This window comes from Xiphophorus couchianus, chromosome 4, assembly GCF_001444195.1.
Source record: "Xiphophorus couchianus chromosome 4, X_couchianus-1.0, whole genome shotgun sequence".
Lineage (NCBI taxonomy): Eukaryota > Metazoa > Chordata > Actinopteri > Cyprinodontiformes > Poeciliidae > Xiphophorus > Xiphophorus couchianus.
Genome location: NC_040231.1, coordinates 34,403,700 through 34,613,965, shown reverse-complemented (window position 1 = coordinate 34,613,965; position 210,266 = coordinate 34,403,700). Strand labels below are relative to the sequence as shown.

Below are 210,266 nucleotides of genomic sequence, written 5' to 3'. Positions count from 1 at the left end.
CATTTTTTTGAATCTTTGCAAGGACTGCTATAAGTTGATTTTTATATTGACAGCATGTTATATTTTATTTTTATTTTGTCTACAATTGCTACTCAGTGGTGGTTGTTGTGTGTCTTGTCTCTATGCTGTAACTGCGAAGTAATTTCCCTGCTGGGATGAATAAAGTAATTCTATTCTATTCTATTCTATACTTCTTTTACTCTTACTTGAGTAATTTCTTGGATGGCTACTTTTTACTTTTATTTGAGTAAAAAATACGATGCAGTAGCAGTGCCACTCTTACTGGAGTACCATTTTTGGGTACTCTGTCCACCTCTGCTTGTGAGAGGATGATGAAGAAAACGTTGCGTAAATAACCTTATTTTTCTGCCACTCACAATATGGCGGACGTCTGTAATTGACGAAAAAAGGTGGTCACGTGCATCTGAACAGCTGATCGTGACGTCAGGAAGCAACATGGCGGACTGGAACAGAGGTACAGTTTGTTTTTAGACACGTATTCACTTTCTGAGATTAAGCTGTTCGTTATGTTTATCAATCATATAACTCTCTTATTGCCTAAATGCAACGTCGTGGTGGTGGCTTAGTTCGAACTCCACCGTACGGGATGACAACTGCGATTAATTCATCTAAACTAGCCTTAAACTTGCGAAGCTAGTAACTTTACAAGTTTCTAACAAAGAGTAGACTGAACGTGTCTATACTGAGCTATATATATATATATATATATATATATATATATATCAATAACGTGACGCCCATTTTTTTGTCCGGTGTTATAGATTAACTGGTTGCCAAATTAACTGGTTGCAGATGTTTCTAAATTGTAGGTGGCTGTGTTGATGCCTGTTGAAAAATGCTACTTGTGTGACAAAGCCGTTAGCAAAACTATACTATAAATCCCATTTGAAGCAAATATGTTTAATGTTGCATGTGAAAATTATATTTCAAAACAAGTTTCTACAGAGCAGCGTTGAGTTCGCTTCGAAAACACTGCAATTGAGCAAAACCAGATCAATGAGTAACACGACAATCCCATTCACATTCAGGTTCACCAGAATAAATTAATTTCATCTCATGAAATCAACATGAGACAGCCACAATGTAAACCTAAGTGGAAGATTTCTGCTTTTTGTAACCAGCACTGATCAGAAAAACATGGTAATTAACTCTCTACTACCTGTAATGTGAGTTGCTTAACACTTCTAGCCTAGTGTGTGTTTTTGGCTCAGATCCTGCAATGCAGCCGCACTGTTTCTGAACTTTCTTCATTTTGTTAGCGACATTACCAACAGCAAGTGTCGCTAAACAATGAGGTTGGTGTCATCATATTTAATAAAATTTAAGTCACATCTGCGTCTCCCAGATGCCTCCACCAGTTAATTCAGCCACCAGTTAATCTATAACACCAGCTCTACTTTTTATAGTTAAAAAAATGGTTCAAGCTAATAAAAAGAAACCACAAATATGCAATATATCTTCCACATACACACCTTCTTTTATCTTTCAAAAGCTGTTTTTCTTGGCCATTTTTTTGGTCTTTAAAAGGTCAAAATGTCATGCTGTGCGACTGTCCGAACTCAATTACTGCTTTAAAATTTCTTAAAAATTACATTAAATCTGTTCAAATTTTTTTTTTTCCTGTTTGGCATGATTTTCAAAGTCTTTTCTTCATCCTGTGCAAACTTTGAAAGCATTTTTAGTTATAATTCCATTGTAACATTTAAACAAACTTTTCCGAAAATGTCCATTTAACAAAATATCGTGGTGCGACCATCAAGAAATTCCCATTTTTGAACTTATATTTTGAAATCCAGTTAAAAACAAGATGTTACATCATCCAACAGTCTGCAAACAGTCCTTGGATACATCAAAGAGGTTTGTTAATTTTTCTGAAATTTCATAAAAAGTGCCACTTTTAGCAGTAGGTATGTACTGTAGTTGCTATATTTGGGTATCAGGTGGTATGAACTAAAAAAAACTATTAATATTTAAATATTCCTACAATTTTCTGTTTTGATTATGAATTTCATATTTGCCTTGTGTGGGAAGTTAGCTTGTTTTTTTAAGGAGGTAAATTATTTACGTGTTACTAATTACTGAACATGAAAATATCATTTGGTGGGACCATTGTAATGATACATTTATGTTCTTGAAGGATAGTATATGTGCTTTTAGTGCTTTTATTTTTGAATTCAAGACTCAAATGCAAAAACAGTACTTAGTATTATTATTTCCAGAATAGATTTTTGTACAATTTTTGTATTTTTTTGAACAATATTATGATAAAAATACAATTGAACATGTAACATTAGGGGAGTAGGTACGGCATGTATTTTGTCATTTATTGTTTTGATCTATCTAGCTAGATGCCACTGTCATCAAGCTGTGAGCTATGATGAAGTACCATGTGTGGGCCAGGTACTTCAGGATGTGGGAGAAAAAGTCCAAGTCAGCACCATGCGACAGTCTGACAAGAACTTGTTCACATGATCACATGCTCATCAGATCCGGAACCAGCAGCAACCTCATTCAGTTCCAGGTTGAACAGCCAAGACTGGGCAAAGTTCACAAATACCTGGTTCTAAAAACTGCTTGAAAATAAGCATTTCCCTTTGTTCACATGGACATGTAGTTGTGTGCCGATCGATCGGCCACCGATCATAATTAGCTGATTTATTTATTTATTATTACATTTTTGTTAATTTATTTACATTTGGGAGATTGAAAATGTCTGTCTTTATTCATTTTCTAAAATAAAATTAGAAAATTAAAGTAATCTCCTGTACTTTCAGATTTTATTAAGGATATGATTGAAATACCTATTACGAAGTTGATTACTGCATTAATTTTTATGCAAATTAAATGGTGTTTTATTTGTGGTGTTTTTAGTAATGTACTGTTCCTACTTGTAATTTTATTTTTATGTTTTAAAAGGATTATGACCTGTTTCCTGGCCTACATATTTGTATAAATAATTTGGTGCGACCATAAATCATGTGGTGCGACCTATTAAAAAAGTAAATGTATTGAATTCAAAATAGAATATACAGTATCTGGAGCATAAATATTAATCACTAATACAGTATCTTCAAGTGATTGAAGATTTATTTATTTTTTATCACAGTTTGATGAAATGGTGAAGAAAAACAGTGATCAAGTCAATTATAAATGGAATTTCACAGTTCTTTGGGAGAAAAAAGTGTCATAATTGCCAGAAAAATACAAAGAAATGTAAAAACTCTGTTTTTAAACACCTTAAATAAATGGAAATTTATAAAACAAATGTTTAATACATCATGGAAAATACCTTATTTTACGACAAATTATTTTACGGTCGCACCACATGACATTTTTTAATACCACAGTCAAATTATATTGATAATAAACCTCTGAAAGGGTCTAATTTTAATGTTAAATTATGATTTCTGTGTGCACAACATTTCACATGTTCTAGTAATTACAATGGATATACATATTTTAAAATTTTTTAATTTAGCCTGGTGGAAATGCTTATATGTCAATGACCCATATATACTGTATATATAGTATATATAAAGTATAGACCAAAAGTTTGGACACACCTTTTAATTCAATGAGTTTCCTTTATTTTCATGACTATTGACATTGTAGATTCACACTGAAGGCATCAAAACTATGAATAACACATGTGGAAATATGCACTAAACAAAAAAATGTAAAACAACTGAAAATAGCCCTTATATTCTAGTTTCTTCAAAGTAGCAACCTTTTGCTGTGATTACTGCTTTGCACACACTCTGCATTTTCTTAATGAGCTTCAAGAGGTCGTCACCTGAAATGGTTTTCACTTCATAGGTCAACCTGTCCTGTCAGGTTAATAAGTGGGATTTCTTGCCTTATAAATAGTCATGAAAATAAAGAAAACCAATTGAATTAGAAGGTGTGTCCAAACTTTTGTTCTTTACTGTATGTATATATATATATATATATATATGTATAAGCTGGGTTATGTAAAAAGTAAAATTCTTAGATTTAATAATGTCAGTTTTAGGCCTTAGCAAGACTTAGATGAGCCCAGATTTCAGATCCAAAGTCTTAGTCCTTCAGTTAGACCGTAAGTTTGTACATTTGTTCTTTTATCATTTTCTCAATGCGCTTTTTTGTCATTTTTTCATTCCTCGTGTCGTAGTTCTTGTAGGCATTTCTACAAAGGCTTTGATGTTTTGCAGTAAACAACCCTGTAGAAATGAATTTAAAGCCAAAAATTGTCCCGTTATAGTTTTGCGATGGATCTAAAATAAAAACGTTCATTCTAGTTTTTATGCTACCTCCTTTGTCAAGAAAGGAAGTGTATCTTTAACAGGAATTTCAGTAGTTGACTGAAATCAGTCAAGATTAGCTGTAAGGAAGCTTTCTGTATAGTGTGTTTGAAGTGAAACTGGGTAACCTGGACAGTGGGTGTAAAAGCACCAGAGGCACAAGAGAGACCTTAAAAAAATAAATCACTGGATAAAGTTTTATTTCACTTGCTTAAAAGAAGTTCTGTTAAGTCCTACCATTTTCTTCATATAATGAGAATGAAATATAAAGTCTTAAATTAATGTTTGTTTCTTTAAAAAAAAATCATTCACTCTTTTCAAAATAAAAACTGCCATGTTTAACAATAACATGAATGTAATTTGACTGTAATTTGAATCTACTAGAGAACTGATTTACAGGAGAAATGCAATGTTAGTTACTCAGTAGACATAATGGATCGTCAGTCCATTATGTCTCCAAACTTACAGGTATAGGATTTTTTTAAAAGTCTTTAAACTGTCAAAAATAAAAACATACTGTGGGTGGGGAGGCGCTTAACAAAAATCTTGATTTTAAATTCCAACTTGTAAACATTTAACACTGGCCTGGTCGTTTGTGTCTGTGTGTCTTCAGGTCATGGCTCTGTCGACAGCATGCTGGATGCTGAAAACAAACGACTGACTGATAACTTGGCCAGCAAAGTCTCCCGACTGAAATCGGTATGTAACCTTACATACCGATTTGTATGTAAGAAGCTTATTTCTACCGGTCTGATTATCAGTGATGGTAGTCAGTTGTCTACCTACCTGCTTGTTATTTTGAGATTCTAGCCACAGGTGCTACTTCCTTCTTCCATTTGTATTAAAGGGGCAGTATTATGTAAAGTTGACTTTTTTGAGCTTTACATCATGTTATAATGTTTACCCTCATCAAAAACATATTTGGAATGTTGCCTTGATTCTTTCATGCATGTTTGAGAAATCCTTTAATCCTTAAATTTTTTATAGCATCTGAAGGGTAACATGGTTACTTGATCATGTTATAAAATAATACTATGTGCCTGGAAAATACATAACGCTATCCTTTTAAGTAAATTTTTTCTCCAAACTTAGAGGTTTAGAATTTTTTTTCCAATTAAGAAAGCTTTGTGACTTTTATGGACATACAGTTTGATATAAGGAGCAGTTCCAAACTTTGTCATACTAATTGAATCTTTCTCTGACAGCTGGCTTATGACATCGACAGAGAGGTGGACGATCAGAATGACTACTTAGACAACATGGTGAGTCTGTCTTGCCTCTGATGTAAGCGGTTCTTGCGGACCTCTAGGTCTTATTGCAGGTGTGTGTTGAAAGAAACTAAATCTGTAATTGTCTTCTCCCTCTTTGTCTTTCAGGACTCAAACTTCATGAGTGCAACGGGCCTGTTGAGCGGCAGTGTAAAGCGGTTTTCCACGATGGTCCGATCTGGCAAAGACAATCGACGTCTCCTCTGCTACGTCTCCGGAGGGCTGGTTCTGGCCTTCTTTCTTCTCTATTACCTGGTTTCCAGGATCCAGACCTGATTTCAGGAGAACATCGTCAACCTGTGTTGATGTGAAACTCAGACTGACAAACCTTAGCTGATAGGCTTGAGTAGCCTCTAAGGTCCTCATGCTAAGAAAACACCTTTTTGATAAAAAGAAATCGGATGTATATATGTGTATGTTTAGCTGAACTGATGTACAGCAGCTGGTATTTGCTATCTCATTTGGGGAAACTATAGTGAGTGTTGTTATGCTAAAGAGCAGGGAACATGTCAACATGCCGATGCTTCCAGGAGGTGAGTGATTCCAAAGTGGAGCAGAAGGAAAGTTTCATTCAAACACATCAAGGAGGAACAACTAACTGTTACCTCCAGCCCTGCTAGGTCATGCTTTCAGTCCAGGTTCTATATGATGTTTACGCCTTGTGATTGTTTGAGAAGCTTCTAAACAGAATGGTTGACCCAATGCCATCATGCTTCTGGTTTACCTCAGATTTAAGTAAGCAGACTGAATTTACAAAGTGCTAGTCATGGAGCCAAAACAGCCAGTAGGGTGGGTGTAACAATAAGGTTGGGTTACTGAACATGTGATCACAGCTACAACACACTAGGATGGGATGCAACCAGAGCAGTAAAACCTTTATGATCATACGGTCAGGTGTCTGTTAGTTTGCTGATTCACTTTTTTTTAATCCCAAGTTATAGAAATAATAATCAGGGATGTTTTTGGTCTTTATATTGCTTTGAAAAAATGAACAGATGAATTGATTGAATAACTTCCTGGCAATATGAAAACTTGATTCCTTTCCTAACAAATTTATCTTCAGTAAACACCATTTAATGCTGGTCACAAAAATTCTTGTTTTCTCGTGAAAAGGTCATTTCTTTTTTGGGGAAAAAAAAGGTTTGTGAGCTCATAAAGTAATAGCGGCTTAAAAAACAGTATTTTGTTTGATTTGATTTATGTATTTCAAACTGGGTTTTTAAAAACAAGGAAAAAAGCAATGCATTCTGTTCAGTTTAATCCTTTTATGATTGTGTCAGGCTGATTAGTACTTGTTAGTGGAGTCACAAGAGAACTAGGCTGGTGTGTTTAAGAGCCATTGATAAACTAAATAGCTCTACAAATTAATTTATCATTCCTATCAGAAAAAATACTCACAAGATACTAAGTGTTACCATATTGTAATTTCCATGTTCTTGTTTTTATGTTTTACTGTGTTTACTTCACCAATTATTAATATCACCCATCGTTAAATTTCCAGTTGGTTTTTAGCTTAATTTTTTTCTAAGCATCCATAATAGAAAGTTTAGAGAACTGGATTTTTTTTGTATTTTCCAACTCTCCCCCAAGTTTCCAGGTTCTTTGGGCATGTGTTAGTTTTAACAGCAGACTTTTATTTACTGATTGAGCAATATTCATCATTAGCAAATTACAACACAGTCTTCTTTTTTAGACCCTAAGTGTTGAGGAAAAAAAGCTGAAAGGGTTAGATTTGAAACTTTTTCTGATAAATTGATACAGTCTAATAGGAAACTCTTGATGTGTAATGCTTAATTTAATATGGATGAAATTCAAACGGATTTTTCTCAATATGTTTAATGCACTGTGTAACATACTGTCTGCTTTCAATTCCTTCCTGCTATCAGATTACCTAAATGAATTACTCTACCAGTAAATAAATGTTTCTCACTAATAACTTGATTGTTTCTTCAGGGATATAATGTTAACTTTTCAGATGTTTTACAATGCTCAAATGCATTATAGCAAAATTAATTACTGTGGTTCATTTAGATATTGAGCATAAAATGTTCAAGATGTTCTAAGTTGTTTTCAGGGAAAGTGCTTTGATATTTTGTTTCATTGGTTGTTTTGGTGGCATAACTGAAGCACATAGAACACATTAAGGAGAACAGTGAGCACTTTGTTACCGTTCAGTAACTTGTCTGAATAATATAAAGAGCACAACCACAGACATATAAGTAAGTAGAAAATATTGAAACTGATCAAAAGCCTCCACTTTTTTCTTTTTACTGTTTTTAACTCACTATACCAGAAAGTTCTGCTGCACTACAAAAAAGTCCTTCATGGCAAAAACTCTTAATGTCTTAATCACAGATTTAAAAGAATTTGTTGTAAATATTACCTGCAAGTGATTTATTTTGCAGTTATTTTTATGTTGTCTCCTGTTAAAGGAAAATGCTTACATGGTTTTCCATGGAGTTTAAATAGAGCTGGTTTGTTTTAAGTGTATTATAAGCGGATGTGAATGGATAATGTCATGTACAGAGCAAATTCAAAAGTGTTAAATGTTTTGGTGGTAGTAGACTTAATTTTACTCTAATAGAGTCACATTCTGTTTATGTAACTCTGGGGTGTATATTATTAGTAGTTAAAATCCAGTGTTAAAACAAAGTATTTCCATATCAAATCTAGAGGTGTTAAAATGGAATCAGTAACTCTTGACTTCTTAACTCGGTGCACTTGGTAAGTAATTTTTTCTGAGTTGGTTTATAACTATTATTTTGAGTAGAGATCAAGCTGTATAATATACATCACGTCGCCACACGGCTCGGTGTTAGTTAGTGATGGGTAAATGAGGAGTCATGTATCGTTTCGACCCAAAGCAAAACTGTATTGATACTGTGTCCATACTGTGTCACTGAATACTGACACCTGCTGCACGTTAAAAATCCCAGCATTTAACGTAGTTGACAGACTGATTTGATGACCTAGTCTATACAATAAGATTTAAGTCATTGTATTTTATTGTATATTGTATTATGTTATATCTTCAGTTAAATTCTAAATATATTTGATATTCTTCGATACAGTCAATAAATAATGTGAACATGTACCAAGTGATGAAAATGAAAGTGAACGTGTTTGAAATGAGGATGCTTGTGGACTGTTCCCCCCGACCCCCACACAAATTTTCATAAAAAAAAAAAAAAAGTTTTTCCAACAATTTGAAATTTAGCCTGTTCCGTTTTTTGGCACAACTTCTCCTGATGTAGAAAAGATGAAGTAAACAATACATTCTCATGAAATAGTTTATAAAAAGCAACAGTAATTTGTAGAATGGCTGTATACCTGAGTGTATCTGCGACTTGATTCTGATGCCTGGCACTATAAAGGCTCAGCATCGAGGAGGTGAAATTATTTAAATAAAACAGAGTTTAGTGACACTGTATATTGTCCATATAAATTTAATTTTTTCTTTTATATTTATTTTGTACGCATATCTTTATGGATGTGTTTTGATGGAAATGTCTTTTTTTATTTATTTACAGCGGGTTTGTCTTTATTTTCCTTTTTTCTGTCTAAAGATTTTTATTTATGGAGGGTAATTTAAGAATACAATTATGAAATGCATGATTTAAAAGGAGAAACATATACAACACTTAACCTGCAGAACATAACATGAAAGTAAACTAAGAGTCAATTTCAGCTGAATTTGGATTCAGATAGAGTAGAAACTGAAAAGAACCGGATGAAACAACAACGAAGTGATAACCAATGCCTTATTTTCTGACGTAAGATCAAAATGGTCCCAAATTACGAAACCTTTCGTATGCCTTTCGTTTGTACCGTAAAAGATCAAGAAATCCTTTGGCAAATGCATTCCGCTGACAGATTCGCTTCCTTATAAACACAGTTTTGCGCGCCAGTGATATTTCCAAACACTTCCTGTATCGGTCACGTGACTTGCTGAAAGCAAGACACGCACAGACACAGACGGGGTTTTGGTTATGGGCTTGACACATGCGCCGACGCATCGGTGTAACACCTGCCCTTGAGGAACGACTTTGGGCACCCCTGATATATTAGGATCAGTATGGTTGCGGATGAATCGCCAGTCGTCAGGGTCAACCTCCCCCTCCCGAGTTCTCCATGGATTCTTCGAAGATTCAAGCTCCAAAAATGATTATGTAAGTGTTAATATCTCTGAAACTCCACATTTCTGTAATTGAGGCTAGTTGTTAGAGTTGTAGTAAAAATATATTCCTTCGTTCCATTTTTATTGTTATGTTGTTTGTTTGTTATGGTCCAGAGACCAACACTGGCTATCGTACTGGGAGACTGAAGACTGTCCAATGCAGTGGAGGAGTACGGTGATGTCCCCGGCCAAACAGCCCAACAACCCGAAGACAATCTGTGTTAGTGAGTGGACAGCTCTTTGGGGGAGTGCAGAGAGGCCCAAACTCTTATCAACAGAAACATAAACTGGGTAAGAAGTGATGGATCTGAATATCAGGTTGGTCTGTTATGTACTGTAATATCCGGCAATGTATCTGTTTAAAGAACATTTACTCTCATATTACATGAACTGCTTGCTTTACTTTCTCCACCTTGTACATTGAACAATTTCATGCATATTGTATTGAAGAAAAATGTATTAAGCATACTCCATTTTGTATTGCACAGCTGATATGTCAGACCTTTTGATAAGCAATATGTGAATGAAAGCGACATGTGAAACATGCACATTATTCCATGTTGTTATATGTTTTGTAATTATGGTGCACGTTTTGAAATAAATGCATTTGAGAAAATCATTGCCTCTTTATTAAATGTTTATTTTCCAAAGATTTTTTAGAAGTTCAAAGCAATAAAATACCTATTTAATATTAATTACAAATAACTCTTATGAAGTTAAAAATACTCTGTGAGAGTTCATATTAAGATCTAACACTGAATTTGTGTTAGTAAGTATTAAATGATTAACTCCAGCAGATTTGATATTTGACACTTAATTAGAGTTAAGGTATCAACTCTCCAAAAATAATTAAATGAACACTTCCTGGTGTGGACCCATATAGACACTTTAAAATTGTTGAAATCATATCTGACAGTTAATTTGGGTCTGCTGGATTTGCTGTGTATTCAGTGAAAGGGCTCAGGGTTAGGGCTGACAAAGTTCATATTGTGTTCTATTCTGGTAAATTTGTTGCAGCCAACATAGTTTTTTTTATTTTATGAATGATTTTGTAATTCAGTATGAATAGTGTTCCACCACAGGCAGCCCTGTGGAAGTGCAAACAAGGAGTCTGCTCTGAAACACCATGAAACTGAAACATAAAAATTAATAGAAGTAAAAAACACAGATTTTTTGACAATTATCAATGAGTTGGAGAACAAAGCATGGGTATTTTCAACATCGCTTAAGTATGAAATACGCGTGCAAAATTGCTATTTTTGGCCGGATTCTCATCGGGTCAATTCGTACCCGTTCGGCATTTTCCGGTTTATCGCTTGCCGTAGGTTTGAAATAAAAAGAAATTACGATTGCCCTTTAATTTTCCGGGTCAGCTCGAATTTTGTAAGAGTTTTCCTGAGTTTCTGGTAAATACAGTTATAGTTTATTTCAGAAAATTTAACTTACGAGTTCCGTTATTTGTGCGTCGCTTTGTTCGAGGCTCCGGGAACCTCGGATCTGTTTCTTTGTTCCGCGGCCGCTCGGCCCTATTCGGTTCTTGTCGTTCCGCGGAAGAATGGACGAGGCAGCCTCGGCCACGAAGGCACTCGGGCTGGATGAACCGCCCATCGGTGGGTCGGTGGAGGGAGTGGGCTCGGATACGGAGTCGGAGGCCGAAGTCGCTCCGATGTCTGTGATAGCGGAACCGCGAAACATTGACATGAGAGCCGAGCACCTCCCGAACTCAGACGAGGCCGAAGCGGCATTCGCAGGTAGGCAGCGGCAGGAGGCCATGGCTGTTCAGGAGGGTTAACAGAGGGTTAGAGATAGTTAGCATAACAAGCCCAACGAATGTATTACTTTTTATTGGCATATCTCACATAAAATCACAGGAGTATTCTGCATTTTTAAACAACCACCGAAACTTTGTGGTTGATATTTGGACCCAATTTCATTCAAGTATGTTCCTGAAGTAATTTTAAGAGTCTCAGTGATTTATCCAATGTTCTTTCATTTTCCTGTAAGAAATATTTATTAATATAAATAATGATACAAAATACAGATATTACTCAAAAATGTAACCCCGAAGCTATAAGTAAAAAATGTCAATATTGAAAATATATTGTGGAGGCTGCCTCAGTTGTAGTGTGGCCCCCACCCACCAAAAATATTGCATTTAATCTACAATGACTTACAAAAGAAGACGTCAGACTAATTTAATTTATTTCTATCTTGCAATACACAATGAAATAATCAAAGAACTTGAAATAAATGGATACTGACTTATTAGTTTTAGTAACTTTGGTTGCTAAAAATGTTCATTTTAATTGTTTAAAAAATCATGGAAGTTTTTAATTGTGTCATCAATTCACTCAAAAAAGAGTGTACCCATTGTGAGGTCACGATAAACCTTCAGTGTTCCCATCTTACTTTATTGAAAAACATTGAACAATACCCAACGATACAAACTTATTTTAGGTGCACATGAGATAGTGCTCTCACATATAAATATAAAGTTTAGCAAACAGAAGGCCAATTGTGTCTAACTTTCCGGAGGCAGATAAGATCGGTGGATATGGTCGGTTTCCCAAGCAAGTATTGGCTGATCGTCCAAAATTAAGGAAATTGGTTGGTTCACTCCAAGTTTGCAATCTTAAGTTCATCAACATAGAGGAATTTAAATACAAGCTTTTATTGTGTGCCATACTTTCAGCTGTGAAACTGGTCTGACTTCATTTCACAGTCCTGTCTTATTCACAGAAATAATTTGTTGTAGTTTTTCTTGGACCTCAGTGATTTTTATCTTTTGGGGCTGATCAGAGGTGGCTGCAGTGACCGTGGCGGATGTTCAGGCTGCAGAAGACAATGTTTTCACCACCACAGTAGCTACGTCAGCAAGCCTTCCTGAGCACGTTCTGGTAAATAACACCTCACTGCTCAAATTTCTCCATGGACTCATGTCTGATTTGTAAGGTGACTTTATGGAGGAATAAAAGTGAAAGTTCACTTTCACATAATTTATTTTGACATCATATATATTGTTGTAGGACTTGTGAAAAATAATTTGTCTAGGAATTCAAAAATGCACCAATCCAACATTATCTGTATTGAAAGAAATTCTATATCGGTGACAATGTGCCCGACCTATAAGGGTGGATCTATTCATTCTAATTCTATGCTTTGTGCTCTGCTTTATTATTTATTCTACACTATATTTATAATTCCTAATTGCACTTTCTGAACCATTTGAAAGATTTGTTGCAGTTTATTTTTTACGTGTTTGACCAAAGTAGTCAACCTATTGTTTTTGTCACTTTCAGTTTCTTTATTTATTTTACATTGGCTCTTCTACTCCTAATTGATTGACAGAACAAATGAAAGTTGTGTTGTTTTTTCATGTTTGACCAAGCTTGTGAATCCTTTGGTGCATTTAAGAGTACTGTACTAGTGCAGAGTTATCAAATATGTTTGTAGTCCAGTACATTTATATCTGTTAAAAAAACAACAAACATTTTAAATCAGTTCAGTACTTTTTTTTCTGTATCGGTTCACCATCGGCCGATGCTAAACCTCAGATATCTGTATTGTATGGGAAATTAATATCATTTACAGCATGTTATTGTTTCCGTATTTGACTGTTTGTGTGTGCTTACAGAGTGGCAGGACCACTTTGCAGCTGGGCGAAGGGCTCAGTACCCAGAAGGCCACCCTGATTGTTGTTCACACTGATGGCAGCATCGTGGAAGCAACGGGCCTCAAATCTGCCGCCACCATCACATCCGGTGTGCTGTACTGTCCTGGCAGGACGATGCTTTTTATCAGCAAGTGAAAAATGATCACAAATGATTTATATCCCTCTGTGTGCGTCTGTCAGGCCCTCAGACTCCACCCACTCCTCTGACTCCGCTGCAGGACAAAGACTCTTGCTCCAAATACAACTGGGACCCATCGGTGTACAACAATGAGCTGCCGGTCCGCTGCAGGAATACGAGTGGAGTCTTGTACAAGAACCGGCTGGGATCAGGTGACATCTTGTGAAAATTCTGTCTTCTGTCTTGTGGTATCAGCACAAATCTATTGCGTCTACCTGCCTCTATGTATAACTAGGGCTCAACTTTCTGAATTTAATATTAAAAACAAGTAACTTTTTTAATAAAATACTGGCATCTTTTTCATTTTCCAATATCTGATTCCATATTCTGTCAGTATTAATATCGGATATTGATATTGGCCCAAATCTTCATATCAGTGCATCCCTACCAAGTTCAATATGTTTTAGTCCTGGGTTTGCAGAGCACAATGGTTAGGTATTGGTGATTAAAAGCTGCTGAAGCCTGTGGCACCAACTGTAATTCTCTATTGAAATAACAATCTGAGTCTGTTTCCATGTTCCATGTTTCTCTGTGTTTATTCACTATTTATTCATATAATTCATTGCTAAATTTCCAATTGGTTTTAACTTGCCTATTTTCCTCAAAGGATCTATAATATAAAGTTTAGGCAACTGAATATTTTTTTGTATTTTTGTTTTTTTTCCCCACGCTCTTTGGTCATGTTAGTTTAAACAGCAGACTTTTATATATCGATAGTTTGCTCAATATTCATTAACAGCAAACAGTCTTGTTTGCGTTATTCCTGACATTTTCTATGCTAAAATAGTTGTGCATCGTTTAGGGGGCAAAGGTCGTTGTATCAAACACAACCAGCAGTGGTTTGCTCCGACTGAGTTTGAAGCTTTGGCGGGAAGAGCGAGCAGCAAAGACTGGAAGAGGAGCATCAGATACGCTGGCCGACCTCTGCTTTGCCTCATACAGGTACTGAACTGTGCAACAGCTACACTGTAGGACTGCAACTGTACTGAACACTTTCATGGTTTCATGGTGTGTTTTACTATTTCATACAGATTCTAAACAGAAAGCTGGAGTACATCTTTCCCTCCTCTGTTTCTTTGTGTGTGTGTGTGTGTGTGGGGTGTGTGTGTGTGTGTGTTTTAGGAGCATATTCTGAACCCTCATGCTGCTTCCTGTACCTGTGCCGCCTGCTGTGATGACCTGACACATGTGAGTGTCTGTAGGATTCAACACATGCCAGTTCACCAACAACAAAAAATCTGCACCCCTGTATCTTTGTTTGAGGCTTTTATTGTGAAGTAAACCATCTTAAAAAGGACCATATAACCGTTCCACAGACATTAGCAGTGAAACTGTGCAATACAGAATCTCTTGGTTGTGGTTTTGATGGACTAAAATAAACCCAAAGATTTTATTTTGTCTTTGAGCCCCCCCCCCCCCCCCCCCCCCCCAAAGTGTTAAGTAGTTCAGATTAAAACCTAAACTTAAATCTAATTACACCTGACTGACTCAAATAAACCCATGTTTTTCATTTTGTCTTATAGAAGTGTATTTTTGACCCAAACACAATGAAAAACAATTCAGATTAGCTGATTAGTTTAATCAATTAATCATATGATAAATAAACTTGGTAGTTCTTTGAAAGTCAATTTTGTTTACAAACTTCACAATTAATTTTTTATGGTTTCAGTTGTAAGTAGATTTTATTTCATTTTTTATTTATTGTTTTAGGTTAATGTGTTTTATTTGGATAATATTTAACATATCTTCCAGTGAGAAGTGTTCGTTCGTTATTAAAGTTTACTCATCCTTGAGAGGGTGTACTTGCATTGTTATGCAATTCTCTATATATTTCTTCAAAATGGTCTCAAGATAGCAATATTATAATTTATCACAATAATTTCTGGGGCAATTTATCATCAAGTAAAGTTTGTTATCGTGACAGGCCAATGCACATAAAGTTTATTGAAAAAAAAAAAAAAAAACCCAAACAAAGAATGAAATGTTTGACAATGTAGCATCTAGAGGGCAGATTGTACCTCTCAACATGACCCCACTCTTCTAACGTATTGATTAACATAGGAATTAAATTATGAACTCATTATTTATCCAAAGATCCAGCATAACGTTGGGTGAGCTGAACTATTGTATCACATGTTCAAGTGGCAGAATTAAGATTTTCTCATATTTATGCATTTATTGATATGCATTGCTTCTTTTCCAGTCACCAAAGGATGGGGACTCTGTTACACCAGAAAATATCACCATGGTAAGTGTTTATTGTTTATTTTTTGCATGTTTAGCATGTGTATTTAACCTGTTGTCCATTTCTGGGTGAATTCCTTTCAGTAGCTCTTAAAAGAGCTCACATCAGTATTAAAATCTTACGTTTTCTGACATAGAAATGATTTCATTTGCAGGGATATTAATAATGAATAAATTAATAATAATAATTTTAATTTGAAACAGCTTTACATCTCATTTATCCTGTAAATGAGAACCAATATCCTGTACAGCTCAGCTAAAAAACAAATATCCCTCCACATTCCCTCTGTGATTATCAGGGAAAAGAACTTTCTACAAATACAGAATCTACTTTTTTGTCACTATTTATTATACGTTTGAAAGTAATTCATTTTAAAATGCCCTGCAGGTCATACCTAATCATAATTGTAAAAAAATCTTCACCATATGTGAAGATTTACAGACTTACAGAAAATAATACTTGAATTGCTAGAAAACTCAGTTTTGATCCTAATTGGAGGTAACCCCTCCTCTGACCTCAGAAGGAATAAAACATGGAAGGATGTGTCTGAAAAATCACTTGAAGTTTGTTCCAGCTGAATGTTTCTGTGGAGTTTATGATTATAAGTTTCAACATGTGATTGCTGTGACAGAGTCCTGATTTACAGATTTATCCCCTGCTGCCAAGCCTTGTAATTCTACTCTGGAAGCCCCTTCCTTCTAATGCTTTTACTTTTCTATATTTTCCACTTACTTATTTGTGTGTGTTTTTGTTAGTTTAGGGCTCAAATCTACCACAAGTCACAGTTTAACAGTACAGTATTGCAAGAAGTAAGATAATCTAAAGTGGTAGTTGTCTCAAAAATCTCATCAGCACTCATTTAATCCACAGCTGCTTGTTTTTTTCCATTTTTTTTTCCAGACCGGCCCTGTCCGTCTCTTTGTTCCTTACAAAAGACGGAAGAAGGACAACGAGCTCCCAGTTGTTCCAGTAAAGAAGGATCTCAGCCCCCTGAAGAATATCCAGCTGACTCCAGGAACCACGTGTATGTCACAGAAATCAGCTTCCTTGTGACTCAGAAAAAATGAACTTTGAACTGGTTCATGCTAATGTTTAGGCACTGCTATAATGGCAGCTCATTAGGATTATCATATTTATGTCTAGCTTTAGACCAGTTTTAGGTCAGACCACATACCTCTGATGTCTTAAGCTTCTGGTTGTGCTCAAAATGTATTTAGTCAGACCATTCCACAATGTTAGCCTGCTTTTCCACTCCAAAACCAGGCTATGTGTAGGATCAATATCCTGTTCAAGTTTTAACTATCTGACCCAAACTGTCACTGTCAGAGGAAAAACAATCGGTTCCAATATTCAGGAATAATTCAGCATCCATCATAACCTGAAAGATGCTTGATCAGCAGTTCCACTGTCCACCATGAAGCGAGTTTCACAACAACATGGCATCATACTACGGAAAGTCTAAACATACTCCACCAGAACAGAAAAATAATGTTCTCTCTACCAGCGCTACAAGAAAAAAAAAAGATTGTGTTCCTGAGGCCTCAGTCTGGTCTTCACATTCAGGATAGACCTTTTATTTTTTTACATGGTTACCAAAAACTATCGTATGATTGGCCAATCCTGCTATTTTCTCTCTCTGACAGTCACGGTGTCCCCGTCGGGGCAGTTTGCTACCTCCAACACGTTGACCTTTGACCGTACGCCAACAAGCGACGCTGCCTCGGCCGCCATCATCTCAGATGGGTCAGCACAGAGCGACGTGTTTGCCAGCACCACAGGTACGCTCTGTCAGTGAGACACTAACTTCACCTGGTTTGTTCTTTTCCAAATGAAGGCAATAAGCATCAGGTGTTTTTTAATCAAAATGGGACCATGTTATTTTCAGAGTACTATGAGAATAACTAGTTGTCACTTTTTTGCTGTTTGAGAATTTATACAATACAAGAAATCACCTAATGTGATGAGCATGCTAATACAGAGTATAATCCTGTTTTTTAAACAAGCTGGTCTAGTTAAAGTACAGCTTTCCCTGAGATGTCAGTCTGCCTGCGTCTTTCTTCCAGTGCTAACAGCACTGCCAGCTCTGGCTGTTGCTCCTCAGCCCATCCAAGCCAAAGTAGCAGTGGGCTCCGCGGCATCATCACCGTCGGCAACGCTGGTGGCGGGGCTGGAAGTGGCGCCTGTAGGGGACGCATGTTCGGCCGTGAATGAAGGAGAGAAGAACACCTGGGTATACCTGGAGGAACTGGCGAACACGCTGATGAGCAACGTGCAGCAGCTGAAGGCCCTGATAGAACAGGCCAAAAACGGTGCTGGGGAGCCAGCAGGGGTCAAAGGTCAGGGGAGCAGGAAGGAGGTGAGGCCAACTCAACCAGAAACTCTAAGAATCAGATAGAAAAGCTCAAACTACTTAGACCGGATCACATAACTGTGAAGGAGAAGGAAAATGATTCATTGTTTTAATTTAAATAAATATAGTCATATAGTCCCTTTGATTTGGCTTAGTAACCCAATAGCCTTCAGAAATCACCTGGTAAGTAAACAGAGACTTCCTAAATAAGAACAGATTGTACATGAGTTAGAAAGTAATCAATGTTCAGACCTACTTCTAATTTAAGAATTTTTGCTTTTTATTTATTAAAAGTCATAAGCCATTGATTATTTTCAACTCACTTTACAAACACTTGTAGAGCTGAAACAATTAATAAGATTAATCATGATTAATCACTTATTGAAATAACTGAGTACTTAATTGTGCAATCAATTTATAGTTAAATGAAGTATACAAACTCCAAAGCATCCAGCTTGCTGAAAGAACGGCAGTAATTAAGCCAAAAATGGACAAAATATATATACATTTTGCATTTAAGATAAAAAAGAATCCTCTTTGTCTGTAAATATAATCTATTCACAACTCCTCAAGTAGCAGTTTTAGCTTCACCTGATCAATTTATTCATTTTCTAACACTCTTGTGGGGTCAGGAGCGATGCTGGTGCCTATCTCCAGCTAACGTTCCGGGCGAGAGGCAGAGTACACCCTGGACAGGTCGCCAGTCTGTCGCAGTTCACCTGGTTCAAATTCTGTAAAAAAAATCTTTTATTAGGAACCTTGTTTATGCAGTTATTAACTGCTTATCCTAAAAAATAAACACTAGAGCAGCCCTTCACCGTATTGACGTGAAGTCAATGAACAGAAAGGTCATGTAGATGTGTTTTTTAGCAGCAGATGCTTCCTTTAGTATGCAGTAAAGGAATGATGTGTTATTTCATTTTAAAATGTTTATTTTATTGCCTACATTTTTTTTTACTTTATTTGTTTATTTACATTTTCATATGTATTCCTAATACTGCAGAAAAATAATCTGAAGTGGTTAAATGACAAAATCTGCAGAATATGCCAATTTCTTACTTTTACTTTAGCTATTATTTACTAAAATAATCGGTAGCTGCAGCCCTAGAAATTTGCACTACTTTGTGTTATTACAGAAAATCACAATTAAAAAATTTTAATTTTGTGGTTTTAATGTGACAAAAGATTCAATTTTTTCGATTTCATAATCGGAAGAACTTTGTGGCGGAAAACACTAACATGGTTTGTGTTCGGTTTGCAGTAAGTTTGAATGCTTGTACACCAAAATAAAACTTGGGCAAAAGTTGTAGGCTTATTAAAGTGATCGCAACACTCTCGGTTACACTCTCGGATACACGTAAGGCACCGGATAGCATGGATAATGAAGCCTGAACGTGTGTGTTTTGGTGTGCAGTGTGGGTTGGGTCAGCCATTCCAGAACCAGATCTCGTTTCAACAACCAGATGACTCTGAGGCCAAAAGGAGCTCTGACATCACAGAGATCATCATCAACGTATGACAAACCAGCTTCCGCAATTTCAGTGGCGCTCGCTCGGCGGTTCCCTCAGTAGCCTAAAGTGATGTGTTCTGCTTCTGCAGGAGATGTGTGTGAACTGTGGCCGGATGGCGATGAGTGAGTGTACTGGATGTCACAAAGTCAATTACTGCTCCACATTCTGCCAGAGGAAGGTGGGTCTCCACACTTCCTACAGAGCCGCAAAGACGGATACTCCCTTTCGTAGATTAGATGTTTTTTGCTTTTTTCACAAAAATATTTCAGATCATCATGCTAATTTTAGCTTTAGACAAAGATAATCAAATAATTTCATTTATCAAAGGCAGAACAATTTAAAGCAACCTGGCTAATGGGAAAAAGTACAGTTATGTCCAAATTATTCATATCCCTGGCAACAGAGTTGGGAGTTAGGAGTATTTTTACTTTTACTTAAGTAATTTTATTATGAAGTATCACTACTCTTACTTGAGTAAAATTACTGTATTATCTACCCATATCTCACACACACACATGCAGTTTTTGTTAAAGTTTCGATAAGTTTTATATTGGAAGAAACTGATTTGGAAAAATGTGGGTTTTTTTGGCCTGATTTTGTTATTTTGTAATTATGTTATTTGTATGAATAACTTTGATCTTTAAAATACAAATATTCCCACATAACTTTATTTTTTAAATATTAAATGATTCATAATTTGATGAGTTATTCAGTACTAGAGCCACCTTTTTACCAAATACTTTTTTACTTTTACTTGAGTAATTTTTGGACGGCTACTTTTTACTTGAGTAAAAATATGTTGAAGTAGTAGTCAAGGAGTCAAACCGAAGACTAAAATGGTGGCCGTGTTGGTTACTGTGGTGTGGCACTAATAACTATTATAAGCACTGTGTTCTATAGAAACCTTCTGTTTCTTGGTCTATGCAGGACTGGAAGGATCACCAGCATTTATGCTGTCAGTCATCAGGGGGCGTCGCTGTTCCGGAGGAGGAGCCAATCACAGCCATCGACATGGACAAAGTGAAATAAAGGTGGAGCTAGCTGCACTGCTGCTCCTCCTCTCCTCTTCAGCTGCTCCGGTTTAACAATAACAACAGTTAACCCTACTCCGATCACTTTATCACATTATCACAGCGGCAACTAGTGCTTATGAGAGGAACTGCATCTGAGCAAACTGAACAATAGTTAAAGTTCAGTAGATAACTGTAATATTGGAGCTCAGTACTTGGTATACCATGCTGTGTGGTAAAATTGTCAAATCAAACTCTGAATATTACTAGATGTCTATTTTTTTATGATCTAGTTTGTTGGACTTTTATTCAATATCACAATGCTTTTATTTAGGGCCTTTCCTGAGACAGTGTTCACTCTGCTAACTTGTTGCCATTTTGACTCTTCATGAAGATATTTGCCTCTCTACCACCAGGCCTGGTAAAATGAGAATGAGACACATCAAAGATAAACGTTCTCTCACATATGTTACAGTGGCCATGTGCTGAAAACTGAAAATAGAATAATCTTAAATGAGGACAAAAAAGTCTTTGTCACAGGTGTGCTTTTTTCTCTGTTCTTTCTCCTAAAATATTTTTATATCATTAAGTCAAGTTTGTTTGCAAAGCACATTTCAGTAACGAGGCGGTTCAAAATGCTTTTACATGAAAGTGATAAAGAAAAAACACAAAGAATCAACACATAATACATTGCAGCGGCAAAATGAAGAGAATGAGTAAAAAGTTGCAATCTAGACAAGAATTGATCTATGTTCATGGTTTTATTATCCATACTGTATTTTAATTGGGTTTTGATATATATAGCTTTGATTTGTAATCATCTGTGTATGCTGCCAGCCTTGGTCAGGTCGCCCTTGAAAAAGAGATTTTTAATCCTAATAAGACATACCAGGTTAAATACATACTTATTATTAATCAAACGCAAATCACTCACTGTTTCAGCAGGTGTGCAGTTTTCTAGAAGACCAATTTTGTAAATGTATTTATGTGGCTCTGGAGGTCCAAGTCAGAGTTCATCTTTACACCAAGTTTTCAACTTATCTCTGGTTTCCAGCTGTAATAACTGAAGTTGTGCGTTAACTCTAGATCGTTCCTCTTTAGATCCAAAGATAATAACTTCAGTTTTGTTTCTGTTCAGCTGAAATAAGTTATGGCACATCTATGCATTGATTTGTTCTAAGAATCTGCTAAACTTTGAATTGTTTCATAGTCTTTGAATTGGTTACATTGTAACGTAGAGAAGTGTGTCATCTGCTTACTTAAGGTAAGTAATCTTACTACATAATATAATCTGAGCCAGTGGAGGGCATGTAGATTTTAAATATGAGGGGCCCTAGAATAGAACCTTGGGGCACCCCACTTGTGATTTTTGCCTGCTCTGATGAAAAGTCATGTCAGCGGTAAGTCATTGTTAAGAATTATTTTGGTTCTATTTTCTGTCATTATTCCCACAAACCCTTATAAATTTAAAGTGAACCATTGATGGAGAATAATAAACAAGCAGTAAGAGTTTTATCTAGAGTTTATTCAATGTCCTAACAAGAAACATCTTCATTTTAAACAATGGAAAACAGACAAAATACAACAACAATAATTATGTAATAAGCCCAAAATCGTTACACAGTGTTGGTAGATTTTGATTTAAAATGACAGAGAATCTGTTAAAGGTCATTTTTCAAAGACAAAATTGATGAAATACGAGTAAAAATACGAAAGGTTGGTCAGCGGTTGTAAGAATTGTTTGATGCTGTAATGCTAATGAAGAACAAAATTCTACTGATTATGGGGAGGAGGCAAATATTTTTGACATTCAATTTTAATTACATGTAAATAAAAACTTAATTTTTTAAAAGTTTTTTTTTTTTTTTACATGGTTTTATTGTCTTTTGAGAGAAGCCTGTTTCACTTGCTATCAGAAGTCCACTTCTTGGTTAAGTGGAAATCTACATCTGCAAGGGGCATGAATAAATTTGGGTTCAACTGTATCTGACTGAAATAATTCATATATAATCAGACCATTTACTTTAAAGTACTTCAAATCAAAAAATATCTTGTCAAACAGCCAACAGGAAAAAGTTACATTTAGCCATAATCTTTAGCCACTGAGATTTTGTACAAAGAACATTTTACTGCTTTAGTAGAATGTTTTGTTTAGGCTTTGATTAGTTCATCTTTTCCACAATAAACTCTTATAGTCTAGTTTACAGTTTTCTTTTTCCTTGCTTTGGCTAAGAGCAGTATTCATTTTAATATCCCAAAGAAAGGTTAGTGTTTACACTGGTTTCCAGTGCAAATATTTTAGTATACTTGAAGTAAGACAAAACTAACTTACAAATAACATTTACAGCAAGATAGCAAGATTATTGCTTTATGTCAAGATTTCATTAAAAATGATGAAAAAGTACTAGTTACATTAGCAGATTATTTCACTTACAACAAGACATTTTCCCATATTATAAGTAAAATAATCTGCAAATGGAACCAATACTTCTCCACAAATGTTAGTTATTGACTTAAAAGAAGCTCCTATTTCTTTCAGAAAAGTTACTTTAAGTTAGTTTTGTCTTATTTCAAGATATTTTTACAATATCTTGAATTTATGTCTGATTTTTGCAGACATTTACATACAATAAAACTTTGCTAGTCTATTTTTTCATTTTGTTCTGTCGGTCGAGAAACTTTTGCCGTCTCTCAACAGGAATCTCATCGAGGCTTATGCCGTGATTACTGGCCCTGGAAAGAACAAAGAAACAGGACAGATGGTCAACCACAATTATTTGGATTTTTACATTTGTTTTCATTAAAATTGTTATAATTACCAGTAGCATTCTTAATAATAGTGCCTAGTAACTAATTATAATAAGTATAAGTCAGAAAGAGTCAATGTGATTTAAAAGATTATGTTCATGACTAAGATTAGAAATGGATCTATCAGTTTTTTTTTTATTTGTTTTATTTTCAATTCAGCAGATATACTTCAAGTTATGGTTCGTATGTGGTGTTCTTACCCTCCAGCAAGATCAGGGGGAAGAGGAAGAGGTTTGTTGAAACCCTCTCGACCCATCAGCCAGTATGTGTCCTCTGTCCCCTTTACCTTAAAAAACACAGGAGCGTACAAGGAAATCACTGCATTGCTGGGCAAACAGCAGACTCCTTCAAAAGAATTCATTAAATCCAACTTTTGTCAAAGCAAATATCTAAGCAGGCCGGTATACCTGTGCCTTTCTGGTGTCGATGAGATATCCCACTTTCAGACTGGTCAGAACCTTGACAGTACTAAGGCTGATGTGGATCCTGTAAGCTGAAAAAAACCCCACAAGTATTAAGCAAGTTGTGTTAAGCGTTGTTTCAGATAAAATTAAGTGATAGAGCTTGGTATGCTGGATTTTGCCACAAATGGCAGGCTTAGTATTCAGAAACTGCCTCTGGCAGCAAAACAGGACAGGCAATCCAACAGAAACATTATGACCTCGACAATTATAGCCAAGACTAAACTGTTCCATATCATTAAGAAGGATAACAAGTGGTGGAGGTTTTCACAGAGTGGTGTAGCAACAAAAATCTGCTTCTGAATATGGACCAGTCTAAGCAACTGGTGATCGCCTTCATTAGGAAACAATCACGTTCAACACACTCTACGTCAGCAAGTAGAGGGGCATCCAGCACAGGATATTCCTGGTAATTCATGTGATGAAGAGATCCTTCATCACATGAATTACCAGGAATATCCTGGTCTACAAAAAATCTACAAAAATGGAACTAGGTAAATATTACACAACAACCTTTTTTCCTCTTTTTTTTTATTCCAGCTTTCAGTCAAACCTCTACACAAAACCAAAATTCTTGGTTTTAATTGCTAGCAGGAGTTTTTGTTTAAGGATCTGTTTAGAAGAATATAGTGGCACGTAGAGACGTGAGATGCAGGTGTTGGTTGTGGGGAGGTGCTGGTTGTCTGGAGGCCAGATGGTAATGGAGGGCATTGGCTGGAAGCCTTCCTCGCTGGCTGGCAGAGAGGGGCTGGACATCCAGATATTACCAGGAATATCCTGTGCTAGACAAGATATAAGAGGAGACTGAGAAGGTTCCATCTGAAGCTGCGTTTTCATTACAATGTGAGCAAATCTTTGTCCATGTTCTGCTAATGTCGAAAAAACACAATTTTGCAATGGTGGCATTTCCATTAAACAAGAAATGAAATTAAAATCACATATGAATGAGCCAGTTCAAGCAATAAATCATTAAGAAACAGCAGCGATGGATGGAAACAGTTATATTCATAATTCAAAAGAGCTATGGATTTAGTACTTTTGAATGACACACAACCTTTTCTGAACTGTGTGAAGCAGTGAGAGCTCTGGTGGAGCCAGCTGCTTGAAAAAACAAAAACAAACCATCGTCCTCCTAACACTTCCTGTCGTCTTCTTCATCATTTCTGTCAGTAGTAACGTCTAGCTGTTGATCATGTAACTTGTGTGATGTGAGAAAGTGTTTCCATTGCAGTTCTGCAAAATACATCTATTCTGATACAGCCAAAAAAACACCTTAATCTAGTGCAAAAACATTTTAGCACAAAATGGGAGTTTTTTTGTTTTGTTTTTTTAAATTGGTGTTTCCATTAAGCAGATTTATTTTCGTAATTTCAATTTGCTCAGTTTTACGGCTAATGGAAACGCAGCTTGAGAGCAGACTGAAATGCAGGTCAAAGAGGTTTTCTGGAAGTTTCTTTCCAACCACCACAATATAGAAATAGATTTATTAATTAAACTGCACTGACATTACTTTAAATATTTTTTTTGTGAGCTGAGCGACTGAATTTTAGGTCTGCATTGTGATTTTGAGGTAGTGCTAAATCTCAAATCTGAATTAGGACAACCTGTAGGAATTTTGGTTAGAAATTAATATTTCTGTCTGTGAAGAAACGCATGTAGGAGAGACTGTAGCATCCACAACGTCATTAATGAGTGAGTGGAGAACTGATCATATATAATGTTTCATCTTGCTGTAATGTAAAAACTATATAAAAAAATATAGTCTACTGAGAATAGATCAATAAGATACAGTTAATAATTGATGCGTGTGCAGGAATTCATTCAGTTTGTCATATTGAAGAAATCTGTAAATCAACCAAAACAAAATCTGTATCTTTATTTCCTTGTTTGGGAAATATTAACAACAAAGTTTTATTGTATTCTAAATGATCAGGAAAGGAAAGATAATATAATTATAAAATCTTTTCGATTGTTGTTGTTCCATGTTTTTGTTCATACTTACGCAGGCCGCTGGCCTCCATGTGGGAGGCTGTGGTCACCGTGTCTCCAAACAGACAGTACCTGGGCATGGTCAGTCCCACCACACCTGCAACCACCGGTCCTGAACACATCCAACATGAGAGAGGCTGCTTGACAAATACTTCATTCTTGTTTTTCATTATGGTCTCTCACATAAAGTACGTTATAGCATGAAGGTAAAGTTTGAGAATTTAAAGCTTACTTATACAGGGTGGCTTTAAAGGGACAGTATAATGTCCTTTTCAGGCACTTGGTGCCATTTTATAGCACAGTCAAATAACCATGTAAATTTCAGTTGTTAATAAAAATGTGTATATATCAAGTACGACTTAAAATAAATTTGACTTTGAAATTTAATGCCTTGAAATTGGGCTTTCTGTCTCTTTAAAAACTCCTGCTCTTTTCGAAAGATCGCCTTCAGGAAATGATCACAACATGGCTCCTCTGTTAACCCTCGTAACAATGTTTTTACCAGGGTTACTTTGAGAAGTAGCTAATATAATGAACTCAGCTGATGACCAGGTGTTTGCTAATTGCTGCTGCTAGTCTGAAGGAGCTGAGTGGGGAGTAGTGAGGGAAGGCCTGCTCTGTGAGGGGGAGTTTGGAAACTGCAGCTTAGGGGAAGAGCTTTGTCCTCAAAGGCGGCGTTAGGCTAAATGGTTGCCATGGAGATTAAAGGATTTCTCAAACATGCATCAAAGAATCAAAGTAACACTCCAGGTATGTTTTTGAGGAGGCAATAACTTTATAATATGATGTAAAGCTCAAAAAAGTCAACTTTAAATAACACTGCCCCTTTAAATAAAAGCGGTTGGAACAGATTAATAAGTTTAAAAGGTGATACTGTACCTGAGTGCAGTCCAATGCGTATTTTCACTTTGATTTCAGGCATATGTTTGATCTTAAATGCTCCTATTGAATGAAGGATGTCAAGCGACATGTTTGACACTTCAGCTGCGTGCCGATTCCCATTTCTATTAGGAACGCCTGAAGCCACCATGTAAGCGTCCCCAATAGTCTCCACCTGAACATAAACACATCATCACATTTAGTTAGTTATTTAGGTTAACAATGCTCTTGGTCTTTTCAAAGGGAGATTTACTCTGCCAAATCCTGTCTGGTGTGATGAGTGAATAGAATTAGATGCTTACTTTGTAGACATCATGAGTAGCAATGATGGCATCAAACATGGTGTAAAGGTCATTAAGCAAGTCGACCACCTACAAAAACACAATTTCAGTATTAAACAGTCAAAATTGTCAAAACTAGCTGTTACTTCAGCCGTTTTCACCTCAATGGGTTCACTTAGAGCTGAGATGGTTGTAAATCCGACGATGTCGCTGAAGTAAAGTGTGCAGTCTGAGTAGTGTTCAGGCTGGACAGGCTTCCCCTTCTTCAAGGCCTGAGCCACAGATCTGAAAAATCCAGTGATACACGGGTTAACATGTCAACATATGCTTACGACAGGAACAGACTCTACAAAGAAATCTACTTTCATTGGAGTGGCATATGGAAAGAGTAATATGAATGAAATATTGTAATTTCATTTCACAAGCGTAAAGGATAAAGAGTATAAATCCAGATGACATCTGACTAAAAAAAAAAGGTTTAGCTCATTTGCTAAACATCCTACTGATGTTTAGCTGGTTGACCTATTGACCTTTCAACTTTCCTTAATATCTTCAAAGCAAAAGCAGCACAAATGAAAAGACTTGCAGGACAAACATAGTCAAGTTTTGTCTTATCTGAAGATGAGGGAGTCGGGGGGCGGCTGGTTGACCTTTTATGACCTCTGGAAACATTTATTAATTTTTAAAAAAATTATTTTTAATCATCCAGCAAAAACAGATTATTGATTACAGGAATAACAGCAAATGTGGTCTGTTTCACCCCCTCTCCATTCATCCCCACATTGCTGAAAAAAAAAAGTAATAATAAAATATAATACAATAAAAACAATAATAATAATACAGCTGAAATATTATAAGCATGAATTTATTAATATCTTTAAAATGATATCGGCACCATTTGACATCAGTTTTGGTGGGAAGGCAAACGTCACTCAGGCCTGTCATATTCATTGTTCCAAAAGTCAGCATGTTCTACATGAGTGTGTGTTAATATTTCTCATGAACCCAGTCTTACTTTGGTAAAAGCTGTCCAATTAACTTATCCGTTTTGGTCCTCTCAACCTCCAGCTCATCTGTTCGCTCCCTGATCAGATCCTCCAGGTTGGAGCTGTACTGCTCCAGCATCCGCAGCATGGAGTCAATGATATTAGCCTTCTTCCCTCTGCTGATGCCCCGGAACTAAAAACAAACAACCATTGACACATAGAAGGTTGCATACTGTCCCAGCTGTACATTTTTAAGGAGCCTTTTTAATTGGGATTTGGGGTTATTTAAAGATGTATCTTGTCCATAAAATTTTTCTAAATGCTATTTATATAAGTATTTTAAGAAATTATTTAATGGTTACTTCAGCTACAAAGGTTTTAAGAAACAAATAAGTGAAGACAAACGTTGAACATTGTTAAAGGGTTAAAAGAGGAGCCATGTTGGGATGACTTCCTGAAGGCGGAGTTACAGAAAGAGCAGTAGTTTTTAAAGAGACAGAGGCCCAATTTCAAGGCATTAAGCAAAGTACAAAGTAAAATTTATTTTAAGTCATATCTGGTATGTATAGCACTTTTATAACATCTGAAGTTAACATAGTTACTTGACTGAGCTATAAAATGGCACTATGTGGTTGTGAAAACACATAACACTGCCCCTTTAAAATAAATCTAGAGACTATGAGGATTTTAGATACAATAAATTGAACTGAATGAAGGTGAAGATGTACTGAGATCGTAAGCTCCCCAAACAAGGATCATCTCACCTGCTTAAAAATTTCGTCAAAGTTGGGTCGCTTGCTCGGATCTTCGTTCCAACATTCATTCATCAGATTGAGACACTCAGCAGGAGCTTCATCCACTGAAACAAGAGGCCTACAAAGAGGAGGGGGCATCTTCAGACGCTCCACAATCTCTGACAGTTCCACAGGCAGAGAGAGAGAAGATGGGATGATTAGACACACAAACATTTGCTGGGACTGGGGTTTGTCAGATCAACAGGTGTGTAGACAGGAAGAGCATTCTTACCCTGAGCAGGCATGTCCATCATGGCGTAGGGAAGTGTCCGTGAGATCACTTCCTGTATGATGATGGAAAAACTAAAGACATCTCCGGCAAAAGAACCGGCTTGTTCTGAATTCCTCAGAAGTTCAGGAGCTGTCCACAGAAGATCTAAGAAGAAATGTACTATATATATACACTGCTCAAAAAAATAAAGGGAACACTTAAACAGGTGTTTAACACTTAAAGTGTTCCCTTTATTTTTTTGAGCAGTATATATATATAAAATAAAAAGCTTGGCTAATGTCATATTTACACACTTTGCTGTGAACAGCAGTAAGAGTTTAGACTGGCAATCAGCTTCTTAAACCACTTCTCAAAAACTGAGAAGAAAATTATGAATATATAAACAAAGGGGCAACTACATGATGAGGAAACCAGATGTTCTCATCCTCTCTTCCTGTCAGTCAATCCAGTGGCTTTGTCAGCGACTGACCAATGAGCGGACGCAACTTGCCATGAAGTAAACGACCCTTACTTGGAGGAACTGAACTTCCAACAGAAATTAAAGAAGAAAAGTCAGTGAACTCTGTGCTAATCTGCTAACTAATCCACTTCTGGCCCCAGCTGAAAGTCTGAAGGTAGTCTTAAAACTCTTCTATTTTCTTGACTACAACATGTTTTACTGGTCTGGTTTGATTACCAGACTATAGATGACCCTAAAATTAATTCAAACTTTTTTCAGAATTATTTTTCTATTATTCATTTTTCCACCATTGTGTGTAATTTAGTTTAATCTTAGTACGAGTCAGCTAATTTGTATTAGTTTGTATTAAAGAGCTGTTAATCAAAATAAAAAAAACAAATGATTTCTTTAGTTCAGTTTCTTCTCTTCAACTCACTGTAATCCAAATGAACTCATTACAGCAGCATGATTGCTAGATTATATTCCACTTTCTGAGCTGTGAGTGTGTGTGCAAGGTTTGTAAACTGACCTTTGTGTGTATCTCAACCACTTATAAGAACCATATTAAAAAAATCCTCCAAATGGAAGTACTGTTTCATGATAATTTATATATATATAAATGATCGTATATACGATCATTTATATGCAGGTCATTCACTATCATTTATATATGTATAAATGATCGTGAAAAACAAGTACATTACTCCCATTTCATTTATGCATAGTTAAGTAACTGGTCCAATTGTCAAATATTTAGGAGGTAAAGTGTAATTCTGGTAATTCTATTTTACCTTGTGGATCGTCAGACAGACTGACACCTTGAGACTGAAGGATCATGGGTAGACCATAGTCTGTGATTTTCAACACAAATCGGCCGTCCACTAAGCAATTTGTGGACTTGAGGCGACCGTGAGTCAACCCTCGCAGATGAAGATACTTCATTCCCTGGAACATGAAGACAGCAGCCTGGTCACACAGAGCAAGATAATCTGTCGGTTTCAGAGTATGAATGAAAAATAGTTGACTTGCTTAAAAAGTGATTGAAATCAATAACTAAACAAACAAGAAGTTTGTTTCTTAGTTTGGGTAGGGAGAGCGAGAGATACAAATTCTATTTATTCTATTCTATTTATTTATTTATGCACAGTTAAGAAGTTTACATACACTGAATAAAAAGGAATTATTTATATTTGCTAAATGCCACAATAATGAGAGAAACAATATGTCAAACATTTATTTATTGATGTCTTCAGAATCCTTATTTTCTCAGGATTTGGCAGCATTACCAATGAACTGAAGGGATGAAGCAGGAGACTGATGTTATGGACTTTGGTTGTCACTTTCCCAGATTTTACCTTACAAGATTCTTGCTTGTTTGGTTTCTTTATTTTTAGCTTTCATTTGCGCCTTTTGACTTAGGTTCCTTAGATTACTGTTTTTTTTTCTTCCTGTATACTCTTGGTTAATTTCAGGAATTGCATTGGAAAACATTTCCAGAATTAAATATATTGAAAACACGTTCAAGCCATTTACCTATTCTGTTCACTAATGAAATGTCGGACTGTCCTTGTCTGTGTTTCCATTGACCATTAAATTGCGCAATTTGACATGTTGACAATAAATTTGCTTAATGTAAACAGCATTAAGCTAAGAGTTTGTTGACTAAAAAGTTTTGATGCTGGGATGATGTTAAAATTGGTTGATCTCGCGAAACTGCAATGGAAACACTTTGAACACAGCAGGTCACATGAATACTTGCTTTTGAGGAGCAGGACAATTATTTTGAGCAAGTGACTCCAAGACCAGGTTTAACAGTTTGCCCTCATTGTTTTGAGAAAATCATTGCCTGTTGTGCAAATACAACAGGCAATGATATGAGAAATGAATCAAAGCGCCTGAACAACTTCTAATTCGACTCAGTGGGAAGTTGTGTCAGAACATTCAAGGTGTATTGAAGTGATCTAAGGAGAACCTTAATGAGGTCCATGAGCAGCGATGACTTGAACATCCAGTCCAGCCTGACGTCGCTGTCAGCCAGCAGGTCTGCCAGGCTGCCGCGGGGACAGTGCTCCACCACCAGGGCTAGGATCCCTGAATCCACAAACAAACCCAGGTACAGATTCAGGTTCTCATGGCGCATCTCCCGTAGCTGGAAACAAACGCAGAAAAATTCATGCTGAAACAGCTATCATACTTTTAATAACTGAAATACAATTAAATGAAATAAGTTGATGAGTACTTCGCTGAGAACAACAACTATTTTTGACTTGTCTGCTTATCGGAGAGTCCAGCTGCCTCATATCAGTTACTCTCTGTTGAGACTCTCAGCTCCATTAGCTGACAAAGTTGGTCCTCTGATTGTGTTTAAACTGCTTATACCTGACTGATACATTTCAATTAGGCACTTACAGTATATGTTAAGCTTTTTATTTTCTCTGTGTTAAAGTAGACAGGTCATGTCAGTAGGAACTCAGCTGTGGATGATCTTTAGCCATTTGGATTGTGTATATGTGCATGCGTGTGTGCGCGAGTGCGGGTGTGTATGTGTGTAGGTTTGTTTATTAGCTGTTTGTCAGTCTTATCCATCTACTGTGTGATCAGTGTGATGTTTTATGTGATGTTACCTGACTGAACAGATTCTGGGTACTCTGGTTGACAGGTGTTGCTGTCTTTCCAACAGGAATCTTCTTCAGCCAAACCCAGTCTCCCTGGAAACAAACCAACCATTTAAAGGAAAATTAGTATGACAGCTAATACAAACACCCACTCCATATATAAGTGCAGCTTTTTAAAGTCATATTTTGAGTGAGGATTTACCCTTATTTAGTTATTTATTTCTATACAAAGCCTATAGGTAAAGGTAATAATTTGTAATAAATGCAAATAACTAAAGTATTCTTTTCAATTTATATATATATATATATATATATATATATATACACAGTATATATACAGTATATTTGACTGCCAGCACCTCGTCGCCTGAGTGTTTGCCAGTAATGGTACTCTGAGCCCTCTGAGTTAGCTCTCTGTGGTTTCCTTAGAAGACCTTCTAGTAGTCAATTCTTGTTGCCTCCCTCTCTCTCTCTCTCTCTCTCTCTCTCTCTGGTGATTCCTCGTGAAGCCTCGGAAGTTTTCCTGTGAAAACCCTTGACCTAGCTTTTGGATTTTCCCTCCTCGTGACGCCTTGGATAGATACCCACTGGTTGCCCGAGTCCCTTCTTCATCTCTGCAGATTAACCATAAACCGTTCCTGGATTTCCCAGCTGGCAGTTGGCTCGCTCCTCTGTTCTCCTCCACGCCTGAACTTACCTGTCCGACCTCCACCGCAGCCTCCACATCATCGACCCAGAACTTACTCAGTCAAGACCTCACTCTGGAACCTGAATCACCTTAAGGACACTCACAAAGATACTGAAACCACGAACCAACACTTCCCCCTCTTCTGGGTGGAAGTAACCTGCAAATCAAGTAAGACCAGTCTAATTTCTCTTGAAGTTCCAGTTTTCTGATTACCTCAAACTAACTATCTTCCTTGCTGCTCTTCAGTGTGCTAGGACCTTGTGTGCCTTACCCAAGGACCAGACCCTTTCACCAACATTTTCATATTGTTCAAATAAACTTTATTTATCTGATTACCTATTCTCCTGGTGGTGTTCTGCATGTGGGTTAAGAAACTGGAACACATCATGACGTATATATAAACTGTCATTATCATGACAGTAGAATACGAGACAGATGTGATACTGCAGCTTTCAGGGTTTTTACACACCGACACCATTGAGCATACACATGCAAACGGGTACCTCCAATATCCCAATGTTAGAACTCTCCGGTGACGTCAGGATGTAACTTCTGGCTATTGAGCGGAGAGGAGTTTTTATTTCCAAAAGACTCCTCATGATGGATTCATCATTTAATTTCTGGAAGGGAGAAAAAAAAAGTAAATTTGCTTGTAAAGATCAAACCAAGAAAGTTTATTAATCAGTCCATTCTGGAACACAATCAAAAAGGTGCACTGGTCGTTTTAACATGCTGTCTCGACTGAAGATTCTGGAATATGTAATGCTTCTTTCATGTGTTCCTGAAAAGAACAGGCGGCTAACCCTAAGCTATTCCCATTTTATCTTTACAGAACACAGCACTCCGGTAATAGACAATTCTTGTAATAAACATATTGACAGACAATTTGGGAACATAAAGTTATAGGAAAGTTTGTAATATTTAGGCAATTTCATTCAAACTTTTAGTAAAAAAAAAGCAAAGATATGCAGTCAACGACTTTCCAACAATGTTCCAACCAGAACAGATTAAACGTTTCTCACCTTCTTACTAACTTGAGTGTCAATAAACACAATGTCGTCCAGGGTCAGGATTAATTTGGTGACGTTTGGTGTTCTCCTGTACTTCCTGTTTCACACAAAGAATTAAAAGCATTATTGTTTTTGATCAGATTTGCTATTTTTTATATTCTCTTTAAAGAGCTAATTCATAATACACTGCCTGGCCAAAAAAAAAGTCGCCACCTGGATTTAACTAAGCAAATAGGTATAAGCCTCCTATTGGATAAGTACTGCATAGGAGATTATCTTTCAGCTGGCAACAAGTTATTTAACCCCAGCTGATGCAATGAGTAACTCCTCATTTCTTAAACAACCATGGCAAAAGACACATCCTGTGGTGGTGGAAAAGACCTTAGTCTGTTTAAGAAGGGTCAAATCATTGGCATGCATCAAGCAGAGAAAACATCTAAGGAGATTGCAGAAACTACTAGAATTGGGTTAAGAACTGTCCAACGCATCATTAAAAACTGGAAGGATGGTGGGGAACCATCGTCTTCCAGGAAGAAATGTGGTCGGAAAAAAATCCTGAATGATTGTGATCGGCGATTACTTAAACGTTTGGTCAAATCAAATCGAAGAAAAACAACAGCAGAACTCAGGAGTATGTTTAATTGTGAACGCAAAAGCATTTCCACACGCACAATGCGAAGGGAACTCAAGGGGTTGGGATTGAACAGCTGTGTAGCCGTAAGAAAACCTCTAATCAGTAAAGCTACCCAGAAAAAAAGGCTTCAGTTTGCTAGGGAGCATAAAGATTGGACTCTGGAGGAATGGAAGAGGGTCATGTGGTCTGATGAGTCCAGATTTACCCTGTTCCAGAGTGATGGGCGCATCAGGGTAAGAAGAGAGGCAGGTGAAGTGATGCACCCATCATGCCTAGTGCCTACTGTACAAGCCTGTGGGGGCAGTGCTATGATCTGGGGTTGCTGCAGTTGGTCAGGTCTAGGTTCAGCAACATTGTGTGCCCAAAGAATGAGCTCAGCTGACTACCTGTATATACTGAATGATCAGGTTATTCCATCAATGGATTTTGTCTTCCCAAATGGAACGGGCATATTCCAAGATGACAATGCCAGGATTCATCAGGCTCACATTGTGAAAGAGTGGTTCAGGGAGCATGAGACATCTTTTTCACACATGGATTGGCCACCACAGAGTCCAGACCTTAACCCCATTGAGAATCTTTGGGATGTGCTGGAGAAGGCTTTGCGCAGTGGTCAGACTCTCCCATCATCAATACAAGATCTTGGTGAAAGATTAATGCAACACTGGATGGAAATAAATCTTGTGACACTGCATAAGCTTATTGAAACAATGCCACAGCGAATGCGGGCTGTAATCAAAGCTAAAGGCGGTCCAACAAAATATTAGAGAGTGTGACCATTTTTTGGTGGCGACTTTTTTTTGGCCAGGCAGAGTATGTTTTCTAATGACAATATGGGAAAGAAAAGATTTTGAGATTTTTGTAGATTAGTGTCGATTTTTCCCTTTCATTTCATGTTTAATGTTTGCGTCCTTAGCTGCACTGCCAGCAGTGGGACCATGTACAGACCGGAATGTGCTTTTCCATAACCAACTCCAATGAACTCAGTTTACCACAGGCAGACTCTAGTTTAGCTGGAGAAGCATTATGGTCAGTGGACACAGCTCAGTTTTGAGCTTCAATGGCAAAGGCTGTGAATACTTCTGAAAATATGTTTCTTGGTTTTCTATTTTTAATAAATTTGCAAAAAACATATACGTATATTAATGTAGTGGGGTAAATGTGTGTGGAATTTCGAAGAAGGATATTTAGATAGGTAGTAGGTAGGTAGGTACCTCAACCAAAAGAAAGCAGCTGAAGTGAGACCACAAAGCAGCAGGAAGAGGAAGAACATTGTCACTGCATCCACACCTGAAATGTAGGAAACATCTTCTGATCAACAAAAGACACCAAAGTCTGACATTTGCTTACATCCCAGATAGTAGAGAGGGCGCTTTACAACTAATACCTCACAGTGACTCAATGTTCTGTTTCCCTCCCTTTGTCATTAGCCCTACCTCCGTTGCAAGTTTCCTCTGGACTGAACCAACAAAAACTGGCTTTGGGAGGTTTTCCTCCTGGGAAGTAGAAGGACCGGCTCAGAGGTCTCAGACCACCGACTGTTCCGTCGATGTGTGTCGGTCCAAGTGAATGTGTGGGCACAAGGCGGTCGCCATCGCTGTCCAGCACCACATACTTGGCCCGAAGACCAGACCCTCCTCTACCACCGTATAACACCTGTTAAAGAAGAAGACGTCAGTGGTAAAGACAACAGAACATGGGGTTACAGAGGTTTGTCAAAGACAAATAAACAGATGATTCTTTAACAGAATAATTTGTCTATTTAAGAAACAAAACATGAACATGGTTAAACAGAACTGAAGTAGATTTATGTTCTTAGTGAAGACTCTGAACAGTTTGAAGACATAAATTCAAATTCGCATATTCAAAATGAAAGTCCATCCATCCATTTTCTTACACCCTTGACTCTAAGTGGGGTCGGGAGGGGTGCTGGTGCCCATCTCCAGCTAACGTTCCGGGCAAGAGGCGGGGTCACCCTGGACAGGTCGCCAGTCTGTCGCAGGGCAGCACAGAAACAGACAGGACAAACAACCACACACGCACACCTATGGATAATTTAGAGAGACCAATTAACCTGACAGTCATGTTTTTGGACAGTGGGAGGAAGCCGGAGTACCCGGAGAGAACCCATGCATGCACAGGGAGAACATGCAAACTCCGTGAAGAAAGACCCCGGGCTGGGAATCGAATCCAGGACCTTCTTGCCAAAACCTTAATAATGTTAAGTTTTTATTCATTCTCCAATCCTCTCATAATTCTGTTTAAGTAGTTACATTTCCGTTTTGCTTATTTTTACTAACATTTCATTCAATGTGAGTGAGTAGTAACAGAGTAAGTATTTATCTTTTACCAAAATCAAATCCAATATAATTATTCTGCTTCTAATTAAAGTGTTAATATTGGAATTCTGAGAATAAAATGTTCATATGTTGTTCTTCTCACTGCTTTCATGAAGTGAAGAATTTACGCTCCCTAGGACAGAAAGTTCTTCCTTCAGCCATCAATATAAAAAATGATGTATTATATTTAATGAGACATGATATAGTTTATATTGATGCACTGTGTCCAAGCTTCAGTGAAAACATTCACTACAACAAGTCACTTCTTTGTGTTTCTGACCTGGTTGAAGCCCTGGAAATCAAACCCTCCATCTGAGCTAAAGAGCTGATTTCCTGTCACCCAGTGTCCACCACCCGCCTGGCGACGCTCTTCCACGGCTTTAGCAACAAAGTAGACCATATTAAAGATGGTCCCAAACAGTGGAGACACCTTTGAAGAAAATCAGGAAAAAAGGGATTAAAATGTCAAAAAAAGACATGATTACATACACACTTCTATGGAGAGTGATTATAAAGGGTTCTACTGAAACAGTGTCACAACAAGTATGCAACTGTTAAATGGAGTAGCACTTATACCAGGGGTGTCCAAACTTTTAGTGTCCCTAAGATAAATGTCCCCAAAACTGAAGTTAAAAAAACATCCACAGCATCTTTGTGATGAACCATGTCTTGCTTACTCCCATGTCTTTTTGAAATGATTGTGCTCATCATCACTTCATCTTCTTTCTAATATTTTTGTTGCACTTTATTATTCCTTCACCTCTGTGGCAGAGATAGCGGAGCGGATCTCTCTGGAGATCTGAGCCTGGCGAAAGGTTTCATAGAAACTCTCATCAGAAGCCATGGTAACGGTCAGCACGGCGCTGTAGGCATGCTGCAGCTTGGTGTTGTTGGTCAGCAGAGGGAATGTTGTGTCCTGATGGAATAAGTAAGAGATATTATTTATCAAAACTTTGAATCAAAAAGATTTTCACAAATTATCTAAAGGTTAAACAGGTTTATTTTAAAGTTGCGATAGTCTTTTTTTTTAATTTAGTAGCTTAATTCAACAGCAGTTTATTTTGAAAATCAACATTAACATTTATTGTGACTGTTTTTATGGCATTTTATTTGTGTAACTACTTGTAACCATTATAACCTCTGCTGCTTGTTGGCCAGGACTACTTTGAAGAATAGATTTTGAATCTCAATTGGACTTTCGTGGTTAAATAATAATAATAATAATAATAATAATAATAACTAGAAAATCCCTGAAGAAATTTAACCGGGGCCTGCCAAAGTGTGCCCGTCGGTTTGGACCCAGCGTTCAGATGCTAGAAATGAGCATCAATGCTTTAGAAAGCTGCAACGTAATCAATAGCATGTGGAGATTGACAAGAATGTTTACTAACATGGACTTGCACCATTCAGTAGGATAAAGTAAGTGTATCAGCTAAAATTAGCAGAAATGCTAATGTTAGCGTGATTGCTGTCACTAGCATGTGGGACATCACTAGGATGTTTTCTATAATGGTATTACTCCATTCAGTAGAAAAAACATGGCTAATAAGTCAAATAAATAGCTAATAGCTTATATAAGCTAAAATGCTAATGCTAATGAACTGCCTTGCTGCGCAAGGCAGTTCCCTAACCTGAGAGAAAAAGATAATGCAGAATAATATTATTGCACCGCCTGCGGCGGTGCACTAACCTCAGGGGCATGTTGAGGCTTTTATTTTGAAATTTTTGTTAAGCTTAATTTCAAAGGGCCAAACTAATCCCATGTTTAATAGTCATTGGGTTAAATCAGTTATTTATTGCTCAAAAGAGCAATTACCTAATGTAAGATTTCTCAAGGCTTTTATTTTGAAATTTTTGTTAAGCTTCATTTCAAAGTGCCAAACTAATCCCATGTGTAACAATTGCTGGGTTAAATCAGTTATATAATGCTCAAAAGAGCAATTATCTGATGTAAAAATTGTCAAGGCTTTTATTTTGAAATTTTTGTTAAGCTTAATTTTAAATTCCCACACTAATCCCATGTGTAACAGTGCTTTGGATAAAAAAGTCACATAAAGCCAAAAAGAACAATTATCTGATGTAAAAATATTCAAGGCTTTTATTTTGAAATTTTCAGTAAGCTTCATTTCAAAGAGCTAAACTAATATCATGTGTAACAGTGCTTTGGATGAAAAAGTCAAATAAAGCCAAAAAGAGCAACTACATGATGTAAAAATATTCAAGGCTTTTATTTTGAAATTTTCAGTAAGCTTCATTTTAAATTGCCACACTAATCCCATGTGTAACAATGGTTGGGTAAAATCAGTTATATAATGCCCAAAACACAAGTAGTTCTAAAGGCCAGCTCAGTCCTCCTCTGTAGTAACTGACAGTTCCACCATGTTGTAGTTCTGACATTCAGCTCAGACCTCTTTTGTAGGCACTCAGTGTCCGCCATGTTGTAGTTCTAACCTTCAGTCATTGTAGTTCTAAAGAGCAGTTCAGAGAGGCAGACTAAATTCTATGTCTATTTTGAGTCTAACTGACACTGTTTTGTGTCAGTTAGACTTTTGTTTTGAGTTAAATTTGGCTCGTTTTTTGTTAATTATGTCGCCACAGTTACTCGAAATGCCAACAAAAGTAATAGCTCCCCTCACGGGATTGAGCCTCACGTTTTGATATATATATTGTGAGGGGGCATGCAGCGGTACGAGCCGCATTAACGGTAGTAGGAAGCGGCAGTTATTTTGAGGTGTAGAACAATAGGTGCCTGCCATGCAATGCATAGGGATTACATCCCTATGCATTGCTATGGGCAGGCCCCAATAAATAAAGAGACATTCTATTGGGTGTAGAATAAAAGAGACATTCTATTGGGTGTAGAATAATAGGTGCCTGCCATGCAATGCATAAGAGCAGTACTGACTTGCGAAGCAAGTCAGTACTGCTCTCCTTATGCATTGCTATGGGCAGGCCCCAATAAATAAAGAGACATTCTATTGGGTGTAGAATAAAAGAGACATTCTATTGGGTGTAGAATAATAGGTGCCTGCCATGCAATGCATGGAGGCAGTACTGACTTGCGAAGCAAGTCAGTACTGCTCTCCTTATGCATTGCTATGGGCAGGCCCCAATAATAATAATAATCATTATCATCATCATCATCATCATAAATCATCTAGGTTTATTAGTGTTGGATTAAACAGATGTTTCTGTTATGATTCTGGCCTGTCTGTCTGCTCTGTTTCCATCCTCAGCTCTCACTGGTGCAATCAGGCTCATGCCATCCACCTGTTCACTAGCAGTTACTGTATATGCAGCACACAGGCATGCAGACGGTGCCAGATTTTTGAAAACCTTGTGTGAGTAAATATCCAGTATTCTTCTCTCTGCCTGACCACGATCTCGACCACGTTTTGCCTCTTGGATACCCCTGCCTTGCCTAACCCACATCAGACACTCTACTGGTTTCTGTTTCCTGGACACGGCCCTGCTTCTGCCTTTCGACTTCTGCCTCGTCCTTGGATTTGTCTAAGATTGCCTTCACGTGCCTCACCTAGTTCTGTGCCCGGTCCTCGGATTCCAGCCTGACCCCCAGATCAATTTATGTGTCTCTCTGGTTCTGACCCTGCCCTGGCCTGTCGACATCAGAGTTTTGTTTTTCACCTGAGTTTTTCTCCTGCTACCAATGCCCCTGGAGACAGTTTCCCTGAAGAACCAAGGCCTTACCTCGGCTTCATATGACTTTCTGAGAAGGTTGGTGACTTTCCCTTTTTGAGCATCTGACACCGCGCTTAGTAGCCACTAACCTGTTTCTCATCCTCAGTGGTTCCCGGTCCTGTTGCTGGCCGTCCCCTGTTCCAGACCCCCATTCTCAATAAGCCATTTATTGCTTTTTTTTTTTTTTGTCTGGCTGAAATTTTGGGTCCTCTTTTGTTCTGAGCATTACAGTTTCACCTGGTAAGGCATGGCGTACAGCAAGGTGTCGTATGGAATGAAGACGTAACCATCAGCGATCATCCCCATTTCTAGAGCCTCCAGCAGGAGTTCCCTCTGGTGCTCTCCACCAATCAGGATGGAACTCATACACATGATGATCACTTAAGAGGAAATAAACTTCATTAGATGACTGGACTCCACATCAAGGCAAATGCATCTATTGACAGCTGAAAAACTATTTGTTGGTCAAATCTTTTCATGAAAATCTTGCTTTTTAAAATCTGGGAGACAAAATCTTGTCTCACTCAGAAGAGGAGATTACTTGAATTGGATTGGAATTCAACAGTTGAGCAAAGTTATATTTTTAAATAAGATCTGAAGTTAATTTACCAATACTAGGATCAGATTTGAGTCTTGGAGCTGACCTTTGACTTTGTCGGACTGCCTGATTTCGTTCAGCGCCTCCCGAGCCCCGCCTTTGTTTGTTTCCATAGAAACCACAGGAGCAATTGGCAAGCCCACAGCCCGGAGTGCAGAGGCTACTTCTTCTCCAGTGCTTTCCCAGAGATCAGTTGGGGCTGAGAATGGGGGGAGAAAGCTCTTAATTTTAATGTTCAGTGTCCTCATTTTCAAGTAAGAGGGTGTTAAAATATATATACGTATATATATATATATATATATATATATATAGTCCACCAAAAAATGTAAAAGAATTAAACATATAACAATTATCTGAATAACAATTCCAGCCCAGTTAGAGGCCAGATAATGTGAACTTTTGAGGGGTAAATACAGAATTGTATGAAGGTAGTAAAGATATAGTTGAACTTGTGAATTCTGGGAGTTGTAAGCCACACCCCTTTTGACCTGAAATCTCTGCTGCATGCTGTGAAAACACATAGGGCGCATAATAGGCACAGATCAATCCAAAGGTAATAATTTGATCCATAAGGGGAATATGATATGTTTGTGTGCTTTTTGGGGCACTGTGAACTACAGTATACTTCAATTTGCAAAGTCCATTTTAATGACTTCAGACCTATGTGGTATCAAATGACTTCCTCACCTGAAATGACTGCAACGTGAGCCCAGCGGAAGAATCTTAGGACAGTTTTGAGGACCTTAATAGGAGGCGTTACGGGGGGCAGGTTCAGCCAGTCATCATCCAGACAACCTGGAGAAGCAAGCCCTGCCTCCCAGTGCTGGGTGAACAAGGACGCTGCGTGGCAGAGGGTCGGGTTGAAAGGTCCGATGTAAGCGTGACCATAACCCTCCATTTCCCCCAACTCAGCCAACGCTGAAAGGAGGCAAGTTTCACAGGTTTTGTTAAAATATGATGGAGTTAAAAACATCACAAGATTAACTGAATTATAAAAACAAAGCAACACTAAGTCATTCTTTTTTTGTATAACTTGCCATTTTCACATTGGTTAGAAAAGTCAAGTCATTTTCAGTTTTGCACTGTTCTTAATTTCATCCTTAAAAAGTTACTTTTACAGTGTGCGGCACCGTTCATTCGGTATCTCACCGTAGGAACGGTGTGTGATACCAGCTATACGGTATAGATGGTATCACACACTGAATGTATTAAGACAAGAAAAAAAAAAGTAAATTTCCGCCAAATAACTCAGAAATTTGTAGATTAATCTCAGAAATGTTCTTAAACAAACACATGGAAATTTCTGAGTTTGAAAAGTTGAAATTAACTATAAAAAATCTGAACTTTTTTTTCTCGAAAATTTCACAGCTTAATCTATTTTTTTCTAGCAAATTTTTGACTTTGAAGACTTTTTAAAAAAAAACATTTCTGAGATATTTTGGTGGAAATTTACTCCACTTTTTATTATGTCCTTAATACGCCATTGCACATTTCCATGTAGTTGCAAATAAAACATTTATGCGGTATTTGGTTGCCACACCTTTGGACACAGAGCAGTCCTCGTTGAGCAGCTTCACATCGTACCAGTATCCTCTGCTCATGTAGCTGTCACTTCTTAGCCGTGATAATGCTAGGTTAGCCGCAGCTACTGGCATTGCTCTGGAGAACAGGGGGTCACAGGACCAAGGGCCAACCAGGGCCAGTTTAAAAGTCGCTGCCCCCACATCGCTGATATAAAACAACCAGAGAAACAGTCCAAGCAAGGAGACAAGCTGCATCTTGGTGACCTGCAAAACATACATGCAAATATGTTGGTTTTACTTTAATTAAACTGATAAGAGATTGATTAATATGTCAGCTGGCTTAGTCTTAAGGCTAGACTTTTTTTTTTAACTGAGTGTAATCTTTTCCTCTTTAACTGATTTTATTTCCACTTTTAAATGCCATAATTTTAAAACAGATAACTCGTCACGTCATTATACAGGTTTTTCCTCTTTCAAATTCAGAGCTTTAGTTACATTTCTTGCCATTTAAATTGTATATTATATCTCAGGGAATTTTTCCACAGTTTTGTACCCTTTGTCCTGATAGAACCGCAGACGTTTTGCTGAAATATCGGTAGAAAATCCCTTTGCTAGAAACAGAAATTAAGTAGTGGAATAAGTCAAACAAGCAGTAAAGTCCGTTAAATGTTGAATGATTCACTTTGAAGAAAGGTTTTTCTGTTTTTAATGCATGCTTTTGGGAAAATTTGGCCCCTTGGTTCAGGACTGGATATGTATTCTCTGTAATATTAACCCCTTTTGAGTATATTATTAAACTAGAAGCAGCATTTGGATAACTGTGTCAAATTAGGACGGGGGTAAACCAAATATGGCAGTCCAAGCTAACGAAGTTTAAAGGAGTTTCCAGGACTAGGAAGGGCTCACTGTCTTTTTCAACCCTGGAATATTCTGGCGTTTGGTTTTTTTTTTTTACATTAAGTGGGAAGGAAGTGAACTTTCATGTGTGATACATTAATTTTATTAATGGGAATTGACTGTGCAGTTAAAGACATTAAAGCAGAGGTCTCAAACTCCAGTCCTCGAGGGCCGCAGTCCTGCAACTTTTAGATGTGCCTCTGCTGCACCACACCTGAATAGAATAATTAGGTCATTAGCAAGGTTGGGAGAACTGATCTACAAAAGGAGGAGGTAATTAAGTCATTTCATTCCAGCGTTTTTTGTACCTGTGGCACATCTAAAAACTGCAGGACAGCGGCCCTTGAGGACTGGAGTTTGAGACCCCTGCACTAAAGTTATCTGAAATCAAAGCCAAATATTTTGCAAAAGGCAGTCTGTTGAATCGCTACTTATATACTTATTAGTTAATATCAAGGAAATATTAACTTATATTAACGATATTTGTGGCTGATTTTTGCGTAAACAAGTTGAATGTAGTTTTTATGACTACATTGACCCAATTCCAACTACTTAATTATAAAACCCTACAGGAAATTATAAGTCAACTAAGCTCCAGTTCCTGCTGTCTGGATGTTTTACCCTCACATTTCTTTAACAAAGTCCTGCCTGTTATTGCTACTGATCTGATCCAAATAGTAAACTCATCGCTCTCATCAGGTGTTTTGCCCCAGGCTTTGAAAACAGCAGTAATCAAACCACTTATAAAAAAGAACAATCTGGACAAATCACTAATGCAGAATTACAGGCCGATCTCCAACCTCCCATTCATCAGCAAAGTTATTGAAAAAGCTGTGTGTAAACAATTAAATAGCTTCCTAACGATAACCAACCGCTTTGACTCTGTCCAGTCTGGTTTTCGTGCTCACCACAGCACAGAGACCGCCCTCGTAAAAGTGTTCTATGACATCCATATAAATACGGACTGTGGGAGAACCACAGTGCTGGTTCTGTTGGACCTCAGTGCAGCTTTTGACACTGTTGACCATGACATATTACTGAATCGACTGGAGAGTTGGGTCGGACTCTCCGGTCCAGAACTCAACTGGTTTGAATCTTACATAAAGAACAGGGATTTCTTTGTTTCAATTGAAAACTTTTCATCAAAGATGTCAAAGGTCACATGTTGGATACCCCAAGGTTCAATCCTAGGACCCCTCTTATTCAATATTTATATGCTCCCACTAGCTCAGGTTATAACAGGAAATAATATTAGCAGATCTATGCAGATGACACACAGCTCTACATTACGATGTCACCAGGGGACTCTGAACCCATCCAATCACTGAACAGATGCTTAGAACAGATAAATGTGTGGATGTGCCAAAACTTTCTCCAGCTGAACAGAAACAAAACTGAAGTTATTATTTTTGGACCTAAAGAGGAACGATCTAGAGTTATAGATCTAGAGTCAATGCACAGTTTCAGTTATTACAACTGGGGGCACTAGTGAGCAATGGAGAAGTAGGCAGCGTTTCCCTAGAGCTCCTGCAAATTTAGAAATATTTTTGGTACCAAGTTGACATTTGGACAATTCTACAATAGGTTGGGAAAGAGGAAAGTCTAGACTTCATTTAACTGCACCAGGACATGATGAAAGCAAATTTGAGAATGCATAACTCCAACAAGGACAAGAAAGCGAAAGAACCGGGCCCAGCCGCCTCGGACTCGCCTGAAGGTAGCTATCCGATGGCTAATGCTACCATCCTAGATGCTATAAACTCTCTCCGCACAGAACTACAACCCACCAAGTTCGAAATTTGTCAGACCATAGACACTCGAAGAGGTGTCCGCCACGATCAGAGAACTCCTCACCCTCAAAACCGAGACTCAAAATGCTATTCATGTCCTGAAAACGTCCAACGACCAACATGGCGCATCCATTGCTGAACTAGAACGAGCGGCCACACAGTCAGCAGACGCCATAACCGCGCTAGAGTCGGAGATAAAACGTCTACGCACAGAAACGAATCAGCTAACAGAAAAATACATGGATCTTGAAGGAAGGTCCAGACGACAAAATATACGGATTGCAATGTTAAGAGAAGGGGCAGAGAAAGGCGCAGGATTGAACGGATTCGTCTTGCAGCTCCTGAAAGACGTGCTGACTCTGGGTGACTTACCGCTGGTGGACCGCGCTCACTGAGCTATACGAAGGCGTCCAGAAGACACAGGACCTCCTCGGGCGTTGGTGGCGAGACTCCATTATTACCGCGACGTTACAATGATCCTGCGGAAGGCCATGACTCAGAGGGACCTCGCCTACCGCGGTCAGAAGATCCACATCTTTCCCGACTTCACCCCCGAGATCGCGAAACGCAGAGCTGCATTCAACGGTGTCAGAGCACTTCTTCGGGACAAGCCGGGAGTTCGGTATGGACTTTTATATCCTGCAAAGCTGAAAGTGACTTTCAGAGGAACAGAAACAATGTTTACAGACGCGAAGGAAGCCCAGAAGTTCGCGGAGCTCCATTTTGGTATGGGTGGAGGCGACGCAGGCGACCCTGTGGCGGACACCTGATGTGGAGTGGCTGGATTCTGGTAGTACTCAATGTTGGACTGTCCTGTGATGTTTATATAATGTTTAGAATCTTCATCTTGGTTACATAATTAGCTGCCTTAAGTTTCGTTGACAATTTGAAGTGGGCTGATATTTATAAATAGGCAGCTTACATAACCTGACATGTTTTTCAGATCTTTTCTTTTCAGCCGCTCAGATGTTAGTTTGGTGCTTGAATTTTATATTTTTGCAGAGCTTTTTTCAACTTCTAATTAGAAGTTAGTAGTAAGGGAAGCTATTAGTTGAGTAGGTTAATGTGTCTTTGTTGTGTGAGTGTTACTCTTAATTCATTTTTTCTGTTTATCCTTTTCTTTATAACTTCCTTAGAGGGGTCGCGCCTTACTTTGCAGGTTCTTCTTAGTATAGGCAAGACAGTAAGTATTTTGTTTGGGTTGGGCTGGGACTTATATATGATGTATAATCATCTCTTTCACACTTATGAGGACTTCTATTTTCTTTTTTATTCTAATCTGAGTTATGCAGGTTAATACAACACAAACAAAGAAGGGCAGACAAGTTACCTTGGTCACATGGAATGTTAAAGGTTTGAATAATCCTGTTAAGAGGGGTAAGATATTAGCACACCTAAAAACATTGTCCAGTGATGTAATTTTCCTTCAGGAAACCCACCTTAATAAGAATGAGCACATAAAACTGAGATGCAGGTGGACAGAACAAGCTTATCATTCTACTTGTGCAGTGAGAGCTAGAGGCTTGGCAATATTATTCAAAAAAGGTACACCTTTTACCCATAAATCAACCATATTCAACAGGGAAGGCACATATTTAATATTAGTTGGAGAATTGTACTCTGTTCCTGTAACTCTGGTTAATATATATGGCCCCAACATAAACTCTCCACTTTTTTACAAACATGTTTTAGCCCAAATACCTGACATTTCGCAGACTAATCTAATCATTGGTGGGAGCCTAAATCTTGTTTTAGATCCATACTTAGACTGCTCGTCAACACGTACAGCACCGACCTCTAATTTTTTCCTTAAGGAATACCTAAATAACTCTAATTTATTTGATAGCTGGAGGATTTTTAACCCACAGAGGAGAGCCTATTCATTTCACTCAAATGTTCACACACAGATTGATTATTTAATGATGGATGCAAAATTATTGCCCTATACTAGTGAAGTAAAATATCATAATATAGCAATTTCAGATCACGCCCCCCTTTCTCTAGATTTACATTTAGATCATTTGAACCAAACTGAAAGAACATGGAAATTAGACCCACATCTGTTGAGGGAGCCAGAATTCTGTAAGATTATCAGAGAGCAAATTACTTTTTTTTTTTTAAATGAATGACCTTCCGGGAACGTCTCCTTCAATACTGTGGGAAACTATGAAAGCCTGGGGAGGTATTATATCTTTTCAAGCAGCAAGGAGGAAAAGGAATTGTGGAGAGTTGGTGGATTTAAAGCAACAAATTAGGCGTCTGGACAAGGATAACGCTACACACCCCTCTACAGAAACTCATAAAAATATTCTTTCACTGAGGTACAAATATAATCAATTATTGTCAGATCACATTACTAGAGCTTTCATTTTTACTCAACAGAAATATTTTGAATTTGGGGAAAAACCTAATAAATTATTGGCTAGACAATTAAGGAAAATGGAAAGTGACCGTACAATTAACAAAATTAAATCAGAAAATGGGGAAATTTTAACCTCATACAAAGACATTAATCACAGATTTAAACAGTTTTATGAATCATTGTATTCATCCAATGCTGTAAAAGATGATTTAATTATACAGAAGTTTTTAGATAGTTGTAATCTCCAAACTTTCACTTAGGAAAACAAGAGCTCTCTTAATGCAAATATCTCATGCATAGATATTCAGGTTGCTATTAAATCACTAAAAAGTGGGAAAACGGCTGGTTCTGATGGATATCCGAATTTTATAAAGAATTTAGTGACCTTTTATCACCTTATTTGCTAAAAATGTACACCCAAGCAAACTCAGATAATATCCTACCGCCTACTATGAGAGAAGCCACTATAATACTAATACCAAAAAAGGATAAGGATCCTGAGAAAGTAGGTAATTACAGGCCAATATCACTGTTAACCTATGATCAAAAGATACTAGCCAAAATTCTAGCTAATAGATTGACTTTATTAATGGATAAATTAATTCATCCCGATCAGACGGGTTTTATACCAAACAGACACTCTTTCTTTAATTTGCGACGTCTTTATAATGTGATCTACTCTCGGAGGGAGGAAACTTCTGATTTGGCTGTTCTTTCCCTCGACGCGGAAAAGGCCTTTGACCAAATAGAATGGCCCTACCTTTTTGCAACCCTGAGAAGATATGATATTGGTGAACACTTTGAAAAATGGTTAAAAATCCTTTATCATAAACCTTGTGCTAGAATTGTCACTAATAAGGCACTATCTCCTGCATTTCAATTACATAGGGGCACCAGACAGGGCTGCTCGCTCTCACCCTTACTTTTTGCCTTAGCCCTAGAACCCATTGCACAATCAATTTGTGCCAACCCCCTTATACAGGGATAGATTACCAAAGGGATTATAAATAAAATTTCCTTATATGCGGATGATATCCTATTGTTCATAACCAACCTTCAGTGTACTATACCAAAGCTCCTAGATACAATCTCAGTTTGGCAGGTTTTCGGGTTATAGGATCAAATGGTCTAAGAGTGAACTGATGCCAATTAAGCTCAAAAACTCTTCAATCTTGGAAAGTATGCCATTTAGAATTGCTAATAATAAGTTCACCTTGGAATAGAGATTACTAGGGACTTTAATTCACTTTATGGAGCTAATTTCTACCCCCCTTGTGGTGAAGCTGCAAAATAACATTCAGTTTTGAAGATCTCTCCCCATTTCCCTGCCTGGTAGGAAGAATTAATGCAATAAAAATGGTTTTTCTCCCTCAGATCCTTTATCTGTTTCAAAATATTCCCATCTTTTTACCTAAGAATTTTTTTAAGAAACTTGATTCTATAATCGTTCCATTTCTATGGGACTATAAAACGCACCGAATTAGTAATGCTCACCTTTGCAAGGCTAAATTGGAGGGTGGACTGGCCCACCCAAATTTTTCATTTTACTATTACTCTTGTACTCTTCGCATTATTACAATTCGGCTAGATCGCAATTTTACACAATCCAATTGGATCACAATGGAAAAGGAAGACTGCAGTCCTCATGAAATTGGTGCTCTTATTCTGTCACCAACAAGTACAGATACCTTGGCATACAACATAGTGTTGATGTTCTGGAAAAAATCAGAGGTTCCATCGGTTAAATTGTGGCTGGAGGAACTGTTAAGGCTCTCTCACCTGGAAATAATGCGTTTTTAATAGGATTAAAGTAAAAACTTAAAGCGATTCAACAGAACTTGGCGACCCCTTCAGCAATATATTGATAACTCTATTTGAAGAGAATTTGATTTGATTCTCAGTGTGATAAGATGCAAGTCCCAGGGAAAGGGGAGGAGGGTGGGACAGGGGAGGTGGGTGGGTCTTGAGATTGTCCTTGTTTATTTATATCACTTTTGTTTTGTTTTTGTATTGTTTTTATGTTTTATGTTCACATCAAAAAGAGGACAATTGTGTATTGTTGATGTTTCAATTCTCGTGTCTGATTCCTCAATAAAACTGTTTGACAACAGTTATTACAACTGAAAACCAGCGATCAGCCCGAAACCTGGGAGTAGTGATGGACTCTGACCTGAACCTTCATAGCCACATAAAGACAGTTACAAAGTCGGCCTTCTATCACCTGAAGAACATTTCCAGGATTAAAGGACTAATGTCTCAGCCAGATCTAGAGAAACTCATCCATGCGTTTATCTTCAGTCGCATTGATTATTGCAACAGCGTCTTCACAGGTCTGTCCAACAAATCAAACAGCTGCAGCTGGTCCAGAATGTTGCTGCTGGCGTTCTCACTAAAACCAGGAAGATAGAGCACATAACACCAGTTTTAAAGACCTACACTGGCTCCCTGTAGCTCAAAGAATAGACTTTAAAATACTGCTGTTAGTTTACAAATCACTGAACGGCTTAGCACCACAATACATTAAAGATCTGCTGTTGTTGTATCAACCCTCCAGATCTCTCAGGTCTTCCGCTCTGCATCCCCAGAACCAGAACCAAACGAGGAGAAGCAGCTTTCAGCATCTATGCACCACAAATTTGGAACAAACTTCCAGAAAACTGTAAAACAGCTGAAACACTGACTTTCTTTAAATCTAGATTAAAAACCCACCTGTTTAGAATTGTATTTGAAATGTAATCAATTACAAATTTATTGATGGAACTTGACTTAATGCTGTGTTTTGATTATTGATTCTATATTGCATTGTGTTTCTGTGTTTGTAATGATGTAAAGCACTTTGAAATACCTTGCTGCTGAAATGTGCTATACAAATAAAATTTGATTGATTGATTTATTGATGTTTCCAGGAGTGGTTAAAATTAGGTAATTATCAGAAAAAAATTCTTTACTGTTTATTTTTCCAAGATTATGTCAAGTATTGGTGTTGCTAACTTAATAAAATTGCATTGTGGAAGCAGAATATCACAAAGAATGCAGTGAGTCTTCACGGTGTAGAAATATGGTTGGGGTTGATACATTTCACACCAAAACACCCAGTGTTGTATAAAGTACTGAAATCTCAGAGTCAAGTAAAAGTACAAGTACCTCTCCAAAATATGACTTTGGTAAAAGTCGAAGTCACTGACTGAAATGTTACTTGAGTTAAAGTCTTAAAGTATCTGAAACTTCTTGTACTTAAGTATGGAAATTACTGTAAAAATGGATGTACTCAAGTAATGTAATGAAAAGTACAAGTAAAAAGTAAAACAAAGCAAATGCAGTTTGAATGACATTTTTTATATTTTGGTAAACTTGTCAAATACACTTAAAATAATGTACCCAACCAAGTGCAGGCAAAATTAAACCTGCTAATAGATATACCTGCAGGCATCATTTAGTTAAGAAAATTAGGTGCTTTACCTATAGCACAAGGTTAACTTAACCTGCTTTACAACTGAACCAGCTTCTTAGTAAACCCTCCAGGACAGAAAATACAAAGTTTTTGTAAGCCTCAAGTTTTCCCTTCAAGTAAGGTCAGTGCTGAAAATGAGAAAAATAAATAGTACAGAAAATGCGGCCAACATGAAGAAAAAGAGCTGTTACGATTACTCTACTTCACAAATCAGTGAATCAGTCAATGCTACAGTCAGTAGGTGGTGCACACAACTGGTCATTATGCAAAAGAAAAAAAGAATTGGGAGGGAAATGCAGCTTATTGGCATCTGTAAACCTGGTTTTGAACTTGCATGCCTTTCCTATATTCGTTACATTTAGTCTAAATTGCTATCGCTATGGCTTCTGTCCCCCCTTGAACAGAGGAGTCTAGGTAGCCTGATACAGTCAACATTAGGCCTAAGCTAAATACACTACGTATGGAACTGAAACAATGCCAAACAAAGTTCATTTATGGTCAACGTTTCACAATACAGTAGTGTCTAGTGACCAAGCTATAGTTACTGATACAGGAGGATTATAACCATTTCATAAGACGTTACCTCGATGTGTTTCTTCAAGTTGGACGGGGAGTTTTTGTAAGATAGAATTTCCACATCTTTGGGCAGGAATAACATAAACTGCGGTACGACGAATCTTTAACACCCACGAAAGAGTATATTGTGTTTAAATAAAGCCATGGGCTCTCGTCACCAGCTGGTGGTTCCCCTGGAGCCGTGTCCGACGTAGTTGCAGTCGTTGTGGTCTCCGTCTCCTCCTCCATGTGGCTGCTGCTGATTGCGAGACTTGCTTTGTGTTTAATGGGAGGAGCTAAACAGGTGTATCCTATTGGTGGTGATGAACAAGCCCAGGCAAGTAGGCTACGGACTTTGTTCGGTAGCCTGCTTGCTACTTGCTAATCAGTAGGTGGGGTCAAAACACTTTGTTTCTCTCTCTCGCTTTTTTGTAACGAGTAACTAAACCACACATTGAAAATGTATCGGAGTAAAAGTACGCAATTAAGTTCGGAAATATAGTGAAGTAAAAGTGAAAGTCATCAAAAATTTTCATACTCCAGGAAAGTATGAAGTACTCCAAAATATACTTAAGTAAAGTAGTGAAGTATTTTTACTTCGTTACTATACAACACTGAAAACACCTTTGTCTCTAACACAGAACCCGTCTCCTTCCTGAGCAGAATGATGGTCCATTGTGTTCCTACCTGAAGAAAACCAGAATTGTGGAGGTTGATGTTTTTCTGTTTCTGATATGTTGGTTGATTTCTTTAGATTTTCACATATCTCATTTCTATAAAACATCTCCTCCATTTACCTGAACTGTAAATCAGAAGTGCAGAAACGCATTGCATTGTCATCAGGCTTTTCTAAATGCTTACCAAATTTAATAAACATGTCTACAAACATTTTTTAACGTTTTTAATTCAATCCTAAGTGTGCTGAAGTGCATGGAGAAAAGTTTTACCTTTGTCTTAGAGTTTCATTTGTCCAGAGAAATGTTCGGCTTCACTCAACAGTCTGTGAAAGATGAAGAAGAACATGGCAGAGGGCTGCAGCTGAAATCCTGAGAAGATTTACTTTAATCCTATTAAAAGCTCAAAAACATTCAAGACGGTTAGTGTGAAATCAGAGGTTGTGTTGTGTGCTTTTGTGTGTCTTTGCATATGCCACTGTCCCTTATTAGTATAAAAGAGCAGTAATTACATTCAATATCCATTATTACAGATGGAATTTGTGTAACATAGGCCAGAATAATCTATTAAACTCTGACGGAAAACCATTTGGTCCTTCCCCTTATGCATTTGTTGAAGAACATCATGAAACTACAATGTCTCGTTAAACAGGTGACTCCAGGTTTCTTTTTTCTCTTTTTTAGCTTAAGGAAAGTGACAGATTTTAAAAAGTCTTTTGTCAGAATCAGATGGATAAAAACCAACTTAAAACGTATTTTAATTAATAACTTTTTCTGTGTGTGTTTTTTTTCTTGGTATTTATCTTGAAGAAAGGATATACATTTGAGTTTACTTCTGTGATTGTGAGCAGATCGGAGTTCGCACTCCGATACACAGGGTGGCAGTAATTCGACCTGGTAGTCGTTTGCCAGCGTCCTTAGAAAGAAGAAGAATTCCATAAGTCCTTACTTGCTCGGCTAACCTTCTTGTAGGTTACTTCCTCTCTGTCAGGGACACAGACAAAATGCAGAGCTGTACACAGCTATACCGTTCTCTCGCCACGGTAAGGATAAGCATGGTTTCTGTTAGAATGTACACCAAGCGGCTGCCGCAGCACTCGGACTTATACAGGAGGCATTTGTTTGGACTAGCGGCCTGAGGGTGGCTAGCTGCTCTGCTAACAGACTTTCTCCGGTAAAGTGGTGTGTACAAGTCATATTTCTGGCTTCCACTGGAAAGATTTAATATTCTGGAAGTTTGGTAATGAGTTATTTACTATCGCCATTCTTGCAGACTATGGCTTGTTTTCATGCAAGATTGAAATGTAAAATAACAACAGGCTATTATTTTTGTTTACGAGTCACCCCCACCCCTGCAACTGTGTTGAAATGTACACAGTACCAGCATGAATGCTTACTATGTCATTGTTGCTCACCTCCCATTCAGTACTATTCACATCAATCTAGCATGATAAATGCTAAATGAACTATTAAGACAGACTTAATAGTTATGTACCAATTATCCCTGGTTCTAAAGCATAAACTTTGAGGACAGCCTTCCTCCACCCCCCCAGTAACAGATGCCATGATAAAGATATAATTAGTTTTTGTATACTTTGGCAAATGTTATTAACGTACCCCATTTGTGGTTCGCTGTCTTGGCATATGTGAAATACCTACGATCCTATAATTCTGGTCTATTCATCAGTTTATTTGACTAATTAAGCATTTTATGTTATTTTATCTTTTTATTTTTACAATTGTGGTGTAATCATACCTTAAACTTACAAGATGAGACAATGTTTCAACATTTTGGCCATGCTGGTTCTGTCTTCTCTTTACAGCTGTTAGTTCTAAGTTTGCTATGTTGAGTTTTGAATGTTGTCATAATGTCTTTATTGTAATTTAGATAAACTCTGTCAATAAACAGTCATCTTAGAACTAAACAGTTTAACGGTGATAACAGCTGCTGATTGACAGTGAAGTTTGAGGTTGACTGATGCTAATCACAAGGTGGTGTTATGGAGAAAATACCAAGTAACAGAAATGGACACAGAAACAAAGTTTACAGGAAGTACATGAAAAGAGACTAATTTAAAACCAACACTGTTAGTGCTGAGTATCTCCTGGTATACATAAATACCTTGATTCCACAGAGACATATTTTGACAGATTCAGTTCTACATACACAGTTACACAGATTCAGTTACACAGTCTGGTTCTTTGGTCTCAACTAGCCCTTTATTTTGAAGGACAGTTTAGTTCACCGAGGCTTCAGTGTACATTTTATTTGTTTTATTTACTTATTGTGGATATTTAAAATTTCTTAAGGTTCTAGTGTTAAATGTTCATAAAATAAAATTAAAGTTTATTGGTCCTTGAGGGGGTATATTTGCATCACTATGCCATTACCATTGTATTGCTTGAAAATTGTTTGAAAACAACAGTATTCTCATTTATTGTGTTTTTAACCTTTAGTTTGATTTGCTCAACAGCGAAGTCAACACATACCTTTCAAGCTCCATGGAGCCACGGCTTTGTTTGTCAGAACATATGCAGATAAAGCAGAAAGTAAGTTCTTTTTGCCATTTTTAGTAAACAAAAGATCTTTGAGACGCATGATTGTTGGAGATGCACTAAGCAGGGGCCTGTGGTAAGGTCCAGCCAGCGGTTTTAGAAAGCTTTCATCTGCTGGTTTTTTAGCAAATTCCAAATTTATTTTGGATCTATAATGTGCTTCATTACAAATATTTTTCCTAGCCTTGGGCCACGGGGCATCACTAACTAAGATGCCTCATGATAGAATTTTATAGAAGGTATGTGAAGCTTTCTATAAAACTGGATTTTGCTGTCATGCTAATGCAAAGATAAGATGATCGAGGAACTGGCTGTTTAATAGATCTTTATCACCTTATTAGACAGTGGTGCAAGCAGAATAAAAGTCTTGGTCAAATATAAATAAATCTACTTTTGTGTCCAAATTTAAGTGACACAAACCACTTAAAGGCCTAATTAGGCCTGCCTCAATAAATCAATTAATTGCATAATAAAAACAAAATCCAACAATTTCCTGTTGAATGATTTATCATTTTTTTCTCCTTCTCCCAAAAACTGGATGATAAAAGTCTTTAATCTGGGGCTTCGGTCTCAATCAGCTCCTTTTATGAAGGACAATTTAGATTACAGACACTTCATAATTCATATTGTTTTATTTATTTTGGATATTCAAAATGTCTTCCATTTCCACTGTTAAATGATCATTAGAATTGAAAGTTTATTGATCTTTGAGAATGTGTTCATACATTATTATGCCATTATCATTAAATTACTTGAAAATTGTCTCAAAACATTATTATTGTTTAGTCACAATAACTTCCAGGACAATTTACTGTCCAGAAAAATGTGTTGTCATGACAAGCCTAGATCCGACAGAGATATCCTATTTTAATGTACTAAAGAAACAACATGTTCTATATTCTTTCTGTTCTGCTGGGAGTAATTGTTCCTTCGTTTGCTGTGTGCAGTCGATGCAGACGTCACTGTGGTCGGCTCCGGTCCAGGTGGTTACGTCGCAGCCATCAAAGCAGCACAGCTTGGCTTCAAGGTGAGCAGGTTCCTGGACAAGTTAGTGGTTAATCAAATCTCTTACCACCTAGAGTAAGTAAATGTTTTTGTTGAAGATGTGGGTTTTAAGTGAATAAATGCATTTTTTTTGTTCTAAAAACTTTTTGATTCCTTTGACAGACGGTGTGCGTGGAGAAGAATTCCACATTGGGTGGCACCTGTCTCAATGTGGGCTGCATCCCCTCAAAGGTAACGACAAGTCTCTTCAAGATCGATCACTTCACCTTAAAAATGTCAATATAATTCCCAATATTCTGAATGCAAATATAATATAGAACTGGAAAGAAACAGAAGAAAGGGCTCGTTCATTTTAACTCAAACAAAAATGACATTTTAATCAATGTCATTTTTTTAATGGACAAAAACTTGACTACTATGAAATTAAATAGAAAGTAAATTAGGAAGATGAACTCCTATGATTATGAGAGATTGTCATAATCATGTACCAATAGAAAATTGAAACAAAAATATTGTAGGGAAAATAAAATTGAATCAGATCTAATCTATGTAAAAATTTTTTTAAAGCACTTCATGAAATATATTGCAAGACACGAACTATATTTCACTTCCTGTATTTCAGGAAGTGAAATATAGTTTGTGTCTTGCTTCAGGTTGCAGTTCCATTCCTCCAGTGAAATGAAAAAAGTGTAGATTACATACAGAGCAGAATATTTTGTTCCAACGCGGGTCATCCTGGGACTACAGCAGAGCTGGAGAGACGTTTTAAAAAGGACATGATATGAAACATTTTTACTGTTATCATGGTGATGTGATCATTCTCTGTTTTGTTGTTTACAGAAAACCTCAGAACATTTCTGTAAAATAGTAGTCGAATGAAGCTGAGTACAGCAAACTGACAGACTGTTTATAGAACGCTATTGAATTGGTCATCTGCTCTGGAATGCAAATAAAACAGATGATTGTACATTTTAAGAAAACAAGAATAATTATACACATCATTTACATCATGGAGAAGAAGCTAAAGTGAAGGAGGACTGTGGATATTTTTGTTTTCATATAGACAACAGACGGGACTGGAGATGCAGCAGTGAAGCTCTATGCGAAAAGCGAAACAGCAGGCTGTAGAATTGTTAGGTCCTTCAGTTGTGTGTTTCTTCTTTTTTTACATCTATTTGGAAGTATTACATCAGAACAGGTTTACAGAAATGGCAAAATTTTACATAACTTATTCAATAAAAAAAAAAATTGCACTTGCTTGAGGTACGTAGTTTTTGGCTTTTCCGAATGCTTCCATCTACTGGTGGGTCTATTGGTAGTGTATATATATAATTTCTTCACATTGAGAACAAAGTGGAATTGAATACAAATTTCTTGCTGAGTGCACAAACTAATTAGACTGGCTTGTGTGATTAGATAAATTAAGATGCATTTTGTAATTTTATGCCACATAAATTAGCTAAGCTGTATTAAATCAATAGTTTTTTTTCTAATTCTGTGTTCCTGTTTTTGATTCTTTAGGCTCTGTTAAACAACTCCCACTTGTACAAGATGGCACACGGCAAAGACTTTGAAAGCAGAGGCATTGAAAGTAAGCTGAATGTAAAGAATAGAGATTAAAATAATATGCACTTATGAATCTGAATGTGTCCATGCAGAAGCTAGTTCTAAACAGTAGTCAATGCTTTTTGTTTTATTTCTTTCATCTTCATTTTGTGGTGCGTTGTTGTGATCGTGTGCTGAAGACAGCATGTCGGAAAGATTAGGAGCTTCTTAAAAGAGACAGAGGCCAATTTCAAGGTGTCAAATTGCAAAGTCCAATTTCTTTGAAGTCATTTGTATATACATAATTTTCATAACAACTGAAGGTGACATAGTTAGTTGATTGTGGTATAAAATGGCAATATGTGTCTGGAAAATGCATGATATCACCCCCTTCAAAATGTACTGTTATTCTGATAAGTCAGCCTCGGTAGAATCCATTTTAAAAAATTTTGGGTGTGACTGTAACGGTCTCATAAACACAGACGGTTGTTTCTCATCGTCTCTGTCAGTCTCTGGAATCTCGTTAAACCTGGAGAGGATGATGGCTCAGAAGAGTGGCGCAGTCAAAGCCCTGACTGAAGGAATTGCACATCTGTTCAAACAGAACAAAGTCAGTCTGACTTCATGTTGCTTTACTTATCATTTTAAAAGCTCAGATATTTTTTTAAAACTTCATCTTTTTCTTTACTCTGTTTTTTTTTTTTTTACTTTGCTCAGGTAACCCATGTTAACGGTTTTGGTAAAATAACCGGTAAAAATCAGGTGACTGCCACGGCAGCAGACGGCTCCCAGCAGGTTATTAACACTAAGAACACCCTAATCGCTACAGGGTCAGAGGTCACCCCCTTCCCTGGCATCCAGGTACCATCTTAACTCTAATCCACTTTCACTTATTTATAACTGCAAAGAGCTTCTCATTCTTAAGAGCATTTATTGTGTTTTATTAGATAGATGAGGAGTCCATCGTGTCATCGACTGGAGCTCTGTCCCTAAACAAAGTGCCAGAGGAACTGATTGTCATCGGAGCCGGAGTTATAGGAGTGGAGCTGGTTAGCAATACTTCAGCCTGATGTGCATTCCCTGGCTCAAGTTCAGCTGTTTTCTTATTTTGTTTGTTTTTATCACCAACATGTCTGTCCTGTTGCAGGGCTCGGTGTGGCAGCGTCTGGGTTCCACGGTGACTGCAGTGGAGTTCCTGGGCCACGTGGGCGGCATGGGCATCGACATGGAAATCTCCAAGAACTTCCAGCGCATCCTGCAGAAGCAGGGCCTTAAGTTCAAGCTGAGCACCAAAGTCCTGGGGGCCACCAAGAGGCCCGACGGCAAGATAGACGTGGCGTGAGTTGGCGAGGAGAAGAAGAACACGCTTCGAGAGTTGGACAGTTTGTAAATGTGAGGGTTTGACGTTGCAGAGTGGAGGCGGCGGCTGGCGGGAAGAACGAGACGTTGACATGTGACGTTCTGCTGGTCTGCATCGGCAGAAGGCCATTCACCCAGAACCTGGGTCTGGAGAGCGTCGGCATTGAGTTGGACAACAGAGGTCGCATACCGGTCAACAACCGCTTCCAGACCAAAGTACACGGGTATGACCCTTCTCCTGCTGACGTACTGAACCTCACCAGTCCATGCTCTGCAGCTGCCTTTATCCAGGAATCAGAAAATGAGAGCTGGGGTGGACCAGTATCCAGTCCATGACAGGACCAACACGCACAACCAAGGAAGGAACATTTCACTCACTTATTCATATTAGAGTTTAGAATTAATAGAAAGTATTTTGAGCTTCTAAGATCAGTGGATTGGTCAGCAGTTTCTTTAATTTCAGTCTAAAATAATATTTGAACAATTCATGAGATTTTACAGATAATCTATATTCTGGTGAACATCTGGTTCAGACTAACAGCATTTATTTTGCACCAATATAAAAATTTGGGCCAATATTAAAACTGCTTTTATGGCTGATAATTACAGACATTTTATATATTATATATATTTGTGGTGGGACTTGATCAAAATGTTTGAGTTGATTTGAGTGTCTGTAATTAATTAACTGCATTTTAATTATGCAGTTATTAAAATGCATAATTAAAATGCAGTTAATTATAAGCAACATTTTCAATTCAAAAGCTCTTATTAGCTAAATTACTGAATGCATAGACATATTAACTCAATGACAAAAATATTTGTTGTTTTTAATCTGTTATTTAGGTTATTCAGCCATCAGAGTGGTGAAAGGTCCTGCTCTATCCATTCAGCGTTCAAGTGTTTCAGGGACTCTTGATCAGTCATTGGATGTTTATTGAAATGTGAACTGTGGGCATTAGCATAAGCATTTGGGACGTCTGTGCTACTGCTACATGTTTAGCTTTGAGATGCTATTTTAGGCTTGAATAGCTTCACTGACAGGCTAACTCCGTGTAGCACAACTTGAACATAACATTCTTTTACTGCGTCCATTCAGATAATTTTTTGAAAAACTTAAACTGCAGTGAGTCAAGAGTACTCTGTCACTGTTGGCTTCGTTTGTATTCAGTGTTGTAAATAAGTCTGCTAAAAGAATGCATGCAGTTATGAAACCCTAAACGGTTATGAATATTTTTGTTTGCCCCTACCAACCCCAACCTGTTTCTCCCATCAGCATTTATGCAATTGGCGACGTGATTGCCGGGCCGATGTTGGCCCACAAGGCTGAGGACGAGGGCATCATCTGCATCGAAGGCATGGCTGGTGGAGCAGTGCACATAGACTACAACTGTGTTCCCTCTGTCATCTACACCCACCCTGAGGTGGCCTGGGTGGGGAAGACAGAAGAGCAGATTAAACAGGAGGTCAGAATCCCATTATGCTCCAGCTTCACGTTTGATTCATTTACATTTTCAGCAGAGAAAATGTTCTGAGCCACACAGGAGGTTTTGGGCTAAACAATCTATACATTTTAAAAAACATACAGATGATGGATGAGTTAGTAATGAATGAATGTGTTTGGTGTCAGAGATCCCAGCAAAGGACACAACTGGCTAAATAGTTCATCAGACAAAAATGCTAATTAGCACTAGCATGTTTTCAGTTTGTCAAACGATTGATATTCAATTATAAATCTGTCACTTTTTTCCCCAGGGTGTCCCATACAAAGTTGGCAAGTTTCCTTTTGCCGCCAACAGCCGAGCCAAGACTAATGCAGACACCGACGGCATGGTGAAGATTCTAAGTCACAAGGAGACGGATCGGATGCTTGGAGCTCACATCCTGGGAACGGTGAGAGCTGAGAACAGTTCACACTGAGCGGAAACGCTGTAGAAAGGGACAATAAAAAAACCCCAGAAGTCAGACATTCAAGATCAGTATCACTTTATCGTATCACTGTAATCTGACCTAGGGATGGATGGACATTTATAATGTCATCATTTAGCTTGATTAATTTCTTATCATAATAATAATTTTGATTTATTGTCACAATAAATTCCAGTTAATGATGTTTAAAAAAAAAGAAAAAAAACTCTTTGTGTTGCCGAGATACTGTAGTTAAACTATTTTCTCCACCATTTGTTCAAAGAAAGCATCAATACATTAATATATACTGTATATATATACAGTACAGACCAAAGGTTTGGACACACCTTTTAATTCAATGAGTTTCCTTTATTTTCATGACTATTGACATTGTAGATTCACACTGAAGGCATCAAAACTATGAATAACACATGTGGAAATATGCACTAAACAAAAAAGTGTAAAACAACTGAAAATATCCCTTATATTCTAGTTTCTTCAAAGTAGCAACCTTTTGCTGTGATTACTGCTTTGCACACACTCTGCATTTTCTTGATGAGCTTCAAGAGGTCGTCACCTGAAATGGTTTTCACTTCATAGGTCAACCTGTCCTGTCAGGTTAATAAGTGGGATTTCTTGCCTTATAAATAGTCATGAAAATAAAGAAAACCCATTGAATTAGAAGGTGTGTCCAAACTTTTGGTCTGTACTGTATATATACAGATATATATATATTAGGGCTGAAAAGATTGCTCGAATGATTAGAGTACCTCAATTCTTAAAATTCCTCGAGGAAAATTTACCTGCCTCTAAGCTTCGAAGATTTATGTTTTATTATTTAGCGCACCGTGTTCCGGCCGGAAGATTATTTGGTTGCGCGGAGGTCTGACTTCCGCCTCTGAGTTGTTGACGATAGCTAAGTGTTAGTGGCATAATGTTCGATTTTCATGGTCGGCTTGCGGGGATTTTATTGATTGATGATAATGCCCGGGTTTTCATTGTTTTTGGGGGACCAATAAGCATCCTTAGAATGACTGGCGCGATGCCTGGAGTACGGCAGTGAGCGGATAGATGGAACACGGCGGGCGGCTGATGCTTACAGTGTAAGTGCAACTTTGCGGACGAACAGCACAATAAATTTCATATCATCCCGATCTGAACGAACGGGTTGCGGAGCGCATCGTGGTGGCGGTACATGACTGGTAGATGAGTTTTTGGGTGTGACGAACGAAGGTGCTGTAAAAATCCCGTACTGCTCCCCCCAGTTCTTGCGTTCGTCCCGTGGTCTGCCGGTCGTCTTTCCACCCCCACGTTTGTTCGTTCGCCTGCCCCCAAGCCCCCCACTCCAGGCGACATTTCCCGTATTCTCAAACCCAAAGCGTGACAGGCAGGGGGCAAGGTGAGAGTTCATCTATTAAACTCACTGAAGATGAATACATTAACTAAAAGCTGGATCATAGACATTTTTTATAAGCGTATTTGTGAGCCTGCCTCTTTATTATTAAATTGAATATAATTTCAGATCTTTGTATCTTTTCTTCTGGTTGACTTAGAAAGTGAGCTATTATTGTTACAGGTTAGTTTTCTAAACTACAAAAAAGTAACTGTTAGGGATGCTCAAAATTGAAAAATTGGACTGATATTGATATCTGATGGTAACACAGGTATTATGCCAGATTTACCAATATTTCTATAACATTTTTCTATCCGATTATTCCATTAATCATAAGAATAATTGATAGATTACTCGATTACTAAAATATTAGTTTATAACAACCTTAATATGATTAAATGCAGTTACTAGTTGCAGTTTAATGACACAAATTACACTCCTTTGTGTGACTGATGTCCTAAAGACTTGTATTACAAAATGAGAATGGTTTTCAAGAGCAGTAATTGTTTGTGTGGGACTACAATTGCTGTGGCACAGAGCTGGAGAGGTACAGTTACCTAACAAAGGAGTGATAAATGGTTCTTATTGTTACTTCTATCGTTATCGCAATAGTACTGCAAAATATCATGATAAAACTGTAACTGTCCTCTCCTGGTCTGATGACATGGTTGTCTTTTGATGCAGGGAGCTGGAGAGATGGTCAATGAAGCTGCTCTGGCCATGGAGTACGGAGCTTCCTGTGAGGACGTCGCTCGGGTCTGCCACGCACATCCAGTATGTTCTCTTCTCCTCGCTCACTTTAACTCCAGGGCTTGGTTTCATCCCAGTAGCAGGAAACCTGCAGGCATACAGACCAATAAGAATAATGGTTTACACATTCGTTTTAATCTATTTTAAATTTTCAAAATCCATGGAAAATTATTTTGTATCATTTTAAGCCGTAGAGTTTTTTACCCATTTCCCTCATCGAAGACGTACCTCCTAAGACTGGTTGCTAACGGCATCATGAGGAGCGTTGTCGTGATGACATGCTGAAAGCGGAGTATCGGAAAGAGCGTTTTAAAGAGACAGAGGCCCAATTTCAAGGCATCAAATTACAAAGTCACAAGTTTTATGTATGCAGCATTTTTACAACAACTGAAGATAACTTATTTGATTTAGCCTTACTTTAAAATGGCACTATGTGGCTGGAAAAATATACGATACCACCCCTTTAAGGATAGAACAGTTACCAGCTTTAATGTGAAAATTGACCAAATTTCTTATGCCAACTTTCACTGGTTTAAAGTTATTTTTCAAAATGTAGTTGATAAGGCGCTAGGAAGTTTTGGTTTGTTCTGTTACCCATTAGAACATCCAACAAGATTCAGCAAAAGATGTGAGTATATATAGAGAGAAATATCATGAGGTAAATATTGATAGTTAATTTGCCTAGCATAATTTGGTGCATTAAGTAAGAAAGTGAAAATGTTTTTTAATGCTAGAGGGTTAGCATAAGAAACTGAGGAAAGCTGGTGAGGCCTAAGTTTTGGCAAAGTGGTGATCCCTGGCTACCACTGGTTAGTGATGCTATGCTATCAGCCTGGCTTCCTTCCAAACTGGTTACTAATGATTAGAAGCTAAATTTCATCAGACTTGCTACACAAGTTGATATCTGAATAATTCAACAATTCATAGGTATTTATTACTAAACTAAAACATGTATTCCTTCACTCATGTTCGTTATTCTTGCCCTCTGTAGCAGTGTTGTATAAAGTACTGAAATCTCAGAGTCAAGTAAAAGTACAAGTACCTCTCCAAAATATGACTTTGGTAAAAGTCGAAGTCACTGACTGAAATGTTACTTGAGTTAAAGTCTTAAAGTATCTGAAACTTCTTGTACTTAAGTATGGAAATTACTGTAAAAATGGATGTACTCAAGTAATGTAATGAAAAGTACAAGTAAAAAGTAAAACAAAGCAAATGCAGTTTGAATGACATTTTTTATATTTTGGTAAACTTGTCAAATACACTTAAAATAATGTACCCAACCAAGTGCAGGCAAAATTAAACCTGCTAATAGATATACCTGCAGGCATCATTTAGTTAAGAAAATTAGGTGCTTTACCTATAGCACAAGGTTAACTTAACCTGCTTTACAACTGAACCAGCTTCTTAGTATACCCTCCAGGACAGAAAATACAAAGTTTTTGTAAGCCTCAAGTTTTCCCTTCAAGTAAGGTCAGTGCTGAAAATGAGAAAAATAAATAGTACAGAAAATGCGGCCAACATGAAGAAAAAGAGCTGTTACGATTACTCTACTTCACAAATCAGTGAATCAGTCAATGCTACAGTCAGTAGGTGGTGCACACAACTGGTCATTATGCAAAAGAAAAAAAGAATTGGGAGGGAAATGCAGCTTATTGGCATCTGTAAACCTGGTTTTGAACTTGCATGCCTTTCCTATATTTGTTACATTTAGTCTAAATTGCTATCGCTATGGCTTCTGTCCCCCCTTGAACAGAGGAGTCTAGGTAGCCTGATACAGTCAACATTAGGCCTAAGCTAAATACACTACGTATGGAACTGAAACAATGCCAAACAAAGTTCATTTATGGTCAACGTTTCACAATACAGTAGTGTCTAGTGACCAAGCTATAGTTACTGATACAGGAGGATTATAACCATTTCATAAGACGTTACCTCGATGTGTTTCTTCAAGTTGGACGGGGAGTTTTTGTAAGATAGAATTTCCACATCTTTGGGCAGGAATAACATAAACTGCATGCGGTACGACGAATCTTTAACACCCACGAAAGAGTATATTGTGTTTAAATAAGGCCATGGGCTCTCATCACCAGCTGGTGGTTCCCCTGGAGCTGTGCCCGACGTAGTTGCAGTCGTTGTGGTCTCCGTCTCCTCCTCCATGTGGCTGCTGCTGATTGCGAGACTTGCTTTGTGTTTAATGGGAGAAGCTAAACAGGTGTATCCTATTGGTGGTGATGAACAAGCCCAGGCAAGTAGGCTACGGACTTTGTTCGGTAGCCTGCTTGCTACTTGCTAATCAGTAGGTGGGGTCAAAACACTTTGTTTCTCTCTCTCGCTTTTTTGTAACGAGTAACTAAACCACACATTGAAAATGTATCGGAGTAAAAGTACGCAATTAAGTTCGGAAATATAGTGAAGTAAAAGTGAAAGTCATCAAAAATTTTCATACTCCAGGAAAGTATGAAGTACTCCAAAATATACTTAAGTAAAGTAGTGAAGTATTTTTACTTCATTACTATACAACACTGCTCTGTAGTGTCTGTAGCTGGGTCTCCATTACAAATATGTGCCAGTCTTTGCCTATGTTTTGCTAATGTTGAAAAAACACAATTTTACAATTGAAGTGTTTCCATTAGATGAGAAATGAAATTAAAGTCACAGATGCATAAGCTTGAGTTGGAGCAACAAGCCTACTTATGAGGCGTTTGGGGAAATTGTAGTCGGCGATTTTACAGAAGAGTTATGGATTCAACAGGTTGGAATGAAACAACTATTTCTGAACTGTGTGATGCTGTGAGGAAAAAAAACAAAATCCATCGTCCTTCAACAGCATCCTGTTTTCTTTGGCTTTTTCTCCAGTAGTAACATCCTGCTGTTGACCACATGACTTGTGCGATGTGACAAAAGTGTTTTGCTATGGCTGAAAAACCACCTCATCCTAACCCAGTTTTCTTTTTCAAAATTGGTGTGTTTCCATTAAGCAAATATATTTTTGTAATTTCAATGTGCACATTTTTATAGTTAATGGAAATGTACAGTAGCTGTAGTTGTTGTAAGGTCACCATTTTTACCTCCTGCTCATCGTTCTGCCTGTTCTGCCCTTGTCCTGCAGACGGTGTCGGAGGCTTTCAGAGAAGCCAACCTGGCGGCGTCCTTCGGAAAAGCCATCAACTTTTGAGGTTGCGGTGGCCATGGCGCTGTTGCTGGAGAAACGGGACGCGTACCACTGCATCGAGACTTTCACTGACTAAAGCCACCTGTGATCCTGTGTCCATCACGACGGAATAATTACAATTAGTTTCATGTTATTTAAGTGTTTCAAAAAGTATATTAAAATGGGTTTTACGGTGAACAAAAGCTGACTTGTGTGAGACTGCTTTGTTTTCAGCACGTACTTTAAAGTTGCCATGGGGATATTTTCTTCACCCATTTGTGGAACAGAGAGATGAATGGTTTTCTGAGACAACTGTGTTGTCTTCTAACTGAAGGAAAGGATGCTTGGCGGGTTTTCCTTTCTTTCTTTTTATTGTGTGAAAGGTTTAGTCGGGAGCTGAAGTTAGGATTATTGTAAAAGTCTTTCTGCTCTGTTTGCACCCATTCTCTACATGTAAACGGCACCTTTTTTAATAAATGTTGACTTCTCTGCAACTCTGATGTTGATTTCCTCCTTTTAGGTCATTATCGACTCCTTTTAAAAGGTGAACTATTGAAGAGGCCTTTCCTGATTCAGTTAGTCGACTGTGATTGCTCCATTCATTCAAGCAAATAAATCCAGTTCCATAACTATTTATGTGGTGGTGTCTTCATTCAGGTCTGTAAAAGTTTGAAATTTACAGGATCCACTTTCTTCCAGCAGCATCTCAACAGATTGCACTATACAGGAAAAGGTTGTTTTTGTTCCTCCTGCTCGCATCATGATATATGGATGTTTTCTGATCCAGGGTAACTACAGTGTGTAGCGTTGGTCCCCAACTATTGATCTTGAAACATGGCTCTTTTAGCGCTGACACAGAGAAAGAACAGTTTGTATTTTATTAGCAGATGTTAAATGATTTTAATAAAAATATTTTATTAGAAGATGATAAAAGATTATCTTTTCTTTCATTCATATATTTGAATGAATTTGGGTTGAATTAGCTGAAATCGTTTTTTTTTTTGTTTGCTTGTTTCTTTGAGAGCTTTCTTTGCTAAAGGGAGTAGAGCTTGAATGTGCAGTATTGTGTCGACTACCTCTAAAAATTCCTGGTTCCGGAGCAGACTGAAATCTCATTATGCAAAAATGAATTTGTGCAAAAAAAAGTAGTAAACATGTTTCGCATAGCCACTAAAAAGATTAATTCTTACAACTAGGAACTTGTAAAAACCTGCGTAGCCCCAATATAGAGTAACTGAGTTTAGCTGTTTGTTTTGTCAGTTAGCTGTAGCTGTTCTGGTGCCCTCATTAAATAAGAAGAAACTCCACCTGTGTTTGAACACTGACGGTGCAGGGTCAGGGTGTGGTGGCTGCTGTTGGCTGAAGTAAACACTCACCCAGCTGAAGATGAAGGACCTCAGCAGAGCATTGATACTTTTATTAACAGTCTGAATTCATAAAGTAATCCAACAAAATCCCACCATTTGGAGCGACTGCCTCAGGTATTGTGCTGGTTTTATGTTTTGAGTATTGATACTGTTGGTGCTCCAGTTCAGACATTTCATTTTACTCTCCCTATTCTGCTGACTTTTTTTCTTGCTTGTCTTTCTTTTTTTAAAGTGTAAGTGCAGACATGTTTCTAGTTAAAAAGACATTGAGGATAGTGTTGCATTAACAAAGTAATCAGTCAATTTAAACATAGCAGTCCCTGAAATCTCTAATATTAGTTATTTTGCAATTCTACAAAACCCCCAAAAATTTCATCAGCTACACTTGTTTTCATATTCAACTAAAATCATTTAGTTTGACCTAAATGGCATAGTTTACCATTATAATCTCTAGGTAATCCAAATATTGATTATTCTTTATGTTTAGAATAGAATACAGCATAATTTATTGTACCATAGTAAGACAATTCAATTGGACAGATAGATGAGCAAAAGCATACTTTCTGATTTCAATGGAATTAAAATAAACATTTAAAATAAGCTAAATGCAACTTTATTAGGGAGATCATAAACTGACTTTAAAATGTTTTATCCTCCTCACTCACAGCCTTTAATTTTAGACTACCAAGTCAACAACAGTCCACCATGTCACAGGTTCAAAATATAACACCAGTTAAAAGTTTACTTTTTACTTGCTTCATTTCTGAGTAACAGGTACACAATCTTTATCACCTCAGAGCTGGGAAACACTGTTGACTTTCCATGCATGGTTTGTAGGGCTGTGGCTACTGAACACAGAACCAACAGGAACATTTGAAATGACGGATGAGTGAAACCTCAGCACAAACCCGGCTTTTTGTCCAGAGTTCAGTGGGTTGAATGGATTTTTAGTTTCATGACAGATCATGCCTGAAATAAAACAAGTTAAATCGATGTGGCATAAATAAAGAACAGAAATGATTTTAAACAACATTTCACACACCAGTAAGAAAAATATGGAGCTGCATATTTATTTTGATTAGCTGACAGTGAAGGTATTTTGGCAGCTAGTGTTTACTTACAAATTATTTTTAAGCAAGCCACACTCTCTCGAAACAGGAAAACGGGAAATGAGCTTGTAGTTTAGTTTACTATTTGAGCTTTTTAAATTTTTAACTAGTTGCTCCTCATGTTTAAAAAATGGCTTGTTGGTATAGTTACGCTTCACAGCAAATGACCAACAGTAAAAACAAAAAAACAGTCGGAGAGAGACCTGACTGGTAACCCTAAAGAAATAACCTGCACATTTTTTGTTTCTTTTTACATTAAACCACTGAATTATTCAATATCATAGCAAAAAAATCATGAAGGACCTCAGAGTGGATGCTTAGTGAAGGCTTTGTGAGAGATCTAGTCACTGTGCTTAATCAAAGTGAGAAAGTAAGATGTGTCAAACAGAGTTTTGTCATTTAATTTTTAGGTTTATGAGCATAATTGACCTTTTTAAAAGCCAGAGTTTCTTTAGCAGCTAAGAATTGCACAAAGAAAACGTCTTTACTGGGATGTTTTGTAATGTATTTTCCTGATTACACTTAACGCATGACTGGGTGTAAATGCAGGAAGGAGACATTTCCTCCCTTTGATTAAAGTGCTTAGACTCTTACCGTTCAGCCATTAAATGTCCCTTCCTTCCTCTTCACTCTCACACAACTTTTCTTTTACTCAGGGTTAGAGACCTCAGAAGCAGTCGTCAGGAAAAATGAAGATGTGGACTTATTTATGAAACTCAGAAGTGAGTATGACATTGAAATTACTCCCTTGAGTTTTTATGCATTTTTTTTTTGTATTGAAAAAAGTTTGTAAAAAAGAATTTTGTAGGTTGTGTTTGTTAATTTAGAAAATTCTACTTGTTATGTTACTTATGTTTTGTTCTCCCTTGTGAGACATCATTCAAGGACACTGTCAAGAACTGGAGAGAGGAATAAAAATTGTTTTGTAAAACCACCAACAGACGCACCTGTTAACCGGGAGCAGAAGGTTTGAATGTTCCTCTGGTTTTTTTTTAACAAAAAATAATGGCTAATTAAGATTGTAAATTGTGTTAATATAATCTGTAACATGTTAAACATCATCATATTTCATTTTTTTCAAAGAATCACATTGTAAGTATTACTTTAATATAGTACATAATTTACTATTTAAAAAAGATAACTAGAATTTTAAAAAATGGTTAGCATAAAATAAAAGGTTTATGTACATTAACAGATTAAAACAGGATTTACATAATAAAAGTGAAGACTAAATAATAAATAAAAATGATTTTTATTTATTATTTTTATTATGCTCTCTCTCTTTTTTTTTTTTTAGAAGAAACTAGTTAAGCTGTCTATATTGCACTGTAATATGTTGTATTTTTATTTATCTTACCTGGAGGGACTACAGATGAAGCCTTTATGGCTAACTCTGGCATATGATGTGATGTGCAGCGTCCCTTAAAAAACAACAACTAGTTCAAAATCTTTTGATTAATTATATAAAGAGTTTAGTTCTATGAAAACATGTTGGACATTTATCAATGAATGGATCAGACTACAGGCTAACGGTCTGCTTGTAGTTGCATGTTAGCCTGTATGTTGCTAATCATAAGTGGTGGTTTCAGCAAAGCTTTCACTTGTACAAATGGCCATATGATTGCCACAATACTGAGAATAAATAAATAATTAATTAATAATTAATAAACAACCAGGAATCTTTTGTCATTTTTGCATACTTGAATTTAGTTGCAAACAATTGTAAAATCAGGTAAAAATGTGTGATTTCTAGTATGTCTCAGAGAGTGAAATCCTAGATTTAAAGGGACATGCTTTGTTTTCTACCACTTTTTAAACTCTTTTTAGTAGTGATGGTTAGACTGCCCTCATTTGAAGACACACATGAATGAAATTATAAATTATTAAGGAAAATAACTGCCATTATCTGTTTTTAATGTGTGAAGCAGAGTCTTGTGTTTTTCACATCTCTTGCTTTTAGACCTCTTCAAAATGCCTCCAGTCCATCACCCATCAAGATCTTCAATTCGGGGACATAGAGCATCAAAATCATGGACTCAAATGAAAGCTGGATCGTCAAAGCTAAAAGTCACCAATCAACCCATCCACATGATCTCCACCATGTCTACCCACAATGCCTCAGTTCATCCAGCTCCTGGTTCCTTTGAAGACCTGCTGGACCACATTCCCTGTAAGCCACCAACCAGCAGCTGATCCTTATTCTTGTGCTGTTACTTTCTCCTTTCAGGTATGATCTATGCACCTGATGTACGCACAACAATAGCATATGTTAGAGTTGGATGAACTTTGAATTTGCAAACAGGTTTATTCTGTTTGCTGTGCAGATTAGATCAACCGGGACTTGACAACCTTAAGTTGGTAATGATAAGGCAACTGGACTTCTTCTTGTTGAAATGCACAGATTATGTGATCCCAAATGCGTAGGAGACAACCGAACATGTTTCTTAAACACATTTGAACACTCAACATAAAGGCTTCCTCATGCCTGAACATTGAAGTAACAGGCTTATAAACTGTTGTAAGAACACCCATACTAACAGGGTCATTAAAGTCACTGACAGGGCATTAGGACACCAGAGTCATTGGTCCTATCTTCAATTCAGGTCAGTGTCTGTGTCCCAAACAATGTAGTTGCATGTCCCACTGTGTGAATTGTAAAACCGTCTGTGAGAACGACTCAGGGCTGTATAATAGGTGTTAGAAAGATGAAATCTGAGTCCACCTCTTCTGTTTGGTGTTGGCTTCTATCTGTGTCTTTTTAACATAGTTAGCTTCTTTCATTCATCTTTCAAATCGGCAGTCTTTCCATGTCCAAAACATTAATGTCTTCAAACAAGTGTCCCTTGTTCTTGAGATGAACATTCCTTACTGCGTTGGACTGAATATGCTGCTGAGCTTTTGTTTGTGTATTTCAAAACAGAAGAGAAAACTCATCGGCTCAAGAAGTTGTGTTTCATGTATATCTGAAGGACAAGAGACGAGTTTAAAGACAGCAATAAGCACATTTAGGTAGACTTGTGCTGGAATCAAACTTAATGTCTCTATTAGTGCGGCTGTTCTGATTATGATTTATAAGCCTGTTAGTTCCAACCATGTTCAGAACCAAAGAAGCCTTTTCACCACAAACAACCCAACTTGACTATTTTTCCATTTTACATTCTGCAGTGCCGCGATGGGCAATCTATGCAATCTTTGGAATGGGTGGCCTCATTATTCTGCTTTGTTGCCTCTGCATCTGCATTAAATGTTGCTGCAAAAGGAAGAAGAGACAGGAAAAGGATCAGCAGATTCTTTTGAAGGGGTTAGATGGAAAAACAGCCACAGCTCTGGTAAGACGAGTTTCATGTAATACTACAGTCAATACAGTTCATGTCACAGTGACAGTCAATACAGTTCATGTCACACTTTAACATAATCACGTGCGATGAGTGACATATTGAATTTGAAGTTTAATAAGTTTGTTGCCTCTTTTGTAGTCTAAGACCATTTAAGCACCCAGCCTCTTGTTTATAAGACTCATTGAAGTTAAGTAATTAAAGTACTGATAAAATTGTGTTAATGTCCATGATAAGTTTAAGTCAACTTCTCACAAGCCATTCTCTTAACATCAAGACTTTAACTTAATTTAGTGATTAGTGGATGTCAAAGAAAACATTCTATTTGTAAAAATAAATGGCACAGTTTTTTAGTTTTATGATGTAATTTAATCAACATGCTATAGAGAGAGCACAGCTGAATGTAAGTCTGACAGAGCTGAGGGAAAAGTGAAAATCTGGAGAGAAAAGTTATCTGAGTGGAAGCAGCTGGCAGGAATCAAAAGGGGAGATTACAGTTACTGAGGAAACTAGCTGAAGGAAGTGGCTAAGCAAACAACAGGAAGCGCAGAAACCAATGAAAATAAAGCAATACAAATATCAATCACTATAACAGCTGAGCTAGCAAGAGAAGAGCTAGCTGCTTCAAAAAACACAAAATCAGGAACACACAAAACACCTGTCATACACAACACTCAACCCGACCCAAAGGACGGCTTCCAAACAAACATAACAAACTGCACAGACACTGAAAGCTTCATTTATCATCATACAAATTCTTTGATGTAAAAAAAAGATAATATTGTGAGGGTGTGCTTTATTTAAATAAAAATATGTGTTGTATATTGAACCTTAATAACTCTTAGTTGCTTAAATTTTTTCTCAAAACACTATAATATATGAGTTATAATCTCTGGTCACTTTATCCACCATTCATCAGTCTGTCCATCTAGCACCACCTAATGGTGAAATTTAATCTCTGCTATCACAAAGCTCATCAGGACTAAACGTCATCAATCAATCAATCAATCAATCAATCAATCAATCAAGACAGAATTCTGCCGACAGAATCAATCTGTCGGCATAGCAAATTTATAAAAACCATAGGATTTCATATCTGTGGGTGTTTGAATGTTTTAATCATTGAAGTCCTGTTCTTTGGCTACGTGACTGCTTACAACACTTTAAATGATTCTGTCCATTTCTCTCCAAATTTGAATTCCTTCATGACTTTTCAGGCCAGACACACATTCTTATCACACAGACACACACACACACACACACACACACACACACACACACACACACACACACACACACACACACACACACACACACACACACACACACACACACACACACGCACACACACACACATTCTTTCAGGTCAGGTCATTTCCTGACTAGAATTACACAAACAATAGAATTATTCCCCTACATAACCTCCCTCTCTCTCCTCCCATTCCACTTTCTAGTGGAACTCAAACCAACTGAGCAGAGGTTTTATCATCTTCATTTCCACGCCCTTGCTAGCAGATATTCTTACTTTGCTCCTTTGACAGGTTCAACCAGACATGGAGGATGTTGACTACGGTTCAGTCAAACAATATAGAGGAAAGCTGCTCTACTCTTTGGAGTACAACGTCACTTTATCCGAGGTACTTCAGTTCATGGATGTTTACAATGAAGAGTCTGTTGAAAATATACACTCATGATTATGCAATGTCTAATCTGCTTCTAAAACTGTCTTTTACAGCCAGCTTAACAAATCATTTATTTTATTTTCTATTTTGTTGTTTCACAGCTTACGGTGGGGATCAAACAAGCTGGCAGCCTGAAGGCGATGGACTTAGGCAGGAGTTCTGATCCTTATGTCAAAGTTTACATCCTCCCTGATAAGGCCAAGATCTTTGAGACGAAAGTGTTCAAAAACACATTAAACCCCTTCTTCAACGAGCAGTTCACCTTCCAGGTAGAAGGTTCTTATTGAATGTTTGTTTGGTGTCATGGCAACAAGCCAGGGCCACGCAGAGACCTATGGAGGGTCAGGGGCTCAAATTCAAAAAAGGGGCACATTGAACAAAAACTCCATACAACAACATAGCAACAACCCATATTAATCAAGAATTTAATTGGATCCTACTATATCATTGCCATCATGCGGGGAAATGCAAAGCAAATCTAGTCTATATTTTCGCCAACAGGTATAAAGTTTCTGTTTCTGCTGCTGACAGTCCTGGAGGGCTGAGCTGATCTGAGACTGTAGCTGTTAAACAGACCAGAGGAGAGAAAGTCTCTGGTTATAAAGTTATGAAATAAGCTAATTTGCTGCCATTTTACTAATTAAGCCCTAATAATATCTATTTAACCTCTACAACAACCTGGCAGCAGACTGATTTATAGATCAAAAAGCTCAAAGGGGTTTTTAACTCTATATAATAGTTTGATGTTAGCACCTCTAAGACCTAGAATTATAAGACTGGGATATCAAGGCAAAGAAAACTCAATAGCTGCTGGTAGGGGCCATTCAGGGGCCTCCAGACATTCAGGGGCTTTCAGCCATTGAAGGGCCTCCAGACATTCAGGGGCCTCCAGACACTCAGGGGCCCCTAGAAATGGTTTAATTGTAACACAGCCCATAGATCTAAACCTGTAGCATCATTTATAGAGAATAACAATGTTATTACATTTTATTAATGCATTCAGCTGAGAAAAATAAATAGTACATTTAGGATTTAATTAGGAAGTTTACTTTGTAAAAGTTTAAAGAATCATCTTGATAGTTTGATTGTTGTGTTACCATGGCTACAATATGGTGTAATCTTTGTGTTTGAATTGGGTTTGTTCACAAATGCATCACAGCAAATAACCAATAATCAGTGATTGATTTTAAACTCGGCCAATAAACCTGATCTCCCTCTCACAGATTCACCTTATCTATATTTAAACATGTTAGTGATGCTGAGGTTCTTAGTAGGACGGGTTCCGGAGGGAGGCGGGTTCTGTCAGCCCCCATATTACCTTGGGCCAGTCCTGCATGAACAGCTGCTGCGATGCGCATCTCTGGAATCTACCTGGAATCTACCTGGAATCTACCTGGAATCCCCCGGTGGCCCCCGTCAGTCCGCCGATGCTTTGGAGATATTTTGATTCATTTCATTATGGCATGTTTGGCTTTTTGCTGCGGTTCTAATTATTGCTACAATATTTTCTCTGATGTTTATTTTGTGAACTCTAATTGCTCTGGGTCGAATCTTCCTTTAACACTTGAGGTTCTGCAATAACTTCTATTTACAGCTGCGAACCTCCAGCCCAGATCCCGTCAGCAGCGGCTTTAACCCGCCTGGTAGAAACGTTAAGGAGAAGCAGGGCGAACAGAGAGCAGGTGGTACCAGGTGCTACTGGGGCTTTGATCTGCGTTGCGACTCGCGGTACCGTGTCTTATATCAGGACATCTGATAACGACAGACATTCTTTATATCTGTCAGTGGACCGACTCAAGCTGCCTGTAGTGAACCGGGCCTTTAGCAGAATGATGAAGTTAAAGTCAGAAGTTTTCTCTGCAGCTGAAGCATTTCTGTGTTTAGGGACGAGGCGCGTTTTGTCTCGCTATTGCAAGGACAATTATGAAAGTATAAATAGAAACAGTTTTTCTAACGTCAACATCAGACCTATGTTTTTATTCACAAACCAGTGTATGAAAAAATATTCTTGCCCATAATTAGATAGAAGACACAGATCTGCCCCCTCCTAATCACCATGGACCCGGAGTCTGAACAACATGGAGGCTCTGAAAGTCATTATTAGACTGAGGGCAGCCAGACTAGTTTATTTTTTACTAAATTATTGTATTTAGCTAAATATTATTGCTGAGGGGCACAAACAGGCCTTCTGACATACCAACCCATTCCATCCCAACTCGTCAATGTATGACGAGTTGGAAGTGAGAATGTGTTGGACATATAGATTAAAAAAAAAAAAAAAAGTACAAAAGAAAACAACAACAAAAAAAAAAACAACCCAAAAAGGGCACTAGGGGCATCAAGGATAAAAAGGGCAGGGGCTCAAGCCCCCCCCCCCCCCCCCCCCCCACCGCACGTGCCTGCAACAAGCTTTACGTTACAACAGAAAAAACCTGATTTTTAATAATTGATCCCAAGCAAAATCTCCTGCTCCTGAGCAGAATCTGAGAAGTGAAAAGTATCTCCACTGAGAGATGTGGATCAATCAGAAGAATTTGTCAATGGATCCATCAAAAACATCTGTACTTATTGATGTCAGAAAATCAGTTAGGTATAAATAATAAAGAAAGCTTCATCAAATTCACCTCGGCCTAGAGAATTTGATACAGACACATTCCCTCATCTTATTTTGATATCCTAAAGAATGAAACTCAGTTCCACTAGACTGGTCAGAAAGAAAAGCAAACTACTGTGAGAACCTTTTGACTTTGAAGAAAGACTCAATTGTTTCTCTCTTTATCTCATTCATTAAACATGAATAAATTTGGCAAATCTAAATGGACAAAAACAGGAAAAATTTTATTTTATTTTAAGCAGGTGGGGAAAAAAAGGTTATGCCTTTGTAAATATCTTTATCCAACACATTTTCCTTGTTTGGAAACAACATGAACATTTCTACAAAGTACACAGGTAAAGGTAAAGGTAATTTTATTTACATAACACACTTTCAGCAACAGTGCAATACAAAGTGCTTTACAGGAATTAAAAAGAAATACAAACAAAATAACAAACCAAACGAAAGAGCAAAAGAAGAGGAAGCTAATAATGTTGATCCAAAGTAAATAAACTAGATACTCTTATTCGGGGTTGGTTTTTCTGGATTCCAAGTTCAAATCCCTGTTCTGGGTTTGCTAAATACGTATAAGTACGTAAGTATCCTCTGTGTACAAAGGAGATGAATCTGGGGAGGTGATTAGGGTAAAGGCAAGGAGACCTTCCAAAGTTAGAGCTTATGAGTAAATACATTTAACTCTGGATCTGAATCATTTGTGCCCGTATGTTATTGGCAATAAATGTCCATGGTGTAATTCAATAGGATAGTGTCCTATTGGAAAAGACAGATTTTAGGAAATTAAAAAAAATAGGGCTAAAGTGTATAAAAGTAGTAGCTATTATATAAGGTCATGTGCACATTTCTTGAAATTTGTCAAAAAGAAACAGAAGTCTTTCCTCTTTTAATCTGATTCATATTTCTGCAGCTATCTAAGTCCACTCTTCAGAAGTCCACAGCCGTGATGAAGGTGTTCGACTTCAACCGCTTCACCAAACATGAGATCATCGGTGAACTCAGGGTGCAGCTCTGCAACATTGACCAGAATCACGTCATTGAGGAGTGGCAGGACCTGGCGAAGCCCGCCAAGTTTGAGGTTTCATTTTCTGAAGCTCTTTTTCTCAAAAGAGAAAAGTAGGAAATTAAAAAAATAGGGCCGAAGAAGAGCCCTATTTTTTGTCAGCTATGTAGAATGAGTCATTAAACATATAATCACTACACATAGTTAAACCTAGTGAAATATGTTTAGCCTTTACTCCATGCATGTTAAATATGGTTTCAGCACTCAGTTTGTGGGAAAAAACAACTGAGTGTAACTAAAACTAATGAAAACACTTTCGGCGCTTCGTTGTGACTTTTTTGTGTTGCAGGAAGAAAACTTAGGGGAGATCTGCTTCTCTCTGTGTTATGTTCCAACAAGCAGCAAGCTCACTGTGGCGATCCTGGAGGCCAAAGACCTAAAGAGCATGGACCTGGGAGGAAGCTCAGGTAAAACTAAAAATATTCACCCCTTAATAATTTACAAAAGTAAGCTCTGCTATTGTTGACAACAACCTTTTAAAACACTTTGTGGAACATGTTAGACTTTAACAAATCAATATCAAAGCTATCTTTCAGTCTGAGCAATCTGCCCGTGTTTTATACATTCATGCTAAGGGTTAGTGAGTAATTCGTAGCTAATTAATCCAATTTTTGTGTAAGACAAGCTTGCTAACTTGTTTCTCTTTGAGCACCGTGTATTGCTCAGGGGCATGAACAATTTGCCAGCCACAACATGTGGAGAGGTTTGCTGGTACCAGAAATTCTCTGATCTTTTTCCACTTGTTTGTTTCGTGTAGATCCATATGTGAAAGTACAGCTGACTTTGGACAAAAGGAAGTGGAAGAAAAGAACAACATCTATTAAAAAGAAAAGTCTGAACCCCTATTTCAACGAGTCCTTTACTTTTGATGTGTCACTGGATCAAATACAGGTGAGAATAATTAGATAGGTTCAGTAATTTCAAATATCATTGAAAGGTTAATTGATTCCAGTTCAATTCACCAAGTGCTGTACATGACATGGATTAATTACACATGGACTGATGTTTTCTAGTCTTTATTTTTGTTGATTATGATGACTTACTGCTTACAGTTAACTAAAACACATTTAAGCTTAGAATATTGAATCAGATCAATAAGATAACATTCTTAATGCAGAAATGTTAGGTTAATGAGAAATGTCTAATGCCTGCTTAAAGGTTATGTTTAATCTGACAAACCAGCCTCACTATAAAACATACCCTAATTTAATGAATACCACTGTATTGGAAGACAGTCAGAAACACTGAGTTTCTTTAGCCTAAGACCCACCTGTTTAGAGTTGCTTTTGAAACATCATGAATGAAACATTAATCAACATTCAGATGTGTAACAATGGCACTTGACAATTGTTGACTGTGTGTTCTACAACTTCATATGTTTTTGTGTGTGTTTTTTGCTATCCGCACTATTTTTGATTAGTCCCATCTTGATTCCATAATAGTTTGAAATATTGATATTTTGAGATGCGTACAAAGCACAATCAGACATGTGAATTTGTCAATATTGCCCAAAGAGTCAATATGGAAAATAAAGGCCCCATTTATTTGCTGTTTCACTGCTGGTCTTGTTTTTGTCTTCAGAGAGTGAACCTGGTGATCTCAGTTTGGGACCACGATGCCATGAGCAGGAATGACAGCATGGGAAAACTGTTTCTGGGCTGCGACTCCACAGGAAATCAGCTGAGGCACTGGGCCGACATGTTGTCCAACCCGCGGCGACCGGTCGCTCAGTGGCACAGCCTGCTGTTGGCTGAGCAGGTCAACGCCAGCCTGGGGCTGAAAAAGAAAATCCCCGTTCCCAGCAAATTTAAAGAAAATAAGCTGCTAAAAAAACATTTTAAATAGACACGAAAGTATTTTGAAAAAAATATTTTCTGGTGTATCAGTAATGTTGATCACACTGTAGAATATGTATGTAGGACTCACATTTGGGCAACAAAATTTGATCACATTAAGAATACCTCAGCAATTTTGTAATATTGTATTTTATCCATGTAAAAATATCCCTGGTTACATTCTCATGCAAAATCTGTGCAAACCAGAGTTTGGATTTTGATTTACTCAAAGAAAATCTCCTTTAATAGTTCATCAGGCCAAATAATGTGTCTGAGTTACGAAGCATGGATTTTTGGGAAATTCACCCAGAGTTACGATTGAATTCACATTTTTAGCACTCATGTCTCCTGAATGTTTTCACATTTTATGAAGGTACAGCCACAAACCTAAATCTATTTCATTATGGTTGTATATAACAGCATGATTGTAAAGAGAAAGCAGAATGCATTGTTTTCAATTTTATATTTTTAGTTTTTATAAATAAATAAATGTAAAAAGTGTGTCATAAATGTGTATAATTTGTTGTTGAATCATCTCTCATGTCTTTAGAGTATGGCCACCATTAGTGTTTTGAAAAGAATATGGAGAAACGTCTGATGCAGATGTTATGCATAGTGCTGATGCCAAACTGTTAGCTTTATATTTGTAAACGGCAGGATATCGCTCTCTAATTGTGACTCGATGGACAAATGGAACTCAGAGGAAGCTTACTGTTGCTGATTTATGACTGAAATATTCTGTTGCTTTTCAGCAATACTTCGGGAACTTCAAGCTTGCCTTGCTTACTTGGAAAAAAACTTCCAGACAATATCATCAACATTTCTCCCTTTTCCCTTTTCCAACTCATCCTTATTGTTTTCTATAGCCTGCATTTGTAGAATACAATTTAAATGTGTATTTTTCATAACACTGAGAAATACCTCCTATACCACTTGATATTTCTGGCTGCCGCTATAGTAAATCAGGGTATAACTCTTGATTATGATCAGATACATCACCATTAAGAGAAGTAAACTCCAAGTTTATTCATGTATTCAATCTGTTGGCCCTCCTTTCTAAAATTGTAACTAAAATTTTTAATATTTTTGATAAATAAAGTATTAGGAATATTGTCACCTTCCTAAAATAATGGCCTAAGTCATTTTTTGCCAAAAGTTTTTTTTTTTTTTTACCTAACTCTTTGACAATGAAGAGGTGGTAATTTTATTATTATTCCCAGAACCAGAACCAAACGAGGAGAAGCAGCATTCAGCATCTATGCACCACAAATTTGGAACAAACTTCCGGAATTCTGTAAAACAGCTGAAACACTGACTTCTTTTAAATCTCAACTAAAAATCCACCTGTTTAGGATTGTATTTGAAATGTAATCAATTACAAATTTACTGGAACTTGACTTAATGTCATGTTTTGATTGTTGATTCTATGTCAAAATTGCACAAAAATCCGTGAGGGACGGCGAAGTCCCTGCTCAAAATTCCGTGAAAGAGGTGTACGGAGCCTTGTGCCAGAAGCCCATTGAAATGCTGTCTACATCGTTTTAAACTGTGTGATTGTGAGCATGAGTGGGAATAAAAATAGCAGCAGGTATTTTGTTCCATACAGTAGGAGTGTAACAGGTAAACCTTTTATGGATGCAAACTCGACTAAAGACCCAGCTGTTTAGGATTGTATTTGAAACGTAATCAATTACAAATTTATGGAACTTGACTTAATGTCGTGTTTTAATTATTGATTCTATGTTGCATTGTGTTTCTGTGTTTGATATGATGTAAAGCACTTTGAAATGCCTTGCTGCTGAAATGTGCTATACAAATAAAATTTGATTGATTGATTGATTATTGTTAGTATTATTATTACTACAATAATAATAATAATAATAATTGCTATTTATTATTATTGTTATGATTATTATTATTATGATTAATACTAATAGCCAAAAGTGATTTTTATTCATTTATTTTTTGTCAAAATCACTTTGGGCAAAAACATTACTTAGGCCATTATTTCAGTAAGGTAACAATATGAGAAATATTGTTTATTGCAGAGTTGGTTTTATCTAGAATAAAACTAACTTTAAAAAATCCAAATACAAGCAACTAATAAATTAAGTCGTTTCCAAGTCGTTTATCAGGTCTTCTATATCTTCATCGTTTTCTACGTTTTTTTTTTTCCTGGCGCGCAAACATAACTTACTCAACATCCCCAAGGACGCGTGAAAAGTCAAATGTTTTTTGGTCCTGTTGACTTTCCATATTCACCAACCAGCAGCAGTTAGCTGGTGCGCATTCTGCCCTCGTTCCTCAGCTGGACCGATATAACCGTTTTATTCCTCATGTCAGCCAGGGCTGCTGGTGAGCATGTCTTCGCTCATTTTAACCCGAATTTCTCAACCGCACTAGCAGACTGACATAACTCCCAGAGACTTAGCTGTGTGTTTGGCTAGCAGCGAACCGAGCTGCTAACGGCTGAAGCGATGTTTGTGAGATGCAGCTGAAGTGCTGTTCGGCCTGGCAAAGATGACGTTCCGACCGAGCCTCGGTAATGCTCCTCTGGCTGCGGTAGGTGGAAGATGGACACCGAGGACGGGTGGACAACAGAACTGACTGCTGACGAACTTCGAAAAACGAAAGTGCTTTGCAGACACGATGGGAGAATCGGTAAGAGGACTGTTCTGTGTTTTCTGAGTCGGTTCCCAGCAGCAAGGTGACCTGTCACCGACAGATGTTGGAGCTCATAGGCTGATGCAGAGCTGCAAGTTCATCACGATTTCCTCGGCCTGAATACACACTGAACGAGTTTCTGAACGAGTTCCAGCGCATGTTTTAATATCTCCTAATATTGCCAAGCAAATGAAAACGGAATTTATTTTAAATCATCATATCAACTAATGGTCAGTGATTACTGTGATGCTGTTCAGACCTGGAGTTATTGTTCTCCTTGGACTTGTAATAAACCTGATTATCATTTTACATCTGGTCAGTGAAGAGAGGCCAGCTGCAGCTCAGCTGACGTTTCTGTAAAATCCATCTTTTATTCTGCTTCTGCCCTTCACAGTGGAACAGTTGGTATACACACTGTTACCTTGCAGCAAGAAGGTTCTGGGTTCGATTCCTGGTCCGGAGTCTTTCTGCACGGAGTTTGCATGTTCTCCCTGTGCATGCGTGGGTTCTCTCTGGGTACTCTGGCTTCCTGTCAGGTTAATTGGTCTCTCTAAATTCTCCCTAGGTGTGCGTGTATGATTGTTCGTCCTGTCTGTCTCTGTGTTGCCCTGCAACAGACTGGCGACCTGTCCAGGGTGTTCCCCGCCTCTTGCCCGGAACGTTAGCTGGAGATATGCACCAGCAGCCCTCCCGACCCCACTAAGGGACAAGGGTGTTAGAAAGTGGATGGATGGATATTTTGCTTCTCCTGTTGTTTCATTGCAACACGATGCATTTTGTTTTGAGGTTTTATTAACAGCGTGTCTGGAGGGGAAAAATGTCTGCTGACATCTTTACCTTAACATTTGGAGCCACAATACTCAATAACTGTCAGGTCTGTTATTATTCTGACTGAGAGAAAAAAAATAATAAAAAACCCCAAAAACATAGATAGAAGTGAAAATCCTTCCTGAACAAATTATTCCATTCTCAAATTGCTAAAAAATGTTTTCTCCATTAATACCTATTATTATCATCAGAACAGTTTAAAGGTTTTCATTTTATGCTTTCAAAACTCCAGTATTAAGTTGCATGTTGTCACTAACCATAGCTGGCAGATGACTGCATGTACGGTTCTGAGGATTATGATTAGCTTGCAACAAGCAGCTGTGGAAGACAGTTTGTAACGTCATTTGAAACCTCGCTGGATGTATTTAACTCTATAATACTCTACACTGCTAAATTCTTTTAATATGTGGATCAGTCACTTTTGTGTTGCACTTATGTGTTTTGGGGATGCACCGATTGCATTTTTCTTTCCAATCACCAATAACTGATCTTTCGAAAGCCTGACTTGCCGATTCCAATTTTGGCCAATACCAATTCCTTTTTGTCTGAAAAGTTGCTAAATATAACAACTTAGTTACAACAGCGAAGTGACTATTGTGAGGAAATGAACTGTTTCTCATTGGTTTAATATTAGTCTCTTTAGTTTCTAAGCTTTCTGACTAGCACAGCATTTTCATTTTAATGAGTAAGGGTTAGGGGTAGCTTGTCCTCACTGGCTGACATGTATGTTGTGTGTATTGTAGGTTCTTGTCCTGATCTAGCCATGAGTAGGAGTGAGCACACTAATGCCAGGCATGTTCCTGTGGCCCTCACTCCCCAGCTCCCTCTCAGAGCCCATCGGCCCCTGTGCGCGTCGGTCTCCTCCGACAGCAGCGGCCGCTTCAAGGCTTTGGAGACTCAGGAGTGGAAGAACAACCTCAAAGCTCAGGTACAGACAAAAAAACAATGCTGGTTTGGTTTAAACTTGGACAAAACAAAACAAACAAACAAATTGTAAACAGTAAAATTGTAATTCTCATTAGAATTTTACTAATATGTCAGTCTGTTTTTTTATATATTTTTTTATTTTACGGGAATTTCTAAAAAAATAGACTATTGTGAAAAGTTCAATATTTTTTGTCACTCATTTTAGAAAGTAAAACTAGATATAGGTTCATCACACATAGAGTGAAATATTTCAGTCCTTTATGTCTTGCGCTTAGTTGATCATCGACCTTACCAAGCTCCGCCCACAACCGACCTAGTAGCCGCAAGTCTCACAAATAAAGCCTTGCGGCGCTTTGTTTCTATGTAAACATGGCGTCTTCCACTTCGACTGATTCTCTGCAGTGTATTTCTGACTCGATTAGTGCATCATTTCTACCGGATTTTCACAATATATCAGCTACTACAATGGACAGAGGAACTAAGAAGTTCATGTCATCTTTTTTGGATGAGATCAAGGTGTTTGAGCCACACGATGCCTCCAACATTGTGCACGTCACAGCAAAATGCTTTCGCTCGATGAGGAAAACAGCAGATCCACACACCCTCTACATCAATATAGCTGTGGACAAGATCACTGATGCCTTTTGTTCTTGCAAGGCTGGGTAAGTCGGGCATTCATCGTTTTGTAGGTTACTTTTGAAATCAGTGGGTGATTCCTGTGGTTTGTTGGCAAATGTTTGAGTGTGCCTAGGCCTGATACGCTGTACTTGGTGCTAGAGTGGCTAACATGAGTAACAATTTAGTCCAAAGCCTTTTCTGCTAAAATAAAATCTTAAGTGTATTTCAGATACAGTGCATATTGCATATTGATCTGTTTAGCTAACGTAAGACTGTGTAGCAGACAGGCTTCAAGGTGTAGAAGTTGTATCAGTACTGCCATTACGCTATACTTAGCTAACGGGAAGCGTGTGTTTGTGAGAGGGCTACGCAGGTGGTAGCCACACTACCACGTAGAATGGGCATCAGCCAATGAAAAGCGGCCCCTGTGGTAAGGTCCATGGCTCACAGATTACAGAGGAGGAACTTTGTGTAAATGGGTGGAGCTTTGTATGAGCGAGTGTTTAGGATTGCCCAATGGTTGCCACGGGAGATTCAAGGATTTCCCAAACATGCGTGAAAGAACTAAAACAAAACTCCAGGTACGTTTTTGATGAAGGAATAATATTGTAACATAATGTAATGCTCAAAAATGGCCACACAGGACCGCGGGCAGCAGAATGAAAGTTTTTGACTGGAGATTCATGTTTGCTGTGTGTGTGTGTTCTTCCAGATGGAGCTGGCCCACAGTGCAGGAGCGGCCAGCAGCACAGGTTCCCTGGAGCGAGCCTCCATGTTCTGCGCGTTGGCATCGGCCTCTCTGTCCAGTCCTGGCCTGCCCAGCCCCCCCGTGGAGACCCTCAGCAAGAGCAAATCCTCCAGCCGCTTCTCTCTCTTCTCCCCTCCATGGAACAGCAGCTCTGAGTCTGACTCCAACCCGCCATCTCGCTCGGGCTCCAAGAAGCTGCGCAACTACAGCCGGAGAGCAGCCACGGGGCCGGCAGGGGCCCGTGCCCCCGATGTGCTCGAGCCCAAACGGAGCGGCCCTGAACACTTCCAGTACTCTGAGCCGGTCATTTCCAAAGTGACGGACTACATCTACGTGGGCAACCTGAACGCGGCGTACAATGGCCGCACCCTGTGTCGCAACAACATCGACAGCATCATCGACATGAGCAGCGCGCCTGGAGAGCCGGCCCCCTCCCTCAGCCTCATCCCCTGTACCTGCTCCCGCGGGTCCCGGCACAGCTGGTCACGCCTCAAGGTGGACCTGGGGCACATGCCGGACACGCTGGACGAGTGGCCAGCTCTAAAGCACTGCCGCTTTGAGGACATCAACGAGTGCATAAACGCATCCACGGAGAAGAGGAAGCGCGTGCTGGTCCACTGCCGGGACGGGTTCTCTCTAGCGCCCATGTGCATCATCCAGTACCTGATGGTGAAGCAGAACATGAGGCTAATTGCTGCTTATGAGCTGCTGAGAGCCAAGTACCCAGTCAACATTAAGGAGTGTCACCAGAACGTTCTAGTGAGTCTGGAGCGAGCCCTGTGGCCCGGCGGGGAGGTGGACCCTGAGTGCTTCAGACAGGCTCTGTCCCGCAAGCTGGCCTGGACATGATGGCCTCCTTCACTCCCCACTGTCTGCCTGGCTGCTCCTTCTGTTGCTTTTTTTCTTGGGTTGGCACATTTTCCACTGAAACCACCACGGGCAGCTCTACTTTCCTTCTAGATATTACTGCACTTCCTTTTAATTTTTTGGTGAAGAGAAATCATTTCCATGTGTTTCTTTATCAAATATGTAAATGGATCTGGTAATAACAACTTTGTATGCAAATGCTGAACATTTTGCTCTACACCTAGTGTTTCGCCAATTCGTTCGCATCTGGCTTGCATTCGAAGTCTATGTGGAGGGGCACCAGACCCATCAAAATCGCTCTAGCCGTTGTTTTCCATTGCCGGCTTATTTTGCCTGACGCATCAGACGCGCTTCATGCGTCACACGGTTCAAATCGTGCTGTGCTAGACGCTTGAAACGTGTCACGACGGGTCACCGACGGTCGTCCACATAGACTTTGAATGTAAACCAGACACGCCTGATGCTCAAAACACGTTTGGTGTGAACGCACCATTACAGTCAATATAAAATAATTAATAAAGAAACTGAAAGTGACAAAAACAATATGTTGACTACCTTGGTCAAACATGTAAAAACAATCCTTCTTTCAGATGGGTCAGAAAGTGCAGTTAGGAATTATAAATTCAGGGTTTCCACCAAGGGTACCTTTCCAATTTGCTAAGTCTGGTGGCAGGAGTGCTAGGGCACTACTGTGTTTTTTAGTTAAAATTGTTTAAAGTTGACAGAAAATTTTAAAATATCACAAAGTCACATTGTGTTATTGGAATCCATTATTAATACCTAAACAGCAACTACAAAATCTTAAAAAGGCAAACATGAAAAAACCCTACCATAAATAAACAAACAACATGTAGCCTGTTGGCGGGTCAGTAAAGCCTGGTGGCCCGCCAGGCTGATAATACATTGAGGAAAACCCTGAAATATAACATAAAATAAGCAACAGAGCAAGACGATTCTCAGGGCGATTCTCAGTATAGAACTATACTGAGTAGATCTGCCCTCATGGTTCGAGCACATTGTGACTTCTAGAGTCTTTTTTTAAACATCGTAATCGATACAGACATTGACATCGGACCGGTGTATCTCTAATTATGACTTTGCTCTCCACCCTTTCTGTTCAGGACTAGCATCCACAGCTGCTTGGCTCCACAGTGTTTTATCTGTAGTCGTACAGTGGATTTATGTTTCTGTTTCTGTTCTACATCATGCTAATGTTCTGTTTTTCTACATCAGGGTAAAATCTTTCAGTGAGCTAACTCAGGAGACTGTTGATGTCAAAGCAATGTGGCATTTATGTTGTTCTGTAGCGACATAGACGCCTCAGAATATTGGGAGTATTCCGTGGTGAAAACCAAGGCCAGGTTCGGACACTGATCTTGGCTGAATTGTGCTGATAATCTGAAGTGGAGTCATACGTTCACAGAGCAAAACTAAGGTTATGCAGATGCGGAATTCATTTCAGACATTAAGAGGAGATATTTCAGATGTATTCTTCATGCCAATGGTTGACCCTTTAGTTATTTACTGTCTGGTTCTGACAATGTGGATCAGTGGTTCCCAACTGTTTTTGCGTCAGTCTTGTTAAAACCTTTAGCTTGAAGTGGCTAGACTTGATAACTTTAGTTAGAAACTTAAAGCTGGGATCACTATGAATGATTCTCAACAGAAAGAAATATGACAGTTCCATATTTTTTTTGGACTCTTCTTATTTCCTACATAAATTACATCTTTCATGCTCTAATCACAGACAAATGTATCTTTTTTTTCATTTGAATTATTCTCCCTAATAAAAATTGTATTAAAGATTTAGTTCATTGAAATATATACTTTAAAAAATCCCCCATTTTCTTTTTAAAAGCATGAAACAGGAGATAACCTATGCTGGTGATGGAGTCAGCTAATATTACAGAACATTACATGCTGCATGTAATCATAATGTTTCTAATCCACTTTTTAACATGTTGGTCTTTGTTTTCACACGAGGATACAAAATATTTACCCCATTTCATCCCTTTTACTGAGTTGCTAAAAAGTGTCAAGAAAGTCTTGCCATTGGTTCCTCTTTGTGCATCAATTTTGATAAATTATTTTTTATTAAAGCCAAAACAAGAGGGCATTTAGAGAATAAAAAAGCCTTCTAGCTTCTTCTTTGTAGCTCTTCTAGCTTTCTATTTTGTTGACTTCCTGCTTACCTCTTCGGGTAATTCAAGGAACTGAGTGATGCAATGCTGTTGTTGTTTATAGCAACAAATCTTAAACCTCTTGTGATTTTTGTGTTTGTGAAAATCTAATTGAAACTTTAAACCTTGCATACATGTGCGATCGTACACGACTTCCTACCGGCCGCCAGGTTGGGAACCACTGACTGTAACAACACTTCCTACAAAGTTCACCTGATTAGTTTGAACAGAAGAAGTAAAATCAACAAATGATGAGCAGCTTTTTATAACACAGCATCAGCCTGCAAAGATTTCAACTGGGAACGGTACTGAAGTAAAATAGCTGTTTTCACAATTTTATCAGTATGGGAGAATAACGGTGTGTAGAGATGACTGGTCATTCCACATTTAGAGATTTTGCACTTTGCAGGAGTAATTTTAAAATGTCATAACATCAACTAGTGCCAAAAACACCCAAAACAAAAACTAAAAATGGCGTTTACAGCATTCCTGATAGCCATGTAATTGTGTTAGACTTTGATTTGTCCAGGGACAGCTTGCGTTCAGACTGCCTAACTCAGGGGTGCCCAAAGTGGGTCTTCCAGGGCCGGCATCCTGCATGTTTTAGTTCTCTCCCTGTTTTAACTCACCTGGATCAAATAATGGCCTAAGAAGAATATTGACATGCTGAAAAGATTGTTGGTACTACCAGGGAGAAAACTAAAATGTGCAGGATGCCGGCCCTCGAGGACCGACTTTGGGCACCGCTGGCCTAACTGATTCAGGTGTTCAAGGCCACTTTTCGATAATAAATAATGGAATCACGGCAATTTTGAAAATGCTCTCAATTTTAGCTAAAAGGTTTTGGTGCTAGGATTCTGTGTTTTTTCTTTTTTTGGCTCTATCAAAATTGGTTTATTTCACAAAACTGCAACAGAAGCATGTTCTTTGCATCACGAGTCATGAGCAACAACCACTGGTGCAAACCACAAAGACAATGACAGGAAGTAGTTGGAGGATGAAGGAAGAGCATGGTTTTTAATAACTTATCATGTGAATAAACTTATTCACATGTGATTCTAATTGTGCTTCTTGTGTAATGGAAACAACATAATTACAAAATTGTGATTTTCTGACATTAACGAAGCATTGAGAAAGTTTTGCACACATTTGTAAATGAAACGCAGCTAGTTTGAATCTCACATTAGCTCACAAACTCAAATCTCACTCCAAGTTACTTCAGGTTCAGTGTGTGAAGAGTCGGACAGAATTTATGACCCAGTCAGTCACATTTCACCAACTGGTCGACCACCGTGAGGCCACATGAGTGATGATCTTGTTTGGAAGTCAGCTGTTCTTTCTGATATTTATGGGTTTGGATCTCATTGGACTTTGAGTTGCTTCCAAACCTAGCTTTAAATATTCCACATGTTGCATCTCATTGGACATGTTTTCTTTGCTGGGCCTGTCTTTGTCTCCTGATGGAAGATGTGTGGTCTGACCCGTTCTCTGTGTGTCACGGTACCAGTTCATGTGCTGCCACTTCCTTTCTCCATGTTCCATGGCGTTGTTTGGGTTTTGCTCTGTCTGTGCTGATAGCTATTTTCTATTGTTTAATTTTTACTTTTCAGCTGCATTTAAATCTATACCAATATTCCTAACTGCTGTATTAATATGCACTAACCAGGTTAAGGCAATGAATCAGCAATCTAGACTTGCTACTGTTTGGTCACTTCCTTTAATGGTAAAAATAAGTTCTGCCCATTTAAATGCTCTAGTTTTTTAAAAATGTTTTTCCTGTATTTATTTTTATTGGGATGTACCTTTCCACAAATGTTTTTCAGTTTATCTTTAACAGAGGGTGAGATGATGATCATATAAACTTTGGTTTATGGTTTTGACCTCTTACGATTAAAATAAGATAGTTTTAGAACCTGTTCAACACAGTGCCACCTGTACTTTAAACCTTACAACTTGAAAGCAGATGCACTAGCTAAATCACGGACAGAGTGGTTCTTATTTCTGTCTGCAATGTAGGTTTGAAAATTGTTTTTTTTAAATCATATTTTGGCACCAGTAGATCTACTAAACTTGACAGTCGAAACACAAATCAAAATCTGCATTTCCACTGCTGTGAAAATCTAGTCTAGTCTTTGTAAAATGAAATTTACTCTCCAATATATGAAGTAATTGTGTTTAAAAAGAGACCAATCAACAGGAATATCAAACACAAAATAACAGCAAATCAACTAAAGAACACAAAGTTCCATTTCAGACCAGAGCATCTTCTTTCACATGTTAGCGTCCCCTACAGGCCTTATGCCAAACTGCAAACTGGACTCAACATTTGCAGACAATGTATTGAACAATGTTTTCAAAGTTTAAAATTCAGAATCGATGCTTTGAACTAGGAGTGGACCATATGGACTTAGAAAATTATCGCAATATTTTGTGGGACTATTGTGATAACAAAAATTAATTTGAAATATATTAATTTCTTCTTTTTATGGCCGTGAATGCATGGAACAGCCTTCAAAGCAGCACAAACATGGTTCTTGGAAAACATTCCCCTTTGAAATGGGCTGCTTCTTAATCACACTTATTTACATATGTGTGATTAAGATTAAACTGCATGTAGTTAACTGCATCAAATCAATTTTCTGATATTTATTAGAAAGTATCAGTTTGTGCCCTCCTGGAACAAACAGTGGGGAAAATAATAAAAATAACTTTTCTGATAATTTTTTTTTACAATAAACAATACAATAAAAACCCACCCCTTCTTTAAACTTCATAACTGCATCTCTGCCCTCTACTGCATTTCTTTGTCTTCACAATAATGTTTGTGCTCTAAAATTCTCTTAACATTGGAGAATTTGGACAGTCCTGCACCTCCTGCAGCTTTTATATCAGCTTAACCTTTTTAAGACACACTTTTTTAATCACTCAGATGCCATTATTCTCACATTTCAGCTATGGAGTTTTTTTATGTACAGTTTTTAATATTTGTTAACCACATGAAAAGCTATTTGTAGCAGCAAAATGCTGCTGGGTCCCATGAAAATCAATACTTGTCATTATTTGATGTTTCATAGCAATAAGTGGCTACACATCATCTATTTGGCATCTTCTAGTTTAGATCTTTTTTTAAATCAAAAATAGTTTACACCACATGCACAGAAATCGGGTTTCAGGTGCTTTGGACCCAGATGATGTCACTGTTCATATATGAAACTATCTCTGTTTAACAGAGAGCCTTGGCTGCAGCAGCTGTTCTTTGTTGAAAAAAAGTGCTTTTATAATCGCTCCAAAAATAGTGGAAAGGCTGGTAGCTTATATGTTTTTCATACTTTCAATATTTATTGGTGTTCTGGCTCAAAACATGGTTTTCTGTCATTTTAAGGTAGGCATGTATAACACTGGGTTACAAAAAAGTATCTTTTGAAAGTTGTTCATGTTTTTTCAACAGGAATTTTTTGCACCACTGAATCTAAAAATTCCATCCATTTTTCTCAATCAGGTTTTTATTCTAATTTTATTTAGAGAAATCTGATTTTCTGACTAGGCTGATGACATTTAATATTTCTGATCCAAAGAAGATTTTAGGAGAAAAATTTGTTTTCTAACAGAGCGTATTAATTAAGTGTTACAAACTTGGATTTCTGTAAATTGTATAATAAACACTAATAAGGGTAAGTACTTGTGAATTGAACATTACGTCTTCATTGTGTAAAATTCTCCGTCTCTTTCCTGTCCTGATGGAATCTCTCCTCCTGCTCATCATTCATTGATCAGATTCTCAGGAAACCGATCCAGATGAGAGAACAAGTCATGCATCAGAAAGTTGACCTGATTGAGCAAAACCAATGTGATTTTTTAATTCAGCCAGTGTAATAGACACTGGTGAGCCGCTGTATCACCAGTGTGAAATTCTAGCTGATGTTACTTTTAAGACCCTTATCTTTAAAATATACCAATAATTAAAGTAATTATTTGCTAAGGCCATAAGTTAAATGCAATTTAGTAATTGCCAAGGAAAACTTTAATTTGTTCAGAATAACAAAACATCAATGGAGCTGCAGCAGAGTTCACCCAAGCTTTTTCTTTTTTTTTAATATGACTTTTTGTGTCCAGATTGGACAGAAAACAATGTATCTTTTCATATTTAGATATCTGGAGCTGATTTATTTTACTTTTTTTTTATCAGTGTTTAAATGTCAGACGTACACCATAACAGGAAACCGGATCATAACGGCTACATGAAGGTATGATATTTTGTACATTGATTTTACTTGAATCCTAATACTTTGTATTTGCTATATTTGGTCCCAATCAGACGGCGTCTCTCTTTAAGCACATCGTTATGTGAAGGGTGCGGTTGTAGTGGAAGTATGGTGCCTTCGTTCAGCATCGTTTTGTATGCCCTGTGGTGACATTTTGCACAATTTGTATGAATTTAACCTCTTGACATCTTGTACAGAAACAATGTCTATTTTTGGATGTTTTATTTGGATGGAAGGTGTGCATGTGACATTTGAGTGACGTGGTTTTTGCTGTTCTCTTTGGTGGTTGTGAAAGCCTGGTAAACGAGCAGATGTTGAAGTGCTCCTGCAAAGCTCTCTAAAAAAACAGTGTTTTGGTGTCTTCTTGTTGTAAATGCTGCACATCAGTCCAATTCTCTCAGGTGATTTCTTATTGGTCCACAATGTTTTTAATGAATTTGATGTTTTAAAATGTGAAGCAATGCATTTCTCATCATTCTTTAGTTGATGTTAATTTCTGTTGTTAAAACATTAAAATGCTGTTGTACACCTTGGTGGACTTTTTTGTTGTTGTTGAAGTCAGGCAATTTAAAAGTCCAATATAAAATTGAGCTTAGAGTTTTAACATGCTAAAAGATTTTGTTTTTTATTGTTACTGTGAAAATCCTGAGTGGGTATGGAAAACATTTGGTCTCTCAATTGTTTTCCAGTGGCCTGGTCGTTAACGTCTCCTCAGTGTCCTCCCAGCTGCTGAAGCCTCACTTTTCTTGGCCTGTGCTCCTGGACATCCCCAGCCATTAACATGAACCATTGTTCATTTTCTTCCTGCATGCGTTGCTGATAAACCTCTGCGTAACCTTTGTAGTTGGACAAATGAACCTTCAAGACATGAGCAGTCATTTTTTAGAAGGTTTTTTTTGAGGTGGGAGGATGGGAGGGTCAGACATAAATTTCCAGTGGGAAGTTTACTAGAAAATTAATTTCCAAAAATGATTATTTAATGATTCCAATATGCTTGACATCATGAAGCCACAAATTGGATTACCAGCCATTATTTTTGCTCTATTTTGAGAAAGGTGAGTAATCTTTGTTTGCATTTTGGTCACATCTTGAAAACGTGCAGGTGGGGTCAGTGTGACCCCCGTTGGACCTCATGGGGTCTGAATGATCCCATCTGTTTAGACACGGGAGGGTCAAACAATAAAGGAGACTTTTATTGGATGTAAACATGTTTCAGTCAAGCTAATGTGTTGTAAGGGTAGATGTCATGATCTAGATGTAGATAACATGGTTTCAGATGTAAAACATTCAGTGCTGCATGATGACGGAAGAGGATTCTGGGAAGCTTGAGTTCCGGTGCCTCTGTCTGTCCTTGAAGACTCAAAGAGCTGCTGTCATTTAAATTTGTTGTTACGCCCACACAGCGTATATCCTGACTGCTGTAACATCTGAAAAACTGGTCATTTAAAAATGAAAATGAAATGAATAAACTAAAGCATCTGCATGTAAAGTCAACATAAGTAGTATTGAGATAAAGCCCTGTAGTTTTTTGTAATCAACACACATCTCAACTTTAGAGAACTTGATGTGTCAGTTTGTGACGTTCTTTCTGTCTGGACTCTCTGATTGTTTTTAGACATGCCTCCCTGTCAGAGCCGTTTCCATCAGCAGAGAATGTGTCAGCTGTTTGCTGTTGATCTCTCAATGGTGGTGGGTGGGCTTGTTTGAGGGGCTTTCATGTGATAGGGATTCTTGAATTCTTTGTTTATTTGTTTATCATGAGAACATACATACATTGATATTACATACATTTTGCAAAGCTTACATGACTTCTCCAATTTTTTCTTTTTTTTTTAACACACAACGAACACAAATCCCCGTACTGACATAACAAAAACGAGACCAAATAAGTAAAATTACATAAAAAAAATAAATAAATAAAATAAAATAAAAAATAAAAAGGGGGGGGGGGGTTGGACGGCATTGAGAGCCTAAAAGGCAACAACACTTTACTCAATTGTTCTGTAAATTTTAGTCCCATGACATGATGGGTCAGTCACATCAAGATATGCATTATAAAGGCAGAGATTTTAAGTATGTCACAAAAGGTGCCCACTTGTGAGTAAATTTTGCTGAACTACCTTTCACTGTTAATAAAATCTTTTCTATCCTTAAGCATGATCTTACAGTATTAAGCCATTGTGAAGTAGATGGAGATATAGGAGATTTCCAGCAGAGTAAAATGCAGCGTCTGGCAAGGAGAGAACAGAAAGCCAAGACCTCCCCCTGCAGGGGCGACAGATTAAGTGAGGTCCCTGGAACTCCAAAAATGGCAATTAGTGGATCGCTTCGGATCTGGATTCCAAAAACCCCTGAGAGTATGGAAAAGACATAGTTCCAAAATTTTTGTAAGTTCGGGCAAAAGAAAAACATATGACTTAAGTTGCAGGGAGAGGTCTGGCATCTGTCACACTGGTCCAAAATTGAAGGAAAAATTGTAGATAGACGGGATTTTGAGAAGTGGACTCTGTTTATCACTTTAAACTGTACAAGCTGTAATCTGGCACATGGTGTGCTTTGACGTATACTGAGAATAATTTTATCCCACCATGAATCACACAGTTCAACACCCAATTCACGTTCCCAAAGAGTTCTGGTTTTACCCGATGAATCGGGCTCAATTCCCATAAGCTTTCCATATATATTGGAAAGGGGTGATTTCAGATTGGGTGTCAAAACTAGAAGGTCGACCCATGGTGGATCAACAGGAAGAGTTGGAAAATTAGGGAACAACGAAGAAACACAATGTCTAATTTGGAAATAGAGAAACAGATGAGAAGTAGGTAGGTTAAATTTCGAGGACAACTCCGAAAAACTAAGAAATAGACCATCTTTGTAGAGATCTCTCATTGTACAAATGCCTCTCTCATGCCAAACTCTGTAGCCAACATTAGTGGTCGCAGGAGAAAATAAAGGATTTTTTAATAACGGCATTTTAATAGAGGGAGACATAAATTTAAAATGGGACCTAAATTGTGACCAGATCTTAAGTGTAGAGAGCACTATAGGATTTGTAATAACAGAGGATAGTTTAATTGGTAGTGATGAATAGATAATTGAGGCAGGTGAAAAAGATGTAGAAATCGATTGAATTTCAAGTTTACACCAGATCAGATTAGGTGAATTTAGCCAATAAATCAATTTATGAATATGTGAAGACCAGTAATACATTGCAAAATTGGGTAAGGAAAGACCACCACTCGTGGTGAACTGCTGCAATAGAGAAAGCCTCAATCTGGGGGCCTTATTGTTCCACACAAATGAAGAAACCATCTGATCGAGGGACTTGAAGAACTGTCTAGGCAAGAATAGAGGGATACATTGAAATAAAAAAAGAAGTCTAGGTAGAACATTCATTTTAATAACATTAATCCTGCCAATTAGTGAAAGAGGGAGAGAGTTCCATCTCTGAAAATCTGATGCAATTTGAGAGACTAGGGGGGCAAAATTCTGAGAAAACATTGAGGGCAGAGTACGTGCAATATTAATTCCCAAGTACCTAAACCCTGAGGGGCTGAGTCTAAAAGGAATGTCAGGAAGCCCAAGTTCCAATGCCAATGAGTTTACTGGGTAGCATTCACTTTTAAGCAAGTTAATTTTGTAGCCGGAGAAAGATCCAAATTTTTCAAGAATATCCAAAATTGGAGGAAGACTATGTAAAGGATCCGAAACATACAAGAGAAGGTCGTCTGCATATAAGGACAGTTTAAGTTCAACACCAGAGCGGATAATTCCATGAAAAGAAGAGAGGGATCTTGGCACAGCAGAAAGAGGTTCAATGGCTAACGCAAACAAGAGAGGAGTAAGAGGACAACCCTGTCTCGTACCGCGTCCCAATGGAAAATAATCAGATTGGACGGAGTTGGTGACAATACAAGCCTGAGGAGATGAATAAAGTAGCTTGATCCAGGCCAAAAACCTCCCCCCAAAACCAAACCTATTGAGAACGGCAAAGAGGTACTCCCATTCTACTCGATCAAAGGCTTTCTCGGCGTCAAGAGAAATGATCACCTCCGGAGACGTGGGGGAATGAGCTGAAAAAATTGCATTCAATAATGTACGAATATTAAAGAACAAATGACGACCTTTGATGAATCCATTCTGTTCATGCGAAATAATCTGAGGAAGCACCATCTCAAGCCGAGTTGCGAGTATTTTAGCTAAAATTTTAAAATCCACATTCAAGAGCGACAGGGGCCTATAAGACTCGCAAGCAGTAGGATCTTTACCCCTCTTCAACAGGAGAGAAATTGAAGCCTGAGCCAACGTGGGGGGCAACAGGCCACGCCCCAGGGACTCATTATAGACCTCGAGAAGAAGAGGGGCCATCTTGTCTTTAAATTTCTTAAAAAATTCGGCAGGAAAACCGTCCGAGCCGGGGGCCTTACCACTCTGCATATTATTGATTGATGTAAAAATTTCTTCCAATTTAATGGGAGCATCAAATTGATCAGAAACCAATTTATTTAACCTAGGGACGTCAATATTCTGAAGAAAGGCAAATAACTCATCTAAGCCCGATTGCAGTTCAGATTTATATAGATTACAATAAAATTTCTTAAAAATGTCACTGATGGAAACAGGATCGGAAACGAGATTGCCTAACTGATCCTTGACTTGTGATAGGATTCTTGAATTCTTATTCCAAATCAGATGGACAAATTCTGCCTGAGTCCTGCTTTGGTCATGTTTCCTCTTCCTAAGGAAGCATTACTTCCTGGGAACCGATGCTTTCCTGAAATGGTCTCACACTCAGAAGGATTTCCACAGTTATCTGTTTTGGTAAACATTAAAATGTCTGTGGTGACTGATTTCTATAAACACAATGTGTACTTATTAAAATTAATTTCATGATTGTTTTATCATTCAGGGGTTTAAAGCAAATCAATACCAAGATATCAGAGTGAATAACTCAGACCTGCTGCACCTGCAGTAACCTCTGTTATGCTATTGGTCAAACTACAACATGTAAACTGAATGGGATTTTTGATCTTCACAGCTGATATGTTTTTGTATTATCAGCTGGCTGATAAAGAAGGCTGGTTTTGTTCTGGTTTGGTTCTGGTTAGGTTCTGGTTATGTTATGGTTTTGTTCTGGTTATGATCTGGATCTGTTCTGGGGACTACTTTGAAACTTCTGGGAATAACGGTGCAAAGAAAGATTTTACATAAAATCAAGAAAACTATGAACCATCTGACCATCCTCTTGATAAGATTATTTTTTTTAAAAAGCAGACTTCCTTTAGTCAGCTGCTTTTTCGAATTTGTTGTAATACAGACTGCTACAGGAAATCTTTCCAACCCGCAGCCATCACCATCTACAATAAATCTATCATCAAATGAGCTACAAAATTTCATTTCCATATGCGATTGATAACGTATTTTTGAATTTGAATTGAATTAAATTTTGTTTCCATGTTGGTTTCACATAGATTGCATAGATTGTGATAAGTAATTTGTTCCTCTTTGTACTTATATTGTGTTTTTGGTCATTTTTAGCTCCCTCCTGTGTATTCCTGCTGTTTATTTGCCATTAATCCCCATGATTTCTCTCAGTCCTTTAAATCTCGCCCCTCCACCATCTTCACAGCTCTTTATTATCAGTAGATGTTTCCTATAATCAGTGTCCATCCCATGCTCTCTCTTTTTTAACCCACTCCTTGTATTGTCTAGTGCTTCATGTTTCGTTGCTAATCAGATCCACTGTGAGTAAATTCCTCTGTTGTTAATTTATTTAATTCTTATGAAAACCTCACTTTGACTAGGACCTTGCCAGCACTTCAGTCTTCCTCTTCCAGATATAAAAATTATGTACTTTCCTTTTGTTTTTCTCCTCATTGCTAAAGAAATGCTCTGCAGAAACAACCACATTTTTAATTTCATTAAATCATTGTTACAAGGAAGTAATAAGACGAGAACAAAGCAAAGATCCAAACCTTTGCTTTGCTCTTTTGCTTAAAATAAAATGAGTAACGAGCATGTCAGCAAGTACGCAAAAATCAACTAAATGAGCTGAAATGAAATGAGTTTTGATGGTACCAGTCAAAAAGAACAACAGTCTTAAAGGGCGGGTTATTTATAATGCAGGCAGCCTAGGAAGGGGCAACTGACAGTGTACTGTATTTCATGACCTTGCCATCTGATTGGCTTGTCCAGTAATCCACAACCATATAGAGAAAGTGGAGGATTTAGAGAGCTTTCTGAGATTGCAATATAAACCTTCTTTACACTTTATCAGCTTGGGACTCCATCTGTATCTGACTGCAGCAGCTCTGCCTCGGTAAAGGAAAAACTTTTCTTTATTCTCTTCATCTTGATGTTGCTTTGTTCTCTCTGTTGGCTACCTGACAGCGGCTTTTCTTTTCTTTTCTTTATTTAAGGCAGCAAATCTTTACAATGTAGAGATTTGCTGTTAACAGGTGAAGTTTTACGTGATATTACTTGTGAATGCCTTTGGTGTAGTGTGAAATTTTGTGTCTGACTTGGAAAGGATTTTGCTTTTTGAGGTAAGAAAGGGCGATCTTCTCTGTTGGCATTAAATGCTGCTGGGCCGCTCCGTGATGCGTCGTCTGTTAATGTGGAACACTGAAAGCCAACGCCAAGGTGAGGCTCTGAGTTGAAAATCAATCCAACAGTTTTTATCCTCCTGTCAACACCATGGAGGTTAGTATTTGGAGGAACACCTGGTTTGATACAGTGTTGACAGAAGTTGTGTCTCTTTAAATGAAGCCATGTCTACCAAACCCGGTCTGTAAAAATGAAGTTAAATGGTTGTGAATCCCTCAGTTTTCCTTCCACAGTTAAGCTTCCTCTTTTAGAAAACACTTAGGACACAAATGCAGAACCATATATATATATATATATATTGTTTGTTATTAGGTATTGCTGTGTCCCGATTTTCCTTAAATAAACTTGTAGCCAAGACATAGCCTCTTTTCTTCCTGTTACTACTTCAAGGAGCTCTGACATTTGCCACATCCTTCTTTACAGGGGATCTGTTTTTTTTTTCTTCATACTTGATGAAAGCTTTGGGAACAGCTGTAGACCCAGGAATAGATGTTACTCTGCTGCTCTGCTGCAGCTTCTAGGGATTACAATCAGCTCAGGCAACAGCTATGCAGCCTTAAGAGATCTGAAACTGTCTTAGTTTCTTTTTAACCCACTGACGTTACACATAAGGTTTTATATTTTGAGTGAAATACAATGTCTTGATAAAGTGTTTGAAACAGAGTTGGGAAAAAGTATTACAATATAAATCCAATATCACACAGTGTGAGAAAGATAATTGATCCAGTCACAGGACGGACAGCAGCGTAAATTACACCGGGTTACAAAAAATGATTTATTGGAAGTTGTTCATGTTTTTTCAACAGGATTCATTTGCATCGCTGAATCCAAAAATGACATTCATTCATCTCAATCAGGTTTTTATTCTGATTTTATTCACAGAAATCTGATTTTATGACTAAACTGATTACATTTTTTGACATTTTCAGTTAATTTATGTTAATGTTTCTAATCCAAAAAAGATTTTAAGAGAAAAAAATGGTTTTCTATTAATTAAATGTATTAATTGTATTAAGTGTATTAATTAAATGTTACAAACCTGGACTTCTGTAAATTGTATAATAAACACTAATAAGAGTAAGTACATGTGAATTGAACATGATGTCTTCATTGTGTAAAATTTTCCGTCACTTTCCTGTCCTGATGGAATTTCTCCTCCTGCTCATCATTCATTGATCAGATTCTCAGGAAACCGATCCAGATGAGAGAACAAGTCATGCATTTGATGTTCATGTTGCTCCATAGCTCAGAAAATTGACCTGATTGAGCAAAACCAATGTGATTTTTTGGATTCGTCTCATCAAAACGACCCTAAAACAGTGGAAAACCCCAGGCAGTATTTGGGCTGCAGACCAGTGAAATCTTTCAGACATATCAATGAATCAATAAAAACAAGTCACAATGTTGTGATCTTCCCCTCCTGATGCATACTGATTAATGTTGCCTACATATAGCTAATGTTGCCACATAGCTCCTGTCGTCAGTCTAGATGGGGCGCTCCAGTCCTCCAGAGCTCCTACCCTGTTACTTTTCTCTAACACACTTGAATAAAATGAATGGCTGCAGAGGTCAGTTGCTGCTGGTGAGGAAAGCCAGCCTTTTTACTCAGGCGTGTTGGAGCAGGGATCCATCTAAAAGTTGCAGCGTGGCAGCTCTCAAGGACTGGACATAGTCACAACTGGTCCATCTCCAGGTGGCAAAACCTAACCATAATTTTTGAAAAGCCACATGTCTAAATAATATTTTGGTGTGGTAGCCCTTCCAAAGTGGTAGCTTAGTCATAGTCGTCAGATCATAGAGTTAACAACCCTTTTGGACAGATTCTGTTTTTTGAGAATGATGTATGTCCAGGTTGGCTCGTGGTATAGACATTTGTCAAAGGACTGTAATATAATGTTTGGTAATGTCTTAAAGGGGACACTCTGGACTTGACCAACACAGAGGTCAGTAGAGCTTGATAATCCAAAATTAATACACATTTTTCCACACTTTTCGCCTCAGCTAGGCAGTATCTGGGACACAAGGATTAATAACTGAAATACTCAACAGACTCTAAGGATTCACAACATGTATACCATACCCATACTGTCTGTTTATGGGAGATTATGAGCTGTGATTTGACATCACAGGCCAACCCTGTCAACAGCCTTCAAGTATTCCATATCTGAGATCTTGACCCTGGATCTGACTTGGTTTCTGATCACTGCCTGTGATGCTTCCTGTTCCCTGATTGCTCTGATGATGTCTTTGCCTCTGTGCCTTCAACTCCCGCTTCCAGTCTCTGGATTCTGAGCACTACCTAATGGATATTGAATCTCTTTTTGTTCATTGCCCATCACTTTTGCCAATCTGGACCTAAGGACTACAGTCAAAATGACCAGTCACTTTCTCATGGTTAAATCAGACCATTGTAATGCTGCGTAAACAGGTTTACCTGGCTGGCAGAGTTTCTGGCCTGAAGTCTTTATCACTCTCAGCTTCCATCATATAGAATCCTGTTCTCTGTATGATCCTGCAGGTGAAACAATCTCTGGTAAACAGACCCTTTCCTCTCTCTCTGTCATAATATTAAGTCTCTGAAGAGGAGAGCCTGGGAAACCACCTCTTCTGGGTAAACCTTTTCTTCCTGTTCAACCATTACTTCCTGGTTGCCTATCCATCACTCGTCCTCCTATCTCTTCTGCAGGTCTGACCTGAAAACATGAAACACAAAATTGTTCCATTCCTGCTTGAACATTCTGATAAATAATATTATCGTTAAAGACTGTTTAGTCTTTTCTGGGTTATGGTTTTCATTTTTGATCCTATGTGTACTAGCATTGTTTCATATGTGTGACTTTGGGGTACAGTTTCTGTTATGTGCGGAGAACCTTAAATCCTCTTTTTACCAGATCACACAGATACGTCTGTAAGAATTATCAGAGGCACTGTTGCAAATTAAATACAGTTTATTGGTTTCACAAGTTCCTTTGGACAAAGATAGTCAGTTTATTTTATTATACAAAAACGACCACATTAAAAGTAAAAGTCTATAATGTCCCTGGAAACCTCAAAGCTGACAGACTGTTAAAACCCAATTAGATAACGTTAGACTGTTTGGGGGAGGAATAATAATAAAGAAAACACAAATACAACTAAATGCACCTAAGTGTTCCCCAACAAAAACACACTCACACAAAAAGCCCTGGTGATACAGCAAAGGAAAGAAAAACTCCCCTTCCACTAGTCTCCTCAATCTGAATAAAATAGCTTGGGACCCAGAGACAGCATAGGTCCTTTTTTATTATTTAAAACAAGCCAGAAAGCTAGACAATAAAAACTATATAAATACAGGTGAATAAAAATGTCAGGAGCGTGAGTTTGCAGCACTAGTCCTCCACATCAAACCCCATGAAAACAGTTTCAGAATAAATTACAGCAAAATGCTCGTTTTGTTCCGTTTCCTTCCTTCAACAAAACTAGCAAAAAGAAAATGCTTTTAATCAATAATAACTATCCCAAAAAAAGAAAGAAATTCTAAACTAAAACAAGAAACTGCAAGAAACAAAAAAACTACAGTCCAGTGGGTTCTATCTGTGGGTTTTGTGTTTAATGCTTATAAGTTGTCTTTGTTGCCAAAAGTTGTTAAAATATGACTGACTGGTTATTTTTTATTTAGCTGTTTTTCCTTTAACCATCCCACAGAGGGGAAACGGTATCATACATAATGATAATGTTTCCCCCATAAACCCACACAGAGGGACTTATGGGGTCTACTGGACCCTATAAGCTTTTTACTGTGTGTGCGGTCCCGGCGGGGTTGCACTGACCCCACGTGTGGTTTTACAAGGTTTTTGTGTGTGTTTGGTTTCAGGAACTCATAGGCTCCCAAAACAGAACATACAGGAGCTCGATTTTTTTCACAGATCTTGTCCCATATCTTACGGTCACCACAAAGCGAATATTTTAATAAATATGTTAAAAAATATTTTTATGTAACTTACATACCGCAACTTTAACTCTTGTTACAATGCAGGAAAGTTTCTGGTAAAGTTGCAGCATTGAGCAAAGAAAGATAAACAGCGCCACCTGGGATTATTATCCCCCAGAAAATTTAAATGAAAAAAGACACAGGTTCATTCTGCTGGAAAAAGAGACACAATTCAAATAAGATCAACAGCATTTATTTAAGAATGGCACAATAAGCACATAGAAAAGTAGAAAATGTATGATATAACAAATTAATTTGCAATCCAATCTAATACAAAAAAATAAAAAATAAAAAATTAAGGGCAATTTAAAGTTTTAAATTCTCAACATTTAGGACCTTGGCCATGTTAAAATTAAAGGTGAGATAAAGTAAGACTGTTATTAAAATAAAAACATTGTGCTTTAAAATAACAGGTAGTTCTTCCTTTTAAATCACAGGAATAACATGATTTAAAACATGTTTGCCTATCCGCTCTCCAGAGTGAAGTTATTTCAAATTTTGCTGTGACAGAAAAACAACCTCAATCTGAAAGATTAAAGCTGCTACAAAAAGCTGCTTTGTAATAATGTGAACAACAAAAACATGAACAAAATGTGTAATTATTGAGTCAAGACGACCCTTTAGTTTAACTCAGGATACAACTTCAAGAAAAGTTGACTTTTGATTTTGTTGCGCTTTAGATTCTGACCAGTAGGTGGTTGCAAGAGAAGTCAAAGTGAAGCAGGAGTGAAATTTAAAGGGAGGAAAAATAAATAGCACCTAAACTGATAGCAGTTAGAAAGGTTGAACAAAAAACCTGAAACAGATCAGTCATCCTTTACCAACCTAAAGGTTAAAAACTATGACCGAATGTGCTGTTTTTTTTAAATCAAAGAAACAACATGAGGAAATCAAGTGAGACTAGCAAGTGGCGATTGCAGAAAAAGATGGAATGTAGCTTCAACTTTCAGTAACTCCGATTGTTCTGAGGGTTTCTGTGTATTAGCTCACCTCCTGCTACTCCCCTACCACCACCAGCCCCCCACACATCCACACTGCCCCAAGTTGTTCAATCCACCTACCGGCATTCTCCTGCACACCACCTCTCCTCCAGCCCCTCTCCTTTCCCTCCCCCATCTCCACTGCAGACAACAACACCTACCCCCAGCTAACGGTGACTACAGGCCAGGTTAAGAGACAGTTGGAGCGATTACACCAGGGGAAGGCTGCAGGACCTGATGGCATTACACCACGGATCCTGAAGACCTGCTCCATCCAGCTGGCCCCTGTACTGGCACACATGTACAACTTGAGCTTGAGGCTAGAGAGAGTCTCACTGCGGTGGAAGACATCACATGTGGTTCCTGTTCCCAAGAAGCCAAGGCCATCCGACCCAGAGGACTACAGACCAGTCGCTCTCACATCTCATGTGATGAAGGTCATGGAGAGACTGGTTCTGGCCAAGTTGAGGCCTCGGTTGAGGACGTTTCTAGACCCCCTGCAATTTGCCTACCAGCCCCACTTAGGAGTTGACGATGCCGTCATCTTCCTGCTGCAACGAGCACTGTCGCACCTGGATGGTGGAGGAGACACTGTGAGAATCACATTCTTTGATTTCTCCAGTGCCTTCAACACCATCCAGCCTCTGCTGCTGGGTGAGAAGCTGCGGAGGATGGGTGTCAACGGCTCAGTGATCTCCTGGGTGACTGACTACTTGACAGGCAGGCCACAGTTTGTCAGTCTGGGCAGTGTCCTGTCTGATGTGGTGGTCAGTGACGTAGGAGCTCCACAGGGAACTGTGCTTTCTCCCTTTCTCTTCACCTTGTACACCACTGATTTCCAGTACAACTCTGAGTCATGTCACCTACAGAAGTTTTCTGATGACTCAGCGGTTGTCGGGTGTATAGGGGATGGAGGGGAGGGGGAGTACAGGACACTGGTGGACAGCTTTGTGGAGTGGTCTGACCAGAATCACCTGAGGCTCAACATTAGTAAGACCAGAGAGATGGTGATTGACTTCAGAAGGAAGAAGACACCTTCACGGCCACTGAAGATCAAAGGGTGGAGTCACTTTCTGGTGGAGGAGGTGGAGGATTACAAATACCTGGGAGTTGTAATCGGCAACATACTGGACTGGGCATCTAACACTGACGCTGTGTGCAAGAAGGGGATGAGCAGACTCTATTTTTTAAGGAAGCTGAGATCCTTCAATGTGTGCAGCAAGATGTTGGAGACCTTTTATCACAGTGTTGTTGCCGGTGCCATCTTCTTTGCTGCTGTGTGTTGGGGAAGCAGCATCAGTGCCAGCGACTCTAATAGACTAGACAAAATCATCAGGAAAGCTGGCTCTGTACTGGGACTAAGGCTGGAGTCCCTGGAAACTGTGGTGGAGAGGAGGACACTGAAGAAGGTTCTGTCTATTATGGACAATAAACAGCACCCTCTCCACCACATAGTGGACAGACAGCGGAGCACCTTCTCACATAGGCTGCTCCAGCTCCGCTGTCGTAGGGACAGATACAGGAAATCCTTCCTGCCACATGCCATCTCACTGTACAATAAAAGCTAAATCATTGTTCTGCACTAATCAGTCCAATTTTGCACAACTGCACTGTGGCACACTTGCTGTATATATATTTACATATACATACTGTATTTGCATTTTTTGAATCTTTGCAAGGACTGCTCTAAGTTGCTTTTTATATTGACAGCATGTTATATTTTATTTTTATTTTGTCTACAATTGCTACTCAGTGGTGGTTGTTGTGTGTCTTGTCTCTATGCTGTAACTGCGAAGTAATTTCCCTGCTGGGATGAATGAAGTAATTCTATTCTATTCTATTTAACATGTACTGTTTTGATTTCAAACTATCGTTGTTACACAGTCCTGAAATAGACCTGAATTCAGCTTTCTTTTATTTGTTTTAACAGATAGAGTCCAAATCCTACAGCCAACATGGCCACTGAGTGAGTAAAATGTGATTTTTTTTGTGCTTTGTATTTTTAGACCAGCAGAACATGTAACGTATAGCTTCTATTATGTTCAGAAAAAAAATTGTGTTGCCAAAGTTTCAAAACATTTTAGATAATTTTCCAGAACATTCTAAGCATTATAACAACTTAAAATCAAATCTAACTTTATACTTACTTCTACTATTTGCCCAGTAAAATGAATTTGTTTCTGCGTGCAGAAAAAGACTGTCTGCTAGACGCAAGCATACTCTGAAGGTAAGCCCACATAATTCAGGATTATATGTGTGTGACCATGAGCTATGTAATTTTACTTGGTAAATATTAACACTTTAGCACAACATTCAATCCAAGAACACATATATTTATACTTGTGCCTGAAATCATTCGTGTTTTTTCTGAAGGGTCTTTTTCTTTTTGCAGAGCTGCATGCTTGTGGTCGCAAACAATTTGCTGGAGGCTGAATCTCAGGTGAAGGCCAAAGAGAGGGAGACGTTTCTGGCGGAGAAATGTCCTCCTTTGGATGTGCCGTATTCCAGGGAAGAACTAGTGGTGAGAAGAAAACCGTCAGAATATTCTCCTGGCATTATAACGAGATACCTTCACAAAGAAGGCAAACCTTTTTCCTGACATGGATATAGATATGTTTTGTGACTTATTTGTGGGCCTTCAGATTGCAAAATTCTTAATAAAAATCTTTTACATCTTTTCTAATTTTCTTTTGTTTTCAGGAACTTTGCAAGAAACTTCATCAGCAGATCAACATCAGTGAAGAGGAGAGATACTGCACAGAATTCAAACTGAACATGGTCCTCAATGAGGTGAGAACACCTCAGTCTGCTGGTTCTGTCTGGAGGGAAACCGGCCGTGATGTCACATGTTGAACTCACTCACAAAAATGTGCTCACAGTGATCATATTCAAAAACTACCTGAAACACATAAATAACATTTTAAAATCATGAACATACCAACATTCATGTGCCTAAAATTACCAAAGGAATGAATGGTGAACTTAACACATTTACATTAAATTGAATATTAAGTTGAATCTATGATTATTGAAAAATAAATAGAATGAGTAATTGTGATTTATGAATTAGTTTACCTGGATTTAAAACCAAATGAAAGATAATGTAAGCAGAACCCTAACACTAAATTGATACCTGACCATGGCGTAATTAAAACATTCTGAACTAGTTAAACTTTTTTTATTTTCACATTAACTTGAATCATCTTGTTTTTCATAATTTCAGAGAACTGTACAGGTGAAATTGTTTATACATTAGAAGAGATTGTTGGACATGAAAAAATATTCTTTCTAGGGATGCACGACATAGTAAGGCTTATTTGGCTGATAACTGATGTCAATACAGATATTTTTTTGTATACCTACACTGTAAAAAAGTCACTGTACATAGACTTTTCAGTAACTTACTGGCAGCAGGGTTGCCAGCCAGTTACTGTAATTTTTATGATAAAGTAATTACAGTAACCTTACTATAACCTTACTGTAATTCTATTAGTTTTACTGTAATTTTATTTCAGTTTTACTGTAATTTTATTTCAGTTTTACTGTAATTTTATTGCAGGCTTACTGTAAACAAAAAGTTGTCATTTTGCAGTAGTTTACGAAACTGCAGACTTTGCTAGCTTTTAAAAGTTTAAATGTGAACTTGCACTTAATTTAACAAACTCAATTTTGTTGTAATGAAAAAAATATACATGTATATTTTGTTGTTGTCAAACAGTTTTATTGAGGAATCAGACATGAAAATTGAAACAACAATACAAATTTGTCCTCTTTTTGATGTGAACATAGAACATAAAGACAATACAAAATGAAAACAAAACAAAAGTGACATAAATAAACGGGGACATTCTCAAGACCCACCCACCTCCCCTTTCCCTAGAACTTACATCTTATCACACCGTGAATCAAATAAAATTTTCTTCAAATAGAGTTATCAATATATTGCCAAAGGGGTTGCCAAGTACTATTGAATCGCTTTAAGTTATTTGCTAATGCGAAACGCATTATTTCCAGATGAGAGAGCCTTAACAGTTCCTCCAGCCACAATTTAACCGATGGAACCTCTGATTTTTTCCAGAACATCAATACTAGCTTATTTCCTACGATAAAGGCATAACACAATAATTGTCGTTGGAATTTATTAAATTGAGAAAGCTGAACAGAAACTCCGAGTACAATCAGAAGTGGGTCCAGCCTCAACTCTGTGCGGAATATATCTGATAAAGTTTTGAATATGCCAGACCAAAATGGGGTTAATTTTATACACAAAGAGTAAGAATGGAGAAGTGTTGCTTCTGCAATATGGCATTTGTCACACAGTGGGGATGTGTTAGGGAAAATTTTATGTAACTTCACCTTACAGTAATGAAGCCTGTGAATGATTTTAAATTGAATAAGACAGTTTCTAGAATTGGCAGAACACTTATGAATATCCTCTAGTGCAGCCTTCCAGAGTTCGTCACTTATCTCCGTTCCTAATTCCTGCTCCCAGCCTGTTCTAAGGCCCTGCATGGACGGCGAGGATCTGGATAATAACAGATTGTAAATCTGGGAGATTAGATGTCCTTCCCCACCACCCAGCTTAAAGAGTTCATCAAATTCATTAGGTATTATATTCTCTAAAGTGCGCATGTGTTTTTTGACATATGCTCTGACCAGTAAGTATCTAAAATGACTGTTTATGGAGACCAACTTTGGCCTGAAGTTGAGAGAAAGAGGCAAAATTACCACCCACCAACAGGTCACCAATAGTCCTGATGCCTAAATCTTTCCATTGTGTATAACCTGAATCTAAAGTGGAAGGGACAAGTGGGGGATTCTTTGCTATTGGTAATAAGGTAGATATAGATTCAATACCAAACTGGGATTTTAATGTTTCCAAATACGTATAGTACTGTGGATGATGCGGTTATTGTTGTATGCCAAGGTATCTGTACTTGTTGGTGACAGAATAAGAGCACCAATTTCATGAGGACTGCAGTCTTCCTTTTCCATTGTGATCCAATTGGATTGTGTAAAATTGCGATCTAGCCGAATTGTAATAATGCGAAGAGTACAAGAGTAATAGTAAAATGAAAAATTTGGGTGGGCCAGTCCACCCTCCAATTTAGCCTTGCAAAGGTGAGCATTACTAATTCGGTGCGTTTTATAGTCCCATAGAAATGGAACGATTATAGAATCAAGTTTCTTAAAAAAATTCTTAGGTAAAAAGATGGGAATATTTTGAAACAGATAAAGGATCTGAGGGAGAAAAACCATTTTTATTGCATTAATTCTTCCTACCAGGCAGGGAAATGGGGAGAGATCTTCAAAACTGAATGTTATTTTGCAGCTTCACCACAAGGGGGGTAGAAATTAGCTCCATAAAGTGAATTAAAGTCCCTAGTAATCTCTATTCCAAGGTGAACTTATTATTAGCAATTCTAAATGGCATACTTTCCAAGATTGAAGAGTTTTTGAGCTTAATTGGCATCAGTTCACTCTTAGACCATTTGATCCTATAACCCGAAAACCTGCCAAACTGAGATTGTATCTAGGAGCTTTGGTATAGTACACTGAAGGTTGGTTATGAACAATAGGATATCATCCGCATATAAGGAAATTTTATTTATAATCCCTTTGGTAATCTATCCCTGTATAAGGGGGTTGGCACAAATTGATTGTGCAATGGGTTCTAGGGCTAAGGCAAAAAGTAAGGGTGAGAGCGAGCAGCCCTGTCTGGTGCCCCTATGTAATTGAAATGCAGGAGATAGTGCCTTATTAGTGACAATTCTAGCACAAGGTTTATGATAAAGGATTTTTAACCATTTTTCAAAGTGTTCACCAATATCATATCTTCTCAGGGTTGCAAAAAGGTAGGGCCATTCTATTTGGTCAAAGGCCTTTTCCGCGTCGAGGGAAAGAACAGCCAAATCAGAAGTTTCCTCCCTCCGAGAGTAGATCACATTATAAAGACGTCGCAAATTAAAGAAAGAGTGTCTGTTTGGTATAAAACCCGTCTGATCGGGATGAATTAATTTATCCATTAATAAAGTCAATCTATTAGCTAGAATTTTGGCTAGTATCTTTTGATCATAGGTTAACAGTGATATTGGCCTGTAATTACCTACTTTCTCAGGATCCTTATCCTTTTTTGGTATTAGTATTATAGTGGCTTCTCTCATAGTAGGCGGTAGGATATTATCTGAGTTTGCTTGGGTGTACATTTTTAGCAAATAAGGTGATAAAAGGTCACTAAATTCTTTATAAAATTCGGATATCCATCAGAACCAGCCGTTTTCCCACTTTTTAGTGATTTAATAGCAACCTGAATATCTATGCATGAGATATTTGCATTAAGAGAGCTCTTGTTTTCCTAAGTGAAAGTTTGGAGATTACAACTATCTAAAAACTTCTGTATAATTAAATCATCTTTTACAGCATTGGATGAATACAATGATTCATAAAACTGTTTAAATCTGTGATTAATGTCTTTGTATGAGGTTAAAATTTCCCCATTTTCTGATTTAATTTTGTTAATTGTACGGTCACTTTCCATTTTCCTTAATTGTCTAGCCAATAATTTATTAGGTTTTTCCCCAAATTCAAAATATTTCTGTTGAGTAAAAATGAAAGCTCTAGTAATGTGATCTGACAATAATTGATTATATTTGTACCTCAGTGAAAGAATATTTTTATGAGTTTCTGTAGAGGGGTGTGTAGCGTTATCCTTGTCCAGACGCCTAATTTGTTGCTTTAAATCCACCAACTCTCCACAATTCCTTTTCCTCCTTGCTGCTTGAAAAGATATAATACCTCCCCAGGCTTTCATAGTTTCCCACAGTATTGAAGGAGACGTTCCCGGAAGGTCATTCATTTAAAAAAAAAAAGTAATTTGCTCTCTGATAATCTTACAGAATTCTGGCTCCCTCAACAGATGTGGGTCTAATTTCCATGTTCTTTCAGTTTGGTTCAAATGATCTAAATGTAAATCTAGAGAAAGGGGGGCGTGATCTGAAATTGCTATATTATGATATTTTACTTCACTAGTATAGGGCAATAATTTTGCATCCATCATTAAATAATCAATCTGTGTGTGAACATTTGAGTGAAATGAATAGGCTCTCCTCTGTGGGTTAAAAATCCTCCAGCTATCAAATAAATTAGAGTTATTTAGGTATTCCTTAAGGAAAAAATTAGAGGTCGGTGCTGTACGTGTTGACGAGCAGTCTAAGTATGGATCTAAAACAAGATTTAGGCTCCCACCAATGATTAGATTAGTCTGCGAAATGTCAGGTATTTGGGCTAAAACATGTTTGTAAAAAAGTGGAGAGTTTATGTTGGGGCCATATATATTAACCAGAGTTACAGGAACAGAGTACAATTCTCCAACTAATATTAAATATGTGCCTTCCCTGTTGAATATGGTTGATTTATGGGTAAAAGGTGTACCTTTTTTGAATAATATTGCCAAGCCTCTAGCTCTCACTGCACAAGTAGAATGATAAGCTTGTTCTGTCCACCTGCATCTCAGTTTTATGTGCTCATTCTTATTAAGGTGGGTTTCCTGAAGGAAAATTACATCACTGGACAATGTTTTTAGGTGTGCTAATATCTTACCCCTCTTAACAGGATTATTCAAACTTTTAACATTCCATGTGACCAAGGTAACTTGTCTGCCCTTCTTTGTTTGTGTTGTATTAACCTGCATAACTCAGATTAGAATAAAAAAGAAAATAGAAGTCCTCATAAGTGTGAAAGAGATGATTATACATCATATATAAAAGTCCCAGCCCAACCCAAACAAAATGCTTACTGTCTTGCCTATAGAGCTTTTGAACTGAAGTCACTGTGTATGACGTTTACGTCTCGCGCAGTCGCTCGGCGCCATTTTTAAAGGCCACAGACCAAAACAAACTTTATTCCGGTATTGTCATTGTGCTACCGACCGCATTGAAGTTGTTTTCAAGTTGGATATTGAATTTTCACGCTCCGCGGAGTAAGGGATGTTTAGCTCAATATTGATCCGATTTATGAACGCTAATTCCAGCCAGCTGTTCTCTACCGCTCCCTCCTCAAGCTCTGGGAGGTTCACTTGGGGACCGTCAATTTCCGAACCAAACACTCCTGTAAATAAATGCCTTACCTTGTGACTAACTGATACAAAAAGTGGTAATTCATGCTATTATACGAGGCACACTATCTTCTATTAAAATTTTAAGTAATATTCAATATTTTAAATAATTTTAATATTAAATAATGTTTTCTTCAATAGCTTCCAAATTGTGTGCTTCATTAACTCAAAATCAATGTGAAATGATTCTACTACTAATGCTGATGAGGCCCTTTTTAAAAATTTTTTAAACAATTTTCTATTTAAAAAATATTTTAAAACAAATATCCATAAAGTGTATTACCTCAGATGATCATCACATTTGTTACCTGTAATGTTCAATTACATAAAATTCTAGGACAGGATCTATTTCATTACATGTTCACTTCTTACCTGAAATATGTTAAATACAATAAATATTTCTTAAAGTGTGATCTTTTCATAACATTTACTTGTCACCTTTATCGTTTACTCTGAACTGTTTAATTACACATTAAACATTTAAAGATGGGCTCTTTCATCTGGTTTGATTGTTACATTAAATGTTTATTGCAAAATGTCTGATTATATAATTGTTTACTTTAATCACATAAAATGTTTGTTTAAAAATATAATCTTTCATTACATGTATGTTTATTACCTGAAATATTTTAAATATCAAATTTTCACTTAAAATGTGATTCATTTCATCATTGAATCAAACGTTTCAAGAATTTTTACCACATTAAATTATTAAATGAGAGAAAACAGCCACATCCAACTGAACACATATTTCAACACAAATGGTTCATGTTCCTCTTCAGAGTGTGCAGCCTTGCTGAGCTTCTCTCCTGGGGTTTCCTCCTCAGCCTCTACAACTTGCTCCTCTTCAATGGACCTTCATTGCCGCTTTTCACTGGCTGATGCCCATTCTACGTAGTAGCGCGGCTACAACGTGCGTGGCCGTCTCACAAACACAAGCTTCCCGTTAGCTATAAGTACAGCATAATGGCAGAACTGATACAACTTCTACACCAGGGGTCACCAACACGGTGCCCGTGGGGACCTTGTCAGTCGCCCGCAGAGCAAGTTCTAAAAATAGCCATTGTCATTCACTGTCAACAAAATTAATTTAATATTTTTACATTGAATTAATAACATTTGTTTATATTTAGATTTTTTTTAAAGTAAATTGCAAAAAATGTTTAAAATAAATTGTTTATGCATAAAACTCTTTTCTATGGTTAAAGTTCGGAACTATGCGCACTCGTGACAGATCTCAAAAGACAACATAACCATTTTCTCATCTTCAGAAGACAAATTTCTGATTGATGACTTTAATTCAACCTTTCCTGTCCATTCTACAGGTCAGGGACCTAAACATCAAGATCGTGGATCTCAGAGGAAAGTTCAAAAGACCACGACTGAAGAAGGTGCGTATGTCCGCCGACGCCATGCTGAAGGCTCTGCTGGGCTCCAAACACACGGTCAACATGGACCTGAGGGCCAACCTGAAGCAGGTCAAGAAAGAGGTCAAAGAGGAGGTAAGCTGTTCAGCATGAACAAACTTTGAAAACTAACTAAACTCTAAACTTAGAATGACAAACAAAACAATGTTCCACTTAATGTTTTGGTTAGACCTGTCAAATGTTTCGATTTAGAGATTGTTTCGATTTAGTTTTGGCCTCTAGCTGACAGGATTTGAAATAGAAATAATTAGAGATGTCAATGTTAACACCAATTTCCTCACAGATGATTTGTACGTTTGATTTTTCAACTGCAAAAACTAAGAATTTCTTCCTTGTGTTTTCAGGACAAGCAGCTGCGTGATGTGGGAGACTGGCGCAAGAACATTGAAGACAAGTCTGACAGGAAGAAGATGTTTGACAGTTAAATATTGTATCTATCAATGTCTAACAGCCCTAACAGAAGGATGTTTTTTTTAGGTGGTGCTTAGAGGTCATGAGCTGTCAATATCACACTTACAGAAGAAAATGTTCTTATGGTCTTACTAACTTTCTAAAAACAGCTACTGACTAGACAGTTTGTTCAGGTATAAAACAAACATTCATATTGTGTATGCCTTGGTTATAACCTGAACGCATCAACATGGAATGAGAAGCTGAACTTGTCTTGCTACTTTTCTGGTTCTGATCACTTCAGCAGGTTGTGATAAAGCTGAAGCAACTTTAATTTGAAATGATAAGATGAGAGTGACACAACAGAGCTTTCCTCATATTTGAAGGATTGTTGTTTTTTGAAGCAGAGTCCATTTCCACCATTTTAAAGGTGTAATTTCAGGCAGATGTGTTGCACACAACCACTTAATTATTTTCTGAAACAAGTTTTGTTTCATCATTTTGAAGACATTCAGTGAATTATCTGCTGTGAGTAAAGCATTGACAACTCATAGCCCCTCAGCAGAATCCCACTAAAAATCTCAGAACTGTCCCTTTGATCACGGTTTTTAGGGCTAAGTCGAAGGTGATGTCATCGTCTGCACACGTAGGAAACTTTACAGGTTTAAACTGTAGCAAAATGCTTTTCCAACAAAAAAGCCAATAAAATTTACAAATACTCCTGATCGTCCGATGTAGATCAGAAGTATGACCTCTGGCTGGCCATACTAAAGTTTTAATAAGTTTAAAAACTGCATCTATGTAATGCATTACAAGAAAGTAATACTTGTCATCCTTCTTAAAAGACAATTAACAATGAGATTAGAACTGAGTGTAAGTACAGCCCTTCACATTACATTTTATTCAAAATTACTGCAAGGAAGAACTGGAGCCTGGATTTTAGATGCCACTTTTCACAGCAAAATCTCTTATGAACTTATGAAAAGACAAGAATTACTAATATTAATGCCAAATTTCCCCCATTTATGTCTGACGATAATGGCTTTTTTTTCTGTTTTTTTTCTTTGCTTTGATTCTTGACCTGAGATATGATTTTCTTTCCTATTATAGAAGAGACAGAAATTCATTCAAGCTTCCTTTGGAGTCCTTATTTGAAAAGCTTTAAAACAGCAGTTTAATGTAAAAATTAACTAAACATCAAAATGTTCATTCTGTTTCATGTAGCATGTTGTCATCTTGTCTAAGAAAATCTCAAATTAAATGCAGAAGCCTCATCTCATTTGTTGTTGGACCTAAAGTGTTTTCTTCATTAGAGGGATTTCTTGTTTTACATGGGGAGTTGTGAGCTGAGTCAAGTTGCTGTTGTGAGACTATGAAGTAATTAAAACAGCTGCTTTCCTAACATTTTAGTTTTACTGTTTTCATTTCATAGATATTTTTAGCTGACTCAAATCATGAGTACTGCAATTTAATTTAATATTAATTTACTAAAACTAAACAAAATCATAGATAAGGAAAACACACCAGAGGTTTTAATCAGATTTGTTGCTGATAGTAATAATTGGAAAAGTAAAAAGAAAGTGTTGCTCATATACAGGATTTCTTTACATGGTTTGACTGAAATCTTTACTTTTGAAACTGTATTATGTAGTTTTAGGTAATAAAACCCAAAAATCTTAACTTGGCAGAAAAGGGAAGCTAATTAGTAAAAAAAAAAAAAATTAAATTCTTTACCAAATTAGCCTTAAATTTCGGAATCACTGTATTTAGATATTTTTTTGCATACCTGTACTGATAGGACCACATTTATTTGCAGCTGATGGATATTCACAGATAAATAAGGCCTATTATTCCTGCACCTCAAATATCACTTTTTACTGATGCACAAAAGATAATCTAAATATTGCAAAATTTAAATGATATAAATCAGGATCAGAAGGTTTTCAACATTCAACATTAAAACTATTTAATTACAAAAACTTGCAGTCTGAACACTTTGATGACACACATGATATCATGTTCAAAGCATAAGTGATGTATGAACAAAGGTGACAGTGACACAAAGTTTGCTGTGGATACAGAGGGAGGATAAATATAGTCAGAGAGATGTCAGACAGGCCTCCATTCCAACACTTGATAGCCTAAACAGGGTCTTGTGTTTTTTGTTACCCACTTGACGAGGTGATATTTGATATTAAAAGACTGAACTGAAGCCGAACACTTTTGTGAGAAAGTGTGGTTCCTGGGAATCGAAAGAGACCCAGAGCAGACACAGTTTTAGTGAGGATGGTAAAGGAGGGAGGGAGACAGGAGTTCCACCAGAGGACAGGATGGGAGAGGGGGGTCGGATTCTGGAACCAGTCCAATAACAGCGGAGTCATTTCTGAACTTCAGGAGAGAGGCCCACTGAGGAGCAGACAGTTATGTACTGAGAGAAGATGTGTGGGGAGGGAACACACCCCTGGGGGACACCTGTGCTGATCTGTGACAGAAGGTGGTCCCCCGGTGCCGGTCAGTCAGGAAGCTGGTGATCCACCGACAGGTGAATGTCTGAGCTGATGGTGTTCAACTCAGACATTCCCTGGTTGGTCAATATGGCACAGGATGAAGTGTAGCCCAGGTTGACTGAATCATCTGCCGACGTTTTTGCTTTGTGAGCAAAACGCCGTTCTTGGGGAAGTGCTGTTGAGCGACAACAAACCTAGTCAGAGCATTATATAACTTTCAGGCCAGAGACCTTTCTATCTCTGTATTGTCCTATGATAATCTGGTGAGGTGTGCTATTATAGCACAACAAGTAAAGGAGGAGATTTGTGCAGTGGTGTTCTGAAACCGCATGTAGAGCTGGTGTCTCCAACTCCAGTGTTTGAGAGCTTCTGTCCTCCAGCTTTTAGCCACATTCCCTCTCCAACACAGCTGAGGCCATACATACACAGCAACTCCAGGTTTGGCAGAGGCCTGATAACAAACCTTTCTTTTGATTGATTTAGGTGTGATGGAGCACCTAACGCTTGGTTGACACGTTAGAAGCTCCTGACATAGAACATTAATCCTCAATGCAGTTCAGCATGTGTCAGAACCAAGCAGTGTTAACTGAAAGACTCGACGAGAATGAAGATTTGATAGGACTAAGGCAAAACAAAGAATAACAATTTGGTGTGGGTTTACAGGTATGTGTGTGTGTGTGTCTGCTAGCAAGCAAGATGACGGACAAAGCAAGAGGAGGATACACAAGATGGCAGATGGCGCTGTGTGGTGATGTCGCACTCTAAACTACCATCAAGTTTACGAAGTGCTTGTGAGGAATACTTGTACAGATGTGTGATTGTGCTGCAATGCTCGGTTGATCAGTGAGCTGCATTACAAACAGCGTGCTGTTTCCAAGGTGACAGAGCAAAGGAGACTTAATCTATCAAGACTCTGGAAACTGTGCCACCATTCTGCCAGTTTTATTTGTGTCTTTGCTCCACTACCACTGATTCAAATGTCCCAACTACCTCCTCCCCATGTCCACGTTCTGCAGAGGCCCCCTGGTGCACCATCAATTGGTCCAGGTGTGTTAAACCGGAGAAAGAGTCAAAACTTGCTGTCTTCTTAAGAAGTTACTTTTTTCTAAAGGAACAAGAATGGAAAATGGAGAAAGATCATATTTTGTACATTAAACTGTCACATTTTGTAGATAGTTTAATGTAAATTACAATCGCACCCAGGCAGGGGTCAAAGCGAATGCTTCTGGAAAACCTGCCCACCTGAAATTACCCCCCCTTATTTTTATAACTTGTGTTAATATGAGAGGTCTCCTGGCAGCCAGAGAAAAATCTGGAAGCCTTTCTGTGGACAGATTCACATCTCCAACCATTAAGCCAAAGTGAAATGCTTACCAGGCAGTAAATGAGTTGGTGATATTTATAGAGTGAAGGGTAGGGGAGCATAAGACTTTATTTGGAGTAATAGTGTTATTGGTTCTTGAGCACCTCTATGCCCTGCTTCTGTTTCTGCACTCACAGGTGACTTGAACAACAGCGTAATCATGTCTGTGTTAAGAAAGGTAAAGAAATTTGAGTCAAAATGCTTTTTTTTTTTTTTTTTTTACAGCTTGGAGACAGGTGTACATCACACAGCAGGTCAAGCGCAAAGTGTGATAGCAGATGTTAGATTATTTGGATCAGCTGAGAGTAAAACTGCATCTCACTGAGACCTTTAACTCTTTGTCTCCTCTCATAGCTTGAAAGTCAAATGTAAAGTGTGACAGACTGTTTCCAAAGCACTTCTCCAGCAGAAACATGGGGTGACTGGTTCTCAAGAGTAATGTCCTTCTGCTGGATACGTGACACGCTAACACTAACAGAGTGGGCTCTGGGATGCAACACATTCCTTCTGCAACAGGGGAAATCTTCTTCATGATGGTAGGAACTACAGAAGATATTTATTTAATGATGAAACAACTTTTCTTTCCCAGTTTGGTGACGGATAAGGTGATGCTGCAGTGAAGATATTTTTTTTGTGTGTGTGTGATTTCATTTTCTTCATAACTTTAGCTAAAACTCCTGGGGAATTATTATCATCAGACCTGAAACTTGAATACGTTTCTGACTTTTTCAGCCCATTTACTCCCCTGTACAAGATTCAAATAGAAAACAAATAGATGCTCCTCCTTGATGAGATGAAGTTGGGGGATGGTGATATTTCAGGCGCTTGATGGCTGATTGGACTGACGATCTTGTATTTCCATAAAAAGCCACTCCACATCCAGAACTGAAGCCTCATATATAAAAACGCCCTGATGGTGATTTGTTCTCACTGCCTCTACTGACCTCCTTCTTGGCTTTCTGTTTCATTGTAGGTGAGACCTGGCTGCTTTTCTACCTCCTTTTTTTATTCATGGTGTCTCTGTACAGCTGGTACATGCATATGGACTTTATTATTAGCATGTTAAAGTGCTAAGGTGATGAAATCCTGCAATGCAGAAGGCAAAAAATTCAACAAGGAGGCAAAGAAATTTCAACTAAGGAGCTATTATTTGCTTTTTTCTCTTTTTTCTGACATGACTTTTTAGGATTTGTGGCATGTATTTGGTTTTCAATATTGGTTTGTATATTTTATACAGTAAAATACTGTTGTTATGCTTAGAACAACGTGAGGGGTGATTTATAAATAGTTTTTAAAAAAATATTTATTTGAAATTTCTAATTATTGCTTGAGGAACTTATTCTTTTGTTCTCATGTTTATGACATCAGGTTTATTTTTTCTTCACAAATGTGCATAGCTAAGTGTCGGCTGTTAAGGTTCCTGGAGATGCATGTGGTTCACAAAGAACAGAGGCTCCCTGAACACAATAGAGATTTCTCACCACAAGTAGAACAGTTTAATGTGGAGGATGAAAAAAAAAAAAGATTTACAACAATGTTTTAATGTATCAGGATTTAAAAAATGAATATCTCCTTTTAGTTTATTGAAACACATTTGGTGTGATGTTACATATTAAATGTTTAACTGAGTTGAAAAATGTCTTTGAAAAAAAAAATCATGCTTTTACAAAATAAAGGTCACATTTGTGTTTTCCTATAAAGTTTATTAACAAACCTATTTTTCTGTTTGTTGACATTGTGTCAAAAGCAGCTAAGCTGCCTGAAATTGATTATACTATAATAGAATTTGACTGGGGATCGGAAACCTTGATCCGGTACACTCTGAGTCTACTGGACTTACAGTCCAAAGACTTAGAGTGACTTAAGTCCAGTGTGTGTGGGTGTGTGTGTACGTAGGTGTGCTTGTGTTTAGTGGCTGCTATTAAAGATGCTGTTGCAGCACATTCACATACAAAGTTATTTTCTGCAATAAGAATTAAGTGCTAATTCCCACAGGATGTTTGGCTTATCCCACTCTCTGTGCCAGCTGTGACATCTGACCCTACCCCTAAACTTAGCTCTATCACCCCTGAGCTGCTCATTAAAAGTTTTAATAGGCAACATTGGGACACTGCGGGGCCTCTCATGTCATAAGATGCTTATTTTTCTTCTGCTGTTTCTCTTTTCCAAACAGGCTGTGAAAGAAAGAAACTGCCAACATGTCTGAGTAAGTTCTCTTTTTCCTTTCCGCTGAAGAGACAGTGTGTGTGTTTTCAGATCTTTGGCTTAACTTGACTGAGAACATATTCATAATGTGCAAACTTTAGCTCAAAAGCATCAACTCTTATAGACACTGACACATAAAAGAGGAAACAGATGTATGAAATTGATTAGAGTCCATTTTAATATTCAGTATGTTTCATTTTGTTTGTGTCTCTCACAGGAAGAAGATGACTTCCAGCCGCAAGCACCACCTGAAGGTAAAGCAGTCTGCTTACTGGGCTGGGCCTTCATCATGTGTTATACTGATTCAGAACACACTCTGCTAAGCAAAACCTTCACTGCAATAGTCATTACATTACACAACACAGTTGTTGCTAATCTAATTCTGGTAAAACAGTCTGGAAAAAAGTATCTTAGAATGTTATCAATATATTTTTGTTTCTTAAAAAATGTCTTTAAAAAAGTTTTAATGGGTCCTTTAAGTTACTGACAGTCAAGTTAATGATTGAGTTCATGGTGTTTGACTCAATCATTTGACTCTCAACTAGTTTAGTTTGTTTTAATTACTTACTGCGTACCATTTCTCTGTTCACTAAACATTCCTATACACTTCCTCTCATGTCCCCTGTTTGCAAAATTCACTTGCATCCAATCACACAGCAATGCACTAAGCAACTAGCCCAAGTACAAAAGTGTGTTTGGGATGTAGTTCATGTTATGGATGTATTTACATTAATCTCATTTCATTCTTTTGGTTTAGTGATGACAACTTACTTTTTTGTGTTTTATTAACTTAAAAGTAAAAAAATGTTAACTTAAAGGAACTTTTTATTTTGACTTTACCTGAAGCAATTAAGTTTAATGCCTTTTTCGTATCCTGACGTCTGACGCCGTGACACAAGCTTCACCAGAGACAGATCCTGTACCAACCAGGGTGCTGCGGTGATGCAGGAACGCAACACCAGATCATGTACCACATAAGGAGGCCTTAGTCCTTGATGTGGCCGTCGCAGGTTCAATTCCAGGCCTGTCGGCCTTCCCAGCATGTCTTCCCCCTCTTTTATTACCCACTTTCCTGTCTAACTACTCTCAAATAAAGGCTGTTTGAGCCAAAAAACTTTTAAAAAATATATCCTTTATTAGTTTATTTCTTTATTTAAAGAAAAATAAATAATTAACTTTACTTTGCTCAGGTGTAAAAGCCCATCTGAACTCTGGTGCTGCAAACAAACCACCTCTGTTCTGCCTGAAAACTTGGAGCTTTATTTTCAAGTGAACCTTGTTGTGATCCGGTTACGGTTGAAATGGAACTGGACCATCAAGAGAAGAAGTGATGATGTGTCCTAAATGTAGTAATTTCCAGACATATATGATACCTAAAAATGTTTAAGTTCTCTCTCTACATTTGTCTCATGAGCACTGAAGAACTTGCTGTCTGGCTCGCTGCCTCATGAGGAGCTCTTAGCCTTGTGACATCGCTGTAGCACAACCAGCTCATCATGTTGTCCTGGCAATTCTTCTGAAAGTAAAGCAAACCAAATGAAATTATGAATTTTTCTTTATTGACCACCCAATCAAAATATGTCCTCCACTCTATTCTAGAGTGAAAATCTCTTTGACTGCCTGTTCATTCATGCTCTTTGTTGAGAATTGTTGATCTTTGTCCCGCCACAGGGTCTTATTTTATTTTTAAGGGAACATTTCATAATTCATTGCTGTCATGGATGTTCTTTAAACAGAACATATTGCTGGAATATTTGGTGAAGTTCAACACTTTCTTTTGGCTGCCAATGAATTTCTGTGTCAGTTTAGGCAGAATGATGCAAGATTTACAGTTTTCTCTTAAATATGTTTTCTTGGAAGCCAGGATTGTGGTGTGTTGTGAAACACCTTTTCTCTTATTTTGTGAACATGGAGCATGATTGGGTGCCTACTAGCTTGACTGCCTCCCTGTGCAATTCCACTTTAATCAAATCAAGTGGAGTCATGGTCTGACAGTTCTCTGTCAATAACAAACTATCTCCAAAGTTAGGCTACACTCAGCCAACACACTACTCATTTAAAGAGCCCCAAGTGCAGATCAAATCCAAAGTTGAAGAATTTCTGCAAAAATAAAACAAAAAAACATTTCGTAATTTATTTTACAGTGTATATATCTTGTTAGCTTTTTTCAGCATTATTATGGCTGTAGGTTTAATCTGCCTTTATAATATTAGTCAAATAATCTATATAATGATAGGAAAAATGAATGTTTACCATGATATTTATCTTTGTGTTTTCATTATGTTTCTTACTGCACTATACAATTTCACTAACTTACACAATGTTTATCCTCAGTACATATTTGAATATAGTAAGTTTTCCCCCCGTGGGAATGTTGGCGTGGGAATCCCTTTTGATCTCCAGCCATGATACTTTTTCTCCTACTTTTTCTAGATTACTTTCAATTTTAAATATTTTTGCGCCTATTCTGAGATTTTTTTTAAATACAATATTAACATGTGAGAACAGTGTTTTCTGACTTGTGGCGACAGAAACACGTTGTGATAATGCATCACTTTAAGAATTTTAGAACTTGATGAAGGCTTATTTGCATTTAGAAACTAGAATGTAATCATAAACATGAATATGGCTAGATTACTGGTCCCCATCTGATGTCAGTCAGTGTTTCCCAATTTCAGCAAACCCGATTACAGGACATCAGGAGATGAAGAGCCTTGCTGTAGAATGTTGTTTAATTTGCTAAGGCTCTTGATAAATTTGTTTTGTCACTATCAGAACTATTATTCAGTTTCCACTGACTGGAGTTTCAGGGTTAAGAATAGGGTTAGGATCAGCCAACACACTGACCCTAACCCTACTGACTGACTTTCACTCCAGTCAGTGGAGAACAATATCAATGGTCCTGAATGGAAATAGAAAAATTGAGGCGAGTGTAACAGATGTGGAAAGGAATAGTACTCTGCGTTGGGTTTTTTTTTATTTCCTATAAGACAGTGGAACACACTCAGCACCAGGTATGATAGACGATCACTGTCACAGTCCAGCAGCTCCGTTAGGCAGCCTCTGCCTTTTTTATAGATTAACAACAAATGGACTAAAGAAAAGTAAAATCTTGCACAAATCAACATCAAACCACAAAATAAATCTGTGTATCCATTACATACCTATAAGACAGTGGAACACACTCAGCACCAGGTATGATAGACGATCACTGTCACAGTCCTGCGGCCCAACAAACACATTTTGGAGGGAAACTTTATACAAACTTAATAAAGGTAACAAATTAACTTTAACCAACACCAAAGTTTGTTTTAAAAACACTTGCACAGTTAACCTTATATTTTTGCAGAACAAAAGCTGTGAAAACTATTTTTAACAACATAAACATTATTAAAAGTGAGAGGTAGCTTTAGCACGCGTCTTACCAGCAGCTCCGTTAGGCAGCCTCTGCCTGGCTGCTGCAGCTACGTCACTGAACATTGCTTTGTGCAACACTAATAACGTTTCCCCCAAAACAATATTTACATTAGGAACCAAAAATAAAAGCAGTCAAAACAGAAATAGCCATGTCAGCAGACATGTTAATTCGACAAAATAGAAATAAAAATGTTTTGGGAAGGTTCATAAAATAATAAATAAATAAAATTAACTCAGCTACACGAGGAAAGTTAGACAATTTAAGAAAGTTTTTAGTACTCCATTTCTAAACCAATCCTGATTCCAATCTCACCAAATAACGGAGTTTTTGATTCTTTAAATGTCTCATGAATAGAAACAGAAATAGTTTTACTGTTCTGTATATGAGCAGCAAGTTAAAGGTAAACAAAGGCACACATGTTCAAGATTAGGTAAAAAGTATAAGGAAAAAAAAGCAAGACTGAACTGTAAGGGTAAATATACTATCTAAGAAAATAATACCCCCAACTATCTATCTATCTATCTATCTATCTATCTATCTATCTATCTATCTATCTATCTCTCCGTCCGTCCGTCCGTCTTTCTATAATCCAATATATGCAGTAATATGCATACTCTGATGTGCTTTTGCTCAACTTTGTTATCAAATTCATGTCAAAATTGGAAACATTTACTTTTTTAAGTTTGTAAATCTTTCTAAGAAAAACTCAACAAATAATAAATCTGAGCGACATTTTCTTTCTCATAAAAAGCAGCATTTGCATCAACAAAGCCTGAAAGTCTATTGAATAATAAAAACGATTCTTTCATGAAGGCCTATCCTCTGTCCTTCCCCTCAGAGTTTGGTTCTGTCGGTGGCTGCAACCTGGCTTGAGAAGGAGAAGAAGGATCTGGTTGTAGCCAAGGAGACCTACATGGCTGAGAACTGTCCTGCACCAAACCTCAGTGGAGACCAGGCCACCCTCATGGTGAGAGACCCTCAGCTTCACAACACAACGCTCTGATAGAGACCCTCTATCAGTATCTCTGTGTGTTCCATCAGTTCATTAATGAGACTAGCAAAGACTGGTGTCCATTAGTCTTGGTCAAGAAAGGTTTCATTTAGTTTTGCTCAGTTACGTATTTACATTTCATTTGGTCATCTTTTAAAACGTAACTTAAAACTAATCACTATCTGCTTTCTAATATCAATAAGTAACCATCACTTCTCAATTAAAACAAGGAAACCTGCAAAAAGTTACACGCTGTCATCGACAAAGTGGATGAAGAGAGATATGACTTGGAGGCCAAAGTTGGCAAGGCTGATAAAGAGGTAGATCTTCTGAAGATTTTATCGTACACTTTCATTGATCTCATCATGATGTTGGAATGAAAACCATCAAGCACATCTGTTTGGAAGCATGCTGTTAGAAGACAACAGGACACTGGTCTTTAGTTTCAGTTCGATACTGCTCCGTTGCTCCCAGATTGAGGACCTGAAGATCAAAGTGGTGGATCTGGCTGGAGTGAAGAAGCCCGCCCTGAAGAAGGTGCGTATGTCCGCCGACGCCATGCTGAAGGCTCTGCTGGGCTCCAAACACACGGTCAACCTGGACCTGAGGGCCAACCTGAAGCAGGTCAAGAAGGAGACCAAAGAGGAGGTGAGAATTTTGTCGAAGGAAGCTTGGACCAGCTGTTGTTGCGTTTTGCTAACAGTTGACTGCGTGTGTTGGTGTGTGTGTGTGTGTGTGCTTCAGCCCACAGAGGCAGTGGGTGACTGGCGTAAGAACATTGAGGACAAAGCTGACAGGAAGAAGATGTTTGAGAGCGCTTAAAGAACTGACCTCTACACCTTCAGTTGCTCTGGGCTGTTTACACGCTTCTGAAATGTCTTACATTCTTTATCAAATCATCTTTTGTTTCATAAACGAGTGTGTTTCAGCCTGCTTTTGTTATTGTACATCTGTATAGTGCATTAAGCAGCATTAGCTAGAATGGTTGACCGTCCTCTGGATGGTGGGTTATTCAAGCCACAACATTTTTAGGCAACAAGCATCCTCGTCTAAGACACCAAACCCAATACTGTCCCTCATGTGTTCCTTACTTATCAATGTGAGATTTTAAAAAATAAATTGAATGCAATAGTTTAGATGAGTAAAGATGCCTTTGTTTTACAATTCCAACTAGCTTTTTTATGTCAACATGTTCTGTTTCATACATAATAACTTATCTTTAAACTCAGTGAGAGACAACACTGTAAAACAGATGCATTGGCTACATTAGGACCCGTGGCAAGGTTTACCAAACTTACCTAATTTTTCTGTAACACCAGTCTAGTGCATTAAATGTGTGCCTTTGTATTTACGGTTCAGTGAAAGCCAACATTTTATTGTTGCAGAATGTTAGGCATGTTTATTTGGTAGAACACTCAATTATCAATTTTCTACAACTTTCAACAAAAATCCAGCACTTTCTGTTTGCTCATAGCTAACCACAATACAAAACGAGACCCTAACCCTCAACCTGGTAAAATTGTGTAGCGGCTACAGCTTTATTAGTCTAGTTCACTGTAATGTTTAAATACCAGAATCAAACTGCTGTCAAAGTGCAGATGTGGGTCATAATTACCTTTTATCCTCAGTATTTTACCATGATATCAAATATAGAAAAGAATAAAAAAGAGAACGTCCACAACAGTACAAGATTCCATGTCCTCTATCATTATTTCTTTCTTACTGTTCCAGCATTGAAAAGCAAGCATTTAACTGTGAAAGAAATGTAAGCTAACTCTAGTCATGCTACAAATCTTTTATTGATTTAGCGTTTATTAGGAGATAAAAGTTGCTTCCTGACTTTCTGCCATAACTTAAAATGTTTCTCAGTGTAGAGTTACTTCAGTGACCCTGTCAGCCACACAGGGTCAGCAGAGGGCTACCCACTGCAGGACGCTGTCCAGTCCTCCATCAGAACTCTGCAAATCTGTGAAACTGGAAAAGTATCAAGGTCATGTCATCATTCTTTAAGTAAAATGCACTAACACTACATCATGTCATCTCCAGCCATGTAATGAAAAAGTAAATTCAGTGCAGTCATACACACATTCCAGCTGGTCCTGATCTGTACTTACTTCATTCAACAAAAGGTAAGAAGTGTCGACTGTTTTGTTTTGTTCAACATTCTTTTTCCTGCTTGACACTTCTTTTCTTATTTACTGTTTTTCTGTTTGTTTTCAGGTGCAGTGAAGCCAACATGAAAGCAGCCTCTAGACATCAAGTAAGCTATTTTCTTTTTATATTAAGTTCTATTGCATAAATCTCAAGACCCTGTTTATATAATCTTTATGGAAATTCCAAACTTGCAATTTTCACTGGCCTTCTCTGTCTGGGAGGAAGAATGAGTGGCGACTCTTCTGGTTCCAGAATAAAACTTTTAATTTGACATAATATATAAATCAGTAATATATTAGAGGGGGACGCTATGAGCCAGTCAAGTCCAAATCACCAAGTAAAAGTGAGGAATCACATTTATTATTGATTATTGATAGCCAGTGAAACTGGAAACATTTTCTCTGGTAATGTAACAAAATCAGACTAATTTGGGAATGCAACAGTTGAAACAAATGTTTCAGATATTTTCAGATATTTTGCAGTCTATATTCAACATTGTGGAGATTGGTCTTTCAAACAAGTAATGTGATGTAAAACAATGATTTTGACCTTACACAACATTTTACAGGACTTGTTATTAAGGTTAAAGTCAAAGACAGGCCTCTGTGTTCATAGCTTAACTTTTGCTTTGTGCAATGTAATGACTGTTTAAAGGGTTTGATGTGAAAAAAAGTGTTGGCATGGACTGCTGTGAAAACTGTGAGATTGGAATTTTAACACATGGTGGTGGAAAATTACTACAAGTTAACATCTGCTGATCATGTTATATGAAATGCCTGTGAACTCTCACCAAAAGAACTATTTGGGTTAGATGTACAAGGCTGGGAGTTGTTTTCTACAGCTGCATCAGAACCAGACAGTCTCGCACCTTGCTTTGAATTCCTTATCCTTGGTATAAAACTCATGTGTTGTCTCTGCCTGGCAGAGCTTTTCATCCACACCTTCTTCATTATTGATTGTCCTACAAGCTCTGTATTGTGCACAATATATGAATAAACCTGATTGAGTGACTTCACCTGACAGTGCTTGGTAAAATAGTTTTTTCCACAACAATTTGGTGCCGTGACCCGGATCCCTTGACTGGACATCTGAGGACGTCGACAAACAGCGTTTGGCCAACCTGGACTAGACTCCAGCCTCAAACCTCGTTTAGGATTTGAGAGAGAAGGGGGCTGTTGGTCGGCTCCATGGCTCCAGTGCTAGGATCAACGAACTCAAAACCACTGTTATCAGGTGGGATACTCAACTCATGCTAACAAACTAACTTTGCAAATTCTAAATGATAAAATCTGAAATAGTAAAGGATCTTTTCACCCTGGGGTATAGAGATTGACGGTATTAAAAGAAAAAGTCGGGTTAAAGTCCCAGGAAAATAAATAAATAAATAAATAAAAATTTAATAAAAAAAAAAAAATTAATAAAATACATATATATACCATCCATCCATCCATCCATTTTCTGTTCACCCTTGTCCCTAATGGGGTCGGGAGGGTTGCTGGTGCCCATCTCCAGCTACGTTCCGGGCGAGAGGCGGGGTTCACCCTGGACAGGTCGCCAGTCTGTCGCAGGGCAACACAGAGACATACAGGACAAACAACCATGCACACACACACTCACACCTAGGGAGAATTTAGAGAAACCAATTGACCTGACAGTCATGTTTTTGGACTGTGGGAGGAAGCCGGAGTACCCGGAGAGAACCCACGCATGCACAGGGAGAACATGCAAACTCCATGCAGAAAGACCCCGGCCGGGAATCGAACCCAGGACCTTCTTGCTGCAAGGCAACAGTGCTACCAACTGCGCCACTGTGCAGCCCACACATATATATACACTGCTCAAAAAAATAAAGGGAACACTTAAACAACACAATTTAACTCCAAGTAAATCAAACCTCTGTGAAATCAAACTGTCCTCTTAGGAAGCAACACTGATTGACAATCAATTTCACCTGCTGTTGTGCAAATGGAATAGACAACAGGTGGAAATTATTGGCAATTAGCAAGACACACTCAATAAAGGAGTGGTTCTGCAGTTGGGACCACAGACCACTTCTCAGTACCTATGCTGTCTGGCTGATGTTTTGGTCAGTTTTGAATGTTGGTGGTGCTTTCACACTCGTGGTAGCATGAGACGGACTCCACAACCCACACAAGTGGCTCAGGTAGTGCAGCTCATCCAGGATGGCACATCAATGCAAGCTGTGGAAAGAAGGTCTGCTGTGTCTGTCAGCATAGTGTCCAGAGGCTGGAGGCGCTACCAGGAGACAGGCCAGTACACCAGGAGACGTGGAGGAGGCCGTAGGAGGGCAACAACCCAGCAGCGGTCTGCTGCCTGCAACATCCTTCAGCATGACCGGTTTGGCGGTGGGTCAGTAGTGGTGTGGGGTGGCATTTCTTTGGAGGGCCGCACAGCCCTCCATGTGCTCACCAGAGGTAGCCTGACTGCCATTAGGTACCAAGATGAGATCCTCAGAGCCCTTGTGAGACCATATGCTGGTGCGGTTGGCCCTGGGTTCCTCCTAATGCAGGACAATGCTAGACCTCATGTGGCTGGAGTGTGTCAGCAGTTCCTGCAAAATGAAGGCATTGAAGCTATGGACTGGCCAGCCTGTTCCCCAGACCTGAATCCCATTGAGCACATCTGGGACATCATGTCTCGCTCCATCCACCAACATCACGTTGCACCACAGACTGTCCAGGAGTTGGCGGATGCTTTAGTCCAGGTCTGGGAGGAGATCCTTCAGGAGACCATCAGCCACCTCATCAGGAGCATGCCCAGGTGTTGCAGGGAGGTCATACAGGCATGTGGAGGCCACACACAATACTGAGCCTCATTTTGACTTGTTTTAAGGACATTATGTAACACAGATGAGAAGGGTATTTTATATATTAGATGAATGGGCCAATAGGTTCGACTATCGGAGCATAGTGGGGTGTTTAAATGACACACAAAGGCAGTTAAATGAATTTAAAAAAACTGGCTTTAGTGACATAAACCATGAAATTAACAAACAGTTATACAAGACACACAATTATGAAAATAAAATTACACACAATAAAATACAAAAAAATAATACAAATACTTGGCCAAGTGCTAGTTCTCAGTTTTGAACCTTTTGGGTGCACCCTGGTAATCTGAATTCTAAATCGTAATAGGCAACAGATCAATCAATTCCAGTTCCAATTAGGTTCAGCTCAACACCATTCACATGAGGAGAATTTCCTACATAGCAGTTTGTTACAAAGTACCAAATAAAAACCAGTCCAAAAGGTGAGATCAGAAATTCCAGGATTAAACAATAAAAAGAAAAATGTCAGTCAGTGGTCTCACTCCTAACCAACTGTGTGTGAAGATGTGAGTGGTACCAGCCTACCACACCGCGGGGTGCAGCAGGACTCCAAACGGAAAAGAAGGAATCCAGGAATCCAGTTCTTTCTAAGTCCAGGTGGGAAGGCTCACCATCAAAGTCACAGGAGGAATCCACCTCAGGAACAATCCAGCATAAACAAAAAACCTGACCTGTCAACAGACAGGACCAGCAGAATCATAGGATTTTATTAAGCTGTTCTAGCTTTAATCCTTAAATCATGTTTCTGTATATTTGACATCAATTACTGTAAATTACAAAAGCATTTCTTCAAACAATATTAAACATTACATTTTATCCAAAATCAGTAAAAGTTTACATTTTAATAATCAAATAGTTCAGATAAACAATATTATTCAACAAAAATGTGATAAACAGAACAAAAACCCAAATGAAAGGCACAGAATATGCTCACCGATCTCAATGCGACACGTTAGGGACAACAATATGGTGGCTCTCAGTCCGGACCCGTGAGGCACTAGATAGTGTAATAAGGCATATTTTCCATGCTTTAGCCTTGATAATATGAGCTATCATTGTGAACAAAGTAAGAATATAACGTAAATTAGGTTTTACCTTCAACTGAACGGAGAACAAGATGAACTTAAAACGTTAGCCTAGTAGCCGTTAGAGCTAAACCAGTAGCCGTTGGCCGTTAGAGCTAACGAGTCAGCTCTAACGGTGTTCAGCAGAAAAAGTGAACTTGTCTTTCCTTTTCTTTTTTTTTCACTTCACGCGTCCAGCTTAGAAGTCGGATGATCTGGGAAAGCGTTTGTTTAGAGTTGTATAACTGTTTTAAAACAGAGACTCTCACGCTGCCCAGCTTAATCGTTTCCGGATCTCTCTCGCTTACACACTCAATGCTGCGGAAGGGCGGGTCCTGCAGCGGCAGTCCGAATTCTGATTGGTTTAAACTCACTGGAAGCTAAACTTCCTATTGGCTAGGTAGACCACCTAGCTTCCCTAACCTCCGTTTCTTAAAGAGGCATCCCCATTTTATGTGGGTTACAATTACATTAAAGTTGGATCAGCATGTAGTGTTATTTCACTTTAATTTTGTGTGTGGCTCCAAATCCAGGCCTCCATTGGTTAATACATTTGATTTCCATTGATGATTTTTGTGTGATTTTGTTGTCAGCACATTCAACTTTGTACAGAACAAAGTATTCAATGAGAATATTTCTTTCATTCAGATCTAGGATGTGTTATTTGAGTGTTCCCTTTATTTTTTTTTTGAGCAGTGTATATATATATAAATAAAAGGGTGGGTTAGAGTCCCCCCTATTGTTTGGGTTCGAGTCCCAAACCAGGTTAAAGTCCCACAGAGAAAAGGAACCTCTGGTTTCTAGGTTAGAGTCTTAGTGAAAGTCCTTATTGGTAAATAAGGTAAGTATTTTCTTGAGTTTTGGTTTTCTAAATTAAGGGAACTAAACCTTTAGAGAATCCTAAAGACCTTGATCAGAAATAAAGGCCCCTCTTAAAGGAGTAAGAGGCAGAGCGACCACAAAGCTGATTTGTTGGATTTTGCAAAGACGTTTGCAGTCTAAAGAAGAAATCCCACCCAATTCAAGAAGAATGGGTCTAAGTGGTTCCAGAACTCAATCTCCTCCTCAGGGTGAATTGTTTGATTATATGATAATGAAATATTGAAAAAAAGCAGAGGACAACAAATAAAGAATAAAAATTCTGAACATAAATCTTTTGTGGATAAATTACAGGCCTTAATATGTTTAAAAATGTGTTTGTCTTTTTGTGTATTTGAATAAACAAAATGATTTTATTTCTTAAAAGGATCAATCAATTAATTTTATTTATAAGGGACCCTTTCTTACTAAAAGCAGCTCAAAGCTGTACAACCAGTTAGCCCTCAGGTTTCTCTGACAAACCAGGAGCCATAATACTGGATGGATAGTAAATGACTAAAACTATATGATCAAGCAAAAGGTTAAAATAAGATTCATAAATACATATGTATAGAAAAAACGAGGAAAACAACAAAACAAGCCCTAATCGATTTCTACTTGCTTCTTCTCTTTCCTTCTGTCTGAGCCTCACTGCAGTGCATCTGACCTCTGACCTCAACTCCTCAAACCTGGACCAGATGCTGTCCCTTCTACAAAACCAGTTAATGAAAGTGACCGAGAAGATGCAGAGAATCAAGAAGACAAAGAAGACCTCCATCACCTCCAGACACTGACGTGTCTGTTGATTCTATTTTTTTTTGACACCAGAGAACTGATGGAACATTTACATTCAGGGGATCACAACAACCTCCGCTGGTCTGGCGTCCAGTATCAGCGTAGAGAGAGAAAAACTAAACAAAGCTTCAGAGCTGTGAGAGAAGAAGACTCTGAACTGTTTGACGCTTGTTTCATCTGTGGACAACATGGACATTGACTGAGGGACGATCTGGACAACCCAAACATCCAACACCAGAACCAGTTGGACTGACAGGAAGCCGGAGGAGAGAGACGGGGGAGGATTTCGCTGCAGCGACGCCGACACCAAGAGGAAGGGGAGAGGAACGAAAAGAGACATTTAAGATAAGTTATAAACATACAGCTATAACACACACGCACACACACACACACACACACACACACACCCCGCCACTGCAACGAAGACAGCTTGCTACTTACCCTGTTGACATTTCGAAATTCTTTAGAGAGAAAAGAATGACTTAAAGAAGAATGACTGTTAACTCTGAGTCCTGAACAGCAGGACCAATACTAAAGATCCTTTAATGGTCCACGAGCCATAGATTGAGAAACTGTGAAGGGAAGCTGCAATTACTTTAGTTCTGCAATGAAATAGCAAAATTATGCCATTGAAATATAACAAGTAAAACAGGTTAGAGAACATTCTAGGAAAAAAATGGTTTTGAAATAAAAGTTTTCAAATAATAACTAAATAATTAAAAAAGCTGATATAAAGGCTCATCCTGTTGATCTCACTCCAATTATTGGAAGAAGATCTCAGATCAGTTTCCTTTGGTTTGTAGTCACTCCCAGGCTTTCAGGTAATCACTTCCTTTTGCTACTGAACTAAAAGCTTCTCTAACCTCCTAATGCCATTTCCATAACTGTCTACTGCAGCTTCATCAGTAGAGCTTTTGCTTCAGTGGGTGATGGATGTTGAGCCTTATTGTTCTCCTGGTATGGATTAGCCTAGCTCGCCTGGCTGACTGTGGTGTAACAATTGCTTCCGTCCTGCTTGTCTCTGATGGAGGCAACCTGATAGCGAAGTGATTTCCTGCAGCAGAAATTTATGAGGTTCTGCAGAGAGTTGCAGCGGTATTTCTGGATCCTGCCGGCCCATTGGTCTGAAGTGGCGCTGCTACCATAAAGAGGTCTGGCTTTCCAGCTGAGGTGGCACTTAACACCATATATACATTTATTCTTTATTGTTTGGGACTTGGCAGTATCTCCCTCTTCTTCTGCTGCAGCTCCTTGTCCTCATCACTCCTGCAGCTTGCTCCATTCACTCTGCCAGGAAGCAGCAGTGAGAGGCACCTTTAGATTTGCTTTACAGGTAGGACAACAGAGGATCCTGAAAATGCATTTGACTGAATATGTTTTTAAATTGTTGAACAATGCATGACACTTTGATACATGGTGAAAAGTGCCAGATACTGAGAAAACGCTCAGCTTCCATTCACATAGAGACTTTTGGTCAGGATGAGCTAATTTAAAGTTTATTGCTTTATGTCAAATAAAATCATTGCATTTTATTTTCATTGCAACAAGGTTTATTCTTGATTGAAGTATTCCTTTTGATTCCTGCTTGGCGTTAAGTTTAGTAAGCCTGCTTCTGGACCCGGTTGGTGTCAGTAACTGTATTGACCTTAAGATGTTTGAATCACTTGAACTGCTGCGACTCGCTGCTGTGAGCCACATTTTTGTCCAGCACTGGTGTCTATTTGTGCTCGGCCCTTCGGCTCACTGTTACCAGTTCAGGCTCAGGTGATATGTCTTCCATAAGGCCAGCTGTTTAGCACAGTTACTGAGGCATCTGGCCCCACCCAGCTAAGACTGGCTGCTTTGGGAGCCGGATTGTATTTATTCTAAAACATTTTCTCTTTCCTGCAGAGAGATAGTTTGTGTGCCTAAAACTGTTTTCTCTGTCTGAACAGGGTGTGAAGATCAAGCACAGCCAAATGTCTGAGTAAGTATTAATATCCAGATGCTTCTGTTGATATTTTATGTTATCCCAGGATCATTCAGATTTTAATTCTCCAAATAAATCCAACGCCTCAAAATCTGATTTCTTTCTTTATCAAAACTCAAGAACAGTTTTCATAAAGGTTCTTTGACTGCTTCGATTTCAGTTTATAGTACATATGTTCGCCAACCTTCCTTAAAACGTGTCATTTGTTAACTTAAGATTGCTGATTGATGTACCGGCATATATAATTGATTGATTGATTGGTAAATACATATATCAACCAATATGGTGCCTATTGGTGGGATTCCTTTTCAGCCTTAGCTGTATGGCAGGCTGTCTTAACATAAAATTGTTTTCTTTTCTGACTATCTGTGATCATTTTCTAGATATCAACAAATTCTTCAGTTACATTTTGACTGTCTGAAATGATCATTTAAGACATCCGCATGACTAAGAATCTAACTTGACTTAAGAATAATTCAAGATATCTTCAGTTAGTTGAAGATATCTCTAATGATGTGACCGGGTCACACATCCCTATGATTCAAGATTTCCCAAATGCAATTAAGATTTATCAAAATGAGAATTTTAGATATCTGAATTTAAAACTGCATGACCCCTTGAGCTGCCCAAACAGTTGCCTGCAGAATTGTGTGTGCCCAGCAACAAAATTGCAAGAAAATGCAACAATTTAAAATTTCAGCACTACAGGATACGAGGAAAACTCGAGGAGAATTTATACACACACTGCACTTAAAAATAGCTATGAAAAACTAAATTGCTCCTGGTAACCTACTTCCAAGCTGAAAATGGTACATTTTATTTTATTTTATTTTTCATTGTTTCAAACTGATTTTAAAATGCTGCATAAGTCTGGGATACTATGATTTTACAGAATAATTATTCAAGATATCATTTATATAATCTTGACTGGTCAGGATACAGATTCAAGATATCTCTGATTCATTTGGAGATCTCCTAACAGGAATGTTGAGTAGTCAAAACAATTCTAGATATCTCTAAATTAGTTCTGCATTATTATTAATATTATTAATTTTTTTGATTCTGCCATTTAAAGCCCCTTAGCTGTCATGACAACAACACAGACACATTGACTTAAATATAAGTGAGGGTGACACTTAAAGGGTGAATTTTACAAACCTACATATCTCTTATCTAAAAATGCATTTACAATATATTTACCTGGAATTATGACAGAACAAAAAATGAGACGTCTCAAATTTACTTTATGACTAATCATAATTTAAATGTTATCTGACATATATGTTTCAGCAATTCATTATAGATATTTTGAATTGAAACCTCTACAACTTAAATTAAAATCTGATATCATTTATACAAGTCAGAATAAGAGTAAAGATATCTTAGAGAGGTATTTTGTCTTGTTAAAATATAATTAGAAACATCTTTATTAACTAATATGTCAAGTTGTAAGCTATCTTTAATGTAAGTGGGGTGAAGCCTATTTTATGTAAAACCAGTTGCCAGTTGCTCCTGCTGCTAGCAACTTTGGATTCTTGCTGATTCATTTCTCTTTACATGCTTGTAAATTTTTGATTCTTGGTTTTTAAAATGTACAACCTCTGTTTAAACGTTCTGATGGGTGATTTTGTCATTGTAGGTAAAATTTAACTGCTAAATGAAACTCAGAGTAATGTTTTACATAATAATACTGTATTATTAGACATAAACAACAATCCATTTAGTTGCAAATGTAACACCCCCCCTAAACTTGCAGTTTTGTCTATGTGTCAGGTTTTCTGCTAATCGCAATAAGAAACTGAACTAAGACAATAAAAGTTCTTAGGATTTTCAAGAGCAGTTTAGATGGAACCTGTTCTGTACATTTCTGTTAACCACACTGTAAAAGACCAAAGACCTAGCTGTCTCCTGTCACTGTGTTGCTGTAGTGGCTGGCATATAGTTTAGTATGTAATATCAACTGACAATATCTTCAAAAAATAAAATATAATAGTAACTGATATCTCATTGATTGTTTGTCCTCTCCTTACAGGGGAAAGAAAATGACATCGAGCCGCAGGCATCAACTGAAGGTCTGAATTTAACTTTGCTCTATTTTTGTATTGAGAAAATAAAATTGTTAGGACAGTTCCTTTCACTAATTCAGATCTGTTTCTACAGAGCCTGATGCTGCAGATTGCTACCAAATGGCTCGAGGAGGAGAAGAAATCAATTGCAGCTGCAAAAGAGGCCTACCTTGCTGAAAACTGCCCACTGCCTGACCTCAGCGGAGACACAGCTGCCCTCACGGTGAGAGCGAAACACACTGAATCCAGAGAGGTTCCTTCTGACACTTAGTCTAACACAGGGACTGCATCTTAAAAAAGGGATTTATCCCAGGTAATAGACAGCAGGTCTCCACATAATGAAGACATTTCTGGCTATGTTTGGAAAGGAAACTTAGAATTTATTTTATCATTTTTTCAAATGAAATTTGTTTACTAATTTTATGTTTTTAAAGCTTAAACATTGAACTTCCCTGTGTCCCCAAATAGTAAAAATATGTTTCAGAAAATTTAAATCTGGAACTTCACTTCACTTGAAGCAAAGAGTAGATCTTTGAACAAGATGTTAAAGATCACCTCAAATATTTATGGAAATAACCAAAGGGGCTTGAATCATACACCAAGATAGTAAGTGGAGAGCAGAAAACTGAACAGGGCAGCGCTTATATTTAGGACAATAGATGCTGATCTGATTTAGTGTCAGGATCTGTTCCTTAGCTGTGTTTATTTTGAGTTTCTGTGTCTCTTAGTCTCCGTGTTGTACTGTCTCCCCTTGATTGTTCCCAGGTGTTTCTTGTCTCCTTGATTACCCTCTGTGTATTTAACCCCACCTGTGTTCTTTGTTCCTCGTCGTGTTTGTCCAGTACCTGTTGTCACTATCTGCGAGCTTCTGCATCCGCTCCTTTGTGTTGCCTGGACTTTGTATGTTTTTGGATTTTTGGACTACTTTCATTATTAAACCATCTTATTCATCTTACCCTGGGTCTGCTGCCTGTGCCTCACCACCCAAATCATGACATGTAGAGTCCTTAAGAGTCTGGAATTATGTTAGGAATCAAACTCCCTTGCCATCCTCTTGTCTCAAAAAATGTAAGAATTTTGTGCAGATAACTTTTTTAAGTTTCCATGTACATGAAAAGACAGTAATGGTGTGTGAATATCTGTAAATGTAATACAGTAATCTTTAAGCCTGAAGTCTTCTTACATTATATCTTTATGGTGTTTTTATTAGTTCCTTTAGTCATAAAACAGTACAAAAAGTTTCACAAAATGTTTTAAAACAAACAAGACTGTTGTTATTTAAAATAACAGTCAATATTCTTGTCATAGATAACTGCCATAACTGATTAAATCTAGTTATGGCATTTATAAGTTGCTGAAAATATGCATTGTTTCTGTGAATCCACAGGAAATCTGCAAGCAGCTCCATGCTGCCATTGACAAGATTGATGAGGCGAGGTATGATGCAGAGGCCAAAGTTCAGAAGGCTGATAAAGAGGTGAGAGACAACCAAGAGCAAAACTTTAGAAACCTTAAAGATGAAGTTATATTGAAAAGTCAAATCCAATATTCAGAAACCATTCATTTGATTTCCAGAATGTTCAATACAAATTTTACACATTGTACATAGCTTTATGAGTGGTTCTATGTGTTTATTTCTACTTGTTCTACTGTGCCAGGAGAGAAACAGATCGAGTGGACAGAGTCCACAGCTCACCACTGAGAATGCTCCTTTAACTGACACCTGAGATTTCAGTTGTTAAGAGACTAAAACTGTAACTAAAGTTAAAAACACAACAATATTCAGTTCAATATTACATTCAGTTCTAACCAGGTTCAGGGAGATTTGACTAAAAACCTCAAACTGTCGTTTCTCTTGTCCCAGATAAAATCAAAGGCCTTTCATTCTCAACTGCAGTGGAGGTTGTTGTCAAAGACTTGTCAAATTATCAATGAAAAAATGTGATAATTCTTTTCTTTTCATGGGTTTGCATATTAGTGAGTTATTAAAAGACTCCAAACACACTCTAACAAGCACAAATCCCTTTCTATTAGCACATTTAATATTCAGAAACTCTTCAACTGATATGAGTGTTTTAACTTTTTTTGGATGTACGGACCCATTCAAAGCATTGGAATACCAAAAAGTCCATTTATTTCAGAAACTTTATCACTTATAGATGGATGTTTGAAAGCCTTTATTTTTATGAATTATAATGATTTTTCATTTGCAAGTAATAAAACATGACATTCAAAATCAGAATATAATGTCATACCAATAAAAAAATATATTTTGAAAAACATAAATGTGGGTTTAATGAAAAGTATGCTTAATAACTGCTTAAAGATTATTATTTTTAAAAGGTACTTCTAATCTGACAAATAGATTACCAGGACATATATTCTGACTTATTGAATTTGTTCCAGGGTGGATATGAGACTATACTATACTATAAGACTTCATCTGTTAGTTTCATACATAGAACAATGGGTCTGTTCAAAAGTTTCACATTTTAATCTCTTTTGAAGAATAGTTCTGCTTTGTGGGAAAGACAATGTTAATATGTGCAAAGTTAAACAAATAAAGGTTATTTGTTGTGACTGTCAAAAGGACAACTTCTTCCATTGAATAAAATGGTAAGAGATGTGACCAACATTAACCGAAATCATTACATGTTAACTTGAGCTTTAGGCCTTTGTGTAATGCTCAGCTGTGTGATTTGTGCTAACGCTATTCAGTGTCCTATTCATTTCTTTGTTTTTACAATCTTTAGAAAATATTTCTAGCGGTGCTAATTTGCTTTGCTAACGACAGGAAACACAGCGTGGTTACATGGTCAATGTCAGCAGTTGGTCGTCTTTGTGAAGAAGGAATCTGGTCACTTCCTGCTGTTGAAGGGTTAACCCCTTAGTTAGCTCAGCAGGCCAGTTCTGTCCCTCCAAGGCCTTCATAGCTGGAGCTCTGTGGGACCAAGGCAATGTCTCCAGCAAGGGCGTAGGTTTGGTCTAAGTTTTGGTGGGACCTTACAACTTACTCACCAACTCACCAGCATTTAAAATGAATGCTACCACTGCGTAGTATATTGAAATATTAAATTAATCAATGTCGATTTTCGTTTATTTATTTTGTTTTTGTTAAAAAATACATATGTTTTTTTTTTTTTTTAAATTAATATGGCAAAAATTGGTCGGGACTATTTTATATCCCATGAATATTGGTCGTGACATGTCACGACCAATATTCATACCCAAACCTATATCCATACCCAAACCTACGCCCATGGTCTCCAGGCTTGTGTTTATTGTGAAAGTGAGATGTGAAGCTGAGCATTTGCACACAGACCTTTGTCAGTGAGTGTTTTTTGGGAGCTGAAGACTTGCAGTGGCTTAGAAGGCAGAAGATGCCATAGATTGTAGGAAGTGCTAGAGACGATGTAATTTTACTGCCTCATGTGCCTTTTATGTTTTGTTGCAAGTTGTCTTATCAGTGGAAACTGCTTGTTTCAGTTCCCCTTTTCTTGCTCTTTTATGTTTACATCTATGTACAGAGAGAGAAACTCAAGTCAGAAATATGAGTCAGCCCAAAGAGAAAAACACCCTTTTACTATAACACCCTTAGACTGTAAGAACCTAATAGTTTGCCACCCTAAAATTGTGGTCATATGTTCACCATATACTTTGCGCACCAAAGAAACTATAACCTGCTCTAAGGAGCTGGTGCTTAGCTCCAGCAGAAATTGGGTAAGAGAAGAAGTAAATCACAGACAGGTATGCAGGTAACAACCTGCACACACACGCACATATGCACAAAATGAAACTCACCCCTAAATCAACTTTTTTTTGTTAATAGGCTCTGTCTTTTTGTTCCTGTGCAAATTTTGACATTTTTGTGCAATTCTTTTAGTTTGGCATTTTTTGGCCTAAAACTTAGAGGCCTCAGTACTTAGGCAGTTGAATTTTTCTTTTGGCTGCAGCGGTACGACTTGGTACAACTTTGTCACAGCCATTCAGGTATAAAAGCTCCTACAACAACAATAACAACAACATTAGAGAGATATACAGAGCATTGCGCTGCAGGTTGGTGTGAACACAAACCTCTGTCAGGAAATGACAGATGTTTCCAGCAATGTGTAACCTTAGGCAACATGTATAACCTCTGCATTTTATGTGTTGAACATTGCATTCATTGGTAAATATGTCACTAACATGTAGATTTTGTTTATTATGTGAATAAGCATTTCTTTGTCCCCAGATTGAGGATCTGAAGCTGAAGGTGGTGGATCTGGCTGGAGTGAAGAAGCCCGCCCTGAAGAAGGTGCGTATGTCCGCCGACGCCATGCTGAAGGCTCTGCTGGGCTCCAAACACACGGTCAACATGGACCTGAGGGCCAACTTGAAGCAGGTCAAGAAGGAGACCAAAGAGGAGGTGAGGCTCAAAGCTCTAACAAAGAAAATTGGCATCAGGTTTTCACTGTTTTGCACCTTTAACGTCTACCAAACAGCCGTGACTGCTAATGAACTTTGCTTTAATGCCTTAGCTACGTATTGCACTTTATGTACAATCCTCTTTTTTATAACTAATAACAAATCAAGAGTAGTAATCATACTTTTTTTTAAAGTACTAGAGGACATATTTTACAGTAAACAACACAAGACTTTTCCAGCCAAGAAACTCTAAAGAAATCAATGGAGCTCTTTTTCATTTCACAGAAATCTGTTGAGTTCTTACTTATTTCAAGCGCTAGACATGTTTTGTCAGTTTTGTGTATTAACAATTCCTTGTTGTATGATCCAGCCAACAGAAGCAATCGGCGACTGGCGTAAGAACATTGAGGACAAGGCCGACAGGAAGAAGATGTTTGAGTCCTCCTAAAACTCTGCAGGACTGTGGCAGATGATAGCAGGGGAGACAGGTCTGACTGACGGGGTGCACCTCTGTATCCCCTGTCAGGGCCCAGAGCGGAGCACTCTGTCTTGCTTTTCTAATTGTCTGTGAGCACACTATACTCCTGTGAGAGTATAACTACTGGCTGAGAAACATCACATCAGAATGTACCAGTTTTCATGAAAGCAGTAGAAATAAATGCTTTGAAATATGAGTAATTTTGTTTGTTGCTGCTTTTATTTACTTGATAGATCACATCATTCAAACTGACACACTGGTGATTATTGACGAATAGACACATAACATAATGTAGGATTTACTTTGATCATTTCCAGTAAAAGGTCAATTAAATGAACTGCGACAATGTTGCCAATCCTAATAAGCCTCTTTTGGAACCCCTAACCATTGAACATGGGGATTCTCTCACTGTCAGTACGACATGCCTTTGTCTCTGTGGGCTGAAGGGATCTTTGTGGTTTGGGAAGATGCTTTTGTTCAGACTGCGCTGCATTGAGGGAAACTGCAGATGCTTTAAGTGTTATGGAATGTGAGGGGCACACGGTGAGGTTTAGGTAGGAACACAAGACCTGAAGGCCCCTGAAGCCCAAGTTTCAGGTTTCTACATCACAACAATGGGTCGCAAAAAGGGGATTATACAGTTTGGGCAAATCTAATCTGGGACATTCAGATTAGCATTGGGACATTGCTAATCTGGACTGTCTGGGAGACAGCATGGACTGTCTCCACTGGGAGACAGCATGGACTGATATTCCACTAACACTGACGTTGGTTTGTCTTCTACAGCTACCAGACAAATGAGTAATTAGCCAGTTAGTTATTGTACTCTGCTCACTTGCAAAGAAGCAACAATTTCCCTTCTTATATCTCAAAGTTTCTATGTGAGTAATGTCTAGTTATCCATCGACAGTAAACTTGGTGGAAGGAGCTATGAGCTCAGTCGGAAGACGGGGGCGGCTTGCAGTGGGGCTGGGCTGGGTGTATTTCAGGAGCTCGCAGGGCCATTGGTCTGACTTTGAAATTCATTTCCATAAAGAGGCTCTCAGCATTCTGCTGAGGCATCTCAGGCCACCATATATACGTATTTAATTTTTCTCTGTCCGTGGCTTTGGCAGTGTCCGCTTTTCTTCCAACAAGTGTGTCTTGTCCTCCTTCCCTCTCTCTCAATAGGTGAGAACTCTAACATTTTTTTTACTTTCTCCAGTCTTTTTGAGAGCAGCATCCTTTACTTTAAACAGGAAGCCAGAAAATGTGAAGCAGAGTGGTGACTTTAGGTGACATCATTTCAGGCTACTTCACCTTTGACCAATTCTGACTCCCTAACTTCTCTCTCGCCATGCTTCTAGGACACATGCAACTTTCTTCCGACATCTTTTACCTTAATGTGTTTCAAAATCAGTTTGCAGCTCAACAGGATGAAGTGTATGCCTTAAACGTTTTATACCTGGTCTACTTGTATTTCTTTTAAATGATGGTTGTCTATCAGGACTTTTTTTTTCAAAAGATAATGTTTTTAATTATATAATCCCTTCGTTAAAAGAAGTCTGTGCTTTTTGGAAATGGTTAGTTAAATTGCCAAAGTTCATCAAAGTGTATGTTTTTCTCAATGACATTTTCCTTCAACCCTGTTAGTTGACAATGAGGAAAATTTGATTCATTTTGCAGGACATCTTTCTTGCTTTTAGATTCAAATGTAGAAATTCAGATTCTGTTTACTTAATGTTCCTAAAAATAATGCATTTTGTGGTGAATAATTCAGCTAAATTTGAAATAAAATGTACTTCTACCCATTAAAAAATAATAACAAGGATAATACTAATAATACTAGTTCTTTTCACTTAAAACATTTTTCTCAACATGCTGATAGAGAAAAGCAATGTGACCTCATTGGATCAGTAAAACGTCTTCTTTTCATCATCATGGACCATCCATTAATTGGACATAAAAGCGACATGTTGGACCTTGGCTGACTGGCATTGCTGTATAGAATGATTTTACATGATCGGATGGTGTCTGAAAAAGAAGTGACACTAGAGCTGGACCTTCCCAGTTTAGTTCCGTCTATGTTGCTGTTTCTCAGCTGCGGCCTCAGATCGCATTACGTTACAAATTCTGCTGTGCATCAGTGTCCGTCATGCTGATCTCTGACAGCTGATGTTTTGGCTCCAGCAGCAGAGGTCAAATGCACTCATAAATTTCCTGTAATTCATGTGTGTTTTGATGCAGATTGTGAACTACAAACGCCATCAAGATGTCAGAGTAAGTTTAAAAGTCTTCTCTCGTGACTGTTGTCAGTTTGCAGTCTCTACCCAAAAAGTTAAACTGATTAGATGTCACAGTTTTTGTGGGGTTTTTTTGTGTTTTTTTTTTCTTTTTCAAGAAAATGCATTTTGGAAAGTTTCAGTTTTTCCTCAACAGTGACATTGTGACTATGAAAAATCTATCCAAACAGGAAAAAGATGACATCCAGCCGTCGGCACCACCTAAAGGTATCAAACACACACACGCGCGTGCGCACACCCCATCTCACAAGCCTGCTGCTACAGAAGTTGGAAAATCAACATCTTGTAGACAGTTAATTAATAAAGACAAAATAATTATCCATACAACACTGGTCTTCTGTATCCCATGACAAATTCAATTTACAGATTTAGATAAATTAGGATGGCAGAAGAAATAAAACTAGATTGTGTGTTTGGTGGTGTTTCCTTCTACAGAGCCTGGTTCTGCAGGTTGCTCAGACTTGGCTGGAGAAGGAAAAGAAGGAGAGAGCCGAGGCCAAAGAGGCCTACATGGCTGAGAACTGTCCTCCTTCAGACACGAGTGGAGATCAGGCTACGCTCATGGTGAGTCACCGGCCGCAAACATAAACAAATTTGTATGAAGATATTTCCAGACCTAAGACTCCCATAGGTCTGGAAATATGGGAAGGGAAGTAAGTCCAGCCATCGAAGAATAAAAAAGGGCAACATTTGCTGAAGGTAGACAGCTGAGAGAAGCAGTGACACTTTAATTTGATTTCAAAAAGATTCTTACATGTACCGCAAAGGTTTCTTGATTGTTCATGTTTAAGTAAGTTCAGATTCTGACCTCTGAACAACAAAAGCCTAGAGGTAGTGGACTTAGAGTTTCCATAAGTAGATGTAACTATGAATCATGACAACATGTTGGTGGAATGACAGAGCACGGATATCCAGTTTCTACAACAAAATCTTTGCCAGCCCATTTCTTACTAGTTTTTTCTGTTTTTCCATCTACATTCACTAACAAATCAGAATTTGACAGATGAACACAATCAATTATCCTGGTTACATGTTGTACAAGCATGCTGAATTTATAATATGGCTCCATTTTGAGACATGGAACCACATAAAATATAGTACTTATAAAAGTTACAGTGCTTATAAAGGTTGTAGGATTAGTTAGAACACAAACTAAAGAGGTAGTTGCAATGTTGTAGAAATCAATAGAAGTAAGCAGGTCCACACCCTAACATGAGCTCTGCCGCAGATCTTCCTTCATGACAAGAGTTTTTATTTTTCATTAGATGTGATATAAAACAGTCCAGGTAAAAAAAAATGTCATTGTTATTATGTTATATATTATTCTGATTTTGTGTCAACAGGAGCTCTGCAAGAAGATCCATGCTGCCATAGATAAGATAGATGAGGAAAGGTACGACATTGAGGCCAAAGTCCAAAAGGCAGACAAAGAGGTGGGTCACATGTGACCACAAAAACACAACAAAAGGTCTAAACGGCAGAAAAATCAAGTGTCATATTTGCTCGTAGATTGAAGAACTAAAAATCAAAGTGGTGGATCTGGTTGGAGTGAAGAAGCCCGCCCTGAAGAAGGTGCGTATGTCCGCCGACGCCATGCTGAAGGCTCTGCTGGGCTCCAAACACACGGTCAACATGGACCTGAGGGCCAACCTGAAGCAGGTCAAGAAGGAGGTCAAAGAGGAGGTGAGACACAAGTTTTTATCAAAATTTCACTCTACACAAAAAACTATTATCACTGTTCTTATGTCTGTGATGCTTTCGTAGACATGTATATTGCAATTAGAAAAAGATGTTTCTGTGCTCCACAGCCAGCAGAAGCAGTGGGTGACTGGCGTAAGAACATTGAGGACAAGGCCGACAGGAAGAAGATGTTTGAGTCCTCCTAATTGTTCGCTGCTGCTCGTCTTTCTGTTTACATGAACTCCACGTGTCTTATGTGCCGGTTGGAGCCGGCGACTAATGTTCATCACTAAGGGTTAGCGTGACTCGGGGGAGTCTTTCTGCAAGACATATGATGTATCAGTGACTGAGAGGGAGATTTTGCACTTTTGTTGTAGTCTGGAGGGAGGGAGGGGAAGAGAGTGGAGGTTCAGGTTCACCACAGAAACGTTGCATCTTTGGTTCCATACACAACAGTAAAACACAAAAAATCAAACACTTCATATAATAAAATCAAATGTGGAAGAAGATACCTGGTATGTTTTGTCTTTTTATTAATGTCACATTTTTTTTATTTTTACTTTGAAATACCATAAATGGAGGGGGCCAGTCCTGAATGTTTTTCTGCATGGAGCTGCATGTTCTCCCCATGCATGTTACAAAGAGTGTGTTTGTGCATGGATGTTTGCCCTGGTTGTTTTTGTGTTGTCCTTTGTTGTCCTGGTGATCTGTCCAGGGTGGGCCAGGCCTCTCGTCCAATCAGCTCTGGAGAAAGGCTCCGCCTCCCTGATGCAGCAGGTATAGACCAAAGATGGATGGATGGAGAAGTGAAGTAGCAACGATTAAAAACAGACCTACTACAGGACTGTCCTACTTTGCTGGAAATTAAATAAATAAGTAGTTACCCACATAAACTCAGTCAAATTAATGTTGAACTAAGCCCATGAAGTTTACATCTGTGACATGTTTTGATGTGAAGTAAGTGAAACTCTTTAAACTGTCCAGTAAGTGTCAGTTTAAAAATGGACAAGCTTCTTCAGCTGAATACAAAGGAGGTACAATGTGTAATAAATAATCCAACAGCCAAAGCTTTATTATGCAATCAAACTATTAAAGCTTATTTGTGTTAGAAATTCAGTTCCAGTCTGCCTTTCCATTAGTGCTCCACATCACTGCTGTCCAGATTTATACAGTGCCTTTCAGCTCTTTTGTATAAATATGGAAGTCTCAAAAGTGCATTTAGAGCAGCAAATCTTCTTTCAATGTACTGTAGTTATATGATCCTATTTTAATGCCACTGAAAGAGTCTTTAGGAAATGATAATCATTTTCCATTTTACAATAACCTGTTTTAACACCTTAACTTAGTCAATTATGACAGGTTCAGATTTATTCATAATATAAATATCTTCATATTTAACTACAGGTATTTTTATATTAAAATCTAGTACTGTCGGCTATATTATTGTTAGTAGCATTACTAATCTTGTTTGTTTTATCTTTTCAACACTTTGTGACATAACTTAATGCTCCTGTTGCACGTGAACTTCCCCAGTCTGGGACAATAAAGGACATTTCTATTGTAAACCATTTCAGGAGTGTAGAAAAAGACATTAATAAGCTTTATGTGTTCATGGGTAAAATTGTAGTTTACTATCAGTTTTTTTGTTGTTTGTTTTAGGTGTAAGCTTAAACTGAGATAAAACAGTGTGTCTAACGTATTATCCTGAATACTGGAACCAACTAAAGCAAAAAGAAAAAAAACTCCCACCCCCCAAAAAATGATATTATAGGGAGATGAAAATGATTTTTCCTTTTGTCTTTAACTAATCAACTCACCTGACGTTCTTTAACATTTTGATTTCTCAGTTTGATTTCTTTGAATTCCCTCATATTTCCAGAAATGCTCCCACTCCTTGTATGGTGCTTTGGGCTCTGCCTCCAACTTGCCAGAGGCCTCAAACACTCCAGGGCTCTAATGTTTCCTGAGAAGCTAACTTTATCCTTGTAGCCTTTGGAGGAATGTCACAGAGATGCCTTTGAGTTATATTTGGAAACTGTCATTTCACAGAGACTCGTTACGAAAATAATAAAAGTAGGGTTCTGTTTTCCAGTCTTCTTTTAAAATTAGAGCTTTGGAGGAACTTCAGAGCTTTAAACAGAAAATTTATGTTTAAGTCTGTGCTGTTTAGACAATGTTATGGAGCTGGGAAAAAAACTCTAATTAAACACAAAGCAGTCCTGAACGTTGCATGTCTCTTGTACACCTAGGATCGATACTCAGCAGCAGAAGCAGCGACTCAGTCTGTGGGAGCGAGAAGAGCAAAGCCACTTTACAATCCTCCAGTTTCTAATCTTAGAACTATGATGTTCAGCAGAATCTGATGCTTATATCAGTGTGTGGAGGATGACAGCAAACTGTGCTTATATCAAAAGCATTAAATGCATTTTAAAATCCCACCATGAGAACGGCAGCACAAAGCTCAACAAGATATTGCTGAGTACGAGACAAATACCCGACACACACCTTTATGCGTACTGCTCAGGTATGACAAACATCAAACATTTAGTTCCAGACTTCCAGCTGAACACACAACCCCATGATCAATCTGGATTAATTAAAGGTCCTGACAGAAGCCTAAGACAAGTTTGTTTTTTTCTGACTGTCTGCCCCCCCGCCCCGCCCCGCCCCAATCCCTGCCGTCCTCCATGTCATAATGCCTCACACTCCCTGAGAACTGCAAATCACACACATCAAAGCAAAGTTTATCTACAGATGAGCAGACATTTAAATGTTGAGACCTCTCCTGGATGTGGTTATCATCGGCTCCATTCTCACACAACAGCAATATACAATGTACATTTTAGTTATGTCATAATTTTTTTTAAAATAATAACATACTCACTGTTTGTAAAAATAATGACAAACATTTCAGACCACTTTAATAACTTAAGCTACATAAAATATGTTCTACTTCATTGTATGAAAAAAACAAGTTTTCTGCTGCTAAAGAAACAGAAAAAATGCCATTTTTCCAAGGCATTGGATGATTGATGATTCTTTCATCAATCACTGATTGATGAAAGAACCTTAGAATAACTAGATGACAAAAGAGCTGCTCCCAGAATCATGTTTGTGCAGATCCTAGCTATTTTTTATGAATTCATAGTGGGTTTACTAAAAACAAACAAACATATAAACACACATGCCATTTCATTTGAATAAATGCAAAAGAAGCTGAATGCTTTTTAGCGGCCACATGAAATTCTAATAATATTTTGGTGACATGATGCAGGTTTTCAGTGAATTTTAAATTTTGTTAATGAGATCTGGCGCTTCTTTAAAAAACAGCCAGTGGTTCAACCTAGCAGCACCTCTAGCTTCCCCCTCTTCATCCTGCTCAACAGGCACGTGCAGAGGGGGGGTGGGGGGCTAGGGGGCTTGAGCCCCTGCTCTTTTTGAGTTTTTATTTTTCAAAATTTTTTTTATTTTTATTTTTAATCTGTATGTCAGAAGGCCTGTTTGTGCCCCTAAGCAATAATATTTAGCTAAATATAATAATTTAGTAAAAATAAAGTAGTCTGACTGCCCTCAGTCTAATAATGACTTTCAGAGCCTCCATGTTGTTCAGACACCGGGTCCATGGTTTGGAGGAGGGGGCGGATCTGTGTCCTCTAACTATCAAATTATGGGCAAGAATATTTTTTCATACACTGGTTTGTGAATAAAAACGTAGGTCTGATGTTGATGTTAGAAAAACTGTTTCTATTTTTATTTTCATAATTGTCCTTGCAATAGTGGAACAAAACGTGCCTCGCCCCTAAACACAGAAATGCTTCGGCTGCAGAGAAAACTTCTGGGGTTGCACGCAGTACTCTGATGTTGTTTTGTTACTCATTCTGCTGCAAGTTGGCTCAATTTCAATTTTGACGGGCAAGACGGTAAAATCTGGTTTAGGAATTTCAAAATAAAAGATCCGAAAGTAATTCATTATTTCTTGCGCAGCCCGGTACCAATTGGTCCGCAGACCGGTTGGGGACCACTGCCTTAGACAGAACCCCCCTCCCTCCGGAACCCGTCCTATAGAACCTCAGCATCCCTAACATGTTTAAATATAGATAAGGTGAATCTGTGAGAGGGAGATCAGGTTTATTGGCAGAGTTTAAAATCAATCACTCATTATTGGTTATTTGCTGTGATGTATTTGTGAACAAACCCAATTCAAACACAAAGATTACACCATATTGTAGCCATGGTAACACAACAATTAAACTATCAAGATGATTCTTTAAACTTTTACAAAGTAAACTTCCTAATTAAATCCTAAATGTACTATTTATTTTTCGCAGCTGAATGCATTAAATAAAATGTAATAACATTGTTATTCTCTATAAATGATGCTACAGGATTAGATCTATGGGCTGTGTTACAATTAAACCATTTCTAGGGGCCCCTGAGTGTCTGGAGGCCCCTGAATGTCTGGAAGCCCCTGAATGTCTGGAGGCCCCTGAATGGCCCCTACCAGCAGCTACTGAGTTTTCTTAGCCTTGATATCCCAGTCTTATAATTCTAGGTCTTAGAGGTGCTAACATCAAACTATTATATAGAGTTAAAAACCCCTTTGAGCTTTTTGATCTATAAATCAGTCTGCAGCCAGGTTGTTGTAGAGGTTAAATAGATATTATTAGGGCTTAATTAGTAAAATGGCAGCAAATTAGCTTATTTCATAACTTTATAACCAGAGACTTTCTCTCCTCTGGTCTATTTAACAGCTACAGTCTCAGATCAGCTCAGCCCTCCAGGACTGTCAGCAGCAGAAACAGAAACTTTATACCTGTTGGCAAAAATATAGACTAGATTTGCTTTGCATTTCCCCGCATGATGGCAATGATATAGTAGGATCCAATTAAATTCTTGATTAATATGGGTTGTTGCTATGTTGTTGTATGGAGTTTTTGTTCAATGTGCCCCTTTTTTGAATTTGAGCCCCTGACCCTCCATAGGTCTCTGCGTGGCCCTGCTGCTCAAAACTTTCTGAATTTTATCCTCACTAATCTTTTCCCACTTCCTGTCCACAGTTTCTACGACCTATGCTCTTCCATTCTCTTCATTTATTAGCTCCTCATAGCATTCCTTTTATCTTCCTACTACAGTCCCCTCGCTAGTTACAACACTATTACTGTTTCTATCTTTAACAAACATAACCTGCTGCACATCATCTTCAGACTGATCCCTCTGTCTTGCTAATAAATACAAGTCTTTTTCTCCTTCTTTAAGGAGAGAAGGACTTAACAAAGGAGTATGCTGCAGTATGCATCATGGTGTTCTGTCGTGTGTGTGGTTTGTAACACTACAGTAAACATAGCAAGCATGGCAGAGGATAGACAATTACGAGTTCAGAGGCTTGGAGGAGGAGGAAAAAATGATCTATGACCTGGAAAATCTTGTTTTATTTTCCATGCTGTCAGAAAATAAGAATGGAAGGGGTAGGTAAGAAATTCACAACAAGGGGCAGACAACATGAGGCTGAGAACAAAATGATGAGACTTTTGTTATTCAGCTGTGACAATGAGAAGGGATGTTAGCAGTTCGGTTTGATCATGCCGAGCCCTTCAGTGCCTAGCCCCTTGTATAACTCATCATAAGCTTTCTGTTTTGCCTGTGCTACCTTCATTGTTGCATCTCCATGTATTGTTGTCTACTCCTGGGGCAATATAGGAGTATGTGAAAAGTTCAGTTTGAATCCCCACTTTGCTCTGCCTTGCCCTTGACATGGCCTGCTGGTGATAGTCCAATGGTCTGGTGGCCAAGGTGCATGGCAGCTTTGCTTCTGTCAGTCTGCTTCAGTGGTTACAATCCAGTTTCTTGCCACATCAAAGGGTGAATGATTTAATGTAGTGTGAAGCACTTCGGGGTCCTCTGGACTTGATAAAACACTACACAACTACATGCTATTTACCATTTATTCTCTTCAGTCCATCCATCCATCCATCCATCCATCCATCTATTTTCTTCCGCTTATCCAGGGTTGGGTCACGGGGGTAGCAGCTTCAGAAGGGAGGCCCAGACTTCCCTCTCCCCAGCCACTTGTTCCAGCTAATCCGGGGGAATCCCAAGGCTTCCCAAGCCAGCCGAGAGACATAGTCCCTCCAGCATGTCCTGGGTCTTCCTCTGGGCCTCCTCCCGGTGGGACTTGTCCGGAACACCTCAGCAGGGAGGCGTCCAGGAGGCATCCTGACCAGATGCCTGAGCCACCTCAACTGGCTCCTCTCGATGTGAAGGAGCAGCGGCTCTACTCTGAGTCCCTCCCGGATGACTGAGCTTCTCACCCTATCTCTAAGGGAGAGTCCAGACACCCTACGGAGAAAACCCATTTCGGCTGCCTGTATCCGCGATCTCGTTCTTTTGGTCACGACCCAAAGCTCATGACCATAGATGAGGGTGGGAACGTAAATCGGCCGGTAAATCGAGAGCTTCACTTTTTGGCTTAGCTCTCTCTTCACCACGATGGACTGGTACAGCGCCCGCTTGAAGGCAGACGCTGCACCAATCCGCCTGTCGATCTCCCGCTCCCTTCTTCCCCCATTCGTGAACAAGATCCCGAGATACTTGAACTCCTCCACTTGGGGCAGGACACCCCCCTTGACCCGGAGAAGGCATTCTACCCTTTTCCGGCTCAAGACCATGGCCTCGGATTTGGAGGCACTGATCCTCATCCCGGTTGCTCTCTTTAGTCCTCTCACTAAATTCTTCCTACAGTTAACTTCTTTCACTTTACCATTCCAACACCAGATTTCCTTATTATTTGTTTCCTATCCAAATGATACATCAAGTCCCTTCCTGCATGTATCTCTAATCCCTGCTGCCCAGTCACCTAAAAGCTCTCTCTTACCACCCAGAGATCTTATCGTCCCATTTCTGAAGTCCTCTCACATTCTTTCTTCCTTAACTTCCAGCATTTGGTTCCCTTCTCTGCCTTTGCTTGTTCCCGATTCTTTATCCCACAGTCACAGTACACACCACTATGAACTTGTTCTCTAACAGGTTTGATGAGTAGCCTCTGATAACTCTGCCATAGTCTGCTTCATAACTCAGAGTACAGAGTCAGAACTTTGTGGACTGGTGCCAGTGAAACCGCCCTCCGATCAGTGCAGCTAAAAACAAGGAGTTAGTGCTGGACTTCCACAGGCACAGACCCACCTCACTGACACCGGTGAACATGCAGGAAGTGGACACTGAGACAGTGGCCTCTTATGAGTACTTAGGTGTTCACCTGACCTTTACAGGAAGGTTCAGAGCAGACTCTGCCTATTGAGGAGGATGAGGTCTTTGGAAGTACAGGGGGCATCCCCACAGACCCTCTTTGACTCTGTAGAAGCATCATGGTGTTATTTGTTGTTTCAGCAGCTTGCAGTTTAGAGGAAGCCGTTAGCTCAGGATGGCCAGCTCTGATTGGATCCCAGTATCCCAGCAACCCAGTGCGGGTGGTCAGAGACAGAAGGACTCTATCTAAAATAACATCAGTCCATGCATTATGCTGTTGCTGTTGGAGACTTCTTTAAGTGACAGACTGTTGCATCCTATATGCACAAAGAAGCATTATAGGAGATCCTTCCTCTGAGCAGCTGTCATACTTCATAAACATCACTCCTCTTAACAAAATCAACAAGTCCTTGCAATACATGCTGGCATTCGCATAATCATTTACTTATTATTGCTCATTTTTAAATAACATTGTTATTGGACATCTGTTTTTCTGCATTGATATGCTATATTATTACCCTGGGTAATGCCATCCTCCGCTCTTCCATTTAATTCAAACCTCACTTACAGCAGAGACTGGACTTTCTCCCATTAACATGGATTCCCTCCAGTGTTTTTATGGGTCCCAGGCTTTACTGCTCTGCTGATGTTTGGTTTGTGGTATGTTACCAGGCGTCCATTAAGCGTGACAAAAAAACAAACAAATTCTCAATCATTCTACAGTTACAGTCCCTTAGCTACACTGCATGTCTTAGCAAAGGTTTTCAGAAAGCTGAATGACTGAAGGATATATTTTATTTTTTGTCAAATGTCAGTCCTGTCAAAACATCGGACAGGATTCAAAGCAACATGCCAATAAGAAATGCTGTTGGTGAATGATTACAATAAATAGAAAAAAGCACTGCTGTCATTTATTGACTTGTTCAAATCTTTTGGCTGAGTTGACTACAATACTTTAAAAACGCTTTATATTATATTTATATTATATATTATATTTAAGAAGAAGATCTTAATTTTAACATAGGGCTGATAAAATTAAAATTACAAAAATATGGTTCTGGTTTTTGATTTTCACCAGAAGTCTTGCTGTAGCATTTTGGAGCAGCTCATGCCTTTTACACAACTGAATTGCATTGGGTATGCATGACTGCAAATGTTATAAATGCCAAATTATACTTTTTTTGTAAATATGCTTATCTGTGTATTGATTAGTAATTTGTATGGCTCACTACATTGTTTTTGGTGCCAGGACTTTTTACATTCACACAGCTTGTTGTTTGTGTATATGTTCATTCACCTCACATAAAAAAATATATATATTCTCATATTTATTTTCTTCATCCAGTACCGAAACAGAAAAATGAGTAGTAGTAGACTACTACTACTGTAGTAATCTACAGTAGTAGATTCTTCTTTTTTCAGGGACAGGCTCTTGGCTTTTTATTCCATGGTGGGGAAAACCACGTTTGGAAGAATAACAAACAGAGATGGAATACAGACGGAGAAGAGGGACTCTGAATCTCGCTGCTCTTCAATGAAAACCACATGTAGAACAGAGGGAGGGGTGACGTGTGTGTTTGTGCTGGGGGGAGTGTAATGACTAAAGATCCAGCCTCCACAAGAGAAAGGAGCTAGTCCCCTTGAGCCTTACTGGCATTCTCAACAAGCTTTGTAAGGATTGGGACTGTGGGCGTGCATGTGTGTGTGTTCAAAGAGACTTTACCATTTACACCCAGATTCTCACACACTTCAGTGCTGTTTAACTTGGTACAACTTCAGGACAAAAAAACTTCTTTCAGAGAGGTTGATCTTAGAGCCATATCAGCAGCTGGTGTGATCTCTGTTATTTCCACCATTGTGAGGCAACAAGAAAAGGACAACTAGAGGCAGAAAAGAGGCAAACATGTCCCACACTCTGCTGAGGAGGAATTCCAGCAAACAGGGTTTGCAAAATCTAATGAGGTATGTGATGGATACATCTCAGTTTCTCATGGTCGTTTCTTTTTGTTTTAGAAAGCTGCACAGCCACTGAGGTTAATGTTTAAAAGACATGTATCTCAAACCTGAGAGGTTTTGTCAGTTGTTTTTTTTTCAGATTTTGAGTGCGTTTGCTGGGAAAATCAATCTGTTTTAGTGGAAACCCTTTGATTAGTGGAAACGTTATGGGTCACATGGGGATTTAGGTGTATTTTTCCACAAGCTAATATTTGTTGTAAATAATTAATCTATTGCTTGGTCATTTTGCTATTAGACCTCACTATTGTTTTTTTGAGGATGGCAATGGAGACTTTGCAGTTGAAACATTTAAGACAAAGTAGTTGCCGAAGGATTTTCTGAGAAATGGTGTCACTAACCAGAGTCAGAGGGGAAAGGTCACCTGAGTCCATCTATTGTTTTCTGTGTGCTCATGTATGGAGGTATGTCCTGTTTCTTCTGGGGTTTGCCTCTCTGAGTTTGGTTCTATGAGGCTCTTCAGTGACTCAAATAATTTCTGCACCTGCAGCCATAGCTTGACTGGTCATTTGGGGTGCTACTTAAAATTACAATTGAGTCATTTCCTATGGTTTCCTCAGTTCCGTTCACTTTTTTCATTATAACAAAGATTATAACAGGTTATAACAGTTTTTACTAAACTAAGACAGAAACAAGTCAAAAGATCTAAAAAGATTCTTTTAGTCAAGTTAATTCTTTTCTAATACGTCTTACTTTTAGTTTAAATTAATTTACATTTTATGCCAACTTAAATTTCTGTGTTGTTATATCTGCAGCCAAAAGAAAAGAAACAAGAAAAAGTATACATTTCTCACAGAGCAGTATATAATAAAAAGATTTCACTTCAGTTTAAACATATTTATCCATCCATCCATCCATCCATCCATTGTCTGTTCACCCTTGTCCCTAATGGGGTCGGGAGGGTTGCTGGTGCCTATCTCCAGCTACGTTCCAGGCGGGAGGCGGGGTTCACCCTGGACAGGTCGCCAGTCTGTCGCAGGGCAACACAGAGACATACAGGACAAACAACCATTCACACACAACACACACCCCTAGGGAGAATTTAGATAGACCAATTAACCTAACAGTCATGTTTGTGGACTGTGGGAGGAAGCCGGAGTACCCGGAGAGAACCCACGCATGCACAGGGAGAACATGCAAACTCCATGCAGAAAGACCCCGGCCGGGAATCGAACCCAGGACCTTCTTGCTGCAAGGCAACAGTGCTACCAACTGCGCCACTGTGCAGCCCTAAACATATTTATGTTTATTTAATTTGGACAAGAATGACTGCTTTGATTCATTTGTTCTAGGGGAGTAAGGAAAGAACATAGAAAAGAAGTGACTGCCTTTTGATGGCAAGACATCTTGTTTACAACCAGATCCAGTAGGAGGCAGACAGCAGAGGACAGAGGAGAGACCGTGATGTGGTCAGCCAGGACTCTGAAGGAAAGCTTTTGGCTCAGATATCACAACAAAACAACAAACATATAGTTTGAATTTCCTTCTCACATGCTTGTTTAAAGCCACATTCACCCACTGCTGGTGTGTGTTTAGCCTGTGCAAACTTGTGACGCGCTGAAAGGCATAGTTACATGTCAATCAATCAAAACCAGTCAGATTGCTGTCATAAAATCTTACATTGATGTACCAACATGTTGTTTCGAGCCAGAATGAGATGAATTTGACTCATGGAAAGTTCTACCTGATGAAAGGAGTTTCAGGCCGTCTAAATCAGGTGGTATTTGAGAATTTACACACTCCTGCTATGGTGGTGTTGTTAATCAGCAACATCCATTTCATTCATCATCAATGTAACAATCACTGATGACTGCTCTTATGACGGATTACATTTGTGAGATGTTGAACTGGTTTCTTGAATGTTTCAATCAGCTAAAAACAATATCTGAAGAAGATCAAGATTTTAGCTTTTTCTCAAGAATACTATGACTTCTGATGAGTATTTGTTCTTCAAATGTATGAAATGACTCATCTGTCCAAAGAACATCATTCCCTGAGTCCTGGACTTTGTTTATATTTTTTGTGCAAAACTTTAGTTTGACCTTCATGATTTTAAGTTAAGCAACACTTTCCTTTTTGCACATGAAAATTGAAATTGTGCAGTCTTTCTGATTGTATAGGAATGCACGTTCACCTCAACACTAGCACATTTATTGGTCCCCAGTTGATATTTCATAGGTTTCAAAGACTCTTTTGTAGCTGTCTTGGGCATTTTACAAATTGTTGTGAATGCCCACAAACTACATACTTTGGAATACTCTGATCACTGATTGGGGAGATCCTTGCCCCCAAACAAAGCCAAACCTCTGTCACTGGCAGTCAACTTCATTTATGTCACGTTGTTTTCTTTAGTGTGTCATAGTGAGCGTTGCTAATTTACTGTTAGCTACTGCAGCCGTCCCTAACCCTGGTTCTGCATGTCTTAGGTGTTTCCCGTTGCTGAACACCTGGCTTAAATGAATGGGTGACTAACAGACTTTCGCAGCAATTGAAGGCATGCTGAGGAGGTATTTCAGTCATTTAAATCAACTGTGTTGTAGTGAGGAAACATCTAAAACAGACAGGACAGCGAGGGCCCTGAAGACCCGGGGTATGGGACCACTGAGCCAGAGTTATATTTACTGTTATATTTATATAACAGTAAATATTATTTTTATGTATGGATATATTATTATTATTAGTTGTTGTTGTTGTAGTAGTAGGGTTACATTATTAATAATGAATCGTACTATTCATTTGAATGAATATTCATTATTTATTCCATGTATCATGATTTGTTCCATAAATAAAGCATAAATTGCTTTATTTCCATAAAATCATAAAGCCTGTTTTTTACACACGCATATACTGTATATATATATATATATATATATATATATATATATAATATAATACCTATCCCAATGACTCAGTTTTCCAAAATGTATTTATGAACATTCAGATAGGTCAGCAAAATGTCTTGTCACCTGACATCAAAAATATGGTTTTATGTATGAAGTGCTGTCCTCATAAAGTTACTCCAGATTTTCCTCTGAATCAGAATGAATGCTGATGGTTCGATTCTTGCCTCTGTCGAGGTTTTGTAATTGGCGAGTCACTGGAAGAATCACAAGGCTTCAATATAACAGCTGGCAGTGTTTGGCTCTCTCATCCTGACTTATAGTTGACTCAGAAGATGGACTCTGTGTGGAGGTGCAGACAGAAACCATGACATCACACCAAATGCAGGGAGTGACTCTAAGCCCTCTGCTGTATCAGACAATTTACTGCTCGGCTGTTTTTCAGCACTGTTAGTCATCTTCTCTTCTCTTAGGGAGTTCAGATTGTTTGGACTTGTTTGACCTGCTTCTGAGCAACTTCATGTAGTGCTTTCTCTATAACGTTTATTGTTTCTTTGGTTTATAATTGTCTTCTATACTGAGATCTATGTTTCTAATATTTGGTACAAATTTGAAGGATGTAAAAAATGATGAAATCCTATTTATTTGTATCAAATTTAGACACATAGATATCACAGGGATATCTGAGATCAACTATGGTCTCAGATATCCATGAGATATATATGTGCATAAGGTCTCATGCACATATACTACTAAGGTAGTGGCCTAATTATATGCCCAATATACCCATTTGTTGGTTTCTGTGACACGAAGGCCACTACCAAAGCAGCTTCTGGTCAGGATTAAATTCAGACATTCCCACCTACAGTATATTGCCATTTTAAATAGCTAGAAGTACACACAGGTGTATCATTTTAGATGAACATGAATAGAAAACCATTTCAGTAGAACCTCAGACAGTTAGCTTGGAAGACTGTAGCAAAGAAGGAATTCAAAGAATTCTTATTGTTGGGTTTAGTGATCTACTGCAGAACCTGGTCAGCTCACCATCAAAAAACCAACATTAACTTCACTATGTAAAAAAGCTAGTTAGTGGAGGAAAATACTGAACCATCTAGAAGTCAGTCTGGACACAGGAAGTGAAACATGGAAATAGCACAAATGTTCAGGAAATCCACCAAAGACAATTCTGAAATGGAAAGTCCAGACAAACCCAGATCTTGATCTTATTGAGATGAAACCTGCTGTACATTAAAGAAATCATTCAAATATTAAACAGATGTCAGAGACTTGTTCAATAAGTCCCTCACTGAAGGCATTTCAACCAAAGGTGTGAAGAGTAGTTATCAAAAATCAAAAGAAGAAATAAATACAAATTCAATCTGTTAACTTGTTTTTTTTTCATTCAGTAAAAATTTGGGTGAAATTTTCATTTACAGTTGAATAACTGAGATTAAACAACAATAAAAGTAATCAGCTCTGATCTCTTAAATATTTGTTGGAGGGATGTTGGAGGTGTTTAGAGCATGATCTTAATTTTGAACTAGTGCTGCTGTTTTTTTGGAAAGACTATATTTGGTCTCAGATTCTTTACAGGTTTATTATTGTGTGACAGAAGAAGCGGTCACAAGGGCTTGCTGTTATGGAAAGGGGTCATGGCAGGCGTGCCGCAGACCTCATCTGTTTTTAATCAGCTCTTTGTCAGGTTGGCTCAGCCTGCAGCACAGACCGGGGCAGATCTGTGACCTCTAAGACTGGATCTCTGACTCATGTGTGGGTTGCCTCAGTGTGTCCAAAGAGATAAGACATTCTGGAATGTGTTTGGGGGATGTGGGCTGATGAGTGACGAGAGCACAGGCCTCTCTCAACTCTCCACATGTCTTCATTAAAAGGATGAAGGACCGTCAGTCATAGGTAGCTGTGATACCAGTACTTTTCTGGCCTACCTAGCTACTTGCTAGGAAAAGTAAATCAACGAATAGTTGTTTCAGTTGTACAGCTGCCAGCTTGTTTTCTCCTGACCACAGTGGTCTTCTGAATTGATCTTTTTCCCTTTTTTCCACTCAAAAATAATGCTAAATCTTTAATCTCAAAGTTTCTCTTACGGTTAGCAAATAGGAAAATGTCATAAATTAGGTATAATCTTCTCAAATGTCCAATTGATCAACGGTGTCCAACCAGCTACCAGAGTTAGCATCAAAATGTATCAACATTAGCTCCATGTCAAAGTGACACAAAGCAGTCAGTTGTTTGGGCTACGCATCCCAGGTTGGGTTTGAAATATTGAGTTTCAGTAATTTTATTTAAAAAAAACTTTGAACTTGTTTAGTTCATGAACTGCAACGTCAAGTTTTTCCTCTCAAAAAAAATCTCATGCTTGTTTCTGCTCCAACGCATTGATAGTTATGAAACCAATTTTTTTTTCTCATAGAGAAAATCAATTCTGTGTTGTGCCAAGATACCTCAAAGTCTGCTTCTGCTGTCCTGGCTCATGGTCACCTCATATTGTTTGTCTGAGTATAGCGTAAAGTTTAACTTAATTCAGTTTCAGTAAATTTGCCCAAGTGATTGATAAAATAAAGACAAGCGGGAGTCTGACTTGTTGTGGCCTCTGAACCCACCTGTTGATTTATGTTCTGGAGTTGCAGTGACTCATTGCGTCTCTCTGTTCTGACTTGTTCCTGCAGCACAGTGACTTCATCTATAACGTGTTCCCACCATGCCCGTCTGCACCACACAGGCTGGAGGGCTTTCAGGCTGAATGCTAAACCTTGTTATTATTGTATCATTCAATCCATTCATCCACCTGATGACAGCGTGAGAGATTACAAAAGAACAGCTGAAGTATAATACCCTCAACCTGTTCCCTCCTGACTGTGATCCCTCTTCTTCTGTTGCACTTCAACATGTGCAAACAGAGCAAAAGGCTTTGTGTGGTTGCTGTCAGTTCTTATCCATCATGTGAGTATGGATCTGCTATGAAACAAATCTGCCAAGTAACCGATTCTGCTCCAACGACACAGCGAGGCTCCGAAGAACTGTTAGACTCGTCTAGATTTCCGGTCTTGTCTCTGTTTCCTTAATGTCCACATAAACATTAACATCAGAGTCACCTTCTGAAGGAGTATTCAGAAGGCTGGTGGCCAGATATGAAAGGTATCTGGGAAGGAACACCAAGAGACAAAAGCAATAAAAATTATGGCAAATAAACATGTAAAAAGGAAGACGATGCTGAACAAACTGCTAGCAGCCTTGGCTTGACTCTGACCAGAACCCACAGAATGATGATCAACATGACATAAGCAACTGAAAACACAAAAGCAGAGAGTTGGACATATTCACTTGCATGATGACCAAAAGCATTGGCAATGTGTACACAGAGATGAGAAGCTGCTTTTTTGTTGTGCACAAGTGACACAATGATTTGAAGATTGAACGAGTATTGAACGAGTTTTGGACTTATTTACATTAATCTCACTTAATTCTTTTGGTTTGTTCGATGACAAATTGCTTTTTTTGTGTTGAATTTACTTAAGAGTTACACATTTTTAACTTAAAGGAGTACTAGGTTTTCGACCTCTCCCCAGACTTACTGAAACAGGGCCAAAAGGCCCTGAGTCCAAACTGACGACTCTGATGGCTCAAATTAGCATTCTTCAATTGTAAATGTGGCCGTTGACCGTCAGGCCAGAAGGTAGGAGTGTGAATAGTCCATGTTGGGGGTGGGTATCTATGATACCTACAACTAGTCAGTTTAGTTTTGAAGCATACATGAAGTGTTTTTGGAGAGATGTGACCTTTTGCAGCTGATCCATGATGTTGTGCTGCATTATCCAGGTCATTTTGCCAAATGTATATAGAGTTTGCAAAACATACAATCTGTTTCAAAAAATATGCAAAGGTTTTTCTAAAAGAAATTAGTAATGTTTCTCTTTGAAATAAAGCTAAGAGGGTATAAAATGACAGTTTAGAAATAAACTAACCAAATTAATTGTGTTGATCCACCTCAAAAAAATCATGCAAAAAGTGTAAGCAAAAGAAATCTGGCAGACTTTGCACATGCAAATTTGCATGCAGCCTTTTGTGCTGTGGAGGATAAATAGGTGACTGCTTCACCTATTTAGTTCACAAGAACTAATGGCATTTATTTCAGTCATAATCTTGCGGTGGGTGACCAAGGTTCCATCACTATGTGACAGCTGGTCAGCAAACCTGGCAAACATGGAAACATTTATCAGGCACGCATTGGGATGCAGGAGAGACGGGTGGACTTCCTGGTTGAGCTTGCAAAAGAGTTTTGTAACTCTCATGTGAGTGAGAAGAAGGCACACAAGGAGAAACTGCTTCGGCAACAACCTTCCACACCCAGCTCAGGCAAAAGGGCGAAGTGTCAGGTCAACCATCGATGCAGGATGCGTGTCCTGAGGCCGAAACATCATCAGTGACCCCTTACACCCTCACCATGGACTGTTCTCCCTGCTGCCCTCTGGAAAGAGGTTCCGCAGCATCCGGTGCCGGTCCACCCGGTTCCGAAACAGCTTTTTCCCACTTGCCATCAGACTGCTGAACTCTTAACTGGACTGCACTCAAAAACTGGTCTCCACTTTATACCTTGCACATGTACAGAGCTAAATAACTTCTATTTTACTGTCAGTCCTGCACTTTATATTTTATATTTAGATTTATATTCATATTTTATACTGTATTTTATTTTACTCACAACATTGGAACCTCAAACATTGTCCTGAGCCGTATGCAACGAAATTTCGTTCTGTATACACCCTGTGCATTGAAAATGACAACAAAGTCAGTCTAAGTCGAAGTCGAAGTCTAAGTCTAAGGAACAATTGTGCAACTGTGAGATGCGTTGAGGCCATTACCAGGGTACTTATAAGGTAATGGCCTTATTTACAGAACAAAAGCACCTGCTAGATAAAATCCTTCAGGTCATTTGGCCTATCTCTAGACTGTATAGGTAGAAATGCTCAATGGACTAACTCCAGTACTTCTAGTAATTAAAGGAACTTTTCTTTGACTTTACTTGAAACAATTAAGTTCAATGCTTCGTTCGTATCCTGACCTCTGACGTCATGACACAAGCTTCACCAGAGACAGATCCTGTACCAACTGTGATGCTGCAGTGGTGGAGAGCAACTCACATATGCAGGTCTTAGTCCTTGATGTGGCCGTCACAGGTTCAATTCCCGGCCTGATGACCTTTGCTGAATGTCTTCCCCATCTTCCATTACTCACTTTCTTGTCTAACTACTCTTAAATAAAGGCCACTAGAGCAAAGAAATCTTTTTTAAAAAATCCTTTATTAGTTTACTTCTTCATTTGAAGTAAACTAAATGATTTCAGAAAGACTGACTTAAATTTGCCAAGTTAAACCAACTTAATAGATTGAGTTGGATAAATGTAATTGGATTGCTTGTTACCAATTGAAGCAATTCAATTAAGTTGGTTCAACTATTTTCTTTTTTCAGTGTAGCTTTCTTAATATTTAATGAAAGTACCCAAAAATAAACCATAGAAAGCAAATGAAGACAACAACCTCTGACTGGCAGTGTGAGGCATGTTCATATTGGACTTCATCCTCAAATATGTTGTTGTGACTTTCCGCCACCTCAAACTGAGGAACTCAGCTTCAAATCAACTCAAACCAACGATCACTTCCTGATCTGACTTCAGAATTCGTATGAAGAAATTTTAAACGTTAACTGAATTCATGCAGACACTTTTCTGCTCTTAAAAACTGGATGTGTCCTTCTAGATAAATCACTGCTCCTAATCTGGTGTGGACTGGACTGATGTCCATGACTTGGCTCAAGGGAACTTCATCAACAATTATTTGAGGAAACGCTCAGTGGGACAGCATGTCCATTCTTGCCTCTGGTTTTGGTTTACAACAAAAGAATACAGAAAAGCCACTTAGAAGAAGTTTGTTTAAAGTCACTGCAATGGCAACATCAGCACAGATGAGCTCTGTATGTTAAGCCCGTTTTGGAAAACAAGGTTAAAATCTCCATCTCTATGCAATAATTACATGGCAGGAGAAAGAGAAACAAAGAATGTTTTTGTGACAAAAAATGCAGCAGAAGAAAGTTAAAATACTTGTAACACCTTTGCTTAAAATCACCAGTTTAGAGATTTATCATTTAAATTTAGTATGTTGGGGATGCTGCCGAGAATGACAAAATACCTCAGCAATAATTAAGAGAGAATATGCAAGGTGAAAGCACAGTGAAATAAAAATAATTCTTTGACCAATTAAAAAAAAAATCTGAACTTGCACTAATGAGCGTTTTTTTTATGAAATCAGTCTGATCTGATATACAGTACAGACCAAAAGTTTGGACACACCTTCTCATTGAATTCAATGATAAAGTGTGTCCAAACCTTTGGTCTGTACTGTAGTTCTGATCTATTACATCCAGATGGAGGTTGTGAATTTGATTCCTAGCACTTTACAACTGGCAAAACCTCCCAAAACAAACTGAAACAAAAACACTTGTTTTTAAAAAATTTAAGTGTCATGTCTTGTCATTACAGCCTATGATGGGAAATCATGTTTGTTGTACAAAATCAGGAACTCAAGATAGGGATTGAGAAATTGACCGTATGAAATCAAGACTGCATCTATAGCATCAAAGTAGACTCATCATAATAAGTGAGATTTCAATGCCCACCGCCACCAGGAAACAGCACTTTCTTCTGTTTCCTGTCATGAAATGGTTTATTGACAGAACAAAAACTTTGTCTTTGTTTCATCGGATCTGAGGCCGTATGTCTTGGACACTCGAGTGAAGAGAGGTGCTGAGCTGTCCACTGACCACTACCTGGTGGTGAGTTGGCTCCAGTGGTGGGGGAGAAAGCCGGTCAGACCTGGCAGGCCCAAACGTGTTGTGAGGGTCTGCTGGGAACGTCTGGCGGAATCCCCTGTGAGACGGAGCTTTAACTCCCATCTTCGGCAAAACTTCGAACACGTCCCGGGGGAGGTGGGGGACATGGAGTCTGAGTGGACCATGTTCCGTGCCTCCATTGTCGAGGCGGCCGATCGGAGCTGTGGCCGCAAGGTTGTCGGTGCCTGTCGCGGCGGCAACCCTCGAACCGGTTGGTGGACACCTTCGGTGAGGGATGCCGTCAGGCTGAAGAAGGAGTCCTATTGGGCCTTTTTGGCCTGTGGGACTCCGGAAGCAGCTGATGGGTACCGGCGGGCGAAGCGGCATAGGGCTCGGGTGGTTGCTAAGGCAAAAACCTGGGTGTGGGAGGAGTTTGGAGAGACCATGGAGAAAGACTTCCGTACGGCTTCGAGGCGATTCTGGTCCACCATCCGGCGTCTCAAGGGGGGGAAGCGCTGCAGCACCAACACTGTTTATAGTGGGGATGGTGTGCTGATGACCTCAACTCGGGACGTTGTGGGCCGGTGGGCAGAGTACTTCGAAGACCTCCTCAATCCCACCAACATGCCTTCCATTGAGGAAGCGGAGCCTGGGGACTCTGGGTTGGGCTCTCCAATCTCTGGGGACGAGGTCGCCGAGGTGGTTAAAAAGCTCCTCGGTGGCAAGGCCCCGGGGGTGGATGAGGGCGACTTAGGGCGACTGTGGCTTTAGGGCGACTGTGGCTCTATGGTAGAGTAGTCGTCTTGCGATCGGAAGGTTGTAGGTTCAATTCCAGCTTCCTCCTGCCACATGTCGATGTGCCTCTGGGCAAGGCACTTAACCCCAAATTGCCTACCGATCTGCGTATCGGTGTTATAAATGTGTGCGTGTTTGTGAGTGCGACTGGGTGAATGTGACTCTAGTGTAAAGCGCTTTGAGTGGTCAAAAATGACTGGAAAAGCGCTATATAAGTTCAGTCCATTTACCATTTACCATGAGATCCGCCCGGAGTTCCTTAAGGCTCTGGATGTTGTAGGGTTGTGTTGGTTGACGCGACTCTGCAATATTGCATGGACATCGGGGGCAGTTCCCCTGGATTGGCAGACTGGGGTGGTTGTCCCCTGTTCAAAAAGGGGGACCGGAGGGTGTGCTCCAATTACAGAGGGGTCACACTCTTAAGCCTCCCTGGCAAGGTCTATTCGGGGGTCCTGGAGAGGAGGGTCCGTCGGATAGTCGAACCTCGGATTCAGGAAGAGCAGTGTGATTTTCGTCCTGGGCGTCCTTTGATACGGGCTGTCAGGTCCCTGTATGACCGGTGTCAGAGTCTGGTCCGCATTGCCGGCAGTAAGTCGGGCTCATTTCCGGTGAGAGTTGGACTCCGCCAGGGCTGCCCTTTGTCACCGATTCTGTTCATCACTTTAATGGACAGAATTTCTAGGCGCAGCCAAGGTGTTGAGGGGATCCGATTTGGTGGCCTTAGGATCTCATCTCTGCTTTTTGCAGACGATGTGGTCCTTTTGGCTTCATCAGATCGTGATCTGCAGCTCTCGCTGGAGCGGTTCGCAGCGAGTGTGAAGCGGCCGGGATGAGGATCAGTGCCTCCAAATCCGAGGCCATGGTCTTGAGCCGGAAAAGGGTAGAGTGCCTTCTCCGGGTCACGGGGGGTGTCCTGCCCCAAGTGGAGGAGTTCAAGTATCTCGGGATCTTGTTCACGAATGGGGGAAGAAGGGAGCGGGAGACTGACAGGTGGATTGGTGCAGCGTCTGCCGTCAAGCGGGCGCTGTACCAATCCGTCGTGGTGAAGAGAGAGCTGAGCCAAAAAGCGAAGCTCTCGATTTACCGGTCGATCTACGTCCCCACCCTCATCTATGGTCATGAGCTTTGGGTCATGACCGAAAGAACGAGATCGCGGATACAAGCGGCCGAAATGGGTTTTCTCTGTAGGGTGGCTGGGCTCTCCCTTAGAGATAGGGTGAGAAGCTCAGTCATCCGGGAGGGACTCAGAGTAGAGCCGCTGCTCCTTCACATCGAGAGGAGCCAGTTGAGGTGGCTCGGGCATCTGGTCAGGATGCCTCCTGGACACCTCCCTGGTGAGGTGTTCCGGGCACGTCCCACCGGGAGGAGGCCCCGGGGAAGACCCAGGACACGCTGGAGGGACTATGTCTCTCGGCTGGCCTGGGAACACCTCGGGATTCCCCCGGAAGAGCTGGAAGAAGTGGCCGGGGAGAGGGAAGTCTGGGCCTCCCTTCTGAAGCTGCTACCCCCGCAACCCGACCTCGGATAAGCGGAAGAAGATGGATGGATGGATGGATGGATGGATGGATGGACAGAACAAAAAACTGAACAAGTTTATTTTCTCAACTTCCAGCTCATTGTGTCATGACTGTAATCTATGAGTTTTACATATAAATGATCTGAGCTGGCCTGACACTTCTGCTTCCTTCTGTTCTCACAACAATTAAAATAAATAAAAAAATCCCACTGATTTTCCATCCAACTGTTCACACCAATGACACCCAACTTATCTGCATACTAGGGCTGGTGCTTCAGCTTCAGAAAAGGTAACCCTCTATGGCACATGTGTCAAACTCAAGGTCCATGGGCCAGATCATAGCTTTTTATGTGGCCATCATAAACACTAATTGTGCTTAAATATTATTTTATCAATCAAATCAATGTAGTGTATCTTATACTGCCAAATTTCATCAATCAGTCCCTCCAGTTTCTTGTGAATTTCACGCAAAATCAACAAATCCACGCACTTTTTTGCACTAATACTTAATTGGTGTTTTATTGCAAAAATGATCAAAAACTTTCTTACTTGTACTAAACAGCTGCCTCAGCCTTAATTGATGACAGATTATAATCCATAATCTATACAGCGAGTAATAAAAAGTTGCATTTACTGTCAAAAATAAGCTAAAATATTTCCAAATTAGTAATACAAACACTTTGGTTTTTATTGCAAAAAATCACAAGACAATCGTGTCATCCTAGAAGGACTGAAAAGATGTTCACTATTATTTAATTTTAAGAATTCATTGATATTTTAACAGTTTGTGAATGGGTTTAATCAATACATCCCGTCACAACCGACCCTTTAAGATCATTTGTGCTCTTGATTTGGCCCAAAACAAAAATGAGTTTGACACTCCTGCTCTATGGTTACATGTTACTGTTGGAGTTCATTCATATTGTCTCTGTGCACCACCAGGTCCGTTAACCAGCTTCAGAACCTGACCAGAACCCCTCAGGGTTATTACCTTGAGAAATAATGAGATTTGGTTAAATAAAAAAAAAAACAGGCTTTAATGCTGAAAAACTGTCAAAAGTTACAAGACATGCATGTCATAAGAAAGAAATAGAGAGAGTTACATTCATTGTCCAGCGCTGGGCCACACTTAGTTCACCTTAGGAGTGACACCAAGTGAGGCAAAGATTGTATCGTGTGTTTAGCTTTTATTCTTTTTTTCAAACTGTGTCCTTCCTAAAGGGTAGTCTAATCAGTTTCAATCTGTTGCTAGCGGTAGTCACACATAAACATGGTTATGTCAACTTCAGCGTGTGAGTGTATGCAGATAAAAGAGGATAAAAGAGATAGAGGAACACATAGAATCCAAAACATTACATTATTGAGGGTAAAAACAACATGCAAAGTAACATGTTTACAGATGAAGCAATGTGAAATATTTGTGGAATTTACACCACAACGCATACTGTGGATATAAACTTACATTTTGCACATTTCCCAGCAGTCTTTTTGCATATTTTATCAAAAGTGTCGAAGCATTTACATTAGTTAATGCCCTGTTTTCAACCACTCGTTACTGCTGTATGAAAATGAGATGTGTGCTGCTCTTCTCCTTTTGGCGTGTTTGAACGCATACGTAGCATTTTCACAAAAAGCCGCTGGGACGTTTTGATGCCTGGAACTTCAGTAGTTGTTCTTCTGCCCAGACTCACCGCTCAGAGGAGCATTGAGGATGCTGAAGAAGTGGAGCGGGAACGTCGTCAAAAGGCTCGAGAATCTTTACGCCGACGGAACAGCGGCTCAACACCGGAAGACTCGTCACCAGAGAGCGAGGCGCCGGAGGAGAAGAACACGTGAGCACACACAACAAAACTGACCGTCTTCTTCATACTGCAGCTGATTCATGTTATAAGAGACGGGCGAGTTTGACTTCCATTTTGATATATTATTAATCAGACTGCAGACTTCTCTAGCAAACAAATGGTTATATCAATCAATCAAACTGACGTCACAGTTACAAGTTTAGATAGGTCCTGTATAATAAAGCCGCTAGAACATAATTCTAGAAGTTGTGAAGTAACCCTTACTCCTGCCCACTCTCTCAAAAATTAGTGTAAAATATGTCATTCAGCATACTATCAAAAATGAGTTTCTTCTCAGTTTGCACCTGATATTGTAATGCAAACTGAGATAAGTGAAGGAAATGCTAATGCTCACTGAACTGAATCAGTTTTTATCCACTTCACTGTTTTTTACATTTTGTTTTTTGCATGATTTGCCAGTGGCTGACAGTGGTGCAGTTGGTAGTTGGTAGAGCTGTTGCCTTGCAGCAAGAAGGTCCTGGATTCGATTCCCGGCCTGGGGTCTTTCTGCATGGAGTTTGCATGTTCTCCCTGTGCATGGTGGCTTCTCTCCGGGTACTCCGGCTTTCCAAAAACATGACAGTTAGGTTAATTGGTTTCTCTAAATTCTCCCTAGATGGGTGTGTGTGTGTGTGTGTCCATGGTTGTGTGTCCTGTCTGTTTCTGTGTTGCTCTGCGACAGACTGGCGACCTGTCTAGGGTGTACCCTGCCTCTCGCCCGGAACATTAGCTGGAGTGGCACCAGCACACCTCCCGACCCCACTAAGGGGTACAGAAAACGGATGGATGATCAGCTAGTGCCTCATTGCATGCTCCCTGCATAAGAGACTCCAGCTCTGCTGAAGGGAAGCTGTTACTTCTCCTTATCTAAATCAATACTAGATATTGATTAGAATGTTTCCTAGCTGGGTTTTCCTTTTTTTTTTGTTATATAGTTTTTCAAATATTTTCCTTTGGGTGTGTTGCGAGGAACAGATCCAGACCTCTCAGGGGAGCTTTCATTAACTTTTGTCTTAGCTGCTTTTTTTTGTTACGTAAAACATGCTTAAACCGAGTAAATTTTCTGTAAACTGCCAAACCATTGAATCAATGTGATAATAAATGATGTCATATTTATTTGAAGGTTTGGTGTCTTATGGAGGATTTTTTCTGAAATCCTGCTTTCAGACTGAAAATGTGTGCTCTTGGCAGAAATATTCCTCCATAGAGCCTGGATATTCAAACCTTTTGGAAATGCATTGTTAATAAGAACATTTTATCACTTTATATTGTCATAGCAACCTGATTTGGTCAGAATGCATCCAGGTGAAAAATTTAATGAATTACAGAAAACTGCAGCACACAAACAGGCTGCTGGATTGCAACTAAAATGTTAGAGTTTCACTGAAAACCCAACAGGACTTATAAGAACAAGATATGTATATAAGATAAGATAAGATAAGATAAGATAAGATAAATCTTTATTGTCATTGTCACAAGGACAATGAAATTTAAAAGGTGCCATCAGTCAGTGCATATGCTTAAAAACAAAAAAATAACTGTCTCACAATTCACACACAATGTAAGAATTAACAAATAACTGTTAAAAAAAAAATACTGCACATGTGTACACTCAATATTTTCCTCTTTTTTAAAGTATTTTCCAGGGACACAGTGGCATTTTATAGCATAATCCAGTAACTATGTTACCTTCAGTTGTTATAAAAGTGCTGTATATACTTCAAATATGACTTGAAAGACAATTTACTTTAACACCTTGAAATCCACAACAAACATAAAAAGAACGAGATGGTGTCCTACCGAGGCACCAGACATCTGTGGGATCATCTAATGTCAAACAGTCTTAGCTGATTTACCTTCTTTGCTTGAGAGCAAACAGTCCTTCAAGCAGACTGTTTGCTGCTTGAGAGAAGCAGTAAACAGTCTCTCTCCCCAGCACCATGATGATGATCTGAAGAACGACATGCAGCTGCTTTCTTATTACATAGCATGCAAAGAATGTCTCAAGAGAAAAAGCATCACCATGCCACAACCTGTGGTGTCTCAGGAGACCTGAAATTTAAGGCCTGTAAATTACTGCTTTCACCTCCAACACCTCCTCTGTCTCATGGCAGGCTCAGCCGGCCTGGAATTGTGGTGATTCAACATTAGGTAACTCTGCCGCTGCAAGTCTGTCATTTCCATACCTCTTGTATGGCTATAGCAGTGATGTAAGGCTCCCTTTTAATTTGTGGTTAGATGGGAGATTTTGTAATTTGCTTTTTGTGGCAATTCAATAATTAGTCTGTGATCGTTTTTCTAGTGTAATAAGCATCTGCTGGAATAACAGCGAAGCAGATTATAGTTACTCCACGGGCTAAATGAGCAGCCAAATTAAATTTCCTTGTTCCTAAAGGAAACACTTCAGAGACCTCAAAGCAGTTTTAGTGACACCCAAACAGAATTGCTGGTATTTTAGTTTTGCTACTTCATCAGGAATCAAGCAGAGACTTAGGGTTCTACTGGGTGATCAAGCGATCACCCAGTAATCATCTGTGGAATGTTAACAAAATTCTCCTGCCGCCTCCCGGAGACTCAGAACACATTTTCACTAGGAAACAGAGTCCTGATTAAAGGTGGCAGAGTAAGACATCATACCATCCTGCATGTAACAGCTGCAGGTAGCTCTTGGACAGCCCTGATTCAAGCCAGAAATATAATAAAGTGCTAGCTTATTTGACTCTTTATTCAAAAAGTTTCCAACTCTTCCTAGAATCTCTGAATCCATAATTTTTGATAAACCTTGTAATCTTTTCGTGGAAGAAGAACCTATGTCCTTTAGAGTACATTGTTTCAGTGTGCTGCTAAAAGGTAAAATCACTGACCAATAACTGTTAGTTAACAATATAACATTCTGGCACTAAAACCAGCTAATACTGGTAGGTAGAAGAAGATTTAGCTGTGTTCCAGAGAGCTTGTTCATATTTACTATTAGGAATATAGTTATAGTTCTTACAAAAGCTTTGAGAAAAAGGTTTGGCTAATAGCTCCAAGCCTCCCTGTCAACAATAACAGTGTTTCTGAATGTATTATAAATATTCTGAGTCAGACAAATCTATACAAAACTTTCTCATTAGTCTGCTGATAAAATGCAATCTCATAATTGTTGTGTTTCCATTAAATAAGAAGCGCAATTGAAATGACACATGAACAAGTCATTAAAAAACGTTACGCCATCATCCTCCAACTACTTCCTGTTATCTTCTTCTTTGTGACCCGTGTGATGCGAAAAAAACTATTTCCGTTGCAGTTTTGCAAAATGAACCAATTTTGATACAGCCGAAAAACCTACCTCCAAAACTGTTTACCAAAAAACTGGAGTTTTTTTCTTTTTGCTGTTTTTCGAAATGTTCAATTGGGCAATTATACGGTCAATGGAGATGCAGTTACTGAAATATTCCTAATTTACGTGGAAGGCCCACACTACAACAAAGTGATTTTAAAGATTTATTGAAGTGGAGAGCTTGAAATGAATTGGGCAAAGCGATGCATCTTTTGTGGAGAACGGCAGTTCCCTAAGCTAACCTAAAACCCAATTATACAATTAGAACAAAGAGGAGACGGAATAAAGGACATAAATAATAGTTTGAAAAGAAGGTCAATAAAATGCTCATTGTTTTAAACTGTAGCTGCCCTTCAGAAAGTCCTACTGAGCTCATTATAGGCGCTACTTCTCAGTGTAACGCTGGTAAAAATGTTATTAAAGGGTTTAAGAAGAGCCATGTTGTCTTCCTGAAGGCGGAGTTTCAGAAAGAGCAGGAGTTTTTGAAGAAACAGAGGCCCAATTTCAAGGCCTTAAATTACGCAATTTAATTTCTTTTAAGTCATATCTTATATATGGGAGTTCTTACAACTTTAGTTAACATAGTTACTTGATTGGGCTATAAAATGGCCCTATATGTCTTGGAAACACATAACACTGCCCTTTTAAGAGGTAATGGTTATAGGTGTGCCACCCAAATAGTTGAACCATATTTGTATGACTGTCTCTTGTTACTTCAGGTATGATCGTGAACTGAAACCCAGCAGTTCCCCTTCTCTTGAGGAGGATGAGGGTTTTAGTGACTGGACTCAGCGCAGAGAAAAACAAAGACAGCAGCGACTGCAGGAGCTCAGTCAGGATGGAGAAGAAGAGGAAGAAGAAGAAAATGTCTTTATAAAGAACAATGTAGCCAATAAGGCTGCTCACCCTGCTTTGACGCCGTTCAGTCCAGTTCAAAGACAAGATCAGAAAGATACTGACAGCATCAGGATGAAGGCAGAGAGGAGGAACAAGTATGAAGAAGAGGTTAGGAGAGTGAAGGAGAGGGGGGAAATGAAGAAGGACAAAGTGCTGCTTTCCACAAAACAAGAGACTCAAAGGTCAAATACAGAGGTAAGAGTTTTGCATCAAACATTTAAGTGTTTGATTTCTGAAGTTGCTCAGAAATTTTTTTCTGTTTCTATTTTTTTTTTTTGTCATTAATCTGTTTCTGAATTTATCAACTAAAAGATAATGGTCATAAAATCAGAGAGATCTTCCTTAGATTTAGAGTGTTGTGAGAAACAATATGTAGCTATCTACACCACTAATTTCATTTAATTCAACTCAGTTTTATTATTTAGTGCAGATCCTCAACAATCGTCTTTTAAAACCACGTGAAAAAAAATCCATTGTTAAAATGTGTTAATTTAGTCCAACGCAACAGACTTAAAAGTTAGTTTCATGTATTCTAACTTGATCATAGCTGGTAAACAAAGCAGTTAAGCTTAGCTTGTCAAAGCCAGCTGATCAGAAGGAGTGTGGCACCCGAGTGGAGTACCCAATATGAACTAGCAGGGATTGTGAACAGAGTTCCAACAACCAATAAAAGTTCCAATAATTTATTTTAAAAACAGGAAATCAAAAGAAAGAGGAGGCGCAGCCAGTCCTTGTCAAACAAGTCAAAACGAGTCTATAAAATAGATGCTTAGCTCCAGCCTCTGATGAACCTCAGCCGCACCCTGGTCCCGACGGCTCCTCCAGCCGGCCACACGCTTCTCAACGGCGACCAGTCGAGTAACCCGCGGCCTCCAACAGCAACCCGACGGATGGCGCTTCCTGGCAACCCGTCCTCTCGTCGCTAGTTCCTGAGCCTGCTCGTGCCGTCCTCCACAAAAAACAGCCCAAGTCCGTCTGCCTCTTCCCTGTAGATGTCTCACCATCGATGATTTTATCCCAGTCCCAGTCTGCACGCTCCTTAATCAGAATGCGGAACACCTGTGCTGATGCAGTGGGCGTCTCCGGGTGCGCGTGGCACGTGACCTCAAAAACATGCAACACAACAATAAACACTTCAAAACATAACAACAATCCTAAGCAACAAATATAGAAAACATCACTTGAACTCAAAAGGAAAAACGAGGCCACATTACCACACCAGCATGTAGCTACAGTCAGCGGTGGATCCCAGAGTCACAAACTCATAGTTAGCAGCATGCATGTGACAACAGTGAGAAGGAAAACTCTCCTTTAACATTAAGAGATCTTGCTTAGAGTGAAAGAGACTTTCTTTCAGTTACTCTGAGAAACCGGGTTTAACTCAAATGTTTTACACATGTGGGCAAATTGTTGGCATGCCTCTCTGAAAGAATGGAAAACCTTCAACGGTCACTGAAATAACTTGAAATAGACAAAAGTAACAATAAATACAACTTAACTAAAAGTAACAAATGAAAATCAGACATTGTTGTTAAAAAGAACATTTTGAATTTAAAATGAAAAAAAATTTTTTTTTTAAATTTAAAAACATATTTGATCAAGATTTTTAATGCCTTGTACACATTAAAAAAAATCAGATATGTTCAAATAGTGTTTTTTTTCTAACATTTTACCAACAGGAAGTGAAAAAGAAAGAACTTAAAGTATCCTACACATCCAAGGTTTTCCTGTGTCAGAAGCCAAAACACAACAGCCAAAAGAGTGGCCCGGCCTGCCAGGAAGTGACATCAGTCATGAACCAGAAGAGCAGATCTAGCAGGTGTGTGGTGGGTGTGTGCATGGGTGTGGGCGTGTATGTGTGTGTGAGAAAACAGTCCAAACATAACGCTCTTAATTTATCCAGGATGAAAGAAATAGATTTTTTGGTAATACCTTATTTGAAGGTTTGTTCACAAGTCTGATATGACTCTAAAAAAACATGACATAACATCTGTTATGAAGAATACTTTATGAATATTCATGCCTATTATCATGGAAATGTCATTCGGTAAATGATGACACTTTTAATGCAAAGTTTGCACTTTTAATAGACTTTTAATGCAACTTTTAGAGCAACTTTGCATTACAATTGTCATTATTTACTGAATGACACTTCATGACAACAGTCATAAACATTCATAAAGTCTTCTTCTTGTTCATGACAGCTGTTATGTCATGAACATAACAGCTTATGTTTATGATAGTGTCATGTCAGTCTTATGCACAACCTGTCAAATGTTACCGATTTGGTATTCCTGGACAGCATAACCTACACAAATATCACCAATATTCTTCTGATCATATTTCTGTGTTTAGAAGGGCAAAAGTAGTTATTTTGGGACTAAAGCTTCATAAAATAATAAACCCAGATAACTTGTTTAATTGTTTGTTTAATAAATGAGTCCTATACGTGCTCCAGATCCAAAACCAAGATATTTGTGTCGTATGCAGACAATTTGTGGAGTTAGAGAAGGCGAAGCCCTTCCTGGAGGCGGAGCAGAGACTGGAGAGGATTCGCCAGAGCCTGCAGGAAAAGGAGAGTCAGGAGCTGGAGCAAATTAGACATAGGCAGTTTGAGGCCGAGCAGGAGCTGGAAGAGCTGAAGACGAGACGGAAGGAGAGACGGCGAGCTCGTGAGGAAGAGGAGCGCCAGAGAGAGGATGAGGAGAAGCAGCAGCTGGCTGCTGAGGAGGTGCTTAAAGCAGAACAAGTGAAATAAAAACTATTTGGCTTTATGTGGAGGAAATGTATCATCTCTCTGACTATATCAAATAAAATAGCTTAGAGATTAACCAATTTTTTTTTTTGCACATTTCAGCAACAAGGCAGTACAAAGAAAGTCAATCATTCAGTAAAGGCCATTTAGCACAATCAAGTCCTAAAACTTTCGGGGTGAATTGAGTTTAGGGTGTGTTTTTGTAAGAAGGAGCTGCTGTTATGACCAAAGTAAAACAAAAAAAACCTTCCTTTTATATCAGCCAGAATATTTTGGAAATGACGACTTCACTGAGGAATGTTCAGGGAGGAAAATGATGTCTGTTTCATATGAGACCGTATTGCACAACATGATGTGATCGAGTGTTTTCAAATTCCATTCAGGAGGAAAGAAGAAAGATGAGGGAAGACATGGAGAGGAGGAGGATGGAAGCAGCAGAAAGGATGAAGAGCCTCAGTACGTCCAGTGCAGAAGGAGAGGAGGCGTTCAGTCCCAAAGTTTCAACACATAAGGTGATAAAAACTGAACAGCATGACTTTGTTTTCAGCTGCAAAACTGTAAAACACTGTTTATTTTTACTTTGTGCCGTGGTATTCAGCATCATCTAGTCTTATACAACCAAAAAGCGCTTAAGCAGCATGTTTTCAGAACTTTACACTTCACATTTGACCTGCATGTTGGGTTAAAAACTGGAAAAATAATAAACTTAAGTGGAACTAAGCTTGTATCTGTTCTGGACGAAAGAAATAAAAAAAGAATGATATGAATGTGTCAGATGACAATAACTGTTAGTTAGCTGACGACTTTATTTTTTGTGTTGTTAAATGAAATGAAATGAAAGTTGCATTAAAACCCCATCTGGTAAAATCCTACGTTATGTAGCAAGAAGCCTTTAACAGGACACCACCATGTTTATCTTACCTATATTTATCAGTTTAGTTAAAGATTTTGCTACCTGGTTTAATTAATCCTCAGTTTTAATCTTGCTTACAATCAATTAGAAAGGGCATTAAAAATACCCAAAAACAGAAGCACCAGACCAGGCTTTGTTACTTTGACTGTTGTGAAATAAACTTTATTGAACATACAATAAAGGAATGAACATAACTGTGTGTTCTCTTTGCAGATGATGAGTTCAGTCTTTTAGCTCTTGTAAGTTGCATGTGTGTGTGCGTGAGTTTGCAAAGCCAGCATGACTTGGCTGCACCTTGGCAGCATGTGACGTTGTTTTAGAGTTCACTGATACTTCCACACTTACGTTGCTTTCAGATGTTTAAGACTTTTTGAACAGATGAGACCACACGTCGAGATAAACTGAATAAAACAACACACAGACCATTTTGTCTCACTGTGTGAACTTCAGTCAGATCAAACTAGAAATAGAAATACCACATTTATTTTCTTTATGCTAAATCCCACAGAAATGTGTATTTTAATCTTTTTGTCAATGAACTATGCTAACAATTTACACCTGCAGTCATCCACTGCGCCTCATGTTTCAGTGATTGTTGCTCTTTCATGCTAAAATGCTATCAGTTAATTCTTTCATGCAGCAATATTTTGACCGAAACATATTCTGATTACAATTAGCTCAATTTTGAAAAGGTACCATGTTATCCCAGTCCTGTCCTCATCATCAGCCCTGACAGAAGCTTTTATTTGAAATGACTCAGGTGTCACCATGTTGATCAGGGCTGCCTGGAAGATGAGATGCTCTGTGGCTTTCTGCTTGAAAAATCACTAAGAATCACATTGTCACAACTAAGTGTTAAACATGTCAAAGAGTTTGGTAAACATGTGTAGCACCATGGACATCTGGGGCTTTGTTTAGGAACTTGACAGTCTGAAGGTATGACACATGACCCAAACTTTTTTTCTTTTTCAGATCACAGAGAGAACCAACTCCCTGAACCGTTCACTAAAGAAAAGGTAACTATGTTCTCAGTCTTTTTTTTTAATGAGAAGAAAAAGTTATTATTTTTGAAATATTTCAACAAAACTGTTTATGAAATATTTTAAATGTTTTAAAGATTCTATTCAAAGTAAAACAGAATATGACTGCTAGTCCACGGTGTCCAAAGTGTGGCTGGTGGGCCGTTTGTGGCCATCAGAATGATGTCACCACAGTCACCATTCAAGAAATGTGGTCAAACTCAAAGGCGGCTGATGCAGATACTTTTTAAAGATTTTATGGTTGTCATTTCCACTAACTTGGAGCTTTTAAAGTAAAATAAGTTAAATTAACCTTTAATCCAACTATTTTAATGACCATATTTTATCTCCTTTGATTTTAGCAATCATAGTAAATAAGACCAATAAGAACTTCCAACAAGTAGTCTTTATTGCACCCATTCAGTTAACTTCCCTAAAGAACAAAGAGTTCTTGTTTCTGACAAAGGCTAAAAATATGCCACCAAACAAAAAACTAACCCCTAAAAGTGTGAGCCTTTCCTTAATGAACAACTCTTTAAATGCTTTGGATCTGAAGGGATTTACAGATTCACCCTCCTAACAAAACTCTGACAACTTTACACTGTTCATGTGATGTGTGTTTGGTTCATCGTTGAGGAGATGAAATAAAATATACAAGAAATGTTTAGCTCTAAAATGACATATCATGACAGCTAAGTGAAAAGTTGCACACAGACAGTTTTCTATCTTATCTAGTTAACCGTTTGTGGCTTTCATTTTAACAGACATCAGTGTCTTATGTCTAATTTAGCAACAGTTTCAAGAAGACTCAGCTTCCCTTCTTCCTGACCAGAATCGATGATAAGATGGAGCAGTACACTCACGCTGTGGAGGTCAGCATCCCACACACATTTCCAGCATTGGACAAAAAGTACATGTTTATGTTTTTCAGTAATGTTGGATATATTACTGAAAATAATTATTTTTCAGTAATATAATTAGTTAAAAATTATATTAAAATTATATTTTATTATATTAAAAGTGAAAATAATTATTTTCAGTTGTTTATTATTATTTTCAATTATTTTTATATTACTGAAAATAATTATTTTCAGTAATATAAAATATTATTTGATATATTATCTACACACCAGCTCATTTTGATACAGTGATATATACACATTGTAAGGGCCAACCATTAAAAAATAAGGCAGCACACATTTAAAACTAGATAGGTCCTATTGATCATATCTTTAAAAACATTTAAATGTGTTTACTGCATGATAACTGAACCACTTCAATATAACAATACACTATACTGTATATGAGACTTCATAAACATAGTCAGGTTATGTACATGCTGAAAACACAGATTTTCCTCTCAGAAAACCTCCCAGGAGCCACGGGCACTGAAGGTGTCGCTCTCTGACCTTCCCAATTCCCCAGAGGTCGTTGCCTCCAAGAAGAATCTGTTTGAGGCTGGAGAGGCCTGGAGCCCGAACAAAGGAGCAACATGCAAGGTGACAAAACACACACAGATTGTTGCTGACATATGGCATAAATATATAGAATGAGCATAGACCAATTTTTACGGACCTCCAACTGGGACTATGCAGACTTTACTCACTCTGGCACCTCTTGATATCTCATTGAAAGAAGCTTAAACTGTAAGAACAATGTGATGAAATTATGTAGCAATTTTGAGACTGCAACTATTTTAAACCTTTGTATTGCTTGATTCTCTGCCTAGAGGCTGAGAAGTTGACCAGTTGTATGCAGACTAAGAAAAGTTAGATGATATTTACTTTATATGGTACCAAAATAATTCATATGTCCCGAGGTACAAAACAGATTGTTCCAACTCACTTCAGATATGTAGGATTTAAATTTAATTAAAACGATCCAATATTCAGTCGCACATTTCTCTGCTTAAAATAGAATTTTTTTTTTTATAAAATAATTTAATTATCTGTCTGCTGATTTGACATCAGCAAAACAGATGACCTTTGTGTTCATCAGTCTGTAATAAATGACATCAATAATATGAATTTGTATGATAAATGGATTGTATATATATAAGATTACTTTAAAATGAGTTGCTAAATACAAAATTTATAACAGTTTTACTCATCTCCACTGATCACCTCAATCATGTATCAGATTAAAGAATTTGGAAATAATAAAATCACATTTTTACTCCCTCATTTTCCTATGTGTTGCTAAAACAAAGAAATGGTTGTAAAACTGAAGTCCATGTTGTCTTTCCTCTACTTTCTGAATCAGGACACTGGCAGTCTGAAAGTGGGCGTGGCCAGCCTGATCACACACTGGGTAAAAGGCCCCTCAGAGCCCAGCAGCAAACAGTCACCATGCCGACCGTCTGTAAGTTCACTTTGAATCTACTGAATTTGTTCTCTTATGTCAAATAAAGAAAAAATATTTTTATAAACATAATCTCTGGTTTCTAAGCATAAGTTCATAGTTGTGCAGTGACATCTTATTTTGAGTGTAACATCTGATTTGGCAGTGATGTGTTAATTCTTATGATGAAGTGTCTTCTGTCTCTGTCTTTGGCTGTTCGACATTGAGTGCCATTTATTTATTCACTTTTAATCCTTTCTTGCCCGTATTTTGCATTTTTCTCTTGTTTTACCCTCTATTTTCTCAAAATCAATATAAAACTCTTATTTGGCTTGTCCCCTCTATGGCAAAACAAGATGACAGGAACACTTGCTGCTAGTGCAGCTAAACCAGCTAAACCAGCTAAACCAACTAAAGCTAACTTGGCTAAAGTCTCTGCATGAGAACATACCATCAACAGCACGCAAGAAGTTAAACAAACTCATAAAAATGAAATAAAGCTTGGGCGTCTTTACTAGAGCTTTCATTCTCGTCAAGAACTGGACAATGCAACACTTTAGATCTGATAACTAATTGGTTCGCTTTATTAGGATGATAAAGCAGGTTTAGCTGCTGCCAGGCTGCGCCCTCCACTGAGGTAAAACCAGGAGGAGGTGTCTGTGTTTTTATACTGAGCAAAGACAAGTAAAACTGAATTGTCCATTGGTTTTGGAGTGGCTGTTGCTTAAGTGTAATAACAACTCCAACTCAAGCAGACTCCACATGGCATTCATCTATCTCTCTGATAGATAAATCTGACATCTTGAATTCGATGCAACATTAACTAAATTAACTAACGCAAAACGATGACAAGTGACATTTATTTCATTTGAATGACTCAAACTCATATGATTATGAGTTCCACCAGATGCTGGAGGTAACACAGCAATTTGTTGTTTGTTTACTGTTAATAAGAGGAGGTGATGGAAGAAATAAACAAAAATGGAAGACAGTCAGCATATTGCTGTTTCTTATCTCTTTATTCATGTCTGGTTGGTTGGTAGTCAGTTCAAACAAACCGACTGTGGACTGTGTAGAGATTTCAAAATCTCAAAATAAATAAATAAATAAATACTTGTTGACTAGAGTTGAGTTCTTTTCTCTCACACACTCAAGTGACACTTGGTGCTGATGGTTGGACTTTCTGAGACTTCCAGTTGCAATTATATAATTACTGTATTTATTAAAATCAGGGTTATAAAGGAGTGAATGTAATTTGACCCGAATCTGTCCATATGATTGGATTTGACTTGAATCCGGTTTATGGATAAACAGATTCCTACTCGTCTGTTGCCCCAGTGTGCATGTTTTCACCTTAGAGTTCTAACAGTTCTCTTCTGCTTCTGGATGCGTTTTACAGGATGTGAGGTCTGGAGACGTGCTGCAGAAGAAGAACATGTGGGAAATATATGGAGACCCACCAGGGAGGACCGAACCAAAAGCAAAGGTTTGTAGCAACAGTTTTTTTTTCTCTTTCAAAATAACAGCTGGCCCATGGCAGTAAGTCTCTTCATGTCAGAATTACGCAGCACTGTTACAGTGATGCTAAGTACATCTTTAAATTCTAGAACGTTATGTATTCTGTTCTGTATCTTTCTGTGAGTTCTGTATGTATGTAGAAGTAAATATGTAGATTAATGAGTGTGTTGTTTGTGTGCTTTTTGGACATACGAGGAAAAGGTTGAAATATTTTTCCAAAATAGTGAAATCTTAGGACTTCATGAATTGTAAGATTTTGCTTATTGTTTTATCTTGGTTAGATAAATGTTATTCACAAAGCACCGTAGGGCAAGATGTTAGCAGCAGTGAGGGAAGGAGAGACGTTTTCTAAACAATGGATTGAACTGTGCTAACAGCAGGCACTGCATGTTGATGCTGTATGGCAAATAATACAATATTGCATAGTTTCATCGTGACACACTTCTCTTAAGCCAGTCTGGACTGTATGATTGTTAATTTATATCAACTGATTAAATTTTGTGTTTTTGTGCCTTTTTAGTTTTGTGCATTAACCAATCACAGTCAAAATTAAACCTTATTGATTCATTTCAGAAAGACAATCAGTAAATGCTACCTGGCCATAATATTTAAAAAAATTTTCAATCTTTGGTAATTTGTCTGATGGGATAAGAATTTTTTGTTGTCAACACTCTTCACCAGTGGGTGGCGGTAATGCTCTTTAAGTTATTTGCCAACGCCTGTTCAACAGAAGTTGAAGAACAGCCAATCACAGTCCCTAGAGGACGGCATCACCACTAGCAACAGGCTCAATTACACCTCCTCATTCAGACAGGAGTTTTCTGTCGTCTCCTTCACAGAGTGGCTCTCAGCAGCTGAATCACTCTGATGTCTATGGAAGTGTAGGGAAAACCTTAACCCTACAGGTCAAAGAGTTAATCTGAACAAAAATCATGGGGATTTTAACAGAAATAAACTTATTTCTGTCTCATCTCTCCACAGCCAGCACCACATGGGAAAAAACATACATTTATTGTCACTGGTCATGGAAAATATGAGAAGATCTCTGTAGATGAATGTGGAGACCTCAGCCAAAATGCCGGTAGGACCTTCATCACAAATAGAACAACACAACAAACATAAATAGAGTTGTAATTATGAGCTTTATTTTTTGTTTCTGTGTGCATCCTAATCTATTAGAAATTGAAACTTAGTGGCAATGAAACATTATTTCAAGGTGTCATTTAGTACATAGATGGTTATTTTTACACTGCAAAAGCTAAACATGTCAGACAGTTTGGGTTTGACTTCTAAATTAAATTCTTTCCCTAAAAAAGAAGATGAAACTTGGCTTTTGTTGATGAAAATCTTCATTTTGAAAGTAATTAGACTTTATTATCTAGTCTATTAGATAAAATGGAGTTCTTTGATAAGTAGACTTTTGTCCACCCCCCATAAAAGGTGTTGATCAAGGGGAGATGATACTTAGTGAAAAAAAAAAATCAACAGCTACAGCCAAGAAGCGCAGAGCTTTCTACCATCTTTCACTATCTAACTAACATCCTGTACAGTACTTTGTCTGCATTTCATTCCTTTTCCCTTACAACTTTGACAACTCACAAAAAAATACTTTATTCTATATTTTCTCTACATTATTTATTTCTTTTTGACCTCTAAAATGCTGCCCATCTAATGTTAACCTACAGTCGCTTCTGGAGTGCTGTTTACGGTGTCTGCGTAATGTTCCAAATAAAAATCACAGTGATTATATAACAAAGTGGTTTGTTTATTACTGATGCCAAATTTGTAATTATGGAGGTCTATGAGGAGTGCATGATGTACTAGTGCCTTAATCAGTGATTCCTTTCATCGTGCTGTTTTTGAGGGCCATTAATAGAACACATTAAACATTGTTGCTAATATAAACTTTCCTGCTTTTCTCTTCTTTCACTGAGGTGTTTCCAAAGAAAAGAGGGAAAAACATGTACAAACTCTACATTCATCATTTACTCAGAGGTGTTACGTTGTGGCAAATAATACAATTTGGTAAAAAAAAACCAAAAAAAAAAAACCTTGTGTTTTTTTTTTATTTTGATTATGGATTAACATATAGTCTAACATTTCTTGATAAATATAAAAATACTGGAAGATTGAACACAAGCAACAACCATGTACATACATATTCAGTGGCTCAGCAGCATCTCTAGTAAAAGTGTAATGAAAGAAGCAAATGGAAATTGTCAGATTACATCAACACTTTAATGTTTTGTGATGTCTGGAGACATTTAAGACAAGTCAGCTTGTTTTTGCTTACTAATAAAAATAAAACCTCTAACAACCCTTAAGCTACTGTCATACTATAATGCATTTGTCAAGTATAAAGTTGGGGTTTAGTTTCCTTCAGCAGTGCTCAGAAGTCTTATGTTGACAGAGAAATTAATGTAGAGCTGTACATTAACTTACAGAACAAGTTTAGCCATGGTTTAATGTTTTCATTTCACATCAGGCATAGTTTAAGAAGCAGCAAACCCTCTGGCCTTCCTGTTAAAGTCTTTTGGTTCCTCTTCTTTACCTTTCCGTCCAATCAGACCCATTTCAAACACAACTGAGATTTTTGACACTGGTCTTGAGGCTGCTTCTCTCAGCTTCTTAGCATCAAATCTGGGGCTGAAAAGCAACACCGGTAGCCTAAACGCAAACGAAGGGACCTCCTTCTGATCATTGCTTTTCTCCTCATTTTTTTCATCTTCACTTTTGCTTAGCTCAATCTGATGCATGATGTTCTCTTTGGAGGAGAACATCTGGAAGAGGACAGCATCCCACATCTTAGTTGCCTTTGGAGTGTCTGTGTCTTTGGGTGTAGCTAGTTTCTCATCCTGACCACTTGGCTTCTCTTCTAGCCTCATCTCTTCACTCTGGTCCTGCCCTCGGATCTCAGCTTGAGAACCTGTCTCTGGGAATTTTGGTTCCTCCTGTTCCACTACCATGTGTTTCTTTAGTCGCGACCACCCACTCGCTTTTGATTTCATCCCCTTTGACTTTTGCATGACATTATGAAGAGATGCTGCTGCTGCGGGGGAGTCATTAGTGCCCTTTTTGTCAGGTTTATCTGCTGAACATGGTTCTGTGTTGTTTTTATTGTTTTCAGTTGACTTGGTAGAAGGGGCCTCAATCGGCGGAGTAGGTTCAGCAGATTCAGATTTTGAGCATTCATGCTTAATCTGTGTAACAGGTGTCTTTGGTTCTATTATGAGAGATTTGTCAGCTTTCACGTCAGATTTTGCTTTCTCCTCATCGGTCTGCACCTTCCCTCTACTCAAAAGTTTTTTTACGACCTTCAGGGAATCTTGGTCGCCACTTTCTAGAAGAGAATCTTTTGTTTTTGTCTTTGTAGTTACTTTGGTTTTTTCTTTCTGGTTTTCAGAAGGCACAGCCACCGCTTTTGGCATTTTTTGAGTTGCTGTTGCTGCAACTGGACTGGTTGCTGTACATGGATCTTGTATTGATATTGTTCCTGTTGAGTCAGATGGTGTTGAAACTACAATAACTGGGACTGTGACACTGGAAAAAGCCTTTACATGACTCTGTTCCAGTTTTTCCTCACATGTAGTGGTGTCTTGTCTTTCAGAAATTTCAACCAATGATTGTTCCTTTACAATTGCTTCGTGACTACTCTGTTTTGAAACTTCTTTTTCAACTTTAACCTCATCTTGTGTTGGAGTCACTGAGGTTATAATGCAAAATGCAGGTGAATATGGTTGGATACCACCGTAAGCAGCGTATTCAGCTGGTGTAAGTCCACAGTAAGCAGACTTTGACTTTTGAGAGTCTGGGGTTTTAGGTCTCTGAAAGGCCACATGAGAAATAGATGATGGTAATGTCTTTTGCTTTTTGTAACCTGGTGATGTGGTCAAAAGGCGAGATGCTTCAAAAGTTGGAGTTTTTGGCCTTTGATAAGCAGTGGCTACTTGTGTTGAAGACACAGATATAGGAGTTACAGCTCTTTGAGAGCCAACCACTGAAACCGAGGTCACTCTTCTTGTCAGATCAGACTCTGATTTTGACTTTGTAATACTTTGTTTTATAGAGTTGTCTGCAGGTGTCACATCAGAGTGGACATCCCCATTTAATAAAGTTTCAGGAAGCTCTGCTGTCTTCAGATTAAGGGAGGGCAATGGAGTGCTCACAGTAGAAATCGTTTGGGGTGACCTTGATCTCTCTGGATCCACTGTAATTGGCGACACCGCAAACAGAAGAGGATTGGGTCGTGAGATTTCAAAGACAGGGGTTGCGGCTCGGCTGATGTGGTATGCTGGGGTTTTAGGTCGCCTGGATGACAGAAACTCATAAGTTGGTGTTTGAACTCTGACCTCAGATGTTGGGGTGGTGGTTTTATGTTCAGCTGTTTGAGTTGGTCTTGTTGTTTCTATGTTTGGAGTTGGAGTGGCTCGTTTGATTTCTGACACTGGAGTGACTCGCAGGGTTTCTAACGTTGGAGTGACTCTTCTTACTTCAGCCTTTGGGGCGGCTCCTTTTACTTCTGATGTTGGAGTCTTTCTACCAGGAGCTACATCTAATAAAGGAGGCTGCATTGTTGTTGCCTTCCCTCCTCTGATCTCAGATGCTGTGAGCACTTCTTGTTTTGTTTCTGCTAATGTTTTACTTTGAGGTACTATGCTGCCAATAGCAGTTAATCCAGCCGTGTCGTACACTGGAGGTGTCCTGGATGTTTCATAATATGATGTGCTTGCTGTATACATCCTAATCTGAGGCACTTCAAACATCGGCTTTGGTGATTTTGAAGGCTCAGTTGCTTTAAATGTTGGACGTGGACTTTTGGATTTTATGAGTGGGGTCAACACAGTAAGAGGCCGAACCACAGGTTGACCCACTGGTACCGGATGTTGAGTTGCACCTGAACTTGTGATTTTTGAATGTGGGATGCCTACATAAGGGGCAAGTCTCAAACCAGCTTGGCTTTCAGTAAATGTTTCCAGTTCAGTTGTTTGTATGCTTACCTCAGGCATAGAGGAATATGGCAGTGATTGCTTTGCTTCTCCTGGAGAGGCTAAGACTTTGGAAAACTGATTTGAAGCAGAACTTAATGACGTTTTTGTGATTTGGTGTGAGTATGTGCATGAAGGGGTGGCCGCCGTGGGAGGCGACATCCTAACTGCTCGATCAAAAGCTGCACGCTGCGGGTAAGGGGACGGCACATGTTGATACAATGGCCTGACAGTGAACCGTGGAGGTTGCTGGATGCTGTTGAGTCGAGGGGTTGTCTCTGGTTTTTGAGGGGAAGTTGAGTGGTCGCTGCGCTCCAGGTCAGGGCTTGCTTCATTTACAGGGGAAAGGCTTGACCGGAAAGGTGTAGCAGACTGTGAAGTCTGGGTGGAGGCCTTTTTCTTTGCAATCCTTTTGAGGAGTTTCTGAAGACGGACATTGTCTTTTCCAGGCTTGGGCAACAGTGGTGGAGGGTACTGCTGGGAAAACAGGCCCAGCTGGTGGATAGTGCCATAAACAACAGACATGAATGCTTCTGCACCCTATTGAAGAAAAGAGATAAAGCATTCTTAAAACTTAGCCTAAAGTTTCACAATTGTTCATTGTTTTATATTTTCACATGCATGTCATTTAAATAGAAGTGTTAACCGCAAAGCAGCTGGTCAGTGGGGACGGCACATTAAACATATTTTCTTTTTTTAATGTCTATAACATCATCATCTCTTTCCTCTTTTACTAACTTAATCCTGAATACTAAAAAGTTGGAAGTGGACAAACTCAGTTTCTCTTTCAAACAGAATTTATCTTCAAAATACACCAGGTTAATAGAAGTTTCACATTTTCAATATCTAATGTTTTTCCTCTGTCCCTTTTGTAGGTTTGTGTTACAGTGATTGCTGAGGAAGCATTTCCTCTCCTGCTGCCTACGTGATCTTGCAACACCTGACATGCTGATGCAGGAACTTTGCAACAGGAACGTCTATATTTTTTCTGACCATCTCTAGAGGAAATGCACCTACAACCCCAAACCTAGGCCCAAATATATATATATATATACCCTTGGCAGATTTAGGCTAAGTAATTTATTTTTTTTATTTATGTTTCATTAAAATCCTAGTATGTTGAAAATGCAAACCGTTCTCAATAAACAGTGGAAAATTATTTTATTGGCAATCACACCGTTCCTTCCAATTGATGAGTAGCTTTTCACTTCTTTCCACTGATTTGTTGCTGACATATTCTCCAAGTCTTTAAGCTTGGACGCCCTCCATCACCCTAATCTTAAGCTTCACTCATGGATTCTCAATTATATTCATGTTGGTATGCCTTCTGCAGCCTACAAGAATATTAATGCTTCCATTCAGGAGAAAGACTTTCAGAAATCTGTCAGGGGTATGAATGATTTTGGGCTCAATTGTACAAATTAAAAATTAAAGCCCACAAAAAAATATCTGATGGTTATAGGTGTGATCCTCTTTATATCTTCCTGCTTTCTGTTTTTACCATTATGAGTCTATCTAAATGTGAGTTAGTTTTCAGTTTTCTTCTGTTCAAGACGATCATTTGTAAAACGTTTACAGTTTGAATCATCTCGAGTAAATGGATCACATCGATGTTTGATCTGTTCAGCACTTTTTAGCTTGAGGACAATCAAAACTGCAAAAGCTCTGAGCACTAGCCAATGAGAGGGAAGACAGGTCTGTAATGTCACTCAGCCAAGAGGAGTCAGATTACAGTTTTCAAACTCACTCATGGACATTTCTTAATATCTGTCTGATTAAACTAAAATGAAACTGTGTTAGTAAAATTGCTATCATTACAATTTGGAGTAAAAATGGCAAAATCTGCAATCCTGAGAACACCATATCAACTATGATGTAAGAGGTTAACACTGATATCTTGTGCATTTTTGGGGGAATGATGATTTTCACAAAAAAAGTAGGCATCACAAGAAAAGAAGAGTACTTTAAACAATTAACGTCTCACCTCCATACAAGAGCAAGGAAGTTAAACCTGCAAACAAAATAGTCTTCGAAGTGAACAATGAACCCAGTCATACTAGTTATTTACTGGTTACAAAGTGTATTAAATATATATATAAAAATAGCCATTTAAAACTCCCTCAAACCTATTACCACCAGCCAGCAAGCTTGTGGAAGGCCCAAACCAACCCAACTCATACATTTCAAAATTTTATATAAAGGTGAACATGTAAACGGCTGAATTTGAAGAAATTTACAGAATAATCTCTGACTCATTTTTCTAGCATTTAGAAGTAGTCTACCAGAAAGTCTATTTGACTGTCATAGGGATCGGAACAGTCTTCTCTCTAAAGATAATAAATTAATTTAACAGAAGAAACAATTATAAAGAAAAAAAATAAAAAATTTAAAACTTTTTATGGAAAAAATTGCATGTTTTCTAATTGCTGACAAATTTTGTTAAATCATTTTTGGTGATTTGCCTTTGGTCATGTGTTCCAAACCTTTAAAGTTGGAATCCCTCTTTGCCATCACCATAATCTGACGACAAATATTCTCTATTAGATTCAAATCAGGATGTTCCCTCTCCATAACTTATGTTACAATGTATTTCTTTTGACGTCCAGTCAAAATTGACATGTTGGTAAAATGAAAAGGTTGATTTAAACTTTAAACTTACAAAGGCATGAATACTTTTTTGGTTTAGCTATAAAAAACTGCTGTTAAGTGTATGTAAGAATCATAAATATTATACAGTGCATAGTTGTGACAATTGTGGTGGACATTTGCTTATTAAAATTTGACTTTGTGATATTTAGCTTAATAGTTACACATTTGAACACTAATGTATGCTTTAGTTCATACATGTCTGCTTCTGTCTCAAAATGCTTTTACTTTTACTCTTTTTGAACAAGATTTTTTTGCTTCTATTTTTATGCCACTTTGAAAATACTAAATAAAATCAGTACCTATTCTTCTAATATGTCAACTGTTTTTATTATATCCATTGTGTCAAACAACTACAACATTCACTGTATTAAAACATTTAAATGTTTTAATAACACTTTACAAAATAATTGCTATCTTCCCATGCTTAAAAGATTCATTAAAATTCTTTATTTTTTAAAGGAGAGACTTCATGTGTACTGTACAGAACATCCTGTAAATAAAAGGCCAACACAGACCACCAGTGATCTCAAACTCTGTCCAGTATTCAATGTAAAATCCACAAATTAACAAAATCTGTGTTTTTGAGAAGAAATTGGATAAGAGGTACTATATATATACAAAGATGGCATACACTCCATCTTTGTGTATGGAGTACAGTGTATATATATGTACTGTATATATATATATATATATATATATATATATATATATATATATATATATATATATATATATATATATACTGTATATCACAATTGTGTGAACTCTATATGTTTCCAGAAATGTCTCTCTCTCTCTCTCTATATATATATATATATATATATATATAGAGAGAGAGAGAGAGAGAGAGAGAGAGATTTCTAGAAACATATATAGTTCACACTATTGTGTGAAACTTCATGTCAATGTCAATGTCAATGTCAATGTCAAATTTATTTATATAGCACCTTACAGCAGACAAGACTGCACCAAAGTGCTGTACAAAACAACAACACAAAAACAACAACACAAATGACAAAACAGAACACACATCATTTAAATGCCAGAGAGTAAAAGTGAGTTTTAAGAAGCGATTTAAAATGGTCCAGGCTGTGGGCAGATCTAATCTGGAAAGGTAAGTTATTCCATAAAACAGGAGCAGCAACAGAAAAAGCTCGATCTCCTTTCCTCTTAAGTCGAGTTCGAGGAACTGTAAGTAATAACTGATGATTTGATCGTAGCGTTCTGGACACAGACTGGAGATTTAAAAGATCCCGAAGATAAGGGGGGGCTAACCCATTTAAAACTTTAAAAGTTAACAAAAGAATCTTAAAATCTATTCGATAAAAGACAGGCAGCCAGTGTAAAGATGCCAGAGTTGGCCTTATGTGGTCATGCTTCCTGGTTCCTGTGAGAAGCCGTGCTGCTGCGTTATGGATCATTTGAAGTCGCTGAATCTGTGATTTTTCCATCCCTCTATATAAAGAGTTGCAGTAATCCAGTCGAGTTGTTATGAAGGCATGGATAAGTCTTTCAAAGTCCTTAAAACCGAAATAAGATTTAACTTTTGCTAAAAGCCGAAGGTGGTAAAAACTCGATTTAACGACAGAACTAACTTGTTTATGTAGCTTTAGAGAGCTGTCAAAAGTGAAACCAAGATTCCTAGCAGAAGTCTGATAAGAGCGAGCTAAAGAACCAAGAATCTGATCTGGATTTGTAGTCTGAAGTTTCTGACCAAATAATAGAACTTGAGTTTTGCTTTCATTGAGGTGAAGAAAGTTTTTTTCCATCCATAATTTAACTTCAGCTAAACAGTTTAGCAACAGCTGAAGAGAATCAGTTGTACCATTTTGCAATTTAAGGGGCAAATAAATCTGGATATCATCTGCAAAACAATGAAAGGAAATATTAACTTTTTGGAAAATTTTACCAAGAGGCAGTAAATACAAGATAAACAAAATGGGCCCTAAAATTGACCCTTGGGGAACACCATACTTTAATGGTCTGGCCCCAGAACAGGATTGGTCAAGATGAACAGAAAAGGTTCTGTTTTCTAAATAAGACTTGAACCATTGGAATACTGAGCCTCGCAGGCCAACACAGTGTTTTAATCTATGTAAAAGAATTTGATGATCTACAGTATCAAATGCAGAGCTCAAATCTAGAAGTAATAAAACTGCAATGTTGCCTGAATCAACTGTTAATAGGAGATCATTATACACTCGGAGCAAGGCAGATTCAGTGCTATGAGCAACTTTAAACCCAGACTGGAACTTCTCAGTTATATTATTGTCTTTTAAAAACATTTCAAGCTGAATAAAAACTAATTTCTCAAGAATTTTAGATAAGAAAGGCAATTTAGAAATGGGCCTGAAGTTTGCTAGGTCACTGGGGTCTAGATTGGATTTTTTAAGAAGAGGTTTGACCACAGCATGTTTGAGAGTAGATGGTACACAACCTGACTGCAATGAGGTATTTATCACCTTAAGAATGTAGCTGCCAAAAATCAGAAAAATGTCTTTTATCAGACGAGTAGGAAGACAGTCCAGTGGATAATTTGAAGGCCGCAGATGGTTTATAACCAACTTCAGTTCATCCATGGAAACTGGCTGAAAGTGCTCTAGAGTTGCTGGGCATTGTGGCATTCCAAGGGAATCTAAGTCTACCAGCTTATTCAAGCCTCTAAGAGCTTCAATCTTTCCTATAAAGAACATAGAGAAAGCCTCACAACGTTCAACAGAGTCTAAAGGACTTGATATAATCGAGGGATTGACCATCCTATCCAGGACATTAAAAAGGACCTGCGGCCTATGCCTATTTGAAGCTACAAAAGTAATAAAATATTTCGATTTTGCTAATTTGACAGCATTCTGATAATTAATTAAACTGTCTCTCAAAATTTGAAAGGAAACCTGAAGCTTATCTTTTTTCCACCTCCTCTCAGCGCGCCTACATTCATTTCAAACAGTGTATTGAAACAAATCACCAGCGGTGGATATGTTTCAACAAAACATGTCAAAGTCTTAATAACAATTATAGCTTGAAGTGCTGTTCATAAATCGACTTATTGAGACATGGCCCTTCTTCATGAAGGACAGCCCTCATGTCATTGAGCTTCTGGTGTCCAGAACTACAAGCCACTACATGGTGACTCAGCTGATTACACAAGGCTTCTGCAGGATTGAAGTCTGTAGAATGTCCAAGTTCTCCATTGAAGAACCCCAGTGTCCAGCAATCACTCTCTTGTGATGTGACCTTGAGCATTCTCATCCATGATGATGACATTGTTCTTCATACAGGGACACCATGACTGAATTAATGATGTTACTCAAGTAGTATGGGTTGTGTAGGGCAGCCCTTTATTGACACACTAGTCCACACTGTAACACCGCCACCCAGGTTCGTCTGGTGACACAGCGCTCTTCTTGATGTCTCCAACATCGCTGGCGACCATAGTTTCTGTTTAGAGTGAATCAACTTTCATCAGAGAACTGTACTGAAGCCCTCTGGTCCCTTATCCAGGATAACTTCCCCCTGCCAGAGTTCTGAGTGGCTTAGCTGATAGAGCACACACATTCTGTGCAGAAGCTAACTGTCAGTTTGCTGTTCAGTAAAAGCCACTATATCCAAAACATCTTTTAAAAAATTGTCTCTGGTCAATGCAAGATGATGGCGCCTTTGCCTGATGATGTGCCAAATATCCTTGCAAGTTGTCTAATACACAGACTATACTGATGCATACGGATTTCAATGTTCTGACCTGACATTTGGGTGATTCTCAGTTCATCTAAATTTGCTCAGAGTTGAGTGGCATTAATTATCCAGTTCCCCAGGGCACTGCTCACAATGAAGAGGTCATCCGTGTGGGATGTGGCCATAGAATGTCCACTTTTATGCCTTTCTCCGACTCTTCCGGTCTTTCTGTATCTCTGTTGCAGCCTGCTGGTGACATTCTAAGCTCAGGGTCCAATTCCGTCAAAAAACGTCCTCGACCTTCACAATGCCAAGTTACTGTGGATCAGTTCTTAAGTGTTGTCCTGGTCTCATGATGTTAAATGTGAACAGCATGATGAGGAAGAGTGGACTCTTGATGTTCCTGCATTCATTAAAAACTAGAGAGCCTCAGTACAGAATTAAAAAATTAATGTTTGATGCTAAATCTGAATTTTATGATGCAGTTTTGATTGATTATTGCAGGTGCAGCTTCGCCCATAAACAATGTCTCTGTCACAAGAGTACATCACCTGCTGGAAAGTAAATGTACAGGTGCATAGCGTCTGTACATTTCAATTGTTCTAGCAGTTGGTTCCATCTTGTAATAAATATTTTTTTATTGCAGGTGTCAAGGGCATCAAGGCACCTGCAATAAAAGCTAGACCAAAAATACTTGGCATGTTTTTTTTTTTTTTGCAGTGTCCAAATTCAATGCAAGGCTCAGTGAACTGTATTGATAATTCCAAGATTATTGTCATTTAAAGTTCTTCTTCATCATCATCATCATTGCTGCTGCTGATGTCCCAAGAGGCAAAGCTCGTAGACCCCTGAGTTTTGGTTCCATTGTAATGATGGGACATATTATTGGACTGTGACTAACTGCCCATTAGGTGTTTGCTTTTTTATTTATAACATGCTGAAAGTGAACGCTCATTATACCTTATGTTCTCATGTCTCACTGGCACTGGATAATATCTTTGACATGTGACGTCACCGAGGAAAACATGAGGGCCAATTAGGCATGAATGCCCCATGAGTATGCAGCTTTGGCACACGGCCTGGGAGCCATTATTTTAGGCCTAAGAAATAACACTCCTTATGTGTCACACTGCCAGAACATTGTGTCACCAGCCTTAACCCTGATTTACCAGATCAGAGAACCATCCGGGCAGTTTAAGGTTCTGGCATAATTAAGTTCAGTGTTTATCTTGCTATGTGTCACCCCCGTGATTTAGAGGCACAATCTGATAAATGTTTAGAACTCTCCCAGCTCCCCCATTCTGCACTTAGCCGCCAGCCTGACACATGAGATACTCATTCCTCCTTTTAAGGCTCTGCTAGTGTTGGCATTTGTAGTTCTTTTAGGATGCAGGTTCAAAAGAGGAAAGTCTAATAATAGATGTGCAACAAAAAACTCAAACAGAAATGACCTGCTTATGCGCGTGAATGCAAGCTACAGACTTAATGTCAAGCAATAAGTTTGGACGTAAATGAAAACGACTTACCAGGCGAAGAACTTATTGGTGGAGTTTAAAGTGCTCCAGGCAGGTTTCCCCTGGCAGGACAGGACAGTGTTTTCATTAATGGTAAAATGTCAAGGTGAAAAGTGAGCATTTATTAGAGCTGTTCAATTGAAATTACAAGTGAATGTTATACTGTATTATAACCGGGACAGATGATCAATGGTAAAATTAGTGTTTAAGCTACGGGGGGTTGAAACATTGAAATCATAACCCTGTCAGTGCTTCAGTTTTGCAGAGGACAAAAAAAATTACCCTTCCACACACGTAAGGTCTCATCGTGTATCCAAAAGCAGCTGCCTCTGTAAAATAACGCTTTTCCTCTGGTCTGGAAAATAAAAGGTGTAATTGAAGGGAATTGTTACCTGTAGGACTGCTGCTTGGGGGTGGCCGGCCAGCTGCTGCCTGCTTGTCCCAGCCTGGAGTGTCAGAACGGCAGGTTCATGTTGAGACCAACTCGACCCCCCTTCCTACAAATGGAAGGAACGGGCGCCATGGCATTCCAAAAATAAACCCTGAGCGCTGTGGGTTGCTCAGAAGCTGCAGCAACATTGTGACCCCAGAGAAAGTTGAGGCGAGATGTAGCTGAAAGGCCAACACCCAGTTTTTACAAACACAGAGCTCTGAGTGAGCTTTGAAGCCCACCTAGAGGTCCTTGAGAAGATAAAAAAAAATTAAATGCTACAGAGTTAAATTTAAATGCTACAGTTTTTTCAGCTGTGCCATTTTACAAAATAAGTTATCACAAGGAATATTACAACAGCAATATTGTCAGACTCTTCCAGTTCACAGTAACAGATAAAAAAAAATTAAATGCTACAGAGTTAAATTTAAATGCTACAGTTTTTTCAGCTGTGCCATTTTACAAAATAAGTTATCACAAGGAATATTACAACAGCAATATTGTCAGACTCTTCCAGTTCATTCAATTCCAGTTTAGTCCAACACTAATCAGTCTAACTCAGTCAGAGTTCTTTACTTTGAAGGGGAGAATTTGGAATAACACTCTTTTTCCCAAAACACTATATCTCAATATTTCAGTTTCCTCAAAGACAGCAAAAAAATAATAATACAATTGCAGAAAAATTTTAAGTAAACTTATCTATCATCAGCAATGATGATAGATAAGCAATGATGATAGCAATGATGATAGCAATGTTGTCTCAAGGCACAATTAATCAAGGATCTTGATTTGCAAAGGAGAAAGGAGAGAAACAGAGGGGAAGTGATCATAAGTGTAAATTCAGATACTAATTTGACACTGTATTATATCATCACTAACCCGACGCTGTGTGAGGAAGGGTCGGGTTTTATGATCATTTAATCACGACTGGCTACAATACACCCTTCAAATTATAGTAATAGCAATGATGCTGATGAATGTCTATGATTCTGGTCCTTTATCCAACTTATGATTGCTTACAGTGGATTTGACACACTGCACTTCAAGTAGTGAAGTGTAGTGCATACACAGGAGTGTATGCCATCTTTGTGTTTAAACACTTTCTTTACTGTTAGGAATATTGTCTTCTTCTGAGGTTAGTAAAGTAAACTACCCTGTGACTGAAAAAATAATCTAAGGCTGACCTGTTATGAGTCACATCGCCTGCGCAATCCTGGTTCGCTACCTTAATAAACAAGTGATAGGACTTGATTGGTGAATAGAATGTATTATAACACCATATTATAACATCTATTTGGTTATTTTGTTCAATTATTTTACTTTTTTTTACTAATTATACACCCAGTAATTAAATCACTGCTAATAAACAAGGTGTTTTATGAGATCTTATCAGCAAATTCAACACCTGAAATCCCAAAAATGTCAAATAAAGCAGCAAAAGTTCTCAAAACAAACTTTTGCTGTGATGTTTATGTGAAAAGGGAATACACGGATTTAAAGAAAGTGAGCATTTTTTATTGTGGCAGATGAGTCAAGGGACATTGCTACCTAAAACTTGTATTTGTTTTCTTAGAAGAAACACAAATCCTATAAATAGCTTATGTGTTTTTGTGAACATTTTGTTGACTCACAGAGAGGATTTTCACAACGCTGAACCTCCTGGGTTCAGCTTTGCCACCCAGGCCAGACCTTTTCCCCTCCCCAATGTAAAATGTTCTAGATCCCCCACTAGGTGACAGATGTGGTAACTAAGCGAACCTAGAACTAAAATAAGCAGAATGTCACTGTGTGCCGGAGCTACTTCCAGTCACATGTTGGGGAGCAGAGGAGCAGCTCCCAGCTGACAAAGTGGATCAGCAGCCCAGAACCAGGCAGAAGCTGCAAACAGGTCTGACTGAGCAGCAGATTTCAGATAATCTCCAGCCACGCAGAAAGGAAAAGGAAAGGTTTAAGTTTAGTCTGGGAGCTGGTTCCACAGGAGACAAGTCTGAGAATTAAAGGATCTGCCTGACATTCTACATTTTGAAAGTCTAGGTACTCCTAGTCTGAGAGTCTGAGAGCAAAGTGTTCTGTATATATGAACCGATGTCTGATGGAGTTGATTATTAAGTGCTTTACATGAGAGAAGGAGAAACATAACTTCTGTTCTGGATTTAACAGGGAGCAAATAAAGGCAAGCTAAAATAAAAGAAATATGATCTCTCTTTTTAATTGTAATCAGAACCTTTACTGAAGCATTTTGTATGGAGCTCTCGAGGGGACATGTGGAATTGTCTGAATGGTTTAAAGGGCACTTCTCACACTTCTCATGTTCAGTTCCATCTCAACCTTAACAGACATTAAAAAAAAAAAAAAAAAATTGAGCCGGCACAGCTGGCTGCTTGCAGACGCAGCTCCCGTCGTGTGTGTTTGTCTGTGTATATTTGCTGTAACCGACTAAGGATCCGTGCTTAAAGAATCCATAGACCATCAGTTAAGCTTTCCACAATGGCTGGATGTGGTTCTGTCGATGTTCTCCGCGTTCTTCTGCTACTTTTTCTACTCTTGGTTGCAGAGAACCTCGCCGAACGGAGTAGGGGCATTGTTTATGCGCGTGAACGGCTGATTGCTGTGTAAGCCTCTGCTGCTGCCCGGAGACGGGCCTGTGGTCCCGGAGGAGTTACGGAGGAGACGACGGGGCTGCAGGTCTGGAGTTAAACGGAGGGAGAAGAGGAGACGGCACAAACCAGCGGTACAGGCGATTATTGTGGGGAACGTGAGGTCTTTGGGGAATAAGACAGACGAACTCACGGCGCTGGTTAGGACCCAGAAGGAGTACAGGGAGTGCCTTCTGCTTCATGGAAACCTGGCTGCACTTGCTTATTCCGGAATACAGCGTGGAGGTTCCTGGATTTTCCTTGGTGCGGGGGGGGGGGGGGACAGGGACTTTTCCAAGAGTCGGAAGAAGAGGGGCGGCGGGATTGCACTTTATGTGAGTGAGAGGTGGTGTAATCCCGGTCATGTTAACGTGAAGGAACAGATTTGTAGGCTGGACATTGAACTTCTGGCTGTGGGAATGCGGCCGTGTTATTTACCGAGGGAGTTTACATCCGCCATTTTGATCGCTGTTTACATTCCCCCATCAGCTGATGTAGCAGTGGCCTGTGACGTCATCAGCTTTACCGCAGCCAAACTCCAGACTCAACACCCGGACGCCTTCATGGTCATCACAGGTGACTTTAACCATGCCTCATTGGACAAAACTCTACACAACTTCCAGCAGTATGTTGACTGTCCCACCAGGGAAAACAAAATGCTGGATCTCCTGTATGCTAATGCCAAAGATGCATACAGCGCCACAGCCCTGCCCCCCCCCCCCCCCCCCCCCCTGGCAGGTCGGACCACAAATTGGTAAGGATGACTCCCAAGTATGTCCCTTTAGTGAGTAGGCAGCCTGTGTGCATCAGGACGGTGAGGAGGTGGACACAGGAGGCAGCTGAGGCACTGCAGGACTGCTTTGGGTCGACAGACTGGGATGTGCTCTGTGGGCCTCATGGGGAGGACATCGACAACATGTCTGACTGCATCACGGACTACATCAGATTCTGTGAGGACACTGTCATGCCAGCCCGGATCGTGCACTGCTTCTCCAACAACAAACCCTGGATTACCAGTGACCTGAAGGCACTCCTAAACAAAAAGAAGATGGCTTTTAGGTCTGGAGATAAGGAGGAGCAGAGAAGAGTCCAGCGTGAACTCAGAGAGACACTGAGGACATGCAAGGACAACTACAGGAGGAAGCTTGAGTCTAAACTCGAGCAGAACAGTGGGAGAGATGTGTGGAAAGGAATAAAGCAAATCGCTGGGATGAAGGGGAAAGACACACAGACATCTGGGAGCCTGGATAGAGCAAACCAGTCCAACCAGTTTTTCAACAGGTTTAGCTCACCTCCTGCTACTCCCCTACCACCACCAGCCCCCCACACATCCACACTGCCCCAAGTTGTTCAATCCACCTACCGGCATTCTCCTGCACACCACCTCTCCTTCAGCCCCCCCCCCTTCCCTCCCCCATCTCCACTGCAGACAACAACACCTACCCCCAGCTAACGGTGACTACAGGCCAGGTTAAGAGACAGTTGGAGCGATTACACCAGGGGAAGGCTGCAGGACCTGATGGCATTACACCACGGATCCTGAAGACCTGCTCCAGCCAGCTGTCCCCTGTACTGGCACACATGTACAACCTGAGCTTGAGGCTGGAGAGAGTCCAACTGCGGTGGAAGACATCTGTCAAGAGAAGTGGAGTTTTGATGACTACACTGAGCCCTCTGTGAAAACTGAGGATGAAGAATCTGCATCTTCACATCCCAGACGAACTTCTTCTCTTTCTAGGGGATGAGGACGGCGAACTGCAGGAGGGTGATGGACTCCCAGCATGTGAAAGGTCTGACCTCATGGAGGGGGTGTCAAGAAAATCCGAGCTCATCCCACTTCCCCATGCTGGAGATTTTAGTTTAACAGTAATAATAAATAAAGTTATCTTTAAAATGAATCACTCAAGTGACATCAAGGCCCAACATTAGACTTAAGTGTCAATAAAATAAATCTAGTTGTGTGTGTTGTTTTTGTCTCATGCAAACTTTGCTTTAATTCTACTTTTTTCTATCTAATCATAAGAAATCATAGTCAGTCAGAGAGAGTCATTAAACAGGAAAAGCAGGTTTCCTGGAAAAAGAGGAAGTTTCCTGTCGTGTTCCGGGGTTCTTGGTTTCCCTTGTGGAGGTCGGCTTGCTGCTATTCACCATCTAGCCACCAGATGGCGCCAGCTTCACCTCTCTCTCTGGAGTGGGGTGTTGTCATCCGGCGCACCTGTGATCTATCTGCTCGTCAGGCAAGGTGTACAAGAGGAGCTGACTGCCAGCACTTCGACGCCTGAGTGTTAGCCAGTAACGGTACCTCTGAGCCCCCTTGAGCTACTCTCTGTTTTTCTCCTCGGTGTCTGATCTCTTAGTGAATCTCCTTGTTGTCTCCTGTCTTCAGGTGTCTTTCCTGAGAAGTCCTGGGTTCCCCCCTTGTGACGCTGTGGAACCTACCCACTGGTTGCCCGAGTTTCCAGACTCACCTCCTCCGGCTATCGCAGTTCCCTCCTGGATGTCCCGACTGGCAGTCGTGTGGCTCCTCTGTCTCTGTCCTGCCAAAACCTACCTGTCCGTCCCCACCCCAACAACATTCCCTCGCCGCCTTCCGGATCTCAGTGGCCCAGCGCTGTTCCACCTGGATCATACGGAATCAAGAACCCCGAGTACGGCAGTTATCCCTCCAAACCTGCAAACTCCCACTCAACAAGTAAGATTGCTCCAATTCTCTGTCATCACTCCCGTCTCCTACACCCTGTGAACGCACCATCTCCTCGCTGTGTTCTTTATAGTGAGCCGACCACTCCGTGAGCCTTTTCCTTCCCCCTGGAAAGGACCCGCAATCTTCAGTACATTCTATTATTGCTGTTGTAATAAATTCACTTATTATATATATCGCTCTCCTGTGTCGTGTTCTGCATTTGGGCTGGAATTATATACTCATCATGACATTTCCAGCCTGCAGATTTATAAAAATAGCTGAGACTATTTTAAAGCATGAAAGTTTTAAAGAATGAAATCTAAACATTATTAGTAATTGGATAAGATTCAAAGTAAAATACTTATATGAATATTGGTTTACTTGTAATAATACACTTATATTTGTGGGAACTACAAGAAAAACAAGTAACTGTAACTTTAGTAGTAAATAATTAGAATCATGTATTATTCTTGGTTTCTTTTCAGAAAAACATCTGTAATAACTCACATTAAGATTATAATAAGAATAATTAATAAGTTATGGTTATAAAATCATAAATGAATGATAGATCAGAGAAGCTGAAGAAAATAAATGTGATATAAGTTATGGTTATAAAATTATAAATGAATGCTAAATCAGAGAAGCTAAAGAAAATAAATGTGATATAAATGTGATTTTGACATTAAACTTGAAATGGTGTAAAAAGGTGTAACTGCAATTAAACATCACTGATATGTTGGAGGTAGAGAGTAGGTGAAAGGTTGTGCAGGCAAGGGACACAGGAGGTTGAGCAACCCTGAGACATTGGCACAGACATCAGGAAATGTCTGTAAGACAGTGACGGATATGAGATCATCTGTCTAAGCAGACAGCAGGCGCACCAGGGGGGTGGATAAACCCTATAAAAGGTGGGTGCAAAAGAGGAACCTTTTGTTGGATCCTCCGGGCAGCTTCGAGCCAAGATCGAGATGGACAAAGAACTCTGCAGCTGAAGAAGAGCCGGGGCCACGGAGCCGGAGACTGTCCTGCACATGGAGACCAACCCGTCTGGCCCACAATCTGTGGCTTCGAATCGCACTTCTCTCATCGGCTGGGTTCTGACCCCAAAGACAAAGATGAAGACAAAGATAAGGAAGAAGAACTGGTGCCTTTTTTCCTGCCAGCACCAAGTCCTGTGTGACCTCACCATCCATGCGGAGAAGAAGTTCATCGGACCTACAGAGATCCCTGCCTTCGTCGATCAACTTCCTCCTCCTGCTGCCGCACCTTCTTCGTCGTCGTGCCAGGTCTGGGGTTCGAGGCGCCAGGCTCCGTCCGTCTCTCTCAAAGGTTCCCTTTTTTAGTTCTCAGTGTCAGCAGTAGGGAAAGATAGACTAGATGATTGATTTTACTTATTTGATTATTTCTGCTACTGAATTAAGCTGTACTGACCCTTGCAAAAATGCCTTACTAATAAAATATTTAGCATAAAGAAAATCTAAAGATGTTGTGGACATTCAGTTAATGAGTCACCTTAAAGTTCTTTGATGGTTGTAAAATAGCTGTGATGTTTGATTCTGGAGAGGAAGAGGTGGAAAATGTTTTTAGGTTGCTGGTAGCCCATATTTAAAACCTCATCCTTGGGACTCGACCGAGTCACTAAAACCTACCTGGTTCAATAACAAATGCAAGTTGCAAAATAGAGAACGAGCGACCGTTAACAGGTGTGCTCTGTGAAACTAGTTGGCTGTAGGCTGCTCAGTCTGGCTAATTCACAGGGGGAAGAAGGGTGGGACACCTGGATGTAGGCCGTCAGATAACCAGGCGAATCGTTTCTCGAAACCAGCTTAAACAGAGTTTACTTCAGTTCTGGACAGGGTAAATCCCAGCAGATTTAGGAAACTCAACGGACCCGTTAGACGGAGAGCTGGTAGCACATCTCCCCTCTCAGAAGAGGAAGTACGAGAGTGAGAGAGTAGAGACAGAAAGGAGGGGGGGGGTGTTGCGCAACAACAAGTGGCGCCCCACGTTGGGCGCCATGTCCGTTATCCCGCAATAGCTAGCCCCGCCCACTTCATCACAACCCTCCGGGGCTGACTACTGACCAGTTCTCTGTCTAACAGGTCCGGAAAATCTCTAATACCTGGGTATTACTCTAAAAGAGATCTATAAGAGATAATCTATTTAAACTGGTGTCGAAAGCGATTCGTCTAGCTCTAACTACCTCCAATCCAGAAGTTACGACCCTTTTCAGTTAAGTAACAGTCAGCTGAGTAGCCCTCACAGCTGCGTAATTCCAATAACCACTCCTGTTAACGGTAGCTCGCTTTCTAAAATATAACTTGCTCTTGGAACCGGCTAGATTAAATTTAGTGACTTGGATGTAAGTCCCTGGGTCATTATTTTACTCTCGCCAAAGGAAATTATGAAGCCTCCTTTTCACTAGAACCATGTACCTTAGTTTTACCTTTATTAAAAGAACTGAAAAATGATTAAATGACTCAATTAATTCCAATGTCCACCAACCTCATTAGAATTTTAGAGTAAGAATTTATTAAGCAAGCTTAAGCAGGGATATGTGACATACAAATCAATAATCAATTGTATATAAGTCAAGAGCAGTATAATAAGATCAACATGTACAATCATACCCTCCTGTCTCTTTCCCTAACCTATGTCGCAGATTCTGAGATAGCTTTTTAGGAAGCGAGTTCAACTCATACCCAGTTGGTGGTGGATCTTTGGCAACAGGAACGTCCGAAAACCTTGGTCTGAGTCTTTATCCTTTGTGTGAAAAAATCCTCTTTAGAATGGAAGCAAAGTAGAGAGGGTTCAATTGCTTTTGAAAACCCAACTCTTTTATCCCTCCGGGACCTTTGTCCTTTCTCCAAGTCTGTTGCAATGTTTGGGTTGAGGTAAGACCGACGATCGAATCAGGAACCCGGGTTGGACGATTGGAACTTGTCTCCCTTTGGTGGCACGAAGCTTCAGCTTTCCCCGTGGCTCCAGGGTGTGGTCTGCTGTTGTTTCCTCGATCTGCTTCTTCGTGTTAGCTCTACTCCGGTGCCGCAGACAAAGAACAAGAACTTCTCCTTTTCCGTCTGCTTATATACAGTTCTCTGCCATATATGTGTATGGGGAGTGTTAGTTTACGTGGTTTCGGCCCCTCCTGTCTGCTGGCTGGGATGGAAAGTACCGTCCTTTCCTCAGCGTGTTGTTCTTACCGTCATCTTCCTGCTGCAACGAGCACTGTCGCACCTGGATGGTGGAGGAGACACTGTGAGAATCACATTCTTTGATTTCTCCAGTGCCTTCAACACCATCCAGCCTCTGCTGCTGCGTGAGAAGCTGCGGAGGATGGGTGTCAACGGCTCAGTGATCTCCTGGGTGACTGACTACTTGACAGGCAGGCCACAGTTTGTCCGTCTGGGCAGTGTCCTGTCTGATGTGGTGGTCAGTGACGTAGGAGCTCCACAGGGAACTGTGCTTTCTCCCTTTCTCTTCACCTTGCACACCACTGATTTCCAGTACAACTCTGAGTCATGTCACCTACAGAAGTTTTCTGATGACTCAGCGGTTGTCGGGTGTAAAGGGGATGGAGGGGAGGGGAAGTACAGGACACTGGTGGACGGCTTTGTGGAGTGGTCTGAGCAGAATCACCTGAGGCTCAACATTAGTAAGACCAGAGAGATGGTGATTGACTTCAGAAGGAAGAAGATACCTTCACGGCCACTGAAGATCAAAGGGGAAGTGGTGGAGGAGGTGGAGGATTACAAATACCTGGGAGTTGTAATCGGCAACAAACTGGACTGGGCATCTAACACTGATGCTGTGTGCAAGAAGGGGATGAGCAGACTCTATTTTTTAAGGAAGCTGAGATCCTTCAATGTGTGCAGCAAGATGTTGGAGACCTTTTATCACAGTGTTGTTGCCGGTGCCATCTTCTTTGCTGCTGTGTGTTGGGGAAGCAGCATCAGTGCCAGCGACTCTAATAGACTAGACAAAATCATCAGGAAAGCTGGCTCTGTACTGGGACTAAGGCTGGAGTCCCTAGAAACTGTGGTGGAGAGGAGGACACTGAAGAAGGTTCTGTCTATTATGGACAATAAACAGCACCCTCTCCACCACATAGTGGACAGACAGCGGAGCACCTTCTCACATAGGCTGCTCCAGCTCCGCTGTCGTAGGGACAGATACAGGAAACCCTTCCTGCCACATGCCATCTCACTGTACAATAAAAGCTAAATCATTGTTCTGCACTAATCAGTCCAATTTTGCACAACTGCACTGTGGCACACTTGCTGTATATATATTTACATATACATACTGTATCTGCATTTTTTGAATCTTTGCAAGGACTGCTATAAGTTGATTTTTATATTAACAGCATTTTATATTTTTACAATTCATACCATTTTATATTTTATTTTTATTTTTTATTTTATCTACAACTACTACTCAGTGGTAGTTGTTATTGTGTCTTGTCTCTATGCTGTAACTGCGAAGTAATTTCCCTGCTGGGATGAATAAAGTACTGCTATTCTATTCTATTCTATTCTATTCTATTCTATAAACATTCAGTGAATAAATCGATTTTCAATCCGTTTTTTTGCACTTAAGAGTTAAAAATAATAAATACGTTTTATTATTATAAAAGACGGCAAACTAGTTGAGGTAGAGGGCCGAAATAATTGCTTATTTCCGATGAGTGTGTCAATCATCTCCAGACCTCGTCTTTGTTCTGTCACAATTATCGATTTATTCCATTTTGATTATCATGCTTCAAACTTTGCAAGGACTGACCACCCCGCTCATCTGCTTCCTCATAAACACAAAGCAAGCAGTTCAATAACCTTCCCATTCATACTTAGAGACAGCCACGCCCACATCGACACGCCCACCACCCAAGTGTCAAAGCCTCGTGCTTCTGTTACATCAATAATTGTTTATTTCATTCATATGGCTCTCACAGAGCCTCAGTGAATTTTTTTTTATTATTATTAACCCTTTGGTGCAAAAAACTGATTGTACCTCTCTTTTTATCAACCTTAATGGGCCATTTCCATTAAGGTTGAGATGGAAACGGCCCTTTAAACCGTTCAGACCAGCACAATAGAGACACAATCAAAACTGTCAGATGATTTATTACCCCGCGATAATAACTCAGAAATAGTCCAAATAGTTTGGACATATTTTTATTCCTTTCCTACTTAGAGAAAGTTTCTGTTTCTATCATAGGTTTGTGGTGCATTTCCATAATGACAAAAAATATATAAAACTTCAGATATTCCACAACGAGATATTAACATACAGTACAGACCAAAAGTTCGGACACACTTTTTAATTCAATGAGTTTCCTTTATTTTCAGGACTATTGACATTGTAGATTCACACTGAAGGCATCAAAACTATGAATAACACATGTGGAAATATGCACTAAACAAAAAAATGTAAAACAACTGAAAATAGCCCTTATATTCTAGTTTCTTCAAAGTAGCAACCTTTTGCTGTGATTACTGCTTTGCACACACTCTGCATTTTCTTGATGAGCTTCAAGAGGTCTGTTAGAGATTTTTTGGTATTATCATTTTATTCTTACTCTAGTTCACATTAAGTCTATAGATCTTTGTGATTTTCTGTTTAAAGTGTTCTCTTCTTTAAATGACCTGGAGGTCACTACTGTCGGTTCAACTTTATGAGAAATAGATAACACTAAGTTTCTCAGACCTTAAATCCTTTTACAAGAACACCTCCTAATTTAGTAACTACCTGTGAGCAGTCGTATTTTGTTTTCTTGACAGTACTGACCGAGATTTGAACCGGGCCCAGACCTTTGATCAGATATCACATCTGGAGCTGGGTTGTTAGATGTTTGGGTTAGAAGCTTTACGACCTCTGTTGTTTTCTTGACTGCCCCTTGCCTGTTCTTCTTTGACAATAAAAACAGGAGCTGTTGTGAGGGCAGATCAGAATGCTCTGTGGATTCTTCGGAGGAAGAGTTCTCAGAGCCTTCCCTTTTGCAAAAGCTCCACGTAAAATTCATATACGTTGTCTGTGGTTCTTTCTTTTATTTAGGTTCGAAAGGAAAATACCTATCAAGGTCGTCACCTGAAATGGTTTTCACTTCATAGGTGTGCCCTGTCAGGTTAATAAGTGGGATTTCTTGCCTTATAAATAGTCATAAAAATAAAGAAAACCCATTGAATTAGACTTAGACTTAGACTTAGACTTGTACTTTATTGATCCTTTGGGAAGACTCCCTCAGGAAATTGAAGTTACCAGCAGCTCCCAGGCAAAAAACAAAGATAACACACAGTAAGCAAAAGTGCAAGAGAATACAAAATACAAATTAAATACTAAGGTACACACCAAATGTGAGTAACCAAAACCTTAAATTATGCAAGAAAAACCTTAAATTATGCAAGAAACAAGGAATAAGAATATAGAATATAAGAATATAAGTAAATATAAATACAACACAAAAAAATATAAGAATTTGGCGGATAGATTGACCAGTGATATCGTATTGCACTATGTGGTTTGACCTGATAAGCATGGAGAAAAATACAAGGGGTCACTACTCCTTCCACCCTGTGTCACCTCCCCCCCCCCAATGAGGAATTGTACAGTCTGAAGGCATGGGGGACAAAAGAGTTCTTAAATCTATTGGTCCGGCACTTGGGAAGCAACAGTCTGTCACTGAACAGGCTCCTCTGGCTGCTGATGACGGCGTGTAGAGGGTGGCTGCTATCGTTCATGATGTCCAGCAGTTTGTTCAGTGTCCTCGCCTCTGCCACCGTCACCAGAGAGTCCAGCTTCATGCCGGACACAGAGCCGACATGCCTGGTCAGTTTGTCCAGTCTGGACGTGTCCACCTTAGAAGGTGTGTCCAAACTTTTGGTCTGTACTGTACATGGAAAAACCTTACATGACCTTGTATTAAGGCAGTAAGTACGGCAGCCTGTAAGAAAGGTTAGAGAACGCAAAACCTTTTTCGAGGGAACGCCATAGAAATTTTTTTTTATTTAATTGTATCTTATAAACGTTCTGACAGTAAAGAATTACAGCAGCCCGGCCTTGAAGTAACAAATGCATGAAGAAGGTTTTCAGCATCAATTCTATACAGGATGTTTACAGTTTTGTTGATATTCTGAAGATGAAAGAAAGAAATTCTCAAAACCTGTTTAATATAAGATTTCATTGACATGTTTGGGTCAAACACAGACATTCTCAGCTTTATTATTGGAGGCCAGCTTAATGTCATCTAGATTCAGGGATTGACAAAGCAGTTTATTTTTCAGAGTCTGGTACAAAGAGAACAACTTCTGTCTCATTTACATGAACAAACTGGAAACTGTCAGACAAATGAGATTAAATCTGTTCTCTTGATCTCGGCAACATGCTTAACACTTTCTATGAGAATATTGTTGATCAACTGTGTCTAAAGCAACCAAAACATACAACTTCATTATCTGAGGCCAAGAGAATATTATTTGTGACTTTCAACAGAATCATATAGAAAATGAGTGCAGTAAGTTAAAGGGAACACTTCTTTGAATAATTTGTTGGGATTGGTTTCAACATCATGGCAAATTAAAGGTTTAGACGAAGCTAATATTTTTGATAACTCCAAAAACAAAAACTGAATCAAGATAGTCTTTTTAAGTCATTTTTGTTGCCATAAAAGTGCAGAGCAAATGCATTTTTAGTATCAATTTTAGAAATCTTGAGTGTATACTTTGATTAAAAGCAGTACAGAGCTGCTCCTGAGGCACCAAGTTACCAACCAGAAGAGCCGTTTTTCTCTTTCCTACTTCCTTAATTTATATTAAAATTAATCTAATGTTTAATCTGAAATATTCCCATTTTGAAGTGGAGAGAGATTTTTTCCATTTCAAATCAGTAATAACTATAGAAAAACTGTCCCGGTTTCACACACCATCACTTCACTATGGCGCTGTGTTCCAGAGCAATGACTTGTCAAGTTCTCACATTCTGCCGTCTCCCTCTACCTGATGGCCATCAGTCTCAACGAGAGCTACGAGGGACCACATTTAGTCAGTAAATATGAATACCTGCCCTTGTCTTCTTAACGGTTTAGAAAATACTTCACTTGGTAAACTGAACACAAGACTGAATGAGTTGGCATTATTCAAATGTGAAGCATTTTACCTAGTTTTCCAATTGTCAAGATCTCAGTTTGTTCCCTTTCTCTTATTACTATTAGGCTTTATTGGCTTGAGCAGGAAACTTTGGAAATGAAATTAAAGTTTCTGGAGCTTATTTGGATAAAGCCTTGAACTGGCCAGCAATTAAAGCTGAGGATGGAAAAATGCTGTATGCATATGCAATGTACTTGAGAGGATGTTGTAATGTAATGCAAGATTTACAGTACATAGAGGACCTTGAAATCCCATCAAACTTAAGGCTGCTAGCATCCAAACTACCTTATAAACTGCGAGAAAGATGGCGAACCACAGCTTATGAAATACAACAGAAAACTGGCAGGAGAGTCAGATTTAAACATCTTGTTGAGTTTGTGGAAAATCATGCTAACATGCTTTTGGATCCTTTGTTTGGAGACATTCAAGACCAAACAACATCCAAAAAACATTCCCAAGAGGCAAAGGTGAACTAAAATCAATAAGAGGTAAAAACAGCAGCTTTGCAACATCAATAGTTACCGAGAATACAGGATGTGCTATAAAGCAATCAGTTTTGCCTCCACCACCTCCTGAAACCACACCCAGTCCCATTATCCCTCACTGTGGATTTTGCGAAGGAAAACACAACTTAACTGACTGTTTGCATTTTAAAACAGAGTCACATGATAGTAAAGTTGAATTTTTGAGAAGTCACGGATATTGCTTTGATTGCCTACGAAAAGGTCATCTAAGCAAAAATTGTAAGAGGAGACTAATGTGTCAAGTTTGTCAAATGAGACATCCAACAGTACTCCATATTAAAAGTGCAAAAGTTTCAAAGCAGGACAGTCAAACTGAGATTGAAGAAACTCCCATAAGCAGTGCTCTTGTTTCAGCAGGTGACTCAACCGGGGCTGGGAGAAAATGTGCACTTGCAATTGTTCCCGTCCGAGTTAAGGTGGCAAAAGGTGACAAATATATTCAGACCTATGCTTTCCTTGACCCGGGCAGCACTGCAACGTTTTGTACTGTAAGATTGATGAACCGACTAAATTTGAAAGGACGCAAAACAGAGATACTTCTGCGAACAATGGGACAGGAAAAGCCTGCAGAAACCTATGAGGTTAGAGGACTAGAGGTGGGAGATTTGAAGGGCTGTACATACTTGGACCTGCCAAAGGTTTACACACAGGATAAAATACCTGTCTCAAAAGAAAACATCATCACACAAGCTGATCTGGAGATGTGGCCTCATCTCAGGGGTGTCCATTTAAAGAAAATTGAGGCAGACATTGAACTCCTCATTGGAACTGACATTCCTCGAGCATTAGAGCCATGAAAAATAATAAATAGTCATGATAATGGACCATATGCAGTGGAAACTGTACTTGGATGGGTGGTAACTGGACCACTTGGTGTTGATAGTACCGCAGAATATGCTGGGCCTATTGCAGTGTCAAGTAACAGAATTTCTGTTACTGAATTGAAGGATCTGCTCATCAGACAATATAACCAGGATTTCTCTGAGAACTTATATGAGGAGAAAATTGAGATGTCTGTTGAGGATAAGTGTTTTATGGAGATTGCTTCTGGCTCATTGTATATTAAAGATGGACACTATCACCTACCACTTCCTTTCAGAAATAAAGACAAAGTTATGCCTGATAACTATAAAATGGTTAAGGAATGCACACAGCACCTTATGAAAAGGTTTAAGAAGGACAGGATGTATGCAGAAGAATACACATCATTTATGGAGGACATTTTGAAAAGGGGCTATGCAGAAAAGGTTCCATTTGAGCAGCTTTGCAGGGAGGATGGACATGTCTGGTACATTCCACATCATGGTGTCTACCATAAGCGAAAGCACAAACTGAGGGTGGTGTTTGACTGTACATCCTCATATCAAGGAACCTCTCTGAACAAGGAGCTCCTCCAAGGGCCTGATTTAACAAACACCCTTATTGGGGTACTGCTAAGGTTTCGCCAAGAACCAATCGCAGTAATGGCAGACATTGAGGCAATGTTTTATCAAGTCTATGTGGATGAAAAAGACAGAGATGTCCTGAGGTTTCTGTGGTGGCCAGAAGGGAACATTAACAAACCTCTGGAAGTTTACAGGATGAAAGTTCACCTCTTTGGCTCTGTATCATCCCCAAGCATCGCTAATTTTGCTCTGCGTCAAACTGCTACTGACAACCAGAAGCATTATTCTGATGAGGTTATCGAAACCATTAAAAGTAACTTTTATGTGGACGATTGCCTCCGATCAGTGGCAACAGTAAATAAGGCAATGAAGCTTGTCACAGATCTCACCAAAATATGCAGTGAGGGAGGTTTCACATTAACAAAATGGGTCAGCAACAACCATGAAGTGCTGGCAAGCATCCCTGAACATCACAGAGCTGGAGCATTTAAGGAACTAGATCTGGACAAAGAAAAGCTGAAAGAACAAATAACAGTTGAGTCTGCACTTGGACTCCACTGGGACACTCTCAGTGACACCTTCAGCTTTAAAGTAACCATCAGGAGTCGACCTGCTACCAGAAGAGGTATACTCTCCACAGTGAGTTCAGTATATGACCCATTAGGATTTCTTTCTCCTTTCGTCCTGAAAGCCAAACAATTACTCCAAGAACTCTGCAAAACCAAATATGGATGGGATCATGTCATTCCCCAGGAATATGCAAAGCCTTGGCAAAGATGGCTCAAGGAGTTAAATCTGCTACATGACTTTCAAGTTGCAAGGTGCATAAAGCCTGAAAACTTTGATCCTGTGGAAACTGCTGAATTGCATCACTTTTGTGATACAAGTAAGTCAGGCTATGGTACAGTAAGCTACCTCAGATTATCAAATCACCAAGGTCAAATCCATGTCTGCTTCATATTTGGAAAAGCTAGAGTGGCACCTCTAAAGCAGATGACCATACCCAGACTGGAACTCACAGCAGCAACATTGGCTGTAAAAGTGGA

The 210,266-nt window shown here is 38.7% G+C and overlaps 12 protein-coding genes and 2 long non-coding RNA genes across 26 annotated transcripts; 10 read left to right on the top strand and 4 right to left on the bottom strand.

Moving 5' to 3' along the window:
- The first annotated feature begins 375 nt into the window (after window positions 1-375).
- bet1l (Bet1 golgi vesicular membrane trafficking protein-like) lies at window positions 376-8,776 on the top strand. The gene is made up of 4 exons (XM_028014943.1): window positions 376-475; window positions 4,915-5,000; window positions 5,507-5,563; window positions 5,678-8,776. Exons 1-4 carry the CDS (start codon window positions 457-459, stop codon window positions 5,843-5,845), a joined length of 330 nt encoding a protein of 109 aa, XP_027870744.1. The 5' UTR covers window positions 376-456; the 3' UTR covers window positions 5,846-8,776.
- Window positions 8,777-11,087: 2,311 nt separating this feature from the next.
- Window positions 11,088-36,068, top strand: deaf1 (DEAF1 transcription factor). 5 transcript variants are annotated; one of them, XR_003595165.1, is made up of 17 exons: window positions 11,088-11,497; window positions 12,546-12,643; window positions 13,381-13,507; window positions 13,600-13,749; window positions 14,400-14,539; window positions 14,720-14,785; window positions 15,801-15,845; window positions 16,743-16,866; window positions 17,486-17,620; window positions 17,906-18,198; window positions 19,607-19,705; window positions 19,792-19,881; window positions 20,631-20,734; window positions 23,412-23,467; window positions 23,684-23,752; window positions 32,707-33,053; window positions 35,960-36,068. XR_003595165.1 is itself a non-coding variant. In XM_028014879.1 (13 exons), the coding sequence occupies exons 1-13, from the start codon at window positions 11,302-11,304 to the stop codon at window positions 20,730-20,732; spliced, it is 1,665 nt and encodes a 554-aa protein (XP_027870680.1). In that variant the 5' UTR covers window positions 11,088-11,301; the 3' UTR covers window positions 20,733-22,565. The 5 variants fall into 5 exon arrangements, 1 of the variants encoding a protein (XP_027870680.1); XR_003595164.1 differs by lacking the exon at window positions 35,960-36,068 and adding an exon at window positions 33,132-33,220; XR_003595166.1 differs by lacking the exons at window positions 32,707-33,053; window positions 35,960-36,068 and adding an exon at window positions 25,989-26,094.
- Window positions 22,567-47,164, bottom strand: LOC114143094 (retinal guanylyl cyclase 2-like). 2 transcript variants are annotated; one of them, XM_028014850.1, is made up of 24 exons: window positions 45,748-47,164; window positions 42,706-42,952; window positions 41,853-42,083; window positions 41,212-41,364; window positions 40,805-40,947; window positions 37,629-37,784; window positions 37,149-37,298; window positions 35,966-36,185; window positions 35,744-35,819; window positions 33,908-33,992; window positions 33,389-33,505; window positions 32,207-32,290; window positions 31,555-31,731; window positions 30,374-30,548; window positions 29,144-29,287; window positions 28,882-29,030; window positions 28,147-28,310; window positions 27,293-27,416; window positions 27,153-27,221; window positions 26,851-27,025; window positions 25,985-26,083; window positions 23,929-24,014; window positions 23,722-23,807; window positions 22,567-23,446 (listed from the first exon to the last, which is right to left on the bottom strand). In XM_028014850.1, exons 2-24 carry the CDS (start codon window positions 42,941-42,943, stop codon window positions 23,359-23,361), a joined length of 3,189 nt encoding a protein of 1,062 aa, XP_027870651.1. In that variant the 5' UTR covers window positions 42,944-42,952; window positions 45,748-47,164; the 3' UTR covers window positions 22,567-23,358. The 2 variants fall into 2 exon arrangements, with proteins under 2 accessions (XP_027870651.1, XP_027870652.1); XM_028014851.1 differs by having other exon boundaries at window positions 30,374-30,527.
- A 6,144-nt stretch (window positions 47,165-53,308) lies between these two features.
- dld (deltaD) lies at window positions 53,309-66,713 on the top strand. Its single transcript, XM_028014881.1, has 14 exons — window positions 53,309-53,460; window positions 54,892-54,967; window positions 55,921-56,000; window positions 56,141-56,209; window positions 57,500-57,569; window positions 58,033-58,133; window positions 58,241-58,384; window positions 58,471-58,572; window positions 58,671-58,861; window positions 58,936-59,106; window positions 60,159-60,348; window positions 60,638-60,775; window positions 62,868-62,957; window positions 66,043-66,713. Exons 1-14 carry the CDS (start codon window positions 53,422-53,424, stop codon window positions 66,106-66,108), a joined length of 1,527 nt encoding a protein of 508 aa, XP_027870682.1. The 5' UTR covers window positions 53,309-53,421; the 3' UTR covers window positions 66,109-66,713.
- Window positions 66,714-67,426: 713 nt separating this feature from the next.
- syt8 (synaptotagmin VIII) lies at window positions 67,427-79,585 on the top strand. Of its 3 annotated transcripts, none has more exons than XM_028014886.1 (11): window positions 67,444-67,565; window positions 69,217-69,282; window positions 69,446-69,527; window positions 70,521-70,730; window positions 71,726-71,889; window positions 73,437-73,532; window positions 73,679-73,846; window positions 77,096-77,263; window positions 77,538-77,655; window positions 78,006-78,139; window positions 78,830-79,585. In XM_028014886.1, exons 4-11 carry the CDS (start codon window positions 70,532-70,534, stop codon window positions 79,091-79,093), a joined length of 1,311 nt encoding a protein of 436 aa, XP_027870687.1. In that variant the 5' UTR covers window positions 67,444-67,565; window positions 69,217-69,282; window positions 69,446-69,527; window positions 70,521-70,531; the 3' UTR covers window positions 79,094-79,585. The 3 variants fall into 3 exon arrangements, with proteins under 3 accessions (XP_027870685.1, XP_027870687.1, XP_027870688.1); XM_028014887.1 differs by having other exon boundaries at window positions 69,434-69,527; XM_028014884.1 differs by lacking the exon at window positions 69,446-69,527 and having other exon boundaries at window positions 67,427-67,565.
- Window positions 79,586-81,337: 1,752 nt separating this feature from the next.
- On the top strand, window positions 81,338-92,702 carry LOC114143117 (dual specificity protein phosphatase MPK-4). Of its 2 annotated transcripts, XM_028014897.1 has the most exons (3): window positions 81,341-81,744; window positions 83,319-83,503; window positions 84,833-92,702. In XM_028014897.1, the coding sequence occupies exons 1-3, from the start codon at window positions 81,657-81,659 to the stop codon at window positions 85,715-85,717; spliced, it is 1,158 nt and encodes a 385-aa protein (XP_027870698.1). In that variant the 5' UTR covers window positions 81,341-81,656; the 3' UTR covers window positions 85,718-92,702. The 2 variants fall into 2 exon arrangements, with proteins under 2 accessions (XP_027870699.1, XP_027870698.1); XM_028014898.1 differs by lacking the exon at window positions 83,319-83,503 and having other exon boundaries at window positions 81,338-81,744.
- Window positions 92,703-98,398: 5,696 nt separating this feature from the next.
- Window positions 98,399-115,067, top strand: LOC114143137 (troponin I, fast skeletal muscle-like). 2 transcript variants are annotated; one of them, XM_028014937.1, is made up of 7 exons: window positions 98,399-98,496; window positions 105,664-105,699; window positions 105,924-105,960; window positions 106,126-106,254; window positions 106,434-106,523; window positions 113,172-113,348; window positions 113,618-115,067. In XM_028014937.1, exons 2-7 carry the CDS (start codon window positions 105,689-105,691, stop codon window positions 113,696-113,698), a joined length of 525 nt encoding a protein of 174 aa, XP_027870738.1. In that variant the 5' UTR covers window positions 98,399-98,496; window positions 105,664-105,688; the 3' UTR covers window positions 113,699-115,067. The 2 variants fall into 2 exon arrangements, with proteins under 2 accessions (XP_027870738.1, XP_027870739.1); XM_028014938.1 differs by lacking the exon at window positions 98,399-98,496 and adding an exon at window positions 98,717-98,819.
- A 3,358-nt stretch (window positions 115,068-118,425) lies between these two features.
- On the top strand, window positions 118,426-125,283 carry LOC114143139 (troponin I, fast skeletal muscle-like). 2 transcript variants are annotated; one of them, XM_028014940.1, is made up of 7 exons: window positions 118,426-118,506; window positions 119,707-119,739; window positions 119,956-119,992; window positions 123,995-124,123; window positions 124,378-124,467; window positions 124,622-124,795; window positions 124,892-125,283. In XM_028014940.1, exons 2-7 carry the CDS (start codon window positions 119,732-119,734, stop codon window positions 124,967-124,969), a joined length of 516 nt encoding a protein of 171 aa, XP_027870741.1. In that variant the 5' UTR covers window positions 118,426-118,506; window positions 119,707-119,731; the 3' UTR covers window positions 124,970-125,283. The 2 variants fall into 2 exon arrangements, with proteins under 2 accessions (XP_027870741.1, XP_027870742.1); XM_028014941.1 differs by having other exon boundaries at window positions 118,428-118,502.
- LOC114143146 (uncharacterized) lies at window positions 122,899-123,398 on the bottom strand. Its single transcript, XR_003595174.1, has 2 exons — window positions 123,164-123,398; window positions 122,899-122,960 (listed from the first exon to the last, which is right to left on the bottom strand). It is a non-coding gene; the product is annotated as an uncharacterized LOC114143146 (long non-coding RNA).
- A 676-nt stretch (window positions 125,284-125,959) lies between the features above and the next one.
- Window positions 125,960-140,986, top strand: LOC114143135 (troponin I, fast skeletal muscle-like). 3 transcript variants are annotated; one of them, XM_028014933.1, is made up of 8 exons: window positions 132,906-133,020; window positions 133,117-133,202; window positions 133,804-133,835; window positions 135,871-135,910; window positions 135,999-136,127; window positions 137,292-137,381; window positions 140,136-140,309; window positions 140,679-140,986. In XM_028014933.1, exons 3-8 carry the CDS (start codon window positions 133,828-133,830, stop codon window positions 140,754-140,756), a joined length of 519 nt encoding a protein of 172 aa, XP_027870734.1. In that variant the 5' UTR covers window positions 132,906-133,020; window positions 133,117-133,202; window positions 133,804-133,827; the 3' UTR covers window positions 140,757-140,986. The 3 variants fall into 3 exon arrangements, with proteins under 3 accessions (XP_027870733.1, XP_027870734.1, XP_027870735.1); XM_028014932.1 differs by lacking the exons at window positions 132,906-133,020; window positions 133,117-133,202 and adding an exon at window positions 125,960-126,407; XM_028014934.1 differs by lacking the exon at window positions 132,906-133,020 and having other exon boundaries at window positions 133,091-133,202.
- On the bottom strand, window positions 129,284-130,675 carry LOC114143144 (uncharacterized). Its single transcript, XR_003595172.1, has 3 exons — window positions 130,248-130,675; window positions 130,087-130,149; window positions 129,284-129,823 (listed from the first exon to the last, which is right to left on the bottom strand). It is a non-coding gene; the product is annotated as an uncharacterized LOC114143144 (long non-coding RNA).
- An 845-nt stretch (window positions 140,987-141,831) lies between the features above and the next one.
- Window positions 141,832-145,252, top strand: LOC114143138 (troponin I, fast skeletal muscle-like). The gene is made up of 7 exons (XM_028014939.1): window positions 141,832-141,956; window positions 143,013-143,045; window positions 143,239-143,275; window positions 143,504-143,632; window positions 144,412-144,501; window positions 144,578-144,751; window positions 144,877-145,252. The coding sequence occupies exons 2-7, from the start codon at window positions 143,038-143,040 to the stop codon at window positions 144,952-144,954; spliced, it is 516 nt and encodes a 171-aa protein (XP_027870740.1). The 5' UTR covers window positions 141,832-141,956; window positions 143,013-143,037; the 3' UTR covers window positions 144,955-145,252.
- An 8,378-nt stretch (window positions 145,253-153,630) lies between these two features.
- On the top strand, window positions 153,631-188,546 carry lsp1a (lymphocyte specific protein 1 a). The gene is made up of 13 exons (XM_028014880.1): window positions 153,631-153,952; window positions 167,682-167,828; window positions 171,879-172,251; window positions 173,736-173,875; window positions 174,547-174,787; window positions 175,195-175,323; window positions 176,697-176,740; window positions 177,534-177,615; window positions 178,108-178,242; window positions 179,006-179,104; window positions 180,483-180,569; window positions 181,583-181,682; window positions 186,462-188,546. Exons 1-13 carry the CDS (start codon window positions 153,894-153,896, stop codon window positions 186,482-186,484), a joined length of 1,659 nt encoding a protein of 552 aa, XP_027870681.1. The 5' UTR covers window positions 153,631-153,893; the 3' UTR covers window positions 186,485-188,546.
- Window positions 181,725-193,945, bottom strand: prr33 (proline rich 33). The gene is made up of 3 exons (XM_028014854.1): window positions 193,814-193,945; window positions 193,434-193,483; window positions 181,725-186,126 (listed from the first exon to the last, which is right to left on the bottom strand). The coding sequence occupies exon 3, from the start codon at window positions 186,109-186,111 to the stop codon at window positions 183,094-183,096; it is 3,018 nt and encodes a 1,005-aa protein (XP_027870655.1). The 5' UTR covers window positions 186,112-186,126; window positions 193,434-193,483; window positions 193,814-193,945; the 3' UTR covers window positions 181,725-183,093.
- Window positions 193,946-210,266: the final 16,321 nt, after the last annotated feature.

What these genes read in the sequence shown, in the direction of transcription:
- bet1l (XM_028014943.1), top strand. An exon ending in AAGTCTCCCGACTGAAATCG is followed by an intron (nt 5,001 to 5,506) that starts GTATGTAACCTT and finishes TTTCTCTGACAG; the next exon opens with CTGGCTTATGACATCGACAG. An exon ending in ATGACTACTTAGACAACATG is followed by an intron (nt 5,564 to 5,677) that starts GTGAGTCTGTCT and finishes TTTGTCTTTCAG; the next exon opens with GACTCAAACTTCATGAGTGC.
- deaf1 (XM_028014879.1), top strand. Translation starts at nt 11,302, where the DNA reads ATGGACGAGGCAGCCTCGGCCACGAAGGCACTCGGGCTGGATGAACCG. An exon ending in CAAGAACCGGCTGGGATCAG is followed by an intron (nt 13,750 to 14,399) that starts GTGACATCTTGT and finishes TGCATCGTTTAG; the next exon opens with GGGGCAAAGGTCGTTGTATC. An exon ending in GCTGTGATGACCTGACACAT is followed by an intron (nt 14,786 to 15,800) that starts GTGAGTGTCTGT and finishes CTTCTTTTCCAG; the next exon opens with TCACCAAAGGATGGGGACTC.
- LOC114143094 (XM_028014850.1), bottom strand. Translation starts at nt 42,943, where the DNA reads ATGCAGCTTGTCTCCTTGCTTGGACTGTTTCTCTGGTTGTTTTATATC. An exon ending in TCTGTCTGACGATCCACAAG is followed by an intron (nt 29,288 to 30,373) that starts GTAAAATAGAAT and finishes ATTTCTTCTTAG; the next exon opens with ATCTTCTGTGGACAGCTCCT. An exon ending in TCGACACCAGAAAGGCACAG is followed by an intron (nt 23,808 to 23,928) that starts GTATACCGGCCT and finishes GTGTTTTTTAAG; the next exon opens with GTAAAGGGGACAGAGGACAC.
- dld (XM_028014881.1), top strand. Translation starts at nt 53,422, where the DNA reads ATGCAGAGCTGTACACAGCTATACCGTTCTCTCGCCACG. An exon ending in GACGGCAAGATAGACGTGGC is followed by an intron (nt 58,862 to 58,935) that starts GTGAGTTGGCGA and finishes TTGACGTTGCAG; the next exon opens with AGTGGAGGCGGCGGCTGGCG. An exon ending in TTCCAGACCAAAGTACACGG is followed by an intron (nt 59,107 to 60,158) that starts GTATGACCCTTC and finishes TTCTCCCATCAG; the next exon opens with CATTTATGCAATTGGCGACG.
- syt8 (XM_028014884.1), top strand. An exon ending in CGAAGCCCGCCAAGTTTGAG is followed by an intron (nt 77,264 to 77,537) that starts GTTTCATTTTCT and finishes TTTGTGTTGCAG; the next exon opens with GAAGAAAACTTAGGGGAGAT. An exon ending in TGTCACTGGATCAAATACAG is followed by an intron (nt 78,140 to 78,829) that starts GTGAGAATAATT and finishes TTTTGTCTTCAG; the next exon opens with AGAGTGAACCTGGTGATCTC.
- LOC114143117 (XM_028014897.1), top strand. Translation starts at nt 81,657, where the DNA reads ATGGACACCGAGGACGGGTGGACAACAGAACTGACTGCTGACGAACTT. An exon ending in CAGACACGATGGGAGAATCG is followed by an intron (nt 81,745 to 83,318) that starts GTAAGAGGACTG and finishes TGTGTATTGTAG; the next exon opens with GTTCTTGTCCTGATCTAGCC. An exon ending in AGAACAACCTCAAAGCTCAG is followed by an intron (nt 83,504 to 84,832) that starts GTACAGACAAAA and finishes GTGTTCTTCCAG; the next exon opens with ATGGAGCTGGCCCACAGTGC.
- LOC114143137 (XM_028014937.1), top strand. An exon ending in ATTCCAGGGAAGAACTAGTG is followed by an intron (nt 106,255 to 106,433) that starts GTGAGAAGAAAA and finishes TTTTGTTTTCAG; the next exon opens with GAACTTTGCAAGAAACTTCA. An exon ending in TGAACATGGTCCTCAATGAG is followed by an intron (nt 106,524 to 113,171) that starts GTGAGAACACCT and finishes TCCATTCTACAG; the next exon opens with GTCAGGGACCTAAACATCAA.
- LOC114143139 (XM_028014940.1), top strand. An exon ending in GAGACCAGGCCACCCTCATG is followed by an intron (nt 124,124 to 124,377) that starts GTGAGAGACCCT and finishes AATTAAAACAAG; the next exon opens with GAAACCTGCAAAAAGTTACA. An exon ending in TTGGCAAGGCTGATAAAGAG is followed by an intron (nt 124,468 to 124,621) that starts GTAGATCTTCTG and finishes CGTTGCTCCCAG; the next exon opens with ATTGAGGACCTGAAGATCAA.
- LOC114143135 (XM_028014932.1), top strand. Translation starts at nt 126,384, where the DNA reads ATGAAAGCAGCCTCTAGACATCAA. An exon ending in AAGCAGCCTCTAGACATCAA is followed by an intron (nt 126,408 to 133,803) that starts GTAAGCTATTTT and finishes CTGTCTGAACAG; the next exon opens with GGTGTGAAGATCAAGCACAG. An exon ending in GCCGCAGGCATCAACTGAAG is followed by an intron (nt 135,911 to 135,998) that starts GTCTGAATTTAA and finishes CTGTTTCTACAG; the next exon opens with AGCCTGATGCTGCAGATTGC.
- LOC114143138 (XM_028014939.1), top strand. An exon ending in GAGATCAGGCTACGCTCATG is followed by an intron (nt 143,633 to 144,411) that starts GTGAGTCACCGG and finishes TTGTGTCAACAG; the next exon opens with GAGCTCTGCAAGAAGATCCA. An exon ending in AGAAGGAGGTCAAAGAGGAG is followed by an intron (nt 144,752 to 144,876) that starts GTGAGACACAAG and finishes TGTGCTCCACAG; the next exon opens with CCAGCAGAAGCAGTGGGTGA.
- lsp1a (XM_028014880.1), top strand. Translation starts at nt 153,894, where the DNA reads ATGTCCCACACTCTGCTGAGGAGGAATTCCAGCAAACAGGGTTTGCAA. An exon ending in GGTTTGCAAAATCTAATGAG is followed by an intron (nt 153,953 to 167,681) that starts GTATGTGATGGA and finishes TCTTCTGCCCAG; the next exon opens with ACTCACCGCTCAGAGGAGCA. An exon ending in ACAAAGGAGCAACATGCAAG is followed by an intron (nt 178,243 to 179,005) that starts GTGACAAAACAC and finishes TTTCTGAATCAG; the next exon opens with GACACTGGCAGTCTGAAAGT.
- prr33 (XM_028014854.1), bottom strand. Translation starts at nt 186,111, where the DNA reads ATGTCTGTTGTTTATGGCACTATCCACCAGCTGGGCCTGTTTTCCCAG.